Genomic DNA, 267,561 nt, shown 5'->3' with positions numbered 1-267,561 from the left:
CAGTTCCTCTTCCCCAGTGCCCACGCTGCCTGCCCAGCATGGGGGACACGCAGCACCTGCAGTGCTAGGCGTGGTGGCCATTGATTCCCTGCAAGAGGAGGGGGTGGCAGAAACACCAACCCAAAACCCAGGGGAACACCTGTGTGGGCTGGGATCACCCTCTGATGAGGAGCTGCTGCACCAGGAGCTGAGCTGAGGTCCCTGCTGTCTCCCAGTGGGTGGGAAAGGCTCACCACATGGGTGGAAGCCTTGGAGTGCCCCACCTGCATCCTCACTGCCTCTCCTAAATGTAGTCAGCACATTTAATCATCCTTCCCACCTTTCTTTGACGCCTTCCCAGCTTTACTACATCCCTTTCCACCTGTGCAGTGCTCGGTGTGTGGGTGCATGGGGATTTCATCCAGTGGCAGCGTGATTGGGGCTGTTTTGCTCTGTTCTTCTCTGAGTAATCCGTAACACTCAAGATGTGTTTTTTCTTTTATCTCTGCTGAGCAATGAGCTGATGTTTTCAGAGAACTATCTATTACAACCCTGAAATCTTGTTCCTGGGAGTTAATAGTCAGCTCAGAGCCCATCATTTTATTTCTGAAGTTGGGGATGGCTTCTCCCACGTGCGCCACTCTTTATCTGCACTGCATTTCTCCTGCCACTTTCTTGGCCAGTCACTCACTTCAAGGTACTTCTGCAATTCCTCATGGTCACTCCTTGTCCTTAATATCCTAAATAATTTGGAAGCATTAACAAAAAGCTCTCATTTCACTCTTCACTCCCTTCCTCTCCCAGGGAGGCTCCATATAGGGTCTAGGAGAAATTCTGGGGAAACTCGTGGACCCACAGAAAAATTGTGACCCATGGAAAGCGATGGGAGAGAAGAACCTGTGTGGCTGCCCATGGTCCTGATGGGCATCAGCATTTGGGAGCAGTGGGGACAGGCTCCAGGCAACCCAAGCGACAGGTATCTGCAGGGACAACTTGTTTTGATACATTACCGCCAAGATTCACCAGTAAATGGCATTGAAGAGCCTTTAATGACCATAAAGAGTGAAAAATTCCAGTGGAGGGATGGCCGTGGCTTTCCTGCTCGAGCAGATGCTCGTCAGAATTGGTACTCTCCAGGGAATTGCTCCAGAAGGTGGATGGAATAAAGTGATTCACAGTATTAAAAAAATAAAATAAAAAGAGAGACATCAGAGCTCCTGGAAGCTGTTCAGTTGGCACCGGGAAGGCTGTGAATAACAGACGCCCAAGGGAACCAATGTTTGAAGCCAAAGCAATTTGGGTAACAGGACAGGCTTGAGGGGAAAAAACCACACAGATTTTGGATTCTGCTGCACATTGATGCTAAAAAAGAAGCCACACATGTTGTGAATGTACAGCCCAGGAACACATTTTGTAGGCACATTCCTAATGTGGCACGTGGTGTGCTCGTTCCTATTATTGATAATAGCTAACTGCAGCTCCTCCTCCTGCTTTTCCCTGCTCAGCCGTGGAAAACATGGAATCCAGATGCTGTTAAACAGCTTTAGAAATATCCAGGTGAACATGTACTTGTTGTTTTGAGGGTCATCCTTGGACTCACACAGTTTACAGTGCAGATCAGCTGTGTCCAGGGTGGGATGGATCCATTTGTTTCCATTGACACCTAAAAGGGAGGGCTGGAGAGGCACATTCCATCCAAGTAGCTCTGGCATTGGCTTTATTTGACCAGTGAGGGCATGTAGCAAGAATGGCGGGGTTCAATCTGACCAGAAGTACTTCTCTTAAAATGTCAGATGATATCTCGAGCCCCCACAGAGCTGGGAGGATGTTTTCCTTCTGCAAACCAGAATTATACCTCTTCATTCCCCTTCATCTCACTTATAAGCCCAGGGGAATCCCTGTGAAGCTGGTGATAAATCAACTTTTCTCTGGGAGAAGTGTTCTTCATCTTCCTCTCCCCAAGCCACAGTCTAGCCTCTGTGCTGTCCACATTTCTGTCTGTGTAAAGTGACAAGGGACATGTCACTGTGGCTCCAACAGTCACCTCAGCCACGCTTGCAGAGCAACCTGGGCAAAAAATGGGGATGTTCTGCTCCTCTGAGCCACCTTAGTGCTGCATCTGCTGGGACTGCAGCAGGACAATGACTGATACCTGCCAGCCTCCCATCACCCTTTATCACAAAATGGGTTGGCATGGAAGTGACCTTAAGGACCATCCACCCCTGCCATGGGCAGGGACATCTTGCACTGTCCCAGGCCCAAAACCCTGGGTTGGTTTCTAAACCTGGCCTTGGACACTTCCAGGGACCCAGGGGCAGCCACAGCTGCTCTGGGCACCCCATGCCAGGGCCTGCCCACCCTCACAGGGAACAATTCCTGATTCCCAATATCCCATCCATCCCTGCCTTCTGGCAGTGGGAGCCATTCCCTGTGTCCTGTCCCTCCATCCCTTGTCCCCAGTCCCTCTCCAGCTCTCCTGGAGCCCCTTCAGGCCCTGGCAGGGCTCTGAGCTCTCCCTGGAGCTTCTCCTCTCCAGGGGAGCACCCCCAGTTCTCCCAGCCTGGCTCCAGGGCAGGGGGGCTCCAGCCCTTAGGGCAGCTCCTCTGGACTCTCTCCAGCAGCTCCACATCCTTCTGCTGCTGGGCACCCCAGAGCTAGAGGCAGATCTGCAGGGGGTCTCACCTGAGTGGAGCAGAGGGGGTCTGCTGTGATTTATGACAGTGTTGGTCTCATCCAAGTGTAACATTTTCTTTGTGGCTGATAATATCCACAGTGACCTTTCCATATCTGACATCAACTCTACCTGAAACTTCCAAAGAGTTATTTTATTAAAGATGTAGGGGAAGTTTACCAGGCTGGTAGAACAACTCCATCCACATCTACAACTCACGTCCCAGCCCTGGGGGAGCTGGGATGTCTCTGCCTGGAATGCAGATGGTCTGTCACCATCAGGAAAGCCCCCAGGAGCTGCTGTAGCACCATTCCCCAGAGAGATCTGGTGCTGCTGCAGCTGCTGGTCCTTGCTGGTGAGCTGTTCATCCACACCCAGGTCTCCTGCAAACATCCCTGGGGCTTCCCAGCATCCTTGCTGGGCTCATGTCAGGGTGCTATGGATACAGGTGGTTCTCATAAGCATGTGTGGTGTTTCTCCTGGAGCTTTCACACACAAACATTTCATTTTTTTCCCAAATCTACAGCAGTTTCCACCTGGATCCTCTGCAGCCCCACAGACCCTGAGCTCTGCCAGTCAGCCTTTAAGGGCAACAAAAAATCCCTTTCCACTTGGAGGCCAGAGATGTGTGGATGATTTGCAGACCAAACAAAAATGAGTTTGGTGGTTCTGGTCCCCCAGAAGTGATGGACAAGCTGTTGGCCAGTGAGATGGTGAGGCCACCCCAAGAAGCGCCTTGACTGGCCATGGCAAGGTTTTGTGGTGGGATGATGATCTCCCATGGGGACTGGAAGAAGATGGAGCAGAGCAATAGAGACAGAGCAGCTGCAAGCTGAGTGCCCATGATGGATGGTGAAACCACCATCAGATTTCAGATTCTGCCCTGAATCTCCAGCTCCACCGCTTTTCAGCACCCTGGGGAGGAGTCCCCCCACCAGATGCCACATGGGCCACCCATCTCCACCGGCCATGTCCCCATGGGGCCACACACCCCTGTCCCAAAATGCCATGGGAGGGCACGTGGGCACCCGGCTCGTGCCAGGAGGGGATGAGGACGGGGCTGGCACAGGGGCCAGCGGGGAGGAAGCGTGGCTCAGCCCCAGCCCCTGGCTCACGGCGCTCCCAGGGCTCGGTGTGACAGCGCGGCTGCCTGCGGTCGTCTATGGCAACTGAGCCACCTTGGAAGGCTGCACTGCCTGTGTGGGCTTGAAATTGTGGTTGGTTTTGTTCCCTCTTGGAAAAAAAAAAAAATAAAAAAGACAATCTGATTTGTATGTAACGCCGAATAAATTCCTTGTTAACCTTTACAGCCATCTGGAGGGAGGCACTCCTCGCTGCAGGGCCGTGGGAGGCAGCGATGCCTCTGCTGGCAGATTTTGCAGGGGTTGGCACGGGGGGAGCTGGAAGCCCCTGCTGGGTGGGAGCCAAGAGCCCTGGAACACCCACTGGACGCAGGGGTGGAGGATGCTGGCCTCTGCAGTGGCCTGCTTCGCTGGGAGCCATGGACCGTGTCAGGCTGCCCCTCCCTCCCGGCGTGGGGCACAGGGAATGGGAAGAGCCCCTCGCTGCTTGTCTTGGGTGTGAGCAGCGAGGGGAACCCAGGCTGGCACCGTGCTGGGGGTCCCACTGATGTGAGTCTCCCTGCCCCAGTGCCACAGCCCTGCTGGAGACCTGAGCTCTGGCCTTTCCAGCTGGGGGCTGAGGGTTCAGGTTTGCTCCAGGTGCTGAGTCCCTGGCATGAGAGAAGAGCTGGATCAGACCTGAAGGCCCACCCAGTCCATCCACACCCATGGAGCACCATTCAGCCACTGAATTGTGGCTTTGCCCTCCCAGAACCCTGCAGCAGTCCCTGGTAAATCTGCTCTGAACCAGCAGGGAACTCCTTCTCCTCCAAATGCTTCCTGTGGAGTCTCCTCGTGACAGGCACTGGGTCTGGCAGTCCTTACCTGTGCCTGGCAGTCCTTACCTGCACCTCACGCAGCCCTGCCTGTCCCCTGGAAGTGCTGGTTGTCAGGAGGGACGAGCAGAGGGGACAGGGGACACTGCCACCCCTCTGGCAGCCCCATGGCAGCCTGGACAATGGGATCAATTACAGTTTCTGCAGACGAGAGAAAGAAAGGGCAGCATCAGCCAGATAAACACAATCCAACTTTATTTTCTTTCTCTTCTCTTTTTAAAATTTATAAATATTTTGAAAGCTCTCCAAAGGGATGGAAAAAACACCAAGTTGTACATGAGTGACTCAATGCAGTGTCAGTGTGTTCATTAAGAAAGAAGGAAATCAAGTCATTACCGGGCTGAATAAAGAAGAATCTTTTGGTTGACTAAGAGAGGGGAATGCACTTGCTACGGGTGGGATAAAACAGGAGCATGGCTGCTTTCCAGCCCTGCTGAGCTCTGTCTGAAGGTCTTAATTATAAGCAGCTAAAAAAAAAAAAAAAAAAAAAAAAGCTGAAGAGAAAAGGAATTTACAACACAAAAGAAATAAATTGGATCTCAGATGCCTCTACATATTTAATCGTTGGGATGCTGATGAAGAGGAATCTTTAATGTGGGCTGCCTCCATCCAGCTTTGTTCGCAGGGAGTTCTGTGCCTGGCCGCCAGTGCATTTGGCCAGTGCAAGGGATGCCACCAAGGTGCACGGCTGCAAACTGGCAGCCAGGGAGGAGAAAAACCCAAGTTTGGGTCTGGGAGCTTGGCTGGAACTACAGCAGAATCAGAGAGCTCCATGGCTTGGCCTTCAGAGACACTGAAGGTCAGCGAGGCTCTGGCTGGTTCCAGAGCATCCAAAGCCAGGCTGGGCTTTGGATCTGGGAAAATCCTGGCTCAACCTCTGCCACTGTGGAGCATGAGGGATGATCACAGTCCTTGATCATTTTTAAGCCAATTTTCTCTCATTTTTAAGCCAGTCTCACTAAGCCCTCTCTGAACTAATTTAATTCATTTTGCCATCTTAGTTCTGATAACTGCAAAGAGTATTTGCCTTTACCCCATGCAAATTCCAACCCTCCTGAACCTTCTCCCCCTTTATTGATCTCCCACAACCTCTGGGGCAAACATTTCCACTGCATCTTTTAAGGGCTGGGTTTAGATTTTATCTCTCTCCCCGTGTTTGTGTTTGCATGGAACACCCTCATTAATTAGGATGTCTTGTTGGACACGGTGTAGTCTTCGGGGAGCTCCCCCAGTGATTTGTTTACAGATGTCAGGTTAGCATTAAATTGGAGAAATAATTGACCTTTCCTGTAAGACTTCGCTAATCCTGTTTCTTCTTAACCGTTTCAAATTTTTAGTGTGCAGTGGTGTTTTTCTTAATCAATTGTTCAGACTGTGAGAACATTACGGGAGATGCGATCAGGAACACGCCGTGGTGATGCAATTTTAATGATTCATTCTCTCTTTCTCATTAATTCGTTGCATTTCATATTTCTTCAAGTGCTGACTTTGGAAGTTTTCAAGACTTTAAGTAGTCTATTTGTTTGATTTTTTTTTCTTTTAACAATTAGAGTGGCCTTCTTGGTATGAGTTGTGTGGCTGCAACAGACTGTGGGCAGGATGCACTTGCTGGAATGATGCAGACGTGGAGCAGGGAGCTCATCCCAGCCTCAGGACCTGGCGTGCCAAAGCAGATTCCAGCTCGAATGCAAGAAGAGTCAGCAGAACATTTCTATTAAAAACTGTTACTTTTAAACAAGTTAATTTCCCCCATGAATCAAGCTGCTGTAAGGAGAAATCCCATGTGGCAATCTAAGTATAATTGTGATATTCTCATTAGAAGTGCTGAGACTGAATCGCTTTCATTTTAATTTTTTTTTTTTTAAAGGGAATTCAAACTTTTGGAACTTAAATGACTTGGGAGAGATCCAGCTTTTGATTTAAGGGAAATTGTTTTGTTGTTATTCTGCATTCCAGAAATGATAAAAACACTTCAGGTTTTGAAAACAAAACCTGGGGGATTGGAACGTTTTATTTCACGCAAAATAAAACTATGGGGCTTTTCCACGTCGATTATTTCAAGGGAGTGATAACATCCCTGATAAAGCAGCTGCACTGGCACGTAATGCTGCTATTAATATGCAAGTGTGGGTCCTTATTCTGGTGCCTGACAGTGAGCAAAACAGCAATGAAGTGTTCTGCAAGGAAATCCTTTCTGCAGCTAATCACCTCATTAGAAATTCAGAGATAGTCTCAAAGCCATCGGTTCCAGGCAGTGCGGAGCGGTGACGGGAGCCAGGCGCTGGGCACGGCCGTGACCGGCCGGGCACGCGGAGCCCTCACCCGCCTTTGTCGGGCTCTCCCGCCTTCTGCGCCCGCCAGTTTATAAACTGCGCCTTCATTAGTGCAAGCTGCTATCTTGTTCACACCGAGCTGGCAACTGAAGGCAACGTTGCAAATGAGGAGTTATCTCCTGGCTGTAATTGCCGGAGGGATGCTCTGCCCCAGCCCTCAGCCCTGCCCGGGAGGGAGAAGGCACCGGGATCGGGAATTGGGATGGGGATGGGGATGGGGATGGGGATGGGGATGGGATGGGATGGGATGGATGGGATGGGATGGGATGGGATGGGATGGGATGGGATGGGATGGGATGGGATGGGATGGGATGGGATGGGATGGGACGGATGGGATGGGATGGGATGGGATGGGATGGGATGGGATGGGATGGGATGGGATGGGATGGGACGGATGGGATGGGATGGGATGGGATGGGATGGGATGGGATGGGATGGGATGGGATGGGATGGGATGGGATGGTGATGGGATGGGATGGGACGGATGGGATGGGATGGGATGGGATGGGACGGGACGGGACAGGACGGGACGGGACGGGACGGGACGGGACGGGACGGGACGGGATGGGATGGGATGGGACGGGACGGGACGGGATGGGATGGGATGGGATGGGATGGGATGGGATGGGATGGTGATGGGATGGGATGGGACGGATGGGATGGGATGGGATGGGATGGGATGGGATGGGATGGGATGGTGATGGGATGGGATGGGACGGATGGGATGGGATGGGATGGGATGGGATGGGATGGGATGGGATGGGATGGGATGGGATGGGATGGGATGGGATGGGATGGGATGGGATGGGATGGGATGGTGATGGGATGGGATGGGATGGGACGGATGGGATGGGACGGATGGGATGGGATGGGATGGGATGGGATGGGACGGATGGGATGGGATGGGATGGGATGGGATGGGATGGGATGGGATGGGACGGGACGGGACAGGACGGGACGGGACGGGACGGGACGGGACGGGATGGGATGGGATGGGATGGGATGGGATGGGATGGGATGGTGATGGGGTTGGGGATAGGAGGTGTGGTGATGACAAGGTGGGATGGATTTTCCTGTCTCACCACTACAATCAGTGCCAGGGGTTCTGGGCACTGTGGCGCCACTCATCCAGGAGTAGAAGGACACTTGAGCATCTCAGTAATTCAGTTGTTTTAACCCTAGTTCATTCTACAGGAGAAATATTTGACTTAAAAGTCAAGGCAGCGGAGCAAGGTTCATGAGGTAGGAGACTCCAGATGTTTTGCTTAGAATTAAAGAGACATGTTGAAAATCTAGAGAAAAGCCCACCACGTGTTTCAGGCAGTCTCTTGCCAAAGGCACTCTTGTCCCCTTGGGTTTCCAAGCTCTATATAGTCTTAGGAAGGGGAATGGGTGGCTGAGCCTTTGTAGCCTGGAGGGAAATCTAAATTTCTTGCTCTCCTTCAGGAATTTTGGTCTCCTAAGGTACAATTTTTGAGTGTTGCTCCCTAGAGCAGGGCAGTGTCACCCAGCAGGGACCAGGCTGGCATGTCCTGCATGCTCCAGGCTCACTTCCAGAGCCCATCCCTGCCTGCTGTGCCCTGGGCAGCAGCACAGCACTGTGGTGTGGCTGCAAACCCAAACCAGACTGAGGGAGCTGAGCACCAGTGCCTGGCAGGGGCTCTCAAGTGGCCACATCCCACAGGGAATAATCCCAGCTGTGGCTTTGTTAGGGACTGAGGGAGACATGCTGATCAGCTCAGCTGGCCATGCTGGGCCTTTAATTCAATAGAATTTAATTGAATATTGGTTTATTTTATTTTGCCTTTTATTTTTCCCTTCTTCTTTTTGTTTTTCTTTTTCCTTTTTTCCATCTTCCTTTTTCCCTTTTCTTTTTCCTTTTTCCCTTTTTCCTTTTTTCCCTTTTTCCCTTTTCCCTTCTCCCTGTTCCAGTTTTGCCCTTCCCTGCTGTTCTGCTGCCTGCCCATCCCCACTGGCAGCACTTTCCAGGCACACAGAGCCAGGCTCTGCATCCCCTCTGGCTGTGCCCCATTGCCAAGGACATTCCCTCTGCTGGGAGAGGCCAGCACAGCTCTTCCAGTGGGCCCTGTGCACCAGTGATGGTTGTCTCGCTGTGTCCTGGGAAAATCTGGGATCCAGGAATATTCCTTGCTGGCTCAGGGCTGTCCCCACGTGCGTTGGTGACAGGGCTCTGCCCCAGTCACCACAGGGAGGGACAGCAGGGACATCACCCTGCTCGGAGGGACAGATGGCACCATCCCCACAGAGATTTGTGCTCCTCGGGACAAAAAGCTAAACGTGTTTGAAATGAGGCCATTCCAGCTGTCGGGATAGCGGAGCGTGCCGGGAGGGCAGCAAATCCCTCTCTGCTTGCTCATGGCTTTGTCATCCCGCTCCCTTCAGCAGGAATGAGACTCCCTCTTGCAGGAAAACAGCCTGGGGAGGATCTCCTGCTCCCTCCCCTGTTATAAATGGGCTCTCCCTCCCTGCCAGGAGCGTGAGTTCAATTATACATTAAAAACAGACCCATCTGCTTGGGTGGGTGTGGGTGTTCTTTCCCCAAACTGATGGAGTTTGGCCACTTTTCCTCCTAATTTTAGGCATAAAGAAATGAAAATTATTAAACTCTGGCATGGGCAAAGGCTACTGCAAACTGTCCCCCACCAAGCTGCTTTCTTGGTAGTGATATCTCTGCTGCTTTGGGGCAGAGTGGAAAAAAGGTCACAAAACAGCTATGCCACGTCCCCACCCCTTTCCCTGTGTTAATTCTCATCCTTCCTCAAGGTTCCCAAAGGAGCTTCCTGGAGAAGCACAGTGGGAGCAATTCCCCTTCAATTTTGGGTTAATTCAGGGTTATTTTAATAAATTCCTAGTCAGTGCCTGCTGTTGGATGACACTCTGCCCTCTCCTGCTGGGCTATATGTTTGTTGTGCTGTGATTATTTAGGTTTGTTTGAATATCTCTCTGTAGTATGGGATTTCTTAATGGGGGGGAAAGTCATGCAATTGCACAAAGCTAAGCAAAACTGGAGCTAAGAGGAGATGGGAGCAATATAAATAAGATAACCCCGAACGAACAGGATAAACAACAGTTATCTGAGTGCCATCACAACTCAGACAAGCTGTGTGAGGCATCTGACCCTGGAGAAAGCTGCAGGCACAGCAAAAGCTCCTTAAATAACTTTTGGCAAAATTATTAAAGCTAAATCAATTATCATTTAAGCTAGACTATATTGTAGAAAAGATCTGAAAGCTCTCAAGCCTGATTTCTGAGGGCCCCTGAGGGCTGTGAGTGTTGGGAGCACAGTGTGATGTGTGCCAGCTCTGAGTGGGGCTTGGCAGAGACACAGGGGGTCAGACCACAGTGACACAAACTGCAGAGCCACCAGCTCCAAATGAGGATATTCAATGGCAAAACTATTATTGCCAGGGCTGAATCTTCCCTGTGGTTGCACCTGAGGTCTCCATGTAGCCAGCCGTTCTCACTGCTTGGAAACTCCATATGCTGGAGGATTATTCCTGTGTAAGGCCTCAGTACCAGCCTGCCACCCCAAAGGGTTCCAGGAGTGATGATGAGGAGGATTTTGACTGAGGAAGGCCATTCAGCACTGCAGGTGTGGGAGTGGCTCCCTCCACTCCAGGCTACCCAGCAGGGCTCACTGTGCTGCTCCAGGGTGTCAGACCCTGAGCTCAGCATGGATTTAACCTTCTGACAAATGGGGGGCCTGAATTAAGGCACCTGAGTTTACAGCCTGTTTTATGAGCCTGACCATGTAATAAATCCAAGAGAGCTGAGCTCAGCAGCCTTCCCCAAGTGGTGCCTCCAGAGCAGACATAAGTCCAGCACCGTGCAACGTCTGTGAGGCTGCAAAGCAGAACCTGCAGCTGTAAAATCCACGGAGAGTGAGAGCTGGGTGTGTGCCAGGGACTGCTCACAGCCCAGGAAAAGCACCTGGAGCTTTGCAGCACAGTGGCCAAAAAGGGAGGGAGGGATGGGCCATCCTGGGAAATGTCCAGTGGAACAGTCAGACCCCCCAGCTCCTCCTCCCATCTCCAGTGGGATGACAGCGAGTGCTGGTGACTTCCTGGAGGATGGGAAGATCCCCTGGTTATGTCCTTTAGGGTCGTGGCCTTCAGCACTGAGAGTGGCAGCGTGTTTATTTCCTGCAGGCATGAAAGGACCATTCCAGAGATGTTTGGATCCAGCTGGCAGGGAGCACGGTGATTCCAGAAGGTTCTTGGTTCCATCTACCTCAAAGCCAAGCCTCCTTCCAGCTCCTCGTTCTCAGCAGCTTTGCTACCTCTGCAGGAATTCCTGGCTGAGGGATGACCCCAGGGCAGGCTCCATGGCACAAGCTGAACTCCAAGCTACCATGGCAGGAAGAAGTAAGATTTTCCTTTAATCAGTCATGTGTAACCTTTGAGAGCTGTCCTGCCTTTTGAGCTGCCTCTGCCCCTTCATCCCCTGGGGTAACAGTGCATGAAAATGAGGAGTTGAAGACATCAGCACAGCTGAAGCACAGGAGCAAGGCTGAGCCCTGAATTGTGCAGAGTCATCAGGGACAGCTTTTCTCCCTCTGCGTGGTACTGCCACTCCTCTTGCTTGTCCTCCCAGCAGAAATGGAAACCAGGGCCCATTTCATTACCCTGCCTCATTCCCTGCACTGCACAGAACTTCGGTAGAAGTGGCCAATGCCTCTTGTTCTTCTCATGGGGTCTGGAGCTGGGATTGCCCAGAGCATCACTGTGCTGGGCTTGCTCATCACCCATCCTCCCAGCTCTTCTCTTAACTCAGCCCAGCACTGGGGAGCTTGTTCTGTACGCCCAGAAGAGGCCCGGGGAAGTGGGATGGAATTCACCGTTCCAAAGGGACAGGTAAGGCTTTATAAAGCCTTACTTATCCATAACAAAAGAGAAACCGGACAGGATCCACCCACCTCTGCCCCCGCCCCTTCTCGTAGAGAGCTCCCCTCAGAGCTGCTGAACATCTGCCCAGCAGTCCCTGGTGCACCACAAGACCTCAAAACCAGCCTGGGAAACTGAAAACCATCCATGCACGCACTGAATGAACCAAGGAAGTTTGGATTAAAACCTCATTTTATTTGTTTGTAATTGGAGAGAGTCGTGACGTGCTGTGTGAGGTATTCATGGCTTTTCCTTCAGAAACATGGAAAGCACCTGAAGAAGGGATGTGACACAGTGGGGCATGTGGTCCAGGAAACAAAAACCAGGTAAAAATAATCTGGGGTATTGTGCCATTTGGCCGTGGCTCCCTGGGGAAGGGAAGACACCTTTTTCCAGAAAAACCCTCAGGATGAAGATTAGCACTGGTGTTTTCAGGAGGAGTCAGGAGGAGCAGTGGCACAGAAAGCCAGAGGACAGCTCTGCACTGGCCAAAATCAGCTGGCAAGGAGGCAGCCAGGATGTGGCACATGGACTGGCAGAGCTCTGGCAAGGACAGCACAGCTCTGGACACGTAGAACAGATTCCAGACGAAGTGCCAATGCTCAGCAAAGCCTCTGTGCCACCCTTCCCTGCCAGTGGGATTCTGCTGTGATTTGTCAGCAGATCTTCACTTGCCACTCATCAAACAACGTGGTCAAATGGGCACAGGGCCCGGGCAGGGAGAGGGTGCAAGCAGCACCTCAGAGCTTCGGTGCAGGTTTTGTTTACTTGTGAAATCTCAGTATTTGTTTACCTCTTTTTGCTGGAATCCAATAACCATACATTGGCACAAAGGGACTCGAAACCAATTGGTTTTTATTGCACAAATCAAGAATGACACAGAGCACGCAGAAGGACACAAAGCACTGGGCAGCCCCCGAGATGCTGGGTGCAGTATTTGGGAAGGAGCCTGGGGAAGCTGTGGTGCCATGTACTGCTGGCACGCATCCCCCTGGGCAGGCTTTAAAACCCTGCTTTTAGAGCTCAGCTTGAACAAAGTGCTGCTGTTCGTGCTTTTAGTGATAGCAATAAAGACAGTTTTTATTGTTGTTTCATCTCAGAATTTCACAGCATGTCCCTGCTGTTATTTTGGGGTCAGCCCTCAGATGCAGCAGCTGCAGCACTGGCAGCAGCCAAGGCATGTCCTGCACAGTGCCGGGGGGAGCTGCAGTGTCTGCAGCAAACTCAGCTGGATGCTCACGTTCCCTGGTTGTGGAAGCCGTGGGAGTGCCTGTGGCTACTTCCAGAGGGGAGCTGAGCTCTTGGGATGGAACTACAAGACGTCGGGCAGTGATTTCTGTAGCAGAGGGCCGGGACTGGGGACATGGTGGCAACAGGGGCGCTGCCAGTGCTCTGCCTGTCCCGCAGCCAGCGGCTCAGCTCCTTCTCCAGAGGGGCCAGGACCCCGCGGGGGCGGCTGGTTTAACATTCCTGAACACGAACCCTGCCCTGGCACTCCGCAAGGGGATGCGCCCGCCGCTCCTGCAGCGCTGCCACGCTGCCCATCTGCCGGGATGGCACCAGCCCGGCCGGGAGTGACGCCAGCACAGCGCTGGGTGCCAGTGGACCCCAGGGACGAGCGGGGACAGCCTGTGCCACGCCAGGAGCCAGCACATCCTCCTGTGTGCCAGCAGTGCCAGCCTCGGGCAGCTGGCTCTGCTGCAGGGCGGGCAGCTGAGGAAGCTCTGAGCACTGTCCCCATGGCACTGGCCTATGGCTCTGCCCCCCGGCTCTGCCCCCTGGCACTGCCCCATGGCTCTGTCTGCCGGCTCTGCCCCCTGGCACTGCCCCCGGCTCTGCCCCCTGGCACTGCCCCCGGCTCTGCCCCCTGGCTCTGTTGACCTGGCACTTGCCCCATGGCTCTCTCCCCTGGCACTGCCCCCGGCTCTGTCCCATGTCTCTGCCCCCTGGCACTGTCCCCATGTCTCTGCCCCCCTGGCACTGCCCCCCGGCTCTGTCCCATGTCTCTGCCCCCTGGCACTGTCCCCATGTCTCTGCCCCCCTGGCACTGCCCCCTGGCTCTGTCCCATGTCTCTGCCCCTGGCACTGCCCCATGGCTCTCTCCCCCGGCTCTGTCCCATGTCTCTGCCCCCTGGCACTGTCCCCCCGGCTCTGCCCCTGGCACTGTCCCCCCGGCTCTTCCCCCGGCTCTGTCCCATGTCTCTGCCCCCTGGCACTGTCCCCTGGCACTGTCCCCATCACTCTGCCCCCTGGCTCTGTCGACCTGGCACTTGCCCCATGGCTCTCTCCCCTGGCTCTGTCCCCCGGCTCTGTCTGCCGGCACTGCCCCCTGGCACTGCCCCCGGCTCTGTCCCATGTCTCTGCCCCCTGGCACTGTCCCCCTGGCACTGTCCCCATGTCTCTGCCCCCGGCTCTGTCCCATGTCTCTGCCCCCTGGCACTGCCCCCTGGCTCTCTCCCCCGGCTCTGCCCCCGTTCTGCCCCGCACGGCCGCGGGGCCGCTCCGTGTCCGGCTGCCCGGAGCCGGGGCGGACATCGCGGTGCTCAGAGCAAGGAGCAGAGCGTGTGGGGCAGGTTTTGACCTCTCCTCAGATGTTCGTGGTGCTTTCCCCACCTCCTTTCTCGATGCTCAGCTGCCCGAGCTTTTGTATTCACTTTTACCAGGAGCTTTTCACGCCTGGGAGAGGAAAAAAGGAGACTTCAAACCCTGGTGCAGGCTTTGGAATTAAACGTGGTCTGCACAGGATGCAGGTAGGAAACCCTTGACCTTTGAAATGGAGGCGAAGCTGCCGGGCTCCTTGTGCCAAGAGCTGCCTCCTGCCCACGGCTGGGGCAGCCTGGGGCTCAGAAGGGGTGGCAGAGGAGCTGATGGTCCTTTGGGGGTAACTTCAGTTCCCCAGTGCACAGATATCCCCTGCCAGATCATCTCCAGCTGATTGGAAGGGATCATCCTGGTGACAGGACAAGGCTCCTTCCTGGCCTGGTGCTCTTCCCTGCAGCTGCAGATGGTAGAGTTGGAGCAAGGATTTATTTGATATTAAGTATCTGTCCCAAATCATTAGGTTCTGCATTCTGGCCGTGACTCTCAGAGAGAGGTAACACTAGTCAGATGTAACGATGCTCAGATTGTAGTTAGGGAAATTCTTGTCATCGTGAAATCTATTTTACATGGGCACCAGTTAGCCTGGACTTATTGCTGAAAGGCACCAAGGATGAGTGGGAAAGCAACTGTGACTAATGGGAGCTTTCCTCAAATGTATGAAGTCACAGGAATTAATGAAAGGAGAGAGAAGAGCGGTGAAGTGTAACACCAGGCAGAAAAAGAGCTGTCATTTTCACATTCCTTTCCAGCAATTAATTTCTATTTTCAAGTCTCTCTGAGCTCCCAACCCAGCCTAGGAAATGGTGTTTTCTGGATATTTCCTGGAAAGAACCATCTCTGCTACAGGAAGTCCTTGCTCTCACCATGTCCCTGCTCTTCCTCACAGGAGCAGCCAGTGCAGGGACCAGCCAGACTCCTGTCCTGTGGGATGGTCATCCCAAACAAACCATTGGATTCCCCAAAGCCTGGCCCTTACACCTCTCCCAGGACACCTGGCTGCCCCTTCTGCACTGAGCAGCTCAGCCCCTGGTTCAAACCACCCTTATCTATTGCATTGTGCAGTGTAAGTCCAAGCAGCCCAAGTGCATGGCACCCAGAAACTCTGCAGGGAACACCCTTCTGTGGAAGCAACAAGAAAAATGTCTGGCTCATGTGAAATTGGAGCTGGATTTGTTATTTCTGTATCTTTGTATGAGATACCTCCATGTTGTACAGTGGATTTCATGCTCTTGCAAATTGGAGCTCCCTTCCTTCTCTCCTTTGGAGCAAAGTTTGAAGAATTGATGTTTCTACACCCATGGATAGCTCAGCACCTGGTCCAGGCTCTGCCCTCAGTAGGTGCTTGGCACATGGACTGAGCACAGAGCCCACACCCTGGGAGCAGCTCCGCTGCTTCCTGAGCCCTCTGGGCCCAGACCATGTTACCCATGTCACATTGGTCCCTGGCTCAGCTTCTCCTTCAGACATTTAAATGGGAAATGCCTCACATGTTTGATTAACACAAAATCTCTCCTGCAAATCTGAGTTCAAACAACCCAGCTGGAGCTTTGCAGCAACCTCCTGTGGCAACACCAGCCTTGGGAGCTCCTGCTTTCCCAGGATGGAGGTGAAACACGATTTCCTCTGGTCTGGAGTAAACTCTGCAGCCCAAACCCCCAGGCTGCTGCCAGCCAGGGCACCATAGCACAGGCAGAGCTCCTGGCACATCCCAAACCTCCAGTCTGTGGCAGGGCCAGGATGAATTTGGCTCTTTCTTTCCAGTTATATAAAGCTCTCTCCCAGTTTGTCTGGCCTGTACCCTGCTGGCTCTGGTTTGCATCTATCCTGACAGATGAGAGAAAAGCCTCCTGCTTCCATCCGGCTGCAGAGAGCTGGGTACCCCAGGGGCTTAAAATATCTGCAGGAGGAGACGTGAGAGAAAAAAATAGGGGGCTGCTGGGGGAGGGCAGCTGGTGATGGGCTGGAGGAGAGTGACAACAGAATCTGGAGGAGCAGGGGATGTGTGTAAAGGAACGGGCTGGAATGTTGGGTTGGGGAGGATGCTGAGCTCTGTGGGAAGGAGCCATCTCCCTGCTCCAGCTCAAGCTGAGCCCCTGGGCTCTCCCTGTCCCTTTTATCTCCCCTTGATCCCTGTTTCAGGTCCGTAAGGCAGCATGTTTGGAACTTGCCTGCCTGGGGTGCTGGTGTGGGAGTACAAGGGCTTTCTACCCACTTTAATTAAGCTGTTTTTTAACAGGAAATCTCATTGGGTAAAATTTAACCTTGATAATAGTTAATAGCAAAACTTATTGGCTATAGAGGAGCTAGGATTGTCCCTAATTAGTCTTTTATAAGGCTGTTATTTTTTTTCCAGGTTATCTGGACCCAAGGGCCCTGACTGAAGAGCAGGGCTCACTCAGATCCTCCCTACAAAAGGTCTGCCTTTGCTGGGCCTGCAGGGGCACAGATCCGGGTCCTGTCCCCACACTGCAGAGGCTCATGGTGCAGGTCTCTGGGTCTGTGCTGCCCTCCCAGATCCCTTCATGAGCCTGGAGAATCCCCATGGATGTGCCAGGAGCACTGAGTGCCCTTCCCTGCCCAGGGCACAGCCAAGGCACAGGAGACCTCTGGAAGCAAGAATGCTTGAACCCATCCCTGGTGTCTCCACCTCCTGTGCCAATCTGGTTCTTACTCTGCCCCTCGCCTGGAGTTGACTGGGATTGCTGCTGCTGGGGAGAGAGCTGGGAAAGTGGGGGGAAGCTGATTTGGGGATGGGCAGGGCTCCAGCAGAGCTCTGGGTCTGCAGCATCTCCCTTCCTTCAGAGCTGCTGGAAGAGCCAGGCTGGGCAAGGCTGGGGTTTTACTGCTGAGGGGTTTTTCATCTTCCTTTTCCCTTTTCATCAGTAAGACAGCTTTGAAGCAGTCAGTGAGCTGCCCAGCTGGTGGCTTTGGGCACCTCAGTGACTGTGGGAGCTGTCAGAGCCTTGCACAGTCCTGTGTTCGTGTCACTGAGCCCCATCCCGCTGGATTCACCAGGCACTGTGTTACACTCCAGCTGTTTATTATCTTCTGGTTCTTCCTTCTTTTCCAGCTTGCAAACCTGTTGGAAATATGAACAGCAGAATCCAGGGTTTGCTGTGGATTTATTGCCCAGAGAAGCTGTGACTTGGAAGTCTCCAAGGTTGGACAGGGCTCGGAGCAGCCTGGGATCAAACCTGGGCTCATGGAAGGTGTCCTGCCCATGGCAGGGGGTAGAATGAGATGATTTTTATCTCCCTTCCAACCCAAACCACTCTGTGATTCAGTGATTTCTTGGTTCTGGCATTTCCCACATGCATCTGCTGTAAATTATACCCTGGAGAGCAACAATGAACCTTTGTGGGTCTCCGGTGGCCCTGGAGGAAAAAAAGCAGGACGTGGTTAGCCTGAGTTGAAGTGGGAAATCCTGACCCTGCTGGAGTTCAGGGCTGCTGAATGAGACCTGGCATTTCTTTAGGCTTCAGCCTGGGAGCCTCATTTCCGGGGGGAGCTGGCTGCTCAGCATGGCACAGCTGGACTCGGACACTGCCACCAAAAGCCCCAGGACAGCTGGGGCTGCTCTTGTGCTCTCCCCTGGACAAAGGGGGGTGAGGAACCCCCAGGCTGTGCTGGTGTGAGTGACTGCAGGGTCACAGAGCAGTCACTGGCCCTGGCCCCACGGCGTGTGCCCATCCTGGCACCTCTGGGGGGCTGCAGAACTGTGTGGCTCCTTTGGTTGGGGGCACAGGGGGTGCGTTGGGAGAGCTGCTGGTGGGGTGGAGCTGCTGGATGCTCCCAGCGATGCTAAGGAGCTGCCCAGCAGCACCACAGCAGCTTTGGGTGGCCAGGAAGAAACATTTCTGAGAAGTGCAGGGCATGCCAGCCTGTCCCCACGGGGGACATTCCTGGGCTGTTTGCTCAGGCAGCAGCTGCGGCCCTGCTGGCCTGGCCAGACAAACCCTCAGCTCCAGGCCAGAGCTCACACAAACCCACCCACCCCCGGGACCCTCTGCAGTGTCCCCATGTCCCTCAGCAGTGTCCCCGTGTCCCAGAGCAGTGTCCCAATGTCCCACAGCAGTGTCCCCATGCCCCACAGCAGTGTCCCTGTGTCCCACAGCAATGTCCCCATGTCCCTCAGCAGTGTCCCCATGTGCCACAGCAGTGTCCCCGTGTCCCACAGCAATGTCCCCATGTCCCTCAGCAGTGTCCCCATGTGCCACAGCAGTGTCCCCGTGTCCCACAGCAATGTCCCCATGTCCCTCAGCAGTGTCCCACAGCAGTGTCCCTGTGTCCCACAGCAGTGTCCCCGTGTCCCACAGCAGTGTCCCCATGTCCCTCAGCAGTGTCCCACAGCAGTGTCCCTATGTCCCACAGCAGTGTCCCTGTGTCCCTCAGCAGTGTCCCCATGTCCCTCAGCAGTGTCCCAATGTCCCACAGCAGTGTCCCCGTGTCCCACAGCAGTGTCCCCATGTCCCTCAGCAGTGTCCCACAGCAGTGTCCCCATGTGCCACAGCAGTGTCCCTGTGTCCCACAGCAGTGTCCCCATGTCCCTCAGCAGTGTCCCTCAGCAGTGTCCCCATGTCCCTCAGCAGTGTCCCAATGTCCCACAGCAGTGTCCCAATGTCCCACAGCAGTGTCCCCGTGTCCCACAGCAGTGTCCCTGTGTCCCACAGCAGGGTCCCCGTGTCCCACAGCAATGTCCCCATGTCCCTCAGCAGTGTCCCTGTGTCCCAGAGCAGTGTCCCAATGTTCCACAGCAGTGTCCCAATGTCCCACAGCAGTGTCCTGCAGGGGTGTGGCTCTGACCACACCTGAAGCAAGCCAGCCCCCTGCAGCAGGTGGATTTGTCCATCTGAACGATGCACAGCAAGGTTTGCTGCCCTGAGCCCTGGCAGGTCCTCAGGTGCTCTTGTGCTGAATTTTTGGGGTTTGAATAAGGGCTCTCCCTGAAGCACGCAGGGACATCAGAGGTATCTTCAAAAGAGGAAAAACAGATGTCACCTGCTGTTACGTTATGAGAAAATAGGATGGATCCCAGAGACTCCTAATGCTCCCCCTGGCCATGTTAAAGCCTCTGAGGGGCTCTGTCATTGCCCACAGCAGACAGGAGCCACCTCTGCCTCCCAGGTTCCCCAGCCGAGCCACCCAGAGCCAGAGAAGCACCAGGGGGTGATCCCAGGTGGGCACTCCTGTTGCTACTCTGTGCAGCAGGAGGTGGTGGGCACAGCTGGTGAGGTGTGGGCTGCCCTTGTGCCACCATGAAGGACTCTAATGCTCTGCAGGCATTAAAATTATTTCTGGTTTTCTTCCCCAAAATTCAAAAGCACTTCAGAGATTTTCAACTGCAAATCACAATCATGTTAAAGACTGTTTTTCATCAGCACCTGCACAGGCTGGTTTGGAGCCTCACAGTGCCTGCACCAACGGGCTGCCTGGGAGAAAGAACCCTTCAATTTGGCATCAGGTGTACAGGAGTACAGTAAATATTTAAAGCCACCAGACTGAGCTTTCCAAAGGACTCTAAAGAGATTGATTTCTCCAAACCCCTGTGACTGCAAATGGAAATTTCGTGCCAGTCTCCTTTCAGCCAGCATTTCCCAGAGTCTAAATATGGATCTGGGCTGTGCTGGAGGCAGTAGGGGCTCGCAGTTCCCCGTTAGGTGCCGTGCCCAGATCCCTGTGCTCCCCAGGGCTGGCTGCAGCACATGGGGTGTGACAGGGACGTGCTGTTCTGCTCAGACACGCCATGCTGGAGCTCCTCCTGTGGCACCGGGTGTCTCATTGTGTTTTCCTTCTTGGCTCCCTCCATGCATCCTCCATCTCCTCTTTTTTTCTGACTGACGGTAAAATCTGGTGTCTCCAGCCAAACTCACAAATGCTGGATCTGGGGATGAGGCTCCATCCCTGGCTCGTGCTAGCAGGGGGCTCAGGCTGGCAGGGTGTGCTTGGCAATAGGAATTAGAGACAGCCCTGGGGTCAGTCCCAGCTGGGATGAGCACTTGAGGCAGTGCTGGGAGAAGGACCTGGGGGTGCTGGGGGTGGGAGCTGGACCTGCCCCAGCCCTGAACCCCCAGCCCTGGGCTGAGCCCCGTGTGGGCAGCAGGGCTGGGGGGATTCTGCCCCTGTGCTCAGGTGAGCCCCCAGCTGCAGAGCTGCCCCAGCCCTGGCCCAGCACAGGAGGAGCTGGAGCTGCTGGAGAGAGTCCAGGAACTGGCACCCAGAGAAGTTGTGGCTGCCCCATCTTGGAAGTATCCAAAGCCAAGCTGGACAGATTTGGAGCAACCTGGGACAGTGGAAAATGTCCCTGCCCATGGCAGGGGATGGCACTGCATGGGCTTTAAGGTCTCTTCCACCCAGGCCATGCTGTGATTCTATGGTTCTATGACTGATAACTCTGAAGTTCACTGCCATGGACAGGAACAGTTTCTGTCTCCTCACAAGGACAGATCCAAATTCCTGTGTGACACCTCTTTAAAGAAAAGCTGGTTAATGTGTCCCCCACAGGGTTTTTCCTTCTGCTCCTCACCTGCTGCTCGTGCTTGGACAGCCTGAGGAGCTCCCTGGCTCCTTCCTTGCCAACAATAACATCCAGCCCTGGGAAAACACCCCAGTTAAACACAGGACAAATTGTCTGGGACATGCAGGGATGTGACAAACCAGAATGGGAGGGAGATGCCAGCAGCAAATAATGCTTTTGTAAGCAGTCTCTCTTCCATCTTTCTTGTTGGCTCCTCCAGGCCCTGCAAGGCCACCCTGAGCTCAGCCCAAAGCTTCTCCTCTCCAGGTGAACAATCCCAGCTGTGCCAGCCTTTCCTGCCAGCAGAGCTGCTCCATCCTATGCTCATCCTGGAGCCTCCTTGGGCCTGGCTCCAGCAGCTCCAGCTCCTCCTGTGCTGGGACAGGGCTGGGGCAGCTCTGCAGGTGGGATCCTGCTCCTTCTCCTCCTCAGGTGCTGAAGCAGAATTCCTGTGGCCAGGAAAGCAGGGCAGAAAGGAGATGCTGAATCTGTCGGGGCAAGGCCAGGGGCAGCTCCCTGTTCCTGCCAGCCCCAGCTGCTCCCGTCCCAGCTCGGGAACGTTTCCCCATCTCTGCCCTGGAACACTGCAGCAGGCTCTGCTGAGCTGCCCACGGCCAGCTGTGCTCGCGAGGAGCCGCACGCCACGGGAGGAACGCTCGGAATGAGGGCAGGGAGCGCTGGCCCCAAACCCTGCCAGGGAGCATCGGGACAGCGCCGGCTCCGCAGGAAGAGGGGGCAGCGTGAAGAGGAGAATCATCATGATGTCAACGCAAATTTGGGCTGAAATGACTTGAGTGAAATCCCCAAAGATGCAATGTCAAGAATAATAAAACCAAGCAGAACACCAGAAAGACAAATTACAACAAATAACATGGGAGGAGGGCAGGGGGAGAGAAGAACTGATGGATCAGACAGAAGAAATGCAGGCAAGGGGCAGAGGCAAGTGGCATCAAACCAGGTGATGCAAATCCCAAACCCAGCCAGTGTCCATAGAAAAATCTGCCAGGAGAGATGGTGGGTGATGTGAGGTGGGGCAGGACTAGGCAGAGATGGAGCTGTGGGCATGGACAACAGGCTGGGAATGACATCACACCAAACGGGACTCAGGGGCAGGAGAAACTCACCTGAGGAGCAGCAGGTGAAGTGCAGAGCTGTGTCCTGATGGGCACAGCCAGGGCTCCTGCAAACGCAGCTCCCTGAGGCGGATGGATGTGCCAAAGATGGGATGAGTGCTGGAGACTGGGACCTAGCACCCTGCATGCCCTGAGCACTGGGAGTCACAGGACAGGGCTTGGGATGTGCTGTGGGAACCCCAGGCTTTGGGGTCCCATGTGGTGGTGAAACTTCTCCTCCAACCCATGCTTCCAAAGAAAAACTGCACAGGCTCTTGCTGTTTGGTCTCAAGGCAGTTTATTGTTGATTATCTAAAAGATTTTCTTCTCGGGCTGTGGCTGCTTGGTCAGCGGCCTGGGCAGAGGCACACACACACCCTGACATCCTCTCTGTCTGCTGTCTTCTTCTTCTCCCCCCACCCAGGGCTGCTGCTATCTTTTATATGATACATTACGTATTACATGTTTATGGTTTTCCCCCAATACCTACTACCTATATTACAAAGTGCTTTTCTACTCTAAACCAATCTGTGAGTGCCAACATCACCAAGAACATGGAGGCAAGGAAGAAGAAGGAGGAAGAACAGGATCAGCCCACTTTCCACCATCTTAGAACTTCTGACTCTCATGTACAAAGTAAACCCCCACCCTGTACAAGTGTTAAACCCCCCTGTACAGCACTAAAAAAAATTTCCCCTCTGTTTTGTAACTACTTTTACTATACTATCTAACCCTTTGTGACTGCTTGTTCCACCTCCAAAGTTGGTAACTCATTCCATAGCTCAAACTCAAAATCACAGCTGTTTCCAGCTGCCTGTTAGGGTCTAAAATGCTTCTGACCAAGGCCTGGAACCTCTAAAAATGTCTGAGAGACATTTTGAGTTCCAACAATGTGCTTTACCAAGGGGTGCCAAATACAGCCCCCACCTCCCTTCAGCCACCCAAGGGAGCTCAGCCCCACCCTCTGCAGGTGGGGAAACTGAGGCATTGGGAGGGCAGGCAGCAGGGCCGTCGGGTGTCTTCCCTGCTGTCCGGGGACATTTCCCTCCCTGTCCCTGCTGGGAGCAGAGCTTGGATACACCCCACCCACACCAACTGCAGGAGGGGTGTGGGATCTGCCTTTCTCCTGGCTCCCAGGTGGAGAGTGATGGCTCAGCCAGGGATGGGCCCCACCCAAACCCTGCCCAAGCTCCCGCGGTGTAGAAAGCAGAGCTTGACGCCGTTTGTCACCTTGGAGAGGTGGCAGCAGCATGGCTGGTCCCAGTCTAAGCCCAACTGCACTTGTCCCCAGCCCAGAGCCCAGCAGAGCTCCGGGGGAGCTGGAAAGCAGCTTGCAGAGCTGATTTCCAGCTGCTTCACACCGTGCTGTTGCCCGGATCCCCTGGCCCAGAGCAGTGGAGCCAGCAGGCGCGCGGCGCTGCCCAGCTGCAGGCACAGCCCCGCGCACGGCGCGGCTCGGCTGCCTCTAATCAGCCTCCGTGCTGAAGGATTAACAGCAGCAATCTTGTTCCCAGCCACCCTCCAGATGATACAGCATAATAAGACATATAACAGCCCCTTGGAAAAGAGAAAGTTATAGTTCCCACAGCAACTGTAACTCAGCCATATTATACATCTATATATATATTAAGGCATAAATTTAACAACATATATTTTAATGCAAAATACCAGCGATGCACAAGGGGACAAATAACGGTGGTTGAGGGATCCATAACATTTGGCTTTCCCTGCTTCCCTCTGATGGAATCTCACCAGCAGCAGCATGGTGAGGAAGATGGATCCATCCCACTTGTGGCCCTCTTCCACCAGCTGCTCCCAGTTTTTTGGCAGGGACAGGCACAGACACCCCATTCCTGCACCTCTGGGCCACCCACGTGCACAAAACATGGCACAGTGCACAGGAAAGGTGCACAGTGCACAGCACATCCCAAGGGAAGGCACGCAACATGTGTGGCTATGGCAGGGATTTCTCCTGCTGCTCATCAGGCTGAATGCAGAATGAGATCCTTTCAACAGAGTTCTGGGGTTTTTATTTTTCCAGCTATCAGCTGGAATTGTACAACAGGGATATAGTTCCTGATTACATTTTATGAAATGGCTCAAACCCGTGTTGTTTCAGCTCATTTTCCCAGGCAGCTCCTGGCCACCGGCAGTGAGGCATGCACAGTGCTGGCCCTGCTCATGCCAGGCTGCTCCTCACAGCTGGAAAACCTTGGATGGCTCCTGCCAACCTGGAGAACTTTGGGTGCTTCCTGCCTGTCCTTGCAAACATGGGTGCCCTGCTCTGTTCCTCACAAATGGGGTGCATCCTGCCATGGCATAGCTGCTTTCCCTCCCACACACCCAAAATCCATCCTGGAGGGAATATATTCCCCATCCTGTGGCAAGAGGGGGGTTTAATGCATTCTCTAGGGTGGCACAGCCGTGCCCAAGGCTGCCGCTGCTGAGGGAGGGGAGGTGGGAGCAGCCTCATTGGGGAACTCCCCATCATCCTGGGAGGATAAGGGATTTCAGGAACTGAAGCTGGGCTTCTGGCTTTGTGCCTCACCAGCCCTGCTTTGTGGCCAGGGTGCCAGCCTTTACTCTGCTGGGCTGTAGCAGGGGTGGCTCTGCTCGCCTGCCCAGGTGCCTGGCTCTGCACCCCAGGGCTGGCTCTGCTGCTCCTGGGGGGGGGGTCTCTGGAGCACAATAAAGGACATAAAATGCTCTGCTTGCAGCACTTTATGCTCATGTCTTAAGTCGACATGGCATTATATCATCTTGATATTGCAATGAGAGAGTGGAGCTGTGGCTGCAGTTACAGCTGATGCTGCCTATCAGTCTGTGCTATAAGCACCCACGTTTACACTTCAATTAGTTTGCTTAATTGCATCGTCCCCTCTCTGGCTGCCTTGTGGGGAGAGCTGGTCTGGGCTGTGCTGCTCTGCTGGCTGCTGTGGCCCCTCTCCCATCTCCTCCCAGACTGGCAGAGCTGGGATCATGGCAAGTCTGAATTGCAGTACCTGGTAGAGAAATACATATATCTGTATGCATGTATGTGCGGTGCTTACAAAGCAATCCCAGCTAATCTCTCTATCCAGGCAGGGCTTTAGGATGTCCTTTCAGCAGGGATTTGTGGAGTTTGGTAGTTATTTTCTAAGAATGCATTACCCAGGGTTTCCGATGAATAATGTAGGTCCTTGTTCTGCAACTTACTTACAAATGTCGAATCTTAAACCACTGAGTCAATGGAGCTACTTGTGCACTTAAAGTTAGGCACAGGTTTAAGTGTGGCAGTAAATCAGGGCTGTGCTGCCTGCCCTGGTCCTGCTGGTTGGGGGTGCTGATGGAAATGGTGAAAGATGTTCGAATTATGGAATGGTTTGCGTTGAAAAGCACCTTGAAGATAATCTCATTCCACCCCCTGACATGGGCAGGGAAACCTTCCACTGTCCCAGGCTGCTCCAAGCCCTATCCAACCTGGCCTTGGACACTTTCAGGGATCCACAGGCAGCCACAGCTCACAAGGAGGAATTTCTTCCAATCATCTAATCTAAATTTCCCTTAAGTTTTAACCCATTCCCCCTTTTTCTGTCACTCCAGTTCCTGATGCGGATTCCCTCTCTGGCTTCCCTACAGCCCCTTCAGACTCTGGAAGATGCTGTGAGGTTTCCACACAACCTTCTCTTCTCCAGACTGAACAGCCCCAGCTTTCTCATCCTGTTTTTGGAAGGAGAGGTGCTCTAATCCTTTGATCATCCTGATCCTGGTGTCTCCTCTGGCCTGGCTCCAGCAGGTCCAGATCCTTCCTGTGCTGGGCCCAGGAAGGGCTAGGGTAGGGGTAGCTCTGCAGGTAGGGTCTCACATGCAGTTTACCTTCAGTCAGAAAAACAAAGGAGATGGTGATGCATGGAGCGAGCCAAGTGGGAAAACCTGATCAGACACCCGGCGTTACAGGAGATGCTCCCTGTATGTGTTTGGGATTGCTCAGACTCAGCTGTAGGACCTTGCCCTTTGCTTTGTTGCTTTGAAGTTTGTGTGGTCCCACCTCTGGCATCCTTCTCTCCATCCTGTAACTGCACCTGACAGCTCCAACTCCACACCCAGCTCCCCATCACCACAGAAATTGTCCTGGGGAGTGTCTGTTCTGGACACGGAGACCAGCCCTGGTGGGGACAGCAACAAATCAAACGTGTGTGTGGCTCTGCCCGTGCCCTCAGCGGATCCGTGGCACAGCCCCCCGTCCACACAACACCGGGCACACCCCAGAGCGCTGCTGGGCACCGGGCTGTGCTTTGGAGTCCTGGGGGGTTTCATTTAAACCCCGCTGTGAGGGGAGGGAGGGAGGCAGTCCCTCAGTGCCAGAAGGGGATGGATGCAGGTGCTGAGTGCCCTTCCAGAGCAGAGGATGATCTGAGGGTTTGCTGCTGCAGGAACAGGGCAGGGAAGTTGAGCACAAAGCTGGAGCTGGCACTGCCGGCTGCCAGGAGCTGTTCCGGAGACACGGGCACTGCTGCTCCTCTGCCACGGAGGAGATGGGGAAGGTTTTGGTGCCTGAGCTGGGCAAAGCCCTTTGGAAAAGCGCACAGGAATGAAATCCCACCTCTGCTCCCTGCAAAGCCCCAAGGTGAGGGTGCCCTGGCAGGTGCTCCCTCCAGACCACTGCTATCCCACTTTGGCAGGTGCTGGAGAAGGGGATCGCTGGGCTCTCCCCACCGTGCCCGGATCCACCCCCACGCCCGGGAGCTGCTCCCTGAGCGGAATCAATGGGAGGTGCAATAGATCTCCCTTGGATATTCCTGGCTGCGTGCCCTCGGTGCCGGGGCTGCAGCTCTCCCAAGTCAGCGGCAGCAGGACGTGAAACCCTTCAGTCTTGCCAAGTGCCTTTTTTACAAATTATTATTATTATTGGCTCCTGCGTGTGCAGCGTGCGCGCTGCCGATGGGGCGGCACCGGCAGAGGAACCCTCCGCAGCGGGAGGAACCCATCCCGGAGCACAGCCCACGGGCACACGGCAAAGGCGGGGTTTCAGCAGAGATCTAATTAGCAGCTCTAATTAGCCTCGATTTCCTTGTCACCTGCAGGTCCCAGCTCCTGCTCAGGCTGCATTGCAGAGCTAAAGCATCAACGGGGACGTAAAGGCGGGGGATCCCTCCCGGTGACAGCACCCCGGGTTGGCACAGCCTTCCTTACCCTCTCCTTCCTGGGACAGGGACACGGACGGGCGCGGGGAGGGACAGCAAGAGATTGCAGCGCTAATTAACCCCCCCGAACCGCTCTGGCTGGCAGGGAACTTCTCCGAGGGGACTCGGGAGTCGTGGTAGTGTAGAAAAAATGAGGGCATGGGGTAGAGGGGCAATAGGGCGTAAAATCACAGCTGGGTAAAAGGAGAGAAAGCTTTTGCACGCTGTGAGCTCTGCTCTGCTTTTCCTTCCCTGAGCAGGGCTGAGAAGTGATGCTCCCAGCCCATCCCTCCTGGCACAGCTCCCACACAAGAACCAAAGGCATGTCTTTGCCTCAAACCTGTTGGGAAGCTGGGACAAGCAGGATGGTGTTTGGGATGCCCTGTGGACAAGGCAGAGTGGGAGGAAGCAAAAGCGAGTTTGAAGCCCAGAAACCCACGGCTGTTCTGGGAATAGGGAGTCATAGACACGTCTGCGCCCCTTGGAGAGGTGGAGAGGGCCTGGCAGCAGCACTGGGAGCTGCTGGCAAAACTCTTCCTCCCCCATGGCGCTCTCTGGAGAGACTTGTGCTTCCCATGATTGCTTGGACAAATTCTTGTGCGTGAGCCAGCAGCTCTCCTCTTGTCTCTTGTAATTATTGTCCCAGCGTTCTCCTTGAGAGACACCATCTGCTACTCCTCCATCACCAGTCATCTCCCCATCTCCCGGGCGCAGCCCTTTCCCCGGAGAGCTCGGCGGATCGTGCTGATGGTGCAGCTCCTGAGCTCCCGCGCTGCTCGTTAAGCTCCATCACATCAAAAGCAGCTGCTCCATCTCCTGATGCCCCAGCCACGGGTTTGGGGGCTCTGCTGAGCCCCTGCCTCCCCCAGGACACACTGGCCAAGAAACGAACAGCCAGGCGGGGCTGCTGTGGCCACTGGGAGCTGTGACCCCCTGAGCCCCCTCTCTCCGGAGCTGAGGCAGCCCCGGGAGCTGCTGAAGTCAGGCAGAGGGTGGGATATTCCCGGGAAGGCAGCGAGAACCGGCAGCCTGTGGTGGGCACACGGGCACCAGCGCAGGGCACCTGGGGTGACACTGAGGTGGCAGCGGGCGTGTTTGGGGCTGTTACAGCCGAAACAAGCATTTTGTGGGGCAGAAACAAGCGGCATTTCAGAGAGCTCTGGGGCTCCCAGGAGCAGCAGGGCCGGGCTCTGAGGCGAGGCAGCGGCACGGGGGAAGCGGCAGTGCTTGGCTGCACCGTGTGCCCGGTGCTATCAGTCTCCTGCTTTTAATCAACACCAAATGAGCCTCCGGGGGCCTATTCTCTCACGGCAGTACACCAGAAACTTTCACTGAAGTCAACAGAAGTTACCCACACCCTTAGGCACAAGTCCACGGTCCTGGGAAGTTGAGAGGGAGCTGTGATTAATGCCGAGTGTCGCAGGCTCGACCACAAGCCAGCGCACGCCTCTTGGTATAATTCACAAGTAAATGTACATTTATATAAAAAATACAGTAAAACCATCACATTTTATTAGAGGAGGGCGCACGATAAATTTTTACGTCGAAGCTTCCAGCAGCCAGAGATGAAAAGCATCTTCAGGAAAATCACTGCCATGGAGACAGGTTTGCATCCTGCCGTATCAGGTGGCTCGTTTGTATTTTTAAGGCATCTCATTAGAGTGTTAAATGATCTGTAAAAGGTAAAACCAGCATTTTTCTCAGTGGCTCTGGTGATGGCCAGGCTTCGAGTCCCCACGGAGCAGAGGGTGGTGGGCACATAGTCCATTGAGCCCACTGAGGTTGTGCCCTCAGCCCCATGCCCAGCCTGTCCCCAGAGCTGGGCAAGAGCACTCATTTATCCATGCTGGCAGACATCCTCCTAAAAGCCCCAATAAAACCGATTTTCTCTCTGTTAACTGAAATTATTATCTACAAAAATATGCATGCACCTCCTCCAGAATTGACCCAAAACAGAGCAGTGTGTTGACATCCCTGTGCCTCGGATGAGCCAGGGCCAGGCTCCTCCAGCCAGCTTGCTCCTGGTTTTGCGCTGGCACGGAAGAGCCAAAATCCCTGCGGGCACTGTCCAGCCCTCGGGGCTGGGAAATCCTGCACCTGGCTGCAGCTCCTGTGCTTCCCCAGCCCTGCTGGCCCCTCTTCCCTCACCGCCAGCCCTTGGCTTCCCCCTGGCAGCGTCTGCTTGTCCATCTGTGAGGCTCCAGCACAGGCTCTGAGCCGCCCTTCTGCTCCAGCTCCTGCTCTTCCCTCCCAAATCCCGCACCACAGCGCTGTGAGGCAATGCAATGCTGCAAATGAATGATTTTTAGAGACAACCAAGCACCCACGACCAGAAATTCTTACATTGTTCCTAGGCCAGAAATGAAAGCTGCACCTGAAGTTGTGGAAGTGTTCCAGCGCAGCAGCTCAGGTTTCAAACTGCTGCAGAGCTGGCGAGGAGGGTCCCAGCTTTTACAAGCATGGAGAAGAAATAAAATGGTCGGGACAGTAAGAATGAGTGATTTTGCAGGCATTTGTCCCTTCCCTTGGCGGCGTTTCAAGGACATCTGGCACCACCTGGATGGGAGCGGCTCAGTGAGTACAGCCACTCTGGGGAGGAGCTGGGGGACCTTCCGCAGGAAGATGGGGCTGTGCCTGCAGCAGGGATCAGCCTTGGATCTAGGAAACCCTTTGCAATGAGCCCCCAAAATTCCCGTGCACCCCAGTCCAAAGCTGCTCCATTCCCAGCAAACTGGGGTCACTGGCAGGAACCAGCAGGGCTGGGCCAGAAGAGGGCTGGGGAGGGACCAGCCTGCAGAGCTCAGTGATGGCTCTGCCTTCCTCCCCAGCTCCCAGCAGCATGAGGGAAATTCCCTGGAGGCTTCCAGTCCCTTTTTCCTCAGAAGATTGGGTTTCACCAGTGAGCAGCTCTGGATGTACCTAATGGGAGCCTCCTGAACCCAGCCTAGGCTGGCTGTAAAATAAAGGTGTGCTTTGTTTCACATGCATTATCCTCTCTAAAACATGAGTAATTCACAAAAAATCATCCCCACCCCTGCACAGGGACTTGTAGGATTTCTGATGTGCTCAGTATTTTTTATGAAGTGTTTCTAACCTTTTTTTTTTGGTGAAGAAAAGCTTGACAGGGGAGCAGCTTACCTGCTCATAAATTAGTAGGCAAATTAAAGAGGTTGTACAGCATTTTTTTTTTTTTTAATTTCACTACATTTAACCCAGTCCATGCTTCTAAAATATTTGGGGGTGGTAGCGCTGCAGTGATGCTCCAGAAGGGGAACTTCAGGCTGAGCAGCACCTGGCTGTGCCCAGCTGGGCTCCATCACTTGAACCCTTGTTTTTCCAACAAGGAAAGGAGCAGTGCTGCTGCTGAAGTGCTGAGTGAGGAAGCCCAGGAGCTTGTAAAAGGGTAGGATCACTGGCTCTGTGGCCTGGATCCTATATTTTTCCAGTGGCTTTTGTTCCAGACTCCATGACTTTCAGCCAGGCCAGGAGCAGCCTTTGCCCTCTGAAGCACGGTTGGTGCCGCCCGTTGCAAACACTATTAACCAGCATTTTAGCCTCTCATTAAAAAGGAGGAGGAGGCTGGGAAAGGGAACCTCAATTAAGCGAGGTGAAAGTTAAAACATCAAGAAAAGCTTTTAATTGAAGCACAGCCCTGCAGGGAAATGTAAAGTAGCTTGTTTGGCAGCCTTACAGACGGTGGGAATGTCACACTTTGGAGAAAGGAGAGGGAAGTCAGGAGCTGGGGTGGCCAGGAGCTTTGAAGAAGTAGGACGTGTACAGAGGGGTGAGAAGGAAGGGAGAAGTGCTGCTGCCTGTGGCTGACACAGCCTGGCTCCCAGGGCTGGCCCATCCCTGGCACCTCCACTCCTTTGGGCAAAGCAGCGTTCCTTGGAGCCACCCGCCCCAGCCAGCACCCAGGGAAGCCCCACATACCCCTCTGAGTGTGAGCAGCTCTCCAGGCTATGGGAAGGTTTCCCCTTTAACTCAAAGTGTTAGGGGAAAATACAGTTTTCTGTTAATCACATCCCACGTGGCAGCCCCAGCCAGTTTGTTGTGCCTACCTAGGTGCTGTCTTGGCAGCAGGGACCTGAGGAAGCAAGACCCTGGAGCTTTTCTCTTCCTTATTTTCATTTGACTTTCTTCTCTCTCCTCTCCTTTTACCCAGTTCTAGCTGCATTTTGTTGCTGCCCTGTCCTGTCACTGAGGGATATCCTGAGTGAGAGGCGACACAGCCAGCAGTGGTGTTTTCCACAGAAATATCTTCCCTGTCTTTACTTTATGACCAGGAGGAACAATCAAAGGAAGATTTAAGTCCCCCTCCCCCTACACATCCTTAGAGAAACCACCCCAAAAACTCCTTCCCTTTTCAGATGGGGTGGGAATAACTTTCCTGGATTTTGGTGAGTTCAGGTTTTTGCTCACCAGGTTTCACCTCAGATCATTCCTGGTGGGCTTTCAGCTTTCACTCCCTGATATCCCAGATCCCTGACTGCTGCTCCCAGGAGATGCCACCCTCTGCAGGAGAGTCCCTCAAGGAGTGTGAGGTATGGCACAATCCCAGCTTAATCAGTCTCGAGAACATAAATACTTGCAGAGGGAAGAGTTATGGCTGTGAAGGTCCTGCAGCTCTGCAGCTTCCCTGTGGTTTTATCTCAGCTCTGAATTAGTGGGAAGCATCAGCTGCCACTCCAGTGAGAATGATGCTTCTCTGAAGGGCACCTCACAACAAGGAGGTGGAAACCCTGGAGCTGCTGGAATGGAGGGGGTGTTCCCTTTGGCTGTGCTGATGCCCAGGACTGAGTTCTCAATCATAACCTGGAGAAGTGGTCTGCAGGCAGGAAGAAAACCTGGCTGCTACACCCATCTGAGAACCATAAGATCGGAGGAGAATTAGGAAGACTAACACTGACATCACAGAAATCTCAGGGCAGGCTGGAAGCCAATCCAATGCCACATTAGTGGCAAGTCAAATTTTAAGTAATATTTTCCCCTAAAAGTCTTTTCTAGGTTTCGTGTTCATCAAATCAAAGGAGCAAACTCCAGATCTGACCAAAACTAACCAGTACAGCCCAGATCTCCAGCTCTGGCTGGCACACACAGTGAGATGCTGAGGAACAGCCTCCTCCTCCCTTTGGGGACTTAACAGCAACAATGATTCAGTGAGTAAATTGAAACAAGGAATAAACTCAGAAACTTCAGCACTTGTTGGCTGATCACAGGGAAAATGAAGAGAAAGAACTCAGTGCCTGAATTATTTGTGATGAGTTAATTACGCTGGAAAAGGATGATGGAAGACAGAACAGCAGTCAAAATTCTCTGCCTTTTTCCACCTACGCAGTTTTCTCAGATCCACTCAAAATTAATGTGGAGTTCAATATCAGACCCTCTCAAGAGCTGGGTGAGTCTGAGTCTGAGCCTGAGCATTTTTTGATGTACTACTCTGTCCAGTAGAACTGTTGCCTTGGTTTTTTGGATGTCTCCGAGATGTAAATCAGGTGGGAAGTGAAAGGCTGATAACCGAACCCCTGCTTCTGCAGCAGAGGTGACAGCCTGCCCTGGATGACCCCGAACACTGCAAGACAGGACAGAGCTCTCACCTTGTTAGACCAGCCTAGAAATAATGTTGTCATAGAAAACCAGAAAGCAAAGTGCAAAGCCCAGGAGGTGGTGGGAGGGGAAGATGAGGCACAAAAGCCAGGAGCTGAGAGCTCCTGGGGATATGTGTGGCTGGGAGATGTCAGGCCAAGAGGAGCATCTCCCACCAGGACTGAGCTTGGCGACCCTCCCCCAGCCCTGGGCAGATCCATGCTCAGACCCTCAGGACTGGCACTGGGGGAAGGCTCTTCCCAGCTACCTGCAGGATTCACACAGCTCTAATTTTCCACCCTGCTAAAAATTGCATGTCTCCTAGGAAAGCTGCTTTCCCAAGAGACTTCCCACGGAATCCTGCACATCCCAGGGGGCTGCAGAGCACCCAGCAAGCTCCGGGGTGTGTAGGCTCAAATAAATCCAGAAGCACATGGGGTATTCCCAATGGGAAGTGCATTACCTGCTCTGGTACACACAGCAGCTACAGCAGCGATGAAAACCCTGCTGAGATCAGCAAACCTTTAATTAATGTCAATTTTGCAGAAAATAGTGGATGTCCAAAATGACCCTGTGATGAATTGAGACGCGCTTGTGCTCTGTTTTCTTTAATCACACGCATCAGGATTTATGGAGACATCCAGGCTGTTTTCTGAGCTTTAGGGGGCTCATTTTATTACAAATCCATGGATTTTTATGCATTTGGTAATAGATTTCTGATAGAATTGTGAAACTGGAGAGAAGCCACTAGCAGGGACTCTTTGGGGCATTACTCTCGGCACCTAAAGAAGGAAAAAAATGGAGAAGGAAAAACTTAATGAAAATATATATTTGTATAAACAATCAACGAAGATCGTGTTTGTGTGTTAAACAACCACCTTGAAATTGGTCTGTCTCAAAGGACTGAGCAATTGCAGACTACCTTAGCATGAATGATTTATGACATTCATGAACTTGGCAACTACATCAGTTTTCCTAAACCTGGCAGCAAACACCACCTGCATATTAAGTGAAGATTTATGATTTATAAAACTCACCTCATTATGCAGAGGAACACGAATTGTCTTATGTGTGCAGTCTATAACTCCTGGGACAGATGAAAAGGCAGCTATGACACACAATTTATGTGTTCTTGCTGCTGAGGTGGTGAGGGAAAAGCAGGGAGAATAACTCGGGCTTTGAGCTGGGTGCCTTCAAAGCTGTCCACGTCCCTCTCCTCCCAGGATGATGCGGTGGCTAAAATTGCCTGTTCTCTTGGAGGAATAAAAAAAAATCCCTTGCAAAGATTAATGTGGAGGTCATTTGAATCAATACTGGAAATGATGCCCTCCCTCCAAAACACACCAGGATTAGAAGCATCTGAGGGACCTCTGTGGAAATCACACACTTGGTTCTGAGCTCACCACTCATATTTTTCCACACCTTGTCCTTTCCTGATGCTCTTCACCCAAGGACACAGGTTTCTGGCTTCAAGGAGTGGAGACTTTTGGTCTAGAAGAGGCCAAACTGTGGCTCAGGTGGAGCTCACGGCCCCCAGCAAGCAGTGAAGCATCCACGTGAGCACTGGGTACAGCTGGATTCCCTCTCTGCAGGTCAGGGGAGCATTTGAAAGGCCGCAAAACACACAGGGCTGATGGATTGAAAAACGAGTTACATGATCCAAGGAGAAAACACCTCAGGGCAGTATTCACCCAAATCTACTGCATGAGTTTGAGTGAATTGTGGTTTGTGTGTCCTTGTTTCTTCATTTGCTCTAACAATACACCCAGACAGCAGAATCTGGTGCAGCTGGATGGGCAGTGCTGTGGGGGGCCCTCAGGGGGCCCTGGAGCTCTCTGGAGAGTGCTGAGAGCAGGAAAATCCCAGTCCAGGGCTTCCCCTGCATGCCCAGGGCACCAGAGAACACAGACACCTCCTCTTTGGCTGGCTTGAGTAGGGCTCCCACAGGCTGCACAGGGGTGCCTGTGCTGTCCCTAGGCTCATGCAGGGGCTGGGTCCCCACAGAGACATCACTGCTTGGGCCCAACCTCGGGCTGCTCCTGGACATGGCATGGTGTCACAGGCACAAGGGGTGCAGCAGGTCCATCGGGCTGTCACCCAGCAGGTCCATCGGGCTGTCACCCAGCATGGCCATTGGGCTGTCACCCAGCAGGTCCATCAGACTATCACCCAGCAGGTCCATCGGGCTGTCACCCAGCAGGTCCATTGGGCTGTCACCCAGCAGTGCAGCCTCATGTGAGGTGTGACCCTGGCAGGAAGCTCTTTCCCCACAGCCTCACCAGAGCCAGCTCCTGCTGAGGGACAGACCTGGGAGCAGCAGCTCAGACGTGGCCCCTGAACTGTCCCTCAGCCCCGCAGCCACTTGCTAATGACACCCAGGGGCTTTGGCTTCTCCTGCAGGAGAAAAACATATGTGAGGCCTTTGGGTCTGGGTTACAGATGGGTAATGCGATGACTGGCTCCCGCAATTAAGGAATGGACATGGCGTGTATGCTATGAGAAGTTCCGCTGCTGTACGGCTGCGTTGCTGCAGTTCGCTGCAGTTCGCTGCAGTTCGTTGCAGTTCGTTGCAGTTCGTTGCAGTTCGCTGCAGTCCGCTGCAGTCCGCTGCAGTCCGCTGCAGTTCGCTGCAGTCCGCTGCAGTTCGCTGCAGTTCGCTGCAGTTCGCTGTTTGGACACCGCCCCCCTCACGCACACCGCGGGTGTGAGGGCGCGCGGCGCGCGGGGCACGGGCCAGCCGCCAATGGGCCTGGGGGCGTGGCAGGGCAGCAGCTGACCGCCAATCAACGCGCGAGAAATGAGCTCCACCAATGGGCGGCAGAGAGGCGTTGACTGACAGGCCTGGGCGGGGCCAGGGCTGGCGGCGCCAGCCGGGCTGTGAAAGGCGGAGCAGCCGTTTCGTGGCCGAGGCTGTGCGGCGGTCGCGGTGTCCGTAGTGCTCTTCTTCTTTATGCTGGCCTTTGTTGTATTTGTAACTTTTAAAGTGAGCGGTCGTTTGTCACAGTCTCTAATGGCTGTAGCGCTGTTTGAATGCGTTAAAAGCGGTCTCTGGGCCTGCTCTGGCTCCTCGTGCCCGTCCTGGGGTGCCTTTGGCAGTGCAGGGAGCTGGGGAAGGGCGTTCCAGGAATGCCGGTCCAGCCTAGCACCCCCTGCCCCAGCTCAGCAGGGACTGCAGGAGATCTGGAATTCAAGATGTGGAGGTCTTGGATGTGTTGGGGTTGGCTGGTGCCAAATATGTTTGTGCTGTGGCTCGGTCAAGCCAGAAGGCTCAGCAAGCAGGAAGTGAGCAGCTGAGGCTGGAGGCAGTCAGGATGCTTCTCTTGCTGCTGTTTGGGGGGGACTCAATTCATTCTTTATTTTCTGCAGTAAAAACCTGCACTGAGGCTCTTCAAAATATATGTTGGTGCTCTTGAAGAGGAGGGAGTTGGGAATGTGAATGATTTTGTTTTTCTCCCTCATTGTGTTATTGCCAAGGTAGCAAAGAAGGAGAATTTCTTCTGTCTGAGCACGAATCAGGAATTCTCCTCCTCCAAATGTTACCCTTTTGTTCACACCTGTCTCATGAGGCTGATTCCAAAATGAAATTTTTGTAACTGTACATATTAAATAAATCACAGGCTCTACCTGGGCCACGTGTGTTGGCAACAGCTGATCCACCAGGAGCTGCTGGCCTCTCTCTCTCCTGGCTCTGTGTTCAGACAGCCAGCACAAAGCAAAATGTGTTTGCACAGAGCAGCTGATGAGGCTCCTGGCTCCGAGGTTTCCAAAGGGAAGGACAGGTACTGAAGAATAACAAAAGGAAGAGCAGGTATGGATCAGTGGAGTGGTTATTTTTGTTTCCAGAACAAAAAGCTGTGCTCTTCCTCCAAAGACAAAGACACTGGCTGGGGAGTTTTGCATCCTCTGAGCTGCATTGGGAATGGAAAGTGCTAGTTCTCGGTGGTGGCAGAACCTCAGAGAGCAGCTGAAACCAGGACAGGTGAGAGGACAGCGGGAATGAGCACCCTGAGGAGCTGGCTCACAGGGGAGGGTGTGGGGACACAGTGACACACCCTTGTGATGGCCTGGAGGAGGGAGCTAGAGTACTTGGAGTTCCATAGCTATCAATTTAGTGATTCTGCAAATACAAGAATGGGGAGGACAGGAGGGCCAGCAGGGAGGGAGAGATTTGTGCAGCAGAGGCACAGGATCCTTCCAAAGCCACTTGATACGGGAAACGTTTGGGAAGTGGGAACAGGGAGATGTCTGGGGCTCATGCTGGGGTGCTGCAGGGTACGTGGGAGAGTGGATGAACCTACTCTGAGGGTCCAGGCCAGGGTAGAGGGCTGGGCTTTGCTTGAAAACCCCTCCATGGGCCATGGAAAGTGGGTCCAGCCCATGCCAGAAAGGAGCAGAGGGAGACTTGTGCCAATGCACAACCCCTTGACAGAGGGGCTGGCCTTCCCTTGCCTGTTAGCCTTCCCACCGTGGCACAGCTTGGTGACCTTCAGGCCAGTCTGTCCTCTCAGCAGGGCTGGGACCAGCCTTCAGAGCCTTCCCAAAACCCCTGGCTTTGTACCTCAGCTGCTTCAGATCAAGGTAAAAAAATGTGCAGAGTGCTGCACTTGGAAATTTTCATTTGTACTGCGCTAATTGCCCTCATTATTATGGTTCCTGGAGGCACCTTGGATCCTTGTTAAGGCAGCTGCAGTCATGGAGGGGTGAGATGTGGTTTGTGCTCCCTCTGGTCTCCTGCCTCCTTGCTGAGTGACAGGGCTCTGCCACTTGCCCTGTAGGAAGGTCCGGTGAGGTGCTGGCAGACACAGGCAGCCTCCCAGCTGCCTTCTTGCTGCCTTGCTGCCTCAGGGTTACTTTCCAATTTATGCTGTGATGTTCTCCAGGCTGATGCTTGTTGCCAGCCCAAGTGGGATCATGGAGGTGAAACCAGGGAAGCATGGAAAGGATGCTGGGGGGTGACCAGCTCTGTGCTGAATGCCCACCCTAAGTCCTTGTGCTCCTGCGTGGTTCCCCTGCGATGATTACTTAGCCAAGCATCTGATCCTTCATTGCACCACTGGAGCAATTAAATACCTGAGTGAAACACCTCCATCTCTCCCACCCCTGCAGTGGGTTTGTTTCTGCCCTCTGCCCCTTCCCACTGCTCGTGTCCTTTGCAGCCCCTCTCCTCCAGCCAGGCCTTGTTGAGCCTGGAGGATAACCCTGGATCCCAGGGCTGCTCTCCCCTCCTGCACACACAGCGTGTGGGACAGTGTGATTCAGCCTGACTCAGGGTGCTGCCTGATGTCATGCTGTGTTTGATCCATCACTGCTTTTCCCATTTCCTTCCACCCAGCGAGCAGGAAAGCAGCTGAAGTGTGGCTGTTTTGGCAGCTGCCTCAATGAGCCTTTTCACACCCAGTCACCTCAAGCCAGGCCAGCATCACTCAGGATAACTTCAGTGCATGTGGGCCCAGAAAACAGGAGCTGCTCTCAAATCCTTGCCCCTGGGAAAAAAGGAGGGTGGAAGAGTTAATGTGGAGCCCACCCCACAGGCCTTGAAACACTGGAAGCAGCTCTGGGACTGCCTTGGCACTGCCAAATGCCTCTGATGTGCTGCTTACATGAAAAACTCAGGATAATTCCTTCCACTTTTGTCATTTCCAGTGACATCCTTCTGAGAGAGATGCCTGCGGGGCTGACAAGTGCACCCCAGTGGTTGGAGGCTTTTTAGGGATGGAGTTATGGCCCCACTGTGCTCCTACAAATGCTCTGCTTCTGGTCCCTGTGGGAGCAGGGATGGGATTTCCCTGAGGAGCTCTGCCTTCGCACCTGCCCAGGGCTACCCTGCTGAAAGAGCAGCCTCTCCAGTGCTTCCTAGCAGCCTCGTGTCTGGCAGCATTTCATGGGGAGGAAATTCCTTGGGTTGCCACGGGGCTGTGCCCATGTCACCGTGCCCATGCCATACTGCAGGCAAGGGCTGCCAGGTCCTTGCTGTGGATTGTCCAAGAGGAGGGATCACACAGCCTTGGTCTGCAGTCCCCTCCCTGCCAGATTTCCCCTTTCTTCAGGAAGGGCCAAGGGAAGGGAAGTGCAAGCTCAGGAGCTGATCCTGCCCACTGCAGTGGGCTCTGGCTCACCTGAAGACAGCGGGTGGCAGCTCTGGGGCTCTTGCAGGGCTGCTGAGGCTGTGAGCCCGCTGCCACCAAGGGCTATGGCTGTGTGCTTTGCCAGCACTGTGGGCTGTGGAGCTCAGTTTGGGGAGCGGATGGGACGTGAGGCAGGCCCCTCCTGAGGGATCAGTGTGTGTGGGAAGAGGGAGCAGAGTGCAGGGACACAGGACACTGCAAGTGGGGCAGCTGAAAGCAACGCCTTAGGCAGCCTGAAGCCCAAAGAGAGCAGGAGGAGGTGTTGCACTTGAGGAGTGCAGGCTGAAGGTGTGTGCTGGCTTTTTGCTGTGGGCTCAGAGGGACATGGAACATGGACACGCTTCATGCACTGACACCCCAAGTCACCAGACCCCAGCATGATGGGCCCAGGGCCGCTGCAGGCCACACCCCACAGAGGAGCAGTCACAGGGGGATTTGGTGACCTTCAGAGCAGAATTTCCTTTTACTCCTCTTTTTAGCCCCTCTCTAGACTGCTGATACGTTTGCCTGTCGCTCCGTGGGTGCTGCACGAGCTGCTCCCGTCACAGGCAGGGGCTCTGAGGGGACAGCAGCCCTGCTCCCTTCCTCCCTCGGAGGGGAAGGACAGCAGAGCTCCTGGAGCCGCTTCCCAGGGTGTCTGCACTTCCATCGCTGCCTTGCCGAGAGTTGGGAGCTGCCGGTGCCGGCAATGAAGCTGTCACTGCTGTAACTCGGAGCAGGCTGCAGCAGCGCTAGCACGGCCGGCTGCTGCCCCTGCCTGGCCACTGGAGAGGCTGGCACGGGCACCCTCCTGCCAGACTAGCGGTGGCCCATGAAGGACTCAGCTTTCCATCAGCAGAGATGGCCGAGGGATGAGGTCAGGCTCTTGTGTGTTGCTATCGAGTAGGAAATGACAGACTCATCAGAAGGTTATGGGTATATTGTGCACCATATATGTGGAACTGCTCCTTTTTAGAAACTGTTCCGATCCAGGTAGATTTCATTGGTCATTTAGTTAATACATTTCACTTGATTGACTAATTAACAAGATGCTCTTCTTATAAATAATCCTTGAAAAAAACAAGAAAACAGAAAGTAGGAAAGGTTGTTTATAATAATAAGTTATTATTGTTTAACTTCAACTCCCTAAAGTTTCTCAGGCCGATTCTGGAAAAACCTGTCGCCCTGTACTTTTGATAGCTTTAAAAGTATATTTCAACAGAATTTTCTCATGCATGTTCATGTAAATACGGATTGTTTTGCATTCTTCTTTGTGGGTGGAGAGAATTGATAAGACTGTTGGTTTGACCAGTGTGGTTGGAGAGGTGGCAGTTTCACCCTCCAATCCACTGTCATTTTTGCTATTGTATATATACTGGAGTCAGAAAATAAAGTTTGCTTTTTTGGGTTTTCTTTCCTTTTACATCTAGCCTGCTTCTGTGAGTTATTTCGTGTTGCAGTGTGACACCTGTCTAGTTTTCTCACTCTCTGGCCAGACTGCCACATCCACAGTTGTGAGCCATGGGAAATACTCTGGTGATCCTGTGGGAGCACTGATCCTGCCCAGTCACAGCAGCTGGGACTGACCGGCCCCACATGGATCCTGACCCTGCAGAATGAACCTGCTTAGGCAGGGCCACACCTGGAGCAGAGATTAGAGTGCCGGTGTCCCCAACATCAGTTCACAGAAGTGTTGCTGCAGAGGCCACCAGGTTGCTAAGGGGAGCAGCTCTCCTGTGCGGACAGGTTGAGAGAGTTGGATCTGCTCTGCCCGGAGAAGAGAGGGAGTCTCTATTGTGGGGAGACCCCCCAGTGCCTTCCAGCGTCTGAAACGAGCTCCAAGGGTGCTGAAGGGGCATTCTGCATCGGGAATATGAGTGACAGCATAAGGAGCTGCAGCTGGCAGCCAGGCTGGGAGAGCTCCCTGGACATGGGGAGCTGCAGCTCCGGTTGTGTCTGCAGGATCTTGTGAGGCCAGAGCAGAGGCTGTTCCCAGCTGGCTGCGCCACAGCGTCCTGGGAGCCACGGGGGGCACTGGTGGCCCCAGGCCTCTTGCTGATGTGTCCCTTGCTCCCGGGAACCTTCACTGCCACGGGCTGGGCTCCCATTTTGGCTTCCGGGCCTTTGCGGGCCATGAGCACCCTCAGGGCTGAGCCGGCGCTGCCGCCCCTGAGGTGGGGGGGCTGTGACAGCACGAGGGGTGACACGGGTGTGAGCCGGGCTGCGATGTCACACGGTACACTGGCCAGCTACTTGGCTTGATTTAAAATCCTGTTTCTCCTCTGGGGAGGATCATGTATGAGTTTTGAGCCGCACGGGTGTTTCTTTGAGCTCACGCATGGGTTTTGTGCCGCACGGGTGTTTCTTTGAGCTCACGCATGGGTTCCGAGCCGCATGGGCGTTTCTTTGAGCTCACGCATGGGTTTTGTGCCGCACGAGTGTTTCTTTGAGCTCACGTATGGGTTTTGTGCCGCTCCGGGCGCTGGGAGCGCGGCTCGCAGGGCTCGGGGAGCCGCGCGGCGCTGCGGAGCCCGCCGCTGAAACACGCATGCGCGGCAAGGGGCGGCACGGCCCCGGCCCTCCGCGCATGCGGCGGGCTGCGCACGCGCAGCACGGGCCTGACGCAAGGCCGCTGCAATCGCCGTGCGCTTTATCCTGTCCGACCTTGAGTGCGCGGCTGCCACAGGACCCGGGCTGCCACAGCCACGCCGGTGTGCACCGCGCCGCTCCTTTGCCCGTGTCCCGCCTCGGCCCGCGGCGGCCTGTACAGCGAACTGTCTTTCTGTGTCGGGAAGCCACCGTGGAGCTGCGCCGCCGGTGCCGGAGTCCGAGCGGCGCGCCGAAAGCGAGCGGTGGGATCAGGCATTATTTGGGTCAGCCCCCGGCGGCGGTCCTGCGGCGCGTCTCGGCCCCCCCGCGGCCCACGTGGGTGGAGGTTTCCAGAAGAGCCGCGGCCCCGCGCGCCCGTCCTCCGCCGCCGCCATGCTGAGCGCGAGCCGCCTGCCCCTGCTGCTGCCGCGCGCCGCGCCCGCGCCGCCCGCGCGCCCCGCGCAGGTCAGCGCCGTGAGGGGCCGGGGCACGGGCCGGGAGAGCGCACCGCGGGCTGGGCACGGGCCGGGAGAGCACCGCGGGCTGGGCACGGGCCGGGAGAGCGCAGCGCGGGCTGGGCACGGGCCGGGAGAGCGCAGCGCGGGCTGGGCACGGGCCGGGAGAGCGCAGCGCGGGCTGGGCACGGGCCGGGAGAGCGCAGCGCGGGCTGGGCACGGGCCGGGAGAGCGCAGCGCGGGCTGGGCACGGGCCGGGAGAGCGCAGCGCGGGCTGGGCACGGGCCGGGAGAGCGCTCGGGGCACGGGCCGGGGGGCGCACCGCGGCTGCGGCAGCAGCGAAGGGCCCTGCCTGCCGGCGAGTCCGGGCCCGGCCGCGGCTCCTCAGTGCGCAGTTTTATTAAGAGCGGGCTCATGTGGCTGCGGGGCGATGCGGGCCGGGGGGGTGTAGAGGAAGCTGTGTTACCGGTGTTTGAGTCTGTTCTGCGTTACGGAGGTTTGTGGTAAGGTCGCTCGGTTCCTCAGCGGGCGGGCAGGGCACGTGGGGGCGATTTAGGGACAAGCGGAGAGCGCAGATCGCCTGCGCTGTGCTGGCCCTGATGGCTCTGCTCTGTCAAAGCCTGAGCCATCCGTGCACTGCCCCTGGCTGTACGTCTTTAAATATCAGTAAAGTAGCCGAGGCTCGTTTCCGTTCACATGAAAATATAATTTTCCAAGTTCGTTCTTAATCAGAAAGAGGGCTGATGCTTCCCGAGTTCCCCAGGATGCTGCTTTGCACGTGCAGAGAGGCGGCCAAGCTGGGGTGTAGCTGGAGCTGTGCAGCAAAATCTCAGCTGCAGGTTCCTCAGGGGGAGGCAGTGGGGCTTTGGTTGCTGACCAGGCACAAAGCTTTGAGAAATGGGGTTAATGTTTATCTGCTGCTCTTGTGGAGTGCTGAGGGCTCAGTGTTGATTTACTGAGAGGTCTTTTGCCTGGTAGCATGCTCACAGATTCTATTATAATGAGGGAAATACCTCGGTTCTGGTCATAGAAATTCGGGTTGTGGCAGATAATTAGTGCAATATTTCGGGGGCTGTTTATGTCAGTCTGAGTCTTGCTCAAGTTATTAATTCCTTTGCAGTTAAGTGTTTAAAGAGGGTACATTGTAGTAGGACAGTGTTGCTTTTGACATTGTCTGCCTGTAAAAGCCTTGGTTTGAAGATCTCTTGATGTTTTAAAATAAATTCTCATTTGAATGTCTCTGTTTCACAGACATTTTGGAATGGACTCAGCCAAAATGTTCTCAGAGCAGCATCCAGCAGGAAATATGCGTAAGTGCTCCTTGGGGTGGTCATGTTTGGCTATTGGTGTTTATATTTACTCTCTTCCTGATACCAGAACTGATTACTAGAGCTAGGGATTGGGTAACAGAGCCAAACCAGCAGAATAAAACTGGAACCTCCTCCAGTTTTCCAGGTAACATCTCTAAGGCTGTTTTTTAATATCTTGTTTCACTCCTGGGGAACTTTGAGAATTGCTGTTCCCTGCCGCTTCCCCCACTAGCAGTGCCCACAAAATGTGGGATGCTGAGCTTTGTTTGATTAAAACCAACCAGAAAGTAATCCAAACACTGTTGGGACAAAGTGTTTTACACTGACATGGTATGGATGATGCTGGATCCATTCCCCCGCAGTTAAAATTAATTTCAAATGTGCATTTGAATCACTCGTTTTCCTTGTTGCAGGATAACAGGAGAAGGGAGCAGTCAGTTGTGTGACTTACTGAGATGTTTGTTTGATGCTGATTCAGGCCATAGGCTGGGAAATCTGTTTGTGTTGGGAAAGCTGGGTCTGTCTGGTACAGCTGAATGTTCCAAGCTCACTGCTTTGTTATTGGAACTGGAGTTAGAGCCCCTGGCAGCTTGGGCACAGAGGTGACATTCCTGGAAATAAACAGTCCTGCTCTGCTGCAGAATGCCTTCTCCATCCCAGAATGTGCCTTTGTCTGTAAGCAGAGCTGTGGTTCAGGGATTCTCTGAGCTTCAGAGTGGGTAATACCCTCTTCTCAGACAGGAGGAAGGGGTTCAAATTTGTCTTGTATGAGAACCATTCCCATTTTCAAGGCTAAATTCACCTGTTGCTCCTGAGGATCAGGAAGGTGGTTTTCTTTGGCTCTGGCTCAGAGCACCCTGCATAGCCAAGTGATTTATCACTGTGGGTTCTTCTCCCCATGCTAAGCCATGATAAATAAAGGAATGCAGTTTATTTGTGTTTTCATTCCAGATTAATGTTTTCAAACAAGTTTGAACACCAGGGTTGCCCAGAGCAGCTCTGGCTGCCCCTGGATCCCTTGAAATGTCCAAGGCCAGGTTGAATACTGGGGCTTGGAGCACTGTGGGATAGTGGAAGGTGTCCTTACCAATGGCAGAGGGTGGCACTGGATGAGCTTCAGGGTCCCTTCCAAGCCAAACCAGTCTGGGATTCTGTGATCAAAAGTAACTGAAAACAACTCCTGTCTGTAGGGACAAAATTAGTTATGACTTCTTTATACCAAACTCTCAAGGGTTGTTGAGAAGATATATATATATGAAATAAAGATATTCTGGGGAAGAATAATATTCTTATATGCTTATTTTAACAAGCAAAATCTACCTGTAAGTCATCCAGTTCAGAACAGAGGCACAAGCCTAAATTTCAGTGTAAGTCAGAGAACACCTTAGGTCAGGATACAGCCTGGATTTGCATCAACGTGAGTGGAAAATCCCTTTGTCCTGTCTTTGGGATTGGACATATTTTTGCAATTAATTGTTTTTCTTTAATGGTAATTTTGCTTTCCTGTGATGTGCTGTCCAGCTCAGAAGCAATCAAAGGTGCTGTTATTGGGATTGACCTGGGTACCACCAACTCCTGCGTGGCTGTTATGGAAGGGAAGCAAGCAAAAGTGAGTAAAACAGGAGTGTTAGACGTGGGGTGTCCCCAGTGTGGCCCTGAGGTGAGCGTGTGTCTGTCACACTTGCCTTTGTGCCCAGGTGCTGGAGAACGCGGAGGGTGCCCGGACCACGCCGTCGGTGGTGGCGTTCACGGCTGAGGGTGAGCGCCTGGTGGGGATGCCAGCCAAGCGCCAGGCGGTCACCAACCCCCACAACACCTTCTACGCCACCAAGCGCCTCATCGGCCGCCGCTTCGACGATGCTGAAGTGAAGAAGGACATGTGAGTGAGGGGACAGTGCCACTGCCAGCACCGGGGCAGCAAACACCATGGGGGTAGCATGACCTGCTCTGCTTCCGAACACAGCCCTGCTCTGGGGGAAGTTGTGCCCTCAGCTCTCGAGGTTGCAGTGCTTTTGTCTGAGGGCCAGGCTGTATTTAGCTGTGCTCACTGCTGATCACATTAAGGCTTCCAGAGAAGAAGAAAAAAGGCTTGATGGTGCTTGCAGTGCAGAGTTTTCTAATTCTTGAGGGTATTTGCAATCAAAGCTGTGTGATCTTACCTCAGGCCTGTGATTAGATGAGGTGTCTGATTAAAGCAGCAGAGAACAATGCAGTGTGTAAGCTCTCTCCGGAGCTGGTACATAAGCATGAGTCCTGCCTGTGCATTTGATGACTTAATTCTCTTTCTTTGAGACCTTAAATAGGGTGTAATGCATATATTTCTGACTTGTCTCACTTATAAAGGTGGTATATGCACATTATTTGTATTGTGTAAGCATTGGCAGCAGCAATCTCTAATTGGTACCTCTGGTACTCTGGATCTGGGGCTCTGGTGAGTTCAGTCGTCTTTGTTTAGAGCTACACGTGTTCATCTGCTGATACTGGTGGTACGGGGTTTGTGCTGCTGCAGAAACTGAGTGTGAGTTTTGTGGTTTTCAGTAAGAACGTGCCATTTAAGATTGTCCGTGCCTCCAACGGGGACGCCTGGGTGGAGGCTCATGGGAAGCTGTATTCTCCCAGCCAGATTGGTGCCTTTGTCCTCATGAAGATGAAGGAGACTGCAGGTTAGTACAGCTTGCTCTTTGCTGTTTCTGTGCTGTGTATGTGGAAGTGCTGCAGCCATAACACTGCTTTCTTGGTACCAAACCCTCTCTCTTGGAAGAGGACGGCTGTGGATGGGGGAAGGAAACGGTGGGCTCCTAGGAAGCCTTAAGGAAGATCAGTATCTGCCTCAGTCTTGGATCTTTGGCAAAATATCAGTGCTTTACTTAAAAGATACTATATCAGAATTGGTTGCTGATTGATTTGATTCTGATTTTAATTGAATTCACACTCAGAAGGGGGTGTTCCATTTCCAGAAGCTGCCGTCTATGTGCATCCCTGGCTGCTGCTGAGTGCAGGCTGGGGCAGCCAGGCTTGGGGTGGCTTTGTTCCTATTCAGCTGCTGGGTATGTGACACACAGGGAGAGAGGGAGTGTTCAAGGACCCCATTGTTGGGCCCTAGTAGCTAATTAGCCAGTGGTGACATTAAATCTTCACTAGGGTAAAATACCTATTGGCCTGGGGAAATAATCCTCTTTCTCAATTCCTTAAGTGGTTTCTGGGGAGCCTGAGCGTAGTACAGAGAGGGAACAGTCAGTAGTGCCTTCTGCACCCTTGCTTGTTAAACACTGTGTCCATTGAGTGTGAGGAGAGCAGGACTGAAGCTTCATCAATTTATTGTATTAGGTCCTGGGCACTTGTTAGAGGTCCACCAGTAGTAAAATACAAGTATGTGGTGTGTGAGCATCTAGAGGTCATCTGACTTTGATCTGCCTTCAGCAGGGATCCACTTCCTGGAGGGGTGTTGGCTTTTGGCCTGGGTGCTGCATGGCCTCAGCAGTGGCTCTGCAGGCAGCAGAGAGCAGTGCAGTGTGTAAGCTCTGTGCAGGACTGCTGCATAGCCATGAGTCCTGTCTGTGCATCCACTCTGCCTTGTGCACATTTGTACTTTTTAGTAGATTTCAATGTGCATTTGGTGACTTCTTTTAATTTGAGACCTTAAAATAGGATGCAATATATATTTTTCTGACTTGGTGTCTCAAACACTTATAAAGTTGGTATATGTACATTGCTTGTGCTAAGTGTTAGCAAGAACAGATTCTATAAATGGGATGAAAATGAGTCACTTTTAGTGCATCACATGCAGTAAAACGGACTACAGCTTCAGTCTCATGCAATAAAAAGCCAAGCGCTCAGATAATTCATTACAGTGGCATCCAGTCACTGATGGAATTGCAGAGTTGCATTGCTATGCTGCCAGAAATCTACAAACTATTCAGTGTTTTGTGAAAGGGCTTTTATTGGTTGGGAGAAATAATTTCAAACTAGGTACTACTGGAGAGAGACTACTTACAAAAGCATGTAGTGATGGGACAGGGGGCAGTAGATTCAAATTAAGAGAGTGAGTTCAGGTTAGACAGTAAGAGGAATATCTTCCTCTGAGGGTTGGCAGGCCCTGGCCCAGGGTGCCCAGAGAAGCTGTGGCTGACCCTGGATCCTTGGGAGTGTCCAAGGCCAGGCTGGTAGGTGTCCCTAGCAGGGTGTGGAATGGGATGGGCTTTAAGGTCCCTTCCCACACATTCTGTGATTCTTTGAGTGATAACTTGGTGTTTTTACAAGGAAAACTTCTGTTTTGTCTCCTTTTTCTTCCAGAAAATTACCTGGGACATGCAGCAAAGAATGCCGTGATCACAGTCCCTGCGTACTTCAACGATTCTCAGAGACAGGTACTCATCAAGCTGGGAGATGTTGAGGCTCATAAATTGCATTCAGTTTCTCTCGTCAGTTAGCACTCTCCTCATTCCTCCTCAGGCTACCAAAGACGCTGGACAGATTGCTGGCTTGAACGTCCTGAGGGTGATTAATGAGCCCACAGCAGCTGCACTTGCCTATGGGCTAGACAAGTCTGAAGACAAAGTGTAAGTGCATAACACCAACCCTCTGAAATAAACCTGCTGGGATTTGCCTCCTCTGCTTGCTGGGTTTTAGAGCACTACTTGGATTTCGGCCAAGGTGGACTCAGCTGTGAGTGAGAGCTCTGTAATGTCACCTCTGCTCTGTGCCAACCAACCTTGTTAAAGAGAGTTCATAACTTGCAGCTACAACTTAATTATCCAACCTGAGTGTCAATTTAATTTCCTTACCTGCTGGTGGCAGTGGTGGGTGTGGCTGAGGCCAGCTGGGTGACAGGCTGTCACTAGATGTGCTGATGGGCAGCACAGGGGCTGTGCTGAGCTGTGCCAGCTGTCCATGGCTTGCAGCTCCCCTGCCTCAATTCAGTCCTCTGTTGCTGTCAGGGGTGGTTACAGAAGTGCAGGCTTTTGTTAGATGTTCTGTATTTCTGAGGTAGTGATAATGCTGGGAAAGTCTCATTATATTTAAAACATTTGGGGAAAAAAACATTTCATAATAGTTCTGGTGTTCATTAAATTTGAGAATGTATGATTTTGGAGAGGCAGGAACTGCCCTCTCTGAAAAAATTGGCAAGGTCAGGCTTTGTGCAGCACATTTTCCAGGGTCCCCCACATGGACTCTGAGTGCTCAGGGTGTATCGACATTTTGAGATTGTTCACTGCTGTCTTTAGAGAGGCTTTGAACTTGCGTGGGCACCAGTGTGCATGCTGCACATCATCTCTTGAGGAGAGGGAGTTCTGAGCCACTCGCCTTTGTTGAGAAAGTAATGTTGTCCTGCTTCTCCCTGCAGCATCGCAGTCTATGACCTGGGTGGTGGCACTTTTGATATCTCTGTGTTGGAAATCCAGAAGGGGGTCTTTGAGGTGAAGTCCACCAACGGTGACACTTTCTTGGGTGGAGAGGACTTTGACCAGGCTTTGCTACAGTATATTGTGAAAGAGTTCAAGAGAGAGGTAAGATGTTTCTTGAGAGCACAGTCCTGTCTTACTGCTTTTCAGCCTAACTTCTTTAGAAGAATGAGCATTCTCTTAAATTCTTAGGACTTGTCACCTCTGGTGCTGCTGGAATTTAAGAGGGTTAGTCATTCTTTAGCCTGGCTGCCACTTCTTCCACTTCTTTTCTTGAAGTGGATTATTCCTTTCCTGGAAGGCAGAGAATAGCAGAACTTCTGCCATTTTCACTCTGGTGTAGCAGGACTGTCCTATACACAGTCTGCTGACTTTTAAAAGTAAACTTATGTGGTGCAATTGAATGTGACAGGATAGAGACAAACAAGGGTTGCTGGGAGGAAATGGCCATGTAATCCCAATTCCTTTGCTAATTCAGTCCTGTCTTATTCTGTGCTGCAGCAGCCTTTCCAAGGTTCAGTCTGTAATTCACTGTATGATCACTTGCAGAGCAGAGAGGGCTGGCAGACTGGAAATGCTGACTACCCCTAGCAGCAGGGAGAGAGCAGCACAGTGCACATGGCAGTCTGCTCTAAAAATAGCTTTTCAGTCAAGAGCTCTGAGAAGGTGAAGTGCAGCGATGTGGCTCCTGAGCAGGTGCTGAGAGTCTGTTAACCATGTTTTTGTCACTCAGACGGGAGTTGACCTGACTAAAGACAACATGGCTCTTCAGAGGGTGAGAGAAGCATCAGAGAAAGCCAAGTGTGAGCTTTCATCATCTGTACAGGTATGTGCCTGGATCCTGAGCATGCACTACAGCAGTAGGAGACACTGAGTTCTGCACAGGTGTTGTTTATTAAGCTCTCTGACACTGTTTTTTCTTCTGTGTAACCCAGTGGCATCACTGGCACAGAGGTCACTCAGCAGGGTGGGCTTTCAGACAGATGACAGAGAGGTGCTGGAAGCTGAGTTGTTGGGTGCTGGTTTTTGCCCTTTTTCTGGCACTACACCTTCTGATTTTGTAGAATGTGACCTATCCAACCTGTTCTGTACTTCAGAAGTGTGATGGGCATCAGGGAATTTAGCTAGTGCTGCTGAGTTACTGGGACGACTTACAGCTCTGTGCAGGCAGTTCCAAAACCTTGGTGCTACTCATTCCACTGAAACAGCTCATTTGTGTAGTAATTCCTATACAGAATCTTGACTTACTTGCCTATAGACAAGTTGGTGGGACAATGGGCAGCAGTGACCCTCCCTCCTTTTTTCCATCAACTTGGTATATTAATGCAGTCAAGCATGTCTTTTATTCATTACTGAAGAAGCAGCAAGTTGGGAGTGTAATAGTCCTGGTTAAGTGAAATTAAGGTCAATTATGTAGTAATTGAAATGGGGAGTCTGCCAAGTTCTAACTTCTGAATAAGCATCTTCAGTTTTATCTGATGGTGGTCTTTTGCTGGCCAGCGGGGAGCTCATAGCAAGGAGCTGAGAGCAGTCACAATGGCTGCATGGTTCTGCCAGAGACATAGCAAGCTCTGTTTTATGAGCTCAACAGCTGGCAAATGTAGTTTGTTCATATCAGGAAAGACTGAATTCTTTAAGTCTTTAACAGTGAAGTGAAAACAACTTGCTTTTGGTCCCATTTTCCCCTAATACTTCTGACCATGCTGTGTATAAAGTGAGCGCACACTTCTAGTCAGCAGCTTGGTTTTAATTCTTGTGTAAAAATCTCTAGAGATGAAGCACTAATGTTTTAATTGCTTTGGATTGTAGTGTCTTTGGACATCAGCATGACTCAGCACTTGAATCAGATGATTTCAGTATAAGGTTTACTTTAAAAATCCAGCCGTGTGACAAGCAGCCATTAAAATGGGGAATATGGTTCCTTGCTCTAATTTAACTTTGTGTTAAATATAAATAATAACTAATAGTATAATAATATAATATAAATATAAATTGCAGCAGAATGGCTGTTGAACATGAGCTGTTGGCATTTAGAGAGCAGCCAGGAGGGAAGGAAATACCTTCAAGGAATTTACCTCATGTGGAGTACCAGTCACTTGGCAGAATCTTTGGAACTCTGCAGATGGGCTTTCTTCTGTGTTGTGCTGAAGGAGCAGCATTAAGGTTGTCTCATCCAGTGTTACTGCTCTTACTTCCTGGCTGTGACAAATTATTTTGCTCAACAGTGAAAGACCTTGAAGCAACACAGTATTAAAACTGGGGTTTAACAGTTGTAACCATGAGGTATGGAACAAATGAATTGTCTTATTTCTGAAATGTCAAACATAAAGGTGTACCTGCTGCCACTTAAACTGGGCTGGAGGGTGAACAGCCACGCAGATACTGTAAGCTGCTGTAAAGCCCATTCCTGGTTTTCCCTGAGCCTGTTTCCATGCCACAGACCGACATCAACCTGCCCTACCTGACCATGGATGCCTCTGGACCAAAGCACTTGAACATGAAGCTGAGTCGGGCGCAGTTCGAGGGCATTGTGGCTGACCTGATCAAGAGGACAGTGGCCCCCTGCCAGAAAGCCATGCAGGATGCGGAAGTCAGCAAGAGTGACATTGGGGAAGTCATCCTCGTTGGTGGCATGACCAGAATGCCAAAGGTATGGGCTCAGGCCTGTTGAGGCGGGGCTGGCACAGCTGCCCTGTGATTGCTGTTTGGGGGATTGGGACAGAGGAGCTGGGAGTGCTGAGGGCAAACTCAGTGCTGAGGGTCCCATGGCAGCAGTGCCCAGGGCCTCTTGTTCTGTTTGCTTAGCTCAGCTGGGACCTGGGGGCTGGAGCCGAGTTGCACTGTGCAGAGTCACGGTGGATGTGCTGGGAGGTGAAAGTCCAGCTGCAGCCTGACATTCTGGTGTGCACTGGACACAAGCAGCATTGCTGTGAAGTACAGGGAATTTCCTCTTCTTGGGGACTCGGTATGGTAAAGGTGCATTTCAGTGACAGCCACTTGTCAGCAATCTGTGCCTTCCAAGGGATTTCCAGCACTTGCAGCTATGAAGAACCCCTCTGGTACCTGCTGGTTGTGTGTAATCGGAGCTACCTGGTGTTGGCAGGCCCATTTAGCTGGCGCTTGCAGAAACTCCTTATGTAAAGCCTGGCCCTTACGTTCTGTGGGGATAAGCTCAGCAGGTAACTTTAAAGCCTGCTGTGCTGACATGCACAGTTGTGCAGATTAGTGTTGCCTGCAGGTGATTTACTGTTCCTGTTCCAGCCATGCCTGCTGCTGCTCCTCCATTCCAGAGCTGAGCAGGGATGTTCACTGCTCCCTCCAAGGGTACAGCTTGGCCTTTCCTGCAGAGAGCACCAAAATCTCCCTCCAGAGGGACCACTCAGGCTTGGACTATTTGTTGCTTTGTGATTTGCAGGTTCTCTCTAGGACAGTAGGTGTGTACATGGTCCTGCTTGGGGTTGATTTGGGGTTTGGTGGAGAGCTTTTCCTGCTTGTGTTAATGACCCTGGTGGCTGGAGGTGATACTGGTGTGAGCAGAAGGTCAGCCAGGCAGGGGAGCCAGAGCAGCAAGATAAACAGAAGCTCCTGTTGTGGCCAAAGCTCAGGTGGAGTAACTGCTGTATGTTCCCAAAGTCCTTGTTGTCCAGCTGGATAAGGGAAGAGTGGTGTGATTACCTATGTATAAAGTGATGACAAACACAAAATCTTTTCCTGAAATACTATGTCCTTCAGGGGTGGAAGACAGAACTTAAATATTGATTTTCATTTTTCCTTCTTCCCCTCATAACCCCCAGCATGTGTAGCTTTGAGCTGACAGAATGCTTTCCTGAGTGCCTGTAGTTACAGCTCTGCCTCTGAAATTGGTGCCAGTGTGTTGTACACAGCCAAGCCTTCTTTTGGGTACCTTGTTCTGCTCTCTTCTCCCTGTTAGGAGGGAATGTGGCACTTGTGGAGTGCTCTCATGGCTAGTACTCTGGGAGGTGGACTGTGGGTGGTTACAAGTATTGCTTTGTACTGTGAAATACACCTCTGGAGGAAAAGACTTGCATTTAATTACATGTTCACACATAGAGTCCTCCTCTGTAATGAGCACTCTGGGCAGGTGTCTCCTGGCTGCAGTGCACAGCTGAGTATTTGCTTCCAGAAATTTTCCAGGCACATCCCACTCACTTGGGCTGGTGTGCCCAGCACCTCTACTCAGAGAGAAGGCCCCACCCCACAGCCTTCCCTTGTAGAGCAGACGACAGCAATTCTGAGCTGTGCTCTGGGGCAGACCCTCCATGCATTCCTGTCTGGATGCTTCAGCATGAAATCTGTTGGGATCATGAGCACAGTCCTGGAGAATGGGCTGAGCAGGGCAGAGCTGACAGCAGAGCTCAGAGTGCTGACAAAGCACATCTCCCCTGCTAAAACAGCCCATGAAATAAAGGGTTGGAAAATACTGTTCTTTACACAACTCCCTTTTTTTTCCCTTTACTGCACACAAAAAACATGAACCGTGCTGCTGGATCTTTTCCCTTCCCTATGCTCTTCCACAGCTGTTCTGACCTTGGCAATTCTGTCCTGCTCAGTGTTGGCTTGCACAGCTCCCAGGGAGCAGTCCTTGACTCCCAGATAAGCCTGAAAAGGATCCCCTTGGAATGTGGCTGGGCTGTGTGAAGGCACTGAAGGTGCTGCCTTGCAGCTGGCACACACAGAGCCTCTGGAGAAGGGGCTGTCTGGGCTGGAATGAGGGCATTCAGTGCTGTGCAGGAGGGTGGGCACTGAGGGAGCAGGCACAGAGCTGAGGCTCAATGTCTCTGTCTCAGGCTTCCATCACAGCAGCAGTATAAGGACACAGAGCTGAGCCAAGGCTGCTGTGGCCATGGTGGTTCTCCCGTGGATGAGCTGTGTTGTGTCTCCACTCAGGTGCAGCAGACTGTGCAGGAATTGTTTGGCCGTGCTCCAAGCAAAGCAGTCAATCCTGACGAGGCTGTGGCCATTGGAGCAGCTATCCAAGGTGGAGTGTTGGCTGGTGATGTGACAGATGTGCTGCTGCTGGATGTAACTCCCCTCTCCCTGGGCATTGAGACTCTGGGAGGTGTCTTCACAAAGCTCATCAACAGGAATACCACCATCCCCACCAAGAAGAGTCAGGTAAGAGTTGACTATGAATGGGTGGGACTTCGCTGGTGCTGTCAGACAACTTGGGAAAGGCCACCCAGAGCATTACAGTAGATGGTTTTGCCTCAGCTGACAAGAGAAGCAGTGGAGAAATCAGGTTTAATGTCAGCCACTGAGTATTTCTGGTTATTGCTGTGCCCAAGAGAGGAGGGCAGTTAAGGGTGACAAGATAGGCCAGGGGTTTGTGGCCTGGTGAGGGTTGTTGCAGTGCGTGTGCCATGATGTCAGTTGTCAACACATCGTTCTGAAGAAGGATTGTGTGGAGCCCTTCTGAGACTGAGCACCACGCCCATGGGAGAGCCCTTGCTTGGCTGAGTGCCTGGGAAAGGGTTATCATTTCTCTGCATTGTAATGTCCTGGTGCCTTGGGTGTGATCCCTTCCTTCCCTTGGCTCTGTCTGGGCCTGCTGCTGTGTGCTCTCTCTGATAGCACCTGAGCTGCCTGGGGTGTGGGCTGGAGCCTGCTGCTTCAGGGGGGATTTTTCTGGGGTGTGGTGGCTGCCCTGGAACCTGCTCCTGCCATGGATGGCCAGTTTTTGTGTCCCCAGGTGCATACAGGACAAAACAACAGTGGCTTGGCTCTTGCAAGCCTTGATGCCCTGGAGTTTCGTCAGAGGAGCAACAAGCAGCTTCTTTTTATTCCTTGTTCAGTCAGCTTGTAACTGCAGATGTTTGTGTTCTGATTAGCTATACAGTAACTTCCTTTTCCATAGGTGTTTTCTACAGCTGCTGATGGGCAAACACAAGTGGAGATCAAAGTGTGCCAGGGAGAGAGAGAGATGGCCAGTGACAACAAACTGCTTGGCCAGTTCACATTGGTACGTTGGCTTCTCTATTCTTGACGTTAGACTTGACCTTCTTGGAGACATCCAGAGCCTTCTCCATTTCAGCTGCCCCCTGAAGGCAGTGTTGAGGGGAAGTCATCTTACAGAAGACATTTGACCCCTTTTTAGTACAAAAGCAGCCTCCAGAGGCACAGCCTGGCCATGGGACAGCCTTTCTGTGGCTGAGGACCAACTGGCATTGAAGATGGAACTCAGAGTTTCTGAGCACTCTCAATGTGGCACTCGGGCTGGGCCTGGTTCACCAGGAAGGGCTCTCTGGGTATAAAAAAGCCTGTGCAGTATCAGCAGATAATCTGAATGCTGGCCTCTCCTCTAGTGTAGCCAAGGTGGGAGCTGAGACATCTCCAGGATACCTGCAGTCCCCAGGGATGCCCATTTTAGCCTAGTGAGACTCTGGGAGCAGAGTTGGTGTGAGCCAAGGTACCCCAGGATGTGTGTTTGTGGGATTGCAGTGTGTGTGCCATGATGTTAAACTGTCAACACATCATTCTGAAGAATTGTGTGGAGACTTTGTGAACTGAGCCCACACCCTGCTCCCTGGGGCACAGATGTGTTCTAGGATTGCTGGGAGCAGAGGGGGGCTGCCCAACCAGCTCCCTGAACAAAATGGATTTGATTAGTACTGGTAAAGTTTGGTAGATTAAACTCATCAAGTTTGTGTGGACTTCCTAGGAAAAGCCCTGCAGAAGGGAAGGATGTTGCCCTTCTGTACTTCTGAAGGAAGCTGTGCTGCCTCTTACTGTCTTAAAATGGTTTCCCAGAGGTGACCAGTGAAATCCACGTCCAGAACTGAGGAAGTAGAGCATCCTGCCAGAGCTATGGAATGCTATTGTGTAGCAATAAAGCAGAACCTGAACCACCCTGAAACCAAACCTGGGGGTCCTCTTGTGATTTCTGTGCACTTTTCCAGGGCAGAAACCAGGTTTCAGTGCACAGCATGGTGCCAACAGGCACTTAGAGGACTCAGCTCTGAGGGCTGGTTAGTGGTTCATTCAGCATCAGATCCCCAGGGTGATGTGCCCAGCCCTTGTCCCCTGAGCTCTGTCCCTGTGGGAGCTGATGCCTTTTCCTTGCTCAGGTCGGGATCCCTCCGGCGCCGCGGGGAGTGCCCCAGATCGAGGTCACCTTCGACATCGACGCCAACGGCATCGTGCACGTGTCAGCCAAGGACAAGGGCACCGGGCGGGAGCAGCAGAGTGAGTGCCCTGGGCCTGGCAGGGATTTGGGCAGGGGGTGCTGAGGGTGACGCTACTCCAGGGGGAATGGAGTGTGCTCCAGTGCTGCCTGGATGGTGTCCCACAGTCCAGGGTGGGAATGGAGAGTGTGGCTCCATGCTTGGGTCACCCCCACTCTTCAGACTGTTGCCAGTGCAGCACAGATGAAGCTGAAGTCATCTGAGCCTGTGTCTGCCCTGGAAAGGAGGGTGGGCAAAGGGATAAGTGAGAACTGAGCTGTGGGTTTGTTGTAGGGCAGCAAAGCTTCTGTAGGCACACAGCCTTTGCCCTCTCCAGTAACCTGCTGCCAGTGGATGCTCTTTTTGCATGTTAGGCAGAGATGAAGCACCTGCCTATGCCAATGTCAAGGCAGCTCTCACTGGCAGGGTTTCGCCACATTCCAAGTGGTTTTGCCCTGTGTGAGAGTCCTGCCTTGGTGTTGCTATCTGGAATAATTGCAGCAACACGTGAGCAGAGTGCATCTGTTTCCTGGGTTTCCTGCATGGATCAGCTGTGTCCCAGTGCCCAGGTGTTGGGCACACAGGGTGGCTCACTGGGGGGTCACTGGTGTTGGTGGGCTGTGCTCTGTCACCAAGGTGTTGGGGCAGTCATGTGTGCCCTGTGTTACCCTGAGGGGACAGAAGTTGCAGTTTGGAATGCAGCACTGTGTATGAATTGTCCTTGAGCTGTGTGGGAGTGCTGTTTCTTCAGGAACACACAGGGATTGCTGTCTGTGAGCCTGGCTGCATGAAGGTGGCAGCTTTTAAGGGAGAATCAAATCAGGAGGATCTCTGACTTCAGGGTGTGTCGTGTACTACTGAGTAGACAGCCCTGTGCTGAGACCCTGTTTGTTTGTAGTTACTACGTTCTAAAGGTCTAGAGACTGGGGTATTTTGAAGCACCAGGTTTTCCCTGTAACCACCTTGTCCGTTTTCTTCTGTTTAGTCTGGAAATGTCACCAGCTGGTGGGAGGCTTAGGGAGTTCAAGTTGTATAGACCAGTGTGTTCTGGTCTGTGATAGAGTGAAATGTCAGGCCCTGTGTACTGGGGTAATTAATGACATAGTTGACAGTTTCTAAAGTTCTGTGGTAGTTTCAGGAGGTTAATTTTAAGCATTTACAGATTCCCCTGATAGAAGATAAAACTCTCTTCTTCCTTGTAACTGGAAGCCTCTGTACTGCCCTTCAGCTGTTACTTGGAGAGACCCCGTGAGCAATGATATGCTCCAGTTAGCAGAAGTATTAACTCTACACAACTGGAAGGTGTATGTTGCTTTTAATCACACTGCTTGGTGCTTTGGCAACAGGTTGGCACCAAAACCACCCTGCTTGTTTCTTTGATTTCCTTGAAGGTCTTAAATGTGTGGCAGCCTTCTACTGCTGAGTAAAAGGCTCCTGATGACAGGCAACCAGAATTACTTTTAGCTGCCTACCTGTAGGTAGATGTGGTCCCAATTACAAAGCTGAATTGCTCATCCCACATATGTATCCAAAGGAAACCTCTGTGTGTGTGTCTTTGTTCAGGGTTCTGTACCATTGACAAAAATATTCCATAGAAAAGTTCCTTTAAATGGTGATAGTAGCATGCATTTTTGTGGGAATTGAGTTATCCTGCATATTGGTTCTCTTTCAATGAAATTAGACTAATTCTTGCAGTAAAGCCTGAATCTAGAATGTTCTTTTTGACACTAATAGAAGGAAATTACCAAGGAGGGGACGTGTAAGAGCCTGCCCATAGAATCACGTTCCATTCCTTATTAAGGGCAATGTGAGGAGCTGGGTGGGGAATGTTGTCTTACCCTGCCACCAAGCCTGGGCTGTTTTCCAACAGGGAAGGGAATCTTTGGTGAAACCATTCCTTCTCTTTGGATTTTTTTTTTTTTTTTTTTTTTTTTTTTTTTTTGTTGGTTGGGCTTTTGCTGGAGGGTTTGCTTGTTTCTTTGAGGGGTTTTAGTTTTGATTTTTTTTTTTAGTTCTGTGGTTCTAATCTGGGATGCTCCTTTGGTTTGAGGGTTTTGGTGCACCCTCACTGTCTAGGAGGATTAAGTGAGGACTGGCCAGAGTGACTTGCAGACCAGCAGGTGGGGAATGTATGGTGGAGCTGGGGAGTTGCAGATCCAGGAGATGAGGCTTTCACCTGCCAGCAGTATCAGTGGCTCTTTAAAGAGTCACAGTCTTTGTCTTGCCCACAGGGCCTCTGTGGCTGCAGAGTGTGAGTGAGGCTGCTGCCGTTAGGCTGGGGAATAATTCTTTCCTCAAAGGTGAGAGTAGATCCTTTATTCACATTCTTCTCTGCTGCAGTTGTTATCCAGTCCTCTGGTGGCCTCAGCAAGGATGAAATTGAGAATATGGTGAAGAACGCAGAGAAATATGCGGAGGAGGACAGGCGGAGAAAGGTAATGGGCTGACAGGACCTGCTGCTTTCACCACTCTGCTCTGGGCTGTGCCCACCCCTGGGGCCCAGGGCTCTGCTCTCTGAGCTCTTACCAAGTCTGCTCCTTCCCTTACACTCAGGTGACACTCCAGGGCTGCACAAAGGTGTTTGCCGAGGCATTTGGGTTTTGAGGCTAGGTACCTTGCCCTCTGTGACTGCACTTCTCTGCTCCCTGAGGAATTCCTGGGATGTGGAGGCAGCAGTGAGCAAACCCACCTGCCCGCTGCTCATGGCGAGCAGCTTTGCAGCTCTGGGGAGGGCTTCTGTCATTGCTGCTCTCCACTGTCACCCTTGGTTGTGCATTTGGCACCTGGAATGCTGTGTCCATGTGAGCAGTGCTGGCCTCAGTGCAAGTGAGGCCAGAAGGAGGTGATGGAAATCCTCACTGGTCTTGTTGAGGACAGATAGCACTTGCCATGGAGGAGTGACTGAACCTGTAATACACACAGGATTAATGGTTGGAACTACATGGTTTAATGAGGGTAGTACTAATGAATTATGCAACTAAATATAGAGCATTGATTTTTAAGCAGACATATCAGAGGCTGACTCTGGGATGTGGCACCAGCATGTGTTCAGTGATTGCTGAAACTGGCACATGGAATTGATGCACTTTGTGTCCTTCAGTCTGCAGGAGCCTGTCTCAGGTGTCCAGGCAGTGCTGTAAGTCTTGCCCCCAGTAGGGAAGGGATCAGAAGAGTACTGAAGGAGAGAAGGCATGGAATAAACCCCCAGGAAGCAGCTCTGCCTGGCCTCAGGACATTTATAGGTTAGCTGGAGAACCTTCAAAGACCTCGCTCTGAGAGTCCCACTGTTCAAATAACCTCATCATTGCTGTGGAGTGTAGGGGAAGGTCTGGCATCTAAAGAGGCTGCACTGAAAACTGTTCTGCTGCCTTACTTTGAATCTTAAATTGCTGGATAAGTTCCTCTCTGTTGTTATCCTCAAGTGGAACTCACCCCTGTCCAGTGAGCTCACAGAGCAAGGTGATAACTGGAGCTTTCAAAATCTGCCTCGTTACACTTTTCTGCTTCTGCTTTTATTGCCAAAAAAGCATCAGGAATGCATAAATGGGAGTTTTTGTAATAAGGGACCATGAGTAAAACCACCCAGCATTTGAGTTGTCTCTGGTGCCCCTGTTGCTGAAGAAGCTTCAGGATGTTCTCTAAAAGCTCATCTGCTTTCCCATGGACCAGAGTGTGCTGTGCTGTCCCTGAGGCATCTGTCCTTTCCCGTGTGCCAGCAATGGTGATGCATTGCTCACTTGTAGTTCTGGGGAGTGACTGTGAGTGAAAGCCTGAGGGCTGGCTGGCACAGCGCCCTGTGGGGCCATGGCGCACCTAGAAATGGTTTGCTTGCATTTCTTCTTGCCCTCGTGCCATTAAGAAGGACCTTGGGTGGGAACTTGAGGGGAACTTGGCAGTTTGGGGCATGCAATGCCACCACTTGTGTCACCAGTGGTGTGGGCAGCAGCCCTGATGAGCTCTCTACCCCAGGAACGCGTGGAGGCCGTGAACATGGCCGAGGGCATCATCCACGACACGGAGTCCAAGATGGAAGAGTTCAAGGATCAGCTGCCAGCAGATGAGGTAGGTGGTTCCTGACCCTAGAGTGCTACAGCACATGAAATTTCTCACAAAATCATTGCTCGCATTCCCACTGACCTCCCAGCTGGCTCTGGCCAGTGGCTGCAGCTCTGGCTGTGTTTCCATGCTGGGTGAAGGTGGCACAGCCCTGCACCTCTGGCTGTGGCACTCACTGGGAGAGGTGAGTGTGGCTGAGGGGAGGATGGACAATCATCCTTAGGGGAGCAGGGTTTGGGTGCTGGCAAATAACCTATTGCAAAGTGCCAGGTTGGTGTCACTGAGGCTCTGAGCGCCTGGGAAGCTGCTGATGAGAGGTTTCTGACAGAACTGTGTCCTTGGTGTGGCCTTGCAGTGCAGTGATAAGGACTGTGCTGTGGCTGTCTTGTCAGAGGAGAGGTTTGCTCCAAGGCTGGAGATTGTGGACAGTGTCTGCTCTTGTTAGCAGAGGGACAGGGCAGAGCTGCTGTGCTCTCCTGGCAGTGCATGCACAGTACCCAAGAACCTGGGGGCAACAAAAATCAGTGCCCACTTAACTCCAGTTTTTCTCTCTTAGAAATGAAATGGGTATTTAATATCCAAGAGTGCTTTTCACACCACTCAAAGGCAGTGCACTGTGAATTTCAAAAGCCAAGTTTAGAGGAGTGTGCCCAATTACAATTTAACAACTCTGGGAAGCAGAATTAAAGGGCTCCTGGGGGCTCTGAGGTGTCTGAGGGAGCACAATTGGAGTTTGCTGTTAATAGCCTCCTGTCAGTTAAAGGCTGTTTCTCTGCCAGCAGATGGGGACAGGACAAGGGGCAGTGGTTTTAAACTGCCAGAGAGCAGGGATAGGTGGGATATTGGGAGGGAATCCATTCCTGGGAGGGTGGGCAGGCCCTGGCCCAGGGTGCCCAGAGAAGCTGTGGCTGCTCCTGGATCCCTGGCAGTGTCCAAGGCCAGGCTGGACAGGGCTTGGAGCAACTTGGTTGAGTGACCATGGCGGGGGGGTGGAATGAGATGATCTTTAAAGTCCCTTCCCACACAAACCATTCTGGGACCCCATGATAATGGCTGTCTCTTTGTTTGGAATTGAGAGAGTTTGCTCTCACAGGAGCATGGAGCCTGAATCCCTGTTCCCTGGAGGGACTGTTCTCCGTGATTCCCCTGGGGAGGTGGGGGCAGCCGGTGCTGGCTAGTGCTGATGGTGGCTGTCACTCCATGTCCTCATCCCGTGGTGTGCTGCAGAGCTGTGCCCATGTCTGCGATCCCTGCTGGCACAGCTGTGCCCAGGAGCCCTCCAGCCTGCCGGGGAAGCAGGCAGTGCCAGCCTGTGCAGGGACTGACAGATGGCTCTGGGCAGGGCTGAGCCTGCCCTGCTGGTTTGCTCTGAGCTCCTGCTCCACGGGCAGCACAGGGACTGACCAGGGCAGGAGCAGCCTTGCTCAGCAGCTCCCCAGCAGTATACACAGAAACCAGCTTGCTGTCCCCTGCCCTGGCGTGGCTGTGCCAGGTGAGCTGTGCCAGGCACAGAGCACAGCCTTGGCCAGTGGTCAGGCCCTGCAGAGCTCTGTTCTTGGCACCTCTGCCCAGACAGCAAACAAGGCCCCATTAATGCCAACTGGGACACTGTTAGTGAAGTGGACAGGTGCCCACTGGGAGCTGGGCACAGTGCTAGGCCCTGCACACTCTGAGGCTTCACTTGATGGCTTCTGGCACGAAAGGTGGCCAGCAGGGGGCCAGCAGGTGGTGAAATGACAGCATGGAGATTAACAACGAACCAAGTGCAGCACTTCACCTTTGTGTCTTTTTTGCAGTGCAACAAATTAAAGGAAGAAATTGCTAAAATGAGAGAACTTCTGGCTCGTAAAGATAGTGAAACAGGAGAGAACATCAGGCAGGCAGCAACCAGCCTGCAACAGGCTTCCCTGAAACTCTTTGAAATGGCATACAAGAAGGTAGGTGCATGGCCAGTTCACTTTCAGAACCCGCAGAACTCTTGGGTGGGAGGTGGTGCTGAGCCTCTGTGCAGCTCCCTCTGAGTGACACTGGCTGAAGGAGCAGCTGTGGATTGTCAGGGAGAGTTGAAAGCCTGCAATCCCGGCCATGCCTCCAGGCTTGGTGTTCTGTTACTGTACTGCATTCCCTGGAAAGGGGGGAAACTCCTAGTAAGGAGCATTCAGAAGAGTAAGGAGTGGGCTTTCCCCTCAGTGCATGCAGTGCCTGAAGGAGTAAGATAACTCCTGAACTTTCTTCAGGGTGATTGTAAAAGACAATTCCTGTTCGGTCTGCCTAAAGCCACAGTAAAGGCCTTGGGGATTTTCTTCTCCACCTCCTTCCCAGTGGAAGGCCCTTGCACCCACTGGCACCTGGCCAGGGTGTGCTTGCCTGTGCAGGGAGGTGCCCCAGCATGGCAGTGGCAGGGTGCCCAGGTGACCTTGGTGCTGAGCTCTCCTTACTGGGGACAGCTGCTTTCCTGAGGTCAAACCAAGCCTTGAGTGCTGCAGTGTCAGCCTGTTACATCCCCTGGGAAGGGAAGATTGTTCTCTCCCTTTCAGAGCTCAGGCAGAGATGAGGATTTCCCTTCTCAGTGGACACTGCTCATTGCACTGAAGGGAAGGTTCTCCAGGCTGGAGCTGACCTGAGCAGCCAGCCAGGGAAAAATGGCCAGAAGAAGCAGTTTGTGTTACCAGAAGTGATAAACTTGTTTGTTCACAGATGGCCTCAGAGCGAGAGGGTTCTGGAAGTCCAGGAGATCAGAAGGAAGAGAAGCAATAAGGAGTCTCTGTCTTGCCTTGATGAGAGAACGATGAAGAGGTCGATTTTCTTGATGCTTGGGAGAGAAGGGACCTTCCTGAGCAGCAAGGGGCAGAATTCAGACTTACTGTGTTTTTGCAGTATTCTATATATAAAATTCTTCAATGTATAAACTTAGTGATGTGTCTGCTAGATAAATTGTCACTTGATGAAAGTTAATTCATGCCAGACAAAGTTACGAGTCTGGCCCTGGTGTGTTCCCTGAGCACCTGGGGACTGGCTAATCATTTAATACTTGACACAATGGTGTAGTAAATCTGAGATCCAAGCTTGGAAACCATGTCATGAAATTGGAGGGTGGAGATGGAAGCTCTCTGGGAAGGGGGAGGAGAATAAGGCCTGCATGGCTCCTCCTTGTGGGTCTGAGGAGCTGGGAGCAGGTGGAGGGCTGGGAGCAGGAGGGGCAAGACTGGGGACATTGCTGGAGACCATTTAGCCCTGAGCTAGGCTGGTACCTTTGTTCTGAAGGAAAGGGGCTACTTCAAACTCAGCTGTAACATAATTTCTTAGAAAAGAGGCAGCGTGGAAGTTCAGTACTTTGCTTGTCTAAGCCTTCTGCTCCATCCTGTGTCTGTTCTCTGCTTATGGTAAAATAATTTCCTTGATAATAAAACTGTTACTGGATCCGTTCTGGATTTTTTTTTAAATAAAAGCAGAAAAGTATCCAACATGGAGTTCCTGGTCTCCTGGCCTTTGATGGAGAACATGAGCACTTTACTGCCTGTGACAGCTGCAGAGGGAACAGCCAGGCAGCTGTGACTTTCTGGAACTTGTGCTTCATTCACAAGCAAAAAGGAGGTTTCTGGTGTCAGGTGAGGTTGGGCTCTTCTGGTATGGTCAGTGCTGCTCTCATGAGGTGCCCCAAGTCCTGTGACTGCAGCAGCAGTGGGACTTCACTGTCAGGCACCTTGTGCTTGGGCTTAACCTTACAAAACAGATTGAGCTGCACTTAGCCACTGTGCTTCCAGCAGCCCAGCCTCGCAGGGAGGTGCATGAATGTAGCCGTCTCCTTTTCCCCATCTCTTACTCTGAAATAGTAACTGTGTTTGCAGCTGTTTTGTCCTGCCAACTCAAGTATTAGTGGGGAGGAAAAGATGGTTTTTGTTGTGGCACTCAAGACAGTTTACAGCAGAGGGGACAGAGATGGCCCCGTGTGTGATGAGGAATAATCAGTGCGGGTTCATTAAGGAAAGCTGTGTGTGCCGCACGTGCTTGCCTCCCGCAATGGAGCCGCCCGTGCCTGGATGAGCGGACGGCAGCGGACGTTGTCTCTGCAGGCTTCAGCAGGCGTGCTCATGGGCCCTGTGGGCTGGGTGAGGGCACGGGCAGGGGCTGGGCGCTGCCGAGCGGTGTGTGTTGATGAACGTTCCGTCCGTGACGGGCTGAGGGGTCAGCGCAGGGCGGCCCTGCGGAGCTGTGCCGAGAGGCCGCCGACGGTCCCGCGCGGGCCCTTTAAGCGCGCGCGGGCCGTGCTGCGCAGCTCTCGCGAGACGCGCGCGCGCGCTCCCGCCCGCCCCGCCCGGCGGCCCCCGAACTACGTGCCCCACAATGCCCCGCGCGCACGCACGGGGAGGGGCGGCGGCCAATGGCGCGGCGCCCCGCTGCCGGCTCCCCCCGGAAGTGACGTCAAGGGCCCCCATGTGAGGCGATTGCAACACATGGTGCGCGGCGCGGGGGAGCGCGAGCACCGCGTGCGACGTCAGCGCCGCGCGCCGGGGGGAGCGGGCACCGAGCGGCGGGGCCCGAGCGGCACCGGCACCGCCCGGGACACACCCGGCCCCAGCGCCCCGCGCCGCGCGCCCGCCCGCCCCGCGCCGCGCCCGCCGCAGCGCCCGCCGCCGCGGCAGGAGCAGGAGCCGGAGCCGGAGGAGGAGGGAGAAGATGGCGGACGATCCCAGCGCTGCCGACCGCAACGTGGAGATCTGGAAGATCAAGAAGCTCATCAAGAGCCTGGAGGCGGCCCGTGGGTGAGCGCCGGGCCCGCGGGGCCGCCGCCCCGGAGCGCCGGGTGTCCCGGCTGGAGCGGGGCCGCGGCCGGGGCGCGGGCCGGGCCCGCCCGGCGCGGGGGGACGGGAGGCGCGGCCCCGGCCCGCCCGGCCCGGCCCGGCCCCGGGGCCTTTGTGCGGCCGCGTGGGACCCGGCGGCCGTTCGGGGCCGGGGGAAGGCGGGGAAGGCGGGCCGGGGTCGGCAGGGCAGGGCAGGGCCGTGCAGGGCGCGGAGTGCAAGCGTGGCCGCGCTGCCCGCACGGAAAAAGGGAAAAGGGCCCCGGCGGGGGTGGCACAGCCCCGCAGCTGCTCCCGCACCCGGCCCCGGCGGGGGTGGCACAGCTGTGTGTCCCCGGTTTCCGGCCCGTCCGGCCGCCCCGTGCCAGCTGGCACCGGCAAAAGGCGGATTCCAGCCGGAGGAGACGCTCCTGTGTCCCTCGGGCTGCTCCCAAGGGACCGGCTGGCCCGGAGAAGGCGGCGGGGTAAGGGCAGGGAGGCAGGGGCTGAGACAGCGCTTATTCAGTGCTTTCCTTACAGGCAGTTGTTTGATCTTTCTCACCCCTTCCCCTCCCAGCAAAGGTGCTCAGCTCCATTTCCCTGAAAGCAAGCTCTTCCAAAGTTTGGACAGTGAGAAATTTAAAGTCTCAAATCCCGCTTTAATCTTTGCACTTTAATTTTTTTTGTCCCCCCAGAATGTCTGTTCCTGCAGCCTGCCCCAAGCCAGGGGTGCCTGTTTGAGAGGGCAGCTTGGCAGTGGCTGGTTCCATTGGTTGGGAACCCTCTTGGGCCCAAGGAATTGCAAGACTTCGAGGTTCTGGGGCTGTAAAATAGCAAAGAAAGTGTCTTGGCAGACAGCCTGGTAAAATAAAAATGAGGGGTCACTCCTTAGCCACCGTTGTGGCTCCAGTTTCCACAGGCTCACCTGAGCAGGTGTTGCTGTAGCTGGGGCAGCACTGGCATCGTTGTGTGCGCCCCCCCCCCCAGGAGCCTGGGGCTAGCTGGCAGAGGTGGAGCTGCTGTCTTGTCATGTCCTCAGTGCTGGTGCTTGCTGTGTGTGTAGAGTCAGCACGTGGAGTTGTTCAGCTGAAAACTAACCCAGGCAGGAGGGGAACCTGCCTGGGTTACAGGTCTCCCTGAGACCCTGAGTCAGAGGTCTCCCTGAATTATTTCACTCTGATTTATGTAGCTGTACAGGGATAGTGAGTGGGAGAAGGGAATGGGGAGCCTGGGCTGCCCTTCCCTGTGGCACAGTGGACTTTGGCTGCCCCAGCTGATCACTGGGCTGGGCCTGTGCGTGGTGTGGGCAGCACAGGTTGTGCTCACAGGGATCCCAGGAAGCTGAAAGGGCTTGGGAAGCCCCAGGCATCTGTTGGAGCTTGTGACACAGCTTTGTGCAAGAGCACTTAGGGAGCCTGGGTGGGTTTTGGAAATGTAGAGTTGGAGTTTTGTCTCTCCCTGATTTGAGCTGTGCCCGGTTCAGTGTCAGCTCTTGTGTTGTTTGGGATAAATGAGTGCTGCAGAGAAGGTCTCAGCAGGTGTTGGAGTGTTCCTGGGAGGCTGAAGGGCAGATGTCTCTTGTAGTATCAGCTTCCTGGGGCCACAGCCCAGGTGTCTGCTCTGTCTTCCCTCTTGCAGTGATCCCTGGAACAGCTCTGCTGTGTGTCAGTGGTGCCACAGGCACAGTCAGATCCGTGTAGGGGGTTTAGCTGGAGTGTCCCTTGGATCCAGCACATCTCCTGGATGTGGTGATGTGCTGTCCCTTATTTTAATATGTGCCAGCTGCTAAACCAGCTCCTGAGGAAGGCAGTGTTGGTGCCAGCAAATCTTCTCTGAGCAAGGTGATGCTGCTTCAGTGTCTTCCAGGGAGGCCTAGCCAAAGTGATCCTGCTTTGGGTGCAGTAAGGAGGAGAGGTGCTGCAGCCTCAGCCCCAGCTGGCTCAGGCTCCCCGGCACAGGAGGTGTGAGGCAGTGGAACAGGCTTTTCCGGCCTTTGGAAGAGTCACTTCCTCTTCCTGTGGAGTAGGAAGACCTGTTCTGGGGTGGGTTAGGGGGCAAAGCCTTCCAGCAGGGTGATGTGGAGGGCCAGGGCCTCGCTGGCATCCCCACCTTGCCTTACTCATGTGCTCCATTAGTGACCCAGCAGCAGTGTCCCAGTTTCGTGTGCTGGCTGTTCCTGCAGGGGATCAAAGGGACGGGAAATGGCGGAAGCTGGAGTTAGACATTCCCTTGGCATGTGGTGGTTGGGGCACTTCTGCTCTGATCCGGCTCCTGTGGTAAAATCTCAGTGGAGTCTGCAGGGTGTTAACAAAAGTCAAGTGAGCAGAGGGAGAGGAAGTGCTTTTATGGGATTGATGAGGAAAGGGGCAGTGCTTGGTCAGAGCACCCAAGGGAAAGATTAAAACCTCAGCTTTCCCAGAAGCTGATCAGCTGGAGGCCAGCAGAGGTAGGTCTGCCTCCCAAACCTGGAGGGAAACACCCTAGTGGGAATGCCCTGTGTTATTTTCCCAGCCCTCCTAAGGAAATCTGGCTTTCTCACTGATCTCTATAGAAAGAATGTGTCAGTTCAAAACAATGAAAAATAATTTTTAACTCCCCAAGCCCACCTCAAAGCCCTGACTCTGCTGACAGGGTCTAGAAAGAGCTGTTATCTGTGTCTTGCTTCCTAAACCAGAAGTTATCTCCTTCCAGCTCTCCAAAGTTGAGTTGCAAACTGTGTGATCCTGCACAGAGTGGCTGAGTTGGTGTTTCTGATTTGGTGAGGTGGAGGGGGGTAGCTGGGCTCTGCACAGGGTGTGAGGAGGAGGAGAGGGGCCAGTTCAGCACTGCAGGCAATTAACCTTTGTGGCCAGAAGAAGATGGGAGTAAAAGGCTCCTGATGAGCCAGTTATGGCCTTTTCAGAAGTTTAACCTTGTCATGCATCTCTGAAAGCTTGGAGTGCTCAGACTTTCATCAGACATCTCTGCTTCTCTCCTGCTGAGGGATTCATTTTGATTTCAGTACACAGTTCAGTTCTGTAAAACAGATTTGAGGAAACACTGGGCCCCCCAAAAGCTGCAGCTGTATCTTTCTCTGTGGAGCTGCAGCAGCCCAAGTAGAAGCAGCATTAGCCACTCTGCTTTTCTTTCTCCTCTCTCTCTCAGGGCTTTTCTGCTGTTGCTTCATGCAGTTTTTCAGTGTCAGTACTAACTGACAATCCTTCTTTGTTCTTTTGGTCTCTGCAGTTCTGAAGAGTTAGCTGGGCTATGGGCAGGGTTTTCTGCTAATCTAAGCTGTAAATGCTTGGCAAAATCAAGTATCAGCAACAGCAAGCAGTCTCTTTGCTGGGAGAGGATCTGAGATGTCACACTGGAATCATGTTTGGAAACTTCTCCAGATCTTAGAAATGCTTTCTTCTGCAAATACCTCTGGTTGCAAATGGTACTGACACCTCCCTGGCCAGATGGGCTTTCAGACCCCAGGTGAGAATGCTGTGTGTGGAGCTCCCTTACAATGGGAAAACTTTAAGGAACGTGCACTCTGGAGACATCTCCCCTGTCCGGAGCTTGCTCTGTTGGGAGCAGAAGCCCTTGTTGGTTATTTTAGTGAAACATGAATAGAGGAGGTGAAGATTGAGGTGTCACTGAAGGCGCTGACTGCAGACACAACTGAGGCTGGTGTGGGGAAAAACATTTTTCCAAATTGTATGCTCTGGAAGGTAGGTCAAATAGGGCAAATGCAGGAACAAAGTCTAAACAGCTAACTTATTCTGGTTGTAACTGCAAGAAATGTTTCAAAGCTGGAGGAGGGAGAAATGGCAAGAGAAATGGTACGTCTTGGTGTCTCCAGAGCCTTGGGAGGAAAGCAAAGTGTTGCAGTTCCTGCCTGGGTTTGGATTCTTCCATCTGGTATATGGGAGAAAGAAGAAAGCGAGAGAAATAAAGTCACCATGAAGGACAGAGGCCTGAAAATACCTGAGAATTCCTGCAAAGAGAGACAGTTCTCCTTGAATTCCTGGAAAATGAAACATAGTTCTGCATGAGGGTGAACAAGCTCACCTGTTGCTTAGAAAATATTTGCCCAGCATCATTTGCAGATGGATTCTCTTGCAGTCTGTCTGGAGTCTTGCTAGTCCTGATGGAAAAGCCCAACCTTGGAATTAGGTTCAAGGCGCTGCTGTTTCCCAGCCTTGTGGAGCAGAAGGCTGCACTTCTGAACACCTTGTTCTGGGACGTGTTGGGATGGTGCTGCTCTGGGACTGGGCAGCTTGGCAGGGCTGAGATGTGCTTGGACAACCTGGTGGTTCTGGGGAATAAGGTAGTCTTAACCTGTTCCTCTGTGAGGATGGTGGGCCTTTCCATAAGTGGCCTGAGAGCCCACCTGGCTGTGAGTTAACACCACTGTGGGCAGAGCTGTGGCAGCACCACTGTTGGGGGGCAGTCAGGGGAGGACTGGGATCAGTGACAGCTGTGTCCTGCACAGCTTTGCCTTGTTTCCAGTTTCTTTTGAATAAAGTCCTGGGAAGCCATGGTGCTGGGGTTCTCTCGTGTTGCCTGAGTGAGCTGTATTTCGCTGCTGAATTAGGCAGAGTTCTTGCAGCACTGTCCTGTGGATGGATTGTTCTGCTGGTGGTGCTGAAGGTGGAATTGTGCTGGGATAATTTGTGGGACTGTGTCATATCTGAGTTAACTCCAGTGTGGATTCTCTTGCTCCATACAAGATGCAGCACAGCAGATTTTGGCTGTGCTCTTGCTTCAGTGTGACACCACCACCATGCCCAGGCAGGTACCAGAGCAGCTCTCGTGGCTCAAGAGGATGTCACACATGAGGAGGAGCATTTGGTGTGATCTGTCAGTACTGACTGGTGTCTGCCTGCACTGCCAGAGATGTATCAGTCCAGAGGCTCTCTCCCCTGCTCCCAGCCTGCCAGCAGATCTCTTTCCCTGCCTTCTTTATCAGGATCTGTTTGTCGTTGTGGCTGTGCCTCGGCCCTGAGCTCTGGATCAGTTTAACTGTTGGTACAGGAGCTGTTTCTGCAGCTTTCACCTTAGGAAGGGGCGTATGATGGAGGCCTTGCCCTAGGCCTGGGTCACCTGGTGCATCTGAGAAGGGCAGAGCCATGCCAAGGTGGTCCTTGGCTTTCTGACTCGTGCTGTGGTGTTGAGGTTGCAGCGCTGTTACATTGTGCTAGTGCCATGGGATAGGCTTGAGATCTTTCCTGTGAGCTGGTGTCTCCACTGGCCTCTCTTGCAGAAAAGTCCTGAATTGAGCTGGGCTGTCACACTCTGGGAAATGTGAGGCATGGGTTGGAGAAGGGCTGGAGGAACAGGTGGGTCTGCAGGAATTGGGCTTTACTGACAGTGAGTTTTCTGCTTTGAATTGGTGATCTGACCTGAGTGTGGAGTCTTTAGGGAAGAGGTTGTGGTTTAAGTTCTTACTCAAGGCAGATTGCTTCCTCCGAGCTGTGCTTTCTCATCCTGCCTGTGGCAGGGGGAGTTCCTAAAGGAGGTCATGCTTCTGTGGGAGGCAGAGGCTATAATGTTAATACTACCTTTTGCTTCTGGTGTTGTGAGGAGAGGGAGGGAGGGAGGTGTTTGCAGAGGGGCTCGAACAGAAACAGTCCAGGGCAGAAGGGAGAGCTGAGGGCACTGTGGTAGAAAACCACGTGGGATGAACAGCAGCTGTTTCCACACCAATTCCTTGCTCTGTTGGACTTCTTCAGGCTGCAAATGTCCACAGTGCTGGGGTAGAAGCTGAGTGTGGATTTCATGTAAGCAGGGCTGATCAGACCTCTCAGGACTAAGCAGTGTGTCTCGTGTTTCAGTGGTGCTCAGAGTGGGTGGTCTGAGAAAGCTGTGCCAGGTGGGAAGAGGAACCAGGGAAGCTGAAACCAGGGACAATGTCCAAAGGGTTGTTGACATCCTGCTGGTTGCCTCAGTCTAATGGTTGTAAAACATTTCCTGGGCTCTCACCTGCCTGCTGTACCTGTTCCTTTTGAATTACAGTGGCAATTAGGAAGTGCAGTTTGGAGAGAGCTCACTAGCAAGTGGCTGAGGAGGACCTGAGCTGGAAAAGTGGCTCCAGATCAGAACTCCAGCCAGTGTCTGACAGGCCGTGGCTGTTCAGTTGCCTGGTACCTCTTTTACAACTGTGTGAATCATTAGTGAGCAGTGTGATTCATGCACAGATCATCATTCACATTGAGCTAATGAATGAGCCCCTGAGGAATGATGTGGTAGGAGATGGGAACAAGCACCTCAAAAGAGGACAGACTTTTTTGGCTTTGTGGCAACTGGATTTCTTTTCCCTCCTGTTAGCCACCTATTCCCATGTAGCTCTGGGGCATTAGCATCTTAATAAGCAAATCTGGATTTGTTTCAGTCCCTCAGTGTACATCTTGTACCCAAATGGCCCATTAGCATAATGCAAAAAGTCTTTTAAACTCGGAGCATTAATAATTGGAGAAGGAGGAGGGCGAACAGGGGAGCTGTGGCAAAACTGAGCCTCCCAGTGAGTCACAAATGTCTGAAGTGCAGAAATGTCTGTTCCACTTCCCAGTAATTGGGCATCCGGGCTTTCTGCATGAGGTCAGATGCAGCCAATAAGGCCTATTCAAAACATGCCTATGCAATTATGTTTTGTGGTTTGTTCCTTTTGATCCGAGGATTTTGGAGAAACATTGATTCACCTTCTCTGAGGGATGTGCAGGACACACTTGTGCTGATTCAGTGCTTGAGATGAAGTTAAGATCTGCTCCTGGAGCTGCATGTCTGATGTGGGATGGGGACGCTGGTGGCAGCCTGAGCAGCAGGATCAGAGCCAGCCCCAGTTTGGGGAAGGAGCTGCTGACGTATCCCTCTGGGCAGGTGGAGCGTGGTGGCCCAGGGGCCAAGGGCTCACTGTCACCTGCTACCTCTGCAGCCCTTGGACACATGAGAGCTGCCAAATTGCTGTGCAGAGGAGTAGAAGTCTGTGACCTGGTTCTTGTCCCACCTCCTTTATGTCCTGGGAGCGAGGGAGGCTGAGCTCAGGAGCAGCTCCTGGCAGGCAGCCGTGGCTGCTCAGGGGGAAGCACTGCCTCGCCTGACCCTCGCTCAGGCTCTGGCCAGGCGTGCCTCTGCTCCTTTGCTGAGCAGCCATTTGCTACCTCCCTGTGGGAAGCTTTCCCTGGCTGCTGAAGCCAGGGGTGTGCTAAGGAAATGAGGCTCACTTGTGTTTTCCAGGGTGGGCTCTGGCTGGGTGCTTCTCTGCCTGGCTGGCACTCAGAGCTTGCTTGGCTTCTGGAGGCCTTTCCTCTCTGAGAAGGTTGGTAGGTGAGGGGTAGGAGGGCAGGATACCTTTCCAGGACAGTCTGAGTGTCTGCTTCAAGCTGGTTCTGGTTACATGAAGTGCTTTTTCTACCCAGTCTGCCAGCATTAGAGGAGAATGATGTACAAGATTCCTGTCATGGGCTTGGGAGCAGGACTACAGCCGGAGAATCTCACATTATGTGAGCCGTGGTGGAATAGCTGCATGGTCTCATGCTGTGCAGTTAAGTGGTTTTCCTTTGTCCAGGGGAGAGGTGGCATTCAGAGACTGATGGAGGAATTCAGTGTCTGGTGTGTTTCTTCAATTCAGTGGAGGGAGGGGCCTCAATTTCTCCAATTAATGCTTATGCTGAAAAGGATTCCTGAAGAATTAATTACTTGGTCTCCTGACTCTGCAAATCCTCTCCTCATACCTGCCCTGCCCCCATCTTGTTCTTTTTCTCTGCTTCTGAGGTGTTAGTGGATCCAGAGAGGTGAACTTGTGCTTGGGAACTGGTCCCTTCCATACCTTCAAACCCTTCTTTGGATGGCATGGAAGCCTTTGAGGGATGACTTGTATTGGTGTTGCCTTTTAGGAGATGATCCAGAGCTCTGCTGCATGCTTGGGTGAAATGCAGAATGCCTCTGTGGGATTGTGAGGTTCCTGCTGAAATTGTGCTGTACGAAGTTCTGCCTGGCTTTTGGCTCAGCTCCACATTAAACCTCAGAGGAGCTATGCTGGGTCCCACTCAGCTCCCCAGTGCTGTGTGCTCTGGCTGGGTGTCTGTGCAGTGCTTATGTCCTGCTCCAGCTGTGCTAGGGGCCCATGGGATGAGCAGGGAGGGGAAGTTCGTGTGCCTCTGTGGAGGCATCACAAAACCGTGGTGCCTCCAAGCAGCAGTTAGGCTGAGGTGTGTTGGCTGGGTTTATTGCAGAGCATTCAGCTGGTGTTCCAACAGGTTGTGCAGTCTTTGGCTTCCAGGTGCTGTGGCCTCTGAAGCACTGAGGGATCCTGGACTCTTGAGATTCCCTGCTCTTTCCTAGCAGGTTTTCCAGGAAAAGTTGTGCAGCCCTTTCATCTGCTGTTCTCTCTCCAGATTTGGCATCTCAAGTGGACTTGAGCCACTCTGAGTTTGATGAAGGCTTTGTCTTATTAAAAGACATTAAGTCTTTAATGGTCATAGCTGTGACCTGTTTGTTTCACAGCCATAATTCATAAGTTGCAAGAGTGTGTGTAGAATTTCCCTCTGGCCAGGTCAGTGCTCTTGCACACAGGGCTGGATGAGTAGGGAGTGTCTGATGGCCTGGGTATTGTAAGGGAGCCCAAACCAGCAATTTTGTACTTGCCTATACCAAAGGACACTTCCTTTTTACAGCCCTCCATTCAACATTTCTGCTCAGGTACAGCATGAAAAACTCTCAAATATTCTTTCCTCATCAGTGATTTTGTGTGCCCTGAGCATAGTCCTTCACTGAAGTGCCACGTGCCTGCAGTACTGTGGGTGTTGGTTCAGAAGCAGCTCTTTGGCACCTCTAGGATGTGCCTGATGGAGTTCTGCCTAGGATTGCAGAGATATTGCTGGCATCTGCCTTGCAGCTGGCTGCATGTGGAACTGCTTTAGCCATCACATAACTTGGGTAGCCTTGGCTATCCAGGCATCTTGGGCTCCTTGGGCTATGTTGTGCCTGCCCAGTAATGCCAGTCCTGGGTGGAGAGCAGCAGAGGTTACCTGGGGAAGGTACTGTGGCTTGGAACAGTGTGTGGCAACAGTTGTTTCACAGAAAGCTTCCTGGCTGTGGAATGTGGTTGGGATCAGATTATCTGGGAGCTGTTGGCTCTGTGCTCATACTAGTCTCTGGTAGGAGCACACAGGCCTGGTGCTGCCCTTGGTTCCTGGGGAGAGCAGGATGCTCATGAAGCTGTGCCCCATAAAAATAGACCCATTTTGAGTCCTAGGGAATGACTGCCCTCCCTTGCCTCACTATCCCACATTCCACAGTGTGCTATTAGTGTGAAATGTTTCATTGTGGAGCAGCTACAGCTCAGCTGCTGTTTGTCAGGTCTCCTCTGATAGCACAGGGCAGGCCGGTAACTGCTATTTATATAGCAGGCTGTGAAATTAATGCTCTCCCGTGCCAGCTCATAGCCCAAATTGCAGGAGACAGGTTGACTGACTGCTCCTCCTCAGAGTGCTGGTGTTTGTCTGCCTGGTGAAGGGGAGCTGTGGTGGGTGCTGCTGGTGTGGGGTGTGGCAGTGCAGGACCCATTTCAGTGGCACAGCACTGTGTAAGGTGGTAGGAGCCTTTTGGAAAACCACTAGGTTACTGTCTAGTAGCAGCTGAAAGCTGAAGGTCTAAGGATCTGCTCAGCTGCTCCTTCTGATGGCAGGACGGTAGGAACATGGTGACAAAGCCCTGCAGGTGGAGGGAGCCACCCAGAGCAGGAGGCTCCTTTGACAGCTGTCATGGAAAGCAGCCACGGGGTGCACATGGCAGCCCATCCCAGATGGGTGCAGCGCCTGCCTTGTGCTCTTGGCTCCTGCTCTGGTGTTGCTCCCTCGTGCCGGGGCACAGAGCACAGAGGGCCCCGCTCCTGGTACCGCGCAGGGCGTGGGCTGGGAGCAGGGACCCGGCTGGTGCCAGTGTCCTCCGGGCCATCCCTGCTCCTGGGAGGGACCCAGCCTGCACACACAGCACAGGGAGGGCTCCTGTGTGATCCCTCCTCTGCTGGCAGGGAAAGGAGCTGCTCGGGTGCCACAGCAGCTGCTTGCAGGAGTGGCACAGCTCTCCCCTGCAGCTTTGGGGACTGGGTTAGTGGTGATTCAGCGCTTCCCACACTGCCACTCGCTGTGATCACTTTTCAGCAGTTGCTCTGAGGTCTCCCTGTATCTGGGAAAGCCGTTTGGTGACACAGTTGTCTGAAATTCCAATTGTAATAACATTGGAGTTTTAATAATAAAAAGGCTGTCCTATCCACAAACCTTGGTTTTCTGAGGAACTTGCTGTCTCCAAAGAGCAAAATATGCTTATTTTTGCTTCCCCTCTTCCCTCAAACAGCCCTGTAGCACACTGTGGGAGAAAGTAGCACTCATCTGCTGTGGTGTGGGAAAGTTGGAGCTTTGATCCTCATCCTCTCTCCTAGAGATATCTAATGGTGCTCATGGCAGGTGCTGATAAATTTGAGCTAATTGTCTGTTCCTGGCAGGGCTGGCACCATTAGCAGTATCCACAGTGCGGGCCTTCTGCCCCTTCAGAGGTGGCACTCAACTGCCCCCTTGGTTCTTTGTAGTGTGTGGGCTGGTGCCCCTCTGCTGCTGATTGTTTCCTCTGCCCCGTCCCCTGAGCAGTGGCACTTGTGGTGCTGGCCTGTGGGCTGGGATGCTGTTTCCCTCCATCCCGAGCATCCCACCCTTGGATGGCACCGGCAGCTCTTTGGCCAGAACAAGGGCAGGAGCTGGCTCGGGCTCTGCAAGCCCCTGGCTTAGTGTGGTCCAAAAGCATCAGCTCCCAGCTGCTCTGGTGGAACTTGGGTGTGCTGAACCAGGGGGATACCCCAGCAGTGCTGTGAAATCAGGATATAGTTGGGATGGGGTCCATGCTTCCTTCAGGAGTGCTGTGGGTGCTGCAGGGAAGAGCCAGCTCCTGGCACGTTTGACCCCGAGCTGCCAGTGTGAGCAGTGCCCCTGATCTCACTAAATCACTTGGTTGTGCCCTGTAGTAGGTGTGTGGTGCAGCTGTGCCCCTTTTTGGGAGGCCTTAGGATGGTTGTGGGGAAATTGTACACTTACCTCATTCCCAGGTATGTGTCCTCTGGAACCCTCAGCTCCAGAGGAGACAGGGTGGGATTTGCAGAAATACCTTTTATCTTGTTGAGGCTGCAAAGACCCAAAGGAGACTTGGAAATTACCTTACTCTGCAGAATAACCTATTTTTTTTCTGAGTGTTTTTGAACAGCAGCTTTCTTAGAAACTCTTTGTAGCATTTTGTCTCCTTGGGGTGAGTTTAGCAGATGCACCACAGGTTTTTTTTGACCCTGCCATACTGCATTAGGGTCACAGACAGGTACAAACTTGCTTTGAGAGAGGAAAGCTGCTCTTGCATAGTCGGGTAATGAGGTGTTGGCAGTGTGTGAGGGAGTTCTGCAGCCACCCTGAGTGCTGGTGCCCATCTGCTTCAGCTGGTGTCTTGCTGGTCTCAGTCTTTGATTGTTTGGTGACCCCTTGGGGTGCTGGGTGCGTGGGGACATGGTGACAAGCTGGCTGGTTCCTTGTGCTCCAGGCTTCCAGCAGAAGGTTGTTCCTGTGACAAGCTGCACACCAGCTGTTTTGCTGGATTCTGCAGGAGTTGGTTAGAGCCTGAAATAACTCTGACTCTAAATAGTGGTAAAGCATGCCAAACCTGAGAAGTGCACTTGATTGTTGGTAGTAGAAGGTGCTTTTGGATACAAATCCAGACTGGAATTTGCTGAAGGATTGGCCCAGGCACAGTACTGTGCTGTGTTGAACTAGTTGGAGATTTAAATGAGCGGGACTGCATCCTCTGAGACCCTTTTTATTTGTTTGTTTGCAGTAATAAATCACCAAGGCTTGTGAAGGCCACTGTGTTACCTCGGGTGGGGTGTTCCTAAGGAGCAGTGCTGTGACCCTGCCTGATGGATGAGGTGCTGTGTGTAGGATCAATAACCTCCAGTTCCAGCGGCCCCAGTAGGACCCTGTGGGTGCTCTGTGTTTGCACCAGTGTTTCTGGGGCAGTGGAGCACAGCACAAAGCCAGGGACTGGCATCTGAAGGGGGTGACTGGAGGAAGCTTTTCAAATTACTTTTTACTGAGGAATTGCTCTTGGGAGTGCACACCCACCCTTTCTCCTTGCTGTGCACAAAGCTGGGGAAGCATCTGGAGAGTCAATCCTGTGAGGAGGGGCTAGGGGGGAGATGCCTCTTTCAGCTTGGAGAAAAAGAGGCATAACTGTCCCACTCCCACCTGCCACACTGGGATGCCCTTAGGGAATGCAGGAAGTTAGGTGTAATGGGCTAATATAATTAGAGTTTCCTAATCTATGGGAAGTCTAAGACTTTCTTCTTTGAGAGGACAAAACTCAGGAGTGCTACTTTCACAAAAGTGGGGAAGAGTTGCTTTCATTCTGATCAGACTCTTGCTCAAAGGAGCCTGCTGGGAATGATAGCCATTATCTGTCCCCTGAGGCTAGTGCCATTCACTGGGGTGGGTAACTGCTTTAATTGAGTGGGATGTGGAGTATTCTTGGCTGGGGTGACCTGGAAGCCTGAGAGCTGCCAGCATGGCTCAGCTCCTAGGAATAACACGGGCCACTGTGGCTTTGTGACTTTGACTGATGTGTATGGGGAGCTCGAATATTAAAACCAATTAGTTGTCTTTAAGGTCAAGGACTTATTTGACCTACCAGCCTCTGTTTCAACTTGGCCTGGATTGAGGATCTTTGGGAGACGGCTGTACAACTTGTGTAAAGAAGCTAACAAACTGATGCTTTTTAAAGCACTTCCCTGCTGCCTCTGTAGCCCAAACACTTGGGCTGGTATGTGGCAGCCTGAAACAGCAGCAAGCAGGGGCTGGAGTAGGCTCCTTCCATAAGAAATGTAAAAGAGCAAAACCCTGGGGTTTGATGTCTGAAAAGCACTTTGTTGGCACTCTGACTCAGAATCCTGAGAGGAGGCTTTTTCACAGAGCTTAGCTGGTTTGCCCTTGAGAGAGCTGGAGGATACGATGAGGGATTTGATTTTTATGCCATTACTCTAATGGGAAGCATGAAGTCTGGGTTAAACCTGAGACAATGCAGAGGCAGCACTTCAGACATCTGGGATACTTCAATGGCAAATGGGAGGTACCTGCTGGAAGGCAGAGGGGAACTCCCCCAATTTTCCTTTTAGCTTTGGGTGGATTTGAACCACGAGGCGGCTTTGGGGATTAAGAATTCTGCAGGACCCACCCCAAAGCCCTAGGAAAAATGAATATCAATCTTATTTGCCTTTAATTTAAGCCAGTTCTGTGATTTGTGGGGTCTTATCTCTTGACTCTGTGCCTGGGGTTGGTGCTGGTGAAGCAGCAGTGTGTGCTTAGCACAGTTCAGTTAAAGCAGCTGCCAGAACTGATGAGCTGCTCTGGGGAGAAAAATGATAGAGGGAAAGCAGAAAAGACCCACTGTGACGAAGGGATCCTTCCAGTTCCATTTTCTGTATTAATCTGAGGAAAACAATGTGTTAAGAAAGCACTTGGACTGTTTAGTGCTCCAGCTGTCTGAGAACAAATTAAATGGGCTCTGAGATGTCCTTGAAGTATGTGGCAGCATTGTTTTAAATAATCTCTGCTGGGAGCTGCTTCCATTCCTTCTGCTCACAGCCCTTGATCTGTGCAGCCCTTGGTCTGTACATGTGCTCTTTCTTCTTATGTAGTACCCCAGAGTAAACAAGCAGCTTTTGGAGGACTTGCTTGGTAGAGGCCGAGCACTGAAGAAGAGCCTGTTTTGGTTTGTTTCTTTTCTTCTCCCATTATTGTCCAGCAGAAGGGAAATTACTCCAGTGACAGTGAAGAAGCATTCCTGGGGGAGGGAGGAGAGAACTGTGTACATGGGATATGGTGTGAGGGTGCTTGTTGCTTTGCTGCCTGCTCACATCCCTTTTTTCCTTCCCCAGCAATGGTACCAGCATGATCTCGTTGATCATTCCCCCCAAAGACCAGATCTCGCGAGTGGCAAAAATGTTAGCGGATGAGTTTGGCACTGCCTCCAACATAAAGTCCAGAGTGAATCGCCTTTCAGTACTGGGAGCCATTACATCTGTACAGCAAAGACTGAAACTCTATAACAAAGGTAACTTCTAGCTTGTATGGATGCTGGCACACTTCCCTTTCTTGGAAGCAGCCTTAAGTTCCTGCACTATGCAGTTTTCTGCTAATCAAATCTGTTGGCCTGTGCTGCTGTTTTGCACTGATATTCCAGGTATGTTGCCCTTGGATGGCTACTTCAGGGGTGGACTTTGGGACTAGAATAGTAAAGTGGTCCTTGTCTATAAGGAGTGGGTTCATGATTCTGTTCTTAGAGCTGACTCTGCTAAACTTGGCCAGACTTGAGAGCTGGATATTCTGCAATAGTTCATTTGCTTTTCTGTCAAGCAGAAACTTCTGTTTGCCTTAAGCATGGCATTGAGCAGCTGCCATCATTCTGGGGGAGCAGACCCAGGCCATCTCAAATGCGCCCTGGAAGAGTTCATTGTTACTGCTTTTGCAGTGGCCTGTGGCCTTCCCTGGCAAATCCCTGTGTGGGGACCAGCAAAGCTTCTGGGGCTGCTCAGCCTTTCTCTGGGTGCTGTGAGCTTGCAAACTCATGGGTTTAACAGGCAGGTGCACGTCTGCTACAGGTGCACTAAATGAGCTTGTTTCCCATTGTAGAGACTTGGGAGGGAATGAGGTCGGGAAAAGAGAAAATGAAAAGTTTGGGAGCTTGAATTTCAACTCTGCTATGAGTCTCAAGGGCTGGCATTTAATTTTTGATGGGTACAGTTTGCTACATTCCTTAGTGAGCTAAACCTGCATTGTGTCGTTTGTAGTACCTCCAAATGGTCTGGTTGTTTACTGTGGAACAATTGTGACAGAAGAAGGAAAAGAGAAGAAAGTCAACATTGACTTTGAACCTTTCAAACCAATCAATACATCACTGTATTTGTGTGACAACAAATTCCACACGGAGGTAAGGACCCCCCATTGCAGGAGCCAAGGTCTGGGTGGGCACAGCCTTCCTGTGCTTGAGGCAGGAGAGCAGCAGGAACATGCCCTGGGGAGGCCACTGAATGCCTTGGGACTGCAAGGGATGGGGAATGCTGGAAGGAGCTGAGGAACTGCCCAGTCCTCCCACCCTTGAGTTTATGTAACCCACAGACAGGAGCTTCTCTCTGTAACTGGAGGAAGGGTGGTTTTTTCCTTAACCACAGAGGCCCATAGATACTATTCCAAGTCAGGCTTTAAAATACTGCCAAGATAATATCAGTGTTGCCAGTCTTGCTATCAGATGTGTTAACTGAGAGCCTTGATGGAGAACTGGCATGTGCCTAATCTGTCTGGGGGGAAGTGGGATTATTTTTATCCAACATCTAATTAAGTTAAATGAATGGTTTGAACCATATTGAAAGAAATGTGGATCACAGCAGTCAGTGTATTGCCTCTGAGGCTGTTGTGGCTCTGGCAGGTGCAGTGGTCTCAATGTTTGCAGTGCCCCTCACGTCCTTGATGTTTGCCATAATAAATGGTGGCCTGTGACTTAATTCGCTTAATGCCAGACCCATCTGACATGGGCTTGGCAGGCCCTCCAGTGGTGTAGTTCTGCTCGTCTGTTTGGGTCTGTGGAGATGTGAGCCATAAGTGGCTTCCAGAGGGCAGAGTACAGCAGGGAAAGGTGTGCTTGTTACACAGGTGAGGTCCATCCCTACTATTCTTTCTCCCCACAAAGGATGAAATCCCAACATGCCTTTGATCTCCCAGGAATAACAACCTGTGCACAGTCACAGGTCTGGAGTTCTGCTGGGTCCCTGTGTCCACAGATGAATGAAAGCAAGAGGCAAAAAAGAGAATTCAGCCAGGAGCCAGGATGCCAGGCCCAGGGAGGTGTTTGTCCCTACTGCTGTGGGCAGTGGGAGGGTGCTGAGTTTCCTCCTGCCCCTCTTAGGAGATGGGTCCATTTGGTCTTCTCTGCAGCTGCTGCCTCAGGGCACTGATTCAGTATACAAGTGCCCAGCAGGCTGTTCCCAGGAGCAGCTGCAAATCCTCTGGTGGTGGCACTGCTGACCTGAGGGGAATTTGTGGGAATTGCTGCTCCTGATGATGGGATCACTGCCAGCCCCCTCTCCCTCCCTCCACAGGCTCTGTGCTCTCCCCTGGCTGTGGGGTGTGTGGTTATTTCCCTGGGTCTTGCCTGTGCTGCACTGCAGTCAGCTGGGGCTGTGAGCTCTGAGCTCTGCCTTTGTCCCCCTCTCTGCTGTAGAGCCTTGAACCCTGTGGTTCCCCCAGCTGAGCTGAGAGCCAGGGCAGCTGCTTGGGCACCCACAGCTTTCCTGGAAAGTTGGGGTGGGAAGGAGTAGGAGGAGGAGCTGGTCTTCACCTTTGGGCTACAGCTGCAGAGAGGAAGCTCAGTCTAGGCTGAAAGAAGAACAAAGGCAGTGGTCCCTTCTTGGATGCTTGACAGGTCAAACAGTGCAATTGCCGCCAGAGCTGATCAGGGAATCACTGATCATTGGTACTGTGAAAATTAGAGGAAATCAATGCTTGGCAGGAGCATCTGATAAAATTTCTCCTAGATACTTTATTGCCTGTGTGAAACTGAAGTAACTCTCCCGGGGGGCTGCGAGCCCTGATGTGTGTCTGAGGAGTAGGATTTACAATGACTTGCTTTGATACCTTGGCTGGAGCATTCATTCCAGTCACACATTTTACTTGGCTCATTCCCAGTTAAATAGATTGCAGTGTAATATGCCACTTCCTCCTCTCATTCATCCCACTGCTGAGGAATTAATACAGAATATTTACTTTGGCCAGGGCATTTCATTAAACCTTAGGCTCCGTTTCTTCTAAGCTTGAGAGCTGCATGCAGGGTTGTGTGCATTTTGGAAGATGACTGATGGGTTTTATCCTTTCAGTTCAGCCCAGTAATCAGGCTGACAGCCCTGCAGGCAGCTCGAGGTCCCGTGCAGTAACCCAGCACCATCACTTTCACTATTAAACTGGTGACTTCAAGCAATCTGGAGTTTTGACAAGTTCCTCATCCTACTGATGTGGTTTTGCCAGCCAGAAAGAGGATTCTGGCTATTGCTTTTTTGGGCATGTGTAAATGAGAGGAGTATGTGTGTGTGCTGGATGTTTCTACCCACTCAGCCCCTAAGGGAACAGCAACTGAGAGATTGCCTTGAGAAAGGAGTGCAGAGTTTGGGTGCTTGGGCAAAATGAACTCAAAAACCTTGATACTGCTCTGCGCTTTGGTTGGGCAACGTAAATGACCTTCTGGGAAATATTCAGCTGTTTTTTTTAAAGGGAGGAAAATTGAAGGATAACTTAATTTTGCAGTAAATGTTCTGGGTGTCTTCTCCACAGCCAGTTATGCACAGGACAATTATTGCTGCTGTTCCTTGTGCTCTGTAAGGCTGAATTTGCCACAGCCACTGTAGATTTATTTCATTATTCTGCCTGTGGGACTTGAAGTCAGCAGGTGCAGCAGACCAGTAGTGGTGGTAGGGAGGTTGTGTCAGTGCTTTGGAGTACAAAACTGAACTGACAATGAACTGAGCAAGTTCTGCTTTCCTGACTGGAATGCCAGGAGAATGACTGCTCTAGTTGTGCCAGCCAGAGAGGTGAGGCAGCCTCAGAGAGGTGGGATCCATTTTACTTCACACTCTCCAGAGCCCATCTCCAGGGTTTTGCTGTCACACCTGCCCGTGACCTCAGGTGGGGAACTGGCAAAGCTGGGAAATTGTGATCAAAATTAAACTTGAGTTTCCTCTGTGCACTTGACAGTGTTGTACGAGATGGGATTATGTATGGAAGAATTTCTTCCTGTGAGGGTGGGCAGGCCCTGGCACAGGGTGCCCAGAGCAGCTGTGGCTGCCCCTGGATCCCTGGCAGTGCCCAAGACCAGGCCGGACAGGGTTGGAAGCAACCTGGGACAGTGCAGGTGTCCCTGCCCTGGCAGAGGAAAGTCTTTAAGATCTCTTCCAACCCAAAAAATCCTGGGATTCTATAATGACCTGGAATAGTTGCAGCTCCTGAATGTGATGGTTTTGCTAATAAAAACATCGCCATGACCAGCTGTGAGCTGAGGCTGACGGGGCTGTGCTGTCCCAGGCCCTCCCTCACAGCCGCTCTCTGTTCCAGGCGCTCACGGCGCTGCTCTCGGATGACAGCAAGTTTGGCTTCATTGTAATAGACGGGAGCGGGGCACTCTTCGGAACTCTCCAAGGAAACACACGGGAAGTGCTGCACAAATTCACTGTGGATCTTCCAAAGAAGCACGGTAACACACTCATCTGTCTCTGCTGAGGGCAGCAGCCTGTCCTGGGCTGGGATGTGAGGGTGGGGAGTGGGGAACTTGGCCTGTGGGGGTTTAGCTCTGCTCAAGTTCTGTGCTCCCTTGGAATCTGACAGCAAAGCCTCCAGTCTGAGCCTTCTGTCAGAATTAATGAATCACAGTTATATGCAGTTGATCTCAGAGGTGGGACTTTTTATTTCTTGCTGCATTTGACCCTTTCCTTGGTTTTGGGAGAGTTGTAAGTAAGTCTTAGTAGCACAAGTAGTAATCCTGCTCAGTGGAGTCGTTAAAGTTTGATGTGCTGGTGCTGTGTGCACCGCACAGTGAGGAGCAGCGAGTTGCTCTCTGCAGGAAGCACGGGGCCTCATGGAGCAAGGGAAATTCGAGTTCCATTCCCTGGAGCTGTGTGGTACCCAGCCACTGATGAGTTCAGCAAATTGTCTGCTGGTTACTCCTGGCCTACTGTCCTTTGTAGAGTGGGATGGGACAAAATGAAACAAAAACACTGCCCCCAGTGAGGCTATGCAGCAGAGACTGCTGGGCTGCACTACGTCAGCAGAAGCAGTGTACAAAGGAGATAGATGGCTTCTCATGAAGGTACAGGGAGAGAGAATGTGCTCAGATGTTCAATTTCTACAGAGTTGCAAGGCTTTATAGAAAGAAAATAAACATTTTCCTTTGTTGAGAAAAATCTTCTGGTGGGAATGAACCCTCTTTATTCTCTGAGTTTTCCATGGCCGCCCCTGCCTCGGCTCATGGCAAACTGAATTCAGGAGGCTGCAGCTGCCCTTGGCTGTGGTTATTCCAGGCCAGCTGTGTCCTGAGGACGCTGCTGGCATGCAGTGGGTCCCCCATGGCTGCCCCATCCTTCCCTGCAGGCAGAGGAGGTCAGTCTGCCCTGCGCTTTGCCCGCCTGCGCATGGAGAAGAGGCACAACTACGTGCGCAAGGTGGCCGAGACGGCCGTGCAGCTCTTCATCTCCGGGGACAAGGTCAACGTGGCCGGGCTCGTCCTCGCCGGCTCGGCCGACTTCAAAACTGAGCTGAGTCAATCTGACATGTTTGATCAGGTAAGCAGACCCAGTCTGAGTGTCAGCGGTGAGCTGGTGATTGTAGCAGTAGCTCTGATACAAGATGCTATTCTGGAGGAATGTAACTCTGGTATCTGAAGAGATTTGATCAAAACTAAAAATGTGGTGTAGCCAAAGAAATCTACCATTCCTAATACCTCCTGCAAGGAGCTGAGAGCTCCTGGTCTTGAAACAGGGCTAATAAGAAATCTGTCCTCCCTGGTTTGGAACTGGCATTCGCATTCTTTGTGTTCCCAAATCTAAAGCAGAAGCTTTATTGGAACTGAACTCCGGTAAACCTAATCCTGTGTCCCTGTTGCCTGAGAACTGTGGTTCAGTAGTGTGCATTCAGAGGTGCCTCTGCATTGGGTGAAGTGCAGAAATGGGAGCAGTGACTCCCATGGCAGGGTGAGGAGTCTGACAGCCCTGCTCTGGGGTGGATTTATGATTTCCTGTCTCCTTCTCTTGTTCAGCGGTTGCAATCCAAAGTGCTCAAACTAGTTGATATTTCATATGGAGGAGAAAATGGCTTCAATCAAGCAATTGAGTTGTCAACTGAGGTCCTCTCCAATGTGAAATTCATCCAAGAGAAAAAGCTAATAGGTACGTGATGTACTGCAGCCTCCTCCTGAGCCGGGGTTGAGGTAAAGGTGCTGCTCTTGCTCTCACCCTCCTGGCAGTGCCCTTGGCTGCCTCAGCCCTGCCATGCTGGCTGAGAGTGGGACTTGGCAGTAGTTCTTTTTGCCATCTGGACACCTCAGGTGCTGGTAAGTGGCGGGGTTGGTTGGTTTCTTTTTCCACACTAGACTTCTTGGACTTTCTCTATCCTTCCATCAGAGATCCCTTTAGTTCCAGGCCTTCTGGTGGCAGCTGCTTCTCACAGTTCCTTGCATTCAGATGAGGCTTGTTTGAAGTGTGTGTGCTGTGCTGAGTGCTCATGGCAGCTCTGTGTGCCCTGCAGGACGATACTTCGATGAGATCAGCCAGGACACAGGGAAGTACTGCTTTGGTGTGGAAGATACACTAAAAGCTTTGGAAATGGGAGCAGTAGAGATCCTGATAGTCTATGAAAACCTGGATATCATGAGATACGTCCTGCACTGCCAAGGCACAGAGGGTACGTGGTGCTCTGGGACACTTCAAGTTCTCTGGATTTGACACCTGAGGTGCCTCACTGGGATGGGTTTGCTGGAGGAGCTCCCTGAGGACATCTGACCACAGGGATGCTGTGTAGCTCTGTGTTACTTTGCAGGTCACTGGCAGTTTCCCAACCTCTGTGGGGGAAAAGCTGGAACAAGCAGGGTTCCAGTGCACAGAGGGAATTGCAGTGCCAGGGGGGCACTTGGTCCCAGAGCCAGCCTGGAACCTCCTTCCAGCTTTGTGAGTGTGATACCAGAGGGGAGACTGAGGTGACCTTGTGTCCAGAAACACAATTCCTGGGTCTGCAGCAGGACCTGTCCCCCTCTGTGTTGGCTCTGCAGCTGCTCTGTGGGGTTGCTCACAGAGCTTTGGAGAGGAAGAAGGCAGTGGTGGTGCCCAGGCTCTCTGTGTTGTAGTTGCTGGCTGTGCTTGGTCTCCTGCTGTCTTTAAAGTGCATCTTGTAGCCTTACTCTAACTAATATTACCATTTTTCCTTCCTTCTCAGAGGAGAAGATCCTGTATTTGACACCAGAGCAAGAGAAGGATAAATCTCACTTCACAGACAAGGAGGTATTTCAGCTTTGGGGCTTCTGGGTTTGTTCTCAGTGTGTTGGTGCAGAGCTCTGGACATGTGGGCTAAGTTTGTCTCAAGCACCTGAGCACAGTGACCTCCTGTCACTCAGTGACACTCAGGGCAGGAACCTGTGGCTCTTCCTGTGTAACCCCTTGGATCCTACACCCCCTTTTCTCCAGTCTTCCCTGCTGCCGATGCCAGGGCTGTGTAAATGGGCAGTGTGGGATCTTTGACCACCACTGAACCATCACCTACAAGGGTTGGGTAGCCACCAGGCAGGCAAGGCCCCAGAGCTAATGGTGACCTGGATCAGGTGCCAATGGGGTGCTTGCTTTGGGAAGCATTTGACATGTAGAACAGTCATTTGCTGCCTGAGTTTCCTGCCTGTGCAGGTCAAACAGCCCTCGTGTACCAGGGGTCTGTGTAACTTTGCAGAATTAACTGGGGAAAAAAGTGTCCCTTGCCAAAAGGTGGGGATCTGTCCCACTTGGGTTGTGCCTGGAGGCCATTTCCAGCTGTTTTCCCTCGTGGAGTGAGGACTGCCAATCCCTGCTGTGCATGGAGGGTTTGCATGTTACCTGCAGTGAGGAATTTCTGTTTTACAATAATCACTACACTTCCTGCTCAGAAAATGGTGCCTTGTGGCTCTTTGCTTGCATGGATCAGTGTTCCTGCCTGAGAACAGGGCCTGGTGGATGAGGGGAGCTGCAATCCGTGCAGGGGGCAGAGCAAGTCTGAATGAGCAGTGAAGCTGAGATCTAGCATGGAGTGACACTGGAGCAGAAGAATCAAGGTGGTTTTTCTTCTGCTTCTGCACTAAATTTCGTATTAGAGGCCCAAAACACTGTCAGTGATAAATTCTGTAGCATCAGGAGCTGGTGGTTGTGCCTGCCCTTGCCTGGTGCAGTTGTGCCAGGAATGCCTTCCCCCAGGAATATCCCTGTGGAGCTTGGGGGCTGCTGTCCCTGCTACTGCTGACAAAGCTGTGGAGCCAACTTTGGGGGGGATTTTCTCAGTACTGAACACACAGTGACTGTAACAGGGTTTTATTATTTATTTTTCCCCTCCAATGTCTCCACAGACTGGACAGGAACATGAACTCATAGAAAGTATGCCTCTCCTGGAGTGGTTTGCAAACAACTACAAGAAATTTGGAGCAACATTGGAAATTGTTACAGACAAATCACAAGAAGGATCCCAATTTGTGAAAGGATTTGGAGGAATTGGAGGTAAACTGCAAGAGGAAAATGTGTTTGTCTTGTTTAGTGGTTGGTTTGATAATCTGGTGCCAACACAAGTGGGACTAATCTTATTCCTAGTAGTCATGAAACCAGTTCAAGAAACAGTTGTGTTCACAAGGGTGGATTCATTCCCTGTCCAGCAGGATGGTGGTCCATGTTGGGCCCTGTCACTTTCCAGCTGTGTTCCTCAATCCCTGTGTCCTGTGCAGGGCTCAGGGATGGGCTGTTTCCCCCTCTGCAGCTGCTGGAGGTCAGGAGGGCCCTGAGCTGCCTGGCTCTGTCTGCACAGGGCTTTGGTGGCAGCCCCTGCTCTGCCCTGCCCAGGGGGTTCTGACAGCTCCAGCCCTGTTCCTGAAGCACTTGGAGCTGTTGCTCATCTCTCAGAGCCTCCCTGTACTTCTTTTCTAAAGAAAAGTCTTTTTAGTCCATCCTCTGGAGCAGTGAGGTCTCTGAAAGCCAGTCCTGCCCTGGAGCTCACCGAGCATCAGCCATGCCTGGCAGAGGTGCAGGTGGTTCCTGTGCCAGTCTGACAAATCCTGGGCAGGCGTGGGCAATCCCACAGCAGTGTCAAGCTCCATGTCCTGTCTGGCAGGGGTTCCAGGGCAAAGCTGTGCCACTGGCTGGGCTCAGCTTTGGTGGATGTGAACCAGGGAGGAGTGCATTGTAAAGGGAATTTCTAGGGCCCAGAGAACACCAGTTGGGAGGAAAGAACCTTGGATTGCTTGGCTCCATAAGGAGCAACAGGCTTCTAAGTTTTCAGGGTTGGTAATTCCAGGAGTCTCTCATTTCCTGGCACATCCAGCCTCTTTGCATGGTGGGATTGTTTTGCTCTCGTGCCCTGTAGGCTTGAAAGGAAATGTCCTTGAAAATCTCCTTCACCTCAGTAAATGATTCCAGGCATGCAGATTTCCAGAATCCTGGGTTGGTGTTTGGGGTGGGAAGAGGAAAACGGACACTAAATCCTGCTTTTGCTGCATTGTAAAAGTACCTGCAGTGCCAGGTGCCCTCTGGATTTTACTGCCAGGCCTGGATCTGAGCAGTAGCACTGGCACCAGTGATGTGCCACCGGTGTTTTGTGAAGATGCAGCCCTAGAAGAGGCTCAGCTTTTCCAGGAGGAAGCTGGCCAGGCTGGGCAGCTTCCTTTGGGCACTAAATTCCCTGTGGCTCTTCTCAGGGCAGATGCCTGTCTGTTCCAGGCCTCAGCTGGACATCACTGGGAAGCTCTGGGAGCAGGGCTGGGAAGCTGTGCCTGTGGCAGTGCTGGGGAAGCTAAAGGCTGTTTCTTTGGCAGGTATCTTGCGGTACCGGGTGGATTTCCAGGGCATGGAATACCAAGGAGGAGACGATGAATTTTTTGACCTTGATGACTACTAGGTAGTCGAGCTGGGTCCGGCAACACGTGCCTCGCCCCTCCAGCATCCAACCCAAGGAGCAAACTCATGGTGGAAAACACAACTGATCCCTGCCTTAGAATTGGAACATTTCCAGAACTTGATCCACGAGCATTTGGATTTGAGAAAGCAAAACCCTACACTTTGATTTGTCATAGTGTCAGTACAGCAGCAAACTACTAAGTTCCTATATGCCACTTTGGACTAATTTAAAAAGAATCCCAGTTTTTACTTTTACTCAATGGTGAAATTGGTTGCTCTTGTATTTTATGGAAATGATTTTTTTAACCTTCATGATACATTAACTGCTGTAAACCTTTTCCTTCCAAAATTAATAGAAGTAAGATCCTACTGGTTTGTTTCTTTATACTTTGATTGGAGAAATCAATTGCTGCATTTGGCAGCGCCGTGACCCATTTACATGGCATTCTCAGCTTAGCCTGCAGAAGAAATGGAACGAGGTTGGAGCCATAATTCTCTTCAAAAGCTTGAGAAGGCACTGACCTGAGTGCTGGTTCATTACATGTGGCTTGCAAATTCTCATGGTTTGGGGAGGCTCACCAGCCAAACGTGCTTTAATCTATTTGCAGAAACACTGCTCTTACAAACTAGGAAATGCACTTCATGGATTGCAATGAAAATGCTGCTGGAGTCTTGGGCTTAATTTGGATTTGAGCAGTGCAGCCTTCAGGAATTTATTTTTTTTTCAGTCTTGACAAAAATAAACATGAGATTTCAGTGAAGTAAGGTACACTTGGCTTTTTGTTCCTCAGTAAGTTTTCCTTTTTGCTTTAGGACTGCATAAGGTTTCCTTGATTATGTGAATTTGAGCCCACAGGTCTTAAATGGAAGTGGGTGTTTGACAGGAATATTGAGTCAGTGGTGTGAAGGCTGAATTAGTGCTGGGAGTGTGGAATATTTGATTCTGATCCGTGGTGCACTGCTGGGACCTGGGTGTTCCCAGGGCTGTCTGTCCTGTGGGGATGTGCCCTTCAGGAGGTAAAGGATCACCTGGATGGTCCCAGCCTGCCCAGGCTTTGTGTCCTGCCTATTCCACGGAGCGTCCAGAGATCAGGGAGCTCATCCTTGGGGTGTGTCCAGCAGGGTCAGGGGCTGTGCACGCCAGGGCAGCAGTGACACGAGGGCAGGTCCTGTCCCAGGGGAGCGGTGGCACAGCTCAGGTCCTGTCCCAGGGGAGCGGTGGCACAGCTCAGGTCCTGTCCCAGGGGAGCGGTGGCACAGCTCAGGTCCTGTCCCAGGGGAGCGGTGGCACAGCTCAGGTCCCGCTCTCTCCCTGGGGGCTCTCCCAGCGTTGCTCCCGGTGCTTCCCTCAGGAGCAGCTCCTGTTCCAGCTGCAAACCTTTGCCTCTTGTCCTGGTTCACTTGAACAGAGGGAGCTTCACTTCAAATTTCTGCCACGCTGTTCTTTGAGGTCCAAAATTCCTGTCCTTGTGAGCAATACCATTTGTCCCCCTGGTCCCTAACCTGGCCGGCAGCTTCGCTGCCATCCTTACATCCAAGCTGGAATCTCTCCCAGGAGCTGGGGCTGGATCTGCTCAGGGCTGAGCACAGCCCTGGCCCTCACAGCAGTATGTTCTGGATTTTGCCATTGTAAATGGGTCTAATGTGACATGACAAGACCACAAAAATTGGTTGTAAATTTACATTTTTGAATATACTGCTTGTTGTTTCACATGATACATTAGGGTATGCAGCTCCTTTTTGTAGTTTTTATTTTTACTATTTAAGTTTGGAAATGATGCCAAATTTTTGTATTTCTTTAATCAATGTGTTCTCTTCAGTGATATATATTGCATTATATATTGATGTGTATATCAATATATACTGATATGTATTACACTTACACATGCAAACACACTCAGTGGGGGTGAGAGATCCTAGCCTTCGCATACTATATAGCCTCTGCAGAGAGATCCCAAGCAGTGATATCTTGGTGTTGTGATGTACAGAAATGGAGAAGAGTATTAAACCATATTTAAGAATATAGTACAGACTCCTGGTTTATTTTCTCTAGTCCAGGAAACTCCTGCTGTTTGCTCTCAGCTCGGTGCCAGCTTCAGGGCTGGAGGTTGGAGGCAGCTCTTTCACAGCTCAGTTTGTGTTTCTGGATGTTTCTCCCTGTGCTGGCCCTGCTGAGGCCCCCAAGGGCTGTGCCCGATTCTGGCCTCTCATGGCAAGAAGGACCCTGAGGGGCTGGAGTGTGTCCAGGGCAGGGAACGGAGCTGGGAAGGGGCTGGAGCCCCAGGAGAGGCTGAGGGAGCTGGGAAGGGGCTGGAGCCCCAGGAGAGGCTGAGGGAGCTGGGAAGGGGCTCAGCCTGGAGCAAAGGAGGCTCAGGGGGACCTTGTGGCTCTGCACAGCTCCTGACAGGAGGGGACAGCCGGGGGGTCGGGCTCTGCCCCAGGGAACAGGGACAGGAGGAGAGGGAACGGCCTCAGGCTGGGCCAGGGCAGGCTCAGGGTGGGCAGTAGCAGGAATTTCCCCATGGAAAGGGGGCTCAGGGATTGGGAGGAGCTGCCCAGGGAGGTTTGGAGTGCCCATCCCTGGAGGTGTCCAGGGAAGGACTGGAGCTGACACTGAGTGCTCTGGGCTGGGGACAGGGTGAGGATCAGGCACGGCTTGGACTCAGTGGGCTTAGAGGGATTTTCCAGTCACTTAAATAAACCAGTGATTCCATGCTTCTGTTTCTCCAGCACATTTAGATGCTCTTTGAAGCTGGAGCTTAAAACTGATTTCAGAAGGAGGGAGAAATCCAAGAGTCCAAAGGCAGGTGTGGTGTGAGTGTTACATGAGGTTCTCTGAACACCTGAGGCAGAGGAAGGACAGCCTGCAGCAGCAGCAGCAGCAGCACCTTGCTCTTAACATCCCAATTCCAGAACCCCAGGGTAGTTTTTTAAGAAGCCTTTTGGGCTCTGCCTCTTGGGCCAATCCAGACAGAAGTGTCCTGGCTCTGTGGGCCTGCCCTGACCTCTCTGGCTTCTCCTGTGGCCAACCCACGTGTGTCCCTGGCTGTCCAGGGAGCACCTGCCTCCTCCCACAGCTGGGCAGGCAATTTGTGAAGGACATCATTAATATTTGGGCTTTTAAAGGATGCTTTAAATCTCCTCTCAGGAGGTGTTGCTTAGCTGAGATTCTCTGGCCAAGACTGAGCCTCCACCTTCCATGGAACAGCAAGATTTGGGTGCAAGGCTCTTGGTTGCTGTCACACTTGGGTTTGTGCAGAGTTCCTGGGGATTGAGACTTCTAAGTTTGTGCTCTGCCTCACACAGTCTCTGATCTTAGCTGTGGCAGGTGGGACAGCCTGGCTTGTTCTCTGGATTCCCAAAGTTTGGACATGGGAGGTTTCTGCTGGAGCAGACATAAAAGTGATGCACAGATCTCACACTGTGTGTGACCCAGGTACACAAAAGTGATACTGTCCAGCTCTTGGTGTAGATAAAGGCATCAAGGTGAGCTCAGCACTAAATTGAAAGTACAAAAATAATCCCTTCAGTTGGTGGTCAGGGGAAGCTCCTGCCTGCAGAGAACTGTTCTGCAGTCTCCCCACTTGGTGCAGCCAGGCACATGAGTGTGTATTGCTTAATAAAATCCCAAATATTTCTCCGTTGACCCTTTACTGGCAGCACCAAGCCTGGTTTCTGCTCTCCAGTTGTGCAATCCCAAGAGGAAGCAGCGAGGCATGGCTGCTGTGGAGAGATGCCCAGAGTTCTCCTCTGCTGTCACAGCCTGCTTGGAAGCTGCTTTCCCCATGGAGCTTGGCTGGTTCCTGGCTCTTCCCCTGCACGTTTCAGTGAGAGCACAGCTGTGTCTGGGTGGCTGCGTGTGCTGGGTCCCCTCAGTGCCTGGCACCTGGAATTCTCCCAGCAGCTCCTCCCCCATGGAAGGATGAGGCCCCTGGAGAGAGACATGGTGAAACTTCTTTTCAGCTGCCAGGATCAGGTCACTGGGTCCCTTTCACCTTCAGAAAGCAGCTCTGTTGTGGCCTGGCTTTTGTTCCAGATGCACTCAGGTTGCTCTGTATCCAAAAATGCCTTTTTTCACATTGAATATTGCAGAGCATCAGGTGGATTTTCCCTGCCCTGTCCAGGTGGGCATCACCTGGCAGGGTTCCCGTCCAGGAGTGTCAACTGCCTCCAGCACATGGGATTGCTGCTGGAATTGGGAAGGGAGTTTGATGGGGCCATGTTTGGGCACTTCCAGCAGGTTTGGGATTGGAAGCCGGGCAGGATTGGTGGTTTTCTGCTGGAGAATGACTGTTTTCACAGAAGGGATCTAATCTTGGTTATCTGGAACTGAGAGAAAAAGAGTCACTTCCAGGATGTCACATGGAGTTGCTTCTGTGCACGATGGAGAGGCCCTATCCCTGTGTGCTCCTGGGTTTGGATGTGGGGCTGGAGGCTCCTTGTCATGGATCATCAGCTCCTTCTGGCTGCCTGAAGGTTTTTTGCCTTGTGCCAAAGGCTTCAGCTTTTCTGAAAGCTCCAGCTGTGAGTGCCTCCTCCCCTCGGGAATACCTGAAATTTGGGGTGTCTGTGTGGTGAGGCCACCCTGCTCCCTCTGCATTCCCTGCTCGGTTTCCAGCTGGCACTGCGTGCTCAGATATTCCGATAATGCTCTTCTGAAATGCTCCTTTTTGTCTGGCTGTAATTAAAGCCAGAATTTGCCCTTTCTGAGTTGTTATTTCGGGAGCTGGAGCCCCGCCTGTGCTGTTGTCACTCGTGGGCTACAAATGCCATTGTCCCGGGCAGCCGGGCCCGGCCGGTGGCGCTGGAGGCAGCTCTGGAATTTCACTCCGCTATTTTTAGTCAGTGGTGAAAAACTGCTCTTCCAACACTTTTGAATCGCTGTCAGTGCTTAAATAAACCAAAGGGCAGGTCCTGCCTGTTGTAAAGAGCGGGATGAGGAGGTGACCTGGAGCTGCTGCAGGGCTGAGCTGGGAATGGATGAGGTGGGGGAGCCCCAGCCCTGCCTGGGCTGTGAGAAGGCAGCAATGTCTGACCTCTCACAGCCCTGTCACAGCCAGGCCACTGCCCTGCCACAGCCCTGCCAGAGCTCTGCCAGAGCTCTGCCACAGCCACCTGCCTGCCCCTCTGTGCAGGTGTCCCATGGTCACTGCTATGGTGAGGTGGCTCTGGGCTCCTTGCTCATCTCACTGTGCCCCTTTTGGGGTCAGTTCTCCCCCCTTCCCTCTGTGTCCCCAGGTGTCCCCATTGGCTCTGCCATAGCTGCAGCCCTGTGGCTGTGCCCTGTGTGCAGCTCTGCTCTCCCCAAAGCCACCACAGGGCCCACCCTGGACATGGCAACTCTTGGACAGCTGGGATGGAGGCAGGAGCTGCTGAAGGACCTCTGTAAGTCCAGGTGAATGTCCCTTGTGTGGGACTCTCCCCTTCCACCCAGCCACCTCCAGAGCTGTGAGACAAAAGCTCTTGCTCACCAGTTTCTCCTTTTCAGTTCCAGGGCAGGAGTTTCCTGAGAAGCTGCTTCACCTGTTTGGCCACCAGGTTCCCACATCGGCACAAACTCCTCCCCAGCTAAGGGATCCCAACAGCTGAGTTTTCCTGCCTGGCTGTGCCCTGCCATGTGCCTGGAGAAGCCCAGGTGGCTGCTTTGGCTCCCTGCTTAGGCTCCAGGACTTGCTTGGAGTAGGGAACCTTCAAATCAGCTCCTGGGATCTCCAGGTCCCCCTGAGTTGCTCTGCTGCCAGCCTGTGGAGGTCAGAGAGGCAATTGCTCCTGGAAGGACCCTGGTGACACTGGGCTTGTCTGGGCTGTGCAGCTGCCAGGGAACTTGGCCAGCTCCAGAACAGCCCAGTGTGGGAGGATGTCAAGAGAAATAGTTCAGCTCATTATCCAGAAAAGATGTAGTGAGACAAAATGCAGTGGTGTCACTCCCAAAATCCTGCCCCAGGAGTGCTGTGGTGGTGCCAGGACATGTGAGACACAGACAGAGCCGGTGTGGGAATTGTGGTGGAGATGACCAGGGAGCAAATCCTTCCCTGGGACAATGAGTGGACAGAGAACATGGACTGAACCATTGGCTGAGTTCCAGTGGAGTCAGCCCAGGGGGATGGAGGTTTCCAGGGTTTTTCTAAGCACAGGATTACTTTTGCTTTGATACAGCAAGGCTGAGGTGGCCCTCAAGGAATCCCTGCCCTGTTGCACAAAATGGAGATATCTCCGGGTTGGTGGTGCTGGGACTTTCCCTTCCACCTCCCCCCCGCCATCCTCATCCTCACAGGAAAACTGGCAGAGCAAGTTCTCTGGGACGGAGCTGCCCCAACTCTCTGCTGTGCCTCCACCTGAACAGGGGCCTAATTAGCACTAATTAGCAGCTGTGACCCTGCGTGGCAGCTGTGCAGATGTATGACACAGATCTGTCACACAGTGGTACAGCCTTGTCTGAGCAGGGCACACCCAGAGACTGCTCCTCAAATTGCTGCAGCCAGGTAGGCATGGGAATATTGTGCTTGACTCATGGAAACATTTAGGGAGGAAAAGACCTCCAAGACTGAGTCCAAGCCACGGCCAACGCCCATCTTGTCCCCAGCCCAGAGCACTCAGTGCCAGCTCCAGCCTTTCCCTGGACACCTCCAGGGATGGGCACTCCAAACCTCCCTGAGCAGCTCCTCCCAATCCCTGAGCCCCCTTTCCATGGGGAAATTCCTGCTACTGCCCACCCTGAGCCTGCCCTGGCCCAGCCTGAGGCCGTTCCCTCTCCTCCTGTCCCTGTTCCCTGGGGCAGAGCCCGACCCCCCGGCTGTCCCCTCCTGTCAGGAGCTGTGCAGAGCCACAAGGTCCCCCTGAGCCTCCTTTGCTCCAGGCTGAGCCCCTTCCCAGCTCCCTCAGCCTCTCCTGGGGCTCCAGCCCCTTCCCAGCTCCCTCAGCCTCTCCTGGGGCTCCAGTCCCTTCCCAGCTCCCTCAGCTGCTCCTCCTGGGACTGACTCTTTCCCAGTGAGTTTCTATCTCAGAATAAATTTATCAAAACCTGTTTTTTAATCTTATTATGCCTTGAACATGTTGCTCAGTCCTCATGAAGTTTTAAGTTGTCAGTTGGTCAGAAACAATTTTAATTTACAGGTACAGAGATTGATATCCCCACTCCTGCTTTCCTCGGTGTTCCACACTAAAGGCAAAACATTTGATGTTTTTATGATGCTTTCCTTAATTAATTTCTATGTATTTCTCCTTCTCTCACATCATAGGAATTGCTTTTACCACACCATTAAGAGCAGATTACAGGAACTCCATTTCCATCTGACTCCTCCTGCCAGAATGAGACCCATCCTGCTGTGCAACATGCATTGCTGTGGTGCAGGAACCCTTGGAGCTGCTGTGATGGCAACATTTATTTACCCTTTGTGCAAATTAATGGAAGATTTTCCCTCTCTTTTTTCTCTTTGCCCTGGGAATCCTTCCCATACTCAGAACACCAGGTTGTGCTTTGGAAAGCACCAGGATTGCTGTGCTGTCAGCAAACCCCTGCCCTGGGTATATTTAGACTGAGACATGCTGATTTTTTACTTTGGTGTCCCAAACAAATCTCTGCTGCCTTGGTTGATGTCCAGAACCAATGGCTGATCGCAGGGACAGAATGGAGCTGGATTTTGTCCCACCTTTCTCAGTGACACCTGTGTGGGGGTGTTACACAATGGGTCTAATTCCACCTGCAAGTCCTTCCTTAGGGGTTGTGATGGGAAGGGGGGGAAGGATCCAACTCAGCTGCCAGGGGGGGCAGGTTTGGGCAGGAAAGGGTGGATTTTCCATGGCAATGGGGCATCAGGGTGAGGGGCAGTGCTGCTGTGGGTGGCCTCACTTTGGGGCAGGGGCATCTCTGGGTTTGGCTTTGTCCCCATAGATGGAAATGGGGCAGCTTTTGGGGCACAGCCATTTGTCGTCCCCAGGCTGTGAGCAGAAGCAGGGAGGGAGGGCCATTTGCAGCTCTTGCTTTACCTTTTAAATGCTCTAGAAAGGGTTTAGACCTCACGGTAAGTATTGTTCTAAGTCATTTTGAGTGGATGAAGGACATTTCTGCTGATGCCAATGTCCTGTGGAGCAGGTGAGCTGTCAGTAAGAAAGGACTTTGCACCATTTCCATTTGTTCATCCTCCATCTCTTCTACATTTGGCAGAGATTTGAACAGGTAACAGACAAAAATGCTTAGCAGGGAGTTCCAGGTCCATTTTCACAGCAAGCCCAATGCTGTGCTGTCACAGCACGCTGCTGCTTAGGACAGATTTGCATCCAATTTCCAATGCCTACGGCTGCACTTGGTCCCTGCTGCCGGTCAGAGGGCAGCCTGAGTGGCCTTGGTCCCCAAAGCACCTGAGCTCTGGACGGCTGCTGGATGCTCCGGGGCTCCTGTGGCAGAGGCAGCTTGCCAGCAGGATCTACACCCTAAAGGCTGAATAAGTTGCTCATTGCCAAGGGTTGAGGTCAGCTGCGTGGAAATGCCCAGTGGTGCCAGCAAGACCAGGCCTAAGGCACAGATTAGGATTTATTAAACTGAACTGTTTATGAAGCAGACAGTACAACGTGCAGAGCCCACAGAATCCCAGAATGGTTTGGGCTGGAAGGGGCCTTAAAGCCCATCCCATCCCACCCCTGCCATGGCAGGGACACCTCCCACTGCTCCCAGCCCCGTCCAGCCTGGCCTTGGGCACTGCCGGACCCAGGGCAGCCCCAGCCGCTCTGGGCACCTGTGCCAGGCACGGAGGGAGCGATGGAGGCGAGTCTCCCGGGCGCTTTCCAAGCTTTCCGTCCCCCAGCATCCAGCACCAAGCCCGCCCTGGCCCTTCCCACACGGATCGACCCCGGCAGCGCGGGACAGGCCCCGGCCCTCTGCCGTCCCTCGGAGGCGCTGCCCGCCGCTGCTGCTCCATTCCCGTTCCCGTTCCCATTCCCTTTCCCGCTCCCGTTTTCTCTCCCTTTTCCTGTTCCCATTCCTATTCCCGCTCCCTTTCCCGCCCCCCTTTCCTCTTCCCATTTCCATTCCCGTTCCCGCTCCCATTCCCCTTTCCTGTTCCTGTTCCCCTTTCCCGTTCCCTTTCTCGATCCCTTTCCCGCTCCCGCTCCCGCTCCCTTTCCCCTTTCCTGTTCCCGTTCCCGCTCCCGTTCCCCTTTCCTGTTCCCGTTCCCCTTTCCCGTTCCCTTTCCCGCTCCCCTTTCCTGTTCCCGTTCCCGTTCCCGCTCCCGTTCCCCTTTCCTGTTCCCGTTCCCCTTTCCCATTCCCTTTCCCGCTCCCATTCCCGCTCCCGTTCCCCTTTCCCGTTCCCGTTTCCCCGCTCCGTTTCCCGCTCCCGTTCCCGTTCCCCTTTCCCATTCCCTTTCCCGCTCCCATTTCCGCTCCCGTTCCCCTTTCCCGTTCCCGTTTCCCCGCTCCGTTTCCCGCTCCCATTCCCGTTCCCGCTCCCTTTCCCGCTCCCCTGCGGGCCCCTCACGCCGCGCCCCGGCCCCGCCCCTCCCCTCCCGGCATCCCCCGCGCGCCGCCCGTGCCCAATGGTCAGCGCGGAGCCGCCCCGGGGGCGGGGCCAGGCGCGTCGGGGCCACGCCCCTTCCGCGAGCGCCGTGACGTCACGGCGGGCGCAGCGCGCGTGCGCGGGCGCGCGGCGGGGGCGGGCGGGCCGCGGCGGGGCCTGGCGGGCGCGGGGCGGCGGCGGGGCCGGGCCGGGCGGGCGGGCGGAGCGGAGCGGCCGCCGCGATGGAGCCCGACTCGGTCATCGAGGACAAGACCATCGAGCTCATGGTGAGTCGCCCCCGGCCCCCGCGCACACCCTCCCGGGCCCTCTCGCCCCCCCCGGCTCAGGCCCCGCCGGCGCGCCCGGCCCGCGGGGTCCGGCGCCGCCTCCGCGGGGCTGTGCCGGGCCCGTGCCGGCCCCGCGGGGCGATCCGCTCGCTCCCGCCTCCGCCGCGCTCCCGCGGCCCGCCCGGGGCGCCACGAGCGCCTGCGTTTCATTGGAAATAAATAAATAACTACAATGAACCTGGCGGGAGGCAGGGCCCGGCCGGGGCACGAACCGAAAGCGAAATGCCCCGGGCGGGACGGCTCCGGCTCCAGCCCCTCCCCGGGCCGGCCGGAGCCCTCCGCGCCCCCGGGGGCGGATCAGACCCCGCCGGGGAGCCTCGGGGCCCCGGGCCGGGGCAGCACCGGTGCTGCAGCTCCGGTCCAGCACACTCGGAATTACCTAACGAGACCTAATTGGTGTATTGGTTATACTCCTAATTAACGCTTACACCGCTAATTTCGCGTTAGTGGAGAGGCATCCAGGTGGGAGCAGTAGAAAGAGGTGCTGAATTTTTTTTTTTTTTACTATAAGCAAATTAGATCTCTATAGGCAAATGGAGACTCCTCGTTTTACTGCATTAGGCGTGAATAAAATTAAATTAGGAGTAGGGAGAGAATAGTAGTCGGTAAATATCTTCTAATTTATTTGTTAGAAGCATAATTGCTTTTTCTCCTAAGTGTAATTTGCTCTCACATACAGAATTTCATACAGTTCTCCAGAACTGAGGGGCAAAATGCAAATAATTTCCCTTTAATGCACTCTGAAGGTGAGCTGGGTTCAGTGGAGACATAAATGTGTTTTTTAGCGAGTTGAGTTGTTGCTAAACTACCTGATCCAGAAAATACGAACTTTCTTCAAGTGTGCTATCTGGTCTCAAAAAGCAGAAATAAAATGAGAAAGAAAAAGAGGAACGTAGAAAGCCTTTGTGTATCTTTCATTAATGTTACTGGTCACTGAGGGCAGGGGCTTAAAAGCCGTTCCTAGGGAGCCTCCTCCCCTGGTGCTGTGGTCTCACACTTGCCCTGGGGGGCATCAGAGCCATCAGTGCCCTTAGCAGGGAGGACAAGGCTTGGCAGCTTTGTGGGGATCCAGCTCAGGGCCAGCCACCCTGAGAGATGCCTCCTAAATTCCTGGGAATTGGGCTCTGGTTTTTTCCTTCCGTGGAACAGTCACCAACACTCCTCTGCTTTGAGTTCTGTGAGTTGCTCAGGTAGCATTTGGAGCTGGAAGGTTTGGCTCCCTCAACTTTCAAAAACCGCTTTTCCATGTTTTCGCAAGTGCTCTCCCATTTTAGTCTCTCCTCTTTGCGGCCAGGTTGTATCAGGAGGAAGCAAATGGGACTTTTGCTGATGAGTGTTGTATCCTCCACTTGCTGGAGCCGGGAAATGTGCTAATCCGTGCAAATATCTGTGGAGTTAATAGGAGTTTTAGTATGTAGTAGGAGGTTTTAGACATACACTTTTCTCTCTTTCATAAGAAACTGATAAATATAAAAATTGAGTGAGATGAACAATTAATTCTGTGGTTGCCAGGAGAAGATGGTATACAATGTATAAATGGTTTACAATGTAGTTGAATTTAATGTTAACCTTAGTGGAGGCTTGCACAAGATCACTTATGTTTGAGTGGAGATGTTTCCCTAAAAGCATTGAAAATCACTCCTAAATGCAGATGTGGAGGTTTTGCCTTCTGATGTGGTGCAGAAGGGGAGATTCGCCAGGAGATTGGTTTGAATCCACAGGGCAGAAGCTGTTTGGGCTGAGTTCCCTGTTGGGAATTTCTTTGTGATCTGGAAACGTGGGAGTTGGTGCTGTGGGAAACATCCCAAACCCAGGATCTTCCCTGCCTGGCAGACTTGGGGGGATGCTGCTCTTTTTAAGAGTGTTCCACATTCCTAAAAGATGTTTGATACCTCTTCTTGATCAGGGAGATGGGGTTTGGTGCATTGCTTCCTTCCAGTGCCAGGGATGAATCTGTAGTAAATACAGGAGCAAATGTGTGATCTGAAAGTTCTGAGGAGCAAATACACTGTAATTCTGAGGGGCTGATAAACAAGAGGTTATGTGTCAACATGTTAATTGCATATAAGTTTCAGAACATGCTGCTCTAGCCCTGAACTGTGCCTTCCCGGATTGATCATTTGCATTTATTTAAAGGAAAATCAGTCATGGAAATAATACTGTTCTATTTTTAAGGCTGGAATCTCAGATAAATATTTCAAAGTTTCAGAGTGACAACTTTGATTTGCTGTGTGAAGTTTTAGTGAGTATTCCCAAGCCACTGTGTCCCTCAGATCAGCTGAACTCTTCCCGTGCTGTATGCTGCTTCTGTGGATGCTGTCCTTAGTCATTCCCAGGGGGATGAGCATTGAGTGATGCCATTCACAGCTTCCACGTGCAGGTGGTGCCCACCTGTATGGGTGGGATACCCCCGAGGTTAGCTGGGACTGACTGGTTTGCCCAGGCTGAGGCTCCCTGTGTCTGGCAGGGCTGGGGCTGGTTCAGTCGTGGGCTCAGGGAAATGCTGGGTGTCAGCAGGCGGCTGAGGAGTGAGGAGGTAATCCAGAACAGATGGAGGACCACTCATTGAAAGGGCTCGTTCTGCCCCTGGTTTTGGTTTTCTCAGTGAAATTAGATAACTGTGACCTTTTTGCTCTTTTGAAGAACCAACTGCAATGCTTTGTGAAATAAGTTTTGTTACCTGCAGATCAGAGTTGTGTATAAAATCTGTGTTCAGTTGCATCAACCCTGTGATTTGCATTTACCTTCAATATGTGCTAAAAGCCTGTTCTTAATTTTCCCAGGAAGCTTTCCATAATTGTTATTTAGTGTTACCAGCAGCTTTCACAGTGTGAGGGGGTTAGCTGCTTAGGTTGTTGTAACAGAATACATCAGTGTGGCACGTAGTTTGGGAGGCCTTTTATACATTTATTGGTGAGCTGTGCACTGTGAGATGTGGATGGCATAACAAAATAAATCTGCTGCTCCCAGGCTCCCGTACCCACCATGGCTCCTGAGCAGGAATCCAGCTGTGTGGAAATTCTCCCACTCACTGAGCTTATGCCCCTCATGTTTCACTGTGGCCTTGCTGCCCAAGCTGCTCAACAAACACAGGTCTCTGTGCTGGCAGGTTAAATTCAGGGTTCAGTGCTCTGTGGTAGGAGCATGAAAAGGTTTGGAAAAGGCCATGCCTGGGAATAAAATGGGCAAGGAGTTATTCACACTGCTATCATTTTTATCTTGAAGTTATATGTATGGAAATAATCTTCCTAACACATGGCCTTCAATATCTAGAATGGTTCTCTCTGGCTCTCCTAAAAGTGTCCAGTGTTTAAGTACCTCGGTAAATAATAAATGAGGAATTATAATTGAATATCTTGCCAAAAATCTGTTTCTTCTGGCAGGACTTTGATTTGAGGTGGGGGTGTTCAGTTCAGAGGTACCAGTCTGAGACGGAAGTGTTTCACACAGGCCTCCCTGAGCAGCAGCAGCTCCTGCTGTAAATCACTCCAGGGGTACTGAAGTTCCTTGGGTTACTGCAACTGGACATGGTTGTGCCTCTAAACTATTTAAAGCTCAAAGTGCAAAATAAATCCCAACATTCTGCTTGGAAGCTAAAATACAGCTGCTGTATATATAGCTCAGTAGGGCTATAGTGCTCTGGCTTTTTTCTTCCCTGTGTCAGTCATTGCAAACCAAGCAGGCAGTTGGATTTGTGGGATTTTTTTTTCACATGCTCTTGGAGGAATCCTTCAAAGAGTTGACTTTTGTAGCGACACAGATACAGGCAATGATCATCTTTGCAGCTGAAACAAAGGAGTACTGTTCTAGCTGAAATTTGACTGGTTCTTAATTGAAGCCTTGGAGTAGATGGAGTGTTAGTAAGGCATTTGTAAACCTGTGTGTAACCTTGATATGCTTTCTTCAGCAGGATAACGATCTGTTTGCTTTGCTGGTATCTTTTTTTTAATCAGCAGCTAAATGAACAGAGTTGAGAGCTGCATGTTGGACAGTGAAGCATGCAGGGTTTCATACATGGGGAAAAATGCAATGGCTGGAGCAAACAGCTAAAGAGGTGGTGGTGGGATGGATGGATTTTGAGGAAGGCACAGCCTTGGGATGAGCCTTGGGGCAGGGGATGTGAGGTGTGTGCTGCTGCCAGGTTCTGAGAATGATAGTCCCGTTTCAGAGAGTGCCTTGCACAGGAGGGAAACAAATCTGAATAGAAGACATTGCTGTGACTTTGGCAGCAGTGCAGAAAATGGGAAGGAAGAGCTTAAGAACATGAATTAGAGCAAGGCAACTGCACTTAGAACCAGTGGAGTGGTGAAAGGAGGGAGGTGGACAAAGGAGTGTGGAACCCTTTATCTTTTGGGAAGGGTTAGCGGAAGCAATGGCCTGACTGGGGAAATGAGATGGCAGAGGGAAGGAGGCTATAAAGATACAGAAGTGTGCAAAGTTATCTGAGGTTTGTGATGATGGTGGCAGTAGCCATCAGATTATTCAGGTGAAAGAAAGCTGCAGATGTGCCAGTTGTGGGGGAACTTCTGAAACTAAATTGGTTCTTAATGAAAGGAAGTTACCAATCCTTGGGGAGACTGAGCTCTGGTGTTTCACCAGAGGCATTTTATATCTCATTCCAGACTCAGAGATTTCTCACCTCACAATGCAGGTACATTTTCTGACATGACAGAGTTCTCCAAGCTCTGCCTGGTGCTGAGCTAGTGAGGTGCAGCAGAGGAAGTTCCCTGCAGCCTGGAACATGTGCAGGGCTCCTCTGGGTGAGTGTGACCAGGCAGCTTTTGGCCCCAGAGCTCTGCCTGGGGGCCAGGAGCTCCTGGAGTAAATCCCTGTCCAGGTGCCCGTGTGGATCGAGATCCTGTCTCTGCAGGCAGCTGCTGTGGGTGCAGCTGTCCTCTCTGAAGTGCTCTGGGGTTGCTGCTTTGAAAAGCCCATCTGCCTTTGCTGCGTGTCAGACAGTGCTGTCTGTGTCCCTCAGGATACAGAGCTTTGAGCACTGCTGAGATTTGGGTCACTGAGGAGTGTTGTGAGCAGCATCACAGCAAAACAGCCCGCCTTGTTACAAGCTGTACCCTCGGAGAGACCTGGGAATGTTGTTTGAAGGATGGATGTACCTTTTCATTTCATTTCATGTTTTCTAAAACACCTCTGCTGCTTGTTAAATCAACTTGTCGTGTGTGTCTGGATGTGCTGGGTTTATTGCCTTGCAATTTAGAGGTCGCTGGTGCTTTGGCATTTCCAGTTGCCCGTCCCTGGGCAGCTCGGAGTGCTTGTGCAGCAGTGTGCTCAGGGAGATTGCTGATGGCTTTCAGATGAAATGGATGTTGCAGCAAATGTGCCAATGCGAGAGCAATGATGTGTGGGAGAGAACAAGAGACTGTGCTTATGAGAGGGCTGCTCTATGAGAGGGAATTTTTCTGTTGCAGGGCAGAAAATGAATTGAAGGGAAATGAGAATATTGACTGAGTTGTTTAAATTAATGCTGATGGGTAACAATTCTTGCCTTCTAGCTTTTTCGTTGGGCGACGTCTTCTTTGTACGGATGCCACTATTTATGTTGTTACATAATCTGATTTCGTGATTTGATTTTTATGGCATCATTATTCACAGAAAATCCACTTTTTCTGGAAATTCCCTTCCTTCCCCAGTTTATTGATGTATTTATGAACTCAGTGGTGTGACATCTGACAGCCTACCCCGTTTTCCTATACCACTTCCACACATTTCCCAATACGAGCAATGCATGACCGAGAGCAGATAATGCAAAAATAACGCAATGCCATTGATGTTTTAACAACGAAAAGCACTGACTCTTTCTGAAAACTTAATTTGCTTCTCATACAGGCTAAATTAACAATGGGAACATTTCAAGGCATGTCGTTTCTTTGGTGCTTTGTTAATCCACATCCCCGCAGGACTTGCATCCTTGTACTTCCACCCCAGGAAATTAACAGTTTTGTGTGGGATCAAAGAAGAGTTTGGCTTCCTGGGCCCCTTTGTTGGATGAATACAGATGGAAATTTGTAAGATGTAGGTAGGGACCTACTTGCTAGGAATAGGGAATGGTGTGTTTTCTGGGTAAAAGGACAAAAAAAGCTTTTTGGGTCAACTTCAAGCTGGTGGCAACACTTCAGAATTTTGGTTTACTCGTTGACTTAGAGGAGAAGAGGAGAATCACTATATTTATATATATGTATGTTCAGTGTTACAAGTTTGCTCTGAGTTTCATTCTGTTGAGGAGTTCTTGAATGTGGAGTTTTGGTATAAAAGATGTGCCAATGTAAACTGTTTGCCTTTTTGAGAGGTGTGAGCTCGTGTATTTCAGGATGGTTTGCATGATGGGGCTGTTCTGAAGTCTTCCAACCTTTGCAGTGGAGCCAATTTCTGGTTTTCAGATAAAAGCACCTAAATCTCTTTGAAAATCTATACTCGGAATTTGCAAAACTTAGTAAGTTCCAGCTTGGACTTGATGGAGAATCTTGTTGGCAATTCTCTTGGGGCAGGGGAGGACTAGCCAGGGAAACTTGTTATTCATGCTGTCTCCAGCACACCAGTCCTTCTGGAGACAAAAATCAGACCTGAGCTCTTACACTTGCAAATAATGTTGAGGTTTGGCTTCCTGAAGAAGTGCCTCTCCTTCCAGCACCCTGCTGGCTCTGCAGTGACTTGGCAAATCTGTACATTTATATAATTTGATAGCTGGCTTCTTGCTGAGCTGTGTTGTATTCCGAAAATTCTGAGTCATATGCCTTGACATCCTAGCACTTTCCTTAGCAGCCTTAAAAATCATGCATTGGACATGGTACTGGGCCTACAGCGCTGCTTTGTCCTTGAAACGCTGCCCTGGGATTGACTGCCTTTGCCAGTGGCTGGAAAGCAGGAAATCACCCCGCCATGAAGATGCTCCTTTCTTTGAGGAGCTGTGGGCAGTCAGGGACAGTCCTGTTCTCATGGAAATGGTTTCTTGGCACAGCTGGAAATTGTGGCAGTTTTTCCACCCTTCTGTTAGTGGCTGGAGATTGAAATGTGGGCCACAGCAGTGGAGGCTGATGTTCAGCTCTCTGGAGGGGCTGCAGATCAGAGAGGATGAGAGGGGTGGTGATGCTTTCCTCTGGGGGTGTAGCAGCATTGTGTTCTCACTGCTGGTCGGGGAAACTCTGTAGGCCATGGCCCAAAGTTTCTGGAGCTCTTGGTGGAAGTTGCGTGGTTTGGTCTCTGTAGACTGAGCTTTCTGTTGCATGTGGAGTGTGTGTTTTCTGCAGACCACATCTTCTCTGAGGTGTCACTTTCTAGCTGCTTTAAAGTAGTCACACTCTCACTGTGCTGTGGGCAGGACTTGCTGGAGGCAGTTTTTCTCCCTGCTTAGCAAGAGGTGACAGTTTCTTGTCTTAGGAGAAGTGTACAGAATCTTACTCTCGTCTGGCTCTAGATTGTTTTCCAGAGACACAGCAGTACTGCAAATGTACTGAATACAGTGCTGTTGTTTTGATCAGGAGTGTCTTGACAACTCCATCTTTGTGCTGCAGACGTGTAAGGCAAATGAGGTCATTTTGAGCTTGGAGAAACAGGGAAATCATTGCAGTAAAGTACTTTAGAGGATGTTGCAGCCCAGGAGAACTGCATCGAGCTGTTGTGCAAACCTGTGTTCCTGGAGCAGGCCTGCAAAGTGTGAGCTGGTGGTTGAAGCTTCAGGACTCACTTTGTTATTTGTGTTGTAGCTTCTTCTGATCTTCCTTAATCTTAGCAAAACGAGCTGTACCCCAAGACACTTGTTTGGGTGACCCAGGGTAAGGGAAGGAGCAATTTCTTGTCTGTAAATGCGTTTCTCTGTCTTAGATCCACCAATCCGACAACCCCACTAACGTAGTCGGTCCCGGGCTGGGCAGGTGCCTGGGCTGCCTTGTCTCTAACAGCATTAGCAGTAATTGGGATTTCGTTCAAGAAAGAAGTAGATACACCAAGCTGAAGATGATTGGCTGCTCTCTTTTAACAGACAAGTCTGAGAAGGAAAACCCATTCGAATCCCCTTTCATTCTGGATTGGTGGATCTGAAGCCCAGAAACAAAGTTTCAGGTAAGAAGTCACCCTGTACTATATCTTGCTGCTTCTGCTTAGATGAGTTTGTCCGCACATTCAGTCCCTCGCTTTAACTGCTTCATGTCCCCCAAGTGTTAGGGCACAGGGAATCAGAGCTGAATCAGAAGGGCATGGCCAAGAGATACTGGAGGGAATTGCCAGTGTGCTGTGGAGCACAGGCCTGGGAGCACGAGGTGAACTTCTGTGTGTGCAGGAACGGGCACATTGGCTGCCGCAACCTGCTTTTGGAAGGGGAGAACAGTCTTGCTAGTGACTGCCTTGGGCTCCCCATGGAGTTCAGGGAGGTGCCAGCTCTGAGTTCAGTCCCTGTCCTCTGATGGGTCCATCAGAACTGGAGAGAACTTCTCTGGTTATTCCTAGGACAATTTCATATAGTTTTTACTGCTGAAATGCGATTTGAAATTCTGTTGTGGGCAGCACTAGGAGTCAGTGTCCCAAACCCTTCTGAGCTGTCAGTGTGAAGTTTTGGCCCAGCTGTTATGGGACAGGTGTAGGGCAGGAGTGGCAGGAGGAGCCTCACAGTGACACTGGGTTTATTTCAGAGTAGGGGAGAGCCATTGTACTTGGAGTCACATTCCTCTGAGGTTTGGGATGCCTGCAGAAGGCTTTGTCTTGAAGATGGGTTTGGAAAGTGTTTGTGTGCCTCAGGAAGGCAAGCTGGGTCCCTGGCTGTCAGGAAAATAAAATTAGTAAGTTCAGTATTGTATCTGGTGTGAATGGGAGAGCTGCACCTCCCAGTGCCCAGCTTTACTGTAAGTTGGTGCTTTGATGGACTTGACAACATATTTCTAAAGTCACTGTGAAACAATGTACCTGGATTCCTGTAAACAATAACAGCAGTAATGTTCAGCCTTTGTATGTTCTCCTTTGTAGGCAGTTACTGCAGTGAATGGTGAGGCCTCAGTATTTAACCTCCTGTAGTAGAAACTCTGTAGATGCTGTTGATCTCATGCATGGTTTTAATTCTGCGTTTGTTTTGCTGGTGTGGTATTTTGTGATGAAGTTATATTTGAATTTAATTGATAAGTACATTTATAATAAATTACTTGTGGAAAGGGTGCTGTTGTTTCCTGGTTTGATTTTTTGAGTGGTTGAATTTTATTTGGTTAGGGTGGAGAAGTCTGTTTTAGTGTGACTCTTAAATAAACCAGAGAGAGAATCTAAGGGAAATACTTACTAACCTTAGACTGACACATTTCTTGTATTCTCATCTAGTATCAAATTGAATTTGTTCCACACAGTCATCAGACTCACTTTGGAGTTAAAACTGTAAAATAATATCTTTCTGTGGAATATTTGCTGTTCAGGGTGTGCCTTTTTCTAAAATGAGAGAACAGGGAGGCAGAAGCGAACTTTAGTGATGAAAACTGAAAACAGGAAATAATTTAAAATACACTGAGCAAGGAAAAAAAGAGGAAACATAAATGAGTGCACTTGCTGATCAAGATCCTCAATGTTATTTAATATTGCTTAACTTTTGGAAATATCAGCTAGCCCTACAGCAGTAGAGCTGAGCAGGTTGGAGACTTTGCTCTTGCCTGTGTTTTGAATGTTACAGTTCAGAAAGTGCAAGGTGAGGCAGCTCTCATGGCTGTGGCAGTGTTCCTGTGCAGCCTGGGGTGTGCAACCCTGCCTGGGAGCCCTGGGTTTGTTCCTGGCAGCCCAACCTCCACAGGCATCAGAACTTGTCAAGTGTTTCCACCCTGCCTTGGCTGTTGTAGGATTTATTGTTAGCTCTGTTAGGCCTCAGCCTTGAAAACCTAAGGGTCTGAGACAGCTTTTAACATATTAGACAAGGTTCAGCCACGTTTCTTTCCTGTGTTTGACGCCCTTGCAAGTTTCTTCTGTGTGATTTGCACTGTTGGGTCTGTGTTGCCCTCTCAGGATTTGTCCGGAGCTGCTGGCTGAAGATGTCTCTAAGTCCCTGTTCTGCTGCAGGAGAGCAGAAGAAAGTGCTTTGCTTTAGAAAGGGCCTTTTTAGTGTAACACAGGGGATGTTAGTGCTGAAAGGTGTATCACACAAGTGCAGGACTTGGGCTATATGTACATGAAGGAAGCAAGGGTTAGTCTAAATGCTGTGTATTTTGGAAAATTGAGATTATTTCAGTTAATGTTCAGAGTGACTTATGCAAACATCTTGGTATTTTTTCACAGTCCTTTGTATTTTCTTGAAAATGAGCTTGCTGCATCTCACGAGTCTTACCGTGATTAATAAATTATAATGGAGTAAGATGGTTATTCTATTCAAATAAAGCATTTAATCTTCTCTCCACTGAACCCATATTCTTTTGTAGCATTGACTGTGTGTAGCAAACACGCTTTGATCTTCAGGAGCAGAGTGGGACAGCGTTATCCGTCAGCCTCCTGTGAATTCAGTGTCCTATCTAGAGCATCACTGTGGTAATAAGGAGAATTTCTCTGATCAATTCTTTTCCCTTGTCTTGCTTTAAATTTCCTGATTCCTCACTTAGTGTTTTTCCCCAAATGCAAGAGCTTATGTGAAGATCTCGAATGGCTGTTGGAAGGTTGTTCCATTGAGCAATTTTTATTGTGAATGGCAATGATTTGGCTAAATTGATTTTCCTAATGGCACTGTGACTCAGCTATTGGTTACCTATTTTTTTAAGATCTGATAACAATAAAAGAAGAGTCAAAAATTTTTCACAAATTAAAATGAGTTTTCCACTCTGTGAGTATTTATTTATGAGAAATTTGTTTTTGCATTTGTAGCTCATGGAAGGACAGAAATAAATGCAAGAGTAAATTACAGCTAAAACAACTTTGTTGACCTGGGAGTCCAGTTCTTCTGAAGCTGAAGCAGATTGCCAGATTGCACATGTAAAACTCCCTGGAATGTGGAAACGTGTTGTATGGATGGTGCTCCAACAGCCTTCCGAATCCCCCAGGCCCAGTGGGGTTGCATTTGTCCATGGGAAAAGTAGTGATGTGATGGCACCGATTCCAACAGACTCGTGTGGAGCACGTGGGCACAGGGCATCTCCCGGGCACAGCCTGGCTCTGGGGTGGCAGCAGGAGGACCCAGAGTGCTCCTGTTGGTCAGGCACTCGTGTCTGCGCCTCCAGGGACGTGCGGGGACCATCCCCTGCCAGCCGGGCTGTCCCTGGGGAAGCTTGTGTCACCACTGCCTGCATGTCCCACCCAGTGTTCACACACACCCTTGGATGTTCTGCTTTCTCACCTGTGCACACTCATTCCCAGCCCAGGGCTTCACCACTGCTCTGCTTGGCACTGTTTGAAGCCTGAACAGGAAAAGCACCAGGTCAGATCTGGAGGAAATCCCAGCCTGCAAACCGGGAGCTGGAGTTGGCTGCTGTTCCTGCCGAGTGTAAAATAATAATGAAGACCCTGAAACAGTGTTACTGCTCATATTTTTTATGTCTTGGTGTGGTTAATGCTGATTTTTAAGGAGATCTGAACTTGCCATTAAGTTGGAGGTGGGAGCATAAGGCTTTCCCAGACTGCCAGACTGCCCTCAAATCCAAGCTGGCTTTTCAGAGCACCTCTTGGGCTGCATTAAACTGAACTCCCAGCCATGGAGAGGGGTTTAATTAGCACCACTTGCCCATAAAATTATCTTAATTCTGATAAATTTAATTTAAGTGTTGGTGGAAATAAATAGCAATTGTGTTCATCCAGGCCTAAATCAAAGTAAACTAACCAGGAAATCACCAGTTTTGAATAGCATGTGTGTTTCTTATAGCTAAGTGTGAAAAAAATTGACAGTGAAGGTTGAGGTTATTTGATTGTACCTTTTCTGCATATTTTTGCCTTAAGACCAGAATATCCCAAGCTGTAAACACACCAATAAATTTGGACTCCTTAAATTATCTTGTATAAATAAAATTAATTGAGCAAAAAATTCTGAGGTCATAATTTTAATATTTTATAAAACTTGCAGCATAAGTCTGGGTTATATAAATGCTGTCATTCTTGGTTGTGACATTGCAATATTGCCATGTCTGGGTTGCAAAGGTGTTCTAATTTTATCAGAAATACAGGCTATAAGCATTTCTTGAGCAATTTAATGGGCTTTAATAAATGTGTGAGGGCTTTTAAGGGATACAAAAGTGTGAGGAATACTGTGTGACAGTATCAGATGCTCTGGGCATGTTACACTGCTTTAACCAAGCCATGTTGTAACCTGTAAGCAGAAAAAGGAAAACTTTGTATAGTTCAGGGCCTGAGAGGGTGTTTTTTTAATACCTCCATCCTAAAAGTTCCCAGCTACAAAGTTGGTTTATTGGATGCACAGTGTTGTGTGCTTTGCTATTAATATAAGAAGTTTTTAACATTTGAGTTTTAAAGACATTGAAGCATATTCCCTTTTTACTGAGGATTTACATGTTTCTCTGGGTATGTAGCATTTTGTATAGGCTGCTTAAATTTGAGATTTAAAATTGAAACATAAAGCTTGAAATATAATTCCTGGGGCTAGACCACCAAAGCAGTTCTTTGTGTATGGAATTAGCATCAATCATCTAATAATAAAATTAGAGTATGAATATTTGCAAGCACAAAGCTTATAAAGGCTCAGAATGAATTTCTTTGCCTGTTCCCTCCTTGGCCTGGGGCTCAAAGCCCCTCTCAGCTCTGCAAAGAGGACCTCCAGGTGATCCACAGCCCTCAGAATGTGAGGCAGTTAAAGTTCTGCATTGCTAATTACCTTATTCCTTAAAATCTGAGTTTAGGCCAAATTTCAGTTTAGGCCTTACCTTAACCTGATCTGTGTTCTCATTAATTCTGTGCCCATTGGCCACTGGCATTTTCCCCTTCCCAGGCTTTATTAAATGGTGCTGCACCTCCCTGGGCTCGTGGCAAAAGAAGGACCAGTGCAAGGTGAAACCTTTGGAACATTGTTAAGCTTTTATTCATGACAGGGTCAAGCAATAACATGTCAGGGAGGCACACAGATATTTGCACGTTCCTGTTTCGGTGTGAAGTGGGACACCATATTTGTAGCATTGTGCAATAGCAATGCTGCAGCTGAGTGTCCAGGGAGTTTTTGTAAAGCCTTTCATGCAGGGTTTCGTAATGCTGTGAAAAGGATTTTGTGCAGCTTGACCTTGGCATGGAAATGGCTTCGGTGTCCAATGCATTATGAATTAAATTTTTTTTAATGTTATCAAGTTACCCATTTTTCTCTTAAGCAATTTTCTCTTAAAATTCAGTTTATGTAGCTAGAGTAGCTCCTAGACTCCCCCACATAATAACAAATAAACCAGTGATTTTTAGCTTATAATTTGTAGACATCTACAAGTGCCAATTAATTATAAACATTATGCACGGCTTTTTACGCCAGATCTGAACATCTCAGGAGAGGAGTTTGCTGTGTTTATTATCAATGACTTTTGTTAAGTCATGTGAACAAAATTACTTTTTTTTTTTTTTTTTTTAAATCAGGCCTCTGTGTTTAAAAATGTTTTTGGGTTTTAATCAACACCTGCAGAAATACCCTGAATTTTGCTGGTTCAGTGTTGAAGAACAGCCATGAAGATATTGTCCTAAATAGGAACAAATAGTGAAACAGATTGGAAGGGGAATTTCTTGAATTATACATGTATTTTTTAAAAACAGACCTATAAAAGTATGTATCTTCAGTAAATGGGTTTTAACAGTACATCCCATCTCTTTTGAAAATACGAAAACCTCTTTTTTTTTTGGTGTCTTCTTGAAGTTAAGGTAGTTTCCCTGTTGTCATTTATTGACTGTCTTAGAAGTGTCCTGGGAACTAAATCTCCAGTGTTAGTGTGAGGACATGTCAAAGTTAAGTAATGCAAAGTAATGACAGATATAGTGGAGTAATTTATAGCTAAATCCCATTTCTCTAAACATTAAATAAAATTTTAAAAACTTTTAGTAATTGAAAACTATGGGTTTGTTTTACTATTAAAGAATAATACAATAAAACATAGATATGGCTATTTTTACCCTTGTCCATAAGATTCATGCTCCCACTCTTGCCTTCCCTTGCCACAGGCAAGGACATGCCTGTGGAATCAGCACCTTCCTGCTGGGTAAGAGGGAATTTCAATGTGTTTTGGTGCTGCTAGGGGCATTCTTGTGCTGGTTTTGCTGTAATTTCTCTCCTTAGCATGGAGATGAAAATATTGGTGTTCCTTTTGTTTTAGTCTTAAGATATGAAAAAACAAAAAAGTTTTTTACCCTTCAGGTGCTCTGGGCTCTCTCCCCCTCCTCGATCCTGGCACAAACTGCTTTCCATATGGCTTCACCTCCAGTTATTCCACTTTCATCTTTGACCTGTGTGGGGCTTTTCTTTTAAAGTTTTGCTGTCTGTTGTAACTAAATTGGAAGTCTGTGTGAAAAATAGTGAAAGCTCAGTCTGTGCCAAATATTGCAGCTGGGTTTGTGCACTGCTTGATGCTGAGGAATTGAATCCTTTTCCCTAAATTTATCTGGTGTATGTACTGCTCTGTCCTTAAAAGGAACTGGGAAATAATATTGGGGAGCTACAGAAGTTCTGGGGAGTCTGTCTGTATCAAATTTCTTCAGCTTCAGAAAAGAAACAAAAGGGATCTCCAAACTTTTCCTAATTACTCATGTCAGCAGTGGGGAATTTGGTAGTTAAGTTCGGGTGGCAGGATGAGTAGTAAATATAGCCAGGGGATGATTTGGCTTTAGGATATCTTCAACTATAATTCCAGCATTTTTCTGCAGTTCATTAGGATTCCTTGATTAAGCAAAACTTGGTCATGCAATTTGAACTTAGCTAAGTGTGGTTCTTCTCTAAAATGTGCTCCCATTGTCAGGTTGTTTGTCCCAGTGCAGAATAAAGAACCACAGTTTGTTTGAGAAAGCTGAGACACAGGGAAGTGCCAGACCTTAATTCCTAAATCTCCTCCAGGTGGATTCTAAAGCCTTGCCACCCCAGTGGCAGCTCCTGGCCTCCTGTCCCCAGCGGGACTGTGCAGGCTACAGCTGGGCAGAGATTTTGGCCAGACTGGGTTGCTGGGTGAGGCCTCTGCCCCAGAAGCTCTGCTGTGGGCAGCAGTGTGGGTGAACTAAAACTCTCCTGCTGGGAGTCAGTTAAAACGTCCAGCTGGGCACTAAAGCCACAAGGTTACAGAGGGGGAAAAGGAGCTCAGGCTAGAGGGATGGCTTGTCCTGATTGCTGCACAGGATCTTCAGTGGTTATTTTACCCCTGGCCAGTAACTGTGATGAATGTAGAAATAACATCGATAAGTACCCACGTTAACATACTAATGAGTTGCCTGCCTTGAGTGATTTGTTGTGGCATCTAACTGCTTCTTCTCTTCCTTCCTTTTTGTCACCCTGCAGTGTTCTGTGCCAAGGTCTTTGTGGCTAGGCTGCTCCAACCTGGTAGAGAGCATGTGCGCACTGAGATGCCTGCAGAGCATGCCCAGTGTCAGATGTCTCCAGGTGCCTTTCTTCTTTCTTGTTGTAAATGTTATGCTGTTGAACTTGTGTTAAACTCTCAGGACTCTGTTTAATCAAATTGTTTAGTCTGCTAAATGTTTTTTGTGCATCCTTTTCTGAAATCTTCTACTTAACTGCATTGTAGGAGTGACTCTTCAAGGGCTTTCTGTGTAGTAAGGCTGGGGGGGAGTTGTTGTCTTTTATTGCCTGTATACTGACATTGTGATACCAGTAGCATAGTTCTGCATGTTGCCTGCTACGTTTTGCTTTCTCGTTTAACTTAAAAATAACATAATGAGCTTTGCCATTTCTCTTAAATTGCAGTGAACTGACCAACCTGTGATGTTTGTGTGATTTAATTTAGAAAGGATAAGCTTTTTATTTGCTCCTAAGTTTGGGTGTGGGTGTAGCCTTACCTTAGACTTTGCACGTGTTTGAATTCAGAATAGTGAGCATGGAGTCCTGGGGTCTTTGGGTTGCCCTGTTAACTCAGGTTTTTAACTTCTAAGAAGTGAAGAACAAGGGATGGGGGTAGGGGGGTTGGTCTGCATAGAAAACCACTAAACCCTAAGTTGTCTGTTGTTTTTCTTCTAGTAAGCAGTTGGAGCTAACCTTGCATAACTTATAGATGGGGAATTGCTGCTTCATTGGTTTGGGAGGGATTGAGAATGATAAAAAGGGAGGTTTTGGGACCAGTTAACAAGTTTTTCCAGGGTATTCACCTTGGAAGGAAAATGCTGAACGTGCGTAGTAACTGTGGCACTTCCCAAAGTGTTTCCGAATGTAACATTTTTTAGCAGAAAGCAAGGATCATTTAAGGTTAGTCTGTTTGCATAAGAGCATTATTCAGTGGTTCAAGTCTTTCATGTGTATAAAATGAGTAGTTAAAAGAAATTGCTTTTTGCAAATGAAAATGAACAATTGAGTTTTGTGTCACTCCATTTGAGGTCAGCCACTGGAGAACATCAGTGTCTTACCTTAGAGAATAAGCAACTATTTCAAAACCTCTCTTCTCACCTGCAAAATGTGATCACTTGAAATTCAGCAAATCTGAATTTCAGAACCAGAAATTCCTCCAAAATTTTTGTTAAAATACAAATCTATTTTATCATTAGAATGCTTTATGTTTACAATTTTGAAATAGTTTTCAAAGAAAGGACAAAAACTCATGTCCAAGACAAACTTATAGATGGATAATTCAGTTTTATAGAAATGAACAGTCTCATGGCCAAATAATGCTTATGGCAGAGTGCCTACTCATGCCAGGGCAGAGTCCCAGAGGTTTGGTGTCTGTCTTAGCAGTATTTGCAAGCTACTTCTAATTTTGACAGGGTGGAATTGTTGGGGTGTCTGCAGGGCCAGGGGTTGGGCTTAGGTGATGCTTCTGGGTCCCTTCCAGCTCAGGATATTCCATGGTTCAGTGAAATACTGTGCCAAAATAAAGACTTTTTCTTTTTATTAAGATTTGATTGTTTCTGTAGAACTTCAGCCAGAAGAGGCTTTGAGACTTTTGGAAGTGTCTGTGAAGGATTATTTAAAAAAAAAAAAAAAAAAAAGGTTCTCCTTTTCTCCGTTTAAGGGTGTGTGACTCAGTGATTCTGAAGGGGAACTTGGAAGCAAAAGTGGTACCAGCTGCTTTCTCCATTTATTATTTTTGGCACTATGACTTTCCCTTCATTGTTTCCTGAACTCTAAGCCCACACAGAAATCAGGTGGGAACACAGGTAGCAGGAGCTCTTGCTTCTGTAGCACACATTCATTTAGGGTGAAATGATTAATAGGAAGTGCTGGAAGGGAAATACAGAAGCTCTTGGTGATTCTCAGGAGTTTTCGGGATTGTGTCTGTTGTGTGTGGTGTGCGTAGAGTAACCAGAGCAGGCCAGAAAGGGAGAAGCACAGTCTTCACTCTGGAGCTTTGGAGAATCTCTTCAGGAAGCCTCAGGAACCCATTCCTGGTGCTTTTTCAAACCTTTAGGCTTCAGCAGTCACCTGCCATCCACCCAAAGGAAGTAAGCAGGGATTAGGTTAGCTCTGCCTTTCTGTGAGGTTGTTAACAATCATCAAACCTAACAAGGCTCTTTAGAATCAAGCTGTAGCATTTCAGCAAGCCCCTCTGCCCATGAATTGGGAGAGGTGTTCCAGTTCTCAGTCTGGGTGTGTATTCTGTGCTTTCCTTCATGCAGTAAAATACCCTCATAGTGCCTGCAGTTTACTGGAGAAATATTTGCTTTCTGCATTCTGTGAGGTGTTAGTGAATGCAGAAGAGAAACAGGTAATTTATCAAAACATATTAATTCCTATTTGTGGTACTTGAGATTTCTTCTCATTACTCTGGCTTTTGGTTTGATGCTGTTAGGAAATTAATTCGCTGACACTTAACACTTGTTTCTGTTGCATGGAGAAGTATGTATTAAATGCAGTTAATAATACCTGAAACTGCTACAAGACCTTATTTTTAACTGCTTAGTTACCTTTAATGATGTTTTTTACATGAACACACTGATATCCAATAGTTCCTGCTTTCATTTGCTTTGATATGGACTTGTCTGCAAAATAAAAACTAAAATTGTTGTTCAGGTCTTTAGAGAAACTGGTTCTGTTAGCAGGTGTGTGATGCAACCCTGTGGATACAGCACCTTCCATGGCTTCATCCTTGGAGCACGGCAGGGTTTTGAGTGTGTTTTGTGGTGCTTTATTTGGGAAGTGGCTCCAGCAGGGCTGCCAGGCAGAGACAGGCAGGGTTCTGGGCTCTGTGAGTAAACATCTCCAGTGTGATGTGAGCACTGTTCATTAAGCAACAGAAGATAAGAGCCCAGGCATCACTTTGAATTATTGCGTAATGTAGGAGGTGATGAAATAAGTCTTTGGAAATGAATTATTAGAGAGATATAATGAAAATCCCAGTAACCAAATACTGCCCCACCAAGTTTCTTCCCTGTCTTCAGTTACACTTTTCTTCCACTTCTATTTTTACAAAAATAATTTTATCTCTCTTTTAAAACTCTGCTTAGATTTTGCTGTGCTTATTTACACCCTCCCAAGATCTTTGGGGTTCTTAGAAATTATTCTTTCCTACATCTTTCCATCTGTGCATGAAGTTTTCAGCTGAATTGCATGCAGTGCCCTGCTCCTCTGCCTCTGTGTTCACACGTGGGCTGGGTGGCCTGGAAGCTTTCTCAGAATGCATTCACTGCAGGAACAAGAAATGTCTCGCTTCCCGAGCTGCCAGTGAGAGATCTTAGCTTGTTTCTCCACAGGCCAGATCTTAAATTCATGCAGTGGCTTTTTCAGACTTGAGTCTCCCCTGACTCCTCCAAGGCCGTTCTCCCAAGTACTCTGGAGGCTTGGGAGGGGTTGCATCCATCCCAAGGCTTTCCTGTCCTTCATCCGTGGCTTCTGCCCAGTGGGGTGTCCAGCTCCAGAGGTGCCCCTGGATCTACATTTTCCTTTTCATGGAGTCCCCATCCCCAGAGGTGGCACTCAGTGCTCTTGGCTGGGTATTGAACATAAATTTCCCTTCTTTCCGTTTAAACACAGAAGTTTCCAGAAGGAAGATTATATTTTTATTTATTGGTGTTACAATTTAGCATTAACTTGCTTAAGCTTCTGTTTATTTCTCTTTACTAATTTTGAGTTTCTGTTGATGCTTCTGATACCAGAGGGAGACACAACAAGAGAAAGTGTAGTTTTTCAAACTTGTAGTTGAAAGCTAAGAATTGAACATGAAAACTTCTTCATCCTCTTTTCCCAGTACAAATTCAGGCACAGACACAATGCAGTTTTCTTAAAACCACAGAGTGCTGGAGATGGGCTCTGCTCAAACCTTCTCCTCCAGAGCATGAAATCAAATGGGAGATGATGAGTGGCTTGTAGCTCTGGAGCCTGCATCCCCTTGGAAATGTTACTCCCTGCAGCTGCTGAAATGAGTTATCATAACCAGACAACTGCTTTACTGCTTCTGTTGGGTCTGAAGTCATTTAAAAATACCTCTTTGACATGTTTTCTGGTATTTTGCCTCAAAACAGTGGAACTGTTACCACTTCTTTTTGGAAACAGTCCAACAGCTCCATTAAAAAGAAATGCATTATTCCTTTTCTTTAAAAGAACAGAATGTTCTCTCCAATATCTGAAATATTTGTGCTTGTTCCCTGTGTTTAAACAGACTTTTCAGAGACACAGAGCTTTCAAACCAAGGCCAGCGGTGTAGAAGCAATTAAAACTACCCATGGTGGGTCTGGAGGCAATGTGGGCAGGGGGATGGCCTGGATTCCCCAGTCCCTAAATCCGAGGTAAAAATGGCCAGTTTTCCCTCTGGTAATCAGTAGTGGTGCTTTCCAGTGTGTTTCTGGAGTCTCTTCTCGGTGAAAAGTAACACCAGTTTGGAGTTTGTTTTCAGCAGTTTCTTGTAATAACGTTTCTTTTTTAGTTCTCAGTGTGGGTGTTATGGATTTCGAGGCCTGATCCAACAGCTCAGTTTGGTGGCAGTTGCACATACTGCAGGCATTTGCAAAGGGTAGCACTGCATTTTACTCCCCCTGGTGCTTCAGTGCTTGGCCATCCTCGTTGTCTCCACCATATCCCAGCCTGTTTCCTTTGGAGAGCATCCCAGGGATGAGCACCCTGGGTGCAGTCTGGGCATCCCTTACAGTCACAGCAGCTTCTTGTGCTGCTTCCTGGTTGTGTGGCCAGCTGTGGCTTGGTGCTGGATCCAGACACCTCTGTCCAAGAGGATGGGGAAATGTGAAATGCAGGAATTACTTTTTCCAAGCATGGTTTATTCTCCAAAGGGAAAGGTTCTCATAAGCACTTCTCTGGTGTCCTTTGTATATCCAAGTGCTTTGGGCTTTATAACTTTAGTTTTTGACTGAGCCTGTTCATTCTTAGGGGCAAGAAGGGACCTTCTCTGTCTTGGGTCAGTTCCTAGTGTTTGTTTGGAAATGGAAGTGAGTTGTTATTCACTGGAATGAATCCCAGGACTGAGCTCTGAGCCAGAGCTCTGCTCTTTGCTTTCCTCAGCTGAGGAGCAGAAGTGTGTCCCTGATGTGTTAGAACCAGCAAAATGGATTAAATATCTGTGAGTTTTGGTTCCTGATTTGCCTGGGACATGACGTGCATCTGTCACTTGGAGCTGGCTATGGCTCCTGCTGAGGATTCCAGCTGTATTCCCTGTGATCAGCAAAAGGGGGGTGAGGATTCCAGCTGTATCCCCTGTGATCAGCAAGAGAGGGGAGCAGCCCGTGAAACCTCGTGGCAGGTTGGGGTCACCTGTGGTGGCCTCCCCTGGCTGGCACCATTTGGGTACTGCCAAGCACTGACCTTTCTGCTTGTGGGGAAAGAGTTTTGCTGCTACAAACAACCTGATACAGGAGTGCTTTTTCTGGGCTTTGTTGTCATACATTTCATCCCCAGGCTGCCAAGTGTGCTTGAACAGAAGAGTGACCCCTTTCAGGAGCCTGCTCCTCTTGGTGGGGAGTTCTCTCATGGTGGTCTTCTCTTCAGAAGTTGCCAGTATTCAGAAGTCAGTAATTGACTTAATCACTGATCTTTATGAGCCAGATGAGGTGGAAGTGGTGAAATGAGTCCCTCTGCCATACGGCACTAAACTGCTGCTGCAGGAGGGGCTTCTGTGCACGGCAGAAGTCACGGAAGCTTAGAGATCCACTCCTTACTCCTTTGGGTGACTTGTTAGCTTGCCTTTTTTTTTTTTTTTTTTTTTTTTTTTTTTTTTTGTTAGTGTTTCTCTCCCGTTCCATTCAGAGATTCCAGTCTGTCCACTCTACACTGGGCAGTGAAATAAACAGGGCTTATGCCTGTATTAATGTTCAGCTCTTTATTAAAAAGATCAGCTGGGCAGGGGGCCCGACACGGAGCTCACCCCCACTGTTGTAGCTTTTTCAGGTAGCTGAAGGGTGAGGAGGCTGCAGAGTCTATTGCTGAAGTCCCAGCAGCAGCTGTCCCCTCTCCTTTCCTCCTGTTAACACCAGGAAAATCTGCCTCTTCGTTCCTGCTTCCCACAGCCCGCTCCAGTCTTTCGGAGGCTATGGTGACAGGTCAAACGTCGGTCGGAGCATGTGTTTTCCTCTTCCTCAGCCAGCGTATCGTACCTGTCCAGCCCCCTCTATACTGTGTTTAGTTCTCCATTTAGGGGTGTCCTTCTCCTCCAAAACACGCTCCCATGGTTCCACAGGTTTCCCTATTTGCATCTTAGTCCTAGAATGGCAGCTTGGGTGGAGAGTAGGTGATTCTCCAGGTGGTTTAGAGAAAACAAACAGATCAATTAGCTATTTAACATTTCAATATCGGTACTTAACTAGAACCAGCAACTGTTCCAGTGTTGCCATGGGAACCAGGAAGGAGGCCCTGTCTCCCGGGGGCACTAGGAACTTTGTTCCTTACAGGCAGGTCCTCAATGGTGAGTTCATGGATCGCCACAAGGTCCTGGACCTTGCCTCGGCGAATCTGGTGCTTGTTGCTCAGAGCTGCAGCAGTGAGTGCAATGTCAGACATTAATTGTGTCCCTCAGAAAGCACTACAGTCCCACTAAGCCTGAGAGATTTCACAAGTGGTGGGCAGGAGCTGTTACTGCTGATGGCTCTTCTGAAGTGTCTGCAGAAGGGATGCTGTTAGCCACAGCCTCATGTTCATGCTTGCTCAGCCTCCTGTGGAAGAGAGGATTTTTTTCTCTCAGTGATCCTGTTATGGTGGAAAGAAATGTGTTAGGAAACGTGCCTTGCTCCCTGCCTGCCTTCTGGCAGTGCCATGCTCGTGCTGGGAGGGATGGAGGAGGGAAATCTGCCCAAGGAGAGGAGGAGATGCAAGGCAATATGTTCTGAGTGTGTGTGACAGTCCTCTTCCTTGCAGGTCTTGTCTCTTTGCCACAGAGGAATTTTCTAGGAAACAGAAATATATAATCAAATATTTCCCACCAAGGTTGAAACTACATTTGTGCAATATCTTTGCACTTCAGACTCCTCATCAGGCCCCCCTGGCAGGAGGGTGGGTCCCTTGCTTAGGGGAATTCAGCGGCTGTGTGAGTACCAGTGTTGATGGTCTTGCGGATACTGATGGTGCCACTCTGAGTCACCATCAAAAGGACACTTACCCTTTCCAGGACAGACTCTGGGTGCTTAGTAGGCTGCCCATTCCCAGCTTTCCCTGAGCCTTCATGATTTGTATCTGATGAGTTGTTTTGTAGGCCTTCAGGACTAACATTTAAGAGTCTTAAATAGATGGCTGGTTTCTTGTGATCCTTTGAAATGGTGGGAGAATGCAATTACATCAATGGAGGCATCAAGAGTCCAGGATAGCACAGCTGGCTACAGATGCAGCAGGGGAGCAAATGGTACCAATCCCCATCTGGCAGGGCTGGAGGAAGTGCTACAGCAGAGAAAGAAGGAACTATAGTGAGCTTTTTACTCCTCTGTGTAATATTTCTGTGGCAAAATGGTCCTGTATCCAAACCTCACTGTGGAAAGGTTTGGCTTTGTGGTGCAGGATGGTCTTCCACTGCTCCCAAGTGGATTTGGGATTCCTGAGAAGTTTGAGGTGATGTTTTTGCCCTCGAAGAGCAGTGCTGTAACTGATTTGTGTTGTCCTGAAGTATCTGTGAAATTCTATTTCAGCCTTGCTGGTTCCAGAGTTACCCTTCCCAAAGCTCCTTGAGATGGTGGGTCTGTCCCAGGAAGCAGAGCTGGACTTTCTGGGACTGTCCCTGGGTTCAGAAGCGAGGGCCAGCAGCTTTCCTTCTCCAGTGCTATCCTGTCCAGGCCCTAGGGAAGGGATTCTGCTGGCACTGCCACAGGCACAGGGCTGGTGTTGGGGTGCACAGCATGTCATCTGGTCCTGGCTTTGGTTCGCCCTGTGCCATAGCTCCGCTACCTTTCTCTCACACAAGAAGCTGTGCTGTGACTCCAGGCACTGATGATGTGGTGTGGATTGAAAATAATCTTCCCAACCTAGGAACCTGAGATGTGGGGCAACTGTTCCTGCTGTTCTCAAATCCTGTTCTGAAGAGTCTTACAGTGAGGTGCTGTTGTATTCATCAACTGGATCTTGAAGTTGTAGAGGGAGAAGTGGTGCTGACCTTCCAGTTCAGGAACATTTACCATCCATTATATAAATCACGTGAAATCAAAATTATGCAATTGCACGTGCCTTTGAAAATCCAGATAAAATCAGCACTCAAGTGCAGAGTGCCTAACCCCAGGCATGGCTGGCTGGATATTTTTTAAAAATTGAGTATTTTTTTACAACTTGTATTACTGAAGGCCTTTTCCTTTAGCTGCAGTTATGCTGCAGCCCTTGTGGAGATAAGGTTTTCTCCATGTTCTGGATGCTTGAATCTGTGCATAAACAAAAGCTTGTGTTTCAGACAATTAATGAGTGATTAGAATTTCCTGAGGAGTTGTTAAGATTGATAGACTTCCATGTGCTGCCAAGTGTGGAATACACTGCTCTACATTTCTGGAGGACAGGACTCTTCCTTGGAGTAGCTCACTAGTTCTAGGCTGCAGTTGTATTGAATTTTCATTGTGGTGGCTGCTTTTCCTGTATTTCTTTTGTGTGCAAATACCTTCTATTTTGCAAAAGATGAATAATTGATAGTTACTGCAGGTTTAGTATTTCAGACTGTTCAGTGGCTTTGAGTAACCTTTGTGTAGCTTTTACTGTAAAAGTTTTTATAGACGCCTATTCAAAACCCGCTTAAAGTTTTGCAGTGTCTGAGGCCCTTGAGTGTCCCCTCCCTCTCACAGCTCCTCAAGCCCCTCGTGCTGAAGGTTGTGCTTTGTGCTGGCAATTTGAGATAACTCCCTTTAGTTTGATATGGAAACAGCAGGAGAGATCTGAACCTAAAGTCCCTCTGGGAAACCGGGAATAACCTTTGAAGTATTTTAACTTTGTACCAGGCAGCCAAGTTGCAAATGTGTAGTTAATCTTAACAGAGGCTAATTTATTTTTGATGAATTTGAACTGATCTAATTACTAGCTTAGCCTGAAACTTGCTTCCCAGATGTTACATGTCCTACCTTTAATCTGGAATACTGTTAACATTTATTAATTTTGTGGGGCAGAGTGCTGTCTTCTGCCTTGTTTACTCATGAATGTGGCACAGAGAAAAATGTCCAGCTTTTGGAGCTTTTGGAATTTGATTTTGCCTTACTCTGTGGCCTGGGGGTGTCCACACAGCCCCTGGGTTTTGGAAAGGCTGCTCCATGGGAATGGCAGAGCTTGTAGAAGGGAACGTGGCAGGTTCTGGGCTGTGGAGCAGCAGTGCTGATGGAGCAGTTGGGTGTTGCAGGGATGCATCAGCTGCCTCTGGGGTGTCTTGGCTGCTCCTGAAGCCCTGGAATTCAGCTGCTGTTCTGTGCTCAACCCTCTGTCAGCTGTGCTAATCTGAGCAGTCAGCACTCAAATGCAACTTTAAATAGTTTGTTTTCCTTTTACAAGTCCTGTAAATGATGAGATGAGTGGATCTGAAGAGGTCTCTTTGCATCTGCTCTAAAAGGAAGAAAAGCACTGATAATCTTAAACCAGTATTTTCCCTTCAAATTTTCTTTTTTGGATACTTTTTTAATACAGGAAATAAAAAGTAAAGCAGCTCTTTACTAGACACTGAGACAGTTTCTAAGGTAGTAAATACAACTTAATGTTTTCATTATATTAAAAAAAAAATCCCAAAAGCTTGGCATACCTAATCCTCCTAACTGCCTAACAAAATCCAGTTATTTAGGGTAGCTTTTGATACAGTTACAAGTGCAGATGTTCTGAGCAAGTGTGTAACATGGTGTAGTCAAAGCTTTAAAAACTTAAGCTCTGCTTTTCGTTTGGAACTTTTAGTGAGTTTGCTGTGTAAGGGACATGGTTTGAAGTTTGCCCTGAGTTTTAAAAGTACAGAGGAAAAACTATTCTATTTGGGATGGATTAAGATTGAAAGTGCAGATTCTACCTAAATAAGGTTATGTGGAAAATAGATGAACCATTAGTACAAAACTACTGCTAATAATTGTAGCTGAGAACTTGTGGTAATTTCTCTTAATTTAAAAATATCAATTGAAAAAGCAAGCTAACACCTTGCCCCTGACATCTGTGTACCTTCCTACAGCCCAAACGTTTGTCAGGGCCTTGTTTCTGCTTTAAACATTTTACTGTTAGTTATTCACATGCAGAAAGGATTTATCTTTTGAGTTATTTGGCCTGTTAGGATAGTGAAAGTTAAGTGTGAGATGTTTTAGGCAAGTGACTGCAACTGTTATCAGTGATATCAGTGATAAGCCTGATGGCTGCTTTGGTACACAGTTTGAATATTGAGATTTGCTGCTCTGGCAGGAGTGGATTGGGATTCCTGCACACATCAGTGTCTACCAAGGAAAGCTGAGTGACTGGAGAGTGAAAGGCACAAACTGAGACACCTGGAAAACAAACACCATTCTAGGCTGAAGGTGGAATTAAAGCTCCTGTTGGGCTGGGCAGGGGTGGGAAAATGAATCCAGTTTTCATCTGGGTGAGCCTCAGCTGAGGCCTTGCAGGGAGCCTTGGCTCCTCTTACTGCTGGCTGCTCTTGCGCAAGCTGGGAGAGGAGGGTTTTTTTTTGTTTTGGGTTGTTTTTTTTTTTTAATTGATTATTATTGATTACAATTCTTCCCCCAGCAGCACAAGCTGAGATGTGGACACCTTAACCCCCAGCCCTGGCTGAAGTGCCAACTGCTTTTGCCATTTCTGCTGCGTGAGTGGTGCTCTCTGTCTGAGGGCAGGTGGACAGACGGTGATTTCTCTGTGTTTGGGCTCTGGTTTTCCAGCCAGCACAAGGGTTTGCACCGTGTGCGAGTTTTGCAGGCCTTGCTTTGGTGCTGGAGTGGTGCAGGGATGAGTCATCAAATTGCTACAATTACACAATTCCCTGCTCATTGTCCTTGTAAATACAACGTGTTTTTATAGGATGGGTACAGGCATGTTTGGGTTACTGACTCTCTACTCCAGACACTCGGAACATTAAACGAGAGTTTAGGGTGTCTTTGAAACAGTTCTGTGAGGAAGGTGTTGTTAATGTGATCCTGCAGTACCTGTTGAGGTAAGGCTGCCCTTAAGAGCTAACCAGTTACTGCATATTTAAAACCCAACAAAACCAAACCAAACCCCCACTGGATGTCTCTTGGGATTGCAGTAACTACATTGTTTTTCTGGTTACATCAGCTTGCTGCGTGGCAATGGAGGCATGCTGGAAAATAGCTCTGAACTTGGACAGAAGTGCAATTGTTTTGTTTCTTATAACAACCTACATTTAACTAACAGTCAGTCAATGTTTTTGATGTAAATCTTTCTGAGAATGTGTAATACGTTATTTCAGAAATTCTAAAAGCCCCAGAGTGATTTTGCTGTTATGGTTCTCCATCATCTGTGGCCCTTCATAGGCTGGGGTAAGGATTAAATTCTTGCCCTGCCAGGCAGGCTCATACTGCAGTTTGGACACACAAACTGGTGTATGAAACTCCTGGTAAGAGGATGTGCCATCACCAAAGGCTCACTGGTGCAGTTGGAGTCCTTGCTTAGTGTTTCATTGGATCAGAAAAGTAATCCTGAGCTGCTGAGCATTTTCATGTGTAATTTCAGTTTAAAAACAAGTTATGTTATGAGTCTGGGTACTGTCCACACTGACCTGACTTCTGAGGGCCACCAGGGTGATCAGAGCAACGGAGCACTTCTCCCATGAGGAAAGGCTGAGGAAATTTGGATTGTTCAGCCTGGAGAAGGGAAGGCTTTGTGGAGATCTAATTCCGGCCTTCCATGAGCTGAAGGGAGAACTGACTAGAAACATGGAGGGAGATTATTTACATGATTTTATTAGTTCCATGTGAAGTCAGACATACTGAATACTCAGAGATACACAGTTTTATGCATATATATATATATATATATATATATATATATATATATATATACACACAAGATCAGCAAGTTAATTTATAATGAGTTTAAGGTGAGGACTGATACTCTTGAAACAAAGTTAACATAGTGGTCCGAATTGCCAATCATCAAAGCATTGGTGATTAAGCAAAGTGATCTGCTTAGTGACTGCTTGTCATCTTTGGAACCTGCAGAAATAACTGTTGTGGAACATTTAGATGAGGTATGGCTTGAGATTCTCCTTTTCTGAGCAGAGGCAAGAGCAAGCAATTCTAGTTTTGGGAAACTTACTACTCTGGCCAAAAATTCCTGCAAAACAAACCCTTGAGAGGTGTCAAACTGGGGTATGGAAGAGCATTAGGTATGTTCTAAAAACTTACCATCTATAACTTGTGGTCAAACTTTAGAGTTTGAAGCAGTTTGAAACACAACCTGGGGAGCTGTGGTGGTGAATTCAGCATATCTTCTTTTAAACTTTTTGGTGGTTAGTCAGAGGCCAAATAAAAATTGATGCCCTATTTTCAGTTACGAGGGTTTTTTTCTAATTTTGCCTTCAGCTGTTGGCTCTTGGTAGACTCTTTAAGTATTTTAAGTATATTTTTGTTTGAACTTCCAGCAATAGCTGCACTAAAATAAAACCTGGCAGCAGGGAGAGCAGCAAGCTAGGTAAGAATTGAAGCATGTTCAGCCTAATTTGTGCAGATTCCCAGCGCTTACATAAATAGTTCAGTTTAAGCTGAAGCAAGCAATTACTAATTTAGACCTCAAATATAGACATGGCCATGGTCAGCAGAGTGAACCTTCTTGTTTGGTGGACAACCAACTGTCCCTGGGGGCCAAGGGGGCCAATGGAACTTGGGGACATCAGGAGTTTTGCATTTCTTCACAGACAGATCTTGAGGAGGGTGAGAAGGAAGGGATTTAGTCCTTGCTGTGAGAGAGGTTCATTCCCATCTTGTGCCATCTAGGTTAGGGGTTCTCCAACTTAATTTCATATTTGTGCTCTAGGACATTTTTACTAAGAGCCTCTCCATAGTTAGAAGAGGAAAATCCCCTCTTATCCCTGATCAAGTATCAAGATGTTGTTAATGAACATTGTTTAACAGATTCCTGGGTTAGCAAATGCTGCCCATTTCTCCCCAGGGAGAGGCTTTCATTTGGAAATGCTCTGAAGTGTTTGGCAGTTTGTGGCTCTTTTAAAAGCAGGAAGCCATGAGGGGCAAGTGCTCATTACTTTTAGCTAGTGCAGATGGCAGTCCAGCTTCCTCCCTTGCTGCTGGCTCCAGCTGTCCCAGAGGTTGGCAGATTCCTCACTTGCCCTGGGAAATGTGGGACCTCCAGCAGTGCTCATGTGGCAGAGCTGGGTTCAGGAGGGGGTTGAAGCTCCAGTGCCGTGTACTCGACCTGCAGAGTTTGACTCTGAGGTATCCAAGTATGTATTAGTTATTTTGTATTGGTTCTTCAGCTTCTTCAAAGTCAGATGTGGTTTGTTAAAGACATGAGAACCTGTATAGCTGAATTGGTTTAATTGGGTTTACTTATTTCATAACTTTAACTGAAATTTCCTGGTGTTCTTTTTCCAGAGAGCAGGAATCTTGTGACAAGTTAGACTGTTGAAGACTTAGCTGGGTCTTTAACTGAGATGGGAATTCCCAGTGCAGTTTCAAGGGCAGTGAGACATAGAAGTTCTTACTTCCTTTCCCTTTCATTAAAGCTCAAATATGAGACTGCTTTTTTTCAAGATAACACAACTGTTGTCTTGTTTTGTCCATCCATCCTCTGTAGCCTGTGAATCCTTTATTTGTCAGGGAAAGCTTTATTATCATCAGAGAAATTTAGCAGTGTTGTGAACTTTGCTCGGTGCTGAAACTCGTGTGTCGTGCCCCAGTTCCCAGGATTTCCTGCTATCACTTCCCTAATTGCTCTCCTGATACTGGAGCTCACAGTGGCTTCAGAACAAAGCTGCATCGGGCTGTTCCCCTGCCTGGGAATTAAGTGACTCAGGCACTCCCAACTCCTGGAGCCCAGTGCAAACCCAGGCTAAGAGCAGCCTGCTGGAAATCTGGAGCAGCCTGTCCAGGTTTGATGGATTTCTGCTGGAAAAGGTGCAGCTTTTCCTGCACCTGCTGAGGGAGGGGAGCCTTGCAGTGCCACTCACCTGCAGGAAAACATGGAATGCCTTTGTCCCTCACAACCTCACATCTATGGAACTGCTGTAGTTGAGACATCAGTTACTACCTGGTATCCAAGGATCTTAATTGAAACAATGATTTATGGAGTATTAGAATACCTACAATATCTTTGCCTTTGGGGATTGCCCATAGTTGTTTCCATTTCAGTAGCTTTTCATAATCCCCAAGGTAATTAGGCTTGTCAGTACCTCTTTCTCTCTGAGTAACTTGTGAACCTATTTTTGCCATGGTTTTCTGCACCCCATAGAAATCCCAGAAACTGGAGGTTTTGTGGAGCAGAAAGACTAAGGAAAGCCTGAAGTTTCTGTGGGACTAAGCAAGGAATGTGGGATATAAATCTCCAGGAAATGAGCTTTTAAACTTGCTCAGCTTGTGGAGCAATGTGTGAATTTTACTGCCATTTCTGGTTTCTAATCAGTGGAAATAGAGGCTGGGGCTTTGCTCAGTGTAACTCGATTCACTTGGGTTTTAACAACTGTGAGGCAATAATAAAACATCCCAGCTTGGACCCATTGTTATCTCTTGGCCATCACTGCCGTTCCCAGTAGGGATGGAGAGCACTTACTCCAGGCTGACTAATTAAGGAATGACAGCTGGTTGGAAATAATCATTCTACTTTTGCAAGAGCCATGAGCAACTTCACAGGAATTCCTGGAAAAAATTAACCTATAAACAAGATGAATTGACAATATTTAGAAGCCCTGCTTGCACTGTGAGAAGCTGCAAGGCTCTTGCAGAGGTCGGAATCACATCTGGAGAATGTTTGCAAGGGCAGCTCGGCCTTGCTGGGATCACTAGGATGAGATGTCCGTACTTCCATCAGGCCTTGGAGTTGTTCAGCAGCAGAGCTGCAGGGAATTGGGGTGAATTCCGAGGTGATGCCACTTCAAAGCCACCTGGGAAACCGGCTGTAGTGTGGAGGTGGGTGGGGTGAGCAAGAGATACCACTGAAGGGAGGGAAGAGCTGGAGTTGGAGATGCTTATCGGTGTTCTTGCACAAGGGCTGGAGCCCAGGAGCCAGGACTGGTGACACCAGCTGTCAGGAATTCTGAAATCCTTCTGCCAAGTGCTGGGAATGGACAGGACAGATCAGAACTGTCTAATTGCTTCTTCCAGCCAACTAGGCAGGATCGACCCATCACCTCCTGGTCTCCAATTAGTAGGCTTAAGTGCTGGATAGAGAGATTGGAGTCTGAATGGGGATGAGTGTGATGGGCGGAGTGATCCCAAAATGAAGTGTTTTAAGAGAGAAGCAGAGCAAATTTATTAGGAAGAGACGATATCATAGGGAAAACAAAAGATGTATTTGGGAGCAGAAAGGGAAAGGATGAAGGGTTTGAAAGCTCTAAAATACAGTAAGAAAGTGTGGAATGAGTCAGGATGAGAAAAGAAGAGAACACAAGAAGCTGTAGCAGTAGATGCCATTAAATGAATGCAGCTGTCAACTTCCTGGTGAAATATTTGAATACCGTATTTATTTCCAGCCTAAGAATCAAGCTCTATTATCTGCCCCCACAGTTGTGGCTCAGATGGTGATGGGACATGGGAGTGTCTATGGGCATCAGTGTATTTGGAGTCCCCATCCCTGGAGGTGTCCAAGGAACACCTGGAGGTGGCACTCAGTGCTCTGGGCTGGGGACAAAGTGGGCATCAGGCACAGCCTGGACTTGATGGTCCTTGTGGTCTTTTCCAACCTTAATGATTCTGTGGTCCTGTGACATTCCAAGGCTGTAGCCTCTCCCCAAAGCCTGCTGCCCAGTTCTTTCCTGGGGCAGCAGTGGAGGCACAGTGGAATTGAGGTGGGGCACAGCACAGAGAGGAACTCACTTTGCTGTCTGCTGGTTGAAAGTCTGATGGTTTTGGTGACATTTGTGTCCCTGCATTCTGTCACAGTGCTGCTATGCTGTAGTTTATTGCATGTTCCTAGAATGACATCCTGTTTAGGAGGCAGTTCTTAGTCTTCATCCCTGGGAAAGCTGGCAAAGATCTCCGAGATATTTGCTGATATAGGGAGAAATGCAATGGCAGAGTCCCACCATAGCCTGCTGAAGGAAAGTTAGGAGGGATAGATGGATAAAATGTGGGATTTCTCCTGAATTTGCTGACCTAAGGCACCTGTTTGATATTCTCAGTGTTTCTTGCTCATAGCTCCCAGGATCCATGGGTTTATTTAGCCTTCAGCTGCCAAAGGACATGAGATGTTCCTTACTTGTTTAAGGACACACTAATTGGATGCACAGTTAACAACATATAATCACTCTAACAAGTATTTCTACATATTCATATTGAAATAAAATAAAATCAAAGACACCCTGCACAGTTCCCTGGTGGCATGTTTGCTTTCCAGAATGGTGTAACTGGTGTGGGCTGGCTGGGTCCCAGTCAGTGAGGGCTGCTGTGTGTTCCCTGCTGGTGGAGAACATCCCTTGCACTGGTTTGTGCCCCAGTGAGAGGGGCTGGTTAGGACTTGTAAATAACTGGGATGGCCCTGCAGAGACTATGGCTTCAAAAACCATGGAAGGTGTGGGTGTCTGTTCTTTGGACATCCAGAAACACTAAAATTCAAGTTCTTGTGAAGTCACCCTAAACATCTTCTCCCTTTCTGGATTCCCCTCCAGTTACCTCCTGGGCTTGTATGTGTCATTGTCATGTGTGTCATAACCAGGTAGTTGGGTCTTTCCATCACCTGTGGTGGCAGTTCTTATCCTGTCATCCAAAGCCCATGTGCCACGTGTTTTCCACACCTTCAGGGAGGGCTCAGGGTAAGCTTGAACCAAGGCAGAAGGGCAGGGGAGGAAGGGTTGCTATAGATGGGATACTGTCCATTTTCCAGGTTCTCTGGGTTTGTCCAGCATGTCCTTACAGAAGAAAGAGGAGGAGATTACTGCTTTTGAGATTGAATTGTGTTTTGAGTGCGGGTGGATGTAGTTTCTAAGGAGTTACCCATAATCCAAGATGGCAGGAGTAAGGGAATTGTGTGATTTACTCCATTATATGTTTTACCTGAGCCCCTTTTTCCTGTTGAGACAGAAGGGAAGAAGCCTGAAATAAATACAGATGGTGTTTGAGGGCACTCAGTTTGTCCTGCTAACCCTCTGCCAGTCTCCTGGGCATGGGATTGGGGAGGGCAGGGCTGGGGGAAGCTGGAACTGCCTGGGAATGAGGGACTTGGGAGCAGGGAGGAGGAGATGGTGGGTGTGCCATGGACAGCAAAAGGGAGCAGCTCATCAACAACAGGGCCAGAAAGGAGGGAATGATTTTGGGAGACAGAAGTGAGCTCAGAGAAACATTTGCAGCTGAAGGTTTATAGAAATACTTCCTTTTGTTGGTGAAGGAAGGGGAGGGAAGAAGTAGTAAGGAGCAATTCTGCAATAAGGGCAGGGGTGACTGCCAAGGGTTGTAGACACAGCCTGGGCAGTGAATTGCAGAGATGTTCTGCAGAGAATGATCCCTATTCCGGGAGATGGGAAAAAACCATATTCTGTTGTATTTAAGTAGTGTATAGTGATTTTTTTTTTTTTTTTTGTGCCTAGCTGTATGCAATTTAACTTTGGCAGCAAGTGCTGGTTGAATACATTGACAGGTTTAATTGCTTTGGCTTGAGTAGGATGAAAGTGAATTTATTTCCCAGTGAGAAGAGCATTGAAAGGCTGCATGAAAACCTGTCAAAGGAAATTGAAGCGGGGTTGGGGAGTTATCTTTACAGTAAATGGAATTGATAAACATGTCAGTTAAAAGGGGAATTTATTTATAATACTCAGGTTTTGTGGCCAGAATTCTTTGAGTATTGCATTCACTGGGAAAATGAATTATATCTGTTCAATTGATTTGCTTTTTCGTAATGCTTGTAGAGCAGGAAATTGTCACAGAGTAAAAAGCTGAAGTAGTATTTGTTCTTTTTTTCTAGAACACGTCAGTAATGGAGGATCAGAATGAAGATGAGTCTCCAAAGAAAAATACCTTGTGGCAGGTAGGACTAACATGGATGTAGAAGGAGATGTGCCAGGATTTTGTATGTTCCTGCTTTTGAGAAATGTCCAAATCTCAGGTCTGCATAATCATCCTTGGATGTCGTTGGCTGTATCCTCCTAAAGTTAGCACAGCCTTTGAGTGAAGGATGATGCCAGTGGATAATCCTCAGGAAATTGCCAGGTTTGCTCAGATTTTATAGTTTGTGCTGACCTTGGAAGGGCAATGTTCTGTCAAAGCATCCTTGGGAATAAAGTTAATTTATATTTCTGAGCATGTGACTGTTGTTTAAAAAGTTCAACATGGCAAGGACTCACAACCCACTTGCTTTGAAGAAGTTTGGGAATATTTTGGAGGTGCCAATTGCTCCCCAGCAGCCACTTGGCTTCTGGGGGCTTAGAGGAGCTGGCATCACTGAGGCTGTGCTCAGTAGTTATCAGTGATGCCTGCCGGGGTGTTCTGAGCCATCCTGATGTGCAGCTAAAGCTCCTAGGATTTTAATGAGTTGTTCATTATTTATTAAAAAAATATGGATATTGATCTAATACCAATATCAAACTGTGACGGACAAAAACTCTCTAACAGTTTAAAGTTAGAAAGTGTATGTTTATTCGACACTAGGCAGTGTGTGGGATAGCTCCCAAATCCACACCTCCCCTTCCAAGTGATTACAGAGCCCTTTTATCCATACAAGTATTGAATACCCAAAATACAAATACATGTTCATCATTTTGGTACATCCCATTCCTCACTTTGTAGGCTAATAATTTCAAAAGCTATTCAGCATGTGTAGTTTGCTCCTTAAAATGGGTCGGTGTCCCTTTCATGGGGAGGGGTCCCAAAATGAGGAAGTAAATGAAGTCTTCCTCATTGTGACCTTTCTACCTTTTCAATGCAAATATGACAAATGAACTCTTGGTAGAACTCCCATTCCTTGTCTTCAATTGGTTTCAGAACAGAGGAGGCCCACGACTGTCTTATGTTCCTAAAAGCTATTTGTCAGTTTGTGTATTCTTCATTATAAACCCAGCTAACTAAACATTGTGTTGACAAGCAATCAATTATTAGTTAACTACAAACTCTTAACGTTATCAGGGCCTATTAATTTATTGTAATTAACTCTAATAAGGCTTATCTCTAACTAAAATCTTAGCTCTTCTAAAATCTCAAAATTCCTTAACATTTGTTTAATTCCCCACTTCTTTGCAATGAATAAATTCTTTTACTCAATATATAGATTTTTCTTCATCTGCCCAAGACATATGTCTAGTGTCTCTCAAGACTAAACCATATGCTTTTGATAATGAAGTTAGGGCCGTCATTCATCTTATCATTTTCCAATTCCAAACAAGTACCACCTCAAACAAAATTAAGCTTATACTAACTAAAATAAGCAACACAATGATAGGATGAATTAAAAGTATTAAGTATGCTGGTCGCTGTTGGTGACCACCCAAAGAGCACATCCCACCAGTGATGAGACAAGTGTTCCTCAAATAGCTTAAAAACTTCTTTGATGGTTTCTGTGTCATGGTGTATAGTGATTAAAATCTTTTTTCCCTGCATCTCTAATCCCTTTCAAAATTTCTCTCAGTTCCTGATTTATTAACAACTGAGCAATTAAAGTCAAATTCTTTCCTATGGGCACAGGCACTATTTCTTGTACAGTAATTAAATTAGCTTTTATATACTGGTGTTATACTACAGGTGCCTGATATGAGAAGTCACATCCCTCAATTTTGACAAAGTTACAGACACATAGATAGAACTGAGTCTCATTCATGCTTAGGTTGTCTATCATTATGGTGGGGCATGCTGTTCTGAGACAGACACAACCTTGTCCTGTATACACAAGCAAAGTTGTTTCATTGTCTGAATACATTTCAAAGTGGCAAATGCTTTGATCTGTATCCAAACATGTCTTTATTACTTTCTAATGTCCCCTCACATATGTACCCCAGTTGCCTCCTCATAGAACAGGGCTCTAGGTTGATGGTTTGCCACTTTCCTCTAATTTCTCGTGCCCATGTTCTATGTTCAGAAGGATATAACACAGTCCCCTCATGGTTTAATCCCAGGGGCACTATAGGATGAATTAGGCTCACTGATGCATTATGTATTGTTAAGACAAAGGCTGTTACTTTACTTGTCATAGGGTTATAAGTTAAATTGACCAAAGTCCACCAAGCTTGCAGTTCCCTTTCTATATCAGATGCACTATCCCAAACAATTCTACGGAGCTCAGCAGGGAATATTCCCTCCCCGCCTTCCCTGAGCACTGCAGCCGCTACTGACTGCATCCATAGTTGTGCTTGAGTACACCCAAGAGCTAGTGAAATGTTTTCGCTAGCTGTGCCTAATGCATTAATTATTAATTCATGGTCTTGCTCTTTGGTGTTCTCCCACCCTGGTGATACTTTGGATAACTTCCAACGGTTGTCACCCAGTGCTAGTAGCAAAGATTGTAGAGGTCGCTGTAATTTAACCAAGTCATTCTTGAGTGTTGTTAATTTATTCATCAATACTTCTGAATCTATGGTATTTAGCACTCCTAGTCCAGTCCCTAGCAGCCCAGTGAGATCCTTTTTACTCCTAAAGTTAGAGGACATTCGTTTTTGAAGCCAAGTGGCCTAGTCCATGAAAGAATTTCTGAGAAATGGGACACACTCTGGCTGGATATCTGAAGCATTTACCTGTATTCCCATTTCTACTCACTTCAGAGACCATTCCGGATTGACCATCAGTCTTTGGATTCCTGTTTTCTTAATAGTATATGGCCCAATTCTAGTAATCGTAGGAGCTATAGGCTGCTCTTCTATTTCTGGGATAACTGGCCTTGGGGTAGTAACAGCTTTCTTTTGTGTTGGTGGGGTAGTTCTAGTCCTGTTCTTATGATATTACGCTTGAGTGATATTAAAGTCAAGATCATACCCTCTTATTGCACATCCCTCTAGTTTTAATCTAAATTCAGGACATTTACTCAAACATTTGTCACAGCATTCAGGGTTAATCCGAATGAGTTTCATGGGTGATTGGTAAGCCTCATGGAACCCATCCTGCACAAATGCATAGTTACATCCCCAAACATTTCTCCCTTCCCACAAACGTGCATTTGTAACCTTTATAATCTCATTTAAGGCCCTACGAGAGTGGGGATCATAGGCCCTTCCTTGGCACCGGTATATTCGAGTTACGTTGTACTTGTGTGGTATTGCATTGGCTCCTGTTAAAACTATGGCAGTGGCTATAATAGTTACAACCTTCTCCATCATGTCCATAATTTCTATAGGTCCATTTATTCGCTGTTGCGGGTGAGCTTCAACCTCAGCTCATTGTCACCTGGTGTCACTTTCCAGACTCCCTCAGGGACTTTATTCACTCAGGAGTGAAGAATCCAGGCCTTCTGTTCTTTGATCTTGATTGCAGTAAAGGCAGTGAGGAGCACCTGGTAGGGTCCTTCCCACTGTGGTTCCAGGCTTTTTTCTGCAAAAGACTTAACATATACATAATCCCCAGATTGTACATCGTGTACTGGTCCATCTAATTCTCTGGTTTGAGCTCCAGCCACATATTTTTCAATTTCCCTCAATTGTTTATTTCGGGCTACCATATACTTATGTAGGGTTTCTTCCCTTATGTGTGTCAGTATGGTTCCTTCTTGAACTGCATATGGTCTCCCATATAATATTTCAAAGGGGCTCAATTTTTCTTTTGTCCTTGGTTTTGTCCTAATTTGCAATAATGCTAATGGGAGAGCTTGGGGCCAAGGTAGGTTTGCCTCTTGTCCCAATCTCACAATTTGTTGTTTAATCAAATGATTCATCTTTTCCACTTGGCCACTCGATTGAGGATGATATGGGGTATGTAGCTCCCAGTCTATCGCCAGGTGATGGCTAATTTGTTGCACAATTTTGGAGATAAAATGCGGCCCTCTATCTGAGGACATGGTGGCTGGAACTCCAAACCTCAGTATTATTTCTTGCAACAGTGCTTTGGTTACCTCTCGTGCTTTAGCTGTCCTAGTAGAAAAAGCTTCTGGTCAACCTGAAAAGGTATCAGTCAATACCAGGAGATAAGGTTATCCCCCCTTCCTGGGTAATTCTGTGAAATCGATTTGCCACTGCTGCCCAGGTCCGCAACCTTTCCCAATTTGTCCAACTTTAGCCCTTGGGATGTTTTTAGGATTAGTTTTCAGAGGCAAAGGCTACACTGACGAGTTACTTGTATTATTGTGCCCTGTAATTTCCTAGCTATAATTTTTCCTTTCAGATGGCTGTACAGGGCATCTACTCCCCAGTGTGTTTTTTCATGTTCTTTTTGCACTACTGACCACAACAAATAGGAAGGCACTACAAGTCTCCCTTCCTCTGTTACAGCCCATCCTTCTTGATTATAATTTGTTTTTTCTGCCTTAATAAGTTTCTTATCCTTTTTATTGTACACTGGCTTATCTTCAATAGAAACCTTTCCATCTGGGATCAATGTTGCTTCCACTGTCTCCTCAAATACCTCACCTTTGGTTGCATCTTTTGCCTCTCTGTCCGCCAGTATGTTCCCTTCTTCCAGTTCAGAGCTCACCTTTTGGTGTGCTTTGATGTGCATGATGGCTACCTTCTCAGGCAGTTGCACTGCATCTAGTAGTCTCAGTATCTCTTGTGCATGTTTACTATTCTTCCCTTGCGAATTCAACAATTTTATCTCTTTCCAAATGGCTCCATGTACGTGAACCACCCCGAATGCATACCTTGAGTCCGTGTAAATGTTAATCTCTCTTCCTTTTACCAACTCTAAGGCTCGAGTTCAGGCGATTATTTCAGCCTTCTGTGCAGAGGTGTTTGCTGATAAGGGTCCAGGCTCCGTTACCTCTCTGCTTGTGGTAACCACATACCCCGTGTGCCTTTTTCCACTGATGACATAGCTGCTTCCATCAGTAAACCAAGTCTCAGCACCTTCGAGTGGGATGTCCTTCAGATCCGGGCAACTGGAGTAGGTGGCCTCAATGGTCTCCAGACAGTCATGGATCACTGGTTCTCCCATACTCCTGCTGAGAAAGGAAGCTGGATTCACAATGTTAGTTACCACAATTTCAACATCATCCTATTCGACTAGTATAGCTTGGTACTTCAGGAACCTCTTTGGAGAGAGCCAATGCCCGCCTTTTGCCTCAAGGACTGCAGACACTGTGTGGGATACTAGCACAGTCATCTTCTGACCTAGGGTGAATTTGTGTGCTTCTTGGATGTTCACTGCCACTGCTGCAACAGCTCTGGGACACCCTGGCCATCCCTTAGCTGCTGTATCCAGCTGTTTGGAGAGATAAGCCACTGCTCTCCGGTACGGGCCTAAGTTCTGTGCTAGTATTCCCAAGGTGGCCCCTTGTTTTTTGTGGGAAAACAGGAAGAATGGTTTACTCATATCTGGAAGTCCTAAAGCTGGAGCTGACATGAGGGCCTTCTTTAGTTGGTCAAAGGCTTGGGTTGCTTCTTTTGTCCACTGAAGATTTCTGCTCCCTTCCATGATCAACGCATACAGAGGTTTAACAAGTAACCCACAGTTATAAATCCATAGTCTGCACCACCCCGTCATGCCTAAAAGGTTCTCAGTTCTTTCACTGTCTGAGGTCTCGGGGTCTGACATATTGCTTCTTTGCGATGCTTGCCCAAGGTCCTTTGTCCAGCGCTCACTTCATAACCCAGGTAAATGACTGTTTGCCTCACCATCTGGGCTTTCTTCTGGGACACTCGATACCCCTGCAGGCCCAAAAAGTTTAGGAGGCTTACCGTCCACTCCACGCATGTTTCCTGGGTCTGGGTGGCTATCAGGAGGTCATCCACGTACTGGAGCAACTGTCCTCCTGCTGGAGGTTTCCAAGATTCTAAATCCTTGGCAAGCTGTTCCCCAAATATAGTTAGGAGAGTTCTTGTATCCCTGTGGTAATACACACTGTGAGAGCTGGTTCCTCCATCCAGTTTTGGGGTTCTCCAATTCAAATGTAAAAATTTTCTGGCTGGCTTTGTGGAGAGGGAGGCAAAGGAAAACATCCTTTAAATCTAAAACTGTAAACCAGGTTAGTTCAGGTGTTAAATGAGTTAACAAGGTGTAAGGGTTAGCAACTACTGGATACAAGTCTTCAGTTACTCTGTTAACAGCCCTTAGATCTTTACTAACCTGTATGACTCATCAGGCTTCTTTACTGGCATAATGGGAGTATTAAAATCAGATTGACACTCTTTTAACAGTCCTATTTGCAAAAAGATTTCTATAATTGGGCTAATCTCTGTCTTCTTTCTTCAGGGGGTATTGTTTAACCCTCACTGCTCGTTTCTCTTCCTTAAGCTTGATTTGTATAGGTAATACATTCTTTGCTCGCCCTGGTATATTAGAAGCCCATGCCCCAGGGAATATTTGATCTGTTATTTTCTTGAAGTTTTTCTCTTCTTCACTTTACAGTCTCAATTTCTTTGGTTATTAACATTGGGCTTAACAACTCCACATATTGTTGGTCCTTTACCTCCAAGCTAATTTCTCCATTTTTAAATATTATCTTGCATCCAGCTGCTCTAGCAGATTGCTGCCCAGAAGTGCAGATGGAGCATTAGGCATATATAAAAACTAGTGATTTTCCCATTGCTTTCCCCAATTTATACTTTAATGGTTTGCAAGAATACGCTCTTTCAGATTAACCAGTAGCCCCCTTTACCATAACATAATAATTTGTTAGAGGTATTAGGGCCCTATTCAACACTGAAAATGTTGCCCCTGTGTCCACTAAAAATTCCACTTCCTTTTCTTTATTCCCTAGTTTAACTATAACCAGAGAGTCCCCTAGGGTAGGGCCCTCCGGTCCTCCTCAGTCCTCCCTTGCATGAGCAACCACCTGTTCTCCCCCTCGATCGCTTTTTCTCTGTTCATCACCCCTTCTTCATTCTGGGCACTGGTTCTTCCAGTGTCCAAATTTCCTGCAAAATGCACACTGATCTTTTCCCAGTCGGGGTGGTCCTTGTCTTGGTGGATCTTGCTCACGTTTCTCCTTTCCTTCTTCCTGCCACTAATTTCTTCATCCCTTGTTTATATCCTAACTCCCGGTTACTAAAGACTCTCCATGCTTCATCCAATAGAGTCTCCAAGTCTCGGCAATTTGGGCCCTGGATCTTCTGAAGTTCCCGCCTGTGGATTGTCCTAAAACCAAATGTATTAGTTGTTGTATTCCTTCCTCTGATTCAGGGTCCAGGGTGTTATATCACATTACATCCCGCAGGTGATCTAAAAATTCAGAGGGTGTTGAGAGGGACCTTGTTTAACAGCATATGAAGCTGACCAGTTTATAGTTTTAGGAATTGCTCGTTTTAGTCCTTTCACTATAAAGTCTTGATATCTCTTAAGCTGTGCTAATTCATCAGGTTCATTGGGATCCCACATCAGGTCCTGAAGAGGAAATACATCTTTAATATCCTCTTGTGTTGATACGCAAGCATCCTCAGCTAAGTCCTTGGATACCTTTAAAACCAACTGCTTCTCTGTGTCTGTTAAAGCATCAAGTAGTAACTGCATGTCTGCCCAGTCAGGTAAATGCTCCTTAAATGAACTTTAACCTTTTGGCAGCGCCTGTCGGGTCATTTCGATAATCCTTAGCAGTCTTTTCCCAAGCCACCAAATCCATTGAAAAAAAGGGGACCTTAATTATCCTTGGCTCCTTGTCAGAGGCTATAGCTTGCCTTAAGGGTGCTTGTATGACTCTTTTGAAAGTTTGCTTTCCAGTTGCTTTTGGGGGTGGGTTCATTCTGGTTTGCCTTCTGGTCCTTGATGCTATTGGACCCTGTGGGGAAGACTTGGGACTTGGTTCAGATTCATCCCATTCACTATCACTACTGGGCAATGGTGGATAAAACCTCGAGGGTTCCCCTGATCTAGGAGTTGGTGGGGAAACCCCTACTTCAATTACTGCTTTTCCCAGTGCAGATGAACCAGAGGATAGGTTAGGGGAGGCTGAAAGTTGGTGAGGGTTCCTTCGTTCCCCCACCCTCTCCTCTACCCCCCTCCGTGGTTTCTAGGCGGTGGTAAAAGTGCCTCTACTGTCTCTTGTTTTAAGATCTCTGTTGGATACACTTTACTTGGGTGTGAGTATCTTTGATTTATTGAACATGTGCTACAACACCGTTTGAGCTTTTCCTTGTTAGCTTTATTATCCTTTCCAAGAGACAGTACCAGTGGATCAGACGGTGGCCTAATCCCACAATCTCTTTGCCACTCAGGGTGATTTTGAAGACTGAAAAACATACCAGCATAAGTTACTTCTTGCCACTTTTGTTCACGCCTAAGGAAAAACATTAACTGTAATAAAGTCTCATAGTCTAAAGTACCATTTGCTGGCCATTTCAACCCCCTCATCCAGTCTATAGAGTGGCCACCACTGCGTAAAAAATTTGACAAGTTCCCTTTTAGTTTCACTACCACCATAGCCCAGCAGCACTTTCCAGTGTGTTAAGATACACCTAAAGGGGTTCCTCTGGGAATCTCTTTGCTCTCATTTGCCCCCATGTTTAGGATTTTTTTTTTCAAAATGTCTTTTGATCTTATCCCAGTTTCTAAGCTTTACCTGGTATTCATCTGGTACAAAAATATGCTGGCCACACTCAACTCTTAAGAATTTCCACTGGTTTCTTCAAGGTTCCTGAAACTGTTTTCCAATATTCAAATATTTTACTGCTACCAGGGACCTCTTGACCAGTTAGTTGCCAACAAAATTCGTATAACTTTCTGGGTAGCCTCTTGTTCCTTTGTACGACAGAAAGCAAAAATTCCAGTCTTAGGTATTAGCCACCTGTACCGTTTTTGGACCCATGGGTCGTGACAAACTGCATTCTGAAACACAATCCACAGATTACAACAGCAATCTTTATTTGGGCAGGGGAATACCCCTGAACCAGGCTCTTGGTTCCTGTGTCTCCCAGTCCTGGTCATATAGCTATGCTAGCAAACAAAAGGGATAAAGCAACTTGTTAAATAATTTTCTTCTTTTCTCTAAAAAAGTTTAGCAGTCCTTCTGAAAGGGTTCAGAGCAGCAGCTGTTAAGGAAAAGCTTGTTATACAAAAGGAAAAGGGAAAAAAAAACTCATTAAATTGTTAAGTACTCTACTTAAATTGCAGGTTATTAATCACCCATTAAATCAAATCCTCTGCTATGTTTTGCTCTGGGTATATTACTGTTAAAATTCGTTTAACAACTGTAAGCAACTTTTCATACACTGTAGCAGGTGTTCAGCTGAGAGCCAAGCGTATCTCCTGTCCTGCTGTAAACAAGGACAAATGGGAATCTTGCAAAGTATCAGTCGAGTTTCGACAGAAATTTTACAACTCCACGCTGCACTGAAAGCTGTGTAAATCACTGCTATAACCCGTTCCGAAGCTTTTCAGATTGCTGACCAAATTTCTCTCACCCTTTGATGAAAAATGTTACAAAACACAGAGTTCAGCTGCGTATTCACCGCTGCAAAACCGTGTTTCTCTTTTCTCGGGAGGACCTGACTCTAAACGCTAATAGCTTATGCTCACAAAAAAAAAAAAGCCAGGGGTTTTTTCACTACCCCAAACACATTCAACAAAAGTTTTAATAAGGTCTTGTTAAAATCACACAAACTTCAGCCGAAGCACGGCACAAATCCCTCCACAAGAAGTGGAGGAGCGGTGGTAAGCTACCAACAAATACTCTCTAAACTTGGGGTTTTCCAGGCAGTTATAAAATGTATCCCGAGGCTACAAAGGCTGGATTCCCCTCTAGTTACCCGGGAAACAAATAACCTCCTAATCACCAGGACTATCTCAGGAATAGTTAAGGCTTTTCACTTCACCCTCTAACTATAAAACAAGCAAATTTAACTCACAAAGCCTTTTCATCCATCAACATATCATATAAATTTTTTACAGCCAAAAGAACATGCTGTCTAGGCTCACACACAATCTAAGCACAATGCAAATACTTTAAATCAGTCCGCTTTCCCAAAAAGTCAGTGTTTCTCTGCAAAGCAAACAGCAATTTCACAAACCTCTTACAACTTTAAGCTCACAAAACTCCTAAAAACACTTACAAAAAATTAATAACACACACCAAATCACACCAATTATAATGCTCACAATACAAACCACAACAAATACAATACCCAAACACGAAATCACAAACTTATCAAAGAAACACGGATCTGGTTACAATACACACACATACAGCACTTGAGGCCACAACCCAAATTGTCACAGCGGGACTATTCACATCCCAAAAATCCAGACTAGCCACCCAAATTATGGATTACTAAAGTGCACCTTTAATTTACAAGCTGAAACCAGAGCCAGCCCTGCTCCAGTCCAAATCCACAGCACCACAGCTGCTGTCTCCACTATGAGACACAGATTGCTAAACCTCTGTTGCCACCGTCTCCTCTCGGAGCCACAGACCACCAAACTCCTGGGTCCCCACTCCGGGACACGGGTTACCAAACCTCGGATACGAGACGTCTCTCGTGTCTTATGAACTGCTTATATAACAAGGTACCTTTCGCCAAATACAAACATACCTCTTGTCCGTAGTTCCAACAGGTTCTGGTCTTTCCCCGGGTAGTCAGCGGGATCACAGGATCTCTCTTCCCAGAAATTTCTGGTGGGTGCCCAGAGGGGTCCCGGAACCCCACTGGCCCCACGGCCAGAGAGAGCAGAGTCCTGCTGTGGTTGCCAAAATGATTTATTAAAAAAATATGGATATTGATCTAGTACCGATATCCAACTGTGACAGACAAAAACTCTCTAACAGTTTAAAGTTAGAAAGGTATGTTTACTGTGAGACTGGGCGGTGTGGGGGATAGCTCCCAAATCCACACCTCCCCTTCCAAGTGATTACAGAGCCCTTTTATCCATACAAGTATTGAATACCCAAAATACAAATACATGTTCATCATTTTGGTACATCCCATTCCTCACTTTATAGGCTAATAATTTCAAAAGCTATTCAGCATGTGTAGTTTGCTCCTTAAAATGGGTCAGTGTCCCTTTCATGGGGAGGGGTCCCAAAATGAGGAAGTAAATGAAGTCTTCCTCATTGTGACCTTTCTACCTTTTCAATGCAAATATGACAAATGAACTCTTGGTAGAACTCCCATTCCTTGTCCTCAGTTGGTTTCAGAACAGAGGAGGCCCACGACTGTCTTATGTTCCTAAAAGCTATTTGTCAGTTTGTGTATTCTTCATTATAAACCCAGCTAACTAAACATTGTGTTGACAAGCAATCAATTATTAGTTAACTACAAACTCTTAACTTTATCAGGGCCTATTAATTTATTGTAATTAACTCTAATAAGGCTTATCTCTAACTAAAATCTTAGCTCTTCTAAAATCTCTAAATTCCTTAAAATTTATATTTCATTCATGTGCACATCCCAAACATTAACAGGAGCTGCTCTGCAGAAACAAACCAAGCCTTTGATTCTCAGTTTTTATTTATGGACAATCAGTGCAACACTGACATGAGGGTCTCAAATTCTTATTTTAACTGCCAGAATCTGAGCAAAACATTTGTGGAGACAAATTGCAATGTGCCCAGAAACCACTGCTTTGAGCTGGCAAATGTATATCCCTTATATTTTAAGTGGTAAGAGGTGTAAAGGAAGAATTCAAGACTTTCAGTGTAAGAAGTAATTTAGGAGCAAAGTCTGTGAAAGACTTTGAAAAGTCTTTGAATTTCATCTGATGTAACTAATTGCTTGAATAATGTGTTTTAAAATTTAGTTGTGATTATTTCTTTGCATCTTCTTACATGTTCTTCCTTGAGAGAGATTTTATTAAGCTGTTCCTATACTTTATATATAAATACCAGTATTTAAAGATATACTAATATATAAGTAATGTTCCTTTTCCAACCCCAGATAAGTAATGGAACTTCATCTGTGATTGTCTCAAGAAAAAGACCATCGGAAGGAAACTACGAAAAGGAAAAAGACTTGTGTATAAAATACTTTGACCAGTGGTCTGAATCAGATCAAGTGGAATTTGTGGAACACCTCATTTCCCGGATGTGTCACTATCAGCATGGACATATTAACTCCTACCTGAAGCCCATGTTACAGCGGGACTTCATCACTGCGCTGCCAGGTAAACCCGGGGCAGGGAGCACGGGGCTGCTCTGGGCTGTGCAGCCCCTTGGCAGCATCCTCTGCATTCCCGTTGTCCCTTGGAGAGCCAGTGCTGCTCCCTGCTGCAGAGAAGGGCAGCAGGGTGGCCAAATGCCTTCTGTGATTAATTGAGTTGGCCACTGGATGCCAGTGTTGTTCCACATTAAAACAGTTGGACTGGTGTATCCCAAAGAATTTGTGCTGGAATTGGAACTGAGTTGTCACAGAAGTTGTGTATGTGCAAGCTTTGGTCTGAACTCCTTTTTCATACAGCAAATGCTACTGCAGAGACATTTTAGTTTAGGAACTTTTACATGTTAATGTTGTTCTGAGTTTTTGCTTAGATGAGTGCATCTAGTTTGTCTAATCTTGTTGCTGACCTGAGAGCAAAAACACTTGTGGATTTTTATTGTGTTGTCCAGCCCTGATTCCTGTTTTCAGTTACTCACAACCTCTTCTGACACCCACAGGTGTCTGCCTGTGTAGATATGTTCAGATAGGAAATCTGTTTTTACACTTGCTCTATGATTTTTTTTTTACAAAAATGCAGAGCAGCAATAGTGGATATATAGAATCCCTAGGTTGTTATCTGGGGGTAAGGTTGTATTTATTTTTCAATTAATTTTTGGAAGAAATTGTATCTCTGGATTCTTGCTGCTGGGGGCAGCAAGATTCATATGACTCTTGGGAAGGGGAAAGTGTGGACATTGTTTGCAGAGTGGGAAGTCAGCCTGGCTAAGTGGTCAGTGTGTTTTGTGTACCCCTGGCAGCCCACTGGCACGGCTTCACGCTGCAGTGTGTGAGCAGCTTGTGGGTTTGTCCCAGGAATGCCAGGACAGTTCTGAACACTGAGGGTGGAAGAGGACATGCAAAACCTAAAAGCTTAAATCCTAAAATTCCAAATCAGCTGCTCCTCCTAGGACTGACTCTCCAGACCCTTCATGTGCAAGTCTGATCTTCAACGAAAATTTTACTTTCTTTGCTTTTATACCTCAAGGCTGATACAGAATTATACAGATCTTTCATGTTATATATTTCTGCTTAAGAAAATTTTGGGAGCTTTGTAAGGTGACACTTGTTTACACCGCATTTGTATATGCCAAAATGCATCTTTACAACTTCTGTTACTTGTCCCCAGTGTAAATACTGGGAATTGTTCCCATATTCAGCCTTCCTTGAAGGTGCTGTGGCATGCAAAGAACATCTGTCTAAATTTACCAAGGAACTTAATCCTAGCTGATGGAAATCAATCCTGTGTTGGGCTGCAGTCACATAAAAGGAGAACTGGAGGACCCCTCTCAGGAATATAAAGGGATTTCTGGGGTCATGCTATGTAGGGCCAGGAGTTGGAGTTGATGATCCTTGTGGGCCCCTTCCAACTCAGGATGGTGCATTTTTAAAAGATGACTTTGCTTGCCTTGAAGAAGTCGAATTCTTTTGTTGTAAACAGGAGTAGTTTTTGCTCACTGTCCTGATGAATTTTACACCTGTGAGAATGTAGGAGAAATGGAGAAAGAGTTGATGGAATCTGACTTCCCTTGTTTTCAGTAACAGAGTGGTAACCGTGGTATGATCTAAGTGACTGTTTTGTATCTAATGTTGATCACATTTAGAGAGTTGACATCCCACATTTGGGTTTTATTTTCATACAAAGTGATATTTATACACAGACCTTTGAAATCCTTGTGAATTTTAATTGTTTGAATTTATTATTGAAACTCAACCAAACCTTCAGCTGCTCCCTCTAATCAACAACAGCTCTTTTTCACCATTTTCTGTAAACTGCAAAGACTCTGTAGAGGCTTAAGGGAAGGGTGTCATACTTTCCTTTGAAAAGTCTACCAATAGATGTCAAATTCATTTTATTTCAAAAAATGGAAAGGTTTTAGTACCTATTTCAGAAATTTTCTAAAACAAATCCCTGTCATTTAATGTAAAATAGGGATATGCAGCTATTTCAGGCCTTAATGTGTCTTAAGCTTAGTCCTGCATGTTATCTGATATAAAATCTATTCTTGAGATTTTTACTGCTAGCAGAAGCTCACAGGTTTAAATTGCTACATCCAAAAGAAATGTCAACTATTTACCCTAATTAACATAATAGTATCAGGTCTAAAGCACAGACACGAAGGACAGGGCTACTAGACTTATTATAGTTATCTAAATTATGTAGAATAAATCAATAAATGAGTAAGACTCACATGTATTAGTTTCTGCTTTCTGCTGCTGTTCATTTTTATGAAGGCCATGTGAAATTCAGTGTGCAGTGGAGGACTGTATGAATATACTTTCTTCATGCTCTAAAAAAATAACAGTAGTTCCTTTGATTTGTCAGGACTATTTGAAGCCTAAAGTGGGCTGTCATGAGATAAAGTGGAAAATTAAAAAGGTCGTCATCTCCTGGTTTGAAAGATGTTTTTCATGCTTGGCCAAGAAGTGTATGTTACTCATGAAAATTAAGTTATTCAACATCTCAGGTTCAGGGGAGTTTTATGGAAAGCAAAATGGCAGGTCCTTTCAAATAAGGAGCAGACTTAGCAGTAACTTTTCCACAAGGAATAATTGCTCTCCAATATCCCATCTAACCCTGCCTTCTGACAGGGAAGCCATTCTCTCTTGTCCTGGCACTCCAGTTCCTGATGCAGAGGAACCTTCTTGTAGCCCTTTCAGACACTGGCAGGGGCTCTGATGTCTCCACACAACCTTCCCTTCTCCAGGCTAAACATTCCCAGCTCTCCCAGCCTGGCTCCATAGGGGAGCTGCTCTAGCCCCTGTAGCAGCTCCATGGCCTTCTCTGGACTTGCTCCAACAGTTCCATGTCCTTGTGTTGGGAACACCAGAGCTGTGATCCCTGCTCCGGGATTTCAGGAGAGAAGAGTGCAGGGGAGAATCCCCTCCCTGGGCCTCTCCATGCTGCTTTTGCTGCCCTGTTGTGCTGATTCTCCCTGCAGGGCAGAAGGATGGTCCAACAGGCAGGAAAGACATAAATCCTTGGACATATTTTGGTGTCTCTGTGTGCACTCACTGGTGCCTCTCCAATAGCAGCGTTCTCATGTTACTGCCATGCCCCAAAGCTCTGGATTCTCAGTGTCTTGCAAAGCTGGTTTGGTTCTTTCTGTGCACTCACTGACTGCTCTTCATTTCTTTGTAGAGCAAGGCTTAGATCACATAGCAGAAAACATCCTTTCCTATCTCGATGCCAGATCCTTGTGTGCAGCAGAGCTGGTGTGTAAGGAGTGGCAGAGAGTCATCTCGGAGGGGATGCTGTGGAAGAAGCTCATTGAGAGGATGGTACGCACAGACCCGCTCTGGAAGGGGCTCTCGGAGAGGAGGGGTTGGTAAGTGCCTGAGCTCCCCTGCTGCCTGGCCTGCTGCACACATCCCTCCCAGCCAGCTCTGCCCAAAGAGAAGCTTTCAGTAAATGGGGATTGCTGAGATCCTGATCTCTGCTGGGGCTGGAGGCCAAAGCTGCCAGCTCCCCTTTCGGCTCTGCCTTTCTCCCCATCCTTTTGTGCTCCCATGTCTCTTGCCATTTTTTCTTGCTTGAGTCTGTGCAAATTTGGAATTTCTATATTGTGAGGAGAACTATCAGTTCCATCAGCTCACAAAAAATAGTGACAACACAATTGCAGGGCTCTTTCTCAAGTGAAGTATTTCCAATTGGACTTTTTTTTTGTTTGGTTTGGTTTTGGATTTTTGTTTTGTTTTGTTCGTGTGGTGGTTTTGTTTTTGTTTTGTTTTGTTTTTGCTTAAAGTATAAAATAGCAGCTTGGGCTGCAGAAGCCTCTCAAAGAGAAAACCCTTGCTGTTTGTTACAATGGAGTTTTCTTGTCCTTCCCAAGTTTCTGGAGAGCTGTTCTGCCTCAGAAACCTGTTTCCCTATGCTCTCTAGTGGTGTGCCTAAGCAAAGGCATGTACAGAGCAAGGGGATGGCACAAGGATGAAACCTTGTGGAGCAGGAAATCAGAACTGGAAAGCACTTGTTACCTTTTTAACCTTGCACATTCTAAATATTTGTCAAATTGCAAAGTCACAAGGGTTGTAATAGTGATACTAAAAATTCTTGCAGGTATTCCTAAGAATATGTGCTGAGGGTTTGTTCTGGGCAGGCTTTGCATTCCTATGAAGTTTGGATTCTTTGTGCTACATTGAAAACTGTGTTTCTCCTTCTTTCTAGGGATCAGTACCTGTTTAAAAACAGACCAACAGATGGGCCCCCCAATTCGTTTTACAGGTCCTTATACCCAAAGATAATCCAGGATATAGAGGTAGGTGTTCTGATCTGTCCTGTCTGCAGGACAGATAATGGGTTTCACTGTTGCTCTTGGTATGATGTAAAAAACAGCCTCAGCAGCTCCTTGGCACAGCAGGTGCATTGGTTTTTGCATTTAAAGACTTTTGGAACTCTTCTGAGACTATGGATTTTAATAAAATAGCAGGTTTAGGACACACTACTCTAAGATAATTCCATGTATTGCTCAATATTCAATATATTGGTGATACACTCACTTAGAAGGTGATCTGAGGTTCATGCCTTAAACACCAATTATTTAAAATGCAACTTATCACTTCTAAAGCAGTGACTGTTATAAATACAGCTTTGGTCCTCATAGGGGATTTTTCCTCTCTCCAGTGGTTTGATGGGAACAATCATCACTTTTATGATGATGAACCCACTGGGGCATCAGTGGTAAAGAAGCTTCAGATATAAAATTTTGCTTATCTTGTTTTGAGGTTTACAGAGCTGGGCTTGCCTTGGTGGTTTTGAAATATTTCTGATAAATCAGGATCATCGCAGTGTTCTGCCAGCAGGAAAAAATGTGTCTTGCTCTGTTTGCTGTACTCACCACAAAGCTCTGAAGTTGCACCACAGACTGTCATGGATTTATTTCAGAATTGGAAATTATTGGTCTGAAATTCATTAGTGGGGAAATGTGTTTTGATGTTCAAGACAGATGTGAACTAATGGAATCACTGTGTGGAATGGCAAATGGCAATTTGTGCTGCTTGGCACTCAGGAAACAAAATTATCCTCAACTCTGAACCCAGCTGTAAAATGGTTCTCCTGGAAGCCAAAATGTATTTTCCAGATACCTTTTTATAAACCTTGCTACATCATTTATAGACATTTAAAGATAAAGAACTGAGTATGAAATACACCCTAGGCAAAATATGACCAAACTTGGTATTTACCTGTGAACTGAATGATCCACTTAGTTATTGGAGGGGAGATGTATTTTCCCTGTAGGGAATGAGAGTGATGTTGCACTTGATAAGAAGTCTGTGGGATTAAGAGCTTTTAGTGTGATATTTTCTTGCTTTCTGCACAATTCTGGCCTAGTTCTATAAAGAAAATGGGCAAAAAGCAGCATGAAAATGTTTGCATAGAACACTAAAACCGTTTGGCATTACTGTAACAATGTTATTCTTCTGAAACTCATTTGTATAAATGGACCATTTGTGTAGGCACTGTTGTTATTAGAGATGGAAGGACTCCTTGAAGGTGTTCTGAGGGCTTTTGAATTATCCCAGTCTGCTCTTTAATGGTTTGGTTCTTCAGTTGCTGTAGATTTGCTTTCCTGTGCACAGAAGCAAAGCTCCTGAACTGAATACTTCTTGCTAGGATGAAGCAAGTAGGAAAACCCCAAACCCCTTGTGCTTCTTTCATCCCCAATATCAATAATAAATATAAAAAATTGTCAGGCTGAATAGCTAAGACTGGGAAAAGAGTAGGATTTAAAAATGTATTGTAGCAATGAGTGTTTCTGCCACAGCAGATTTTCCCCTGTTTGCCTATTCCCTCAAGCCCTCTGAAATATTCCTGTTTCCCAGGTCTTTGACCTGGAGTGGGGTTGGTGTTTGTGCTGATAGTCAAGGGCCCAATAATTCTTCCACTTCCAGAAGTCTATTAGAATTTTTCAAATAAATCACCCTTTAAAGTACTTTTCACAAATTGCTTCCCTAAAGGGCTGTCAAAAGAAACTTTTAACACTGTTCAAAATGTAAAGAGCGAGTACCAATAACAACCAAATTTAGCTTTAAGATTAACTTTTTCCTTCTCTTCCTGTTTTTGTTGCTCTTCCACAGTTTTGTACTTTCTCCATTCTTCCATGTTTCACAGCAATGTGTAGAAGCTCTTAAATAAGACTTTCATTTAGATGTGATGAAGAATTTTTTATCTCTGAATACCAAAATGTTTTTTCTTCAAATATTTGCCTGGATCTTTAATGAGATCTTCCTGTGTCTGTCAGAGGGTCAGAGTTTAGGGAGCCATATTAGCACGTATAGAATTACATACCTGTTGTTAAAAACAAATCCAAAAGATGGATACAGTTAAATATATTTGATGTAGCACAAAAATCTTGTCATTTGGTATTTTACCACAAAGATTGACCAAATCCTGCTAGATTGTTTCCAAGGGTAAGAGTTAGGAATTTACTGCAGCTGATGCTAAATTGGGTTGTGGGCAGAGATGAGCTCAAAGCAGAATGTGCTTTCTGTCAGAATTTGAAAAATAATCCCAAACCTGAATTAACAATTGGAAGGAAAAATGAGGAATGATAAACAGCAAATTTGATTTCTTTCCCTTGGGCTCTACTTGCATTGTGGGTCAAAAGTTCATGCAGCCAGAGCGGTGGGAGCTGAAGGTAACACAGGCAGGGGTTTGACAGAGGGAGCTTCCTTTGCCTGTCCAGAAATGTGGTGGTGCCAGTGTCTGTTTTCTTCATGCCAAACACATTTTAGGAAATTAATGTCACTTCTGAAGTCATTTCATTTGAAAATAAGAGGACATTTACTGATCAGAAACCAAATTCTTGGAAAGAGATGGTTACTCCCCACCTCCACTGTGAAGCCAAATATTTAATTAGGTTTTATTTCACAAGAGGTAGTTCAGTCCCTCCAAACATCTCCAAGTCACATGTTGAACTGCCAGGGTTCTCTAGGAGCTTTTTTAAAAGGGAAAACCTTTTTGGGTTTGGCTTTGGGGGTTTATCCTAGAAAACTGGACTTGGTGTGAGACCTTGTTTGTGGAGAGCCCCTGGCTGGAGCAGGGTGGCCATTGCCATGGGGCCCTGTCCTCAGGCACAGTGCCAGGCTGGGAGGTTTAATCCTGCTGACTCCAGAACCCCAAGTCCCTGGAATTTTTCCATATTATTTGTGAAGCTTGGCCAACTGTTGTGTTGTCCCCTCAGGATTAGCACAAGTATCTATTTCTGGTGATGAGTTGAGAAGACTTTTATTTAATAAATGTTCTCCTTATCTTGAGGCACATGGTGAGTGCCCTCAGTTCGTTTCCCTGGAGACTTGAGTCCACCTAATTAAGATGAGAATAAAAATGTGGTTTTTCTGAAGAAAAAAGATGTGATTCTTTAGAAAGATGTGGTGCCAGGCCATCAGATAAACATGCTGTAGTCTTCTGATTTCTGGAAGACTTCAGGTTTTAGGACTGGAATTGAAATTTTAAAGCTTTGGGACAATTTGAAAAGGGGAAGAAGTCAGTTCTTGCCCTAAGTCCTTGCCAGCACTGGGACTTGGTTGTTTATGAAGATTACAGGCTATAATTTCTGAGGGAAATGGGTTTGTTTAGTACTGCTTTAATTATGATGCTGGAGAAATTTCATGTGCGTGTGTGGGGAGAATCTGGTCAACATTATATGCCTAGAAGTTTTTTCAGTCAGCCTTTGAAATCTCTATTCCACAGGCACTTTCCAAAAAGCATTTCTTAAAAATGAAGCTGGCCAAGGAGAAGGGAGGCTTTGGAGCAGGAGGGACCAAGTTTTTGTGGTGCATGGCACAGATTGCAGCTCTCTCCTCTGAGCAGGGCAGAACTCCCCCTTCAGCTGTTCTGGCCACGGGGTGGGGCCCTGGCTTGGCTCCTTTGCTTCCCTTTGCCCCACAGCACTCCTGCTTTTTAACAGAAAGGGGCTGGGGAGCAGTCTTGGAAGGGGACCTGGGGGGTCTTTGCTTATCAGACCCTCTTAATTTATCATGACTTAATTATTAAGCCCTCTCTACCCTGGTGACACTAGTTCATTTACTTGTGCCTTCCCTCTGCTATGGTCAGGAGGGATTTTCCTTTTTCCCTTTGAGGAAAGCATGAGAAGAACAAAGGGTTGGATTTTCATGGCCTAATGCGTCAGGAGAAATCCCTACATACGTAACAAATGTGGATGTTCCTTTTGCTTTTTCCTGCCTCACTTGTCCTGCAGGAGAATTGTGCATTCAGAGGGAACAGAAACTCCTTGGTTTATGGGATTAAGATAAACCCACTTACTCTGCAATAACATTCACAAGGATAAAAATGCAATTGTTAGCCAAGAAGCTGAACACAGTGTATATTATCCAATGGTAAAAAACCCCCTGTTCCTAGTAGATTATCCTTAACACTTCCGATGTATAGTTAATGTTCCAGCTGTTAATGCACATGAATTGCATTTTTTTCACTGTGCATCTTTGCACCAGTGAATATATTCTGGCATGGTCAAGGCTTGGCTATACCTCTACATCTTGGACTATTTTCTGTTTGTACTTTACTCAATAAATGTCTTTTTTTCTTTCAATCCATTTGTGCACTACTTCAGCTGCCAAATGTCTCTCCTGCTGTGGCAAATGCTTGATCTTTCCTTTGTATGTCCAGATTTAGTTGGTTGTGCAGCATTTGTGAGCTCCTCGCTGCTGTTGCTCTGGTGACCTTTTAGGAGAGTGTGAGAAACTGTGGGTGTGAACTCAGGAGACTGTTCTGCCTTTTACTGGGGAAACCCGAGTTCAGAGGCAGAGAAGATTTTTGAGGGCATCTGTAGAAAATACAGTAGTGGGTTTTGGATGTCTGGGTGTTGGTCTGGAACCATAAAATACACAAATAAACTGTGGGATTCTTCAGCCCTGAGTAAGAGCCATAGACACCCCTCATACCTGCTGTCCTCCCTGCTCGGTGTATCCAGTTAGGATCTCTCCTGGCAGGAGAGTGCAGATGAAGACTTTCACTCCCTGCATCATGGAGCAATGACCAGAAATTCCCTGTAGCAAAAGCTTTCATGTGGTTGCCAGTTCTTCATTAACCATGTTCCTCTCAGAGGGTCCTCCAGTTGCCCACCCACTCAGTCTGTTCAGTCATCCCAAATGTTATTTCTCTGGATGTGTACATCTGTTTTCACTCCACTGCCCAGGGAAGTGCTGCTGTACATTCTGTGTGTCATGGCTGCTTTCCCAGCATCCCAAGAATTAAAGCAGTGTGAGGGGATTTTACAAGTTCTCAAAAAACAGGCACTGTTTTCCCACAGTAGCCACACCACATAATGGCTACATGGAATGACAGCTCCTCGTAGAACTGAAATGTGCACTTGAATGTGCCTTACTGCCCTCATAGAGGTACACAAGACTTTAGTTTCCTTTATCTGAAGCCAGCATTTTCTTATGGGGAACAGCTGAAGAAGCTTCCTATAGTGAACCTGTTAGAATTGGGCCAGCTCGTGTCCTCAGTGCCTGGTGAGCAAACTTCCACTGGATGCTGCTCTGTTTTGGGAGCTGTGGCCAGTAGCATTTCTGATCTGGGGGGTTCCTAGTGTGTTCTGGAGCTGTTGGGAGTGGCTGGCACAGGAAGCTGAAGTGTGGGAGTGCTCACAGAGCATTGACAACTCCTCTGGCACATGTTTGGTGCAAGCTTAGTGCAGACCTTTCCAACAACAGGGCTTTGGGGAAGCTCCCCCTTTAAGACTATTCAGAACTGAGTATCTGAACATAAATAGTTTCTAAAACTATTTAAATTGGCTGACTGCGATCTCTGATACCTTATCTCCTGTGCCTCCAGTGTTACTATTGCATATTTAAATCTCCTGCCTTCAGATCTATAATCATATTGGCTCCTGCTGCCGATGCCTGCAATCCTCTCCTGTTTCTGAGGGTTAGAGGAGTTGATGAGCTGCGGTTGTGCCCTCCTAGCTCAGATAAGATAAAGCTTGGGTATTGCCTGTCCTTCCCCCTCCAGCCCTGCATTGCATGCTGAGCAAGGAGATGAGCTGGGCTGATCTCTCCAGAGCAGTGTCAGCTTTAGGCCCAGCTCACAGTGTGCCAATCAGCAGGGCACTGGCTGGCCAGGAGAGCTGATCCCAAACTGACACCCTCACTATGCTGTTCAGTGGTTTCCACACCAAATTGGAAAGGAATGATGGGGTGAGTGATCTGTCAGCTGCTCCTCTAGAAGCATTTCTTCATCTCTGTGATTTAGACAAATTCCTGGGGCACATCAGGTTTGTATTAGGACTGGGTATAATTCTCTCCAAATTCCATAATGGGAGATAAATTAAGGAGCAAACAAGTGGAAGACAAAGTGGAAAGTCAGTTTTCCCTTGAAGCAGACATGTTTTCCTAGAATTGGGATGTCACAGTCACACTCCACTTCTGTCTTTACTGAGGGTTCAGTCAGTTTTAATTTTGGAGGAGCTGCAGAGGTGCCTGCTACTGCTTTGGAAGTTAGGATTACATATAAATATACTTTTCCAAACAAACTGCTAGTCTGTCAGCTTCTCCCCAGGTTTCCATGCAGAATTTGGGGAAATTCCAGGGAAATAGCTAAACAGATGGCCTATTCTGATGAAAGCATCCCAGCCTGCCCAGGTGCTGCAGGTGTTGTCCTGGAGTTCTGGGCACATATTCTCTTTTGATTGTGTTAGGATCTTCCTGTCCAAAACCCTAGATTTCTTTGAATCTAGCATTGATTTTACAGCAAGGGGTAAAGCTGATTAAGACCTGAAAATCATGCTGGTTCTGCTGTGAAACAGCAGCTTTTTAAGGCATGTCAGGTCTCTCCTTAAAAATGCCTCTCAGAATGAAAATGTTGAGAATTACACAGATTTCAAGTGGGGGGAGGAAAGCAAGTTTGGGTTATTTGAAACCTTACAGTTCCTATTGAGCTTTATTTTTATCAGGATTTTAGGTACTTTCAGGAGAGTTTCATATCTCAACACCTCTTTCCAAGGTGTGTACATACAATTAATGGGTGATGTGGCTGGGTAGGGGAAGGAAATCCCTTCACCCATGTGTTGGAATCAGCAGTTCTGTAATGTTGGTCACCCAGGTGAGGCTAGACAAGGCACCATGTGAGCTCCTGGTCTCATCTTTACAGCTTTTGTTAGTTGGTAACATAAATGTGGGGGGAAATGGTTCTGGAAGGTATCTCTCTAATGGCTCCTTGCGAAATTCTCATGAACACTGGTTGACCATGATTTCCTTGATAAACACAGCTTTTGTCACAACAAATTACAGAAGTGCTAATGGTAATTCATTGTGGTTTGTGTGTCTTTATTGGGTGTAGGAGAAGAGATTTGTTTTATGTCCTTCAGATTCAAGGATGATGCGTGTAAAAGCGGGAAGCTGGGGGGTGTGGGACAGTCCTGTTGCAGCCTGACATCCAACTCCTGTTTTTGCCTTCTGGTCAGACTATAGAATCCAACTGGAGGTGTGGAAGGCACAACTTGCAAAGGATCCAGTGCCGCTCTGAGAACAGCAAAGGGGTCTACTGTTTACAGTATGATGATGAGAAGATCATCAGTGGCCTACGAGATAACTCCATTAAGGTGAGCACTTCCCTTTGTCTTTTCCCTGCTGTGAGGAAGCTGCCTGTGCTTTTTGGTGTCTCTCCATGGGACAGTGTCTGGTTGGTGAGGATGGGATGTACGTCTGAGCCTGGCAAAGTCCTCACCTGCCCTCAGCTCTGGAAGCTGGGGCACTGCCAGGGATCACGTCCATTAACTATAAAGATTGCTCTGAAATCAGGGTTCCCTCAGAAGGGAGGAGGTCTCTGTGCCACTGGCCTTGGCTGTAGCTGTTTCACTGCCAGGACTTTGCTTCCATGCTCATCCTCCCTGGCACTTCTTTGGCTGGACAGGATGTGATCACATGGTGCTTGGTTATTTCACTGTTCTCTCGAAAACTTAACATCAAGACTTCCTAAAGTTAAAGGGAAGGACAAGGACCACTGATGGGACAGACCTCATGGGGTCTGGTTTTCCTCCTTTCTTCAGAACTGTGACAATGATCAAGGGTCAGATCCACGTTCTTGATGTTGATAGGCCATTTATCCTTGTTTCTAACAGATTTGGGACAAAACAAGCTTAGAATGTTTGAAAGTATTGACGGGACATACTGGCTCAGTTCTTTGTCTGCAGTATGATGAAAGAGTTATTGTAACTGGATCTTCAGATTCTACAGTGAGGTGAGCATTAAGTTCTTGTACAAAAATAATTTGAGTATCAGGGCTGGGAATATTTTCAATAATCTCTAAATATCAGAAAACATCCCTAAGATTAATGTGATATTGGATTCCAGAAGCAAGATACTCATACTTGGCAAAGGATCATATTAAATAACTTTTCTTCAAAATCTGTTTTGTTCTTTTAGCATTAGGAATTTTGAAGGAATATGACCTCAGGGATTCAAGGCATATCCTGAAGTTTTGAAGTGGCTGATGGCCACTTATGCGGTAATTTCTTAAGTTAGGGTTTCTTTTAGTGCCCTCTGACACATTGTAGTTGTGACTCTAGTTGAGAGGGTGTTCAGTACATATGGAGCGCTGCCTGACTTGCAGTTCTACTGGCAGTGAGGACACTTCCAGCACCCATCTTCCTAGCTTGCTGCCATGGGTGAGCCAGCCAGAGCTTTCCCTTGGAGACCAGGAGGCCTGTGCCTGTTCTCACCCCGCGGAGCCATTGCTTCCCTTGAGATAATGCTCCTCTCTCCTGCAGAGTCTGGGATGTGAACACAGGGGAAGTTCTGAACACGTTGATCCACCACAACGAGGCCGTGCTCCATCTGAGGTTCAGCAATGGGTTGATGGTGACGTGCTCCAAGGACAGGTCCATCGCCGTGTGGGACATGGCCTCCCCCACGGACATCACCCTGCGCCGTGTCCTGGTGGGACACCGCGCTGCTGTCAACGTGGTGGACTTTGATGACAAGTACATTGTGTCAGCCTCGGGGGACAGGACCATCAAGGTCAGTGGCAGAGCTCTGCTCCAGGACCTTTCTGGTGTCTCTCAGTGAGCAATGTCCTCCTCTTGCTGCCTCTTGGTGACTTTGGGCACACAACTGCACTGGAATATTTTCATGGAAAAGCAAAGCCCATTTGCTGTTTGAACTTTGTCTCGAGATCAATTGCTCTGTTAAATGTGGCACATCCTGTGCCTTTTTCCAGTGGTATTTTTAATTTCACTTGGCAGTTCTGTCCAGACATGAAATTCCTCAGCAGTGCCTTTCCTCACCTCACCTTCCTACCCAGCAGCTCAGCCAGGCTGTGCCATGTTTGAAGGATTCAGAGGCTGGATTCAAAGGCTGTTACATGCCAGAAAATTTCAGTTACCAGAGTGCACTAATATAACAAAGGCATTTCCATCCTGCCCTCTGTGAACCAGAGCTGCCTTAGCCTGGGCCAAGAAGTTCTTGGCAGTTCATGTCCAAATCTCTGCCAGAGATCCTGCTGCACTCTGTTGGAAAATGAGCCACTTTATACTCTGTGTTACAATTTCAATTACAGTTCATTAAAAATGGGCAAAGTTGATTGAATCCTTTAAGGTTAAGACCAAGCTTAGAGGCCATTTCTCTTACTAATAACTTTGTAATAATTTCTTTGGTAAAAAAGTGTGAGGGTTTTGTGTTTGCTAACTCCAGTTCTTAAAATAATTTTTAACTTAGGAAGTGTAATCAAGGTTTTGAAATCATTTGGAGCAGTCTCTGCCACCTGAAAATATTTTAGATACAATCCCCAGCTCTTCTCAGTGCCATAGCAGTACCTGTGGCTCTGTCCCTGCTGGATCCCCACTGGTGCCCAGGTCCTGCTCTTTGCCTCTGAAGATGCTCTGTGGGTTTTCAGTCCTCTGTCAGCCTCTGTCTGTGAATTGCTAGTGGTTTGTGGTGCATGCAGGAGTCTGTTTGGTGCAGCTCTCAGGGAGTTTGTCCTGTGTCCCCAGGTGTGGAGCACCAGCACGTGCGAGTTTGTGCGGACGCTGAACGGGCACAAGCGCGGCATCGCGTGCCTGCAGTACCGGGACCGCCTCGTGGTCAGCGGCTCCTCGGACAACACCATCAGGTGGGTGCCACCAGCTGCTGCCGTGGCTACAGGGGCCTTCTGTCCTGAAAACAGCATTTCCCTCAACTCTGGTGCTGCAAAACTCCCTTGGCATGGCTTGCCGTTGGAGCTGGTGGTTTATGAACGGGCCTTACCTCAGTGTGGGAGTAAATGTTTCACAATCCCATGGAAGAGTGGGACACTGAGGTTTCAGAGTGAGCAAAACCTCTTACCTACAGCTGTATCACCTTGTCATCTGCTGGGAGAGATGGGGAAGACATTGCTCCCTGTTCAGTACATTTTCTGAATTTCTAATCAATGGCTTACAGGGAACAGAAAAAACTGTTATAATTTCCCAGAATAGCACATATCTGAGCTTTACTTGCATGTGATTTTGAATGATTACCGTAATTTTGATATTGTGTCCTGCAGCTGCTCTGAATGACACTTTTTTTAAGCAAATTACATACCTCCCACAGCAAACCAGGCTGTGCTTAAGCCTTTCTCCTGTGTTCTCCCAGGCTCTGGGACATTGAATGTGGTGCCTGTTTAAGAGTATTAGAAGGCCATGAAGAGCTGGTTCGATGCATCAGGTTTGACAACAAGAGGATTGTTAGTGGAGCCTACGATGGGTAGGTCTGAAAGCAGTTCCCAAGTTCCCAAAATTTAGCCTTTCTCTTGTGGGGCTCTCAGGAGTCTGCAGACCATTTCTGTGGGGCTCATGGCAGGACTTCTCCAGAGCACCTCTGGCTTGCTCAGTGTCTGCAGTGCACTGTGGATTCATGGTAGTTACAGCCATATCCAAATTCTCTATTTCTTTCTCTGCCTGGAGAGTTACGGAAAACAATTCTGGAACTGGGTTTGGCTGTAGCCTTTTATTTGGACTCAGTGTCTGCCTGGGGTTGGTGGGCCCAGCTTCATTCCCACATTGCAGTGGGGTCTGTGTGTGCATTGTCAGCTTGTCTGTCACAGCCATCACTGGAATGGCTGCTGCAAAGAAACACAAAACTACCTGGCTCTTACAAGCTTGAGCATTAGTATTTCTCACAGTGTGCTTGATCCTGAGGCAGTAGCTGTAGGGAAAACCTGCCAAGCTTTCTGGGGCTTTGGATGTTATTTTCTATGTTTTCGTAATGACTTTCTTCTCTTACTTTTAGAAAAATTAAAGTTTGGGACTTGCAAGCTGCTCTTGACCCTCGTGCCCCAGCAAGTACGTTATGCTTGCGTACGTTAGTGGTAAGTAAAAATTAATTAATTTGGAGTAGTCAGGGGTGTTTTAGTTCATTATTCTGGGATAGGTGGAAATATCAGGATGGTTTATGAAGTCTAGAGTGCTTAAGAATGAAGAAAAATTTATTGTCATATCCTGAATGATTTGCATCTGAGCTTAAATGAAAGATCAAATTTTTCTGGTTTGAGATTCTCATATACTCTTAAAAGAAAAAGAAATCATCATGATACTGTATCAAATGACTTTGGTTATTGGTGTGTTTCCCTAATACCACTGTAGGGCTGCTCTTAAATTTCCTCTTATTAAAAAAGGGGCTAGAATCTTGTGAGCCTTTCTCAAACTTTTTTCCTAACCCTCCACTTTGGAAGGAAGAGCTGGGAAGGGAGAATGGAAGCCGAGTCCAACAGATTGCCACAGGAACTCTCAGCCCTTCAGGGGATAGTCACATTTAAGGCTTAAGTTGCTTAAGGTATATTTTTCTTTGTAATGAGGGCTTTGGCTTATGACAGCAGACTTAATTAAAAATAGATGGAGGAATGAATTCCTTGTTCTTTCCACCCAAATGTGTGTGGAGCTTTACTTCAGGAGTCAGTTTGACAAGCCCATAGCAACTCAGAGTCCTTGACTGTAGGTGATGCATGTGCTTGGCCTTTCCAACACCTGGAGAAGTGCTTATGTGCCTAGAAATGCTTCTCCTTTTTCTTTCTCTTCAGTAGTCTTGGTATTGAGATGAGCTTTAACTATTCTTTTATTTAGTTTTAGTGAAAAATTTATTTTTTCTATGTTCTGTGGGTATCCTGTAGCTCAGGTTGGAGTTTGGGATTACTCTGCCAGCTTGGGTTAGTTCTCCAAGGCAGAGTCCTCACTTTAAATTTAATGAACATGGATAAGCTGGACTAAAGGGAGAGCCTTTTCTGGGTTTCTTGTGCCACTTTGAGATTTGTTGCTGCTGGAGCATCTGCTGCCCTTCTCATGGCAGTGTTTGAATTCCTGGCTGCTGCTGCTTGAGGATCCTCTCAGCAGGGTGGAGCTGTGATGTGCTGTTTGGGGCTGCACAAAAACAGAATTAGCAGAGAATTCTGCAGGAGAAGGAGCCCTAGCAGAGCATCAGTGCCAGCCAGGGGCCAAAATTGCTGCTCCTTGGTGGACAGACATCTTCCATCTGGAATAATCTCAGCCTGTGGCTGTGCTGGGCCCACTGAGGGAGGCTCAGGGTACAACACTAGATTTGGGAGCCATGTGTTTTCTGTAAATAATTAACATGTAAAAGCAGCTTTTCATCCATCTCTGTGTAATTATGAAGGTTTTCTAGTCAGCATAGCAGAGTTTGAACATACCTTGTGTGTCCAGATCCCTGTGTGATACCAGTGCACTGCCGTGTTTCCCTCTTGCCTTGCTGACTGCTTGTCTCTTTTGCCCACAGGAACATTCAGGACGTGTCTTTAGGCTCCAGTTTGATGAATTCCAGATCATTAGTAGTTCCCATGACGATACAATTCTGATTTGGGATTTCTTAAATGTGCCACTGAGTGCCCAGAACGAGACCCGCTCTCCATCTAGAACATACACCTACATCTCCAGATAACAGTCTGCACTTTACTGCCCTCAGAAGGTAAGGCTTCCTCGTTGGCTTGGCCTGGGAAATGTCTGAAACGTTCCTTTTGCCTGCAGCTTGCTTTAGTCAAACAAGCTGAGGTTTTCTTTAAGAAAATAAAACCTTTTTATGCCACTTCTTTCACTCTCTAGTCTTTGTGTGGTCATGCTCCAGCATGTGTTTTTGGCTTCCCCCTTCTGTAAACCCTCATGGTTATAACTGGGTGCTCAGGCATGTTAGAGTTGTCATGTATTCACAGCATGGCTGGGAATTGAGGAGCTGTGGTGTATGGCACAGACATTCCAGGTGTCCCATGAAGTGAGAGCTCTCCTTGTACCTGCTGGCTGTGGGGAGCTGTGCATGGAGCAGTGCAGGGCCTCTGCAGGGATCTGAGCCTGGGGCAGGAACATTGGCTCTGTGAGGAGCACAAGTGGCAGGGAGAGCTCTCAGAGCTCACCAGCACAGCTCCGAGCTGTCTGAAGCAGAGCCCAAAACTTGCTGGAGTTTGGTTCCCTTTCCCAGTCACTGCTGTCAGTGCTCAAAGCCCTTTGTTGGGAATGTGGATTCTCCTCTCTGCCAACAACTGCACTTCAAACTACACCTGCCTGTGAGTGCTGGGGCTTGGAAACACAGGCACTGCCTTCCAAAGCACAGCAGGCTCTGCCAGTGCTTCCAAGGAATGGAGATACCACAGCAAGAGGGGCTGGCAGTGACATTGTCCCAACAGGAAGGATTTCCTTTATTTGAAGTAGATATGAGTACTTTGTTTAAACATGGTGTGGAAAGCCTTCCTGTAGGAACGGATTTTCATTATCTCTCTGGATACATTTGTCCCTGCTGTAGCAATGTACTCCTCTGGTTTTTGGACTCCTGCAGGACCTGTGTCTGGCTGGAAAATCCCTTCCCTTGTGCAGACACACTTAGAGGTGCTCCTGCTAAGATGAGTTTTCTTTCACATCAGGAAGGGTTAGCTGCCTTCCCTGCTACTCCACTCCTTTTAAAACCACCAGGGCAGCATCCTCTCTGGATCTGACACTGAGATCTGTTGGCACATTGCTCTGCAGGGTCTGAGCCAGCAGCTGGCCATTGCCAGGCTGAGCTGCCTCTCAGCATTCCTGTACTTAGACTCTGGAATAAGGATGAGCTCTAATGCAGTAAACATGGGCCATGTGCAGAATCCCAGCTAAACCTTCCCTTCACAGAAGGTTTTAAGAACCCTGCTGCAGGGGTAGCTTAGTGAAACTCATGGACTCGCTGTCTACCTGCGGCAGGACAGGGACACCTGGAAAGGCTGCATTTTATAAACAGTCTCCATCTGCCTTCCAGTCCTGCATCAGTGCTTGCTTCTGTTAACTAAAATGATCATTTGAGATGGACAAAATATGTTTTTAAATTACAGATTGGGCATAGTTCTTTAAAAGCCACATATAGTGTGTCTTAAGCACAAAAGAAACAGAATCGTGGACTATGCTGAGCTGGAAGGGACCCAGCAGCATCATCACTCCAGCTCCTGGCCCTGCCCAGGCCTCCCAGCAATCCCCCTGTGCATCCCTGGTGCCCAAAGGCTCCTGGAGCTCTGGCAGCCTCAGGCCGTGCCCATTCCCTGGGGAGCCTGGGCAGTGCCAGCACCTCTGGGGGAAGAAACTTCTCCCAGAATCCAGCCTGGCCCTGCCCTGGCCCAGCTCCAGCTGCTCCCTCAGGTCAAGAAATGAGGGTTTAAAATTCCTGTCATTCCTTGAGCAGCAGTGTCCTGGTGTCACTTGGCCACGTGGCACACACGGCTCCATCCTTGGGGTTTGCCAGGGCAGTGGGAGATGCTTTTGGCAGGGAGTTCTGCTGCTCACATCCTGCACACTTGGCAGTTGAGCACAGCTCAGTCTGCCTAGCCCAGGAGGCACAGCTGGGACCACACAGTCCCCAGGTTCTGGTGTTGGTAATGGCAGTCCCTTAACAGTTTTTTCCTCTACTGCAGAGATGCTGTGATGTCACTTTTTGACAGGTTTGTCTGACTTCAGAATCCAAAAGCCCTAAATCTACATAAAATTATGGTCAAACAGCTAATATTTCATCATGACATTTAATGAAACAATTTTATAAGCTTTCAAACATCGCAGTCTTGTGAGTTTTGAAGTAGCCCTGCACACATTTTTACAGGTTTGCAATGTGAGGCTCTTCAAAGTGGATCAATTTTGACAGTCCTGGCAGTTGGCTGTGAGAGTTTTATTGCCTTCTGTTGAATTCCTGTTGTTTATTGTAACATGATAAAAATTGTTACCATATGATAGTCTAATATTCTGGTATTAAGCATTAGGCCTTTGGCTAAGGGAAGGGAAGTAGAGGGCAAGTGCCTAAGGATGTTTTAACCTTTCATGGGAATGTCATATCAGAAGAGGGAAGTTCTCCCTAGTCCATTAAAGGTGGTTTTGGGAAGTGGCAGGTAAAATCAAATCTCAGATTTAATTACACTCAGACCTTACACTGCCTCCAAGCTGATAACAGAGCCACCAGGCTGGAAATAGGATTATCAAAGTATTTAAGGGTTTTGTCTGTTTTCCTAAAAGCTGCTCATATATTAAAGCAGCTGAACTTGCCTCCTGTGCAGAGCTCTTCCTCTGCAGTGTGAGGAAGGAAGAAGGATCCCCTGGCCATTTTTGGGTGGGTTCAGGGGGCTGAGCTCACCAGGGCTGGACTGTGGCTGCATGAGGGGAAGCAGCCTGTGGGTCCTGCCAAGGCCCAGAGCCGTGCAGAGCCTGGCTCTTGCTGCCCTGGGGCTCAGAGCCCAGCGCAGAGCCCCGGGGCAGCTCCCCTGCAGGAAGGGCTGTGCTGGGCAGTTCCTGGCCAGCAGCCCTGGCTGTCCTGCACGAGTGTCACCTCCTGCACGTGCTCTGCCCTTCGCCTCTTAGCCTGGATGCAAAGGGTGCTGTGGGCCTGAGCACCTGGGGAAGCTGCTTGCTGTGTTCTCCTCTCACTTCACTTGTCTTCTTTTTTCAGGGTTCCACAGTCTTGAACTACTGGATTTTTGGCTACTACATGCCTGAAGATGATTGACAGCTAAAGTCAGAATTGGTTCTAGATGCTGTGTAGATGCAAAGCAGCACAATTCTATATCTAAATTTCTTAATCTTTCCTGCTCTCAGTGGTCGTCTTTGAATTTGCTACAAATTCACTGACTTGGAGTAGATGAGTTTCAGAAGCCTATCCTTCCCTGCTGTGAGAAATCCAAAGCTTCACATGTAAATTGTCCGTAGAAACTGAACTCTGATGGCTTGTTTTTCAGATATAAATCAGAAGTCAAGAAAGGACTTGGCCTAATTTATATTGCTTTGCACTTTTGTCTGACTTTAAAGAAAACAAAAACATTCTCCAGTGAAATTTGGGTGCCAAACACATGCCCAGAATGTACAGAGCTTTGCTTTCCAGTCACCACTGTCCTCTAGGCGTTCCCCATGGCAGGTTCAGAGCCCGTTCTGTTCCATAGGTGTACGTTGGACTCTTAGAAATATTTCTGAGTTGCTCAGTAATATTTTTGGATTACAGTTTACTTGTTTATGCACCAATAATTTCTTTTAAATTAAAGATTCCCTGTAATTCAGGCTAGGTTATCTGAACTAGTTGTATAGCACTGTCTTTTCCTTTGCCCTGTGCTCTGTACTCGCCGTCCTGCGCTTCCTGATGTTCGCTGTAGTCCCCCTCCTTCCCTGTGTGCTTCCCTCATCTCGGATACTGTGTAAGCATGTAGATACCTTGTACATACAGCAGAGCCTCTGGTGCCAGCCTCAGGGTGTCCTGACACTACACACTAACACTCAGCGTGGTGGCACTTGGCAGCAGGATGTCCCAACCCCTGGCACTGGTGGTAATATGATTACCTAGACACTGTCTCTGCAAAAGGAGGTTTTCAGTATTCATTAGTTGGGTTTTTGTTTTTGTTATTTTTTGGGTTTTTTTTTTAATGGGAACTGCATATTTTAAAATGTAATTTCTAAACTTTTTAAAAATTAAAAACTGTTTAATTTATGTTCTGTATTCTATATTTTTGTGCCGCGGGATTTGCAGCTGTGTGTCTCTGACACCAGTGGGGCCTCACAGCCCCCGTTGATGTCCTCGGTAGCATTAGTTTGGCTGCTCAGTGGAGAAGATACCATGGGCCAAAGTTCCATTATTTATGTTTGATTTGTGACACTTCCTGACAGTGAGAGGAGCTCGTTCCAGTCACCGCTCTGCTTCCTGTGCCCATTCCGTGCTGGTTTCCCAGGAGGATTGGCTGCCGTGTCTTGGCTCCTCCATGCTTTTGTTAGGGAGCCTTCATAGCTGCTTCTTCAGTTCTGGCATTGTCCCCTCTCATCTGTGTGGCCACACAAACCCCCGTTGTCCTCGGGCCAGGAGGAGACTGGAGCAACGCAAAATGGATTTTCTGTCTGGGGCGGCCCCGTGGCTGCTCTGTGCCCACGGCGCGGCCCGGCCGTGCAGGGAGGGCACGGCTGGCACGGGCTGCTGCCATTCCCTCTCTGTGTCCGTCTGGGCAGTTCTGTGCTGGCAGCAGCTCCTGGCTCTGGGGTTGTTGCCTTGCCCTGTGCAGTCCCGGGGTGGGTGGTGCTGAGGGGAGCGAGGGAGCTCGAGGTGTCACCAGCCCAGCCCCTCCCAGGGTCACTGCAGGGCCTCACCTCCCCACCTCCCTGTTACTGCAGCTATTTATTCATCCAGATGAGCAAATGTGATGAAGTCAAGAAGAGCAAACTCGCTCCTGAGCGTCCATGAGGTCACTTTTTGGTAAGCTTGACAGTAGTTCGTGCAAGTGTCTTACTTTACCCCTCTCATCTAACAGCTTTACTATTAAACTGTTTAAAAAACAGAGATCTTTTGCAGCCCTGAAGAAAAAGGTTCTTTGTTTCTGAAGAGCGGAGTCCTTTTATTAAAAATGCATGTGTAAGATTTAAATTCCTGTTTTTCCTTGGGAGATAATGGTATTTGGACATGCAGTCTAAACTTCTTTGTGCTTTGTGTAACATAACAGTGGACTTTTGTGATTGGCACCCAAGGAACTTGACTCCTGGGATTCATGGTAGTGATCCTGGCTGCACTCTGGACTTTGTTTTGCTAACCATAATTGAGCAACTGTACATTACTGCGATATTAATGTTTCAAAGCACTGGGATAGTCTAATTCTAACTTGTAATTATGTTTGCCAATTACCTGTTTGGAAAGTTGGTGTATGAACAGCTTCTTGAAACTGTTAAATTGTACAGATATTGTTCATGATCTAAAGCTTTGTACTGTGGAATGTGCTTAATAAAAAAAAGTTTGAACTTAATTTGTCACATTAATGGATGAGTGATGTCACCTCAGGAGAGTTTGGGTGTGAGTTAAGGATGGATTGGAGCAGCCTGGCTCAGGGGGATCCCTGCCCAGTAAATGCCCTGCCAGCCCAACCCCAGTGGAAGGCACAGGGCGTGTGGAGCCCAAACCCATCTGCCACTGCCCAGCTTCTGCACTGGCACAGGGGGTGGCAGCTGCTGTTCCACCCTTCCCTTTCTTGGGCACAAACTGGGAGGAACAGTGAGACCTAGAGCTGAGCTCATTCACCCATCACAGAGGTCTGAACCCCAGTGCCTCTGCAGGAACATCACCAGGAATTTTTCTTACTTTACCAAGAATGCAGATAGATTTTTTTAAATACTACCCATCTCCTGTGTTGTTGAAGCAACCTCCATGCCTTGAGCTGTGCAGAGTCTTCCAAGGCTTGCTCTGACTCAGGAAAAGCTTTGCCTTGGGCTTTCCTTAGCTGCTGTGCAGTGACTTGTTCAATGTTGGGTTTGATGGGTGTCTCTGGGAGACACTGACCTGAAAAGGTTTTGGAGGTGACATAAACTCTGCTAAAAATACGAGCAGTTCTGGCTCAGCATTGGCAAATCCAGGCCTCAGGAATGACTCCAGTGCAGATGATTTCTTGTTCCCCTTGTCCCACTCTTGATTCTGGATAGGAGTGTTGGAAGCAGCGTTGCTGCTGTCAGGCTGAGGCTGCCCCTGGAGCTGAGTGAGTCCAATCCCCCCTGTTTGGTGCCAGGAGTGCTCTGTGGAAGCACAGCCTGGCTGAGCTCATGGCAGAGTTCTGAAGGCCTTGCTGGATATCATTATCCAAATAAGCCACAAAAGCTCTGGGATGGATCTGTAGTGTAAACCTTGAGGTGAGGCTTTAACATTCCAGCTCACCTGGGTGGCCTTTGGGTTTGGTTGTTTTGTGGGTTTCCCCTTGCAGCCTTTCACAGCTGGTAGTTAATTCCCTGCTCCCCTGGGTGCTCCAACCCATTCTGCGGGGACTTGAGGCCCCTTTGGACTCTCCCCTCCCATCAGAGGGTGGCAGCCACACACTGTCCTGAGCATGAAGTGCCCGTGGGGCTGGGCAGTGCCCTGGGAGGGTGGGCAAGCAGGGCAGGGCTGGGCTCCAGGGACCCCCACAGGCACTGGGGTCTCACTCAGGCCCAGCGTCTCCTGCCAAGCCCTTCCCAAACTGCTGTGGATGAGGTTAGAGCAGAGCAATTCCAGAGGGAAAACTCCATCCAGCCTGGCCTGGGACACTGCCAGGGATCCAGAAGCAGCCACAGCTGCTCTGGGCACCCTGTGCCAGAGCCTGCCCACCCTGCCAGGGAACAATTCCTAATTCCCAATATCCCATCCATCCCTGCCCTCTGGCACTGGGAGCCGTTCCCTGTGTCCTGTCCCTCCATCCCTTGTCCATTCTCTCTCTCCAGGTTTCCTGTGGCTCCTCCAGGCCCTGCAAGGCCACCCTGAGCTCAGCCCAAAGCTTCTCCTCTCCAGGTGAACAATCCCAGCTGTGCCAGCCTTTCCTGCCAGCAGAGCTGCTCCATCCTCTGCTCATCCTGGAGCCTCCTCTGGCCTGGCTCCAGCAGCTCCAGCTCCTCCTGTGCTGGGCCAGGGCTGGGGCAGCTCTGCAGCTGGGGGCTCACCTGAGCACAGGGGCACAATCCCCCCAGCCCTGCTGCCCACACGGGGAGATGAAGGGGGGGAAAAGGGGAAAGGACCTTTGGAAAAGACCTTTTCTGCTCCCCACACTGGGCTGTGCTGTCAGACCCAGCTGTGCCCATCCCTGCGGTGGGAAACACTCCCATGGGAGCTGCTCTGGCACCCCGGCTCTCGTGGTGTCTGTGTGGGCTCTCTGTGGCACAGTGCTGAGCACAGCCCCAGCTCTGTCATGGTGACAGGATTTGGGGCTGCCCTGCCCCACAGCCCCAGCTTCTGCTGCAGGGTGGGGGGACGGAGCCGCTGTTGGCTTCTCCAAGCTCCAGCTTTTCCCTGGACACTTTAAACACATTTGTGCAATGCTCTGTGGTGCTGAAACAGAACTCGAGCCACTTGTTAATCAACCACACACCAGGACCTAACTGTTCTGAGCAGTGGGTGCTCCACAGCAGAGCTCCTGCCCTCTGCAAAACTGTTCTGCAGCAAAACAGAATTCAGGGCAGGAAATAACAAAAATCAGTGGTGATTATCCAAGCCTGTAGGTAACATCCTCTTGGAACACGTCTGGGCACTGTAGCAGGATGAGGGACTGCAGTGAGTCAAAGCCTTTCTGGTTTAGGCTGGCTGAGCTCGCTCAGTCTCCCTGGGTGTTTCTATCGTCACCAAACACGTGGCACATGCCCACTAAAATCTGTGAGCAATCACTGAAACAGGTAGGTTTTGTCCTTAGTAGATTTTTGTTTTGTTTTAGTAATGAGATTATTTTCTAAAAAATATTGTAAACAGTAATTTAACAAATCAAAATCGCGACTGGACCAAAGAGAGATCCCACAAAATTTTCCTTGGGCTTTGTACATCTCTGCACAAGAGCTGGGTGTATCCAGCCGGGGACCAGAGATGAGCAGCTTTGGTCTTCCCTTAGGAAAGGCCCCGCTGCCTTCCCTGAGCGCCAGCAGCGCTGCGGGAGCGCTAATTGGGAGCGGTAATTGAGAACTCTAATTGGTTCCGCCTGCCTTTGGGAAGGTTTGCAGGGACCACCGTCCCTCCCGTCTCGTCTTTCCCAGCGCCTGCTCGCGGCTGAGGCCGGAGCAGCCCCCGGCCGGGTCATCCCCCGTGGCAGAGGAATTCAGGGATGGTCCGCGGGATTTCTGTATCAGCACAGGGAGGCTCCGCGCCCGCGGATGACCCCGATGCTCTCGCAGGTCTCTCTCGCCCCTGATGAGCTCTGCAGGTCCTGCAGTCCCCACCCTGCAGCTCCTCGGCGGTGGGTTGAGTGGGAAAAGGCACTGGGAGTGCTCTGCAGACTCCTCGGTGCCTCCCAGTGCCGGGGCTGCTTTGGACGCTGCGAGGGACATCCCGCTGGGACATCCCGCTGGGACATCCCGCTGGCTCCTTCCCACAGCCCCCGGGCACCCTTGGACCCGGCTGGCTCCCAGCCCTGGCCCCGGTCCCAGCGGCTGCCCCGGGGCTGGAGCCGCTCTAGGGAAGGTCCGAAGCAGCAGCATCTGGTTTGGCCACAAACCCGCCCCCGGAGCGGGGCTGTTCGGAGAGAGGCGCAAGGAGCGGCCCCAAACCTTTCCCTTCCCTTGGGTGGGAGAGGAAATCGCTCCGGGCTCCGCACGTGGAGCCCCGGGTTCAGAGAGGGGGACACGCAGCCGGGGCCGCCCGTGAGCGCCGCGGCCGCGGGGGCCGGTCCGCTCGGTCCCGGCCGCAGCAGCGCCTGGCGGGGCCGGCCCGGCCCGGGCGGCTCCTGCCCTCGTCCGGGCTGCTCCCCGCGGCCCCTCGGCAGCTCCGGGCGGCTCCGGGGCATTCCCTGTCCGGCCCCTCCGGGGCATTCCCTGTCCGGCCCCTCCGGGGCTCCCGGGGCGAGGCGCTGCCCCAGGCCGAGCCCGGAGCCGCCCGGGCGCTGCTCCCCGCGGGCACGGCCGGTGCTCTGCTCCTAAATCACATCTCGGGACACATAATCCTGACTTCACACTTTTTCCCAGACAATATCTTTCCATATAATCTTAATGATTCCTCCTGCAATAACAAATAGGCAGCCCTGAGAATAACTTCACACTTAATTGCTTGTGCCAAGAATCTCACCACTTGGCCCTTCTCTGGGTGTTTTCCCTGCAGTCCATCTGCACAAACAGAAGTAGGCCAGTTCTGTGCCTCAGGAATGAGGAGATAAAAAGGCAATAATTTATTTTTCCACCAAAGCTAGAAGTATTTTATAGAATTTGCTAAAGTTTTTGTTTCAGGAAATTTCATCATGTCTCCAGGAAAAAAAAAAAAAAAAAAGCCTAATTGGCCTCAGGTTTTCTAACTCTCTTTTCATTTTTGTAATATGAGGAGGTCTAGGTCATCTCAAGGTCACCGCAGTTAGTGTTGCTTTAGTGCACCTCTGTGGATACCTCGTTTCTGCAGCAGTTTTTCCTTGAAAAACAGCCCCAGCCTGCTGCTGTAACAGCCACTTTCCTTGGCAACCAGTTGCATTCCTTTAGCATATGGAAATATTTTTTAAAACACATAACATATAGAGCTGCTTGTAGGTGAAATTCTCCAAAATAAATGGAGCAAATGCTTCTAAGCCCTTTGAATGGTGCTGTAAAAAAAACCTTTTAACAGAAAGCTGCCATTTCCCATTATCTACACTGGGATCTTGATGGCAAAATAAAATGCTGGTGGTTATCAAATTAATAAAAATGTTTTGTTTGGGAAAAATTTAATTTTACCACCCTCCCAAGGCTTCCTGGTGTTTTGCCATGTTGGTCTACATGGCTTCAGGTGGTGAGGTCATTCCAGCCTGGGCTTAGCTTGATTTTTTTGGTCTATCTTGGTAAAGCTATGGATTCCAAATATTTTGTTTTAGAAAGACTCGTGATGTGGTATCTTGAAAATGTAATAAATGCTGAGTCTGCATCTGCTGGAGGAACAGAGTTTAAAAGAAAGAAGTGTTTGTGCCTGAATGACCAGATTTTTCTGAACAGGTAAGGCCAAAAAAGAGAGGAGGCACCCTCACAGAATCCCAGAATGGTTTGTGTTGGAAGGGACATTAAAGCTCTTCCAGCTGAGCTGGATCCATGCCCTCTGAGTTACTGCTCAAGGTTTTCCTTTGGAGGGACCAGCCCAGGCTGGAATTACTGAGGGTTTCAACTGCAGATTTAAAGCAAATCTGATGCTTTCTACCAGTGCCCCCACATTGCCTCCATCTGAGTTGGTCCCTTTGTGCTGCTGCTGTCAAAACCTGGCAAAATTTGACAAATTCACCCAGGAGAAGCCCAAATGCAAATGAAAACTGGAGGGCAAGCCTGGGCAGGTGTGCGGAGGGAAAAGCTCTTGGTCCTTGATCCTTTACACAACAGAATTTTTAAAATTTGCTGAGGAAGGGCAAATTGTCCGGATCTGAGGGAGCGACAAACAGAGAGGATGGAGCAGTGAGATCCTCAGGGATCTGCCACAGCCCTGGTGCATCTTCCCAAGCCTTGGGAGGGCTCAGGGAAACAGGGAGCAGCTCCCAGGGCTGGGCACAGCCACAGGGCTCACACAGCTGGGCCAGCTGTGGCATCTGCCAAGTCCTTGGTGCAGCTCCTGGCCTGCCAGGCTGGGATAGGACCCCAGAACTCGGTGATGTCACATCCAGGAAATTAATTACAAGCAGGACTTGGAAAAAGCTGTTGTGGAAGTGGTTGTGCTCCCATATGAAAATCTTTTTTTCAGGCAAACACATGCTTCAGCAGAATGCTGGGCTGGACCCTGGGGCTGAGGGATGTCTGTGTTTGTTGGTAAAACAAAGGGAGAGCCTGTGCTGCAGCTGCAGTCTCCTGCTGGGGGTTCCTGCTTCTCTGCTCTGACCTTGCAGCCTCTCTGGCACAGGGTGGGGTGTGCCTGTGCCTGTTCATCCCGAAGAAAACCATTGTCCTTCCACCAGCAGCTCCCTGATTGCTGTGGGAGGAAGCATGGCAGTGCCAGGGACACCTCCCACCATCCCAGGCTGCTCCAAATCCTGTCCAACCTGGCCTGGGGCACTGCCAGGGACCCAGGGGCAGCCACAGCTGCTCTGGGCACCTGTGCCAGGCCTGCCCACCCTCATGGGGGAATTTCTTCCTCAAAAATCCCAACCTACTCTCTTTCAGTTTGAACCCATTCCCCCTTGTCCTGCTACTCCAGTTACTGATGAATTGTCCCTCTCCAGGTTCCCTGCAGCCCCTTCAGACCCTGGCAGGGGCTGTGAGGTCTCCACACAACCTTCCTGTTTCCAATCCTCACACCCAGCTGGATTTTTGGTGAGCATAGCACGATTTGTTTGCACCTCCTGCTTCGTCCTGAACACGTTTTGCCATATTAGGCAAATGACAGAGCTGGAAAAGACACCAGTAACAAATCCTGAGTTTTTTTCTGTGGGTGATTTCCTGCAAACACTCATTTCTGGGAGTCTGCTGGCCAGAACTGGCTGAACACCACAGCCCAGTGAGCTCCTTCTCAGCGTGCAGGTGAATTATCTGCCATGACTTGCCCTTGGCTATTTTCTGAGGTGATTAGTGATGTACCTTGGGTGCTCTTCTCTTGTTTTGCTTTTCCTCTCCATGACTGGAGAACTGAAACAAGAGCAGTGAAATGAGGAAATTCAAGTTGCCACTTGGACTTCCAGCAGGAATTCCAGAGCCAGCACACATTCATGGGAGAGCTGGCGAGACTCACTCCCTGCACTGCTCTGTGACCTCCTGGCAGCTCCTCAGCCCAGTGCTGAGTGTTTCACTTGTCCCCTGTGGCACAACCCAAACACACCGGGCCACGCTCCCTCCCAGCTCCTGCAGGCACAACAAGCATCCAGAGGATCTTTTTTAGGAAAATCAGCACTTTCAGGAATCTCATGGGCTGGACGTGTGTCCTTTTCCTCAGCCAGGGCTGTGGGGTGGTGTGAGGAGAGCACGGAATTCCTGTGGGCCACAGGACCAGGGGTCGAGGGCAGGGGCAACACAAACCCAAGGCAAGCTTTAATTCAGTTTATTCTGAGGCAGTTCCTGGTCACCTGTTGCTTTCTCCAGCCCTGAGAAGAGCTGGGCACCAATCCAGCCCCATTCCCAATAACCCAGCCCAGAGGCAGCGGGGCTGGCCGGGCTGGGGCTGGGAATTCTCCTCGCTGAGCTCCTCAGCCACGTGGGGCTGGTGCTGCTCTGGCCCGTCCCTGCCCAGGGAAGGGCTGGGCACCTCTGGGACGGGTTTGAACTGGAATGGGAGGCAATGCCCCCAGACCAGGTCAGATTTCAGAGGCAGTGGCCAGTGCAGGAGCTTAAAGCCCAGCTCTCAGCAGGTTACAGGACTGCAGAGAGGCCATGGTAGATATGGAAATGTTTTCCTTTTTCAGTTCCATGCCATCCCTTTGTGATTCCAGGGCTGGGGGAGATGTGGAGTTGTATTAGCTCCTGTCCCAGCTCCAGGCAGGGAGGGTGTGTTGGCTGTTCCCACACAGCAGAGGAGCAGGTGGGTTCTGGACTCACACGTCCACAAAAATGGCATTTTGGTACCACAAAGGGCTGACACAGCCCCTGTGAAAAGCCTGGGCTGAAGCTGGAATGCCAGACCCAGGTTGCACATGGAAATGGGGTGTGGAAGCCAGACCCAAAGGAATGGGTATGGGGGATCTTACAGCCCAGGCTGCATCCTTGTCCCGGCTGGAGACTTGGTTCTGCACACAGAGCCACTGCAACATCTCACCTGTGGAAGCTGATTCTGCACCTGTTTGGTTAAAAACCATCAGCAATGCCCATCCTGAGCCTTCTCTGTGCTGCTTCCCTTCCTGCAAAACAAACAGGAACTGGGCTAGGGGAATGTTCTCGTGGCAGTTCTATACAGAGCAAAAATGCACATACGACCTGGCATCTGCTTCATTTCCCCAATAAACTGCAAAATCAACACACACAAATATGTTTATGTGAACAGGCCAGAAAAACAGCTGGTTCATCAAAGCAAGGGGGCACGCTCGGCTCTGCTGGGCCAGTGTTCAGCGGGCTCCTACGTATTTATAAAGTGAAAAAATGGAGCACATTTGAACATGCAGGTGTATAAATATTCCTGCCAGACCTGCTGGAATGTTTTAAGTCTCCCTGAAGCCGCTGCTCTGACTCATCCCTTCCCAGGGAGTGCTGCCCTGGGGGAGCTGCTCTGCCAGCCTGGAGCTGGCCCCTCTGGCAGCCCAGCACAGCCCAGCCCTGTGCCAGCCCTGTGCCAACCCTGTGCCAACCCTGTGCCCAGCACAGTCCAGCCCTGTGCCAGCCCTGTGCCAGCCCTGTGCCCAGCACAGCCCAGCCCTGTGTCCAGCACAGCCCAGCCCTGTGCCAGCCCTGTGCCAGCCCTGTGCCCAGCACAGCCCAGCCCTGTGCCAGCCCTGTGCCAGCCCTGTGCCCAGCACAGCCCAGCCCTGTGCCAGCCCTGTGCCAGCCCTGTGCCCAGCACAGCCCAGCCCTGTGTCCAGCACAGCCCAGCCCTGTGCCAGCCCTGTGCCCAGCCCTGTGTCCAGCACAGCCCAGCCCTGTGCCAGCCCTGTGCCATCCCTGTGCCAGCCCTGTGCCCAGCACAGCCCAGCCCTGTGCCAGCCCTGTGCCATCCCTGTGCCCAGCACAGCCCATCCCTGTGCCATCCCTGTGCTCAGCACAGCCCAGCCCTGTGCCAGCACAGCCCAGCCCTGTGTCCAGCACAGCCCAGCCCTGTGCCAGCCCTGTGCCATCCCTGTGCCCAGCACAGCCCAGCCCTGTGCCAGCCCTGTGCCAGCCCTGTGCCAGCCCTGTGTCCAGCACAGCCCCATTGCTGCCCTCCTTCAGCCCCAGGCAGGGCTGAGGCTGCCCTGGCAGGGAGGGTTGGCTCCATGGAGGTGCTGCAGGCAGATGTGGGGCTGAGCTTTTGTTTCCTTGGCCTGCATCCGTGGAAGGAGGCTGCAGCTTCCCTGCCAGCCTGGAAAATCTGGCTCAGTTCTGAAGCCTGGACCACTTATTGTTCCACTTATTGTTAGCACCCCCCAATAATCCCGAGCAGGGAGAGCAGAGCAGCAGTGCTGGCACGGGGACACCAAGTGCAGATGCAGCACAAATAAATATTCTGCCAGGTGCTCCCAGCCCTGCCTTCCTCTGGGTGCTGTCACTGCTGCACATGGAAAAGTAAATCCTTTCATAATAAACCATGCACAGCCCCAGCCAAGGCACACACCTGCACAGCCAGAACGCAGCACAGCCTTCTCCACAAAGCTGCTGGAAGGTTTCTGTGGCTATGGAACAATCTGGGGCTTCATCTAAGCTGCAGCCAGCCCAGCACAGGCTGATGTGCTTCTATAAAATGAGTTTCCCCAAATTTAATCTCCTTTTCTGTGCGTAGCTGGAGTGTCCAAAGCAAAATAAAACAATTATTCACATATTCTTCTCAGAGCCTTTTTGTGTTTTTGTTTGTTTGTTTTGGTTTTGTTTTTGGGGGGTTTTTTGGTGTTTTTTTTTGGTCAAACAGGTCTTCTACGTGGAAAGGTTAGACTAGAATCATAGAATGGTTTGGGCTGGAAGGACCCTTAAAGATCATCCAGTCCCACCCCTGCCCAGGACAGGTGCCCCTCCCACTGTCCCAGGCTGCTCCAAGTTCCCTCCAGCCTGGCCTTGGGCACTGCCAGGGATCCAGGGGCATTTGGGAGACATGGTCTGTAAATAGCCTTAGACTGAATTTTGATGTAGAACGTTGAGAATAATTGTTTCTGTAGTTCCTGGTGAAGAAGCTCTGTAATGTGAACAGTATTTCCACCAGGATAAAGAAAGTCAGGAATTTTACCTTACATTGGTGAGCCGAAGAAATCACCCGTGGCCGTTACCTGATTGGATTTTCCAGTCTTAGAGTTTATTTGCATTATATTATCAGAATTTTCTAATTCTGGTAAGCTCTATGGAAGTTTGTCCAGATTCCAGTGACTCTCAACAATGGAATAACAACAATCCCTGACCTGGATCCATTCCCAGATCCTGCCAGTCCCACCTTCCACTAGATGTCACTGCTATATTGCACTAATGAAGTTAAAATAATATTTTTTTGGCAATAAATGTTGTGACTTATAAGGAAGTTGGTTTATAAAAGCTGTGGATAGTTTGGATTCCTTCCAGTTAAAAAACAACACAAAATTTCTTTTCTTTTTTATTTCATAAAAAATATTGGATCCAAGTTCAAAACACTCATTTCACAAATAACATTGATTTGTATTTTAAAAGGAGGAATACTTTGAAGTTAATACCAAGTAAAGAAACGTGGTCTGTGGCTCTGTGAACTGAGATGATGGGAAAAAATTCTTTCTGAAGGCCTGCAGTGCTAAAGACAAGGCTTGACTAAAGGCAGGGCTGGAGATGGTCAGGAATTCTCCTGCTCCTGTGCTTGGCAGAGAGGAAGGCAAAGGGCCAGTGAAATAACAGTAGTAGCACATAACAACAACAACAACAACAACAACAACAACAACAACAACAATAATAATAATAATAATAATAATAAATATTGTGTTAATGTGCCTTGCATGTCCCAGGCTTCCCACTGCAGGGCAGGACAATCATCCCTTCACTGAGCAGGAGCAGGAGCCACCCTTGGCAGCTGTCAAACATCCCTTTGGGAAGGGCTGCTCCAACCCCAAACAGCAGCAGGGCCTTTGGGGAGCAGCTGAAGTGCATTTTAATGGGCCAGCTCAGGCTTTGCCCACAGTGCTGAGGCTTGCTCAAATTCCTTCATCTGTTTCTCTCTTCTGCAAGGGAGAGGTGCTTTGGGTTTGGGTTTTGTGTTTTAAGGCTTTGGTCATTGAAAAAACTGGCAAGTGAGCTCAAAATTTGACTGCTTCTGGGAAGAAATTTAATGTATCTCAAGTGGCCACCTGAGGATTCCTTCCCCAAATTAATCCTTGGGTTTTTCTCCTGATGTTACCTAGACAAGAACTGGCTGTTCCAGGTAATGACAATATCCTGAACTCCTGATAGTGGAAGATGCAGAGAATGTCCTAAATTCTACGGAGAAAATCCTCACCCTCATCTGTCATGGAAGCTCTTTTTTGGAGATGAAGAATGCAAAGATTGGGATGGGATGGGATGGGATGGGATGGGATGGGATGGGATGGGATGGGATGGAATGCAAGGGGTATTTTTGCCCCATGGAATTTCTTTACCTTCTCTCACCCCATCCCTGTGCCTGGGAGCAAGAAGTGTGGCTGCTTTGGAATTCCTGCCCACGAGGATGGAGAAGAGCCATGCTGTGGGTACCTGTGTGAAGAAAGACAATTTGGGTTCTTGGCAGGAGTGGGTTTAATCCATGTCCTCTGTGGAATGAGTGTCCCCATACTCTGCATTCTGTCCACACAGCAGCAGAGCGTGGGCTGCCCTGGACCAGCACCAGAGGAGGGGAAGGGGCTGGGCTGGGCTCAAAGCCTGAGACACAGCCCACTGTGCAGGGGAAGTGCCTCCTGCGTGCCTGCTCTGCCCCAGGGATGCCTCTGGTTTCACGTTAATCAGGACAACTGGAGTGGGTGAATTTCTGGTTTGGGAAGCACTTGGGCACTAATGGTGCTGTGTCACTGCAGGCTCTAATTAATCACCTGCCATCCAGCAAAAAACTCATCCAGAGCCGTGTCCGGACACCCAGGGTAACTGGGACTGCTGGGAATCTCTCCTGTGCTGCAGAGTTTGTGTGTTCCACGGCCAGGTAAACTCCCAGCTGGAGCAGGGCTGAGACAGAGAAACACAGAAAGGGAAGAATAACTCACTTCCCTGGCTCAAGTTACTGACAAAGGCATGAAAGCCTCAGCCTGGAGGATAAATTATGAGCTATCAACCCAACCAGAGCCATAATAAGAAGGGAGGAATCAGATGAGTAAGTCAGTAAGGGAAAAGCAAACACTGTGAGTAATGGCAAGACAAGGTTGGTTCCCTAGAAGTTGTCTGACCACATTAGATAGGACAGCTCAGTGGCTGGGGCTGGGCCCAGTGTCTAGAGAATAAATCAAGTGGGTTTTTGGTTATTGATAAAACATTCTCTCCACAGCAGATGAATTTAATATTTCCTGGATCCTTGCTGTTCAAGCCCAGCAGTGGGTATGCCTTTCCAGGTCTGCACTGTTGATGGCTTTGTTTCCAAGGGGTGCAGACTCCCAGAGCTCTCCCAGGACTTGTTGCTATAAACTGTGAAGGGAGGATTTTTATCTCTCTCTCTCTCTCTCTCTCTCCTTTGATTCCTTTCTCAGTTTATTGACTTTCTTTGCTCCTGATCCACTTCACTTCCCTGGGCCCAGCTAATTTCTCCCACTTTCTTCTCTCCCCTGCTCCTCCTTTCCTGGCACGTCCTGCTCAGGGTGTGGGACCATGGGTTGGTAAGGAATCCTTGACTCTTGGAGTGTGAGGCTCTGGCACAGGCTGCAGAGAACCTGAGGACGCTTGCTGGGTTCTGTGCATGAGCACATCCAGCTGCCAAGAGATCCTGTAAATCCAGAGGAAATGAGGTGTAAGCCCTGCCACCTTCCTCAGTGGAGCTGTGTGACCTGACCAGGCTCTGGAAGGAGGGAGGTGCAAAGGGCCTGGCCTAAACCCCCACCAAAAGGCTTTTGCCTGTGGGAATTTGCATTCTGCCCTCTCTCTTCCTTCAGCTCTGAACCCAACCCTCCATTCTCTGAACAAGCTGTGGGTGCTCTCCCTGCCTCTGCCAGGTGTGTTCTGGAGGGGACCAGTGGTTGGGTTGGTTTGGGATTATCCTCAGATAGAGAGTTTTAATTCCAGACTGGGATTCCAGTGTGGGACTGGGACAGTCCACGAGTAGAGAGCTGCCCCAGCCCTGGCCAAGGGCACCATTCCCCCCTCAGCCAGCTCTGATTTCACAAGCAGGTAATTGAAATGGCAGGAGGAATGCCTGGCAGGGAAGCTGAGCTTTGGATGTGGAGAAAATACAAAATGGTCCTTAACTGGCTGTGAGTCCTTCAAAGCCCATCTTTACACACAAAAATATTGACCACAAAGAAGTCAAGAAATGAGCAAACTCTTTATAGGCCAAGTGCCCCAGCAGTTCCATAGGACCAATTCTACCCCCATGCTGAGCCTAAGCTTAGGTTATATTTTTCAGCAGAAAATTTATATATACAACTAAGAATCAAGTTTATCCTCCCATGCTTTTTGCTGTCCTTCAACAGTAGAAAAGGGAATCACTGAAAAAATTTTTGAGTTACAGAAAAAAAAGTAGCTGTTAGTGATTAGTGGTTTATTTATTTTCTCAGCTAATTTATTAAGAGAAGCTGAATTTAATGTCTTACTCAGCCTGTAAAGCCTTCCTCCTTGTCTTCTCCAGCCCACTTCCTCTGAGTTCAGCACTTCCTGCAGGTAGATGTGGTGCTCACTGTTGTTCCACAATGACTAAGTTCTCTTGAATTGTGTTATAGTTTAATAACAACAGGAATTAGGTTTGCTGCTACCAAAACCATTTTATTATGACACATCCAAAGACACAAAATCCTCTTGTGCAATAATAAGGGAAAAAAAAGAAATCTTTCCATCCACTTGTACAAAAGAAGCCTCAAGAGATCAGTGCTATAATAAGAAGAAAATAAACATGATTCAGCTTAGAAAAATGCAGCTAATATGTCTAAAGGAAACTGCAAATACTTAATCAAACTGGGATTTGGGAAGCAGTGTTGTTAGACATGATCTGGGAGTTATGGGAGACAGCGAATGAGATAGTAAACAGATAATTAGGCTTTTTTGCTGAAATGGCACTGTCAGCATGGGATTTGGGATGTTGTGTTCAGCTGTGTGCCTCCCAAATGGATGGGAGGTACAGAGGCATTGTGGGGATTGAGTAGCCATGAAAAAATCACATGAGAGACACAAAAGAATTGGAAAAGAAATGGGGGGAATAATTCATAAGAAAGCAAACACTGAGGGTTTGACTAAGGGATGGCACAAGGTGTTGCCTTCAGGGGAAGGCAAGGTGACCTGGTTTCAAGGAACAGCACGGCAGCCCAGTCTCCCCTGGGCCACTCGGGCCAACGACACGCGCTGGACACCAATGTGGTGGACGGTCGAAAGCGTTTATTATCTTATCTCATGGGTTTAAATAGTCTTGGGGAACTTTGCTACGTCAGGGGGGTTTGGTAGGGTCTCTAGGGTTAGTCAGGAGTGGAAAACTACTGGGTTAGGTGTGGTTACATTCTTTGGGGTAATGGATAACATGCTGCAGGAGGAGAGGGGGAAGGGGTCTTTCTTTCCGTCACATCCCGAAATCTTCCGTTCGCCTGTCCCTATCTACTACAACAAAGAAGGGTGAAGGAGCTCAGATCTGAGAAAGCCCTAAAGGGAAGAGGAGCCGCACACGGAAACACACGAGGGAGAATCTGAAGGGTGTGAGGAAAGACAGGTACAGGCTGACAAGCAAGAAAGGACTGAGACCTCTTAGCACTCATAGCAGCTACTCCATCCTTCCCTTTTGTTTAAAATAAATACATGCAGGATCAGGAAACACTGGACGAGCAGCTGGAGTAACTTTGGGCAGGAGGAGGAAGAAGGCCTAAGACAACAACAATGAGGTCAGTGTGTGAGCTCAGGGCTGATCCAGTCTCACCTCCCTGATGCACTTTGGGGTTTTCATGTCCCAGCTCTGCTGGGTCCAAAGGCTGGGTCAGGTTTAGTGGGGTTTATTAAGGTCTCTTGTGGAAGTGCTGTGAACTTTCTAACTGGGGCAGTGGCTGACACTGGAAAGATTCCCATATCCTCCAGAGCTTGGAAGACAGGGTACAGCCTCCCCCTCTCACGAGTTCTTCCAGTCTTGAGCTGCTCAGAGCTCTTCAGGGCTGCTGCTGCTCCGAGGGAAGGATGTCCAAGGTGCAGGGGCACGTGTCAGCACAGTGTTTCTTCTGCTTTGTACTGCAGCCCCCCTGGACAGAGACCAGAGATGAAGAGACAATCTAAAGCTCTTATTGATAGCAATAAGTTAAAGGAATATTTTCAAACCTTACAGGGAAAGGTTCACTTTGATTCAAGTTTGACTTTCTCCAGACTATTTGCACAGCTTTCCCTATTACATGGGGTATCAGATGAAAAATAAAATTGCTGATACCTGGGAGGTTTTAGGGCTGGTTGTGACCTCTGTTTAACCTGAGTAGGAGCACAGATAGAAAATAGAAAGTTTGCAAGAGCCTGTGGAGCATGGGAGCAGAGCCATGACCTGCAAGTTCCTCCTGGTGGCTCCTGGACCTGATGGTGGAGCAGAGAGAAGAGAAACAACACATGCCCACACCTCCCTGGGAAGGAGAGCTCCTTGGGAATCAGCACCTGGCTGCTGGGTGCCAGCCTGAGCTCCTGACAGAGCAGCCTTCCACCCACAGGCAGCTGCCAACGGAGCTCTGGCCCAGCCAGGCCAAACAAAAAAATCCTCTTGAATATTAAAATTGGAAATAAGATCTTGCTCAGTTGGACATCACAATGAGCGCTGTGGCTCACACTGGTGTGGGGTGACTCTGACAGGTTTAGGACTCTCTCCCCTCCTTTCCAGGGCTGCAGGTACATGCCCTGCTCTGACCTGTCACACTCTGCTGGCTCAGGACTGCCCAGTACAGGGTCTGGCACCGGGGAGCAGCAATGCTGGCACTGCTTGGGCAGGAAAAAAGCAAGAGGGAGTTTCATTTTTACATAAACGTGTCTTCAACAGTGCTTTGATGATGTGCTGAACCTCTGATGTAGAAGTAATTGGGGAGAGGGATGTAAAGAAAGCAGATGAGGAGCCTGGGGGAAGCCAAGCAGCAAGTGCCTGGTGTCCCGTGGAGTTGTCCAGCACAACAAACAAGTAAGTGACTTAGAGAAGAGTAAGTCCTGAAGTTTAAATACTGTTTATAGCACAAAAAATGGTCTTTGTTCCGTAACTCCCATCAGCAAAATGGAAAAGTTCTCTCCCTGGATGGAAATACCCTGTGCCCTCATGTGCAGGATTTTGGGAAGAGGCAGAGGGTGGCAGGCACACACTGAGAGAGGCCCTTGCTCTGTGCCTTAGCCCAGCTTGGTTACAGAGTTCTCTACAGCATTGCTCACCCCCTACCTACAACAGGGCTTGGCTAGGGTAGACAGTGGAGTCTGCAGCTGGAAATAAAAAACTGGCCCTGAAGCTGAGACTTGAATGAATTTGTTTGTTAATTGTTCCCAGGGCAGATGAACTGTGACGTGTACCAATAGCAAACTTTGTTCTTTCACAGTTCAAGTATTTTAACTTTGATTAATAAAAATGCAGATTTAAAAAAATGCTTCAATTAATAAAAATGCAAATAAAAATGTAAATCTTTGCATCCCAGCAGAGCCTGATTTCCCTGTCACAGTGGAACAGTCAGCAGTTAAAGCTTCATCATCATCCGAGCCTGGCTTGGCCAGGGAGCTCTGCAGCTGCAGCTCTGAGAGCAGCCCTAGGCCTGGCTCTGAGATGCAACTGGGACTTTGTGGGGCGGGAGGGGTGCTTGTTAACTTGAATTGCAGACTTCTGGGCTCTTTTCTCTTTGATTCTTGGTAGTGAAATGTTCTTTCCTTGCTGAACCTTCGCCCTGCTCCATCCAGCCCCATGGGTGTGCAGGGAGCTGCTCTGCCCAGCGTGGTGCCCGCTCCCTCCTGGGCATGCAGAGCCAGCAGGGTTTGCCACTGCCTGGGCCTTCCACATCAAAGAGCTCTATAAGCAGAAGCTCCGATGTGTTTGAGGTTTGCCCATCACTGCAGGATACTTCCCAAGAGCATATTTGCTCATTAAAAAGCAGCCAGACTTGTTCCTGCCGGCGTTCCAATTTATTTGGATCCCGGGCTGCCTCCAGGATCAATGGGAGTGTGCTCTTGGAAAGGGCTGTGCAGAGATGGGGAAACCTCAAATATTTGGAGGTTCAGTTTGGAAACCTCTCTGGTTTGGAAGTCCACCAAAAGCATGTCATGAGATGGTTGGAAGACTGGGTGGGGTTTACATCTGAGGATAGAGTGCAAAAGTGAGAATTGTTTAGCTTGGAAGAAGAAAGGGTTGGAGAGTATGTGAGTGAGGTGTTTAGGAAAGGTACTGCGAAAACTAATCCACTCCTCAAGTTAACTTTTGTCCCTAATGTTAGAGCAAGGGGTCATTTAGCAAAAAATGAAACGGAAATTATTTTATCATGGACCATTTAACTGGACTACTTAGAAGTTCTTATCTTTGCCTGATCCCCAAAGGCAAAGACAAGAACTGGTACAAACAGCTTGATTTAACAGAAATGCCATTGCGTCTGAGACTTGTGTTCCTCTAAGCAGTTTTCCCTTGGTGTGATTTGTCTGAGAAGGTTTTAAATGAATTGGGCCCCTCAGCACAGCAGGGCCAGGAGCTCCTGGAGCTGAGCAAGGGCCTGGAGCATCTCCGTGCCCAGGAAAGGCTGAGGGAGCTGGGGCTGCTCAGCCTGGAGAGGAGCCCAGAGAGAGGGGCCTCAGCCCTGGCTGTCCCTGGCTGTCCCTGTGTGTCCCCAGTCTGTCCCTGTGTCCCTGTGTGTCCCAGTCTGTCCCTGTGTCCCAGTCTGTCCCAGTCTGTCCCTGTGTCCAAATCTGTCCCTGTGTCCCAGTCAGTCCCAGTCTGTCCCAGTCTGTCCCTGTGTCCCTGTGTGTCCCAGTCTGTCCCTGTGTCCCAGTCTGTCCCAGTCTGTCCCTGTGTGTCCCAGTCTGTCCCTGTGTCCAAGTCTGTCCCAGTGTGTCCCAGTGTGTCCCAGTCTGTCCCTGTGTCCAAATCTGTCCCTGTGTCCCAGTCTGTCCCAGTCTGTCCCTGTGTGTCCCTGTGTCCCAGCCTGTCCCAGTCTGTCCCAGTCTGTCCCAGTGTCCCAGTGTGTCCCAGTCTGTCCCTGTGTGCAGCACTCAGAGCAGCCCCAGGCTCTGCTCCAGCCCCAGCGATGGCCCCGGAGCCCCGGGCAGGGCTGAGCCCAGGAGCTGCCCCTGCCCAGGAGGCAGAACTCCTGCCCTGGCAGTGCCAGCCCTGAGCAGAGGGTGCAGAGGCTGTGGCTGTCCCTGCTGGGGCCATTGCAGAGCTGTGAGCACAGCCTGAGTGCCCTGAGCTCTGGGATGGCCCTGCTGGAGCAGGGAGGTGCCACCAGGTGAGCCCTGTGGCCCCTCAGCCTCTCCCACCCTGGGGCTCTGGGATTCAGAGAGAAGAATCAGCCCTCATTGAGGACTTTTACAGCATTTCACTCAACTGGTTTTTCCTCAGGACCTGACCTAGCCTAGATTTTTATGTGGCTTTCACCTAAACAGCTGAGCAGTCTCGGGACTGTTCAGAGATCAACGTTGACTTTGGGTGTCTGATGGGATTTTTGAAAGTACTTACCTGACAAAATCCAGTCAGGAATCCATCATTGATGGATGGAAATGTCGACCAGGTGGGTGTTTTTATCTCAAGAGCTTATACATCAAAAATTCAAATTGTCCTCTATCTAGCCTCCTGATAACACAACAGGTAACCAGCACCCGCTCCTCTGAAGGGAACCTTGTGCTGGCAGGTTCATTTTTAAGATTATCAGGCAGCAAGGACTGTGGATGACAACCTGGTCAGGGAGAGAGAAACAACTATCATTTCTCACAGTGGCTTGTGAGAATTTTTAGGGAGTTGCAGGAATGTGATAACTTGTTAGCATGAACAATCTGCAGGTGGTGTTTTTCAACCTTTTTTTTCTGTTTTTATCAAGGACAGTGTGTGAGAAAGATGTTTTTATGTACTGTATCTATATAAACCAGAGAATTCTTTGTATTAAAGCTTCTTTTTTCCTCTTGCAATTCGGCCTCTCATCTGTTCTTGTGTCATACTTGGAGCAAGGGTGACAAAGGACAATGTTAAAGTCTGCCAGGGCTGGAAGAGCACATGGGTAATGGGTACAGCAATGGAACCCCTCCTTGGGACAAGTATGAGACGGGATTTCCCGAGCTTGGGCTCACGTAAATCCCTGTGATGAATGGACTCGCCACTGGATGTCATTGTTTCTCTATAGGAAAGCGTCGGGGACACTTTTATTTGGCAGTAAAATTGTTTTTATTGTCTGGGTTTTTTTTCTCCCCCAAATAGCAAGCCCCACATACGGACATTCAGGTGTTTGGCACCTCTCGCACTCGGCTGCAGCGAGCCCGGGGCCCAGATTCCGCCCCTTGTTTAGCTCGGGCGGGCTGCGGCCCGGGTGCGTTGGGGTCTCCGCAGCCCGGCCGATCGCACCCGCCCGGCTCCCACTGCCCGCGCTGCTCCCTGCGCCGCACGGAACCCTCTGCCCTCCGCTCCAGCTCAGCTCGCGCTTGGAAAAGATCATCCAAATTATGACGTCAGTCGATTGTCCATGTTCTCTCGGCTCTTGTTTGTGTTATCTTCAAGATGCCCCTTCCAGGTGCAAATCTGCCTTAGGGAGAAGTGGTCAGCTGGAAAGGTAAACACGTCTTATAAATATAACCCAGAATCTTGTCCAATTTGACATCTACCTTGGCTTTTTGGTTGTTCTGGATTTGTTTCTGATCCTGTCTCACTGTAAATTTTCCACAACAACTCCCTTATTTTTTTTTTTTTTAATCTCAAAATATGTAATAGAGTCATGGAATATCCTGAGCTGAAAGGAACCCACCAGGATCATCCAGCCCCTGTCCCTGCCCAGACCCCCCAGCAGTCCCCCTGTGCATCCCTGTGCCCAAAGGCTCCTGGAGCTCTGGCAGCCTCGGGCCGTGCCCATTCCCTGGGGAGCCTGGGCAGTGCCAGCACCTCTGGGGGAAGAGCCTTTCCCTGGTGTCCATCCCAAAGCTCCCCCTGCAGCCGTTCCCTCCTTCCCTGAGCTCTGCCCTCGGCTCCTCTGCTGCAGCTGAACCAGCCCGGTGCCCTCAGCCCTGCCCGGGTGGGGCTGCAGAGCCTTCCCCAGCCCCGGCCCCTCCTCTGGACACCCTGGAGCAGCTCTGGCTTGCTGATGCTGTGGCACCCAAAACTGTCTCAGAACTCACGGTGAGACCACTCCAACCCAGAGCAGAGCGGGACAATCCCTGCCCTGCCCCAGTTTCCCCAGGACAGGGATGTCCCTCCTGGCTCCAGGGAGCTCCTGACTCACATTTGTGCAGATCTATCTAACACAGAACCTTAAAACTGTTTGGAATTTAAGTATTTGTTTATTTATTGATAATATTAATAATGTTTAATTTAAAAAATATTATATATATTTAATATTTAAGGAACATGGGATCTTACCTTGTTAGTTCCTGACTTGAGTTCTTATAAGGGCTGGCAGAGGTTAATTTTAATGCAGGCACAGCTAACGAGAGCCATACCTCCTGTCACGCTGCTGTCCCCATGCTCTGTGCCATTCTCCAGGACAGAGGGGACATTTGGGACAGCTGCTTCCTGCAGGGTGAGGAACCAAACACCATGGGCAGAGCATTCCCAAGCAGGATCAAATCTTCCCTGACATCCTCTGCCACGGTTCAGTGCCAGCAGGAGGCTTGCAGAGCTCTCATCTCTCCTTGCCTAGAATGAAAAGTGAATGAAGCCAGTTAATTATTCATGGAGCAACAGACAGGGAAAACACCTTTGAGCATCACTCTGCTAAAGCAGACCAGTTCTTTTTACTTCTTTTTATCTCTCATGTGTCCAGCAGCTCAGGTGCAACGTGGGAGGGATTTTGAAGACTGCTTTTCTGGTTTCAGGTGTGGTGGCCTGCAGGAGAGTGAGAGCCTGCTTGGTCAGAGGAACTGTCCATTGTTTGTTAATAAAACATATTTTTAACAAATCCTGTCACTTCACACTGTGCATTGTCTTCCTCAGAAAGGTGCACTCCAGGCACAGGGCTGCCTGCACTGCAGTCTGTGATGAGTCTGAGTGCATCCTTCTTTCTACACCAAATCAGGAGCCGTTCTGTGAGTGAAAGCATGGAAGGGAAAGGAATTTAAGCATCTTGTTTCACTCAGGGCTCTGGAAGAGATGGAGAGCCTCAAAAAGAGGGCACAGAAAATAATCAAACTGTTCTGTCAGACAGTCTGCATCCAATCCGTGAGAGATTTTTGGTGTAAGTGAAGGTAATTTGTAATTAAACAGAGAGATGATGAAGCTGTTTGTGGGCTACAGGAATTTAGAAGATCTGTGAGGTAATGAAACCATGCAACTTCAGAGTTGTAAGGATAGATGAATTATAATGAAATTCTTAATTTCCCTGCCAAAGAAAAACAGGAGAAAAATATTTGGCATCTCACACAGAGTCTTTTGGTATGGGATAAACTGGAATTTTTTTTTTTTAGTTTTAAGATCAAAATGTATTATAATTTCAAATGAGCTGCAATGACACCACATTCTTACCAATTAAATTGCTGATTGGTGTGGATTTGGGATCTTTGGGTTAAAACTACATGAAAAAATATTCATAACTCATGCTCCTGTTACCTAACTTTGTCATTAGGGCTGCAGCACAGAGGGGTATACTCTGCTCAGCCTTCACTGTGGGATTTGATTTTATATCCTTTTCAAAATTTTCTCTTGTATCTGGACAAATGGTGTCTCTGGCAATGGGATGAATAATGGACACAGGGCTGCTTGGGGTGTCTGATGGAGCAGAAATTCCTGAATCCCTGATGGGTAAGTCTTTACCTCAAAGTGACCCTTGGAGGAGCACCATGAGCAGGAGATGCTCTTGTCAAAGGCATCTGTGTCAAAGTCAAAGCAGGCATCTGAAAAACTTGATGCTCAGAAGCTCAGGATGCCTCCCTTTGGGTGCTGTGGGTCTACTCTGCTCCTCCACAGTGCCAGGGAGGAGTTCACTACTAAGTACTTTGGTTTTTCCATAGGAGTGTGACACCCAGCTTCTTTTGGGTGCCTTGAAAAAATGCCCTTTCATGTCATGCTGGGGCTTAATTAAAGGCAATTCGTTAATTAAAGGCAATTCGTTAATTAAAGGCAGTTTGTCTCATTCCATGTGCTGAATTCCCCTTGCCTCAGAGCCAGCTCCAGGAGCCACAGTCCCTGCTGGATGCTCTCAGGGATTTTCTGGTGTGGGAATACGCTGCCGAAGGGAACAACAGCTCAGAGCCTCAGCTTGTTTGGTAACAAATTAAACTCCTGCCTGTTTCCCCAAATTGCAGCTGTGACCTGGACATTTTGCAGCTGCTACCCCATTAACTAGGAGTTAATGGTATTGCCAATGAAAGATATGAAAGAAATAATTTTCAAGTGGTAGATTTGACTTATCTTCTTGTTCTAGGGACTCTAAAGTGGATTTCAGCCCTGTTCACTCACAGCCATGTCAGACTCAATTACCCAAATTAAGCCTGTTCCCAACTGCCTGAAAGTGTTTCAGTGTCAGGAGGTCTCTGTAACACTTCTCAGAGCTCTGACCTAGGAAATGTGCCCTCTGGAGCTGCTCTTTTGAATTTTTCCCAACACCTAAAATCCAATTGCTTGAAGCAAGTGCTTGGTAAAAGACCCAGTGACCAGCACAGTGTGGGGGGAAAGGCCAGAACAGACCAACCACTGCAAGGTATTGACTTAGGCAAAGCTGAGAGTAGCTCCAAATATTCTAAGCAGTAAAAATGACTGTGCCACTCTTGACGTTTAAATCCAGACTTTGATAATGACTGGAAAGGGCAGTGATAAATTTCTCTTAGAAGTAAATGGACCAGACACACAATGTTCTCTGTGGCTTCTCTGGAAGAGTGAGTAGGAGCCCTCATGTCGTGTGGAGGAGCAGGAGGAGCAGCCAGTGCTGGGGCCAAGCTGCACCTCCCAGGCTGCAGTCCCTCACTGGCACAGACCCCCGAGCCCACAGGTTTCCTTCAAACCACAAAGTGTTGCTCAGACTAATTCAGAATTGGCCGTGCTGGACCCTGAAATCCTGATGCCAGCCTTCATCAGGGAGGCTCTGGCAGCATGATGCAGGATCCCAGTCAGGCTCTCTGCCTTTCCTTTCCCAAAGGATTCACACACATTTTCTGCTCTTCGAAGCCCAGTCTCCAATTTAGGAAATGTGCTTTTTCACTGAGCCAAGGAGCGACTGCTTTGCTGGCAGCAGAGCACCAGGAGGGCACTGGCAGTGGGCACCACCCTGAGCCCCCTCCCAGCTCCAGGGCAGGGTGCCCAGGGGCTCCCCTGGCAGCTGGACCTGCTCTGCACTGATGTGCTTTGTCATGATGGGGTCTGGCTGCTTTCTGATGGGATTCTGTGCTTGGCACTCCCCTAATTTGTCAGTTGGACCTCCTAGGTTATGTCTGTGACAAATAACCTGCAGGTGCTTTGAAGGGCCACCTGCTGTGTCAGGGAATGTCTGAAGTGCTGGCAGGTTGAATCCTTTTGTTAAATCTGCCCTTCCTGACGTGCCTGGATGTGCTGCTGTGTGTGCTGGGAAGCAGCAGACCAGGAAAGCATGTAGAAGAAATGATGCACAAAGCCTGTGAGTTTATAAACTCCTTTTTGGGCCAAAGACTTTCGGAGTGGGATTGCTGTGAGTTTTAACTTCTGCAGCTGTTTCTCTGTGTTCATAAAGATTCAAAGCTCCGTCTCATGTTACACCAGGCTGAAGCAGCTGCATCCATGTTTCAGGTACTGCCCACTGCAAATTGCTCCTGGTCCACAGCAGCAAAAACATTGCACAACTGGGATGAATTTGTCTTCTAGTGAAGCTCCTGGTCCTTATCACTGTGAGTAACCAGTCCAAAACTCCTCTATCAGATCCTCTGTGATACTCATTCCTTCCACTATTCCAGTTCTCACAGTTTCATCGGATCTCTTGGAGCTGGATTTGAATTATGAAACACATCAGTCATCACACCCTGCTCTTGCCTGGGGGAAAACCCTGCCTGGGTTGGATCCCTTTGCTGCTTCCTTCTTCCAGGTGGGTGCTGGGGAGAACAGGCAGTGCTCTGACCTTCCCTGGGGAACCAAAAGGAAAGGTCAGATGGAGAGGGGGCAAGAGGGAAAGAACCCAGCCTCGCAGCTGATAAAAGACCTTTGCCTCTCTATGGGCATCAGGCCATTCTACTTAGTGTTTTTAGTGTTTTGAAGGAAAACCAATGGTCTCTTAGAGGGACAGTGGCTTCATCAAAACAGAAGCTCAAACACAAAATATTGGCAAATGATAGAAGATAATTAAGCAACTTTGAGTTTTGGGGACAATAATAGTCTTGTAATCATCAGACAGCACCTCATGCCAAACCACAGCCCTTCCTCTGTTCCAGTGAGGCTTTCTGTGAGTCTGGGAGAGCTGCCTCAAACTAGAGAGGAAACAAAGAGTCTGAATGTCAAAGTGTAGGGCAGCAGCTATTCTGAAAATGCCCAGTTTTTTTCCCAAGCAGAGCAGTGCCAGGAGGGAGTGGCCAGGGACATCCCCAGGAGGAGTGTGGGGACCTGTCCAGCCCTGCCCCAGGCTGTCCTGAGGAACCTTCCCTTCACTCAGGGCTGGCATGGACAGGAGCCTGCTCTGAGGATCCGAGTGTGTCTGTTGGAGCTGTGTAACCCCAGAGCTTCCCCACTCTCTGTGTCCACTGGGGCTTGTAAAGCTGCTGTCTTGTACTTGGTGATAGCAAATTAGGATTTTATGAAGATTTAACATCATTATCCAATTTGTGTGTAAGAGCATCTGCCTGGTTAGACCTAATTGGGATTCTGTTTTATAGAAATGTACACACCTTCCTTTCCTCCTCCATTCTCCTCTCAGACAGTGCTTCCCTGTCTTGGTTTTTTATTTCCTTGTTCTGGTGCCAGGGTGGCATCACAGCCATTCTTGTGCCTACCCTGGTGGAAGCCCACCAGTCTTCATTGCTGTGTTTGCATTGTCTTCAAGAAGGAAGCCCAGAACATTCTCTGGCCTTCTACTTATGGAATAAGCAGATCCAAGGCCTGCCTTAATTTTCTCTTTGCTGTCATGTTTTACATACAATGCAGTGCCCTGTCTGTACTTCAGGTGTTTCAGCCACTCTCAGCTTCCACCTCAAAACCTGCTGTTTTTAGAAACCTGTTCTAGCTGCTCTTTTAAAAAAATATTTTCTGATATAATGTTTCTTTTCTCCATCTTACCAACAATTTCTGCCTTGTTGCCTTTATGCCTGCCACGAATTTGACACCTTTGTAATTTAATCTCACAGTCCATGTCTTGCTTTGCTCATGTCTGGAACGTGCCAATGACATGACTGTGCTCCTTCAGCACATGTTCTTGTGATTCCCTGTATTGTCACACAGCAGGCTCACACTGAGGGTTCAGTCCTGCCCTGTCTGCTGCAAGGAGGGGAGGGTAGTGAGGCTAATTCCTTCACCTTCCCTCTGGTACCAGGGCAGGGCAATTCCTGCTGGACTCGGAGGGTTCTGTGATAAAGAGTCCTTTGCTGATGAGCTCCTGTGAGGACACCAGTCTTCCAGGAGTGTGTAATAGTAATGGAATCATAGAGTCATAGGAGAATGAAATGATAGAGTAGATGGGGTTAGAGAAGTCCTTAAAGCCCACCCCATCCCACCCCTGCCACGGCAGGGACACCTCCCACTGTCCCAGGCTGCTCCAGCCCCACTGTCCAACCTGGCCTTGGGCACTGCCAGGGATCCAGGGGCAGCCACAGCTGCTCTGGGCACCTGTGCCAGGGCTGCCCACCCTGCCAGGGAACAATTCCCAATTCCCAATATCCCATCCATCCCTGTCCTCTGGCAGTGGGAGCCATTCCCTGTGTCCTGTCCCTCCATCCCTTGTCCATTCTCTCTCTCCAGGTTTCCTGTGGCTCCTCCAGGCCCTGCAAGGCCACCCTGAGCTCATCCCAAAGCTTCTCCTCTCCAGGTGAACAATCCCAGCTGTGCCAGCCTTTCCTGCCAGCAGAGCTGCTCCATCCTCTGCTCATCCTGGAGCCTCCTCTGGCCTGGCTCCAGCAGCTCCAGCTCCTCCTGTGCTGGGCCAGGGCTGGGGCAGCTCTGCAGCTGGGGGCTCACCTGAGCACAGGAGCAGAATCCCACCAGCCCTGCTGTGGGGTCAGCCCTGGGCTCGGGGGGTTCTGGGTGCTGGGGCAGGTCCAGCTCCCACCCCCAGCACCCCCAGGTCCTTCTCCCAGTGCTGCCCCAGTGCTCATCCCAGCCGGGACTGACCCCAGGGCTGTCCCCACCCAGGGGAGCGCCAGCACTGGGTGTTGTTAAAGCTCATGAGGTTCACTTGGGTCACGCCTGGAGCTTGTCCAGGTCCCTCTGGATGTCACCCATCCTTCAGGGCTGTATGAATGGGGTCACAGTGCTGCCTTGTGTGGGTGCAGAAATGCATCTCCCAGCTGCAGGTTGTATTGTTTAACGCTGACTCCTGCAGGGTTTGGGGGGTTCTGCTCTGCTGTTTGCATCTTTTGGCTGCCACAACCCCTCTGGCTGCTGCTGCCAGCTGCTTTCCCAAAAGAGGAAGGAGAGGGCAAACAATGAGTCTGCCTCTCCTCCCCTGTCCTTAATGCATGGGGCTCCATGTAAAGCAGTTATCCAACCCAGGTCACTAAGGATTTCTTTCCAAGTGCTGGAATTTCTGCTTTGTCAGAATGGTCTGTGAGTGGGATGTAATAAAGGCTGCACTGTGACTTCATCCCTCTGTCACAAAAATAATCTCTCCTTCCTGTCAGGCCTCGTGCCTGACTTTTGCAGGACAGCCACTTTGAAATAAATGTGATAGAGATGTAGCAATGAATGACACAGGTTGTTGGGTGGAGCAAGCAGACTTTGTGGTTGCTTAAACTTTGTTTCCCTAAGAAAGCAAACCTAAAATCAAATGCCTCCCGGCATGGGAGGGCATATGAAAAATATTTGCATAAGGAATATACAGTTCTCTAATTGTGTCATTTTCCATGTCTCTCAAAACCATTTAAAAGCTCCTTCCTAACCACCAGCTCTGTGGCTGTGGCACACTGGCTGGGATTTTTGGCCAGCACTGCTGCTCTGCCTGAGGAGGAAGGCGTGTTTCATTCCCACAGCAGAATTACCCATCCTTGAGTGCCTCCAGAGTGATTCTGACTCTGAAAGGCTCTCGTGGTTTCTGAGCTTTACAGGATCCCAGAATCACAAAATGGGTCAGGTTGGCTCACCTTGTGGCACCTCCCTGCTCCAGCAGGGCCATCCCAGAGCTCAGGGCACTCAGGCTGTGCTCACAGCTCTGCAATGGCCCCAGCAGGGACAGCCACAGCCTCTGCACCCTCTGCTCAGGGCTGGCACTGCCAGGGCAGGAGTTCTGCTTCCTGGGCAGGGGCAGCTCCTGGGCTCAGCCCTGCCCGGGGCTCCGGGGCCATGTTGCATTTATAGCATAATACAAATAAGCAGAATTCTTTTGTGCTTCAGTGAGAAAATGTAATTGCTGGCAGATGTGAGGTTCAGGTTAACACTCCTAAATTGCTCCGCATTTACAGAGGTCCCCAGAAACCAGGGTGCAGCCCCAGACTCGTGTTCAGCAATGGGAATGCAAGGGCTGCACCACTGCAACATGATCAGGCAGTGGAGGCAAAACTTCTGAGAATCATGGAATATCCTGAGCTGAAGGGACCCACCAGGATCATCCAGCCCCTGTCCCTGCCCAGACCCCCCAGCAGTCCCCCTGTGCATCCCTGTGCCCAAAGGCTCCTGGAGCTCTGGCAGCCTCGGGCCGTGCCCATTCCCTGGGGAGCCTGGGCAGTGCCAGCACCTCTGGGGGAAGAGCCTTTCCCTGGTGTCCATCCCAAAGCTCCCCCTGCAGCCGTTCCCTCCTTCCCTGAGCTCTGCCCTCGGCTCCTCTGCTGCAGCTGAACCAGCCCGGTGCCCTCAGCCCTGCCCGGGTGGGGCTGCAGAGCCTTCCCCAGCCCCGGCCCCTCCTCTGGACACCCTGGAGCAGCTCTGGCTCGCTGATGCTGTGGCACCCGAAACTGTCTCAGAACTCAAGGTGAGACCACTCCAGCCCAGAGCAGAGCGGGACAATCCCTGCCCTGCCCCGGTGTCCCCAGGACAGGGATGTCCCTCCTGGCTCCAGGGAGCTGCTGACTCACATTTGTTCACCTGGCATCAGCCAGGGCCCCACGTCCCCTCTGCTTATTCCATTGTCACTGCTCTGCTGCAGCCCCACTGCCACATCCTCGATGCTGGCAGCCAGCCTTGGTGCTCCTGAGGGAAAAATGCACCTTTGGCACTTTCTTCTATGCCTTGATCATCCAGAGTTTTGTCTGACTTACTCTCGATGCCATGCTGGTGTATTTTGGGTAGTTCAGGATCGCAATAAAGTTTTCTGCAGAGCCTTTCCTGTTCAGGGATGTTGAATCTTGTATTGAACTGTGGCCATAAGAAACTGTTGTCACTGAAGCACTACACAGAAGGAGATCTGATTTAAGACATTGTTACCCCACCATGCACAAGAAAATTCTGAAGAAATCTGCGTGTATTTGTACACCAGATATCAACGATAATACTGTAAAAATTCTTCATTCCAATTGAATATTGTAAGACCCCTCTGGACATTTTGACAAAATTAGGTGCTACAGCTCTTGTTTGCCTAAAGCTGTGTCAAGTCTCATTCCTTCAGAAACTTTCCCTGGAATACAGGTAGGGAGAAATGACCACTACTTGAATTTTCAGAGCAGGGCTTTGAGGGAAAAAAAAAAAAAATGGACTAAGGTTCTGCAGTAAAAATAGGATTAACACAGATTTTTAGGAGGGAGGGTAATGGATATGTCCATCAACCAAAGAAAGATCCATATGTGTCTCTCTTATGTATAAAAACACAAGCTGGAAGGGTAGTAAGAACGTGTCTAATATCTTGGTGCTAGAAATGAAATGAAATGAAATTAAATTAAATACTCTGTGTTAGAGACACCTTGGCTGCAGCTTTTGCCAGGCTATCAGAGTGGCTCTGCCTCTTTCCTGGGATGAATTGCACTTCTGTAATATCAGCCCATGGTGGCACAAATAACCCAAAGAAATGTGGATGTTTTCTGTAATTTTTCATACAACTGGAGGGTTTTCACTCCCCTGAAGCACAGCACATGCTCCTTCTCCTGCTGGAACTGAGCCCCCGCTGTCAGCTACAGCTCTGGGGCAATTTTCATGCCTGCAGTGAACTGCAGGAGATGCTCCTAATCACAGTGGCTCGCTCTGGTTTGGGCAGACACCAGGTGGACTTTGCTGCTGTAAACAAAGCTCTTCCACACGGGTGAAAATAAGGAGGATGCTGCAAAGCACAAACAACCTCAGCAGCAGTCCTGAACAAATCCCCCAGGTGTTCATGTGCTGAGGGCACCCTCAGTGCTCCACAATGGCCAGCTGTGAGCAGCTTTATGCATCACCCCCAGCAGGGCTGATGGATGGAGGACATTGTGTGCAAACACCATCAAGACGTTGTGTCACTGCGGGCTCCTCGCTGCAGCGCTGCCTCGCTGGCATGGCCCCTGTGGAACAAACCTCCCGGGTTATAAGGCACAAATATGAAGCCTTTAGGAAAGTTGGAGAAGTGCTTTACAACAACCTTTCTTTTTCCTGCCGTGGATGCCTTTCCTCACAGGATTCCTTTATGTCACTGCGCTCTGCTGAGGGAAATAAAGGAGTCACTGTGTGTTCAGCTGGGTAGAATATTTCATATAAATTTGAGGGGTTTGCTTCCAGAGAGGCAAACTGAAGAAGAACCAAATAAAGTAGAACTGCTTAATTAAAATTAATAGGGCTTAAATTTTGGTGAAAAGAAAGCATTTAATCAGCTGAGAACACAGAGAGCTGGGATTTATTTCTGCAGCAGGAGTACCATGAAATCCCCCTGGGATTCGCAGCCATTGAACAGGTGGTGGAAGGCAACGTGCAGAATGAGACAGTGCCTGCCTGCAGGAGCCTCTTGGCTCTCTAAAAGAGCAGGAGAGTGGGGTGATGGTATTTACACCTGAAACATGGGAAGCAGAGACCTGGAAGACGGCAAGGAATAAACCAAAGTTTGTAATTAGTAAAGAACTGGGAGCAGATCTGCATCTCAGGATGCTTCAATAAGCTTAGGCCAAAAACTCATTCAGCCACTTGGTAAGGGCATTTGGATTTCTGGGAGAACAAAACATCACTTGACAGTCATTTATAGAAGATTTAATTTTGTGCTTTTAGGAAATTAATAAACCAGGCTTCTTCCTTGTCCAACCCCAGCCTTGGGCACTTCCAGGGATCCAAGGGCAGCCACAGCTGCTCTGGGCACACTGTGCCAGGACCTGCCCACCCTGCCAGGGAACAATTCCTCCCATATATCCTATTTACCCAACTCTCTCTTGGTCCGAAGCCATTCTCTCTTGTCCTGTCACTCCGGGCCCTTGTAAAAATCTCTCTCCATGTGATGCCAAATCCTGAGACATCAGGATGTCCAGCTGTCTGTTTTGAAATTAGTTACTTTCTTTTTGAAATTCTGAGTATTAATTACTGAGCAGATCAGCTGAGAATTCCGTATTAATAATTTGCTTTTACCTGGAAACCAATGCCTTGGGGAAAAACAAAACAAAACAAAAAACCCAACCAACTAACCAAAAAACCCACAAAACAACAAAACAAAATAAAACAACCCATCACCTTGGACTAGCTCTAGAGCTGATTGAAACTCAAAAATGCCCACAGAAATCTGAACTTTGGGTGCTGGGATCTTTTGAAAACATAAGGCTTCTCCTACTTCATATGAGACAAGTGAGACCTCTTTTACTAAGCAATGCCTCCTGTTTCTGAGGACTGATGCAAAGAACTGCACTGGAATTCTGTCACAGACCCCAGATTTACAAACAGTCTGAAATTTAAAGGTATATAAGAAGGTTAAAATACTTGTGTACAATATTCCTAGAAAAACAGACAGAGCAAAACCAGTATGAAATTTTAGTCTTAAATACATTATAAATGTTACTGGTAGTGCTGCCTGTAATTAAGCTTGCCTCACATTTCCCATTATAAGCCCCAGTTTTCAGTGGCATAAATCTGTGCCAGATTTTAACTGTTTGGGCTGAAACTTTCCTTGCTGAATGTCTGCCTCTGATGAATTGTTTGGAAAGCTTCAACAAAAAATGGTTTCACCATTTCTGGGAATGAAATTAAGAGAAAAATATTTTCTTTTGCCCATGCAAACTTAATTCTGGCATTTCCTAAGCTTTGAGTGCTGGGGCTGTAACCTTGATGTTTTTATATATGTATATTTATGTTTCCTTCAGAAAGGGAAAGTTTATAAAATAATGCCTACCTGGATATATTTGGATAGCCAGGCAACTTTGAACTCAACATGAAAACTGTAAATAATTTAATTAGCTTGGAAACAATCTAATTACATTGATTTATTGTTTATCCCCGGGCAAATTGCTTGAGGCCTGACTTCAACGGGCCCATCTTTCCTTAGGGACTGGACTATGGATTAGTTTTAAGATTGGTCTCTTAATTAAATTTTGAGTTCAGTTCTTAGATATGAAGTGTGGTGGATACTCTCTTCCTCCCTGGCTGTCAGGCTGATTTAAGGCTTACGGGCCATTTTTTAGCTGATTTGTTGTAATGCACCCTCCTAGCACCCAATGCTAGTTCAGCCGTAGGCTCAGTTTCTGGCTGTTTGAAGGGACATTGTCCCTGACATCGCCCTGTGTGCCTGCAGACACAGAGACCAGCCAGAAACCTGATTTTAGCTGGATCTCTGATGATTTCCACCAGCCAACATTTGACTTGCTATTCCCCAAGAGAAACAAGACCCACCCCCCCCAGCAGCCAGGACTGAGAGAGGAGTTTTGCAGCAGTTTAGGGAAGGACAAAGGAGGAGGAGGCTGAGCCTTGGCAGGGCAAAGCCTGGCTCAGGGCTGTCAGAGCATCCCCCTGCAGCGCCCTGCCTGGGCTTGGGCTGAGGGGAGCCAGGGGCCAGCGGGGTGGGGAAGTGTCTCTGGGGGACGATCAGGGCTTGTGCAGGTGAGTGTGGGTCCGTCCTGCCGAGCACAGACATTCGGGGCTGCCGCTGCTGCTGGGGGTGCTGGGGAGCTCAGGGTGCCCCGCGCCCCTGGGCCGCTGCCAGCCGGGTGATTCAGCTAAGGACCTTTATTTTAGTGCTGCCCTCGAGCTCATCTTTGTTTTTCTTGCATCTTGAGTTTCCCTCACTGGATAGAATTTTTTTTAAGGAAAAAAGAAACTTTCATGTTCAAGTGTTCTGCAACTAAGTAAGTAAGACGGATTGTATTTTTTGAAGAGGAATCAGGTGTGAAAGTTATATCACTAGTTGCGTTAACGTTGTTATTTCCAGGGATTTTTAGTCAAACTGCCCAGGAAATTATTTTGGGAAAAAAATGGTGCCGGTTTGATCAATTTTTCTGTTCTATGACGAGAGCTGTGACAACGATTGGATAATTTTCTGTCTCTGCGCCGCAGGCCCAAGGCAAGGCTTTCTTCCTTTTACAGCTTCTTGTGTAATTGTTTTTAAGCAAAATTAACTGCAAATCGCTGCAGTTTGAGGAAAAAAACGTCTCTATGTTATCTTACCTATCTTCCTTATCTACCTTCTCTTCCCCCGGGGCTGATAGTGACTGCCCTCAGCCACGACTGCCGCAGCCCTCGCTCTGCTAATGGGGGTCATTGTCGTTTTAAAAAGAGGTACAAGACTTTGCTCCGGCCTGCCGAGCGGAATTACCAGGACAATGAACGGCATTCCAAAGGCTCTGGAGCTGCCGGGGTCTCAGTCCGTGCTGCCGGCGCGGGGCTGTGCCCAGCAGAGGAGCTGCTCCGGGCTCTGAGCTCGGCGCTGCGAGCGGGGATGCTCCAGGGGAGCGGGGATGCTCCCAGGGGAGCGGGGATGCTCCAGGGGAGCGGGGATGCTCCCAGGGAAGTGGAGATGCTCCCAGGGAAGTGGAGATGCTCCCAGGGGAGCAGGGATGCTCCCAGGGAAGTGGAGATGCTCGCAGGGAAGCAGGGATGCTCCCAGGAAAGCGGGGATGCTCCAGGGAAGCGGAGATGCTCCCTGGGGAGCTTTCGCACGCCTTTCTCTGGGAATGTCCCGCCCTGGTCCCAAAGCGCGGTGCATTCCTTCTCCCCGACCTTGCTGGATGTGTCATTTCTCTGAGCTCGGGGCTGTCCCCGGGCTTTGTTCTGCCCCAGAAATCCGGGATCGCTCGGGGCCAGGAGACCTGGAAAGGTCCTTTTTTTTGGGTACCTGTTGGGCACCGTGTCTGTCACAGCTGAGTGATCCCTCCTGCAGCTCTTGTTCTCCATCCAGCAGAATACTGAACCAATTCCATGCCTTCATTCACTGCACCTCAACTCCTTTTGCAAGTGAGAAGTTTTATTTTGGATATGGTAAAATGCATCTCTTGAAGAGTAGCATGAAATGCTTCACAACACTCATTTGTTTGGGGAGAAAAAGTGAAGGAAAATGATTTTGTAAGAAAAAGAAATGTAGGAAATAAACTTCAGCTCAACTTGAGATTTGTGTCCTTCACTCACAGCAGACCTCTTAACACCAAATGAAGGGAAAGGTCCTTGCTCCCCTGCTCACCTGAAGGTGCTCCTCACTGAAGCTGCTGCTCCCATCATTCCACTCACACCCAGCAGCAGCTCGCTCATGTCACAGAGTTCCCAACCCCCAAAATTCTCCTTGCTCTTCTCAAACCAAGCAGGAGGTCCCTGCTCCAGCCACCCCCTGTCCTGAACTGCCACTGATGCTGTCCCACAGTAACAGCCTGGGTGGGACAGGTCTGGCCTCCAGAGAAAATGGGTGTTTTCCATCTGCTTGAGGGTTTGGTTCCCCTCCTGATGGAAATCCCTGCACTGCAGGCCAGCCCAGAGAAGATCAGCCTTTGCATATACACCAAGATGAAGAAATACCCTGAAAGGCAGCATCAAAATATTATTGCAGGAGCTCCAAGGCTGCCAGAATTCAAGGGGCATTTGGACAATGCTCAGGGTGGGACTGTTGGGGTGGCAGTGCAGGGCCAGGAGTTGGGCTTGATAATCCTGTGGGTCCCTTCCAATTCAGGATATTCCATGATTCTCTAATCAGTGGGTACCTCCCATGCCTGTCCTTGTGGTGTGTCCACTGCTTTTGAGAATTTGGGGCATGACTCCACGTGCTGCACTTCCCAGTGGCTGTCCCTGCCTGTCTGTGGTGAGGGAGCTGCACTCCTTGACATGATTTGCTCTTGAGAAATGCCTGTTGGCCATCAGTCATCTCTGCCTCTGGCTTCAAATGTTTGTGTAATGATTTGTTCCAGCATTTTTCCAAGAACTGAAGCAAAGTGAAAAGGCAATTGCTGCAGTTTCTGGAATTTTCAGATGCCAAGTACCCTGTGACACGACACATCTGGGGCGGGTCAGCTCCAACACTGGATCCATTTATGTGCCTTCAGCTCTTCTCTCCACTGCTAAACTGGACCCCTTGGTTGCTCTCAATCTTGTCACTTGATTGTGTGGTGAGATATTTAATTAACTGTGTCCCAGGCAACAAAAGGCTGGGACTGCTCGGAGTAGTTCAGTGTTTAACACGAAGCGTACAAACCTTACTGTAATTTCAGCTGGTGAAGCTTTTGGCCTCTTGTCACTGCTTATTATTGTTGGTTTGTGTTTAAAAACAAAATTGCAAATAGAATGGGCTTGTTAATTAAGGATTGTTTGGTGGAACCAAACATCAAATAGCCTCTCTCTGCAGGCTGTAGCTGTTCCTGAAACCTGTCCATGTCATATTTCTCCGCAGAGGTTGAAATATGTCAGGCAGGTGTTTCAAAAGTCCTTCTGCTGCAGGGAAATACACTCTGATGTAATCTGCCTAATTTGACTCTTTGAATTACTTTCAGCCACACTTGCTGTTTGTAATGGAAATAGCTCCCCAACCACTTCAGAGAGCACTTTGTAATGTGAGCTGGTAAAACTCTGCAGGTGTAGTGGGTTTTTATTTTATTTAACATCTTAGGTTTGTTTACTTTATTTTGTGTTACCGAAAAAGTGGCATAAAAGTGGTTTAACAAGTCATTTTTCATTTGAAAAATGTTTTTTTCTTAACAAAGTTAACATCCAGTATTCTGCAACAGAACTACAGAACTACTGACTCCAGGAAATCACATTTTGCCCAGGAGAGTTTGCTTCCTGAGGCTGAAATTCCCCCAAGACTTTTGTTTGGGATTGTACATACCTGAGGCCTTTTGGCATAAGCATCAATTAAAAAATGGGAAATGGTGTTTTCCTTGCTAATTCTTGGCTACTGAAAACCTTGGGTTTAATTTAATTTATTTTTTGCTTTGGTTTACTCCTCTCCCCACACCTACCCTCCATCCCCTCATGTGAGTTTATGAATTAACTGGGTTGTCTCAGGAAAAAGGCACTGAGATGTCAGAGTTCATCATCTGAGCTATGGAGTTCACAGAATCCCAGGATCACTGAAGTTGGAAAATCCCTTCCAGATCATCAAGTCCAAGTTGTGTCCCTTGTCCCCAGCCCAGGGCACTCAGTGCCAGCTCCAGCCTTTCCCTGGGCACCTCCAGGGATGGGCACTCCAAACCTCCCTGAGCAGCTCCTCCCAATCCCTGAGCCCCCTTTCCATGGGGAAATTCCTGCTGCTGCCCACCCTGAGCCTGCCCTGGCCCAGCCTGAGGCTGTTCCCTCTCCTCCTGTCCCTGTTCCCTGGGGCAGAGCCCGACCCCCCGGCTGTCCCCTCCTGTCAGGAGCTGTGCAGAGCCACAAGGTCCCCCTGAGCCTCCTTTGCTCCAGGCTGAGCCCCTTCCCAGCTCCCTCAGCCTCTCCTGGGGCTCCAGCCCCTTCCCAGCTCCGTTCCCTGCCCTGGACACGCTCCAGCCCCTCAGGGTCCTTCTTGCCATGAGGGGCCAGAACCGGGCACAGCCCTCAGGGTGTGGCCTCTGGTGCTGAGCACACAGGGGCTGCTGTTAACAACGGAGTTCATCAGCTGTACCTGACCAAAGGTTGTACATGCTGAGCAAATTATAATTTAGAGAAGTAGAAAAATGCATGTGATGTTAACTTGATGTTCAACGCACAATCCCATTATAGTGTCAGCACACAGACCCACAGACCCCTGGAAATAATCAAATGAGAGCTGATAATGAGCAGCCAGTGCAGCCACTGGTGTCCAGGAATTGCTTCATCCTGCCAGGGAAAATGTATTCCCAGCATGGTCAGTTTATTAACTTTATTTTCAGTCACACCTAAGTCTGTTTTTCAGTGGAGATAAAAAGATGAAGACAATTAAGTGTGGTGTTTTAAGGAGATGCTGTTTTTCCCTGATATTTCGTTGTGGGACTTACCATGGTACCAATTTCAGTACATTATTTTTTCAGTGGTCCCTTGATGTATTTCATAGCTGGGATTGCTTTGAACACTCCGAGTTCACACCTCCATATTCTAATGAAGCCTTTCCAAGGCTGCCTTTGCACCTGCCCAGGTTCAGAGCATTGTCCTTGGTGTCCTGTCCAGGCCCAGGAGTCAGCTTTAAACATCCATAAATTGGTTACTTCAGAACTTCAAGCACTGCTCTTATTTTTCAGTCAAGGCTACCATTTTGCCCTTGCCAAGTTTCGAGTTTTAAATCAAAGCCGTTTTTGAATTATCCAAGCACCAAAAAAGAAAAAAGAAAAATATCTGAAAAATAAAGTTGACAGCTGTGAGGTTTTTTTTTCCACATTCATCTGCCTCAAACAGCTGAATGGATTTTATAAGACTTTCCAAAAATATCCCCCTCTATGCTAAGGGCAGAGTTAGTTAAACAGCAGAAAAACTTAGTAAATCTACTACAACTCACTTTCTGTTTTGACAACTCTTGTCTCTTCCTTGCTTGCCCACTGAGGTAATTTACGCCGGCGTGTTTGGTTAGTGCTCGTGTTTCAGGGGTGGCTGCTCTCCCTCTGAGGATCTGTGTTTAGAAAAAAGTTCCCTGCAATTCATTATTTTCCAGAACAAGGAGCAAGGTGTTAGTCAGAGGTCAAAGCAGTGACTGAAGCAGTCACGACTTGTGAACATTTTCTAGTTGAAGTTAAGCCTTGAGGAGTGAGGCACAGACTGAAAAAAATACTCATCAAAATAGAAATTGCACCATGGCAGCTGGAGAAAAGCATTTCTAAAAAGGGTTGCCTTCATTTTGTGAAAAATAAGTACAATTATTTTCAAACATGACACAGAGGGAGTGAAGAATAGTTCCTATTTCACAAATAATAGATTTGCCAGCTCTGAGTGCCAGCCCAAATGAGGGACAATTCTGTCCCTTCAGTTAATTTAATGGGGAGTTTACAAATGGGTTCCAATCAAAGTTCCCATTTTCTTTGTATTCAGTGATGATTTGGGGTGTGTGAGAACTGTTTTCATCCCTGGGAGCTGGGTGTGCAGAGCCCAGGATTGCCTTACAAGATGGAATTAGGGGCAACAAGGAGTTCCCAGCAGGCAGTGCCCCCATCACCCTTGGGAGGAGCCACGTTGTGCCCCACCGTGTGAACACAGAGGTGGGAAGAAAATTCCATGGAATCAGCTGGTCCTGGTGCCTGCAAAGGTGCATTTTATTGCACCAGGCACATCTGGGGAGCACCTCGTGCTCTGCAGCATCCATGGGGAAGGATCTGCATTCCGAGCCGGGGCTTGTTTTGACTTGTAAATCTGTTTTTATGAGGTGTATGTGTGTGCCTGCCCCAGGAGAGGGAATGCTCTTTCCAAATGGGCATTTGGATACCACATGTGTGGAAAATGCTGGCCACGGCTCAGAAAAAGTGAAGTTCTTCCTCTGTAGACCTTCCTAGTGACAGGTTTATCTCCAGAACACGCTTCTGAGGCGTGATGAGCAATAGATTAAAAGCTTCAGTTGCTATCTGTGAGCTGGGCTGACATTAAGCTGTTCTTTAGGTCTGGAAACTGAGGTTCAGGGCTGTCTGAAGTATTGTCCTTCCTTGTGTTCCATCAAACCCACTCTAAAGTCAGCAAAAACATTCCTGTGTGGTCAGGTGAAGTGGATTTGGGATATATGGACTTGGTGACTGCATGACAGCTTTAGTGTATCCTTTATCAACTGAATGTAAGAGTTTCATTTGTAAAACAGAACTCCAAATGGTCTTCATCTCTATTAGGGACTGTGGGATCTCAAAGAAAAGTCAAAGTATATCTTAGGTTAAACACACTTAGACCAGGAGTTGAGATTGCATTTTATTTCCAGCAATACCTTTTTGTCTCTTTGAACAAGACCTGGTAACTCGCAAGGTTTCAGCATTGAGATAATAACACTACAGATGTTTTATTTTTGTATGTGGGCAAGATACTATCAATTAATATCTGTCTGCCTTTGTGTGGGTCAGAGTGGATTTTGCACAGAGGACTACATTAAAAAGAGATCACCCTGCTATGACCCACCAAGTTTCCCCTTTCACCCAAAAAATCATGGGAGAGAGCCAGTGTGCTTCAGTTCAGATATAAATGGATGTGCTTCACCAGCGCCCTGGAACGCTCTATAGTTTTCAAAAGAAAATCAGAATTCAATGGAAACTATCTGCTTTCCTGCAACATGAGGGCTGTGATTGCCCTGGGCTCATCTCCCCCTGCTGAGCCAATGTTCTTCTGCATGGGCTCCCAGCCCTGCCTGAGCCAGGCTCAGCTCCTGCACCATTCTTAGAAAGGAACAGTCTGCTCCAAAGCAGGGGCAGAGATCAGGATTCCCGTGGATTTCCAGGGGCTTTGGATCCAGTTCTTCCTGAGAATGTTCAGGGTGGCACTTATGAAGGTTTCTATGCCAAGTTGAAAACCACAGCCACACAAACTTTGCTGTATTTGCCCTGAAGCCCAGGGAGGGCTTCAGCCCCAGCAGGTGAGCAGCTGAACTCCAGGCAATGGGACCCAGAGGGATTTGCTTGGGGCTGAGCTTCATTCCTAAATATTCCTGTTTAGAGGTCTGCCCTTTGTCCTCTGCAGCAGGGGGGCTTTGGGGAAACCCAAATTTCCCCAGCTGAGAGAGGCTCTGGGCCTCCCCTTTTCCCTGTAAGCAGAACCAGTTTGCTCTGGCACTTTGAGCTGTTATAGTGTCAAGAGGTGTGGGATGGGTGGTGGGGACCAGAGCTTCTCCCACTGCTGGGTCCACCAAACTCATTCACAGGAGCCAGGAAGGTTCATCTCAAAGCTTTTCTGGCCAGCTCTCGTTTTCAGTAGTGGCTTATCGCTTTTTCTCTTTGCAAAACTCTCTTTGTAAAATTCTGTTTGTAGAATTTCTCTTTGTAAAACAACATCTTGTCTTCCAACAGCCTGGACAGAAATGGCAGAGGGCGGAAGGTCAGCTCTGAAGTGTTTGAGAACCATAATTAAATCAGCGACGATTAGAATATACCAAAATCCAGCAGCAAAAGGTGGATTAAAATCAGCTTTGGAAATCATTCTTCAAAACTTGTATTTTGTGATGAAGCTTTTTTTCACACGGGACATTGTGCTCCATTTCTGCCTTGACTTTATAGAGACCAATCAGCCAGCTTGCACCTCTCTGGGAAGCTGGATTAGACCTCAGACATGCAACGACGAGTTCCAGTTTGGAGAGAATCCACTTCATAGTTCTCAAGAGCCAGTATAGAGACTCAGTGAATTTCCCATTTAGGGAGAACACCCCAGGTCTCTGCTGCAGGGCTCTGGTTCCATGGATGTTCCCTGATTTGTCTTGGCAAGGGAGTGGGGGGAATTTGAGAAGGTAGCAAATTGCAAGATTATGTGCAAAGCCTATGATTTCAGTGCACCAGAAAGGTTCTCCTCGTTTCCTTTCCTGCTCTGCTCCAGTGCCTGGTCCATGCTCTGATGGCTGTGTTTGGGGATTAGTGTCACACACAATCCATCACAAACCCAACATGTGTTCTCTGGGATGTACCACATTTCCTTGCTTATAATCACACTTTCATTGTGCTCTCGAGTCAGAGGGAAAGCTCTTCCTCATCAATATTTTGTTGAGCAGACTTGTACCAGATGTAGATTAGTGTGGGCTTTTTTCCATCTGGGATCAATCAATAAGATACCAGTTTAGTTTTAAAGACAATGGACAGATTGTATGAGAGTATTTTGTACCTGTGGAGGTTGTGAATACCTCTGGTGCTGTTAATTCATCTCATCTCACTGTTTTTCTCTCTTCAAACTGCTTTTCTGTCAGTTTGAATATTTTCAAGTGGATATGGAAGAGCTATCATTCTTCTTTTAAAGGAAAAGGCAGAAAACCTAAAACTGTGCATGGAAATCACAATTCTGATCTGAGAGTACAGCCCTGGAGATCTGCAAAAAACAAGGCAAAAGCCTTTCCTCTGCATTCAGCACTTCCTTGGAGTCTGCAAGTCTTATTCCATTATTTGCCAATGTATTCTGAAAAGGCCCCTGGCTGTCCCCTCCTGTCAGGAGCTGTGCAGAGCCAGAAGATCCCCCCTGAGTCTCCTTTTCTCCAGGCTGAGCCCCTTCCCAGCTCCCTCAGCTGCCCCTGGTGCACAAGTGACCTCAGTGCCCCTGGCAGAGCCACCCTGTGCTGCGAGCAGGAGGCACCTGGAAGAATCTTGCAAAGTGGGGCTGAAGAGGAGTCACATCCCACAAAAAAAAAAAAAAAAATCCATAAAATGATGTTTTTCACTGTTTTTCATCGCATTTGGACTCATGCTTTTACTACTCAGAGTAGGAGAGGACTTGACCCCGTGGAAGTTGTTTCATTCACAGGCAGGGACTGGGTGTGTTTGCAGCCTGAGGATTTGGGAACTGGTGATTCCTTCCTTCCTCCATGGGGAGCAACGTCTCCATCCATGGCAGGAATCCTCTTACTGATATTTCCACACAGTGAGCTGGGAAAGGGATCCCTGGACTGTGGACCAGTGTGGCTGGACAGGCAGGACGGGCAGTTCTGCTGCCTGACATGCTCCAAGACATACCCAGACATCCAAATTACCTCTTCCTGAGAAAGCCAAGTGCTCTTCCAGTGGCTGTTCTGGGAAGCCATGCCCTGGGTGTGGAATTCCAAATTCAGTTTGGAATTTCAGGATCAGACATAACGCCGTTATCCACTTCAGAGGAAAAGCCTTAGCAAAAGGAGAACGGAAGCTGAGTCGATATTTGGAAAAATGAAAAATGTTTAAAATACTTTTTCTGAGAAGAAAAACCCAACCCAAACGCTCAGTGAATTCCACTAGGCTTCTGGCCAGTGTTGGAGGTTTCTCTTCCAGAACGTCTGAGTGTCAGAGAATCCCCACACGGTCCTGGGAGCTCTGCAGCCACACTTGGGGTTCTGTGCATGGCACCACCTGCAGATGGAAGGGCTGGAGAGCTCTGCAGTTCCTAAAGTTCACCCTGATACAGCACAGAGAACAATTAGAGCTGGACAGACAGTTCCTGATTCCCAAGAGAGGGAATAAACCAGCAGCAAATCCACACACAGCAGCACTGGAGCTGTCTTGGAAAATTGACGTATGGGCTGGGTTTTGGAAGAGGTCATTGGCCCAAGGGAAAAGGGAGAAAAAAAGGTAAAATGAGTAGTAGTGAGCTCTGTGGGTTTGTTTGTTTGTTTTTTAAATAATCAGAACATAATTGAAGTCAATTTTACCATTTCCAGCATCTCATTATCTCCCTGTGGACAAATGTCTGAATTTGCCCAAGGATCTCCTTTTTTAACACTGAGTATCAAATTCTTTGGGTAAAATTGCCTAAATACAACCAAAATTCTTTTAGAGGTTGAGTTCTTTTCCAAGGAAAGCTTGAGCAAATCTCTTTGATAAAGAGAATTTGGCCAGGAGCAAGGAGGAAATGTGCTTTCCGGGTGACAGCATGAGTAGAAGGGTTTGGATTCCAGCCCTTTGCTCTTCTGAGTTATAGGGTTTTTTCTGAAATGAAAAAGAATTTTGTGAGTCTGTCGTACCAGTCCCTTTCCTCTGAATTTGAATGGATGTAAATGAATACAGGAATGGTCTTATTTGTCATTTGCTTAAGCAGATTTGAGATGTTTGGCTATTGTTTAATCCAATATATGGCATTTTTCTGGATTATTGGAGCAAGATGCAGAGCTTTTTGTCTTGCTGGTCTCACAGGCCTGGCAGCTGGCTGATGGGCATTGTTGATAACTGAACACTGAGGAGAATGTGAAAGCCTCAAGAAAAGCACATTCTCATTTTGGCCCCTTGTCTCTCCTAGTCTAACTAAAAATCCTAATCAAAGCCTTTGGGACAGCCTTTGAATCCAGGTGGTAAAAGGTCCTTGTGCTTTAGTGCATAACCAGAAATGTTGCCAAAGCTCAGAGAACTCTGGCCTCATTTCAGAATCCAGCCATGGGATGTCTGCTGGATGCAGTTCTGGTGATTAACTGTAGGTTATTTGAGGTATAATGGGTCCTAATTTTAAAGGTTCATCAGCTAAGGAGCTCTCAGAGGTGTTTTTATACATTCAGCACTATTAGCTCAGGGAGTTCTGAAGTAAACGTTGCCTAGGACAGAATATTGAAGTAAAACCTCGTAATCATTGTGGAATTTGAGCTATGAGCTGTGTCACCTTGTATGTGCCCGCTCCAGGTGAGTCCTTCCTCATCCTCACCCTCCTGCCTGGCTTCCCCACCCAGAAGAAGCTACAAGGAACATGGAGAGAGATGACTTACAACGGATGGAGTGTGAGGACAACGAGGAATGCCTTCCCACTGCCAGAGGGCAGGGACGGATGGGAGATTGGGAATTAGGAATTGTTCCCTGGCAGGGTGGGCAGGCCCTGGCACAGGTGCCCAGAGCAGCTGTGGCTGCCCCTGGATCCCTGGCAGTGCCCAAGGCCAGGCTGGACAGGGCTGGGAGCAGCCTGGGACAGTGGGAGGTGTCCCTGCCCTGGCACAGGATGAGCTCTAAGGTCCCTTCCAGCCCAAACCATTCTGTGATTCAGATGAAGGGGGGTGATAAATTTTAATCACACTGCGGAGCTTAAATCTGCCAAAGCATTTTTGATAAGCAAATGCCTCTGGCGGATGTTTTAAGCCATTTCCAGTGGAACCAAACATCTGTTTGTTTTGTGGAGCAGTGTCCCGAGAGCCAGGTCTTGCCTGGAGGAAAGGGTGTGTTTGCACACCTCGTGTGCTCGTTAGCAGGGAATTGTTCACAGTTGCTCCTGGATGCTCAGGAGGGAGCAGCCAGGGAGAGGCAAGCCCAGCCCGTAGTGGGGTCCTGAGCCAGCAGGTTCCTATAGCTCTGTCTAGACTGAAGTGGTTTGGAAATCTTCAGATTAGCTTTGGATAAGCCTCTGAACTTCTGGATGTTTCTCCCAGCCAGATTAGACCTCTAAAGAGCTTGAGGTTTGTCCATTGCTAATTTTCATGTGCATTACATTAAAAACTCTGAAAATATTTCTTATTTTAAAAATAGAAAAAATAAAGCAATAATTTAGAAGGAAAAGCATACTGAAAAAAATTGTAGAAAACAGATGAAAAGCAAAAGGGGAAGGAGAACTTCGTAAAAATACTGTAAATGCCAGACCTCTCAAATATGATTTCCGGCACATTCCACTTTTAAAAGCACGATATTGCAGCATGCTCTCACATGCAGGGCCAAAAATATGAAAGAGAAAAGCCTTGTTTGATCTCGACAGTTGAATGGATGTCATGGGACCCATCCCCGATCTGCTCCTAGAGCCGGGCCGTCCGCACCCTCCCTGCCTCTGCCCAGCCTGGTTTTGGGCAATATTGCTGACACGCTTCCTGCTGCAGCATCCTGGCACCGCAGCGCCTGTGGCTTGGGCACAGCACTTCAAAAGCAGCTTCTGGCACAGGCAGGAAGCATTTTGAAGTGAGTTTGGAGGCTTCAGAGCGCGACCTGCTCCAATCAAGCCCAAAGCTTACATTGTCTCCTGTAAGGGACCCAGCTCCTTTCGGGAGCCTGCCGGGGCTGCGTGGAATGACGTGTGGCTGCTGATGAAAATACAAAGCACAAACACGATCTAGAGGGAACGGCTCAGTGCTGTGTGTCTGTTCCTAATTGCCCAGAATGTGGAGTGCACCCTCTGTGTGCTTTGCAAATGGCAAAATGAACTCGTCTGGTGATTGCTCAAAGCCAGTGGAGTCTGCTGGGAGCTACAGAAGACAAAAGGGAGGGAAACTTTAAAAACAACATCTGCTTAATATGAAGAAGTTGCAGCCACTACTGATGCATCTTCTGGAACTAATGTGTCATACAATTTCTCTCTGCTTAGTGAAAGTTTGCTTAATTAGAAGGATATAGAGAGATTAAAAAAAAGAGAGTAAAAAGCGGAAACACATTGTGTTTCAATGCAGAAGCAGCACTTGCCAGAGTCCTTGAACATATAATCATGAAATGGAGTAGTAACTACTTTATTTTCCTCCCAGTGACTCTCCAGATACCTCATTTGCAGTCAGAAGCTGATTAGTTTTCTGCTCCGTGACTCTTTTTTCACGGTAAATCAATTGAGAGGTGGGCTGCTCCTGACTCTGCTGTTCAGTAGAGTCAGAAATACCCTGCACTGGAAACCATCGGGGCAAGAGCTCAGGAACAAACTGAGCTGCCTTCCTCCTCAGAGCCAGTTTGGCTGGAATACCCCCGGGGCTGTGTTCCAGGGCTCACCATCATTCCTGATGGTGGGAATGGTGACATGGGGACAGGCCACCCTCCACTCACCTCAACCTGTGAGCAGCAGCAGAAGAACTTGACCCTGCAGGGCTGCTGCCTCAAGAGGTTGGGTTGGTTTTTTTAAAATCCATCAATGCACTTGTTAGTTTGCCTGGATAAATGATTTGGGAGAAATTACCATCTAAGTAAAATTGAATAAAAAGCAAAGTACTCTCCTCAGTCTTCTGTTTTCACTCCATGAGTGGTGAACAGGAGAGCCAAGTAGCAGGTTAATAAGGTTCTCTGATGAAGTGCAGTGAGCAGCAGGTCAGTGAAGTTCCACCTCTTCAGAGCAACAAAGAACTTTATGAAGGTGAGAGACCATGCACCACCAGGTGCACCCATGAGTTTATCTGGTTTAGAGCCTGTGTTATTTGTAAAGAGGGAGCAGCCAAGGGGAAAACAGCATGTGGTTCTTCACCTGCCAAGGAAAAGCACAAAAGGAGAAAACTCAGCAGCCACCTGTGAGTCCCTGCTCTAACAGGAGAGATAAGAGTGGAAAGCTCAGTGGATACCCAGGGCTGTCCTTTATCCCTTAATGTGCAGGTCTTATTTATTGTATTTATTTTATTGTGTATTTATTGCCAGTGTGGCGCTGAATGGATATAACCAGGTTACCAGGCTTATCTCTCTTTCCATGTCAGAATTTCCCCCCACCCACCCTGTATGACCCCTCTGTATCTGTTAGATAAACTCAGCAGACATTAGTGTGTAGTGAGGTCTCAGCTTGGGATATTCAACTTTACCATGGTTTAAATAACAATAACTGCTTCATTACACTACTGGTCAAGTGATCACTTGGAAAAATAAAAAAAGTGTGGGAAAACTCACACTTCCATCCCTTTGTACAAAGAAATACCACCAAAATTATCTAAAAAATAACTTGTGCCTACAGAGGCTCTATTGATTTTTTTTTTTTTTTTTTTTTTTGGCCAGGGAACTTCAGCACAGGAATGACTCCAAGTGTGTGTGCACAGTGGGATCTGCAGGTTGTTCCTGGGCTGAGTGACAGCTCTCACACACTTGTGTTTCCTTACATAGAGAACCAAACCGTCCCAGAGCACAGTTACCAAAATAACCCTTCCTGCCTTTGCTTTACACTCTCAGGGCTTATTTGTGAACTTGCTTTCTCAATATTCATGAAAAATTGTCATTGTACCAGCACTAACAGGAGCAAACCACAGCAGGGAGTTTGTTTGGAGTCTCGAGCAGTTTCCTGCACATTTACCCTTTGCTGACCTTCTTGTCCACACCCGTAATTTGTGTCTCTGCCAGGAATCCTCTCCCAGTCTCTGCTGCATTAAATGCACCTTCCTAGCCTTGTGGCACTTTTAAATAGCCCAGCTTTGCCTTCCCTCCTTTAAATAGCATTTTCCATTTGTTTCTTATAAAAATCTGTCATATCCTGCTGCTCCATTCATTGAGTGAAGTGCCTTTAACACACACCAGACCTTCTGACACTCTGTTTTTCTTTCTATCTTTCTGCTTTAACATGGGGTGACCAAATCTGGCAGAAATCTAAGCAGAGATGTGGCCAGAGGAGATTTGTCATTTTTATTCTCTATATATAGAGAATCCCCTTGAAATCCCTCCTCTTTTTTGAGGATAACTGAGGTGTGAAATTTTTGCCCTATTTCATTGTTTTATTAAACCATGGGCAATCCCTTCTGTGGGATCTTGGACCAGAAATGAAAGAGATGCTGAGCAGTGCCAGGTTATCCCATTCCAGCTGGGATTTCCAGCCCCAGCTGGATCCTGTCCTGGTGTGCCCCAGGCAGGAGCAGCACAGGTTGTGGCTGAGCCCTGCAGGGCTGCTCACGTCAGGGGGAGACACAAACGACCCAGCCTGTGCTGCTTTGCCTTTAGTCACCAGTTTTGTACAGGGAAAAACATTTAATACAATTCAGGTAGTGTTTTCTTCTGACTTCTCAGTGAGACTTTAGGACAGATTAAATACCAGTTTTGAACTTAAGAGTCAAAGTCTAATTTTTCAGTTGACAGAGGTGGGGAAAATATAATTTTACTCAAAAAATCAGTTTTGATTCTAAGGTCATGAGGGCACTTTAGAAAATGTTGCTGTTATTCTTTTCAGTGCACTCTCTGTTCTTGCAGTGAAAACCACATTTTATTCTCTGCTGTATACATTAGAAATGTTTAATTGCTTCAGATAAGTGTAAATTTCAATTCTCTCACTGATTTATATAATAGTATTTGTCTATCAGTTCTTTAGAGTTGCTTTCATTTGGTTATTCAAAATGCCTGATTGAACATGTTTTGGTTTATAAAGAACATAATTTTCAATGTAAAAATCCCCTTTCTATGGACACAGAGCAGTGTTCTTGTTTTTAATGCCCTTAAATATTTCTGCCAATAGAATACAGTGAAGAAACCGGAGTCAGATATATTAATTGTTGTTCGATAGAGTCAGGTGAAACTTTGTGGAAATGTTTTCTTCTAAACTTGTCCCTCACTTCAAGAAAGACCTCGAGGGGCTGGAGCATGTGCAGGGAAGGGAGTGGAGCTGGGAAAGGATCTGGCCTGTTTGCTTCATGCAGCAGGAAGGGAATTGGGACAGTAAATCCCTAATCCCAGAGGAGAGCTGGCTGTCCTGAGGGTGACACCAGGTGGTGAAGGAGCTGTGGGGTTCTGCTCTCTGCACCCAGCTTTGGTTTCGGATCATCTTTTGCTCCCGGTGTACCTGAGAAGAACAGCTCTGCTGATGCATCTTTTGTTATCCTGTGTTCCTTTCCAGTGAAAGAAACCCCACAAACAACCCCAAATCAACAACCCATCCCCATCCATCTGCCATGGCATGGCCTGTGTTCTTACAGAAGCTCAGCTTGATTTCTAAAGTGCCTTGTTAAACTCCCCCCCACTCTCAGCAGTCTAAAATGAATGTTCAAAGGACACGGCAATGCCTGGGAAAAGTTAGCTTATTTAGATAGTGGGAATGTCTTTCCTGTGCTAACAGCAGTGAAAAGCCACAGATAAGGCTGAAAGTCTCAATGTTAATTAGACAGGAATTTCCTTAATTTGTCAGTCTGTTTTAAAAGTTGTAAATCCAAGAAGCAACAGATGGCTGAGGAAAAATGAGAACAGATTAGGACCTACATCCTCTCTGTAATGCCAGGTATTATGGAAAATATTTCTGAACACAGAACTTAAGCACTTTGATTGTTTGAGCTGTTGGGCTCTTTATCTGCTGTTTGTGCTGAGAGGCACTGGAGCACACACACCAGCCCTAAATGGATGTGTAATCCCATAACCATTCCCTGCTCTGCAAAGCTCTTAAGCGTGTCCTTCAGTCCCACAGAGATCAGGGGCTTTGAACACATGTTCAAAGTTAAAGCACATGTTGAAGTGCTGGTTAAATTGCTGTGCATCCTTCACAGAGTATAGTTATTTCTGCTTAACCTCTGAGCTTTGTGTCCTAAGCCAGCCAGAGAGAAGGAATAAAATGTTTATAAAGGTGATGTCAAATATTCAGTCTCTGAGATAAACAGGACTATCCCCTAAAATAAGCTCTGCTCATTTGCTTGTGCTGCTTTAGTGATTCCTCAATTGATGTAATTTTTCTCATCACTCCATGAATTATGCCTTTGCAGCAACTGAAAGGCCAATTCAGAAAGATAAAAAACAACTGTTGGGGTCAGCAAGGAAATCTGTGAAGTTTTGAGAACAGTTTCTGGGGCTTGCCAAATTTCCCACATTTGAAAAATATGGAGAAGGAATTTGAAGAAGTTCTTTTCACTTCTGCAATCAGAGTCCCTAATGCTGGCAGGTTTTTTTTAACAAGTTCTCATATGCTACCGAAGGCACAGGGAAACACATGGTGTGTTTTTCAGTTGGTGGGAAGAATGCCTTTTCTGGCACTCAAAAAAGAAACGTGAATATGATGAGAACACATTACAGATTGCCAGCATGAGTGAAGAGCTGATGATAATGGTCCTCACTGCTTAAAATAATAAAAATTAAACATATAAAAAAGAGACAAAGCCCTGCATTTTATTGTATGAACAAAAGTTCTCTGAGATATTTGTGTGCCATGGTGAGAAGCTTTTGAATCAAAATTTTGAAAAAGCAAAAAATTACTGTAGGGAACACAGGCAGATTTGAGTGGAGAAATATTTTGGGATGCTTTGTACACCCTCCTTGCAGTGAAGTGCTTCACCCAGCCTGTGGCCCCAGCAGGTTTATCCTGCAGGAACCCAGGGGCTGCAATGGGGTCCTGGTGCATCACAGAATCTTGGGATGGCCTCGGTGGGAAGGGACTTAAAGCTCCTCTAGTCTCCTCTGCAGGTTCTAGCCACGGGTGCAATGTACATCTGTAAATACCACTGCAGGAGGCATCTTTAGGATGCAGTGGGACTTTCACTGAAGGGAGGGGAGAGGCAAAATCAGAACCCTTAAGTCTAAAACCCCAGGATGGTCTTTTTAAGACAACCCAGTTTGGTTGTAATGGTCTCAGAAACCTTAATGATGGAAAGACTATAAATGCATATAAATGTATATAAATGCTTGACTGGATAGTTCCAGCAAGGTTTGTTGTGAGAGGCTGTTCTTTACAGGGACTGAGCCTCCAGCCAGGGAACACAGGGAGAACATCCAGGCTCTTGTGGGATCAAGCAGGGGCTCATATTTTGTCTTTTCCGCCTGCTCCACCACACCCCAGCCTGAGGTGGGACTGGAAAGGAAACTTCTGGAATACGTGAGGAAGACCATTCTTGTGGGATTGCCATCCCAGCCAAAACGGGGAAGCTTTGGAAAACTTGCCAAGGAGGAAAAAAATATCAGACTGCTTGTGAGAGTTTGCCAGCCTGGTTTCCAGGCCAAGGGGATTTGGAGCAGCATCTGGATGTTTCAGAGGTTATCCAAACCAGGCCAGGAGACTCTCACTCCCTCTTCACGTAGGAGTTCAGCCCTCTGAGCTGGGCTGTCAGTGAGGATGCTCCTGGATTGGAATGCTCAGCAGCAGCTCCAGCCTTCCAAGAGCAGTGACTTATTTCCCATGACAAGAGGAGCTGCTGTGCTGCTGTCCAGCCGACCACAAACTGCAAGTTAAAAAGGCTTCTCCCTGAAAACAGAGGAAAACAACAACACCAAAAAGCCATTCTTGGCATTTTTCTAGTAATGTCTCTACCTCTCGTCTTTTCCAAAGGCCATTTAAAGCCAAGCAGCTCCTGTCCTTTCCTCTTCAGCTCTTAGTGGGATGTAAATTAGCATCCAGTCTAGGTGGAGGTGTGGCAGCAAAGGATGTGATCCCATGTGGTTACAAGACATTGTATGAATCCATGAGCTCAAATCCAGTAGGAATTTTTAAAGTCTGGCTGTAATGTCAAAGCAGAGGGAATATGCCTATTTAATAAATGTAAACACACCAATTTATCCCTCCTTTTACCATCTGGGTGGGATCATTCTTTAGTAGTCCCAACACTGGCTAATTACATTCATTTTTTTTGCATGTTTTGGGTCCGCTGCCAGTCATTATAAAGAGACATTTGAGTGGCTGGTTCATTGCCTTCATCTCCTGCTGCACACTTGAGTAAAACAGTTGTAGTGCTGCCAGCTGGAGTTAGAGAAAACCTACTGAAATTTAATAGGATTATAAAATAGTCTACTATTATACATGTTTACTAATATCTCAGGGGTTTTTTTGTTTTTTTTTTTTTGTTTTTTTTTTTACCACTTTAACAACAGTCCAGGAGAACTATGTTGTTATTGGAAAGAAAATATAGAGTGTATGGACAGAGAGCCCAGCAGAGAACTCCTGCCTGTTAACTGGATCTCATGGGCTGGTACTGAGGAGGCACTGGCTAAATTAATAATCCCAATCTTTCCCAGGGGTGTCTTGGGCTACTGTCATGACTAAATTAAGAAGGAGCAAAATGCACTTGTGAGAGGAGGCTCAATTCTCCACACAGACCTGATTTGTCCCTTTTGAACGCACCAAATGTGTTGCTAAGGCTGAGCCACAGGGAGCTGATCTGAAAACTCTGCAGCAATTAGGAGAATAGCAGGGAAGCTGATCTTGGTGGTCTCCCAGGAGAGCTTAGACATCCTACAATGGAGAGGTGACACCCTTGGAACCTAAGACAAGGCCAATATTTAAGGCCCCTAAGGATGTACTTGGTTTCCTCTTTATTAATAGGTGTGTTTTAAAAGCCACTGAGATATTCCTGTTGGATTTTAGGAACGGGCTTTGGAGTCCCAAGAAGATCAGTGGAGGTTTGGTTGACTTCTGCATGAGGAATGGAGCAGCCTGAAGACTTGACCTGGAAATTTTCTCTGTGTTTGTGACTCAGAGATGGAAAGAAACCATGTTTATAGTTGCGTTTCCATTTAATGTTCCATGTCCATGCATGCTCCATGGACCTTGGGTTTAGAGTGGAGCACCTCTGGGCTCTTCAGAAGGCTCTGCTCTCCAGATACAAATGTGCATTTCAGCAGCAAAGCATATCTGTGCTGCAGCACGGAGAGTTCAAAGCTGGGGAGGAGTTTTTGGGAGCAGCTGCAGGTTATCTCTGGTAATTAGGAGCAGAAGGACTGCAGCACTTGACACAACAGGTTCACACAGAATGATCGGGTAAAGAAACTTAATGTCTGCTTTTAATAACAACAGCAAGTAGCAGAGGTGGCAAAGTATTTTTAATGACATCATTTGCCCAGCTGTTTTACACATCTGTAACATCCAACGTCACTCCCATTCTGTAACACTTCATCCTTGCTCTTCCACACCTTTGGGGTGAGGGATAGAGTTACCTGTCTGGATGGAGCAGCCTGGGAAACATTTGTGTTTGTGGGTAGCTATCAGCAGTGTTCCTGTGAAAGCCTTGGCTGCAGAGCACTGCATTAGGTGTGGGTTTTTTAACGTGCTAATTACTTCACTGTGAATTTGGCACTGAGGCACAGGGCCCCGTGCTCTGGGCCAAGCTTACAGCTAGGAATGAAACATTTGCAGCAGCTGCAAAAATGTTTTTACTTATTTAAGGCATGCTAATGTTTTATAGCCATGCATAATGACAAGCCAATAAATCATTAATTAATTTGTAATGCTGGAGCTTCCCATCAGTCTGAGGCACTGATGGCAGAGGAGGAGGAGTTTGGTGGCTGCTCTGTGTTTATACAAAGGGACAAGAATTGACTGCAGATAGAAAATCTGTTCCAGCTCTGGTTAAATCCCTTTTGAGGTCCTTTCTCTCCATTGTAAGGATGGAGAGACAATTTACAAGAGCTTGCAGTGGCAGGACAAGGGGAGCATGGTTCAAACTGAGAGTCAGTTTAGATTACAGGTTAGAAAAAAAAAAAAATTTCCCCTGGGAAGATGGGGAGGCCCTGGCACAGGGTGCCCAGAGCAGCTGTGGCTGCCCCTGGATCCCTGGCAGTGTCCCAGGGCAGCCTGGACAGGGTTTGGAACAGCCTGGGACAGTGGGAGGTGTCCCTGCACATGGCAGGGGGTAGAATGGGATAAGTTTTAGGGTCCCTTCTAACCCAAACCATTCTCTGATTAATTCTACTATTCTATGAATAATTAAGTTTCTAAGTGCATATTTCTCTTTTATAAACCTTAGTGGAAAACCCTGGGAAATTTTCTTTCAAAACAATTTTGGGAATTGTCATCTCTGAGGATCAATGCCTCTCGTGCTCCTGAGCCCAGGAAGGTGAAAAACGCAGTGCTGTGAAGCTCAGGTGTGTTCGTGTGGTGCAGTCCAGCAGAGCAGGGGTTAATGCCCTGGAGCATTCTGGCAGCCCTGCTTGGATCCATCCCGGGGTGCAGAGGGCTCAGGGATCCGTCCCGGGGTGCAGAGGGCTCAGGAATTCCCCTGCCTGGAATGCAGAGTGCTGCAGTTTGCAGAGCAGGGCCGGCTGCCAGGCTGTTTAGTGGGCAGCTGTTTTTGTTGAAAAGGCAGCTTGAAAAGTTAAAACCTTCTGATTTTTGAAAATCAGCTGGAGAACATTACAGTCACGCAGAACTGAAGGCAGACAACTCGTTAAAATTAGCATGGGCTATAATTAAGAACATGCTGGGGGAAAAAGACCCTGAGAAGAAGCAGACTCTCGGAAAGCTCCTGACGCTGCTAGATGTTGAAATGGAAACGAAGCTCGCTAATTGATTTCAATAATTGTTGGATAACTTCACCCTGCAGGAGGTATCAAAGCCCATAGTCAGCTCTCACAGCCTGGGAACAAAGGGAGGACCTAGACAGGGCAGTAGAGACTCGTGCTGGGACCAGAGCCACTCTTCCATCCCAAAATCTTACTGGGCTTTGCTTTTCTGGGTGACAGCTTTGCTTCCCATGACAGGCAGTGCTGCCATGGCACAGGAATTTGCTTGGCTTCTGGCGTTCCCTCTCCAGGGGCCCTGTGCCACCTTGGAGTGCAGGCTTGGCCCGTGCCACGTGCCCGGTCACATCTGGGCCACATTTAAACTCCAGGGTACACCCAGGGAAGGGATGTCCAGGGAGGAATCTCAGACCTGGGCTCAGCCCTGCTCTGGGTTCACCTGCTCACCACGGGTGATGCTGATGGGCTTGAGGGGAGAGAGCAGGGGGAAACTGGGCATTCTGGGCCTGTGCCAGCTGATACTGGGATGGGATGGTTCTGGGATGGCCATCCCAGCCTGCTTTCCATTTCTGCATTGCTGGCTGTGACACTGCAATTACGATTTGTCAACGTGATGTCATAAATTCCCTCTCAGGCTGCTTCTCTCAGCCTGCCCCTGAGGGTCAGCCCAGCGAGCTGTGGGGTGAGGAGCAGCCCCAAGTGGTCAGCAAAGGCTGTGGGATCTGCGGGCAGGGGAGTGGGAATGCTGCTCGTGGCTGCTGCAGATGGCAATGCAGATGTAGGATGGAGAGTCAGGGAGCACATCCCTGCTCCCTCTGCAGCTTCCTGAGGCTCAGGTACCTCCCAGAACAGGCAGTGCAGGCAAATCAGCTGTCAGCAGGTGCATATGGACTGTCACTGCTAAAATAATGGGGTTCCCAGCATTTATACCTGCACGAGGAATTTCTCTTCTGCCTGATAGAGTATTTTTCCATGCGCTCTGAAAAAGACATTTTTACAAAAATTACCCACATAAACACCTGCAGTAACTTTTCCTCAAAATAAACACCATTATGGCTAGAACACTCCTCAGACCCTCCTGCATTCTGCCTTCAGATGAGCAAACAGCACAAGTGAACCCCCTCCTTACTGGAGCCTGATTTTGGGTTGGACAGCTTGGACTCTATGGTCCTGGAGGTCTTTTCCAACCTCAGTGATTCAGGGACTCTCTGACTCCTCCCCACAGCACAGGCGGGAGCAAAGGGCATCCCAGGGTCCTGGGATACAGGCCAGGACTGGCACTCAGCAAACTTTGCCCAGACCTTGTTGAAAATAGAAATGTTTTCCTTGTAGAAAAGTAAGAATTAACTGCTGGGTGGTATATTCCTATCTGGGTAATTCCTTGTTTAATGAGGGATTTCTGGGGCAATGATTTTTTTAAATGGAAAACTATTTACCTAGAGCAGGTAGATTGCGGGAATCCAGATTGATGACTTGATGAGGTTGCCACCTTTATGTGGTTTGCACTGCATTTACACAAAACTTGTCAGTATGTTGTAAATATAAATAAATTCCCTTTATTTAGTATGTTGGGACTGTTCTATTGCAAACAATAAGTAAAGAAATTGAAGAGACTGTTTGGATTTTCTACATTGGGAAGACATTTTGTGACCCACTCAGGGTAGAGAGGGGTTTGATCTGTGGTAGGAGGTCTGATGTAAAAACAGGTGAATTGAGCTTCTAAAGCTTCCAATCAGATAAAATGCGGAACAGATTAAGTGCAGTAGACTGGCACTGTTTATTAGAAAATGGCCTATGAAGGAAAATTGGCTGAACTTTAAAGAGGTGCTGGAGTTGGCTTGGGGGGAGTGAATATAACTTTACATAAAACTAAACATAAAACTTTAAGCCCAGTGTGGATGAGTGATAAGTTGTTAAAGTTAATTGTGAGTGAAAATAGAGCTCCAAAGCGTGCAGGGGCAGGGGAGTCTGGGGCTGGGGGGTTTGTAGGGACAAACCTGCTACACAAATGGAGCATCTGAGGAGCAAACTGAGAGGGAGCAGTTCAGGCCATTCAACTCAAGAATATTCTGGTGGATAAAGATGTGGAGTGGGGCACAGGGATTGCTCTGGGGATACTTTGTGTTCTGGGAAAAAGACCCCAGCAGCTCTCCAGGGATTCAGTTCCATTTATGCTCTGCCACCACAGGGTGCATCTCTTCCAAGGAATTGTAAACAGAAAAAAATCAGTTAATCAGTGTATGTAGAAATTGCTAGTAATTAACAGGAATTATTGTACTATTCCTAGAACTGGAACAAGGGTCACTGTGTGATTATACACTGTGTGCTTTGGGTACTGTGGGTGGGTTTGGGTTGCTGGGTGGGAGGAAATGGAACAGAGCCTCCCTCGAGGGCAGTGCTGGGGTCAGGGGGAACTGGAGGCACATCCAAGCAGAGTGAGTTTATAGCATCCAGAAGTGGCAGGATAATTTTATGGAACACTTGAAGGACAGAGGTCATAAAATGAACCATCTTTGCTCCCAACTCACAGCTTCTTTCTCCTCAATTAGACAGGGAATCACCAACTTTGCAGAGCAGCTAATAACTCTCAGCAGTTGCCATGGGATACTGGACAGCCTTTAAATGCTGCAGCTACACAGAGCTGCAAAACACAGACCTGGCTGACGTTAAAAGGTGCTTTGGCCAAGTTTCTGCAGCATTACAAAAATGAGGAAAAGCAAATAGAAATCTTAAGTAAGGTTCCAGGACAAGGAAGATGCTAAAACAACTGAAAGAAAACACGTCTTTAATAGCAGTTTTTTCAAGAAATGTAGATGGAAAATAGCTGGAATATAATTATATTAATTCACTGCATTTTCCCTGCCACTATGTGCTGTGTATTTTATAATTATTCCAGAACCCGGAATCCTTTTTGATGTGACTCAGTTACACTAAAAACTGTACAAATAAACAGTGGATGCTCAGCAGTGCAGAGTTTCAGGGATAGAAATTTTGTACTCTGAAAACAGAGTTCTTAAAAAAATCCCATTCATTAGTGAGCCAGAAAGGATAAAACAAAGGTGCCAGTATTTATAACACATGTTCTGCACACAACTGCTCAGAGAAGTGCCTGGTTGGTATCCTCAGATGGAAAAGCTGTGTCAGAATTTGCTGCTCTTTCCAAGAGAATGCTTTACTCCACAAACAACACTTACTGTAATTTATTCTTTGCGAATACTATATATGCACACACACATATATATATAATAACACTTTAATAAAAATCAAATTAATTAACATAATAAGTGTATTTATGACATGTATTTCCTAGTTTTCTCCTCTGTGATGTTTCCTGAGACACCTGCACAGAGCACATGCCACCCAAACCAAGGTAAACTAGACCACATGGTGATGCTTAAGATGTTTCTACACAAAACAAAAAACAAATTACTTAAGAACTGTTAATCCTTTTTCCCTCTCAATGCCCTTGAGCCCCACGTTGATGCGCCAAAATCTGTCTTGGTTTGACAAGACAGGGGTCTGTGAAGGAGGGCAAAAGCCTCCTGTGCAATGGAGAAGGTAAACCCCCTCCCTCCGAAGTACTAGGATTTTTAAATTAAAAGGCTCTCAGGCAAAGATATGGGAATGGAAGTAACAATTCTTTACTAGGAGAAAACTAGATAACAATTTAAAAAGTAAATGCAATCGGTACAAACAAAACTAGTGATAAAGTCCACAACCTGAGGATTCAGGGTGTTGGTAGCAGTCCGGTTGAAATGATAGCTGCTCGTCTTGCAGTGGCTGATGAATTGCAGCTGAAGTGGTGATCTTTAGAAGGGTATAGTTTTCTCTGAAGATCTGGTGGCAGTTGGGCCGGTCTTCCTCTGCGCCGGGGCTGCCTCCGAGCTCCGCCGCCGCCGCCTCACCGCACTCCGGCCGCTGCTCTGAGAATCCCGCAAAGCAAGAGCTGCTCTGTCCCCCAAAAGGTACCACTTTATACAATAAAAGAGTGCTTGGCTTCCCCATCTGGGTGGAGCATCTCACAATGGGATGGTGTTACCGTTTCCAGCCCTGCAGAGAGTCAGTCAATGGCCCATTAACAAACCATTACCTCTTCGGAGCAAACCATTGTTCTTGGAAGAGATAACAAACCTGCCCAACCTCCAACAGATGGCAAATAGAATACAAGCTTATCTTACAAACCAGGACACTCTCCCATACCCTGCTATTTCAGGCTGTTCCTGCAGGGTTACACGTGCGGCTGAACCTGCAGACAGGAGAGAGAAAAGCCAAGCTCCCAGACAGAGAATATAGGGAAAGTGATGGCAGGGAAGAGAGAAGAAGGAAAAGTTAGATATGCCAGGCTTTGTGTTAGGTGGGTTGTGGGATTGATGCCTTTTATGAGCGGCCAGTGTCCCTGGTGCAGTCAATTACTGCCTCTTGCTGAGACTGGGTTGCTGGGTTAGGAGCTCACCAGCACTGACCGCAGAGCCCTGTCCTTTGTGATCCCTTTGGGATGGCAGTGGGAGTGCCCTGAGTGCACATTCAGTGGCACCTTCATGGCTTCTCATGCCTGGACGCCAAAAGGAAATTGGCACGGTGGCTTCTCTGAATGGCATTTAGTGCTTTGAAATATCTGCAGCAAGAGGTGTGAAGTTGCTTTCTGAGCCTCTCCCTTGGCATCAGCTGTGAGGGCTGAGGGCTGGCCTGAGCCCGGTGATGTGTCCCGCTGGGAGCAGCCTCACAGCCTCAGCTGCGCACCGGGCACTGCCAGAGGTCCTGGAGATCACCCCTGCCCTGCAGCCACCTCTGTAAAGGGGCTTTAAATGTCAGCGGGTGCTGACTTTGCCCTGGAACCCTTGGTTTAGTTCCTGTGGGGAATTTCTCGCCAGGATTGCGTGGGATTAGCCACAGCCCCCTGTGCTGGGGATGCCTGGGCAGTGTGGGGCTCTGAGGGCAGCTGGCCGGGCAGGGGCTGAGCTCGGGGCCCTGTTGGGCTCCTGGCCCCCAGCAGCAGCAGCCACAGGGCCCAAAGCCCCCCGGCCCTGCCCAGCACAGCCTGCCCTGCCCCTGCGGCTGGCACCTGAGTAGGGGACAGGGGCCAGTGGCCGCTGGCAGCAGCAGCAGTGGGGGCAGGCTGAGGATGCCCTGGCTTGGCTTTTGTCTCTGGAGCAATCCGGGCCCAGGGCAGTGCAAAGCAGGCTGGGGAGCAAAGCCCGGAGCCTTTGGAGGCTGCAAGCCTTAAACACCAGCCCCTGCAGCCCCCCAGATCCAGGTGCCACAGTTGCCAAGGCTGCCATGGCCTTCAGGGCACGAAGGTGGATTTTGCATCCCTGTGGCCCGATGCCGGCTCTCGGGCCAGGAGTCCCCGTGGCTGCAGCAGCGAGGGTGGCTGAAGGGTTCCTGCCTGCCTGGGGGCATTGCTGCAGGGGCCAGTGCTGTCAGAGCCCCCTCTCTGCTGGGGACAGCTCTGCTCCTGGGGGCCCTGCCCTGTCCCTGCCCAGGAAGCCCAGCAGTGCCCAGTGCCAGGAGTGGTGTCAGTGGGAGCCCCTGTGCACAGGGACCCCAGCCCCGGGGTGGCCGTGCCAGCCCCCCCAGGCACCTCCAGCCCCGGGAACCCAGAACAACTGGAAACCACAACTGCGCAAACGCTGCCTGTGCCCAAAGGAATTGCAAAGAGAAGTGAGCTTTTGAAAATTAACAGGATCTCTTCTCCAAAGATCGGCAAAACCTTGGATTTACAAACATGTTTTATTGTAACAATCCTTATAACAGCAACAATCTTCAAAACATATTTACATGGGATCCTATAGCCTAACAAACTTCAAAACGTATATACAGAAAAGCTTGGGTCTTCAGAACATATTTACAAAGGGGTCACAACTGTGGCCATCATGTCCACCAATCGTGGAGGAAATGGAGCAGCAGCAGTGCTGGACTCTGGTGCCAGCACTGGGCCCAGCTGGGCTGGGAGCTGGGCCCAGGGGCTGGCAGGGCTGGCAGGGCTGGCACGGCCCCAGGCAAGGGCAGGGCAGGCCAGGGGTGCTGCTTGTGCCTCCACAATCCAGGGCCCCCTGTGGGCACCGTGTCCCCGAGCGGGGCCATCCAGCCCAGCCCCAGCCTGGTGTCAGGGGACACACTCTGCCTGTGGGCAGGGCATGGGAGGCATTTGTTTGTCCTGCTCCTGGGGCTCCATCTTCAGCCAAGGACCATGGGCTCCTCCTCATCCTCCTCATCCACTTCCATCTCCTCGATGTTGTCCTCCTCATCAACTTCCATGTCCTCAGCCGTCTCTTCCATGTCCACCTCCATCATTTCTTCCCTGTCCAGCACTGTGTCCACTTCCATCTCCTCCACGGTGTCGATGGCAGTCTGCAAGAGGCAGCACAATCTCTTGGTGGGCTTCCTGTCCCACACCATCCATTCCCACATGGCTGCAGCCTGCCCAAGCAGGGTGCCCGTCCCTGGCCTGGCAGTGTACCTGCACTGGGGCAGCAGTGCACATCCTGCTGGGATTGGCTTCAGTGCAGGCAGCAGGAAAAGCCCAGGCAGCAGCCAGAGCTCAGCACCGACGGGCAGAGCGAAGGGCGAGTGGGCTCTGACCGTTGGCCGCAGGTGAAGTGTCTGCTGTGCTGCGTTCCAGGTCCTGGACCTTCCACCTGGAACACTCTGGGAGCTGTGATGTCACAGAGGTTTCAGGGCCACTCCACATGGGGAGATGGGGACCATGGAATGATCAAATCCTTGAATGGTTTGGCTTGCAAGGGCCCCTAAGGATTATCTGGTTTCAACCTGAGCAACCTGCCACCACACCAGGTTGCTCTGGAGCCTGTCCAGCCTGGCCTTGGATGTTCCTGGGGATGGGGCATGCACAGCCTCTCTGCACTGGTCCCTGTGTCAGGGACAGGCACCCTTGCAGTAAAGAACTTCTTCCCATCATCAAATCTCTTCCAACTCTTGCAGTTTGATCCCATTCCCCCTTGTCCTGTCACTGCAGTTCCTGACAAAGGATCCTCTCCCATTCCCTGGTATTTCAGGCTGTTCCTGCAGGGTTACACGTGCGGCTGAACCTGCAGACAGGAGAGAGAAAAGCCAAGCTCCCAGACAGAGAATATAGGGAAAGTGACGGCAGGGAAGAGAGAAGAAGGAAAAGTTAGATATGCCAGGCTTTGTGTTAGGTGGGCTGTGGGATTGATGCCTTTTATGAGCGGCCAGTGTCCCTGGTGCAGTCAATTACTGCCTCTTGCTGAGACTGGGTTGCTGGGTTAGGAGCTCAGCAGCGCTGACAGCAGAGCCCTGTCCTTTGTGATCCCTTTGGGATGGCAGTGGAAGTGCCCTGAGTGCACATTCAGTGGCACCTTCATGGCTTCTCATGCCTGGACGCCGAAAGGAAATTGGCACGGTGGCTTCTCTGAATGGCATTTAGTGCTTTGAAATATCTGCAGCAAGAGGTGTGAAGTTGCTTTCTGAGCCTCTCCCTTGGCATCAGCTGTGAGGGCTGAGGGCTGGCTTGAGCCCGGTGCTGTGTCCTGCTGAGAGCAGCCCCACAGCCTCAGCTGCGCACCGGGCACTGCCAGAGGTCCTGGAGATCACCCCAGCCCTGCAGCCACCTCTGTAAAGGGGCTTTCAATGTCAGCGGGTGCTGACTTTGCCCTGGAACCCTTGGTTTAGTTCCTGTGGGGAATTTCTCGCCAGGATTGTGTGGGATTAGCCACAGCCCCCTGTGCTGGGGATGCCTGGGCAGTGTGGGGCTCTGAGGGCAGCTGGCCGGGCAGGGGCTGAGCTCGGGGCCCTGTTGGGCTCCTGGCCCCCAGCAGCAGCAGCCACAGGGCCCAAAGCCCCCCGGCCCTGCCCAGCACAGCCTGCCCTGCCCCTGCAGCTGGCCCCCGAGTAGGGGACAGGGGCCAGTGGCCGCTGGCAGCAGCAGCAGTGGGGGCAGGCTGAGGATGCCCTGGCTTGGCTTTTGTCTCTGGAGCAATCCGGGCCCAGGGCAGTGCAAAGCAGGCTGGGGAGCAAAGCCCGGAGCCTTTGGAGGCTGCAAGCCTTAAACACCAGCCCCTGCAGCCCCCCAGATCCAGGTGCCACAGTTGCCAAGGCTGCCATGGCCTTCAGGGCACGAAGGTGGATTTTGCATCCCTGTGGCCCGATGCCGGCTCTCGGGCCAGGAGTCCCCGTGGCTGCAGCAGCGAGGGTGGCTGAAGGGTTCCTGCCTGCCTGGGGGCATTGCTGCAGGGGCCAGTGCTGTCAGAGCCCCCTCTCTGCTGGGGACAGCTCTGCTCCTGGGGGCCCTGCCCTGTCCCTGCCCAGGAAGCCCAGCAGTGCCCAGTGCCAGGAGTGGTGTCAGTGGGAGCCCCTGTGCACAGGGACCCCAGCCCCGGGGTGGCCGTGCCAGCCCCCCCAGGCACCTCCAGCCCCGGGAACCCAGAACAACTGGAAACCACAACTGCGCAAACGCTGCCTGTGCCCAAAGGAATTGCAAAGAGAAGTGAGCTTTTGAAAATTAACAGTATCTCTTCTCCAAAGATCGGCAAAACCTTGGATTTACAAACATGTTTTATTGTAACAATCCTTATAACAGCAACAATCTTCAAAACATATTTACATGGGATCCTATAGCCTAACAAACTTCAAAACGTATATACAGAAAAGCTTGGGTCTTCAGAACATATTTACAAAGGGGTCACAACTGTGGCCATCATGTCCACCAATCGTGGAGGAAATGGAGCAGCAGCAGTGCTGGACTCTGGTGCCAGCACTGGGCCCAGCTGGGCTGGGAGCTGGGCCCAGGGGCTGGCAGGGCTGGCAGGGCTGGCACGGCCCCAGGCAAGGGCAGGGCAGGCCAGGGGTGCTGCTTGTGCCAGCACAATCCAGGGCCCCCTGTGGGCACCGTGTCCCCGAGCGGGGCCATCCAGCCCAGCCCCAGCCTGGCGTCAGGGGACACACTCTGCCTGTGGGCAGGGCATGGGAGGCATCGGCTTGTCCTGCTCCTGGGGCTCCATCTTCAGCCAAGGACCATGGGCTCCTCCTCATCCTCCTCATCCACTTCCATCTCCTCGATGTTGTCCTCCTCATCAACTTCCATGTCCTCAGCCGTCTCTTCCATGTCCACGTCCATCATTTCTTCCCTGTCCAGCACTGTGTCCACTTCCATCTCCTCCACGGTGTCGATGGCAATCTGCAAGAGGCAGCACAATCTCTTGGTGGGCTTCCTGTCCCACACCATCCATTCCCACATGGCTGCAGCCTGCCCAAGCAGGGTGCCCGTCCCTGGCCTGGCAGTGTACCTGCACTGGGGCAGCAGTGCACATCCTGCTGGGATTGGCTTCAGTGCAGGCAGCAGGAAAAGCCCAGGCAGCAGCCAGAGCTCAGCACCGACGGGCAGAGCGAAGGGCGAGTGGGCTCTGACCGTTGGCCGCAGGTGAAGTGTCTGCTGTGCTGCGTTCCAGGTCCTGGACCTTCCACCTGGAACACTCTGGGAGCTGTGATGTCACAGAAGTTTCAGGGCCACTCCACATGGGGAGATGGGGACCATGGAATGATCAAATCCTTGAATGGTTTGGCTTGCAAGGGCCCCTAAGGATTATCTGGTTTCAACCTGAGCAACCTGCCACCACACCAGGTTGCTCTGGAGCCTGTCCAGCCTGGCCTTGGATGTTCCTGGGGATGGGGCATGCACAGCCTCTCTGCACTGGTCCCTGTGTCAGGGACAGGCACCCTCGCAGTAAAGAACTTCTTCCCATCATCAAATCTCTTCCAACTCTTGCAGTTTGATCCCATTCCCCCTTGTCCTGTCACTGCAGTTCCTGACAAAGGATCCTCTCCCATTCCCTGGTATTTCAGGCTGTTGCTGCAGGGTTACACGTGCGGCTGAACCTGCAGACAGGAGAGAGAAAAGCCAAGCTCCCAGACAGAGAATATAGGGAAAGTGACGGCAGGGAAGAGAGAAGAAGGAAAAGTTAGATATGCCAGGATTTGTGTTAGGTGGGCTGTGGGATTGATGCCTTTTATGAGCGGCCAGTGTCCCTGGTGCAGTCAATTACTGCCTCTTGCTGAGACTGGGTTGCTGGGTTAGGAGCTCAGCAGCGCTGACAGCAGAGCCCTGTCCTTTGTGATCCCTTTGGGATGGCAGTGGGAGTGCCCTGAGTGCACATTCAGTGGCACCTTCATGGCTTCTCATGCCTGGACGCCGAAAGGAAATTGGCACGGTGGCTTCTCTGAATGGCATTTAGTGCTTTGAAATATCTGCAGCAAGAGGTGTGAAGTTGCTTTCTGAGCCTCTCCCTTGGCATCAGCTGTGAGGGCTGAGGGCTGGCCTGAGCCCGGTGCTGTGTCCCGCTGAGAGCAGCCCCACAGTCTCAGCTGCACACCGGGCACTGCCAGAGGTCCTGGAGATCACCCCAGCCCTGCAGCCACCTCTGTAAAGGGGCTTTAAATGTCAGCGGGTGCTGACTTTGCCCTAGAACCCTTGGTTTAGTTCCTGTGGGGAATTTCTCGCCAGGATTGTGTGGGATTAGCCACAGCCCCCTGTGCTGGGGATGCCTGGGCAGTGTGGGGCTCTGAGGGCAGCTGGCCGGGCAGGGGCTGAGCTCGGGGCCCTGTTGGGCTCCTGGCCCCCAGCAGCAGCAGCCACAGGGCCCAAAGCCCCCCGGCCCTGCCCAGCACAGCCTGCCCTGCCCCTGCAGCTGGCCCCTGAGTAGGGGACAGGGGCCAGTGGCCGCTGGCAGCAGCAGCAGTGGGGGCAGGCTGAGGATGCCCTGGCTTGGCTTTTGTCTCTGGAGCAATCCGGGCCCAGGGCAGTGCAAAGCAGGCTGGGGAGCAAAGCCCGGAGCCTTTGGAGGCTGCAAGCCTTAAACACCAGCCCCTGCAGCCCCCCAGATCCAGGTGCCACAGTTGCCAAGGCTGCCATGGCCTTCAGGGCACGAAGGTGGATTTTGCATCCCTGTGGCCCGATGCCGGCTCTCGGGCCAGGAGTCTCCGTGGCTGCAGCAGTGAGGGTGGCTGTAGGGTTCCTGCCTGCCTGGGGGCATTGCTGCAGGGGCCAGTGCTGTCAGAGCCCCCTCTCTGCTGGGGACAGCTCTGCTCCTGGGGGCCCTGCCCTGTCCCTGCCCAGGAAGCCCAGCAGTGCCCAGTGCCAGGAGTGGTGTCAGTGGGAGCCCCTGTGCACAGGGACCCCAGCCCCGGGGTGGCCGTGCCAGCCCCCCCAGGCACCTCCAGCCCCGGGAACCCAGAACAACTGGAAACCACAACTGCGCAAACGCTGCCTGTGCCCAAAGGAATTGCAAAGAGAAGTGAGCTTTTGAAAATTAACAGGATCTCTTCTCCAAAGATCGGCAAAACCTTGGATTTACAAACATGTTTTATTGTAACAATCCTTATAACAGCAACCATCTTCAAAACATATTTACATGGGATCCTATAGCCTAACAAACTTCAAAACGTATATACAGAAAAGCTTGGGTCTTCAGAACATATTTACAAAGGGGTCACAACTGTGGCCATCATGTCCACCAATCGTGGAGGAAATGGAGCAGCAGCAGTGCTGGACTCTGGTGCCAGCACTGGGCCCAGCTGGGCTGGGAGCTGGGCCCAGGGGCTGGCAGGGCTGGCAGGGCTGGCACGGCCCCAGGCAAGCGCAGGGCAGGCCAGGGGTGCTGCTTGTGCCTCCACAATCCAGGGCCCCCTGTGGGCACCGTGTCCCCGAGCGGGGCCATCCAGCCCAGCCCCAGCCTGGCGTCAGGGGACACACTCTGCCTGTGGGCAGGGCATGGGAGGCATCGGCTTGTCCTGCTCCTGGGGCTCCATCTTCAGCCAAGGACCATGGGCTCCTCCTCATCCTCCTCATCCACTTCCATCTCCTCGATGTTGTCCTCCTCATCAACTTCCATGTCCTCAGCCGTCTCTTCCATGTCCACGTCCATCATTTCTTCCCTGTCCAGCACTGTGTCCACTTCCATCTCCTCCACGGTGTCGATGGCAATCTGCAAGAGGCAGCACAATCTCTTGGTGGGCTTCCTGTCCCACACCATCCATTCCCACATGGCTGCAGCCTGCCCAAGCAGGGTGCCCGTCCCTGGCCTGGCAGTGTACCTGCACTGGGGCAGCAGTGCACATCCTGCTGGGATTGGCTTCAGTGCAGGCAGCAGGAAAAGCCCAGGCAGCAGCCAGAGCTCAGCACCGACGGGCAGAGCGAAGGGCGAGTGGGCTCTGACCGTTGGCCGCAGGTGAAGTGTCTGCTGTGCTGCGTTCCAGGTCCTGGACCTTCCACCTGGAACACTCTGGGAGCTGTGATGTCACAGAAGTTTCAGGGCCACTCCACATGGGGAGATGGGGACCATGGAATGATCAAATCCTTGAATGGTTTGGCTTGCAAGGGCCCCTAAGGATTATCTGGTTTCAACCTGAGCAACCTGCCACCACACCAGGTTGCTCTGGAGCCTGTCCAGCCTGGCCTTGGATGTTCCTGGGGATGGGGCATGCACAGCCTCTCTGCACTGGTCCCTGTGTCAGGGACAGGCACCCTCGCAGTAAAGAACTTCTTCCCATCATCAAATCTCTTCCAACTCTTGCAGTTTGATCCCATTCCCCCTTGTCCTGTCACTGCAGTTCCTGACAAAGGATCCTCTCCCATTCCCTGGTATTTCAGGCTGTTGCTGCAGGGTTACACGTGCGGCTGAACCTGCAGACAGGAGAGAGAAAAGCCAAGCTCCCAGACAGAGAATATAGGGAAAGTGACGGCAGGGAAGAGAGAAGAAGGAAAAGTTAGATATGCCAGGCTTTGTGTTAGGTGGGCTGTGGGATTGATGCCTTTTATGAGCGGCCAGTGTCCCTGGTGCAGTCAATTACTGCCTCTTGCTGAGACTGGGTTGCTGGGTTAGGAGCTCAGCAGCGCTGACAGCAGAGCCCTGTCCTTTGTGATCCCTTTGGGATGGCAGTGGGAGTGCCCTGAGTGCACATTCAGTGGCACCTTCATGGCTTCTCATGCCTGGACGCCGAAAGGAAATTGGCACGGTGGCTTCTCTGAATGGCATTTAGTGCTTTGAAATATCTGCAGCAAGAGGTGTGAAGTTGCTTTCTGAGCCTCTCCCTTGGCATCAGCTGTGAGGGCTGAGGGCTGGCTTGAGCCCGGTGCTGTGTCCCGCTGGGAGCAGCCCCACAGCCTCAGCTGCGCACCGGGCACTGCCAGAGGTCCTGGAGATCACCCCAGCCCTGCAGCCACCTCTGTAAAGGGGCTTTAAATGTCAGCGGGTGCTGACTTTGCCCTAGAACCCTTGGTTTAGTTCCTGTGGGGAATTTCTCGCCAGGATTGCGTGGGATTAGCCACAGCCCCCTGTGCTGGGGATGCCTGGGCAGTGTGGGGCTCTGAGGGCAGCTGGCCAGGCAGGGGCTGAGCTCGGGGCCCTGTTGGGCTCCTGGCCCCCAGCAGCAGCAGCCACAGGGCCCAAAGCCCCCCGGCCCTGCCCAGCACAGCCTGCCCTGCCCCTGCAGCTGGCCCCCGAGTAGGGGACAGGGGCCAGTGGCCGCTGGCAGCAGCAGCAGTGGGGGCAGGCTGAGGATGCCCTGGCTTGGCTTTTGTCTCTGGAGCAATCCGGGCCCAGGGCAGTGCAAAGCAGGCTGGGGAGCAAAGCCCGGAGCCTTTGGAGGCTGCAAGCCTTAAACACCAGCCCCTGCAGCCCCCCAGATCCAGGTGCCACAGTTGCCAAGGCTGCCATGGCCTTCAGGGCACGAAGGTGGATTTTGCATCCCTGTGGCCCGATGCCGGCTCTCGGGCCAGGAGTCTCCGTGGCTGCAGCAGTGAGGGTGGCTGAAGGGTTCCTGCCTGCCTGGGGGCATTGCTGCAGGGGCCAGTGCTGTCAGAGCCCCCTCTCTGCTGGGGACAGCTCTGCTCCTGGGGGCCCTGCCCTGTCCCTGCCCAGGAAGCCCAGCAGTGCCCAGTGCCAGGAGTGGTGTCAGTGGGAGCCCCTGTGCACAGGGACCCCAGCCCCGGGGTGGCCGTGCCAGCCCCCCCAGGCACCTCCAGCCCCGGGAACCCAGAACAACTGGAAACCACAACTGCGCAAACGCTGCCTGTGCCCAAAGGAATTGCAAAGAGAAGTGAGCTTTTGAAAATTAACAGGATCTCTTCTCCAAAGATCGGCAAAACCTTGGATTTACAAACATGTTTTATTGTAACAATCCTTATAACAGCAACAATCTTCAAAACATATTTACATGGGATCCTATAGCCTAACAAACTTCAAAACGTATATACAGAAAAGCTTGGGTCTTCAGAACATATTTACAAAGGGGTCACAACTGTGGCCATCATGTCCACCAATCGTGGAGGAAATGGAGCAGCAGCAGTGCTGGACTCTGGTGCCAGCACTGGGCCCAGCTGGGCTGGGAGCTGGGCCCAGGGGCTGGCAGGGCTGGCAGGGCTGGCACGGCCCCAGGCAAGCGCAGGGCAGGCCAGGGGTGCTGCTTGTGCCTCCACAATCCAGGGCCCCCTGTGGGCACCGTGTCCCCGAGCGGGGCCATCCAGCCCAGCCCCAGCCTGGCGTCAGGGGACACACTCTGCCTGTGGGCAGGGCATGGGAGGCATCGGCTTGTCCTGCTCCTGGGGCTCCATCTTCAGCCAAGGACCATGGGCTCCTCCTCATCCTCCTCATCCACTTCCATCTCCTCGATGTTGTCCTCCTCATCAACTTCCATGTCCTCAGCCGTCTCTTCCATGTCCACGTCCATCATTTCTTCCCTGTCCAGCACTGTGTCCACTTCCATCTCCTCCACGGTGTCGATGGCAATCTGCAAGAGGCAGCACAATCTCTTGGTGGGCTTCCTGTCCCACACCATCCATTCCCACATGGCTGCAGCCTGCCCAAGCAGGGTGCCCGTCCCTGGCCTGGCAGTGTACCTGCACTGGGGCAGCAGTGCACATCCTGCTGGGATTGGCTTCAGTGCAGGCAGCAGGAAAAGCCCAGGCAGCAGCCAGAGCTCAGCACCGACGGGCAGAGCGAAGGGCGAGTGGGCTCTGACCGTTGGCCGCAGGTGAAGTGTCTGCTGTGCTGCGTTCCAGGTCCTGGACCTTCCACCTGGAACACTCTGGGAGCTGTGATGTCACAGAAGTTTCAGGGCCACTCCACATGGGGAGATGGGGACCATGGAATGATCAAATCCTTGAATGGTTTGGCTTGCAAGGGCCCCTAAGGATTATCTGGTTTCAACCTGAGCAACCTGCCACCACACCAGGTTGCTCTGGAGCCTGTCCAGCCTGGCCTTGGATGTTCCTGGGGATGGGGCATGCACAGCCTCTCTGCACTGGTCCCTGTGTCAGGGACAGGCACCCTCGCAGTAAAGAACTTCTTCCCATCATCAAATCTCTTCCAACTCTTGCAGTTTGATCCCATTCCCCCTTGTCCTGTCACTGCAGTTCCTGACAAAGGATCCTCTCCCATTCCCTGGTATTTCAGGCTGTTGCTGCAGGGTTACACGTGCGGCTGAACCTGCAGACAGGAGAGAGAAAAGCCAAGCTCCCAGACAGAGAATATAGGGAAAGTGACGGCAGGGAAGAGAGAAGAAGGAAAAGTTAGATATGCCAGGCTTTGTGTTAGGTGGGCTGTGGGATTGATGCCTTTTATGAGCGGCCAGTGTCCCTGGTGCAGTCAATTACTGCCTCTTGCTGAGACTGGGTTGCTGGGTTAGGAGCTCAGCAGCGCTGACAGCAGAGCCCTGTCCTTTGTGATCCCTTTGGGATGGCAGTGGGAGTGCCCTGAGTGCACATTCAGTGGCACCTTCATGGCTTCTCATGCCTGGACGCCGAAAGGAAATTGGCACGGTGGCTTCTCTGAATGGCATTTAGTGCTTTGAAATATCTGCAGCAAGAGGTGTGAAGTTGCTTTCTGAGCCTCTCCCTTGGCATCAGCTGTGAGGGCTGAGGGCTGGCTTGAGCCCGGTGCTGTGTCCCGCTGGGAGCAGCCCCACAGCCTCAGCTGCGCACCGGGCACTGCCAGAGGTCCTGGAGATCACCCCAGCCCTGCAGCCACCTCTGTAAAGGGGCTTTAAATGTCAGCGGGTGCTGACTTTGCCCTAGAACCCTTGGTTTAGTTCCTGTGGGGAATTTCTCGCCAGGATTGCGTGGGATTAGCCACAGCCCCCTGTGCTGGGGATGCCTGGGCAGTGTGGGGCTCTGAGGGCAGCTGGCCAGGCAGGGGCTGAGCTCGGGGCCCTGTTGGGCTCCTGGCCCCCAGCAGCAGCAGCCACAGGGCCCAAAGCCCCCCGGCCCTGCCCAGCACAGCCTGCCCTGCCCCTGCAGCTGGCCCCCGAGTAGGGGACAGGGGCCAGTGGCCGCTGGCAGCAGCAGCAGTGGGGGCAGGCTGAGGATGCCCTGGCTTGGCTTTTGTCTCTGGAGCAATCCGGGCCCAGGGCAGTGCAAAGCAGGCTGGGGAGCAAAGCCCGGAGCCTTTGGAGGCTGCAAGCCTTAAACACCAGCCCCTGCAGCCCCCCAGATCCAGGTGCCACAGTTGCCAAGGCTGCCATGGCCTTCAGGGCACGAAGGTGGATTTTGCATCCCTGTGGCCCGATGCCGGCTCTCGGGCCAGGAGTCTCCGTGGCTGCAGCAGTGAGGGTGGCTGAAGGGTTCCTGCCTGCCTGGGGGCATTGCTGCAGGGGCCAGTGCTGTCAGAGCCCCCTCTCTGCTGGGGACAGCTCTGCTCCTGGGGGCCCTGCCCTGTCCCTGCCCAGGAAGCCCAGCAGTGCCCAGTGCCAGGAGTGGTGTCAGTGGGAGCCCCTGTGCACAGGGACCCCAGCCCCGGGGTGGCCGTGCCAGCCCCCCCAGGCACCTCCAGCCCCGGGAACCCAGAACAACTGGAAACCACAACTGCGCAAACGCTGCCTGTGCCCAAAGGAATTGCAAAGAGAAGTGAGCTTTTGAAAATTAACAGGATCTCTTCTCCAAAGATCGGCAAAACCTTGGATTTACAAACATGTTTTATTGTAACAATCCTTATAACAGCAACAATCTTCAAAACATATTTACATGGGATCCTATAGCCTAACAAACTTCAAAACGTATATACAGAAAAGCTTGGGTCTTCAGAACATATTTACAAAGGGGTCACAACTGTGGCCATCATGTCCACCAATCGTGGAGGAAATGGAGCAGCAGCAGTGCTGGACTCTGGTGCCAGCACTGGGCCCAGCTGGGCTGGGAGCTGGGCCCAGGGGCTGGCAGGGCTGGCAGGGCTGGCACGGCCCCAGGCAAGCGCAGGGCAGGCCAGGGGTGCTGCTTGTGCCTCCACAATCCAGGGCCCCCTGTGGGCACCGTGTCCCCGAGCGGGGCCATCCAGCCCAGCCCCAGCCTGGCGTCAGGGGACACACTCTGCCTGTGGGCAGGGCATGGGAGGCATCGGCTTGTCCTGCTCCTGGGGCTCCATCTTCAGCCAAGGACCATGGGCTCCTCCTCATCCTCCTCATCCACTTCCATCTCCTCGATGTTGTCCTCCTCATCAACTTCCATGTCCTCAGCCGTCTCTTCCATGTCCACGTCCATCATTTCTTCCCTGTCCAGCACTGTGTCCACTTCCATCTCCTCCACGGTGTCGATGGCAATCTGCAAGAGGCAGCACAATCTCTTGGTGGGCTTCCTGTCCCACACCATCCATTCCCACATGGCTGCAGCCTGCCCAAGCAGGGTGCCCGTCCCTGGCCTGGCAGTGTACCTGCACTGGGGCAGCAGTGCACATCCTGCTGGGATTGGCTTCAGTGCAGGCAGCAGGAAAAGCCCAGGCAGCAGCCAGAGCTCAGCACCGACGGGCAGAGCGAAGGGCGAGTGGGCTCTGACCGTTGGCCGCAGGTGAAGTGTCTGCTGTGCTGCGTTCCAGGTCCTGGACCTTCCACCTGGAACACTCTGGGAGCTGTGATGTCACAGAAGTTTCAGGGCCACTCCACATGGGGAGATGGGGACCATGGAATGATCAAATCCTTGAATGGTTTGGCTTGCAAGGGCCCCTAAGGATTATCTGGTTTCAACCTGAGCAACCTGCCACCACACCAGGTTGCTCTGGAGCCTGTCCAGCCTGGCCTTGGATGTTCCTGGGGATGGGGCATGCACAGCCTCTCTGCACTGGTCCCTGTGTCAGGGACAGGCACCCTCGCAGTAAAGAACTTCTTCCCATCATCAAATCTCTTCCAACTCTTGCAGTTTGATCCCATTCCCCCTTGTCCTGTCACTGCAGTTCCTGACAAAGGATCCTCTCCCATTCCCTGGTATTTCAGGCTGTTGCTGCAGGGTTACACGTGCGGCTGAACCTGCAGACAGGAGAGAGAAAAGCCAAGCTCCCAGACAGAGAATATAGGGAAAGTGACGGCAGGGAAGAGAGAAGAAGGAAAAGTTAGATATGCCAGGCTTTGTGTTAGGTGGGCTGTGGGATTGATGCCTTTTATGAGCGGCCAGTGTCCCTGGTGCAGTCAATTACTGCCTCTTGCTGAGACTGGGTTGCTGGGTTAGGAGCTCAGCAGCGCTGACAGCAGAGCCCTGTCCTTTGTGATCCCTTTGGGATGGCAGTGGAAGTGCCCTGAGTGCACATTCAGTGGCACCTTCATGGCTTCTCATGCCTGGACGCCAAAAGGAAATTGGCACGGTGGCTTCTCTGAATGGCATTTAGTGCTTTGAAATATCTGCAGCAAGAGGTGTGAAGTTGCTTTCTGAGCCTCTCCCTTGGCATCAGCTGTGAGGGCTGAGGGCTGGCCTGAGCCCGGTGCTGTGTCCCGCTGGGAGCAGCCCCACAGCCTCAGCTGCGCACCGGGCACTGCCAGAGGTCCTGGAGATCACCCCAGCCCTGCAGCCACCTCTGTAAAGGGGCTTTAAATGTCAGCGGGTGCTGACTTTGCCCTAGAACCCTTGGTTTTGTTCCTGTGGGGAATTTCTCGCCAGGATTGTGTGGGATTAGCCACAGCCCCCTGTGCTGGGGATGCCTGGGCAGTGTGGGGCTCTGAGGGCAGCTGGCCGGGCAGGGGCTGAGCTCAGGGCCCTGTTGGGCTCCTGGCCCCCAGCAGCAGCAGCCACAGGGCCCAAAGCCCCCCGGCCCTGCCCAGCACAGCCTGCCCTGCCCCTGCAGCTGGCCCCCGAGTAGGGGACAGGGGCCAGTGGCCGCTGGCAGCAGCAGCAGTGGGGGCAGGCTGAGGATGCCCTGGCTTGGCTTTTGTCTCTGGAGCAATCCGGGCCCAGGGCAGTGCAAAGCAGGCTGGGGAGCAAAGCCCGGAGCCTTTGGAGGCTGCAAGCCTTAAACACCAGCCCCTGCAGCCCCCCAGATCCAGGTGCCACAGTTGCCAAGGCTGCCATGGCCTTCAGGGCACGAAGGTGGATTTTGCATCCCTGTGGCCCGATGCCGGCTCTCGGGCCAGGAGTCCCCGTGGCTGCAGCAGCGAGGGTGGCTGAAGGGTTCCTGCCTGCCTGGGGGCATTGCTGCAGGGGCCAGTGCTGTCAGAGCCCCCTCTCTGCTGGGGACAGCTCTGCTCCTGGGGGCCCTGCCCTGTCCCTGCCCAGGAAGCCCAGCAGTGCCCAGTGCCAGGAGTGGTGTCAGTGGGAGCCCCTGTGCACAGGGACCCCAGCCCCGGGGTGGCCGTGCCAGCCCCCCCAGGCACCTCCAGCCCCGGGAACCCAGAACAACTGGAAACCACAACTGCGCAAACGCTGCCTGTGCCCAAAGGAATTGCAAAGAGAAGTGAGCTTTTGAAAATTAACAGTATCTCTTCTCCAAAGATCGGCAAAACCTTGGATTTACAAACATGTTTTATTGTAACAATCCTTATAACAGCAACAATCTTCAAAACATATTTACATGGGATCCTATAGCCTAACAAACTTCAAAACGTATATACAGAAAAGCTTGGGTCTTCAGAACATATTTACAAAGGGGTCACAACTGTGGCCATCATGTCCACCAATCGTGGAGGAAATGGAGCAGCAGCAGTGCTGGACTCTGGTGCCAGCACTGGGCCCAGCTGGGCTGGGAGCTGGGCCCAGGGGCTGGCAGGGCTGGCAGGGCTGGCACGGCCCCAGGCAAGCGCAGGGCAGGCCAGGGGTGCTGCTTGTGCCTCCACAATCCAGGGCCCCCTGTGGGCACCGTGTCCCCGAGCGGGGCCATCCAGCCCAGCCCCAGCCTGGCGTCAGGGGACACACTCTGCCTGTGGGCAGGGCATGGGAGGCATCGGCTTGTCCTGCTCCTGGGGCTCCATCTTCAGCCAAGGACCATGGGCTCCTCCTCATCCTCCTCATCCACTTCCATCTCCTCGATGTTGTCCTCCTCATCGACTTCCATGTCCTCAGCTGTCTCTTCCATGTCCACCTCCATCATTTCTTCCCTGTCCAGCACTGTGTCCACTTCCATCTCCTCCACGGTGTCGATGGCAATCTGCAAGAGGCAGCACAATCTCTTGGTGGGCTTCCTGTCCCACACCATCCATTCCCACATGGCTGCAGCCTGCCCAAGCAGGGTGCCCGTCCCTGGCCTGGCAGTGTACCTGCACTGGGGCAGCAGTGCACATCCTGCTGGGATTGGCTTCAGTGCAGGCAGCAGGAAAAGCCCAGGCAGCAGCCAGAGCTCAGCACCGACGGGCAGAGCGAAGGGCGAGTGGGCTCTGACCGTTGGCCGCAGGTGAAGTGTCTGCTGTGCTGCGTTCCAGGTCCTGGACCTTCCACCTGGAACACTCTGGGAGCTGTGATGTCACAGAAGTTTCAGGGCCATTCCACATGGGGAGATGGGGACCATGGAATGATCAAATCCTTGAATGGTTTGGCTTGCAAGGGCCCCTAAGGATTATCTGGTTTCAACCTGAGCAACCTGCCACCACACCAGGTTGCTCTGGAGCCTGTCCAGCCTGGCCTTGGATGTTCCTGGGGATGGGGCATGCACAGCCTCTCTGCACTGGTCCCTGTGTCAGGGACAGGCACCCGCGCAGTAAAGAACTTCTTCCCATCATCAAATCTCTTCCAACTCTTGCAGTTTGATCCCATTCCCCCTTGTCCTGTCACTGCAGTTCCTGACAAAGGATCCTCTCCCATTCCCTGGTATTTCAGGCTGTTCCTGCAGGGTTACACGTGCGGCTGAACCTGCAGACAGGAGAGAGAAAAGCCAAGCTCCCAGACAGAGAATATAGGGAAAGTGACGGCAGGGAAGAGAGAAGAAGGAAAAGTTAGATATGCCAGGCTTTGTGTTAGGTGGGCTGTGGGATTGATGCCTTTTATGAGTGGCCAGTGTCCCTGGTGCAGTCAATTACTGCCTCTTGCTGAGACTGGGTTGCTGGGTTAGGAGCTCAGCAGCGCTGACAGCAGAGCCCTGTCCTTTGTGATCCCTTTGGGATGGCAGTGGAAGTGCCCTGAGTGCACATTCAGTGGCACCTTCATGGCTTCTCATGCCTGGACGCCAAAAGGAAATTGGCACGGTGGCTTCTCTGAATGGCATTTAGTGCTTTGAAATATCTGCAGCGAGAGGTGTGAAGTTGCTTTCTGAGCCTCTCCCTTGGCATCAGCTGTGAGGGCTGAGGGCTGGCCTGAGCCCGGTGCTGTGTCCCGCTGGGAGCAGCCCCACAGCCTCAGCTGCGCACCGGGCACTGCCAGAGGTCCTGGAGATCACCCCAGCCCTGCAGCCACCTCTGTAAAGGGGCTTTAAATGTCAGCGGGTGCTGACTTTGCCCTAGAACCCTTGGTTTTGTTCCTGTGGGGAATTTCTCGCCAGGATTGTGTGGGATTAGCCACAGCCCCCTGTGCTGGGGATGCCTGGGCAGTGTGGGGCTCTGAGGGCAGCTGGCCGGGCAGGGGCTGAGCTCAGGGCCCTGTTGGGCTCCTGGCCCCCAGCAGCAGCAGCCACAGGGCCCAAAGCCCCCCGGCCCTGCCCAGCACAGCCTGCCCTGCCCCTGCAGCTGGCCCCCGAGTAGGGGACAGGGGCCAGTGGCCGCTGGCAGCAGCAGCAGTGGGGGCAGGCTGAGGATGCCCTGGCTTGGCTTTTGTCTCTGGAGCAATCCGGGCCCAGGGCAGTGCAAAGCAGGCTGGGGAGCAAAGCCCGGAGCCTTTGGAGGCTGCAAGCCTTAAACACCAGCCCCTGCAGCCCCCCAGATCCAGGTGCCACAGTTGCCAAGGCTGCCATGGCCTTCAGGGCACGAAGGTGGATTTTGCATCCCTGTGGCCCGATGCCGGCTCTCGGGCCAGGAGTCCCCGTGGCTGCAGCAGCGAGGGTGGCTGAAGGGTTCCTGCCTGCCTGGGGGCATTGCTGCAGGGGCCAGTGCTGTCAGAGCCCCCTCTCTGCTGGGGACAGCTCTGCTCCTGGGGGCCCTGCCCTGTCCCTGCCCAGGAAGCCCAGCAGTGCCCAGTGCCAGGAGTGGTGTCAGTGGGAGCCCCTGTGCACAGGGACCCCAGCCCCGGGGTGGCCGTGCCAGCCCCCCCAGGCACCTCCAGCCCCGGGAACCCAGAACAACTGGAAACCACAACTGCGCAAACGCTGCCTGTGCCCAAAGGAATTGCAAAGAGAAGTGAGCTTTTGAAAATTAACAGTATCTCTTCTCCAAAGATCGGCAAAACCTTGGATTTACAAACATGTTTTATTGTAACAATCCTTATAACAGCAACAATCTTCAAAACATATTTACATGGGATCCTATAGCCTAACAAACTTCAAAACGTATATACAGAAAAGCTTGGGTCTTCAGAACATATTTACAAAGGGGTCACAACTGTGGCCATCATGTCCACCAATCGTGGAGGAAATGGAGCAGCAGCAGTGCTGGACTCTGGTGCCAGCACTGGGCCCAGCTGGGCTGGGAGCTGGGCCCAGGGGCTGGCAGGGCTGGCAGGGCTGGCACGGCCCCAGGCAAGCGCAGGGCAGGCCAGGGGTGCTGCTTGTGCCAGCACAATCCAGGGCCCCCTGTGGGCACCGTGTCCCCGAGCGGGGCCATCCAGCCCAGCCCCAGCCTGGCGTCAGGGGACACACTCTGCCTGTGGGCAGGGCATGGGAGGCATCGGCTTGTCCTGCTCCTGGGGCTCCATCTTCAGCCAAGGACCATGGGCTCCTCCTCATCCTCCTCATCCACTTCCATCTCCTCGATGTTGTCCTCCTCATCAACTTCCATGTCCTCAGCCGTCTCTTCCATGTCCACGTCCATCATTTCTTCCCTGTCCAGCACTGTGTCCACTTCCATCTCCTCCACGGTGTCGATGGCAATCTGCAAGAGGCAGCACAATCTCTTGGTGGGCTTCCTGTCCCACACCATCCATTCCCACATGGCTGCAGCCTGCCCAAGCAGGGTGCCCGTCCCTGGCCTGGCAGTGTACCTGCACTGGGGCAGCAGTGCACATCCTGCTGGGATTGGCTTCAGTGCAGGCAGCAGGAAAAGCCCAGGCAGCAGCCAGAGCTCAGCACCGACGGGCAGAGCGAAGGGCGAGTGGGCTCTGACCGTTGGCCGCAGGTGAAGTGTCTGCTGTGCTGCGTTCCAGGTCCTGGACCTTCCACCTGGAACACTCTGGGAGCTGTGATGTCACAGAAGTTTCAGGGCCACTCCACATGGGGAGATGGGGAACATGGAATGATCAAATCCTTGAATGGTTTGGCTTGCAAGGGACCCTAAGGATTATCTGGTTTCAACCTGAGCAACCTGCCACCACACCAGGTTGCTCTGGAGCCTGTCCAGCCTGGCCTTGGATGTTCCTGGGGATGGGGCATGCACAGCCTCTCTGCACTGGTCCCTGTGTCAGGGACAGGCACCCTCGCAGTAAAGAACTTCTTCCCATCATCAAATCTCTTCCAACTCTTGCAGTTTGATCCCATTCCCCCTTGTCCTGTCACTGCAGTTCCTGACAAAGGATCCTCTCCCATTCCCTGGTATTTCAGGCTGTTCCTGCAGGGTTACACGTGCGGCTGAACCTGCAGACAGGAGAGAGAAAAGCCAAGCTCCCAGACAGAGAATATAGGGAAAGTGACGGCAGGGAAGAGAGAAGAAGGAAAAGTTAGATATGCCAGGCTTTGTGTTAGGTGGGCTGTGGGATTGATGCCTTTTATGAGTGGCCAGTGTCCCTGGTGCAGTCAATTACTGCCTCTTGCTGAGACTGGGTTGCTTGGTTAGGAGCTCAGCAGCGCTGACAGCAGAGCCCTGTCCTTTGTGATCCCTTTGGGATGGCAGTGGAAGTGCCCTGAGTGCACATTCAGTGGCACCTTCATGGCTTCTCATGCCTGGACGCCGAAAGGAAATTGGCACGGTGGCTTCTCTGAATGGCATTTAGTGCTTTGAAATATCTGCAGCAAGAGGTGTGAAGTTGCTTTCTGAGCCTCTCCCTTGGCATCAGCTGTGAGGGCTGAGGGCTGGCTTGAGCCCGGTGCTGTGTCCCGCTGGGAGCAGCCCCACAGCCTCAGCTGCGCACCGGGCACTGCCAGAGGTCCTGGAGATCACCCCAGCCCTGCAGCCACCTCTGTAAAGGGGCTTTAAATGTCAGCGGGTGCTGACTTTGCCCTAGAACCCTTGGTTTAGTTCCTGTGGGGAATTTCTCGCCAGGATTGTGTGGGATTAGCCACAGCCCCCTGTGCTGGGGATGCCTGGGCAGTGTGGGGCTCTGAGGGCAGCTGGCCGGGCAGGGGCTGAGCTCAGGGCCCTGTTGGGCTCCTGGCCCCCAGCAGCAGCAGCCACAGGGCCCAAAGCCCCCCGGCCCTGCCCAGCACAGCCTGCCCTGCCCCTGCAGCTGGCCCCCGAGTAGGGGACAGGGGCCAGTGGCCGCTGGCAGCAGCAGCAGTGGGGGAAGGCTGAGGATGCCCTGGCTTGGCTTTTGTCTCTGGAGCAATCCGGGCCCAGGGCAGTGCAAAGCAGGCTGGGGAGCAAAGCCCGGAGCCTTTGGAGGCTGCAAGCCTTAAACACCAGCCCCTGCAGCCCCCCAGATCCAGGTGTCACAGTTCCCAAGGCTGCCATGGCCTTCAGGGCACGAAGGTGGATTTTGCATCCCTGTGGCCCGATGCCGGCTCTCGGGCCAGGAGTCCCCGTGGCTGCAGCAGCGAGGGTGGCTGAAGGGTTCCTGCCTGCCTGGGGGCATTGCTGCAGGGGCCAGTGCTGTCAGAGCCCCCTCTCTGCTGGGGACAGCTCTGCTCCTGGGGGCCCTGCCCTGTCCCTGCCCAGGAAGCCCAGCAGTGCCCAGTGCCAGGAGTGGTGTCAGTGGGAGCCCCTGTGCACAGGGACCCCAGCCCCGGGGTGGCCGTGCCAGCCCCCCCAGGCACCTCCAGCCCCGGGAACCCAGAACAACTGGAAACCACAACTGTACAAACGCTGCCTGTGCCCAAAGGAATTGCAAAGAGAAGTGAGCTTTTGAAAATTAACAGGATCTCTTCTCCAAAGATCGGCAAAACCTTGGATTTACAAACATGTTTTATTGTAACAATCCTTATAACAGCAACAATCTTCAAAACATATTTACATGGGATCCTATAGCCTAACAAACTTCAAAACGTATATACAGAAAAGCTCGGGTCTTCAGAACATATTTACAAAGGGGTCACAACTGTGGCCATCATGTCCACCACTCGTGGAGGAAATGGAGCAGCAGCAGTGCTGGACTCTGGTGCCAGCACTGGGCCCAGCTGGGCTGGGAGCTGGGCCCAGGGGCTGGCAGGGCTGGCAGGGCTGGCACGGCCCCAGGCAAGCGCAGGGCAGGCCAGGGGTGCTGCTTGTGCCTCCACAATCCAGGGCCCCCTGTGGGCACCGTGTCCCCGAGCGGGGCCATCCAGCCCAGCCCCAGCCTGGCGTCAGGGGACACACTCTGCCTGTGGGCAGGGCATGGGAGGCATCGGCTTGTCCTGCTCCTGGGGCTCCATCTTCAGCCAAGGACCATGGGCTCCTCCTCATCCTCCTCATCCACTTCCATCTCCTCGATGTTGTCCTCCTCATCGACTTCCATGTCCTCAGCTGTCTCTTCCATGTCCACCTCCATCATTTCTTCCCTGTCCAGCACTGTGTCCACTTCCATCTCCTCCACGGTGTCGATGGCAATCTGCAAGAGGCAGCACAATCTCTTGGTGGGCTTCCTGTCCCACACCATCCATTCCCACATGGCTGCAGCCTGCCCAAGCAGGGTGCCCGTCCCTGGCCTGGCAGTGTACCTGCACTGGGGCAGCAGTGCACATCCTGCTGGGATTGGCTTCAGTGCAGGCAGCAGGAAAAGCCCAGGCAGCAGCCAGAGCTCAGCACCGACGGGCAGAGCGAAGGGCGAGTGGGCTCTGACCGTTGGCCGCAGGTGAAGTGTCTGCTGTGCTGCGTTCCAGGTCCTGGACCTTCCACCTGGAACACTCTGGGAGCTGTGATGTCACAGAAGTTTCAGGGCCACTCCACATGGGGAGATGGGGACCATGGAATGATCAAATCCTTGAATGGTTTGGCTTGCAAGGGCCCCTAAGGATTATCTGGTTTCAACCTGAGCAACCTGCCACCACACCAGGTTGCTCTGGAGCCTGTCCAGCCTGGCCTTGGATGTTCCTGGGGATGGGGCATGCACAGCCTCTCTGCACTGGTCCCTGTGTCAGGGACAGGCACCCGCGCAGTAAAGAACTTCTTCCCATCATCAAATCTCTTCCAGCTCTTGCAGTTTGATCCCATTCCCCCTTGTCCTGTCACTGCAGTTCCTGACAAAGGATCCTCTCCCATTCCCTGGTATTTCAGGCTGTTGCTGCAGGGTTACACGTGCGGCTGAACCTGCAGACAGGAGAGAGAAAAGCCAAGCTCCCAGACAGAGAATATAGGGAAAGTGACGGCAGGGAAGAGAGAAGAAGGAAAAGTTAGATATGCCAGGCTTTGTGTTAGGTGGGCTGTAGGATTGATGCCTTTTATGAGCGGCCAGTGTCCCTGGTGCAGTCAATTACTGCCTCTTGCTGAGACTGAGGTGCTGGGTTAGGAGCTCAGCAGCGCTGACAGCAGAGCCCTGTCCTTTGTGATCCCTTTGGGATGGCAGTGGAAGTGCCCTGAGTGCACATTCAGTGGCACCTTCATGGCTTCTCATGCCTGGACGCCGAAAGGAAATTGGCACGGTGGCTTCTCTGAATGGCATTTAGTGCTTTGAAATATCTGCAGCAAGAGGTGTGAAGTTGCTTTCTGAGCCTCTCCCTTGGCATCAGCTGTGAGGGCTGAGGGCTGGCTTGAGCCCGGTGCTGTGTCCTGCTGGGAGCAGCCCCACAGCCTCAGCTGCGCACCGGGCACTGCCAGAGGTCCTGGAGATCACCCCAGCCCTGCAGCCACCTCTGTAAAGGGGCTTTCAATGTCAGCGGGTGCTGACTTTGCCCTAGAACCCTTGGTTTTGTTCCTGTGGGGAATTTCTCGCCAGGATTGTGTGGGATTAGCCACAGCCCCCTGTGCTGGGGATGCCTGGGCAGTGTGGGGCTCTGAGGGCAGCTGGCCGGGCAGGGGCTGAGCTCGGGGCCCTGTTGGGCTCCTGGCCCCCAGCAGCAGCAGCCACAGGGCCCAAAGCCCCCCGGCCCTGCCCAGCACAGCCTGCCCTGCCCCTGCAGCTGGCCCCCGAGTAGGGGACAGGGGCCAGTGGCCGCTGGCAGCAGCAGCAGTGGGGGCAGGCTGAGGATGCCCTGGCTTGGCTTTTGTCTCTGGAGCAATCCGGGCCCAGGGCAGTGCAAAGCAGGCTGGGGAGCAAAGCCCGGAGCCTTTGGAGGCTGCAAGCCTTAAACACCAGCCCCTGCAGCCCCCCAGATCCAGGTGCCACAGTTCCCAAGGCTGCCATGGCCTTCAGGGCACGAAGGTGGATTTTGCATCCCTGTGGCCCGATGCCGGCTCTCGGGCCAGGAGTCCCCGTGGCTGCAGCAGCGAGGGTGGCTGAAGGGTTCCTGCCGGCCTGGGGGCATTGCTGCAGGGGCCAGTGCTGTCAGAGCCCCCTCTCTGCTGGGGACAGCTCTGCTCCTGGGGGCCCTGCCCTGTCCCTGCCCAGGAAGCCCAGCAGTGCCCAGTGCCAGGAGTGGTGTCAGTGGGAGCCCCTGTGCACAGGGACCCCAGCCCCGGGGTGGCCGTGCCAGCCCCCCCAGGCACCTCCAGCCCCGGGAACCCAGAACAACTGGAAACCACAACTGTACAAACGCTGCCTGTGCCCAAAGGAATTGCAAAGAGAAGTGAGCTTTTGAAAATTAACAGGATCTCTTCTCCAAAGATCGGCAAAACCTTGGATTTACAAACATGTTTTATTGTAACAATCCTTATAACAGCAACAATCTTCAAAACATATTTACATGGGATCCTATAGCCTAACAAACTTCAAAACGTATATACAGAAAAGCTCGGGTCTTCAGAACATATTTACAAAGGGGTCACAACTGTGGCCATCATGTCCACCACTCGTGGAGGAAATGGAGCAGCAGCAGTGCTGGACTCTGGTGCCAGCACTGGGCCCAGCTGGGCTGGGAGCTGGGCCCAGGGGCTGGCAGGGCTGGCAGGGCTGGCACGGCCCCAGGCAAGCGCAGGGCAGGCCAGGGGTGCTGCTTGTGCCTCCACAATCCAGGGCCCCCTGTGGGCACCGTGTCCCCGAGCGGGGCCATCCAGCCCAGCCCCAGCCTGGCGTCAGGGGACACACTCTGCCTGTGGGCAGGGCATGGGAGGCATCGGCTTGTCCTGCTCCTGGGGCTCCATCTTCAGCCAAGGACCATGGGCTCCTCCTCATCCTCCTCATCCACTTCCATCTCCTCGATGTTGTCCTCCTCATCGACTTCCATGTCCTCAGCTGTCTCTTCCATGTCCACCTCCATCATTTCTTCCCTGTCCAGCACTGTGTCCACTTCCATCTCCTCCACGGTGTCGATGGCAATCTGCAAGAGGCAGCACAATCTCTTGGTGGGCTTCCTGTCCCACACCATCCATTCCCACATGGCTGCAGCCTGCCCAAGCAGGGTGCCCGTCCCTGGCCTGGCAGTGTACCTGCACTGGGGCAGCAGTGCACATCCTGCTGGGATTGGCTTCAGTGCAGGCAGCAGGAAAAGCCCAGGCAGCAGCCAGAGCTCAGCACCGACGGGCAGAGCGAAGGGCGAGTGGGCTCTGACCGTTGGCCGCAGGTGAAGTGTCTGCTGTGCTGCGTTCCAGGTCCTGGACCTTCCACCTGGAACACTCTGGGAGCTGTGATGTCACAGAAGTTTCAGGGCCATTCCACATGGGGAGATGGGGACCATGGAATGATCAAATCCTTGAATGGTTTGGCTTGCAAGGGCCCCTAAGGATTATCTGGTTTCAACCTGAGCAACCTGCCACCACACCAGGTTGCTCTGGAGCCTGTCCAGCCTGGCCTTGGATGTTCCTGGGGATGGGGCATGCACAGCCTCTCTGCACTGGTCCCTGTGTCAGGGACAGGCACCCGCGCAGTAAAGAACTTCTTCCCATCATCAAATCTCTTCCAACTCTTGCAGTTTGATCCCATTCCCCCTTGTCCTGTCACTGCAGTTCCTGACAAAGGATCCTCTCCCATTCCCTGGTATTTCAGGCTGTTCCTGCAGGGTTACACGTGCGGCTGAACCTGCAGACAGGAGAGAGAAAAGCCAAGCTCCCAGACAGAGAATATAGGGAAAGTGACGGCAGGGAAGAGAGAAGAAGGAAAAGTTAGATATGCCAGGCTTTGTGTTAGGTGGGCTGTAGGATTGATGCCTTTTATGAGTGGCCAGTGTCCCTGGTGCAGTCAATTACTGCCTTTTGCTGAGACTGGGTTGCTGGGTTAGGAGCTCAGCAGCGCTGACAGCAGAGCCCTGTCCTTTGTGATCCCTTTGGGATGGCAGTGGAAGTGCCCTGAGTGCACATTCAGTGGCACCTTCATGGCTTCTCATGCCTGGACGCCGAAAGGAAATTGGCACGGTGGCTTCTCTGAATGGCATTTAGTGCTTTGAAATATCTGCAGCAAGAGGTGTGAAGTTGCTTTCTGAGCCTCTCCCTTGGCATCAGCTGTGAGGGCTGAGGGCTGGCCTGAGCCCGGTGCTGTGTCCCGCTGGGAGCAGCCCCACAGCCTCAGCTGCGCACCGGGCACTGCCAGAGGTCCTGGAGATCACCCCAGCCCTGCAGCCACCTCTGTAAAGGGGCTTTCAATGTCAGCGGGTGCTGACTTTGCCCTAGAACCCTTGGTTTTGTTCCTGTGGGGAATTTCTCGCCAGGATTGCGTGGGATTAGCCACAGCCCCCTGTGCTGGGGATGCCTGGGCAGTGTGGGGCTCTGAGGGCAGCTGGCCGGGCAGGGGCTGAGCTCGGGGCCCTGTTGGGCTCCTGGCCCCCAGCAGCAGCAGCCACAGGGCCCAAAGCCCCCCGGCCCTGCCCAGCACAGCCTGCCCTGCCCCTGCAGCTGGCCCCCGAGTAGGGGACAGGGGCCAGTGGCCGCTGGCAGCAGCAGCAGTGGGGGCAGGCTGAGGATGCCCTGGCTTGGCTTTTGTCTCTGGAGCAATCCGGGCCCAGGGCAGTGCAAAGCAGGCTGGGGAGCAAAGCCCGGAGCCTTTGGAGGCTGCAAGCCTTAAACACCAGCCCCTGCAGCCCCCCAGATCCAGGTGCCACAGTTGCCAAGGCTGCCATGGCCTTCAGGGCACGAAGGTGGATTTTGCATCCCTGTGGCCCGATGCCGGCTCTCGGGCCAGGAGTCCCCGTGGCTGCAGCAGCGAGGGTGGCTGAAGGGTTCCTGCCGGCCTGGGGGCATTGCTGCAGGGGCCAGTGCTGTCAGAGCCCCCTCTCTGCTGGGGACAGCTCTGCTCCTGGGGGCCCTGCCCTGTCCCTGCCCAGGAAGCCCAGCAGTGCCCAGTGCCAGGAGTGGTGTCAGTGGGAGCCCCTGTGCACAGGGACCCCAGCCCCGGGGTGGCCGTGCCAGCCCCCCCAGGCACCTCCAGCCCCGGGAACCCAGAACAACTGGAAACCACAACTGCGCAAACGCTGCCTGTGCCCAAAGGAATTGCAAAGAGAAGTGAGCTTTTGAAAATTAACAGGATCTCTTCTCCAAAGATCGGCAAAACCTTGGATTTACAAACATGTTTTATTGTAACAATCCTTATAACAGCAACAATCTTCAAAACATATTTACATGGGATCCTATAGCCTAACAAACTTCAAAACGTATATACAGAAAAGCTCGGGTCTTCAGAACATATTTACAAAGGGGTCACAACTGTGGCCATCATGTCCACCACTCGTGGAGGAAATGGAGCAGCAGCAGTGCTGGACTCTGGTGCCAGCACTGGGCCCAGCTGGGCTGGGAGCTGGGCCCAGGGGCTGGCAGGGCTGGCAGGGCTGGCACGGCCCCAGGCAAGTGCAGGGCAGGCCAGGGGTGCCGCTTGTGCCACCACAATCCAGGGCCCCCTGTGGGCACCGTGTCCCCGAGCGGGGCCATCCAGCCCAGCCCCAGCCTGGCGTCAGGGGACACACTCTGCCTGTGGGCAGGGCATGGGAGGCATCGGCTTGTCCTGCTCCTGGGGCTCCATCTTCAGCCAAGGACCATGGGCTCCTCCTCATCCTCCTCATCCACTTCCATCTCCTCGATGTTGTCCTCCTCATCAACTTCCATGTCCTCAGCCGTCTCTTCCATGTCCACGTCCATCATTTCTTCCCTGTCCAGCACTGTGTCCACTTCCATCTCCTCCACGGTGTCGATGGCAATCTGCAAGAGGCAGCACAATCTCTTGGTGGGCTTCCTGTCCCACACCATCCATTCCCACATGGCTGCAGCCTGCCCAAGCAGGGTGCCCGTCCCTGGCCTGGCAGTGTACCTGCACTGGGGCAGCAGTGCACATCCTGCTGGGATTGGCTTCAGTGCAGGCAGCAGGAAAAGCCCAGGCAGCAGCCAGAGCTCAGCACCGACGGGCAGAGCGAAGGGCGAGTGGGCTCTGACCGTTGGCCGCAGGTGAAGTGTCTGCTGTGCTGCGTTCCAGGTCCTGGACCTTCCACCTGGAACACTCTGGGAGCTGTGATGTCACAGAAGTTTCAGGGCCACTCCACATGGGGAGATGGGGACCATGGAATGATCAAATCCTTGAATGGTTTGGCTTGCAAGGGCCCCTAAGGATTATCTGGTTTCAACCTGAACAACCTGCCACCACGCCAGGTTGCTCTGGAGCCTGTCCAGCCTGGCCTTGGATGTTCCTGGGGATGGGGCATGCACAGCCTCTCTGCACTGGTCCCTGTGTCAGGGACAGGCACCCTCGCAGTAAAGAACTTCTTCCCATCATCAAATCTCTTCCAGCTCTTGCAGTTTGATCCCATTCCCCCTTGTCCTGTCACTGCAGTCCCTGAGAAAGAATCCTCTCTGTCTTGGTTTGACAAGACTGGAGTCTGTGAAGGAGGGCAAAAGCCTCCCGTGCAATGGAGAAGGTAAACCCCCTCCCTCCGAATTACTAGGATTTTTAAATTAAAATGCTCTCAGGCAAAGATATGGGAATGGGATTAACAATTCTTTACTAGGAGAAAACTAGATAACAATTTAAAAAGTAAATGCAATCGGTAGAAACAAAACTAGTGATAAAGTCCACAACCTGAGGATTCAGGGTGTTGGTAGCAGTCCGGTTGAAATAATAGCTGCTCCTCTTGCAGTGGCTGATGAATTGCAGCTGAAGTGGTGACCTTTAGAAGGGTATAGTTTTCTCTGAAGAATCTGGTGGCAGTTGGGCCGGTCTTCCTCTGCGCCGGGGCTGCCTCCGAGCTCCGCCACCGCCGCCTCACCATGCTCCAGCTGCTTCTCTGGGAATCCCGCAAAGAGAGAGCTGCTCTGTCCCCCAAAAGGTACCCCTTTATACAATAAAAGAGTGCTTGGCTTCCCCATCTGGGTGGAGCATCTCACAATGGGATGGTGTTACCGTTACCAGGCCTGCAGTGAGTCAGTCAATGGCCCATTAACAAACCATTACCTCTTTTAAGCAAACCATTGTTCTTGGAAGAGATAACAAACCTGCCCAACCTCCAACAGATGGCAAATAGAATACAAGCTTATCTTACAAACCAGGACATTATCCACCCCTTATTCTATTTCCATCTGCACACAATGAAATCTTACACCCAGTTCTCACTTAAGACCAAGTTTCCCTGTGGTACACAGCAGGTCTCCCCATCTTTCTGCATTACCCACCAAGTGTAACCAGGTCCTTGAGCAAAGACAATCCCACGAATGGGTTGGTCTTTGCCTGAGGTGGGATTAATCCAATCAGTTTTCCCTAAAATACCTTTCATATGTACTACAGGGACCTTATCTCCATCTACTGTGTGTAAGGGTTCTGACTGGGCAGGGCCAGCTCGATTGACAGACCCTCGGGTGTTGACCATCCAGGTTGCTTTTGCCAGGTTAATTTCCCAGTTTCTAAATGTTCCCCCACCAAGTGCCTTCAGGGCAGTCTTAAGGAGTCCGTTGCGCCGTTCAACTTTGCCGGCAGCTGGAGCATGATAGGGAATATGATATATCCATTCGATACCATGTTCTCTGGCCCAGGTGTTGATAAGGCTGTTCTTGAAATGGGTGCCGTTGTCAGACTCAATTCTCTCAGGTGTGCCGTGTCTCCACAGGACTTGCTTTTCCAAGCCTAAGATGGTGTTCTGGGCAGTGGCATGAGGTACAGGGAAAGTCTCCAGCCATCCAGTGGTGGCTTCTACCATGGTCAGCACGTAGCGCTTGCCTTGGCGTGTCTGGGGCAGTGTGATGTAGTCAATCTGCCAGGCCTCCCCATACTTGTACTTGGACCACTGCCCACCATACCATAGGGGCTTCACTCTCTTGGCCTGTTTGATGGCAGCACATGTCTCACAGTCATGGATAACCTGGGAAACACTGTCCATGGTTAGACCCACCCCTCGGTCTCGTGCCCACTTGTAGGTGGCATCTCTGCCCTGATGACCTGAGGCATCATGAGCCCATCGAGCCAGGAACAACTCCCCCTTATGGTGCCAATCTAAGTCTATCTTTGACACCTCTATTTTTGCTGCCTGATCTACCTGCTCGTTGTTTTGGTGCTCCTCATTAGCCCGACTTTTGGGGACATGGGCATCTACATGACGGACTTTCACCGTTAGCTTTTCCACCCGAGAGGCAATGTCTTTCCATATATCAGCAGCCCACATTGCCTTTCCTCTACGTTGCCAGTTGGCCTTCCTCCACCTTCCCAGCCAGCCCCACAGAGCATTGGCTACCATCCATGAATCAGTATAAAGGTAGAGCTTTGGCCACTTCTCCCTTTCAGCAATGTCCAGAGCCAGCTGAACGGCCTTGAGTTCAGCGAGTTGGCTTGAACCACCTTCTCCTTCGGTAGCTTGTGCAACTTGGCGTGTGGGGCTCCATACGGCTGCTTTCCACTTCCGGTTCATCCCTACGATGCGACAGGAACCGTCAGTGAAAAGAGCGTAGCAGGTCTCCTCTGCTGGTAGTTGGTTGTATGGTGGAGCTTCTTCAGCTCTTGTCACTTGTACCTGCTCCTCATCATCAGTGAGACCAAAGTTTTCACCTTCTGGCCAGTTCGTAATTATCTCCAAAATCCCAGGGCGATTCAGGTTTCCAATACGGGCGCGCTGAGTGATGAGGGCAATCCATTTGCTCCATGTGGCGTCAGTGGCATGGTGGGTAGTAGGAACCTTTCCTTTAAACATCCACCCCAGCACCGGTAGTCGGGGTGCCAGGAGGAGTTGTGCTTCTGTGCCAATTACCTCCAAGGCGGCTTGAACTCCTTCAAAGGCAGCCAAGATTTCCTTCTCTGTGGGAGTGTAGTTGGCTTCAGACCCTCTGTAACTTTGGCTCCAGAATCCCAGTGGTCGGCCTCGAGTCTCCCCAGGCACTTTCTGCCAAAGGCTCCAGGACAACCCATGGTTCCCGGCTGCAGAGTAGAGCACATTCTTGACCTCTGGTCCCGTCCTGACTGGGCCAAGGGCTACAGCATGAGTGATCTCCTGCTTGATCTGGGTGAAGGCTTGTTGCTGCTCAGGGCCCCAGTGGAAATCATTCTTCTTTCGGGTAACCAGATAAAGAGGGCTCACAATCTGGCTATACTCGGGAATGTGCATTCTTCAGAAACCTATGGTACCTAGGAAAGCTTGTGTTTCCTTTTTGCTGGTTGGTGGGGACATAGCTGTGCTCTTGTTGATGACCTCAGTGGGAATCTGGCGCCGTCCGTCTTGCCATTTCACTCCCAGGAACTGGATCTCTCGGGCAGGTCCCTTGACTTTGCTCTTCTTGATGGCGAAGCCAGCTTCTAGTAGTATCAGGATGATCCTCTCACCTTTCTCAAACACTTCTGCCGCTGTGCTCCCCCACACAATGATGTCATCAATGTATTGCAGGTGTTCTGGAGCCTCACCCTTTTCTAGTGCAGTCTGGATCAGTCCATGGCAGATGGTGGGGCTGTGTTTCCACCCCTGGGGCAGTCGGTTCCAGGTGTACTGCACGCCCCTCCAGGTGAAAGCGAACTGAGGCCTGCATTCTGCTGCCAGAGGAATGGAGAAAAACGCATTAGCAATATCAATGGTGGCATACCACTTTGCTGCCTTGGACTACAGCTCCTACTGGAGTTCCAGCATATCCGGTACAGCAGCGCTCAGCGGTGGAGTCACTTCATTTAAGCCACGATAGTCCACAGTCAATCTCCATTCTTTGTCAGATTTGCGCACAGGCCAGATGGGGCTGTTGAAGGGTGAGTGGGTTTTGCTGACCACCCCTTGGCTCTCCAGCTCCCGAATCATTTTGTGGATGGGGATCACGGCATCTCGATCCGTCCGATACTGCCGGCGGTGCACTGTCGAGGTCGCAATTGGCACGCGTTGTTCTTCCACCCTTAGGAGTCCTACTGCAGAGGGGTTTTCTGACAGTCCAGGCAAGGTGTTCAATTGCTTAATGTCTTCTGCCTCTACAGCAGCTATTCCAAAAGCCCACCTGAGTCCCTTTGGGTCTTTGTAATAGCCGTTCCGGAGGAAGTCTATGCCTAGGATACATGGAGCATCTGGGCCAGTCACTATAGGATGTTTCTTCCACTCCTTCCCAGCCAGGCTCACCTCAGCTTCCACCAGAGTCAATTGTTGTGATCCCCCTGTCACACCAGCAATGGAAACAGGCTCTGCCCCCGCATGTCCCGATGGTATCAGAGTACACTGTGCACCAGTATCAACTAAAGCATCATATTTTTGTGGCTCTGATGTGCCAGGCCATCGGATCCACACTGTCCAGAAGATCCGGTTTTCCCGTGCCTCTCCCTGGCTAGAGACAGGGCCCCTCTAACACTGGTTATTATTCCTTTCCTGGGCATACATACTAGAGGTCCCTTCAAGGGGGTCTGACAGATCGTACCCACAAGCTTGGTCACGGGAGGTTGAGGCTACCTTCACTTTGGTGGAACTCCCACGGTTAGAGTTTCCCTCCTTGAGTTGACGGACCCGTGCTGCCAGGACAGAAGTGGGTTTCCCATCCCACCTCCCCATGTCTTCCCCATGGTCACGCAGGAAGAACCACAGATTAGCCCTTGGGGTGTACCCTCTCTCTCTAGCTGGGGATTGTTGGGCGCTGATTCTGGGGCCTGTGACTCTCACGGGTGCTGCATTAACCTTCCTCAGCTCCTCCCTCATCTCCTCTTTAAACTCCTTAATCACAGCTGAGATATGAGCCTGCATTGGGCCATTAATCATACTCTCATAATTCCTAAGTTTGTTGGCAACAGAACCCACTGTCTCCCGGTGGGCGTCAGCATTGATTGTTGCAATGAAAGTGGTGTATTGAGATGGCCCAAGATTTGCTAGACTCCACAGCATTTGTCCCGTACACCTGACCTTGTCGGGGTCATTATTGTGTCGTCCATCTCTCCCAAAGAGTACCTCCAATACTGCCACTTCCCTCAGCTGTTGGATCCCTTCCTCGAGGGTCTTCCAGCGCATTCTATGATGGTGCTCCTGCATTCTCTCCCTGTGGACAAACCTCTCCCTGACCTCTGATGTGGCAAAGTGCAGGGGCCTGGTTTGAGGATTACAGAAGAGAATTTTTTTGGACTCCACCTATTTAACACTTGCTTATTTTCTCAGCTCTAAATGCGCTCCAATTTCTGCATGTAATGTAATGTAATTCCCTTTCCAAATAATTTTTCTCCTGTTTTTCTTTTTCTTTTTACTACAAACAAGAACAACTAGTGATTTCCCCCCCCCCCCACCCCCCTAATGCCAGGCACTCTGATTAACCTTCTAAATTAACACATTGAACATAGATTTGGTTGTATTCTGGTGGCTGATGAGACTTCGACTGGAAAGGGCTTTCATTGGTGTCTGAACTGGACTGGAGCTACACTGGATGCTTCTTCATGCTCTTAATCCATCAGTATTTTCCTTCCACGTCTTCGAATTGACCACTCCCCTGTTGTTCATTCTTTCTTGCTGTTGGAGATGAGGGGGCTATACCAGTCCCTGATTTATAAATCAGGCCCAGTGGTTTTCAATAATTCAGATTCCTTCTGCTTTTAAGTTGAATAAGAAGAGATAACCCATTATTCTGTGTTATTTGTCTTGCTCCTCCTTTGTGTAAAGCCAAGGGATGAGGAGTGAGGTGCCTGCAGGTTGGGGTGGCACACCAGAGCTTCCCACTCAGCCCCCGTTCCTTGTTATGTAACAGGAAGTTCTGAAACAGGGTAAAAATCCACATTCTGACATCCTGGCACATGAATGAATTCCCTGTGCTTCCAATCCAGGCAGTATGGTCTCACATATGGTTTTTGTCTCATATTGAAAGGATTTGTGCTAATTTGGCTCCATACCCCCACCCATAGTTTTTCACATTGTCTTTGTCTTTAAGGTGGGGTTTGCCTGTGAAGGAGGAAGATAAAACCAAATTTGGGTTGCAGGAGCAAAGACATCTTAGAGGCTCTGTACAGGGCAGGTGTGCTGAGGTTTATGTGGGATGTGATGGTATTTGGGACTCATTCAGAGCCACACATGGGTGGGGATGTTACAGACCAAGCTTTTCCCAGGACTTGCTGCCAGGCAAGTCCTCTTTTCTCTGCTCTCTTTTTGCTGTTCATACAAATCACAGGATTTCTAGGCTCATTTATTTATTTATAGTACAGCTTGAACTGAGAGTCTGAGGTCTGTGGTCTGAGCAGAGATGTGCCAGGGAAAGGGTGGTTTTGAGGCCATGGGCCAAGGTTTGGGGTTTTTTTAGGGTTGTTTTCCTTTTGTTTGGGTGTGGAGTTTTTCTGAGGAGAGTGGGGTGCCATGGTGTTTTTTTACAACTTGAGAACTTTCTCTCTTTGTGCAATTTTCTTTGCTCTGTTTCCACTAGAGTGTAAGATAAGATTAAATGACTTCCCAAATCCTCATGTCCAGTCCTTTGCTGGGGAAGTGAACACAAAACAACATTCTCCACTTCAAATCATCAGACTTTGCCTTAAAATAAATTATCTTGGTTTTTTTTTTATATACCTTCTATTCAATTCTAGACAACAGCTTTGTAAAACCAAGGCCAAAAGTAGCAGTCTTGATTTTACCTGGTATTTGTTTCAGCCAATTATCTGTCACTCAAGGTTCTCTGCCACCTGCTGAGACAATGGGACAACAGTGACAGTTTTCATGCTGGCTGGTGCAGGACCTTTCACATCTACAACCTGTCTGCTGTGGATAGTCAGCTTTAGCTGGCTTTTATCTCAAAATGAGGAAACACCCCCACAGGTTTTTCCAACACCTTATGGACTTCTCGGTGTCCATGTTCAAGCTCTGTTGTCACAGGAAGGTTTGATTTGTTCCTACCCTACCAAACAGGATATTCCCAGGAAATTTCTGAGGGGTGACAGTATGCCTGCCAGAGGGAAGCAGTGCCTTGGCCCTGCCCTGTTCTGAACTTCTCTCCTGTGGCAGGAGGATGCTCAGGCTCAGGATCCACAGATGAGGGAGCCAGGGCTGTGCTGAGGTGCAGCTCTGCTCTTTTCCCTAAACCTTCATCCCTGCTCCTTTCCTTTGGCCTCTTTGCCTTTCTCTTTGTCCTGGCTTTGCCATCCAAGTTCCCTCCCTGGTCAGGAGGTGCCCTGGCTGCTTGTCCCTGCCCAGCTGCTCTCAGGTTGCCACCTTGCTCTGTGCCTCTGGTGACACCTTTACACTTTGTCCCAAGCTGTGCCACTCCCTTTTCTCCTCAGCTGGCTCGTTCCTTGCCTTTTCCCCCTGGATGATGGATGGAGGAGCAGGAATGAGAGCATCTGGTGGGGCCAGTGCGTGCCCTGCGTGGCCAGGATTTGTGATGTGTCGGGGGGGGGTCCAGCTGCAGGGCTGAGCTCACACCTGGCCTGCAGCCAGGGCACAGCCCCGAGCAATCCAAGCAGGTGTTGGGGACAGGTTTGAAGTGCCAGGGGCCTGGGCTGTGTTTGGTTTCTGCACCAGGGTTGGGAGTGGATGAAGCACCGTGGGGCGTGCTGGGGTCCAGAGCCCTGGGAGGGTTTGGCCCTGGCACAGAGCGGCTCCTGCTGCTCCGAGAGGAGAGAGAGAACTCTGGCCAACAAACCCTGTGGTGCCTCTGCTCTTCCGCTGTGAGAGAAGGGCTGAACTCAGCTGTGCTTGGTCAAAAAGTCCTCATTTGGTAATGGTTTCTATTTTATTGTACACTTTGCCTAAATGAACTTCATCTCGCCAAAACAAACCAGAGCAATTATTTCAACAAAGCCCACAGAAAACACTAGCATTCACTCATGGAAATCTCTGATCCCATTGGATTTGGAGGTGATGTGATGTGAGAGGTGTTTTTAGATCCCAGGTCCCTCCCTGCAGAGCTGCTCCAGCCTGTGCTGCTCAGCAGCTCCCTGCCTGGGGTGTGATGCACCTGCCTGATCCCAGCCTGGCTCCTGCTGCTGGGCACTGCTCCCTGGGAGATGTGGGCTTCAGCTCTAATTCAGTGAAGGTGTCTACTCCACAAAATACCCTTTTTTCCCTAATTGAGAAGTTCTGAAGGCATTCACTATAAACTCAGCCCTTGTGGAAGCCTTGCCAGTTGTGGAAGCTTGTTCTATCAGGATTACACCAGTAATAGAGGCCACTTCATCCCTAGCACAAATCCTTGTCTTGGCTGAAGGCTATGGGGATCTTTTCTATGCAGGAAGAATCTATTCTCTTGGCACAGACTGAGGGTCCTAGAGTGCAGAAAGGGCTCCGACCTCATGCCGTGATATCCCAAGAGATCCCCTTTCCTCTCCTCTCTGTCTTGAAATGGTTGGAGCTTTTACCCTTCTGGATGGTTTTGCCCATTTCCTCAGACAGCATGACTTGTATTTGTGGGTGGCAAATTAAACAGGAACTAAAAGCTGGGATGAAATTCAGCAAATAACTTCTTAGTCCGCAGAGAAAAACATAGTCCCAAAGGAATAATTTATTTATGAGAAGGGGGAGGGATTTTGCCAGTCCAATGCTTCACTAAAAAAACTGTTTTAAGAAAACTCCGAGGAATTACTTTTGCATGTTTCCTTATGCAGTTGTATTCAACTGTTGCTCATGTGTGTAAATGTTCAATTACTCAGCTAAGAAGCTGATTTTTCATGGAAAAACTTTACTTTTCAGTCTCAGCTCTTAGAAGCTGTGGACTCAGGGGCCATACTGGTGCATCCCCTTGCCACTGCTATTTTCTACCCCTGCTGTGGGTCAGATTTTCACCCTGTGCTGGCTAAGGAGCAGCTCTGGGCTGTGTTTGGTGCCAGGGTTTGCAGGGCTCTCCCAGCTCACTCCAGGAAAGTTCTGCTGCAGACTCAGCTCAGGGACCCAGGGCTCTGAGCTTGTTTCATCACAGCTCAGGTACCCTGGAGCTGCTGCCTCCTCCGTGGCTGCTGGGCTCTGGGAGCTGCAGAGGAGCCCAGCAGAAATGAATCCATCTCTGACAGAGCTGGATCCAGCCCAGGCCCAGTTGGCTGTGTGGTTTTCTGGCAAAGGCTCCTTTCCCATCCATATCCATTCTTACATTGTGAGCTTTCCCCATTCAAATGTTTTGATCTCACTGAAATGTTTCAGTTCAATATTTCTTTCATGGTGCCATTTTCTGAAAATCAGTATGCTCCCCTGGAAGTATTGGATTGTGCCTAAAATACATTCTCAGCTGGGAAATACAGGCACAGAAATGTCAACCAGCTTCTCTTCAGAGAGGTTCCATTCAGTGGCTGTGATCTGCAAAGCCTTCTTCATTCTTAGAAAAATCTACTTTGGAAATTGGAAACTCCATCTCCATTGTCACTTGAGCAACCCAAAGCTTTGGAGTTTCCTCTGTCCCTCTGACTGTGATCAAATAAAAGCTAAGCAATTTGTTAAAATACATAAAGGCCTTGAAAATACACATGCAGATTATCCATGAGGTATTTGCCATCAAAGCTCAGTCTCTGTGCAATCAGTGGGCTGCCACACAAACTGGGAACTCTGGGATGCTGCTGGAAGGCTTTTCATGTGGAAAAGTCATAATCCCTTCTTTAAGAGATGTGAATCAGGATGGAGACAAGAAAGGAGAAGGATGTAGGAAAGGCATCAAGCTGAGAAAAGAAGAATGAAATGGGTCCAGGACAGAAAGCTGGGGAGGAGAGAGGGAGGAGGAAGCTCATTGGTTTGTTGCACTTAGCATTAGGAACTGCTACAGAGCACGCAGGTTGTAGTGATTTTCTAATACTGAGTAATATGTCAGAAGGGCTATTCTGGATTTAGACCAATATATACAGTTTCTTGTCTAAACAGAACCATATGCTCAAATGAGAGATTATTTTATTTTACTAGGATGGACAGTAAGTAGAAACACATTCCAGATTTCAGGAGGTTTCTTCCCCCCTTGGCAGCCACGGTGCTGCTTGTGCTTAATCTTTGGTTTTTCAACTGTTTGATAAGTGCCTGTTGCTTTACAGGATCCAATTACCCTTCTATCCTGGTGTCTGCTGAGCTGTGACTAATGACTGTGTCAGACAGCTCGTTCAGCAGGTCACCCTGCCTGGAGCTGGTAATTGTTGGTAATAAAACAAATCAAACTGATATGCACAATATGCAACAGGCTGTACGGTAGAGATGTAGGTTTTGTGTCCTTCCACCAGTTGAGACTTAATGTCTGTGTTTGGAGACTAACCTCATCCAAATCCTTTCTGACAGCCCAGAAAGCAGGAAAAGAACCCCAAACCTCTTTGTGGAATGTGCAAGCTGGTGTTTAATACATAAACCCATGCACAGCAGATTAAGCAATCAAAAGCACACAGAGATTTCTATAATTTGACACTGGGAAAAAGCCCCACCCCTCCTGTCACAGGCACTGGTGGTTATGGCTGCAGCTTTGGGTCTCGGTAGGTCAGGTGCTCCACTTCTCCTGCCTTGGTGCTGACCCGTCCCTGGCTCTAATGAGATATTTTTGGCCTGACCCAGGCTTGGGATGGACCCTCTGGCTGCTCCTCTGGGATCTGCCCAAGGAGAACAAGGACCTGGTGCCTGCTGGGCTTGCTCAGCTCCCAGGTGCAGGGGTCCTGTGCCCAGGGCTGTGTCCCAGGGCTGTTCCTGCCTTCCTGTGGATTCTCCAGCAGGAACTGCTGGCCACGGAGTGCTCACACCCAGGGACTCTGGTCAGTCAGTTTGGGGCATTTACTGACACTTTTTTTGAAGGGATGGTGTCCTAGGGTAGACCAGCAACAAAGAAACTGGTTTAAATGAAAAAACCTGAATTTTACTGGGGGTCTTGAAAACAAAGGTGTTATTTGTTACATGCATTGTAAAGTGAATCCCCCTCCCCTCCATTTGCTGTTCTATCACAAGCAAGGATGATGGTATGAAAATGGGTTCTAAAGGGATTTTGTAATTAAAAAAGAAAGCCAAGATAAATCATAGACATATTTACCTAAGTCAGGAGGATAAACAGAACCATCTACAAGGATACTCACAGGCTATGACCCAATGTCACATTAAACCTCTTTTATTGCTGCTGTGCTAATCTGAAGCCCCCTGGCTTCTGCTGCCCAGACAGGAAGGGGAGGGAAGAGGGCGAGGAGGAGAGATGGGGTTGAGTTTGCTCCTGAGTGGCGGTTCCTGCATTTTAGAAGAGGATTTTAAAGCATTTCTAATTTTCATGGCCAGGAAAGCGAATTTAGAAAGGGAGGAATTCCCTAATTGTAACAACTCATTACTTACTAGATCCCAAAACTCTAAATTACAAATTTGGTCGGCCAAAACATTAGGAAAATGTAGGAATAACCACTGAACAAACTCTTTAACTTCTCTTTTATGAAACAAAATTCCACAACCAGCAAGGACACCCACAACTTGGTAATAGACTCCCTTTTGAGAGACAGACAGCCGGGCACCCATTTTGGCTGAGGTAGAATCTGTCTCTTAAAACACACTACCCAGGAAAAAGCAAAAGCAAAGAAAAACCCCTGCTGCTGGCCGCCTACTAAAAAGGTGCTGTGCAGCAAAGTAACGGCTACAATAGCAGCAAAATCTAGAACAGCTATAAAAGTAGCAAAAATCTCCAGAGAGGGAGAAAAATTGACCCTTTTCCCCAGAAACAAGCAGGGAAAGAGAGGGCAAAACAAAAGCAAGCAAAGAAAGCTCTCCCCCCACGGGAAAGAGGACAAAAGAGGGAGAGATAAAGATACTCAGCACTCTGAGGCTTGCATCAGGAAAAGAAAGGTCCTGAGTAGTGCTCTCCCCATGAACTGACCACCATGGTGCCCTGGTGGCTTTCAGTTCCTTCCCCAGGAGCACAACCCATCAGAAAGGGCTCTGCTAACTGGGGTAACTTGCCAGCCAGAGATGGAGTCCAAACACTGCTGCAGCATAAATCCAACAGGACGTCCAGCTGTCTCCTCTGTATGGTCTGGCCATGTCCTCAGGCCCCACGTTGGGCGCCAAGCTGCCGCTGTGCTGTCTGCAGCCCCCTGGCTTCCCCTGCCCGGCAGAGGCACGGCCAGCTGCGGGGTCACTCCCCTGTGTCCCGAGGAGAGTCGGGGAGCAGCTGAGGCAGAAGTTTCACTGTCTGCCTTGTGTGGAGGAGAGGCGGCAGCCGAGGAGGTAATGAGGGAGTCGACTCAAGGCTGGGGAAACAGTTTCAGCTTTAATCCAGGCTCCGGCGAGCTCCGACCTACAGAGAATCCAGCAGCCAGAAATAACCTCGAGGCTTTTGCAACATCTTTAATACCGGGGCGGTAACAAGGGGAAGGAACACACATTGACCAATGGGGGGTTTGGGGGAGTGGAAGGTGAAAGGATAGACAGGTACAAAAACCAATGGGGGAAGCATAAGGGAGGGACCCGAGGCCCTCACCCAATCCCTTGAGGCCCAGGGTAGAAGATTCTGGAAGAAGGGGATGGGGAGCCGAGTGATGGACAAGGTAGCAGGGTGGAGAGGGAAGTTGGGGAAGTGCCCGAGCATTGTCAGGGAGATTGGCACTGAGGGACCGGCAGGAAAACTCGGGGTGGAACTCTGGGAGAAAATGGGGGTGTGGAGGGGCAAACCATTGCAGAACTGTTACAGAAATATAAAAACACAATACAACATTTTATAACCTATCAGCTCCTGGGTGCCACCTGCTTTAGCTATCCCCAGCATTTCTGAAGTGATTTGGTTGATATTCTGTGGAGATGTCTGTTTCCCACTGACCTGCACCGAGGATGATCCCACCTCACCAGGGGGAGATGCAGAAGCCTGGTACTTGCTGATAGATCTGCAAACAAGCAAGGAGTGTCTGTATCTTTTTTTCATAACTTAAGGACATTTGGCTGCTGGTCTCTGACAGCAGAAATACTCCAGAAGTCACTGCAGGCAATTTTCTACTTTCCCATCTTTTATCAGCCTTTCTGTCCTGGGTTGTAAAATAAGCTTGTATTCTATTTGCCATCTGTTGAAGGCAAACCTGTCGTTCAGGTTTTGTTATCTCTCTCAGAGACAATGGTTTGCCCCGTAGAGGCAATGGTTTGTTTATACACTATTGACTGACTCACTGCCGGGCTGGTAAATGTAACACCGTGAGGGGTCCCACCCAGAGGGGGAAGCCAAGCACTCTATTATGGTATAAAGGGGTAGCTTTTGGGGAGAGAAGCAGCTCGCTCTCTCTCTTTGCGGGATTCCCAGAGAAGCAGCTCTCTTCAGCGGCACTTGCAGCGAAGCAGCCGGCGCGCGCTGAGGCGACGGTGGCGGAGCTCAGAGGCAACCCCGGCACAGAGGAAGACCGGCCCCACTGCCACCAGATCTTCAGAGGAAAACTATACCCTTCTAAAGATCACCACTGCAGCTGCAATTCATCAGCCACTGCAAGGGAAGCAATTGTCCCAGCAGAACTGCCACTGGCACCCCGACTCCTCAGGTTCTGGACTTTTTTCACTGGTTTTGTTTGTACCGATTGCATTTGCCTTTTTAAATTGTTGTCTAGTTTTCTCCTAGTAAAGAATTGTTACTCCCATTCCCATATCTTTGCCTGAGAGCCTTTTAATTTAAAGATCCTGGTAATTCAGAGGGAGGGGGGTTTGCCGTTCTCCATTGCACAGGAGGCTTTGCCCTCTTTCACAGACTCCTGTCTTGTCGAACCAAGACACTTTCCAATCCTAACCTTAAGTGCTGAACATCCTGAATGTGGGGGGAAAACAAGGGTGTTGTGGAGGCAAATTTGTGTTTTAATGCTACACCCACCTCACTTTGGAAAGATGGCAACAGTTAATTTAGAAATTTAGAAATGCTGCAGACTCGTTTCAGTTTTTGACTTGAATTGCCAGGTTCCCAGTGCCAGGTTCTCAGTGCATTGGTGTTCACATTTGTACACACACGTCCAGCTGTGCATTAATCGTTGCATACAGTGACACAGAATAGTCAGTGCCAGCACAGCAAAATTCCCCTGATGATGTGGGGACCTCTCAGTGACAAATATCACAGAATGTTCCTGAGACTGAAGGGTTAACACAGGGAACTGGTGGTGCCAGGAGTGTTCCTGGGAGCTCCATTACAAGTGCCTGACACCCACTTGAGAAGTGGAGTGGTTTTGGAAAATGGGATGTGTTCTGTGGTGTGGGTGAGTAATTGCGGTGAACAGACGTAGTACCTACTCAGGGGTTTGCTGCATCCACTTGTGAGGTTTCCCCTCCTGTAGCAGTCTGGGATCCTGTCACTGAGGCTGTGGTGTGCAGCTCTGTTCATGCACTGATCCCATGCACGAGAACAATTTCCAGACCTGATCTGCATCACAACCCACTCCAGAAAGACGGAATCTGTGGGAAAACCCATCCAAACCACACGTGTTCCGTGGGGCAGAGAATTCTGGGTGTTCCAGCGCGGTGCTCTGCCTTTTGGCATGGTGAGGACCTGCCTCTCTTTGTGCCACTGAAACATCACCAAAGCCTGGCAACCCGAGGGACACTCAGCAGAGCCTCTGGGAGCTGCAGCGAGGTCTGAGTTCTGAGCTGGGCTGTGGGCTTGGCACCCCGGTATCAACAACCCGAGATGTGCTGAACGCCCCTGTGGAGACAGCCAGGGCTGCAGAACGGGGCGGCTCGGGCTTTAGCCAGCCACAAATAGAGGGGAACTGTCCTGGGGATTGTAGGATACTCCAGGAAGTGACTGCCGAGTATTTCGGCAGCATTCCAATCGGTAGGAATACTCTTGTTTAAAATGGTTTCCAGGAAGATAAATATTTGTGTGTGCTATCTTGACGTATGGAGATAAACACAGTGGTTCTACACAAATATTGGTTTGACCTCAGATTATTTCATTAGCAGCAGCATGTGGGGCCCGCTCAACATCCCTGCAAGCAGCTGCCACCTGTTGGGAGCATCCCAGGTTTGGTTTATGGCTGCTGTCGAGTGTCTAAAAGTAGCCATGTCTTGTTCTGTGCATTTACTTACTGGTTCCAGCTTGCTTTCCTACAGAAAATATGCTGGGATGGGATGTTCTGACTTGGGCAAGGTCCATGGGATTTTATTCTGGTTTTTAGGGCAGAGGGAGATGCCACATGCAGTGCATGAGGATTGCAAAAGGAACTCTGCAGAAATAAAAGGAAATGCTCATTTGTGGATTGCATTATAAGGTTGGTGGTATCCGGGATGTGCAAGTGGCTGTGATAAGAGATTGAGTAGAGTGGGATGTGCCTGAGCCCACAGCACCTGGAGAGGGACCCCAGCTCCCTCCTGGCAGCCCTTATCCCCAGACTGCAGTTTTAATTAATTCCCAATCAGGCTCGTTGTCTAGGCTGGCTTGCCAAAGCAGGCAGGCCGTGGACATTATAGCCCATGGACATGAAGTACTGTGTGTTTTACCAAAATTCCCATTTTCAACCAGCACCAGTTAACTGTGGACAGCAGGGGTGGATCAAGTGGAGTCTGTCCTCAGCATGATGGAGCCTTCTAAAAAGAACAGTGGGATGTGTTGTCCCCCACTTTCATCTCTTCTCATAAATTACTAAGAGATCAGTCCCAGTACCTGACAGTGGGGCTGTAACCCACAGTCTGCAGGCAGGAGAGGCCAAACTTGACTGAATCAGCATGAAGAACTGAGTTAACCCATGGAGAATCACAGTCTGCATGGAATTAATTAATCTTAAGCTTTTCCCCCTGGGTTTTTCCAGCAATACCAGCAGAACATTGCAGCATTTGGACAGCCATAAAACAGAAATGTTACAGCTTGAAAAATACTTCAGGCTGCTCCTGAGATGAAAGTGAGCCCTGGATAGGTGGGGAAGTGTCAGGCAAACCCCAGCATGGCACAGGCTACTGGAGCACAGAGGGCTGGGGCTGTCCCACACACCCCAAATGCTGCCCCAGAGATTCCAGGGGCTGCTCAGGCCCCTTGGGAGGGCAGATGGATCAGGAGCAGCTGTTCCATGGCAATGGAGATAAGGGTTCCAGTGAGCTCCTCAGCACATGGCTCCTTGCAGGGACCTGCAGCCTTGGTCCTCACCGTGTGATCAAGGCAGGAAAAGCAGTGAGGTGCAAATGAGAAATATAAGCTGAGAGCATTATTGATAGGGCAGCTGCAGTCCCCACGCTGCATGAGTCATGTAATCCACAGGCTGCTCAGCCTCACTGCACAGACAGAGGTGTGTGGAGGATGGTTTCAATTTCCAAGCAGGGCTTTCTGACCACTCATGCTTTTGAAAAGCAAAGCAAATATCTTGGCTCAGGAATGACTGCAAAACAGAGGTATTCTGCTCTTGGCCTATTGCCTGCTTGCCCTCTCGGAGTGGAGCTTGTGCATTGTGATGGAAACATAACAGTTCCCCCTGCCAGGGAACAGGTCACTCCTGCTGCTGCCTGGGAACCAGGACACACTGCTGTGAGTACCAAACCTGAACCAAATGGTATCAAAGAAGATGAATTTGGGAGAAATTTGCAATTTGGGGTTAGACCTGCATTCCTTTTAATAGGAAAAAAATCTTTTGACTCGATTTCAGCTCCTGTCCTGGTGAAAACTTTCCAGAAATGCTCATTAAAAGAGAAATTAAACTTGATTTTGAGGCCAAATGCAGTTCTGAAGAGATGCCCTGCTGGTATTTTAACAACAAACCTTTACACTCTGAGCATGTTCTCCCACAACACTGGATGCTTGATATCCCTTTGTACCAGTATGTGAGGAGCACTGGAAAGGAGTCCTGCAGGTTTCCCTGCTGGGACACTGCCTGAACAGCAAAGCTCTGGTGCATGTAATAGAAAATGAAATTAATCACTTGATGCTGGATGAGTTGTGAGTTTTATTAACCAGTGGATTTTTATCAGAGTTATAATTTTGATGTGTTTATCTGTAAGTGAGGACAAAAGAGGGTCCTCCATCCCTGGCAGTGCCCAAGGCCAGGTTGGACACTGGGGCTTGCAGCAGCCTGGGACAATGAAAGGTGTGCCCTGGCAGGGGGTGGAGAGGGATGGACTTGAAAGTTCCCTCCAACCCAGACCATTTTGGGATTTTGGGAAGATCCTGTAACTCTGGTCTTGAGTGTAGGAGGAACCTTTCTAGAAATACCAGGTATGGCCCTGAAAGATTATTTGCTGAACCATTTTTTTTCAGCAGCACTGAAGTGGTAAAGATGGACAATGTCTGAGTTAGCTCAGCTGAAAGCCAAGGAGTTGTTCTGCAGCTGAGGGTGAGACTCAAGCCCAGTAAAGCCAGTCTGTTGTTCAGTTGTGATTGGGGGATATTTTGTGAGAACCACAGAAGTTTGGCCTGTGGGTTTGGATTCTTTGCAGAAGCCCTTTGAAGCATTAAGGGGAGGGGAGGTGCTGGAAAATGTGAGCCTGGAGAATATTCACAGGGCAAGTTCTGCCTGTGTATCCTCAAGGAATGAGAAACCAGGAGAATGTAT

At 50.0% G+C, this 267,561-nt stretch overlaps 3 protein-coding genes, 4 long non-coding RNA genes and 2 other non-coding genes across 14 annotated transcripts in view; 7 read left to right on the top strand and 2 right to left on the bottom strand.

Moving 5' to 3' along the window:
* LOC146766110 (uncharacterized) overlaps positions 1-1,156 on the top strand; it is an 8,466-nt gene extending 7,310 nt beyond the window's left edge. Inside the window, exon 3 of the long non-coding RNA XR_014958254.1 lies at positions 784-1,156. This is a non-coding gene — a long non-coding RNA (uncharacterized LOC146766110). The remainder of the gene's footprint in view (positions 1-783) is intronic.
* A 27,567-nt stretch (positions 1,157-28,723) lies between these two features.
* Positions 28,724-29,740, bottom strand: LOC116184133 (uncharacterized). The gene is made up of 2 exons (XR_014958253.1): positions 29,608-29,740; positions 28,724-28,906 (listed from the first exon to the last, which is right to left on the bottom strand). It is a non-coding gene; the product is annotated as an uncharacterized LOC116184133 (long non-coding RNA).
* A 12,101-nt stretch (positions 29,741-41,841) lies between these two features.
* Positions 41,842-63,386, top strand: HSPA9 (heat shock protein family A (Hsp70) member 9). The gene is made up of 17 exons (XM_021544868.4): positions 41,842-41,977; positions 43,219-43,277; positions 44,799-44,886; positions 44,975-45,156; positions 45,816-45,940; positions 47,571-47,644; positions 47,730-47,836; positions 48,622-48,784; positions 49,413-49,505; positions 51,120-51,329; positions 53,588-53,815; positions 54,555-54,659; positions 55,765-55,882; positions 58,201-58,295; positions 59,830-59,922; positions 61,713-61,853; positions 62,614-63,386. The coding sequence occupies exons 1-17, from the start codon at positions 41,906-41,908 to the stop codon at positions 62,671-62,673; spliced, it is 2,013 nt and encodes a 670-aa protein (XP_021400543.1). The 5' UTR covers positions 41,842-41,905; the 3' UTR covers positions 62,674-63,386.
* Positions 54,056-54,127, top strand: LOC116184143 (small nucleolar RNA SNORD63). Its single transcript, XR_004148885.2, has one exon. It is a non-coding gene; the product is annotated as a small nucleolar RNA SNORD63 (small nucleolar RNA).
* LOC116184144 (small nucleolar RNA SNORD63) lies at positions 55,144-55,212 on the top strand. The gene has a single exon (XR_004148886.1). It is a non-coding gene; the product is annotated as a small nucleolar RNA SNORD63 (small nucleolar RNA).
* A 957-nt stretch (positions 63,387-64,343) lies between the features above and the next one.
* ETF1 (eukaryotic translation termination factor 1) lies at positions 64,344-90,420 on the top strand. 3 transcript variants are annotated; one of them, XR_014958251.1, is made up of 11 exons: positions 64,468-64,679; positions 78,625-78,800; positions 79,537-79,676; positions 82,844-82,982; positions 83,876-84,066; positions 84,540-84,669; positions 85,028-85,183; positions 85,712-85,776; positions 86,862-87,009; positions 88,314-89,660; positions 89,694-90,420. XR_014958251.1 is itself a non-coding variant. In XM_021544867.3 (10 exons), exons 1-10 carry the CDS (start codon positions 64,594-64,596, stop codon positions 88,394-88,396), a joined length of 1,314 nt encoding a protein of 437 aa, XP_021400542.1. In that variant the 5' UTR covers positions 64,468-64,593; the 3' UTR covers positions 88,397-90,420. The 3 variants fall into 3 exon arrangements, 2 of the variants coding, with proteins under 2 accessions (XP_085447206.1, XP_021400542.1); XM_021544867.3 differs by having other exon boundaries at positions 88,314-90,420; XM_085591080.1 differs by lacking the exons at positions 78,625-78,800; positions 79,537-79,676 and having other exon boundaries at positions 64,344-64,679; positions 88,314-90,420.
* A 5,054-nt stretch (positions 90,421-95,474) lies between these two features.
* Positions 95,475-97,949, bottom strand: LOC146766109 (uncharacterized). The gene is made up of 2 exons (XR_014958252.1): positions 97,128-97,949; positions 95,475-96,906 (listed from the first exon to the last, which is right to left on the bottom strand). It is a non-coding gene; the product is annotated as an uncharacterized LOC146766109 (long non-coding RNA).
* An 80-nt stretch (positions 97,950-98,029) lies between these two features.
* FBXW11 (F-box and WD repeat domain containing 11) lies at positions 98,030-166,165 on the top strand. 4 transcript variants are annotated; one of them, XM_077786723.2, is made up of 16 exons: positions 98,034-98,173; positions 106,227-106,306; positions 108,625-108,730; positions 113,649-113,750; positions 131,748-131,810; positions 143,716-143,941; positions 147,113-147,299; positions 148,139-148,229; positions 155,397-155,534; positions 156,054-156,172; positions 156,702-156,951; positions 157,923-158,041; positions 158,542-158,652; positions 159,178-159,256; positions 160,675-160,863; positions 163,837-166,165. In XM_077786723.2, exons 4-15 carry the CDS (start codon positions 113,700-113,702, stop codon positions 160,834-160,836), a joined length of 1,596 nt encoding a protein of 531 aa, XP_077642849.1. In that variant the 5' UTR covers positions 98,034-98,173; positions 106,227-106,306; positions 108,625-108,730; positions 113,649-113,699; the 3' UTR covers positions 160,837-160,863; positions 163,837-166,165. The 4 variants fall into 4 exon arrangements, with proteins under 4 accessions (XP_021400540.1, XP_077642849.1, XP_021400541.1 ...); XM_021544866.3 differs by lacking the exons at positions 108,625-108,730; positions 113,649-113,750; XM_021544864.3 differs by lacking the exons at positions 106,227-106,306; positions 108,625-108,730 and having other exon boundaries at positions 98,046-98,173.
* A 23,193-nt stretch (positions 166,166-189,358) lies between these two features.
* LOC146766108 (uncharacterized) lies at positions 189,359-191,644 on the top strand. Its single transcript, XR_014958250.1, has 3 exons — positions 189,359-189,458; positions 189,525-189,652; positions 191,512-191,644. It is a non-coding gene; the product is annotated as an uncharacterized LOC146766108 (long non-coding RNA).
* The last annotated feature ends 75,917 nt before the right edge of the window (positions 191,645-267,561 follow it).

The sequence above is a fragment of the Lonchura striata genome, chromosome 13 (genome assembly GCF_050655825.1).
Source record: "Lonchura striata isolate lonStrDom1 chromosome 13, ASM5065582v1, whole genome shotgun sequence".
Lineage (NCBI taxonomy): Eukaryota > Metazoa > Chordata > Aves > Passeriformes > Estrildidae > Lonchura > Lonchura striata.
This window is presented reverse-complemented; position numbering and strand designations above follow the sequence as displayed.

Coding starts and splice junctions, on each gene's coding strand:
- HSPA9 (XM_021544868.4), top strand. CDS start 41,906: ATGCTGAGCGCGAGCCGCCTGCCCCTGCTGCTGCCGCGCGCCGCGCCC. Junction 47,645..47,729: donor TCAACGATTCTCAGAGACAG/GTACTCATCAAG, acceptor ATTCCTCCTCAG/GCTACCAAAGACGCTGGACA. Junction 47,837..48,621: donor GACAAGTCTGAAGACAAAGT/GTAAGTGCATAA, acceptor TTCTCCCTGCAG/CATCGCAGTCTATGACCTGG.
- ETF1 (XM_021544867.3), top strand. CDS start 64,594: ATGGCGGACGATCCCAGCGCTGCCGACCGCAACGTGGAGATCTGGAAG. Junction 78,801..79,536: donor ACTGAAACTCTATAACAAAG/GTAACTTCTAGC, acceptor TGTCGTTTGTAG/TACCTCCAAATGGTCTGGTT. Junction 84,067..84,539: donor AATCTGACATGTTTGATCAG/GTAAGCAGACCC, acceptor TCTCTTGTTCAG/CGGTTGCAATCCAAAGTGCT.
- FBXW11 (XM_021544864.3), top strand. CDS start 98,129: ATGGAGCCCGACTCGGTCATCGAGGACAAGACCATCGAGCTCATG. Junction 98,174..113,648: donor ACAAGACCATCGAGCTCATG/GTGAGTCGCCCC, acceptor GTCACCCTGCAG/TGTTCTGTGCCAAGGTCTTT. Junction 143,942..147,112: donor CTTCATCACTGCGCTGCCAG/GTAAACCCGGGG, acceptor ATTTCTTTGTAG/AGCAAGGCTTAGATCACATA.